General features: G+C 38.7%; 1 long non-coding RNA gene and 2 pseudogenes across 1 annotated transcript; all 3 read right to left on the bottom strand.

Annotated features, from left to right (window-relative positions):
• Positions 1-69,746: 69,746 nt before the first annotated feature.
• On the bottom strand, positions 69,747-274,926 carry LOC137242341 (uncharacterized). Its single transcript, XR_010950196.1, has 3 exons — positions 274,854-274,926; positions 274,575-274,799; positions 69,747-69,911 (listed from the first exon to the last, which is right to left on the bottom strand). It is a non-coding gene; the product is annotated as an uncharacterized lncRNA (long non-coding RNA).
• On the bottom strand, positions 167,637-172,786 carry LOC137239532 (glycosylphosphatidylinositol anchor attachment 1 protein-like; annotated as a pseudogene).
• On the bottom strand, positions 183,752-184,874 carry LOC137242338 (phosphoacetylglucosamine mutase pseudogene; annotated as a pseudogene).
• Positions 274,927-288,358: the final 13,432 nt, after the last annotated feature.

Raw genomic sequence — 288,358 nt, 5'->3', positions numbered from 1 at the left:
TGATGACGACCCTGCACATGATATAAATAGTGATGATGAGTCTTCAGGTGGCAGCGAATTTGATGACAGGGAGGTCTTACCAGTTGTCTCTACTTCTACAGCCATTGAAAGTGTTAAGAATTTAATAAAATGGAGCAATTATAGTGAATCGTTTTCCGCAAAACACACAAGCAATCTACTAGCTCTTCGCAATGAGATTGTTATTTCAGAATCAATTAAAAGTAAGAAACAAACTACAATAACAGACTACATGCATGCAAATTAAAGAATAGTTATGAAGTTTTTGATTAAGTTTTGGCATTTTTAATGTATTTTTATCGATCCTTTATGTATTTTTAATGAAAAAATATATTTATTGTAATTGGAGTTTTTGTTTTTGATTTAGCGCATATATACATATATGTATATTTAATAAAAAAAACATGTGATATGTATTGCACTGGATTGTTACCTCATGTTTTCTCGTTTTTTTGAATAAAATTGAATAAGACAAAATTTCATTGTAGTTTTTTAATGCAAATTGACTTAATTTTTAAGGTTTTATACAAATAAAAAAACGTGCAGGAATTAGAATTTTTCAGGAATTAGAATCACCCTAAAAACAAAGTGGTTCTAATTTGTGAGCGACTACTGTATATATATTTTAGAGTATAATTCATTAAGATATATGTACATTTCGGGTATTTCATAGAAATGTATAAATAATAGATTCAAAGTTATAAATTCAAATATTATATTACAAAATGTATTTTAAGAAAAATGTATATATATGTATATGTTTTGAGGGTACAAAACCCTCGGTTTTGAGGTCCTCACACTCCCCCCTCACCTACCGCAATACGACTCACCGTCACCAGCCCACTATGCGTATGCGTTATTATATGAAAGGTGGTATAATTTTATTGGTTTATATGAACCCTGGGTGGTCCTCGGAATGATATCTCTTCGTAAATTATGTGATAATTCTCTGCGTGGTTGTGTTCATTTCCAACTGCGTGATTCGGATTAAAGAATAGTCTCACGTAGTGTTGTTGGTGTTGCTTTCTCGAATTCCAAAAGATTGGTGTCTAGCAATTCCTCTTCTTTGATGTTTTTTATTATACTGGGGTGATTGGCCGTTATTTTCCGTAATGGAAATCCTGCTGATGCTAACACTTGGATGACTTGGGAGAGAGATGTTTCAGCAGAGAGAATTTCATGGTTGCCAGAGAGAATGTCATCTACATATGTTTCTTTGCTCAAGACAGGGACGGCTTTGGGGAAAGTTTCTTCTACATCTTTGGCCAGTTCGTGAAGAGTACGTATGGCGAGGTAGGGGGCACAGTTCACACCAAATGTGACTGTTGTCAGACGATAGTCTTTTATGGGGTCGCTCGGAGATGAGCGAAAGACGATCCTCTGATAGTCTCTGTCGTCTTCGTGCATTATAATTTGACGATACATTTTCTCTACGTCTCCGTTGAAAACAAACTGGTATATCCTCCATTTGAGAATAAGAAGCATCAGATCGGGATGGAGGGTAGGGCCGGTATAAAGAACGTCGTTAAGCGCATGTCCAGATGCCGACTTCTTTGAGGCGTTAAACACGACCTGCACCTTTGATGTCTTTTCCTCGGGCTTAATAACTGCGTGATGGGGAAGATAAAATGAGACGCATTTACCTCCGTCAAATTTTTCATAGGAGCCGGTTTCCTCCATATGATCGAGGGTGAGGCATTCTTCTAGGACACTATCATATTGAGTCTTTAAATCCCCTTTCTTCTGGAGACTTCTCTCCATTCCAAGAAACTGACTTAGAGCTGAAGACCGAGAGTGGGATAATGAGATTCACTCTGGGAAGCTGGATTTAAACGGCAGCCTTACGATGTAACGACCGTTATCATCGCGTTAGGCTGTGCCTGTGTATAAATTCTCGCAAAACTCGTCTTCTGGGGTTATTTGGGGTTTGGTGGGAACTTCCTCCAATTCCCAGAATTTTCGCGATAGAGAGTTAAGATCTTCGTTCGTCACTTCTGACAATCGTATGCAGAAAGAGTTGACAACCACAGGGGCTCTACCGCTCAGAATCCATCCAAAAATGGTTTTCTGCGCTAGAAGATGGGGGGAAAGTTTCTCATTCCATTTTAGATGATTTGCGGTATTACATCACTGCCTAGGACGAGATCTATTTGCGAGGGGGGTGACAGTTCGAGTCTGCGAGGTTGAGGTCTGCCCATTTTGCTTGAAGCTCGCTAGTGAGCTTAAGCGAGGGGAGCATTTTTGTTAGCCGGGGTAATACTATTGCCTCTGCACTTATTCTGGTTTTAAAAGTTTTCGGAATAAAAGGATTGGACTTGGCTTTTCTGCGAGCATGAAAGGCTTTCATCCAGGGGATTCGCTTTATCGGGAGTATTACCGGAGGAGGTTGTGGAGTTCGCGGTTGTGGCTTGTGAGGCTGTCTTTTGCAATCGTGAAGGTTGTCTTTTCGGCACTTGAGATGTGTCTTCGTGAAGAACTGAGTTGTGCCGATCTTGACATTGATTGCATGTTTGAGTACTGGAACAGTCTTTCAATATGTGTGACAGAGAGAGGCAATTGAAACACATATTGATTTCTCTCACAAACCTTCTGCGATGAGAGGTCGACAGCTTCTTAAATTTGAAGCTACTTATAAAGGGTGAGATGAGGTTTTACACATAGCGCAGTTGTACATTGTCCGCTGCTCTGTCACATGAGACTGGGTGTGGGAGGTCGATCTATTTTGAAAGGGATGCGACTGCTGGGGTTTAAATGATGGCCTAGTTTGGGGGATGGCTTTAAATTTATTTGGTCGCCATTGATCGAATCGCTATACGACTTCATATCGAGTTGTGAAGAACTGGTCCATTTTGGACCAGTTAGGAAGTCCTCTTCTTGAAGTCAGAGACTGCTCCCATAACGTGACTCTATTTTCGGGGAGTTTAGAGGTCGCGAGATAAATAAGTATGGGGTCCCAGTTATCTGTGGATACTTGTTGCGTGGCGAGAATTTGTAGGCAATTATTTACCGACGATTGCAACCTTTGTATATCCTCACTGTTTTCGGTAGTGATAGTTTTTAAGTTCATCAGGGCCCGTATTTGGTTATCTGCGAGAACTCGTCTGTTCTCGTATCGAGACTTTAGGGCTTCCCACGCTAAGGCAAAGTTGTCATCAGTCAAAGGAAATTGGTTGACTATTTGAGCTGCCTTTCCTTGGGTTTTGTATCTGAGGTGATACAATTTTTGCGCTTGGGAGAGTTTGGGATGGTTAATGTAAACGGCTGTGAACATGTCACGATATGAGGGCCATTTTTCATAACCACCATAAAATATTTCGGTATCGCAGGGAGGGATTTTTAGCGAAATACCGGAGTTGTCTGATGGACCTGGCGGGTCGGTAGGGAGTGCGGGGGCATTTGCTCGTTTAAGCAATTGAAGCTGGTCTTCGATCTGGGCTTTTGTGTCTTCATACGCTATGAGACAGGACCTGTATTTGCTATTAGCAGATGTTGGAAAATCTTTGGGCAGGTCCTGATCTGGGGTTTCGACAATTTTATCGAAAGCGTGTTGGACTCTATTCCAGAATTTTTCTATATTCGAGTTTTTTATGTTGGGAGAAGACTCAGTGTTGTCTTGGAGGGACATCGACCTAAACCGAGCACAATAATCCATGAAATTGTCCGTTTCGGATATAAATTTCTTGGGGGCAGACGAGAATTTAAATCTTTTAACAGTTTTACTTTGTATCGTTTCATCGTCGCTCCTTTTTGAGCTTATTTTATGAATCTTGCGAATGAGAATTAACAAAAATTAAACTTCAGAGAGAAAAAACTTTTTTTTTTTGAAAAGAGAGTATTTGCTTTTAACTATGTGAGGGAGTTACGTTTAAATATGCACGTTAAACAGCAAGAGAGAATAATTTTCAAATATATATACGTATTAACAAATATCTAGGGGTAAATTATTATAAAATAAAATTTATCAATAACAGGCTTTTCTGATCTAAGTCCAGCGTGCAAATAAAACTAGATTATTCCACTATTATCCCAACGTTTCGCTAATCTTTGTTAGCAACTTCAGGGGGGTATTTATTTTAAAAATCCCTGCCACAAACAAAGGTTAAAATTGCAAGATAGTTAAATGAGTAAAAATTTTTTTTTTTTAACAAGAAACACTTACACTTTTAGATTTCGTATCGAAAACATGAACATAAAACAACAAAAACATTAGTCACTTAAACATATACATGAATAAACTATAATCAGTACCATCTAACCATCATGGTAGTCTTGTCAATACTAAATATTCTTATTTTTATACTCAGTTGAGCAGAGCTCACAGAGTATATTAAGTTTGATTGGATAACGTTTGGTTGTACATATATAAAGGAATCGAGATAGATATAGACTTCCATATATCAAAATAATCAGGATCGAAAAAAAATTTGATTGAGCCATGTCCGTCCGTCCGTCCGCCCGCCCGTCCGTCCGTCCGTCCGTTAACACGATAACTTGAGTAAATTTTGAGATATCTTGATGAAATTTGGTATGTAGGTTCCTGAGCACTCATCTCATGATATGGGTATCAAATGAAAGGTGGTAATGAGTATTTTAAAAGGGAGTAATCCTTAGTTCTATAGGTGGACGCCTTTTCGAGATATCGCCATAAAGGTGGACCAAGGGTGACTCTAGAATGTTTGTACGATATGGGTATCAAACGAAAGGTGTTACTGAGCTTCGCCTTGTAGAACTTTTTCATTTTCTTCTACTTAATATGGTAGGTGTCACACCCATTTTACAAAGTTTTTTCCAAAGTTATATTTTGCGTCAATAAACCAATCCAGTTACCATGTTTCATCCCTTTTTTCGTAGTTGGTATAGAATTATGGCATTTTTTTCATTTTTCGTAACTTTCGATATCGATAAAGTGGGCGTGGTTATGGTCGGATTTCGGCCATTTTTTATACCAAGATAAAGTGAGTCCAGATAAGTACGTGGGCTAAGTTTAGTAAAGATATATCGGTTTTTGCTCAAGTTATTGTGTTAACGGCCGAGCGGAAGGACAAACGGTGGACTGTGTATAAAAACTGGGCGTGGCTTCCACCGATTTCGCCCATTTTCACAGAGAACAGTTACCGTTACAGAATCTATGCTCCTACCAAATTTGAGAAGGATTGGTAAATTTTTGTTCGACTTATGGCATTAAAAGTATTCTAGACAAACTAAATGAAAATGGGCGGAGCCACGCCCATTTTGAAATTTTCTTTTATTTTTGTATTTTGTTGCATCATATCATTACTGGAGTTGAATTTTGACTTAATTTACTTATATACAGTAAAGATATTAAATTTTTTATTAAAATTTGAATTTAAAAAAATTTTTTTTTAAAAAGTGGGCGTGTTCTTCATCCAATTTTGCTAATTTTTATTTAGCACATATATAGTAATAGTAGTAACGTTCCTGCCAAATTTCATCATGATATCTTCAACGACTGCCAAATTACAGCTTGCAAAACTTTTAAATTAAATGGGCGGTGCCACGCCCATTGTCCAAAATCTTACTAATTTTCTATTCTGCGTCATAACGTCAACTTATTTACCAAGTTTCATCGCTTTAACCGCCTTTGGCAATGAATTATCGCATTTTTTCGGTTTTTCGAAATTTTCGATATCGAAAAAGTGGGCGTGGTTATAGTCCGATATCGTTCATTTTAAATAGCGATCTGAGATGAGTGCTCAGGAACCTACATACCAAATTTCATTAAGATATCTCAAAATTTACTCAAGTTATCGTGTTAACGGACGGACGGACGGACATGGCTCAATAAAATTTTTTTTCGATCCTGATTATTTTGATATATGGAAGTCTATATCTATCTCGATTCCTTTATATATGTACAACCAACCGTTATCCAATCAAACTTAATATACTCTGTGAGCTCTGCTCAACTGAGTATAAAAAATCGTGACAAATTCTATAAATTAAAGGTTAAATACAACAAGTACGGAAGGTAAAGTTCGGGTGTAACTGAACATTACATATTCAGCTGAGAGCTTTGGAGACAAAATAAGGGAAAATCACCATGTAGGAAAATCAACCTAGGGTAACCCTGGAATGTGTTTGTATGGCATGGGTATCAAATGGAAGGTATTAAAGAGTATTTTAAAAGGGAGTGGGCCATAGTTCTATAGGTGGACGCCATTTAGGGATATCGCCATAAAGGTGAATCAGGGTTGACTCTAGAATTTGTTTGTACGATATGGGTATCAAATGAAAGGCGTTAATGAGCATTTTAAAAGGGCGTGGGGCTTAGTTCTATAGGTGGACGCCTTTTCGATATATCGCCATAAAGGTGGACCAGGGGTGCTATAGAATGTGCTTGTACGATGTGGGTATCAAATGGAAGGTATTAAAGAGTATTTTAAAAGGAAGTGGGCCATTGTTCTATAGGTGGACGCCATTTCGGGATATCGCCATAAAGGTGGACCAGGGGTGACTACAGAAAGTGCTTGTACGATGTGGGGATCAAATGAAAGGCGTTAATGGGTATTTTAAAAGATAGTGGGCCTTAGTTCTATAGGTCAACGCCTTTTCGAGATATTTCCATAAAGGTGGACCGGGGGTGACTCTAGAATGTGTTTGTACGATATGGGAATCAAATGAAAGGTGTTAATGGGTATTTTAAAAGGGAGTGGGCTTTAGTTCTATAGGTTGACGCCTTTTCGAGATATCGCCATAAAGGGGGACCAGTAGGTCGATTCTGTAACTAATTTAAACAATATTTCATGTTGTTTCTACATCTTAACAACTTTTTTTGTTGTTAAGCGATTCTGTAGCACCTTTAACAAGACTTGACCTTGTTTATTGTCAACAATCACAATCAGCTGATTTGCTTTGTTTATTTTCGTGGCTAAGCTAAAGGCATTTCAGTTTGTGTTGTTATTAAAAAGATTTTTTGTTGTTTTCAGTTTTTTGTGGGTAAAAAATAAATTTAATGGCTTTTGAATATGTTGCAATGCATCTGTGTAATGAGGAAGTTAATGTGCCTACAGTTGACCGGCGCAGGCTTCGGGAAGTTGATAACCCTTTCGATTTGACACCATCGGAGTTCCGTAAACTATACCGATTAAGTCCCAGCTTAACTGAAAATATAATATCGCAGTTAAGTGGCCAGTTAAAAGGAGAAAGGATAACGGCGTTATCAGCCGAAAAGCAGATAATCTTATAAAAATCGGCTTATTTATATACTTGCATAAATGTATAAATAACTCGCAGGTTCTAGCAGCGTTACGGTTTAATGCCACTGGATGCTACCAACGATCAGTAGGGGAACAATGGGGAATATCGATGAGCCAAACGTCAATAAGCCGTTCCGTACACCGTGTGACAGACGCAATAAACAATTCTTTGTTTTCTCAACATGTGAAATTCCCTATGACGCAAACAGAGCGCCAGGCGGCGAAGGAAATTTTTGCATCAGCGCCTGCACAGTTTGTACCGGGCACTATCGGTGCAATCGATTGCAGTCACGTGTCGATTTTGGGTCCTAAAGATTACGAAGCTAGTTACGTCAACCACCACGGATACCATTCGATCAACGTACAAATGGTAGGAAGAAAATAGCACACAATAAATATATTAATGATGCCTTTTTTTTTAAACTTGCAGATATGTGATCCCAGCCCTAAAATTTTAAACGTGAACGCCAAATTTCCAGGAGCAAGACATGATTCGTTTATTTGGAGCTCATCTGCAGCACGTAGGGTAATGCAACGGTCATACGAATCTGGAAATCACAACATGTTTTTGATAGGTAAGGTGTTTCAATTCCATGTGGGTTGTAATATCAAAAGCAAATAATTGCAGGTGATTCTGGATATCCATTGGAGCCTTGGCTGATTACACCTTTGCCAAATCAGCCAGAAGGAACACCGAAGTTTCGCTACAATGAGGTGCTATGTAAAGCACGTAATCCTGTCGAGAGACTTTTTGGTGTCCTTAAAAGTACATGGCGGTGCTTATCACGCCAAAGAGTACTAATCTATGAACCTGGCTTTGCGGGAAAAATAGTAAACGCGTGCGCAACATTGCACAATATTCGTTTGGGTGAGCAACAGACCGATTTCGACGAAAGAGTTGTTTATGATCCCGAAATCGAAACAGAAATCGTTTCCGATGTCGTTGCTCCAAGCTCGATTGCAAAACGTGTACAAGAACGGCTAATCGCAAATTTCTTTTAAAAGGGTGTCCTATCTCCATCCCTATCCTCACAACTATTCCTATCCCTATCCCTGTTGAACATTCTCGGTGCGGCTTCAGTTAGGGGTATTACTCTATATTGTGATGCGAAAGAAAATTCTGTCGAATTTGAAACAAAAATGGAAAAAGTTACAAAAATGAAGTGTTTTCGAAATTTTCAAAGTGTTTAAAAATTTTGTATGGACAATATACCCCTTAAATAAAATTATTTTAGTTATTTTAGCTATAACGAATTTTATTCATATTTCATCAAAACAAAGGCTTACAAATTCAGTTTATAAAAAATTGCATGTACATTAGAGTGGTCCAAAAAAACATTTTTGATTATTTTCAAGTCTTATTGTCTTAAAAGTTTCATTTAGGTAAAAAAAAATGTCCTCCAAAATTCAGCTTGATATCTCAATCCTACACTGAGCTCAATTAATTTTTATTTTCCCATATAAATTACTATGTAAATATTTTTTTTTTTTCAAGTTTTTATACGATGAAACTACGTAAAAACTTTTTTTCGGAATTTTCCACCAAAAAAACGTCTTTTTTGATAAATTTTTTATAGGCCCACGGTTAACTTTTTTGTAGGAAATTTAATTTTATTTAATGGAAAATTCCGAAAAAAAATTTTACGTAGTTTTATCGTATAAAAACTTGAAAAAAAAAAATATTTACATAGTAATTTATATGGGAAAATAAAAATTAATTGAGCTCAGTGTAGGATTGAGATATGAAGCTGAGCTTTGGAGGGAATTTTTTTTTGACCTAAACAAAGGTTTTGAGATGATAAGCAAACAGCTTTTATTTTTTGGACCACTCTAATGTACATACATATACAATATGTATCAAAATAGTTAGATCTATAAATAAATCTGTTTCTGATATTTCATCAAAACAAAGGCTTACAAATTCAGTTTATAAAAAATTGCATGTACATTAAGCTGGGTTGATTTGCATGGACGAAAGTTAACCCATATCGCGCCATCAATTTTTCGATAGGTTTTGGGCTCAGGAAAAAAAAGTTCCATTTAGCATACCCAACAAAATAATTTTCGAGCCTGCAAAATTTGAATTTTGTGACTTATTTCCTTGATTTTAAAGGCTTTTTTCATGACCTACTTAAAAAATTTTCACTTCATTTTAAAATTTTCATGTATACCCTGTCGGACTCAAAATTGTCCACTAAAAACTTTGGCGATAACATTTTTTTGAAAAAAAAAAAATATTTTTTGTTTTTTGAGGAGTGTTTTGGTGAAAAAATTAATTTTTTTGCCATTTTTTAAGGGTTTCTTCAGAAACGTGCAAATGTGTTGCCGATGAAAACAAATATGTCTCATAGTTCCTATCTCACTTAAAATTGTGCGATAAAAACGTTGGCATTAACAGTTTTTTTTTTTTTTGGTTTTTGGGACTTGTTTTGGTCGAAATCGACTTTTTTCATATTCAAGGCTCCAAATAATTTTTTATGTATTTTTTTTTTTTTCAAAAAAACTGTTATAGCCAAAGTTTTTAGCGGACAATTTTGAGTCGGACAGGGTATACATGAAAATTTTAAAATCAAATGAAACTTTTTTAAGTAGGTCATAAAAAAAACCTTAAAAATGAAAGAAAAAAAGTTAAAAACTCAAATTTTGCAGGCTCGAAAATTATTTTTTTGTGTATGCTTAGTGGAACTTATCTTCCTGAGCCCAAAAACTATCGAAAAATCGATGGCGCGATATAGGTTAATAAATCGACCCAGCTTAATGCACATACATATACAATATGTATCAAAATAGTCTATTAGTTTGAAGACATATAAATAATTCTTAAATATTTTTATTTAATAACCAAAGAACATCTTAGTTAATGAGAAAGATATGTCAGTTTTCGGTTTTTGATTTTTCGATTTGTGAATTTTATGTTGTCAATTAAGAATTATCCTAAAATATATATGTAGTACATCTTTGATTTTTGATTTTCATGTCATCGAATAGCGGTCTTAAGAAAGCCGTATGATCGAACAAATATTTGTTACTAAAAATCAAAAAATGACTATTAAAGAAAAAAATATTTTTTTAATTCTCATTTAAAGTAAAGTTGCAGGTAATGAAAATTTTAACTGCGTGAAAGCATGAGCACAAGCATTCATCCCCTCACCAATTGATATCATTGCGTTTGCCATTTCTACAGTTGCGGCTGCCATTCTGCTTATTGCCTCAGCCTGGGCCTGCGAGGACTCTGCTAGCATCTATTAAAATGAAAGACTAATTAAAACTGAAAAACTAGATCTATTCTTCGTGTGTATACCGTGTATACCTTTTGTGTCTCGGCTTGTATTTCCGCAATCTTTAAAAATTTTGCTTGTGTTGTTGGTGAACCTGCATTCCGTTTCCTCTTCGCTCCCCTTCGTGGTGTCTGTTTTGCCATTCTCGGAGTTGTACACCGAGTCTCCGATTCGCCTTCAGACACGCTGGGTCATTGAGGAGTGTCATCTTCATCTACGACCAGATGAAAATATTCCCTTCGTCTTCCATGTTCAATTGTTGTTCCTAGAAGTAGCATTATTTAAATTTAACAGGCTTATTTAAATCTATAACAGAAACATTATAAATAAAAGTTTTAAATTTAACTAAGGCATGACGTGGCTGAATGCGTTTATAACACTTCAACCATCGTAGGACTGCAGGGTTCGAATTCCACTCCCGGGAGAAAAGACTTTGAAGAGATTTAAAAAACGTATAATCGAAACAGCTGTCGCCTTGTCCGTCCTGATACCTCGTTGTTTAAAATTTTCCCAAATTATTAAATAAATTATAAATTAAAAATTGCTTCAAATAAATGTTTTCATATATTTAAAGCAATAAGCGTAATTCCCGCTCAAAAACTCATACAAAGGTTTTAAAGTTTTCGAAAAGTTCACGAAACCTTGAAAAATTGCTATCAAATTTTTCAACTTTTTCGGCAGAGATTCCAAAAATTTTTTGAGTACGCAGTTTTGTAGCCCATTAAATTTTAGTATAATAATATGCAAGTTAGAAGTACAACATTTTCCCTGAAATTTTAAATTTTTATTGTTGTTGTGCAACTAAAAAATTTTCTACGACTTCTGTCTAAAAAGCTGAGAATTTTCATGGCAATTTATCGAAGTTTGATGAAATTTGTGTAAACTTTGAAACTTTAGTTTATTTGAATATTTTTTTAAAGTAAAAAAACGTTTTGAACAATGTTGACATTTTTTTAAAATATTTCAAATTATTTTTTGTACCCATTAAATTCTAGATTCTATAGGTACCTATAATTCTTAAGTCTGGGGAAAATCTACTTGAATTTTCTGAACTTTTTTTCTAATGGATGATGCGTTTTGAAAAAAAATTCTAAATATTCAAGAAGATTTTTCCGATTTTTAATTTGAAATATTTCAAAAAAGTATCAACATTTTTCAGAACATTTTCTTTACTTTAAAGAAATATTCAAAAACGAAATATAAACAAAATTAGAACATGCCAATATGAGTAACCTTACAACTATGAAATGGAGTATATATTGATATGACACAACACACATTACCTCTAGGTCGGGAATATTTTCAGTGACATCCGAGGATCCTTCCATGTAGGTGCTCCCTACTACTGCTATTACCCTCTTTTCTAATTCGCTAAGGGGCGCTTGTTCAAGGGGTCTGTTGCCAGTCTTCCCCTGTTCCTTTTTCAACTCACGTACATGAGTCGACGTGCGGCTTTTTAAGTCCCGCCAGACCTATAACAAATAAGTCGAAAAATATTTGTAAGTACCAAATAATTGCAAATATATACATATGTACATATGTAGATATCGCACACCCAGATCTAAACAGCGATAAACTCAAAAAATCACAATGTTCAAAAAACTCGAAAAACTAACTGCCTCTCCCATATGCGCCAATGGAATTTTAAATTTTTAACAGCCCATTTCTCGATACGTATGGGGAGCTATTAGTTATTCGAGAATACAGATCGGTGGGTATTGAATTGGGGAACGATGTAATACTACTTCACTCAATTCTCATACTTACATTTTGCCACTGTTCAACCGACTTTTCCGCGCCTCCAACGGCATTCAGCTTCGCGCCTATTTCAGCCCACTTCTTACGGCTTTCTAATTTGCCATGCATTTTTTGAAATTTTGCGCTGGCGAAGTCTGGGTCGGATGTAAAAACATCGAGCATCGCGCTTAGCTGCTCCCCCGATGCACGACTCCTTTTTGATTGCGAAGACATTCTGTTGAAATAAATCGAAAAAAGTAATCAAATCCTTCCCTTTGATTTAGAAAAAAACGATTGCTATAGGAAGGTAGAGGAGGCTTTTCTGATCACAAACATATAGTTCCCAGCATACGGAGATGTATAGTAATCGAGGTAATAGTGGTTAAAGTTGGAAGTTTTACGTACTCCTACAGCGTTTTTCATCATTACTTACACACTTTTAGTGAAAGTTTACACACTTGACCGCACACTGTAAATTACGCTTACAAAAAATAACCCATATCCCATCAAATACCCGTCTTCCCGAAGAGACACATTAGAGACACCACCGATTCACATGGCTGTGGCTGCTGACACTTTTTGTTTATCCATGACACCATGCACTGGAGAACTATAAAATCGCGCGTGGTAAAACTTATATATTTGTGATCAGGAACACTTGTACCAATACACAATGACTTCCTCTCCCATTCCATAGCAAAAATAGTGCAATTCCTGCGACTCCAAGCTAAATCGCAGCCACTTTTTTGCTTAATATAAGGAGTACGGCTGTAAAGTAAAGCGCACCCAAATATTCGCATTATTAGGTACTTACCCTTATGTTTGAATACTTATTTTCAATTTTTTCCACTTTTGGGTTAAAATGTGTCCTTTTTATTAATATATTATTATTTTTTACTTTGCAACTCAATATCCAGACAATATTGTTTGGCGCGAAAAAATTTATTTTGACGTTCTCCTTTGTGTTTTTCGCATTTTTCGCCTGAGGTGCCACCTATCACAATTTTCAGCAATAAAAAATAATCAGCTGTTTACCATTGTTAACACAGAGTTACAGAATCAACAAATTGTTAGTGCAAACAGCAAAAATTATTGTCTACGCTAACAACATTTGTTATTGTGAAGCGTTACAGAATCGACCTCCAGGGGTGACTCTAGAATTTGTTTGTACGATATGGGTATCAAACGAAAGGTGTTAATGAGTATTTTAAATGGGAGTGGGCCATGGTTCTATAGCTGGACGCCTTTTCGAGATATCGCCATAAAGGTGGACCAGGGGTGACTCTAGAATGTGTTTGTACGATGTGGGTATCAAATTAAAGGCATTAATTAGGGTTTAAAAGGGAGTGGCCCTTAGTTGTATATGTGAAGGCGTTTTCGAGATATCGACCAAAATGTGGACCAGGGTGACCTCGAACATCATCTGTCGGGTACCGCTAATTTATTTATATATATAATACAACGAACAGTACTGCTGCTAAAATTCAAAGTGCTTTTGATTTCGCCCTGCAGAACCTTTTCATTTTATTCTACTTAACCCATTAGTGGCCAGAGAGATCCAGATGCGTTAGGAACATAAAATTTTCAGACAAGTATTTATTTGCTCGTAGAAGCAAAATATGTAAAAATTAAATTTCTACCTCTGCTGGTTTTGGAGTTAAGAGCTGTAACATATGTGTAGCGGTGGGCACTACTCAGTACATTTTCACTGCCTTATTGATAACTGACAATAAACGAAAATTGTTGAACTTTAAGTAACAGCTCACTGCTTTATTGTATTTCATTTATTTATGTAGAGAAAATAAACAAATTCAGCCAACTTTCGAAGCAAATATATAAAAACTTATAATAAATACATATGTATATGCTCCATTTAGAAATACAGTTTTATTTAGTATTGAAATAATGATATATGTCGAAACATTTTATACATAAACCAACGTTACATTTTTTACACATAGAAGAAGGATAAGCTGCACAATTCAGGACAGCGCAGCAACGCCTTTTTTTTGTCTATAGTTTCGACCACAAAATGATTTATGCTGTCAAAACGGCTAGAATATTGTGATTCATAAGTAGCAACTCTGTGGTAACTTTGGGAGGGTTTTATTACCCTGTATGTTCTGCAATAACGAGAAGGAATAGCTCTCCGGAATTCCAGTTGGCTCATGTATTGTCCTCCTTTTCGATGTAAAATCCAAGCGTTTTGTATTGAAACATCTATTAGCCAAGTAAAAATTGAGTGCCACCATTTCCTACAAATTTCTCCAATTCTATAGGCATTTACATTTTGGTCCATTCTATCCGTTCCACCCATGTGTTTGTTGTATTGTTGAATAGAATCTGGCAAAGGTAACATAACACGTTTCCTTTGCAATCGCGAATACCTACCAATGGTGGTCACAGGTAGTTTGCCATGTATAGTAGAAGCTACACTGACCACTGCATTGTCAACCCATTTAGTTATTTTAATATCGGTTGATCAAATCTTCGCGCTTTCCATGTAACCACGTTCAAGTTTTCTCAATTTTTCTTTCGACTGCAAAGGATATGGTTTTGGAATTATGTTTGGTCGAATGGTTCCGGTTCCATGGTAACCACGTTGCCTTGGTCCAACTAAGGCTGAGGGTGACGTGAATAAGTTGTCAAAATTAAAACTGAATTCTAAACTCTTGATACTTTCGTCAAACGCTTCCAACATGCAAAATAGCGGCCCTATGTTTTTCCCGTTTTGGAATGCATATTCCTCTTTCATACGAGGATTCGATCCTTGGTACATCTCGAAATTTACTAAATACGCTAAAGGAGTATTCAGGCTCCACATTTTGTATCCAAATCACAATGGCTTACTAACTTTTCTACGCCTTACATATGCACAAAAAAAATTTAAATATATGTGCTGAGGAGTGCCCACTGTTACATATACGTAACGCTCCGATTCTCGGTTATCCCTAGAAGCCTTCCGCTATCAAACATTTCATTTTGCATTTGCATAATTTTATATATTTATATCTCTAAGTAAATAAACACAAAACTTTCACTGCTAAAATGTTTCTTTATTATTTCAATATTTGTTCTTACCTTCGTCTCGTTGTCATTTTGCGTTTCGCCGCACTTTTAAAAAAGTCGTTTTCACACAACGACCAACCGCGATGAAATAAAAAGTGTGTTTAGGCCACAGGCCTAAATATATCTCCCCCCCCTCGTAACATAACTTTCTTTGTTTTATTTTCTTCGTTACTACCACCCGCATATTCTTGTGATATACACACAGGCATGTGTGAGTGGTAGTTAGTACGTATGTGTCTTAGACGTTTACCGCTGTGAGCCCGTGGTACAGCAACTTTGTTGCCGGGAAACCCAACGAAGTGGCTGTATCGTGGGTTCATCGGCTCATGTGGAAAAGAGTCTCGTGCTCTTTTAATCCAGCAGCCAGCAAAGGAACACGTAATCGCCCGTTCACGTAAGTTCAACTTTTCAAAATTATAATCACATATATATCATTTTCCACAACATTTGTTAAACCTTTTCTTAACACTTGTTGTATTTATATAAATAAAAGCAATTTGTGAATTCTTTTTATTAATACGAAATCCTTTTGGTGTTTTTATTTTCTTCCTTTTTTTTCGCCTTAACCTAATCTTTAACAAATACGTGGGTGCGCGCCGTTGCCACCACGCATTTGTTCATGGTCCTTACCACGCCGGTAAGAAGAGCCAATTAACTATAGCTACAGTCCACTCCACTCCCTAGGCAATTAATAGGAAGCAGATCCACCAAACACACATTTACAATCGTGATAATAATCTTCAGCAATTGGCACACACAAACAGATTTGAGCGACATCCAACCTCCAAACAACATCAACAACACCAACAATCCACAAAAAGTCAATCTACTAATCCGGATCAGCAATTTATTGAAAGGTACGTGGTTTAAAAATATTCCGTGCTAGGTAGGGTTTTCTTTAATTTCACATTTAATAAAATTTCACAAATAAAAATAACAAATTACAAAGTGATTATATCAAACAGTGCAAGTGATTTTTTTTTTCCCGTGAAGTGAGAAGTTTAACTTTGTGCAAAAATAGAAAAAGGCGCTTAACGCAGTTATTTAAAGTTGTGTGCAACACGCCTTGTGACTATCCGGAACAATCCCCCACCAGCGGTAAGATTTTCCGGACACAGCTCGAGGTAGCACAACGCTGCTCTAAAAGGTTAACATAACCTCAAAGATTTGCGTCACTTTTCTATTTTCACCTCTGCAGGATTTATCTGAAAAAATTCATTTAATCCACTGCCCAAACATTCGATTTGTTAAGGTTACTTATTCAGAAACCTGTAAATTTATTTAGGCGCACATTTAATTAAATACAATTTTCTTCCACATAAAAATCACTTGCACTTATTTACACGGGCATTACTGCAATTTATTTTGTTGTTTCAGTGCAAAGTGCACTTATTTTTGAAACTACACACATATTGTTGTTGTTGTTTGGGTGGCCAATAGCCTCATTCCTTGCACAATTATTTGAAATATTGAAGAATTATTATTCTCATTTGCGGCAATACACAAATCAGTTTTTACTGATCTAATTTTGTGATACAAAAGTTCACAGTCCTTGGTTAAATTACCCAAAAGTCCATAACGAACGTTCATACATTTCTTTATTTTTTCACTAACACCACTTTCTTCACTAGCCATTACTTATTGGCTTACACAAGTCATTGGCACATCTGCATTAGAGCTTTCTTTGAATAATTACGTGGGTGCGCGCCGTTGCCACCACGCATATTGCACATTCTTTAAATTAATTCCTAGCTTTCTCGCAAGCTTCGAGGCCACTTCCTCGAGAGATCTCTCTCAAACACAGTCCTTCGTTTCAGTTCATTTTCACTCAATACTCTCTGCAAAGGCAATTAATCAATTAATATTTCATTAAATTTTCATATAATGGATACCTATACACGCCAAGCAGATGCAGTGACGGAGTATGAAAATGACTTCAACGACATGTCACCTTCACAACACAGTAAACACTCCCTAATATACCAAAGGGATGAGTTAAAAACTCTGTGGGAAGCTACGAAGGTGACATACGAAAAGCTCTTAGGTTCATCAGAGCTTGATTCAAAGGACTTATCGGCTATCAAGAAGAAGCATAAAATGTGCTATTTCAGCTTCCTAAAGTGTCAGGCGGCAATAGCTGAGCTTTTGGAGAATTTTGAAAGGAAAGATAAGAAAGTAGATGTCTCAGATAACATGGAATATCATGTGCGCCTGCCAGCATGTGATACGGATATTTTCAAAGGTGACTATATTTCATGGCCGTCTTTTAGGGACATGTTCACTGCCATATATATTAATAATAGTAAACTCCATGCAGTGCAAAAACTATACTATTTAAGGCAAAAAACTCAAGGGGAGGCCAAAGAGATAGTGGAACGGTGTTCCTTAACAACAGACGGTTTCGATACAGCGTGGAAAAATTTATGTGACCGATACGAAAACAAACGTATCTTGGTCAATGCCCAATTAAAAACTCTTTTTAGTTTAAAAGCAGATGAGAGCGAATGCGGTAGCTCCATTAAAAAACTGCAACGTGAAATAAACAATTGTATCTCAGCGCTTCAATGTCACAAGATTGACATATCAAACTGGGATGCAATTCTAACGTATTTGTGCTCCACAAAACTGCCAGAAACCACACTGGCTCTATGGGAACAAACCATAGAAAATAAAACAGAAATTTCAAAATGGGCAGATATGGATAAATTCTTATCCAGCAGATTCCAAACGTTGGAAACTGTCGTAGATATAAGAGGGGATACGGTTTCAAAACCCTCTAAGCCACATGCTTCTCGTTCCTCGGCAGATACATCGTCGAAACGATTAGGGTCCTACCAGGCAAGTGCAACAGTAGCCAAACCTACGTGTAAGATGTGCAAAAGTCCTGCACATCGAATTTCAAAGTGTGAAAAGTTCTTACGTTTAACACCCAATAAACGGTTTGAACAAATTAAGAGCAGCCGCGGGTGTATAAACTGCCTTTCTGCTGGCCATTCGGTGACAAAGTGCACCAGTCAAATGAACTGTGCCACATGTCATTTAAGACATCATACGCTGCTTCATATTTCGAATCAGCCAAAACCAACAAATACTCCTGACACTATCGGAGCATCTACCTCACGGGAAGCTCAAATACGACGCAATGCTGAAAGAGAAAACGCTCCGATTAATAATGTGAACTCATGTTTCGCAAACACAAATAAAGGGGTATTACTAGGGACAGCTCAGGTCAATATTCGTTTTAATGGTGTTGACTATTCGGCGAGAGCCCTAATAGACTCGGGATCTGAATGTTCATTCATTACCGAGAAACTAAAGCGCAGAATTAATCTGCCATCCAAACACCTGCATGCCCAAGTTTCGGGCATCAGTAATACAATGTCTGCACAAGTAAAAGAAGCGTGCAACATACAATTGCGGTCACCAACAGACCCATTAATCGAGATCAATACGATCATGCTGGTTTTACCACAATTAACAGGGAATCTTCCAACTTGCCAAATAAACGCAATGACTAGGCAAGCATTCCCTGACTTAGTACTGGCTGACAAAAGATTCTTTGTCAATGAGCCAGTCGACTTAATTCTGGGCGGAGACATATACCACCAAATTATGCTAGGCGGTATCAGGAAGGACGTGCTAAACACATTAATAGCACAGGAAACGGTGTTCGGCTGGATTTTGACAGGCCGGACAGATGTGGTTGATACAAATAAGACCCTAGTTTCGTATTTCAATGAGGTCACTTTAGATAAACAATTGGCGGCTTTTTGGGAGATAGAGGAAATTCCAAAGAAAAGGAGCATCAATAACGATGACACTTACTGCGAGGAGCTATACAAATCCACAACAGTTCGGAACAACGATGGCAAATACGTAGTCTCCTTACCCTTTAGGAAAGAGTTTAACTTAGGCCCCTCATTAAGAAGTGCGTGCTCTCAATTCTATCGCAACGAGATACGACTTGCGAAAAACCCAGTCCTTCAAACGGAATACAATAGAGTTGTATCCGAATATGAAACTTTAGGGCACATGAAACAAATAGGCAATATTTCGCCAGACTCAAATGACTGTTACTTCCTACCTCACCATGCTGTTATAAAGGAGGGAAGTACAACGACAAAAGTCAGAGTCGTGTTTAATGCATCTTGTCCTACCACTAATGGCAAAAGTCTAAATGATGCCTTATATCCAGGTCCGATTCTTCAATCCGACCTGACAGTTCTTATACTACGTTGGCGGCTGTTCAAATACGTATTTAACAGCGACATAGAGAAAACGTATCGCCAAATATGGGTCAATGAAGACCAAACAAAATATCAGGGAATCATATTTCGCAAATGCCCCAAAAACCCAATTAACATTTATGAATTGAAAACGGTAACCTTTGGGGTTAATTGTGCTCCGTATCTTGCGATTCGAACGCTGCACCAACTAGCTGATGACGTGGAGGCATCGCATCCAATGGCAGCAGATATACTGCGAAATTGCATGTACGTTGATGACGTACTCGCCGGTGGACACAGCATCGAAATTGCAATCAAGGCAAGGGACGAAATATCATTGGCATTGCAATCGGCAGGTTTCCCATTGCGAAAATGGACGTCCAACTGCAAGAAAATCCTACAGGGTATACCGAAGCAACACCTATTAAGCGAGGATTTCCTTGAGTTTGAAGACACCAGCATGGTAAAAGCACTCGGTATCAGGTGGAACGCCCATTTCGACTACTTTTACTTCACAGCGAAACCCTTTGACAATAACCACGCCGTAACAAAAAGGTCAATACTTTCTGCGATCGCAAAACTTTTCGACCCTCTTGGCTGGCTGGCACCAGTCGTAATTGTAGCCAAAATAATAATGCAAAATATTTGGTTGGAAGGGACAGGCTGGGATGAAGATGTGTCTGAAACTACTCTACATCGGTGGCAATCATTCATGACGGACTACGAAAAGATCAACGATATACGCATACCGCGATGGGTTCACTACACATTGAAGGACAATGTCGAAATACATGGATTCAGCGATGCCTCGGAAAAAGCATATGCCGCCACTGTTTTCCTGAGGGCACAAACAAAGGATCAAGTCTTCACCAACCTGTTGATGGCCAAAACGAGAGTAGCCCCGGTCAAAACCATATCATTGCCACGACTGGAACTCTGCGGCGCAGTCCTACTTGCAGAAATTATAGAGTCGGCCATAGAAAATATGCAACTTTCAAACATTAAAGTAACCCTTTGGACAGATTCGACTATAGTACTGGCGTGGATCCGAAAACCACCATGTTCGTGGTCAACGTTCGTGGCACATCGAATAACTAAAATCATCGATAAAGTAGGAGGCAAGGTATGGCGGCACGTAGACTCCGCGTCAAATCCTGCAGATTTGGCGAGCAGAGGCCTCTACGCTTCGGATCTAATCGACAATTCTTTGTGGTGGCAGGGACCTTCTTGGTTACAAGAAGACAACGAAAATTGGCCAACACAAGAAGAAGATTACAATACGAATATGGAGGAAAAGAGGGTGAAAGTTCATACAACTTCGGTCAAAAATAACTTTGATATTCTAGATAGGTTTTCCGATTTACCAAGGGCCTTGCGGGTTATATCCTATATTCTTCGGTTTTTCCAGAATACGCACCCAACAACTAAAGCCTCCTTTAAAAGGGATTCTCATTCGATAGCTCCTGACGAAATAGAAAAAACAACACGAAGATTGATAACCATATGCCAGAGGCAACATTATCAAGAAGAGTTCGCAAATTTGAAGTCAGGAAAACTTATAAATGGGAAGAGTGAGATTTTACCCCTGAACCCATATATAGATGAAGAAGGCATCATTCGAACTGGGGGGCGGACAGGGGCATCGAAAGACATGTCCCATAATGAAAGTCATCCCATTATTCTTCCTTACACTTGCAGGTTATCCAGACTTATAGTCCAATCCTCTCATGAGACCACCCTGCATGGAGGGAACCAGCTGATGCTACGTCATATCCGCACTCAGTACTGGATCCCACGTGTTAAAATAATGATAAGGTCGGTTATCCACAACTGCAAAGTCTGCACTATTTACAGGAAGCGGACACAAACGCAACTTATGGGGATCCTTCCGAAGGAGCGCACCACCTTTTCTAGGGCCTTCACCAACACCGGGGTAGATCTCGCGGGACCATTCGATATAAAATCCTACAGAGGGAGGGGATGTCGAATTTCGAAAGGATACGTCTGCCTGTTTGTCTGCTTTTCGACGAAAGCAATCCATCTAGAAGCGACAAACGACCTTAGTTCCGGGTCCTTCCTAGCTGCCTTCGCCAGATTCGTATCCAGACGGGGCTGTCCAAAAAACGTTTACTCCGACAATGGTACTAACTTTGTCGGAGCTTCTCGATCTTTACGATCCGAGTTTAAAGCATTTCTGCGTGAAGCAAGGGACGGAACGTTGACTAAATATAGCCATCACATTATAGAATGGCATTTTATACCACCAAGCGCTCCTCACATGGGAGGTTTGTGGGAAGCGGGGGTAAAAAGTTTTAAGACCCACTTTAAAAAGATCGCATCCGATCATAAATATACTCTCGAAGAGTTTACAACCCTCTTATGTCGAATTGAGGCCTGCCTCAACTCGAGACCTCTAAGTCCCTCATCCAACGACCCTTCCGACCTGGAGCCGCTTACTCCAGGCCATTTTCTCGTAGGTGGGCATCTTTTAGCTCCACCTGAACTCGACTGTAGTGAAAACCCTGCCTCCATTGTAAAACGATGGCAAAAGATGAAAGCCCTTCATCAGACCTTTTGCAAAAGATGGAAATCGGAATATCTCAGCGAGATCCAGAAACGGTATAAATGGAAACATCCACAATCCAACCTAAAACCCGGGGACCTAGTCGTCATCAAGGAGGATAATCTACAACCGAACGAGTGGAAAATGGGGAGAGTCGTCAACACACACCCAGGTTCCGATAGCCGTGTACGTGTTGTTGACGTTCATACAAGGAAGGGACAAATTACCCGACCAATCGCGAAACTGGTACTACTTCCGCCCAACGACAACGAAAATGAACTTTAATAGTCCATATTCCTTATTCCCAAATAACCCAGCTCTCGTTCACCCAGAACGAGGCCAACACACCGATATCCCAGCTCTCGTTCCCCCGAACGAGGCCAACACACCGATATCCCAGCTCTCGTTCCCCCGAACGAGGCCAACAGAACCCTATCTCAGATATACTGTCTGCCACATAGTCCTTTTTCCAACGATTACGTGGGTGCGCCTCTGCCACCACGCAATTGTTCAAACTATTTTAATATCGCAAGGAATCCCAAAAAAAAATTTATTCATATCAGGACAAGGGAAATGAACTTTAATCGTTTGGGAGGAGTATTTGACCGCTTTTCACAGTCTGTTTCAGATCATATTCGTGAACATATTTCAATCGTTTGGTTGAAATTTATAAAGGATTTTCGGATACGATTATCATATGTTTCTTCACATCTCATACAAAATCAGATCTTCAATGGGAAAGTAAATTTTAACAAGTATCATATTCATGACTCAGTCAACCAAGATAATCAGGACAGATTCAGAAAGCTGAATGAAAAATGGTTAAAACTTGTTGCTCACCCAAAGTAACCACATTTGGTTCAAATATGATCCAATAATATGCTTGGCAAACAATATTCACTTTGCCATAACAGCTTTATTGTTATTGAATCCCTAATAAGTAATTTCAAATTGGTCCAGGTTGATGGTCGGATTTTGCTGTCCATGTAACAAATGACAATCAAAAATTAATTATCTGCAATAATTTACGAAAAATAGCAAAACACCATAAATAATAAACATTTAATTTTCGCTGCATTTGCAGTAAAAGATAATATGGCTTTATTTGACTAGGTACAACATCTATGAGTAGTTGTACATGCATTTTATTTTGATTGCCCTAATGGTTACGGAGGAACCGGCTCCTATCCATTTTAACCATTTTTGTAAAAGCGTAATAATTTTTAGGGGCTGCTGATAAAGGTTCGCTTAATAAAGCGAGTGGCTTTGTGTCTTTCGTTTATGCAAGGGCAATGACTTACTGCACAAAATTTATTTTGGCGTATATTCTATGTGCGTACGAGCGTACTTTAGTGAAAATCTGCTTCAAACAAAAGAGAAATGTGATTACCCTCATGTATCGTATATACTAAATGCTTAGTTTGTCTTGCAGCGTAGTTGAAACGTTTTTTTTTATATAATTCCTATAAGACTTTCAATGAAATGTAAACACTTGACCTAGTCAACAAAGATAATCGGATGTCCGAAAGGAAAATTTTGAATGTTGTTCAATTAACATAAATCAGGTTAGGAAATTACCTTTGGACGACGTTAGAAGCATCGGGCGTAAATGATTTTGTTACTTTTTGTATTGATCAAAGTCTTCATTTTCTCCAAAGAAAATAATTGTAATGAGTATGCCGGTGTTGTTATGTCAACTGTGATCACCTGAAGTAAGAATACAAATGTATTATTCGCATTTCTCCACAAAAAGTAAATAAATGTATACGTATCCGTAATATGTATGGTTGTGAAGGAATCTTACCTACTAGCTACGAAGACTACGCACTTGGACTGGCTGTCATATATATTGTCGTTCGGGTCCCATTTGATGATTTTGTTTGGGGATCTATGGGCGCAAGCTTTTCCAATGCGATCTACAATTTATGCTGAGCGAAACGATTTCGAGTTTAAAATATTCTCGACGCGACCTTTAACGCCTACCGGCACCATACGTAATAGACTGAAGCAATCCTTGCACCGCACGACTAGCATCCCATTGATGCAGTCGCTTATAGTTCTGCTGTGGCGAAAGCTGTAATGCGGTTTGTTACTGCGATTTACTTGAGCGCGGTTATTCACTAAGATTTATATAGCAGTGCTCTTCTTATCACCTTACAATCACAAAATCGCGGAATACGCCATTCCTGGAGTCCAAACATGGGCGGCATGCGTCAATGTAGCAAGAGACAGGCGGGCTGTTTTGGATATGAAAATTCCAGTTTGTGAAGAGTTTAGAAATATTTTAACACTCACTCAGAAATGCTGAATTAAAATACATTCATTTAGTTGCTGGAAAAGGGCCATACGATATTCTGAGCAAGCGGCTCAAACGTCGGTCTATTTCATTGAATGTGCACATAAGGGCAACGTCTGTCCAGCTCAGCCACAACTACATACTAGGATGTTACCACATGTCGCCCGAACATCAGTTACAGAGTCGTCTCGTGCTCATTTATCGTTGCTTCATACCTCACTGCAGTTCTCATTGCGAAGGTGGTAAAATAATAAGTCTGTCAAGATTGTTGTTGGTAGGGGTGTCGATCATCACGCGAACAAATACCAGTCTTAACGGAATACTTCGATACACCCCAAGCCAATAAAGTGAAAAACGTAGCCTCGATTGTTTGTTCTTCAGGCACAACTGGCCTACCAAAGAGTGTCCCATTGACGCAATACAATATTGCCACCAATCGATTCGCAACTTGAACCAACAAGCGTTTGTTTCGGTGATATTACAACGTTGAGAGTCATACCTTGGTTCATGTGTTTGGCTGCCTTACACCAATTTATACCATCATCCTCTTGCTTGTTTAACAAGGAATGCCATTGGTAGTTCACCCGCCTTTTCATCGGGTCTACCAACCACAGCAGCATCTTCAATTTTAGTATCTGTTAAGAGCAAGGATTCGATCTCCGCGGGTGGTACCATGAAAGCCTTTACACTTAATAAGCTCTTTAGGCGCTAAAGCACCAGCCACATCGTATGGATGCGTGCTAAATCCGTTTTTTTCTTCGTATTTACTTATGGCCCTTAATTTTTATTTCAATAAAATGTTTTTTTTCTTGCGAAAATATATGAGAGGTAATATTTTTTTGGCTTACGCCACCCAAACAACATTCCGCCAACCTCAATTTGGGTATGATCAATGATATCAATATTCTTTCAGATCATGACCCGCTACCAAACTTTACTGGCCAAGTCAGAGGGAGGCGCAACGCGTTTCGACGTCGCTTGCCAGCTCTGCGGCAGGGACCATAGTCTACGAATCTGTCCCGAATATCGGAAAAAATCTCCAGAAGAGAGGTTGCGGGCAGTGCTTTTATATAAGTACTGTCCGAACTGTCTGTCACCCTTCCACCGGGTAAACAAGTGTAGCAGCAAGTATCGCTGCGAGAGGTGCCAAGAGAAGCACCACACCACGCTTCATTTAGATGAGCGTCGGCCGGTATGCGACGAGACAGCCACAAATGGCGACGACAACACGTCCGACGACGCGTTGTCAATCAACCTATCGGGAACGGCTAAATCCTGGGCTCAGCAGGTTGAGGAGGAAGAAATGGAGGAGGAGAGAGCAAAGGCGGAGGAAGACATAAGTAAAACGGTGACAACAAGACCGTCAACGGTCAACCATGGGATGCGCAGTTTCCGGCCGCTGTTACAGCATGAAAGAAGCGCGGCGAAAGCAAACAAACGTCGAAACGAACGAAACAACTGGCGGCACCGCGACATTGGACTCCAAGGAGGCCCGACCAAGTCATCCAAACGCGGCAGACAGCAGCGGCGAGATAAATCGACGCCATACCATTCTGACGCCCAAAATATGCAAGCACTATCGCGTGGTACACCGGAAGGCTTCCGAACCGGCCGGCTGCTCCCAGCCACTCCAGCGCCCATCATGCGGTCTTTCGTGCCCATTGCGCCGACGGCCATCGTACGCGTCGAATCGCGTGGGCACCTAAACTTGGTACGTGCGATCATTGATCACTGCGCCGCCAGCACCATCGTCGATGCAGAGCTGGCACGCGATTTGCATTTAGAGCGCCAAGGACCAGGGCAATGTACCCTTATTCTGCGCGGCAAGTTCGGGTCAACGACTCGGGTCACTACCCAAGCCGCCGTGGTCAACGGCCACTATCGGTTGAGTCCACCATCCAATGTGGATGCAAAGGTTGCCGTTCCATTTGAATTTATGCGGCTTGCAGATCCGCAGTTCTACCGCTCATCGCCAGTTCGTCTTACACTCGGCGCTGATCTATACGCCGAACTGATGGTGAGCGGAACGCCAGCAACAACAGTTGGCGGTCTCCTGACCCAACCGACCGTATTCGGGCTGGTAGTCTCAGGAGCCTGCCAAAAATAGGAGCGTTTCATTAGAACTAAGTAATTACAGCACGGAATTTAAAACCACGTACGTGTATTTAATAACATCTTTTCTTTTTCTTCTCAGGACAACGAGACACGAAGTCCATCGTGCGACGTGCAGTGCTTGCAGTCCGCATCTGCACATCGACATAACGGCTTACTGGACGTGCGATCGCGTGTCATTCCTTTTTTTCCTTTTCATTTTTTTTTTCTTTGTTGCTTACGGCAAGGGGGCCGGTATGTTTAGGCCACAGGCCTAAATATATCTCCCCCCCCCCCCCCCCCTCGTAACATAACTTTCTTTGTTTTATTTTCTTCGTTACTACCACCCGCATATTCTTGTGATATACACACAGGCATGTGTGAGTGGTAGTACGTATGTGTCTTAGACGTTTACCGCTGTGAGCCCGTGGTACAGCAACTTTGTTGCCGGGAAACCCAACGAAGTGGCTGTATCGTGGGTTCATCGGCTCATGTGGAAAAGAGTCTCGTGCTCTTTTAATCCAGCAGCCAGCAAAGGAACACGTAATCGCCCGTTCACGTAAGTTCAACTTTTCAAAATTATAATCACATATATATCATTTTCCACAACATTTGTTAAACCTTTTCTTAACACTTGTTGTATTTATATAAATAAAAGCACTTTGTGAATTCTTTTTATTAATACGAAATCCTTTTGGTGTTTTTATTTTCTTCCTTTTTTTTCGCCTTAACCTAATCTTTAACAAATACGTGGGTGCGCGCCGTTGCCACCACGCATTTGTTCAAAGTGCAACTGACTCAGTGCTTGATTGACAGGGTTATCTACATTTTATTATATTTCTCGGAATGCAAAAATTTGAAATTTTACTAGCCTGCTATGACTAACGGGTGTTTCAAATTCAAACGGGCTGCGTTACGCATATGTGACAGTAGGCAGTATTGGGTTATTATGGAAGGTGTCACTCCCATTTTACAAAGTTTTTTCTAAAGTTATATTTTGTGTCAATAAACCAATCCAATTACAATGTTTAATCCCTTTTTCACGTTTGGTATAGAATTATGGCATTTGTTTTTTCATTTTTCGTAATTTTCGATATCGAAAAAGTGGGCGTGGTCATAGTCGGATTTCGGCCATTTTTTATACCATGATAAAGTGAGTTGAGATAAGTATGTGAACTAAGGTTAGTAAAGATATATCGATTTTGGCTCAAGTTATCGTGTTAAGAGCCGAGCGGAAGGACAGACGGTCGACTGTGTATAAAAACTGGACGTGGCTTCAACCTATTTTGTTATAATTTGACTTAAAATTTTTTTTTTAAGTGAGCGTGTTCGTCATTCGATTTTGCTAATTTTTATTTAGCACACGTATAGGAATAGGAGTAACGCCCTTGTCAAATTTCATTATATCTTCAACGACTGTCAAATTACGGCTTGCAAAACTTTCAAATTACCTTCTTTCAAAAGTGGGTGGTGCCACGTCCATTGTCCAAAATTTTATTAATTTTCTATTCTACGTCATAAGGTCAACCCACCTACCAAGTTTCATCGCTTTAGCCGTCTTTGGTAATGAATTATCGCAATTTTGTTTTTTTTCGAAGTTTTCGATATCGAAAAAGTGGGCGTGGTTATAGTCCGATTTCGTTCCTTTTAAATAGCGATCTGAGATGAGTGCCCAGAAACCTACGTACCAAATTTCATCAAGATGCCTCAAAATTTACTCAAGTTATCGTATTTACGGACGGACGGACATGGCTAAATAAATTTCTTGTTTCGCCCAGATTACGATTAGTTTATGCCGTTACGGATTACCGTTATGCGAACAAAGTTAATATACTCTGTGAGCTCTGCTCAGCTGAGTATAAAAACAATGCTTTCTTTGAAAGACAATTCAAATATTTAAGTATAAAAGTAAGAAACTTAATAAATTATCAGAAAAAACAATATTATGGGGAGAAAATTCATCAAAATATTTCCTGTGCAAACAGGGTGTGGTCTGTTTTAAAGGAACTAATTTACGGTAGATCTACTGATAGCAATAATTAAGTTGGTGAAATAGTACACAAAGCTATTGCTGTAACAAATCAGATTGAAATTGTCAATTGTTTCAATGAGTTCCTTACAACTGTCAGTGAAACTCCCACGAATGTACAATATACTGATAAAGCACACTTGAGGATTTTTACGGCTTTTATCCTAGAAGAACGTGATGCACTAGAAGTTGAATTAGCTATTAAGAACCTGAATTTGAAATCCGTTAATGGACCAGATGGAATCTCTGCGCGCATTCTGTATAAATATAAAGATTTCCTAAGTCAGCCGCTATGTAATTTCATCAACAAATGTTTCCAAAATGGTGAATATCCCAATGAAATAAAAATAGGTGCAGTTGTTCCAATACACAATGCTGGATGAAAAGAATTATGTGTAAACTACAGACCCATTAAAAAGCTAACTAAGCCTTATCGACAAAATCTTTGAAAGTATAATACTAAATAGACTTAACTACTTTCCAAATGCGAATCAAATAATAGATAAAAACCAGTTTGGGTTCGTGGAAAACTCAAGTACTTTTTCAGCTTGCATTTCGTGTACAGAATTCATATACGAAAACTTGGATAAAAAAAATATGTAGAACTATTGGCGATAGATCTTTCAAAAGCATTTGATTCTGTAAATTTGAACATAATGATTAGAAAATTAGCGGAACTAGGCATAGGTGGAGTAGAATTGAAACTCTTTAAAAGTTTTTTAACAGATAGGGAACAGTATGTTCAGATAAATAGCCACAAAAGTAAGGATAGAAATGTAACAACAGGAGTTCCACAAGGTTCGAAATTAGCAGCAACTTTATTCATTATATATATAAACAAGTAAGGAAGGCTAAGTTCGGGTGTAACCGAACATTACATACTCAGTTGAGAGCTATGGAGACAAAATAAGGAAAATGAACCTGGGGTAACCCTGGAATGTGGTTGTATGACATGTGTATCAAATTAAAGGTATTAAAGATTATTTTAAGAGAGAGTAGGCCATAGTTCTATGAATGGACGCCATTTAGGGATATCGCCATAAAGGTGGACCAGAGCTGACTCTAGAATTTGTTTGTACGATATGGGTATCAAATGAAAGGTGTTACTGAGCATTTTAAGAGGGAGTGGGCCTTAGGTCTATCGGTGGACGCCTTTTCGAGATATCCCCATTAAGGTGGACCAGGGGTGACTCTAGAATGTGTTTGTACGATATGGGTATCAAATGAAAGGTGGTAATGAGTATTTTAAAAGGGAATGGGCTTTAGTTCTATCGGTGAACGCCTTTTCGAGAAATCGCCATAAAGGTGGACCAGGGGTGACTCTAGAATATGTTTGTACGATATGGGTATCAAATGAAAGCTGTTAATGAGTATTTTGAAAAGGAGTGATGCTTAGTTCCATAGGTGGACGCCGTTTCGAGAAATCGCCATAAAGGTGGACCAGGGGTGTCTCTAGAATGTGTTTGTACGATATGGGTATCAAACGAAAAGTTTTACTGAGCATTTTAAGAGGGAGTGGGCATTAGGTCTATAGGTGGACGCCTTTTCGAAATGTCGACAATAGGGTGGGCCAGGGGTGACTCTAGAATGTGTTTGTATGATATGGGTATCAAATGAAAGATGGTAATGAGTATTTTAAAAGGGAGTAATCCTTAGTTCTATAGGTGGACGCCTTTTCGAGATATCGCCATAAAGGTGGACCAAGGGTGACTCTAGAATGTTTGTACGATATGGGTATCAAACGAAAGGTGTTACTGAGCATTTTAAGAGGGAGTGGGCATGAGGTCTATAGGTGGACGCCTTTTCGAGATATCGTCATTAGGGTGGGCCAGGGGTGACTCTAGAATGTGTTTGTACGATATGGGCATCAAACGAAAGGTGTTACTGAGCATTTTAAGAGGGAGTGGGCACTAGGTCTATAGGTGGACGCCCTTTCGAGATTTCGCCATTAGGGTGGGCCAGGGGTGACTCTAGAATGTTTGTACGATATGGGTATCAAACGAAAGGTGTTACTGAGCATTTTAAGAGGGAGTGGACATTAGGTCTATAGGTGGACGCCTTTTCGAGATTTCGCCATTAGGGTGGGCCAGGGGTGACTCTAGAATGTGTTTGTACGATATGGGCATCAAACGAAAGGTGTTACTGAGCATTTTAAGAGGGAGTGGGCACTAGGTCTATAGGTGGACGCCCTTTCGAGATTTCGCCATTAGGGTGGGCCAGGGGTGACTCTAGAATGTGTTTGTACGATATGGGCATCAAACGAAAGGTGTTACTGAGCATTTTAAGAGGGAGTGGGCACTAGGTCTATAGGTGGACGCCCTTTCGAGATTTCGTCATTAGGGTGGGCCAGGGGTGACTCTAGAATGTGTTTGTACGATATGGGCATCAAACGAAAGGTGTTACTGAGCATTTTAAGAGGGAGTGGCCATTAGGTCTATAGGTGGACGCCTTTTCGAGATATCGCCATTAGGGTGGGCCAGGGTGACTCTAGAATGTGTTTGTACGATATGGGTATCAAATGAAAGGCGGTAATGAGTATTTTAAAAGGGAGTAATCATTAGTTCTATAGGTGGACGCCTTTTCGAGATATCGCCATAAAGGTGGACCAAGGGTGACTCTAGAATGTTTGTACGATATGGGTATCAAACGAAAGGTGTTACTGAGCATTTTAAGAGGGAGTGGGAATTAGGTCTATAGGTGGACGCCTTTTCGAGATATCGGCATTAGGGTGGGCCAGGTGTGACTCTAGAATGTTTGTACGATATGGGTATCCAACGAAAGGTGTTACTGAGCATTTTAAGAGGGAGTGGGCATTAGGTCTATAGGTGGACGCCTTTTCGAGATATCGCCATTAGGGTGGGCCAGGGGTGACTCTAGAATGTTTGTACGATATGGGTATCAAACGAAAGGTGTTACTGAGCATTTTAAGAGGGAGTGGACATTAGGTCTATAGGTGGACGCCTTTTCGAGATATCGCCATTAGGGTGGGCCAGGGGTGACTATAAAATGTTTGTACGATATGGGTATCAAACGAAAGGTGTTACTGAGCATTTTAAGAGGGAGTGGGTATTAGGTACATAGGTGGACGCCTTTTCGAGATATCGCCATTAGGGTGGGACAGGGGTGACTCTAGTATGTGTTTGTACGATATGGATATCAAATTAAAGGTATTAATGAGGTTTTAAAAGCGAGTGGCCCTTAGATGTATATGTGAAGGCGTTCTCGCGATATCGACCAAAATGTGGACCAGGTGATCCAGAAAATCATCTGTCGGGTACTGCTAATTTATTTATATATGCAATACCACTAACAGTATTCCTGCCAAGATTCTAAGGGCTGTTGATTTCGCCTTGTAGAACTTTTTCATTTTCTTCTACTTAAGTGGTAGGTGTCACACCCATTTTACAAAGTTTTTTCCAAAGTTATATTTTGCGTCAATAAACCAATCCAGTTACCATGTTTCATCCCTTTTTTCGTATTTGGTATAGAATTATGGCATTTTTTCATTTTTCGTAATTTTCGATATCGATAAAGTGGGCGTGGTTATGGTCGGATTTCGGCCATTTTTTATACCAAGATAAAGTGAGTTCAGATAAGTACGTGGGCTTAGTTTAGTAAAGATATATCGGATTTTGCTCAAGTTATTGTGTTAACGGCCGAGCGGAAGGACAGACGGTGGACTGTGTATAAAAACTGGGCGTGACTTCCACCGATTTCGCCCATTTTCACAGAGAACAGTTACTGTCATAGAGTCTATGCTCTTACCAAATTTGAGAAGGATTGGTAAATTTTTGTTCGACTTATGGCAATAAAAGTATTCTAGACAAACTAAATGAAAATGGGCGGAGCCACGCCCATTTTGAAATTTTCTTTTATTTTTGTATTTTATTGCATCATATCATTACCGGAGTTGAATTTTGAGTTAATTTACTTATATACAGTAAAGATATTGAATTTTTTGTTAAAATTTGAATTGAAAAAAAATTTTTTTTAAAAAGTGGGCGTGTTCTTCATCCAATTTTGCTAATTTTTATTTAGAACATATATAGTAATAGTAGTAACGTTCCTGCCAAATTTCATCATGATATCTTGAAAGACTGCCAAATTACAGCTTGCAAAACTTTTAAATTACCTTCTTGTAAAAGTGGGCGGTGCCACGCCCATTGTCCAAATTCTTACTAATTTTCTATTCTACGTCATAACGTCAACCCATCTACCAAGTTTCGTCGCTTTATCTGTCTTTCGTAATGAATTATCGCACTTTTTCGGTTTTTCGAAATTTTCGATATCGAAAAAGTGGGCGTGGTTATAGTCCGATATCGTTCATTTTAAATAGCGATCTGAGATGAGTACTCAGGAACCTACATACCAAATTTCATCAAGATACCTCAAAATTTACTCAAGTTATCGTGTTAACGGACGGACGGACGGACGGACGGACGGACGGACATGGCTCAATCAAATTTTTTTTCGATCCTGATTATTTTGATATATGGAAGTCTATATCTATCTCGATTCCTTTATATATGTACAACCAACCGTTATCCAATCAAACTTAATATACTCTGTGAGCTCTGCTCAACTGAGTATAATAACGTACTTAAACTCAACCTAAAGGGGACGCCGTAGTTTTATGCAGATGATGGAAGCTTGTTATATGCAGAAGACACTTTCGAAAATTTAATAAATAGCATTACACATGACTTGGAAGAAATCAGGAATTGGTTTGAAAAAATCTGCTAAAAATTTACCTTTCCAAGACGAGTTTTATAACTTTAAGAATTTTAGACCGCTTCCAGACATGATTGATTTCTCTGGGATCATTTATAGTAATGTGAAAATTAGTAGAGTGGAAAAGCTTAAATATTTGGGGATACGGTTTGACTCCAGCTTAAGCTGGACGGAACACATAAATAATTTAAAATTAAAACTAATCCCATTTAATTTCGCGCATTATAGAAATAGGAACATTATTCCTCGGAAACAATTATGGCTGCTATATAATGCCTACTTCCTGTCCCACATCAACTTCTTAAACCCCATTTGGAACCGATGTGCATATTATAAAATGAACGAACTGCAGCGGTTGCAAAACAAAATAATAATAAATATACTTTCACTGCCCATTAGAATGCCTACAACAAGTTTGTATTAAAATAGACTAGATATTCAAAAAATAAGTACACTACAAACACTCTTATCAGTGTTTAAAATTAAAAACCACTAAATAATAAATAATCTCTTACTCAATATAATAGACAATGCATCATACAATCTTCGAAATATAACAACTGTTAAAACTACGTTTTTCAGAACAGAGAAGAGTGCAAGTTCTATACGCAACTATGGCGTAAAATTATACAATAAACTACCGGCAAACGTCGGAACGTGCCGTAGTATAGATACTTTTAAAAAAATACGTAATAATGCTGTTACTTTAAAACTATGATTTTAACACTGTATAAAATACATAAACATGGCCAGCAGGAAATTGTCTGGCTATACATGGATTTATTCCTTTTTTTAATTTTTTCTTTTTGAAATACACCTTTTAATTCGAATGTTTTATAAACATATAGTTTATTATTATTATTATTAGTATTATTAGTATTATTATTATTATTATTATTATTATTATTAATGTTAATATTTTATGATATATGATTCAAGGTTCGAAAAATTGTATTTTGTTTTTGGAATAGTAAGTAGACAATTTTTCAGACAACCTGCCATAGCTGCGCAGATAGATCCATTTCGAAGGGCGCTAAGCCTTCGTCATCAGTACGCCTTAGGCATGCTGCGCTAACCATTTAGCTATACAGCGGTGGTTTGTCTGGCTGGCAAATTTGCTACTTCTATTCCTTTTTACCAACTATATTTATTCAGTGTTGCGCCATCTGGTGCCAATAACTGATAATGCTGGATTTTTGTTTATTGTCAATTACTTTGTTTGACATTCCCAAGTGCTCATGGTTTATGTGGCAAATTTTGTGAGCAGTATTTTGAATTTTTCCCTCAGTGAAAAGGAAAGAAAGGTACCAAAATCTTGGCTACTTCTTAAAAAGGACCAACTTTGAAAAAAGGGACCAACGGACCAAATAGGGTTGGAAGGGACCAAATTAACAACAGTAGTAGCAAGTATGCGCGCTAAGATGTATGTATGTACAGTTGTGAACACGAAAATAGCAGTGAAATTCTAATTGGTATGGTTTTCACACTATATCTGTGTTTTTTTACAAGTATATACATACATATGCACTCAAACATTATATGGACTGCTAAAGGTGTAATTTTATCTATTACTAGCAGACCCGGCAGACGTTGTTCTGACCTAAATTTGGCCTATCTGCATACATTTTAATAAGCTTTTTCCGTCTAACTCTGCCCTACCCCTCTACACTTTTTCCTAGTCTTTTTATTCACTCCTCCCTCCTTCTTTTTCGCTTCATCTCCATCTTCGTCTCATTCTATCTCTTTCTCAGCCTCCTCTCTTTTCTCTTCTCTCAAGTTTTTCGCCTCGAAGACACTTTCGAAAATTTAATAAATAAACATGACTTGGAAGAACTCAGGAATTGGTTTGAAAAAACCTGCTAAAAATTAACCTTTCCAAGACGAGTTTTATAATCTTTAAGAATTTTAGACCGCTTCCAGACATGATTGATTTCTCTGGGATCATTTATAGTAATGTGAAAATTAGTAGAGTGGAAAAGCTTAAATATTTGGGGATATGGCTTGACTCCAGCTTAAGATGGACGGAACACATAAATAATTTAAAATTAAAATTAATCCCATTTAATTTCGCGCTTTATAGAAATAGGAACATTATTCCTCGGAAACAATTATGGCTGCTATATAATGCCTACTTCCTGTCGCACATCAACTTCTTAAACCCCATTTGGAACTGATGTGCATATTATAAAATGAACGAACTGCAGCGGTTGCAAAACAAAATAATAAAAAATATACTTTCATACCTTTAAAAAATACGTAATAATGCTGTTACTTTAAAACTATGATTTTAACACTGTATAAAATACATAAACATGGCCAGCAGGAAATTGTCTGGCAAGTACTATACATGGATTTATTCCTTTTTTAATATTTTTTTTTTGAAATACACCTTTTAATTCGAATGTTTTATAAACATATAGTTTAGTATTGTTTTGTTTTTTTTTGTTACGTGGATGGAGGAAATGCTTTATGCACTAACCGGGTTGTTAAACCTCGGTGCTAATCTCTGTAGCAGCGAGCCTCTCCGAGTGTAGGACGCCCTTTCTTTTTCTTCATGGACTACCCACTAAAACCTAACCTCCCACGGCCCGCGCATTTTCCGCACCTGGGACCGCGTTTAGCATAACTTGGGGCACGGAAGCGCGCTACGTGAGCTCTTTGGCTACTCTCACGTTATTGGGCTAAGCAACCATCTTGCCGTTTAGCGAGGAGAATATTCCTTGCATATCTGCTGACCATGTCCCATCTGTCATTTCTGCAGGTCATTTTATGGATGACACTGCCCGGGGATAGGTGACCTAGTGTTACTTCCACTCTTCTTCGTTGCTGTGCGAAGTAATCGCATTCGAAAAAGGTGTGGCGTACGTCGTCTATGAGCCCACAGTATAAGCAATTCGGATTTTCAACCTTGCTCATCCTGTGGAGGTATTCCCGGAAGTAGCCATGGCCACTTAAAAACTGTGTCAGGTAGAAGTCGACCTCTCCATGTGGCCGTTCTAACCATGGCTCCAGCTCGGGAATCAGTTCCTGGTCCACTTGCCTGCAGTGCTGCAGCTCCATTGCTCTTGCCAGCGTCGGATAGACTCTTTACGCGCATGCTCGGCAGCAACATCTCTACGTACTTCTCCTCGGAGGTGGTAAATTGATTTCCTCTCCTCAGCGAGAAGATGTATCGGTATGGTTCCCGCAATAACAAGAACTGCGTCTGCAGATACCGTGCGGTAAGCTGAGGCAATTCGTAGTGCCCATCTGCGTTGGACAGAAGTAATAGCTGCTCGATACTTTCGGAATTTCATTGCATCCGCCCAAATTTCTGCACTGTACAAGAGTATAGAATCCGAAGCGGAAGCAAGCAGCTTTCTTATACATGGCTTTGGCCCGCCTGTGTTTGCCATTAATCGGCTTAAGTATCCTATGGTCCGTGCAGTTTTCTCACAGGCTCCTTGAAAGTGTTCCGAGAAGGTTAGTTTGCTATCTAGCCTCACCCCAAGGTATTTCGTGGAGCTGCGTGTTTGTACTTGTTGTTCTCCAACCATCATATTCGTAATGGTGGGAATTCGTCTCTTCGTGAGGATTACGATCTCAGTTTTCGCTGTCGCGAGCTGAAGTCCATGGTCACTCATCCATCTATTTACACTGCGCATTACTTGGTTTAATTTAAGCTGCGCCAGCTCGCAGTTCCGTGCTGTAATTACGGCAGCCACTTCGTCTGCGAAAGCGACAAGAAAAGCACTCTCTGGCATGTGCAAACGAAGGAGGCTGTCATACGAAGCATTCCAGAGGTCGGGACCTAACACCGATCCCTGGGCTGCTCCGTCTGTTATCCTCACCTTTTTCTGACCTTGGTTTGCTTCGTACGTGAGCCAGCGATCTTTTAGGTAGTCCCCTAATATGGCTAGTAGATAAGGAGGTACCTTGAAAGAGTGTTTCAGCGCATCGAGCATATCGTCCCACCTGACGGAATTGAAGGCATTTTTCACGTCCAGCTTGACCAGTAAGACAACCGGCCTAGCTTGGTGGCACGCGGTTTCGGCTTTCCTTACCGCATTTATAACCTCGGTTATGGCATCTATTGTGGAGTTACCTTTCCGGAACCCATGCTGCCGATGGGACAGACCACCTCCATCGTCAATGGCTACTATCAGCCGTTGTTTAAGGAGGCTTTCCATCATTTTCCCGGCCGTGTAGAGCATGCATAATGGTCGAAAAGACGACTGGGAGTTCGGGTTTCCCTTGCCTTTCGGGATTAGCACGAGGTGCGCTGTCTTCCACCTTGTAGGAAAGATCCTGGCTTCCAGGCATTTGTTATACATGTCCAACAGCAACTCAGGACTGCTCTTAGCAGCCAGTCTTATTGCTTCAGCTGGTATCCCATCCGGTCCTGGCGCTTTACCGGGCTCCATTCTGTGTAGGACCGCTTTTATCTCACCTTCACTGAACTGCTGCACGACGTGGCCTTCGTGGGTGACGTGGTCACCCTCTCTGCTTGTGCGAGTGAGGAACAGAGCATCTACTATACTTCGCATCTTTCCCTCATCCATCGTTTGGTTCGGTGGGCGGAATTTCCCCATTACTATTTTATACCCTTGTCCCCAAGGATCACGATCAACTTCTTTGCAAAGCTTTTTCCAGCTATGAAGTTTGCTTTGCTTTATGGCGGCACAGAGAACCTTTTTTGCTCTTTTGTATGCCTCCGCATGCTCTAGCGCGTCAGGCCGGCTGCGTGCGCGGGCCAGCCTTCGCTTTCTGTGGCATACCCTGCGTAGTTCGGCGATTTCGCTACTCCACCAGTGCACTTGTTTTTTACCTCTCCTAGGCCCTTTTCGTGGCATTGAGGTCTTGCATGCGTTGTTCAGGCAACGCATGGTGGCTTCTACCGTAGCGTTCGCCGCTTCGGCACTGTCGACTATCTGTCGTGCGCTCGCTTGTACAACAGCGGAGAACTTTGCAGTGTCAATCTTAGAAGCGTCCCATTTTGTTTTCATACGGGGCGGTCTCTCTGTCCGACTTTGCCCTGAGTCATTAAGATAGAAGGTGATGTAGTTATGGTCACTACCCGTGAGATCCTCCATCACCCTCCATCCAGCCGCCTTTGACAGCAGGTTTTCCGATACTAATGTAATATCAGGGATAGAGTGTCCAAATCCTGGTCGCCGATATGTCGGGGTCGTGCCGGTATTCAGAATGACCATTTCAAGTCGGGCAGCCATTTCTAGCACTAGCCTTCCTCTGGAGTTAGTCTGGGGCATTCCCCACTCAACAGCCCTAGCATTGAAATCTCCAGCGGCGACCACGTTACCGGTTTCATCACGCAAATCGTCTTCGCGTAGTTCTAGCTTATCTCTAAACCCTTGAATTGGATCGTTTGGGGACAGGTAGCAGCTCACTAGTGTGGTGCGCGCCACTGTTACGCGTACGTAGCCGTTTCCGACAACACGGTTTCGTACGTGGGTGCCAGAGTCTAGGATCCAGATCGCAGCAGCACCTGTTAAGTCTACGTGCCAGTCACTCCTGACTCTGTAAGGTTCGCTGATGATGGCATAGCTGGCTCTGTTTTCAAGAACCAGTTGGTCCAGCAGACCATCGGCTAACCTGCTTCGGTTCAGGTTGCCTTGGATGAACCTGGTCACTTGCGCGCCTGTTTGGCCTTTGCGGCAGCGAGTGCCTCCCTGAAGGTGCTGCATGCTCCAGACCCGGGAAAGTGGTCGACCTTCTCTGACTGGCATAAAAAGCACTTTGGAGTTTCCGTGCAGGCCGAGGCCTGGTGGCCACTCTGTCCGCACTTCCAGCAAGCACTGCTTCTATCAGGGCCTTTGCAGTCTGCTTTTTGGTGTCGGTAGCCTAGATACCTGAAGCATCGCTGCACGTCTACCCTCTGTCTAAGCCTGCATTGCAGCCAGCCGATACAGATCTTGCCCTTGGCTAGTAAAAGGACGCCAACAGCTTCGTCCACTTCAATGGCTGCCATCTTCTGTTCACGCTGGTTTGCCGAGAAAATAGAAACACGGACCTGCCCCGTCATTTCCCCGCCAGCAGCTTTCCTAACAGCCTGGGCAACTTCTTCGGCGGTTGCCAGACAGTCCATGCCCAGCACCTCTATCCGCATTCGCCGTGTAAGATGCTTGGTTTCGCCCACTTCTCCAACAGCGTTTCCTATCGCTTGGATGAACGCTGATTTATCGCCGCAACGTGCAGTTTCGATAAGTACACTCCCGGATTTGGCTTCAGGCTGAAGCTCGCCCCGGATGGCTCCTACGACTTCGGCGTAGTTCTTTCCCTGGGCTGGTCTAACTACGAAAGTTGCGGCCCGTCTGTTTCTGGGCTTGCCTTTTCTTTTTGCCTTCTTGGCTTGCCCAGGTGGTGTCCTTTGTTCTTTCTCAGGGCTTGGTTTGGCTTTCCGGCTCCTTACGGTCGTCCAGGCCTCGCCCGAGATTGTCTTCGCAGAACCCTAATCGCACTTTTTCTCGGCCTCCGATGCCCCCGGTTGCGAGCCAGAGTTCGTCCGTGCTCTTTTGTTCCCACCTGTCGTTTTCGGTTCTGTGTACTCTGCGTTTTTACCCTCTAATAAAGAGCGCATGCGACTCAGTGTCTCTTCAAGTTGTGCCATGCCGTTCTTTATGTCCATCGACACATTTTTCTGTTTAGCCGCAGCAGCCTGCATGCTGCGCAGCACAACTCTTGCATACTCGAGGAGGTCAACTTGACTTGTCCTCCCCGGTGTTGCACCGCATACGGAGGTTTCCCGCCCGTCATTGCCGTCACTTTGCTGTCCAGGGGTAGATGGGGTGGCATCTACTTTCCTACTGTTTTCCCTAGCTTTTGTCCCCCCTTGCGTTCGTCGTGGGGTGTCCCTGCCCATTTCTGACCCGCCAACTTGTTTCTCTGCTGGTGCTATTGTCGCATTGCTAGCGGCTTTTAATACCGGCGATCGGAGCACCTTGCTGCTCCTTTGAAAAGCGGTTACGCCGCTATCACTAACCTCGTTACTTTTACGCGTTTCAATTGTTTGGCTCATTTCTTTTCAGTTGGGTCTCCGCTCCAAGCCGCTATCACCGCCCGATGTGCAGTCGCCGTTTTAGATTCCCGTGGTTATCTTTGCATGTGCAGGGAGGACACGCGAGGGTTGACACAGGTCCTTATGAGAGTCTGTGTTCAGAGCCAGAATCCGGCGTAAGTCAGGAGTCATCTCAACTGAGCCTGCACCACCAAATTAATGGTGACGTGGCTTCGAACGTACTTGGAGACCTGCCAAGGTTTTAACGAGATGGAGACGAAGACGATATTAGCCCACCAGCCGTTTCGACGAGGTGTCACCCTCGGCTACTAAGATTGTAGAATACCGTCCACGCCAGCCCATAGCAATCTTTTCCTTAACATTTTCCAGTTGCCGCCGTCAGGATCTTACTGGGCTCGATCCTGAGGATGCTTATTGAAGTTCTAGGGCGGCACCCACTCGACCTGCCACCAAGATTCATTGGGCATGTGTGGCCTTTTGCGCCACGCCCTCCTCTATGGTCGCTCTTGGTCGGGGACTGCTTATTGGTTATTCGCAGCTAACCTACTAGAGGCCGTTCACGATCCGCCACCTTGTGACCCCGGTGGAGCCCTGAGCTCAGCCTCCACCCTATTATTATTATTATTATTATTATTATTATTATTATTATTAATGTTAATATTTTATGATATATGATTCAAGGTTCGATTCAAGCTCAAGGCCAGAACAATAATTTTTTTTAATGATAATTATTATTATTTTTAAATTTTTATAAATTTGAAAAATTGTATTTTGTTTTTGGAATAGTAAGTAGACAATTTTTCAGACAACCTGCTATAGCTGCTCAGATAGATCCATTTCGAAGGGTGCTAAGCCTTTGTCATCAGTACGCTTTAGGCATGCTGCGCTAACCATTTAGCTATACAGCGGTGGTTTGTTTGACTGGCAAATTTGCTACTTCTATTCCTTTTTACCAACTATATTTATTCAGTGTTGCGCCATCTGGTGCAAATCACTGATAATGCTGAATTTTTTTGTTTATTGTCAATTACTTTGTTTGACAATTCCAAGTGCTCTTGGTTTATTAATATCAATAGGCCGATAAAAACAAAAACAATTTTATGATATAAACATAATAACTAATTCAATTTATATATACCTCATTAGCTTTTTTTCCTGTTCTTCTATTGTTAATTATAAAAACATGCTAATGACTCAGTTGTATGCGTAAAATTTGTAAATGGAATGAGATAAATTCTCCAACAAAATTTTTTTATTTTTTTCCAGAGTGTCAATGTAGAATTGTGTGCGTATACGCAAGAAATAAAGACAAAAAAAAGAAAAAAAAACAGCTCACCTTGTCGTTGTACGCGCATTCGAATTTCATCTCTCTATTGCTCTAACCATCGAGAGCTAAGGAAGAACTTCAGGAGGTCCTTCTTGAAGGCGTCCCACTCCTGCCAATGCCTGTTGTTATTCCTATACCATATTAACGCTTTGTCCTTCGTCCTTGTTGCGGTTGATTTTATACCCATCTGCAAGCTCCTCCACTCTTTAGATGATTCCTAGGGGATCTTTAACTCCATCGTACTTTAATCCCCACTTCCTTACTGTATCCATGGTCGTCGCGTATGTTCCAGGCTGCTGAATATAATGTATCGCTGGTTGTCCGACCTCTGGCTGGTTGGATACACCACTTGCCTGTCTATCATTTATTCATCTGGCTGTATAGCCATTTGGAACCGATGTGCATATTATAAAATGAACGAACTGCAGCGGTTGCAAAACAAAATAATAAAAAATATACTTCCACTGCCCATTAGAATGCCTACAACAATATTGTATGAAAACAGACTAGATATTCAAAAAATAAGTACACTACAAACACTCTTATAGTGTTTAAAATTAAAAACCACTTAATAATAAATAATCTCTTACTCAATATAATAGACAATGCATCATACAATCTTCGAAATATAACAACTGTTAGAACTACGTTTTTCAGAACAGAGAAGAGTGCAAGTTCTATACGCAACTATGGCGTAAAATTATACAATAAACTACCGGAAAATGCCTTTAAAAAATACGTAATAATGCTGTTACTTTAAAACTATGATTTTAACACTTTATAAAATACATAAACATGGCCAGCACGAAATTGTCTGGCAAGTACTATACATGGATTTATTCCTTTTTTTAATATTTTCTTTTTGAAATACACCTTTTAATTCGAATTTTTTATAAACATATAGTTTATTATTGTTATTATTATTATTATTATTATTATTATTATTATTATTAATGTTAATATTTTATGATATATGATTCAAGGTTCGATTCAAGCTCAAGCCCAGAACAATAATTTTATTCTAATGATAATTATTGTTATTTTTGAATTTTTCTAAATTTGAAAAATTGTATTTTGTTTTTGGAATAGTAAGTAGAAAATTTTTCAGACAACCTGCCATAGCTGCGCAGATACATAGATCCATTTCGAAGGGTGCTAAGCCTTCGTCATCAGTACGTTTTAGGCATGCTGCGCTAACCATTTTGTTATACAGCGGTGGTTTGTTTGACTGGCAATTTTGCTACTTCTATTCATTTTTACCAACTATATTTATTCAGTGTTGCGCCATCTGGTGCAAATCACTGATAATGCTGGATTTTTGTTTATTGTCAATTACTTTTTTTAACATTCCCAAGTGCTCATGGTTTATTAATATCAATAGGCCGATAAAAACAAACAAATTTTATGATATAAATTTTATGATATATCAATTTATATAAACCTCATTAGCTTTTTTTCCTGTTCTTCTATTGTTAATTATAAAAACATGCTAATGACTCAATTGTATGCGTAAAATTTGTAAATGGAATGAGATAAATTCTCCCATAAAAATATTTTACTTTTTTTCCAGAATGTATATGTAGAATTGTGTGCGTATACGCAAGAAATAAAGACAAAAAAAAAAAAAACAGCTCACCTTGTCGTTGTACGCGCATTCGAATTTCATCTCTCTATTGCTCTAACCATCGGGAGCTTAGGAAGAACTTCAGGAAGTCCTTCTTGAAGGCGTCCCACTCCTGTCAATGCCGGTTGTTATTCCTATACCATATTAACGCTTTGTCTTTCGTCCTTGCTGCGGTTGATTTTATACCCATCTGCAATCTCCTCCACTCTTTAGATGATTCCTAGGGGATCTTTAACTCCGTCGTACTTTAATCCCCACTTCCTTACTCTATCCATGGTCGTTGCGTATGTACCAGGCTGCTGAATATAATGTATCGCTGGTTGTCCGACCTCCGGCTGGTTGGATGCACCACTTGCCTGTCTATCATTTACCGGTGAATTTAGATCGCTGCTTCTCTTTGCTGCTTGTGGATTTGTTAACCGCGCATGCCGAATTGCCAACTCTATGAATCGATCCCCTAAGTCCTCTTTATCCTTCTCCTCTTGGATGAATGCCGCCAGTCGTTTTCTTAGCTGTATCCCAAATTCTGTGCTGTAGGATACCAGGTCCTCTCTAGTGAGGTAGTATACCCACGATACCTCTACCATTGCTCTGCTTCGTAGTATTAACCCAGAAATGTGAAATTCTTGTTTACCTCTTCATTGCAGGTGCTCTGAAAATATAACTTAAAATTTTTATTTAAACCTGCTCGGGCACCAAATGTGACGGAATTTTCCTTTGGTTTTGCCGGGGTCGGCTTCAGTCCGTCCAGGGTTCATGAAGAATAAGAGGAAATCCCTACCGGCTCTTCAAAATGAATAACCCTGTTAACTTCATGTGAAACGTTATAAATATTTATTGGATAAAAATAGTACTGTTACTCTTAGCTTGTTTCCTAGCTGTGTAAGAGGCGACTGAGGTAAGGATACCCGCGGTCAACCTCTGTTTCGTTTTTTCTTTTTGCTATGGCATCTAATTTGTCCTGTTTTTATACTCAGTTGAGCAGAGCTCACAGAGTATATTAAGTTTGATTGGATAACGGTTGGTTGTACATATATAAAGGAATCGAGATAGATATAGACTTCCATATATCAAAATAATCAGGATCGAAAAAAAATTTGATTGAGCCATGTCCGTCCGTTAACACGATAACTTGAGTAAATTTTGAGGTATCTTGATGAAATTTGGTATGTAGGTTCCTGAGCACTCATCTCAGATCGCTATTTAAAATGAACGATATCGGACTATAACCACGCCCACTTTTTCGATATCGAAAATTTCGAAAAACCGAAAAAGTGCGATAATTCATTACAAAAGACCGATAAAGCGACGAAATTTGGTAGGTAAGTTGAACTTATGACGCAAAATAGAAAATAAGTAAAATTTTGGACAATGGGCGTGGCACCGCCCACTTTTAAAAGAAGGTAATTTAAAACTTTTGCAAGCTGTAATTTGGCAGTCGTTGAAGATATCATGATGAAATTTGGCAGGAACGTTACTCTTATTACTATATGTACGCTTAATAAAAATTAGCAAAATCGGAGAAGGACCACGCCCACTTTAAAAAAAAAAATTTTTTTTAAAGTAAAATTTTAACAAAAAATTTAATATCTTTACAGTATATAAGTAAATTATGTCAAGATTCAACTCCAGTAATGATATGGTGCAACAAAATACAAAAATAAAAGAAAATTTAAAAATGGGCGTGGCTCCGCCCTTTTTCATTTAATTTGTCTAGGATACTTTTAACGCCATAAGTCGAACAAAAATTAGCCAATCCTTTTGAAATTTGGTAGGGGCATAGATTTTATGGCGTTAACTGTTTTCTGTGAAAATGGGCGAAATCGGTTGATGTCACGCCCAGTTTTTATACACAGTCGTCCGTCTGTCCTTCCGCATGGCCGTTAACACGTTAACTTGAGCAAAAATCGATATATCTTTACTAAACTCAGTTCACGTACTTATCTGAACTCACTTTATCTTGGTATGAAAAATGAACGAAATCCGACTATGACCACGCCCACTTTTTCGATATCGAAAATTACGAAAAATGAAAAAAATGCCATAATTCTATACCAAATACGAAAAAAGGGATGAAATATGGTAAGGTAATTGGATTGTTTTATTGACGCGAAATATAACTTTAGAAAAAACTTTATAAAATGGTTGTGACACCTACCATATTAAGTAGAAGAAAATGAAAAAGTTCTGCAGGGCGAAATAAAAAACCCTTAAAATCTTGGCAGGTATTACATATATAAATAAATTAGCGGTATCCAACAGATGATGTTCTGGGTCACCCTGGTCCACAAATTGGTCGATATCTGGAAAACGCCTTCACATATACAACTACCACCACTCCCTTTTAAAACTCTCATTAATACCTTTAATTTGATACCCATATCGTACAAACTCATTCTAGAGTCACCCCTGGTCCAACTTTATGGCGATATTTCGAAAAGGCGAACACCTATAGAACGAAGGCCCACTCCTTTTTTAAAAATACTCATTAACACCTTTCATTTGATACCCATATCGTACAAACAAAGTCTAGAGTCACCCCTGGTCCAGAAAGGCCCACTCCCTCTTAAAATACTCATTAACTCCTTTCGTTTGATACCCATATTGCACAAACGAATTCTAGAGTCACCCCTGGTCCACCTTTATGGCGATATCTCGAAAAGGGGTCCACCTATAGAACTAAGCCCCACGCCCTTTTAAAATAATCATTAACACCTTTCATTTGATACCCATATCATACAAACAAATTCTAAAGTCACCCCTGGTCCACTTTTATGGCGATATCTCGAAAAGGCGAACACCTATAAAACGAAGGCCCACTCCCTTTTAAAAATACTCATTAACACCTTTCATTTGATACCCATATCGTACAAACAAAGTCTAGAGTCACCCCTGGTCCACCTTTATTGCGATACCTCGAAAATGCATCCACCTATAAAACTAAGCCGCACTCCCTCTTAAAATACTCATTAACTCCTTTCGTTTGATACCCATATTGCACAAACGAATTCTAGAGTCACCCCTGGCCCACCTTTATGGCGATATCTCGAAACGGCGTCCACCTATAGAACTAAGGCCCACTTCCTTTTAAAATACTCATTAACACCTTTCGTTTGATGCCCATATTGTGCAAACAAATTCTAGGGTCACCCCTGGTCCACCTTTATGGCGATATCTCGAAACGGCGTCCACCTATGGAACTAAGGATTACTCCCTTTTAAAATGCTCATTAACACCTTTCATTTGATACCCATATCGTACAAACGCATTCTAGAGTCACCCCTGGTCCATCTTTACGGCGATATCTCGAAAAGGCGTCCATCTATAGAACTTAGGTCCACGCCCTTTTAAAATACTCATTAATACCTTTCATTTGATACCCATATCGTACAAACGCATTCTAGAGTCAACCCTGATCCACCTTTATGGCTATATCCCTAAATGGCGTCCACCTATAGAACTATGGCCCACTCCCTCATAAAATACTCTTTAATGCCTTTCATTTGATACACATGTCATACAAACACATTCCAGGGTTTCCCTCGGTTCATTTTCCTACATGGTTATTTTCCCTTATGTTGTCACCATAGCTCTCAACTGAGTATGTAATGTTCGGTTACACCCGAACTTAACCTTCCTTACTTGTTTCTTTTCTTTTTTGGAATGAATTTCTCGCCAAGCATCCAATGAAATTGCACTCGGCGATCTGCACGGACTGTTTTTCTGGTTTCTTTTCCTTTTATTGTTAAAAAAGGCAAGCTTTTGATAAAACAAATTAGTAGCGATTGAACTTTTCGGTGAACTGTGTGCGCCAATGAGTCGAGATTTGCAGGCTTTACCCGTTCCTGGGGAAAGGATTTGTAAATTATTTCTGTTGATTTTTGTAGGGCTTTCTTGCAGGTCTATTAAGTTTGGATCTTGATTTTCCTTTATTAAGGATTACGATGTTTGTGGGAAAAGTATTTGTAAATTGTTTCTGTTGTTTGTTGTAGGGCTTTCTTGCAGGTATATTAAGCTTGGATGTGATTTTCGTTTATTGAGGATTTTAGGTTAGTCTTAGCTTCAGTGCGGTTGATCTTAGTGGTAGCATGTAGTTCTCCAGATTCTTTGCACAATGTTCCGTCCCTGCTTAATACGTAAACTGTAATTGTTATGTCAAATTTTGGCGCTTTCGAGCCTTTAGTTTCAATCACTTTTAAAACAAACTCAGCATCAACACCATTATCTTTAAGTTGCCTGAGTTGCTGACCTCAGCAGCTATTTCAAATTTTGAGCAGTCAACTGGATGTTCTTGTGCAGATGAGAGTGGAGCTTGAGCGAGAACTAAATTCTCAACGTTGTTCTTGACGCATTTTGAAAAATCGACAGCATCTGGATTCAATGGATACAAACCACATTTTCGGAATCCATTTTTTATAGTACCTTCAATATCGGAATTTCTAATTATAGCATCGTTTAAAAGGGGACAGAAGTTTCTTTTGGTAACCATTTGTCCTAAATTCTTTGAACGCCAGTCTCGTACAGTTTTTTTCATCTGATTTCAACGGCTTAAACACACTTACGGCTGCATGATATGCATGGTGTTCGGTGGCAATGCATATAAAATAATTTGATTTTTGTTACAAAACTCGCTCAATTCCATGGTCAAATGTGATTTGTGGCCATCGACAAATGAGATAACTGGTCGCTCAACTTCATCAGCAAGCAATCGGTTATGAACACAGTTTGCGACGTACTCAAAAAATTTTTCGCTTTTCATCCAGCCAATCTCACTTCTTCCCAAGAACCAAGATTTTGGCATGCGCATGTATGGAAAAACCACCATTGGTTCAAATAGTTTTCCATCAGCTGAAAAAACTATTAAAACCGTTAGGGTTTCCTTTTCATTTCCGGCCGCGATTTGTTAAATATTTTTGTAGCCCTTGGGTGCTATAACTTCCCCGTTTTTGGGCATAGACAACAGCTGACATTCATAATGTTTTCCTGGCCTATATCTTTGAGGTACTCCTCAAGTTCCTTGAACTATTTCAAGATTGCCTCCTGCGTAACTACTGATCTGCCCTTACTGATTATTTCCGCTTCTCTGAGTGCTAAAGTGGGATTCTGCTTCAAGAAAGCTTGCATCCATGTTCTCCCAAGGCGATCATTTTTAAATGGAGTTTTTTGTTTCGAGTCCTGAATAATTTTTTGGACAGTATTTAATAAGTCGTCAGTTTTTAGCGGAAATCCACATTTATAAAGATCGCTACACCACTGCGAAATCTGCTGCTCCTCTTCAGGTGTTAGATAAGGATCCGGACCCTCCTTTGTTGTCCGCTCTCCGACTTTTCTTTTTCCTGTCAATCGTCCGTTGACCGGCATATACCGTATTTATTTGCCGCTTGTCGGATACTTATTTTATTTTCCTGTGTAACTTCTAGGGCCCGAGCTAAGGTTTCCGCATTCATTTCTTGGACAAGTAGCAAAAAAACAAAGTTATTCCTTTGAATGAAACCGACAAAATTCATACAAAACATAGATGTCCGGACATGAAACATTAATTTTTAGTATAAGAGAAAAACACATATTTCTTTGGTAAATCATAGAAAATATAATAAACTATCATTTAGAAGCAATAAAAACATAATTTGACATTTCTCCTATATTTTCAGTAGCCGGACATTGAAAATCATCTCCAATTTTGGCTTCAGTATCCGGACACCAATAATTTCGGTGAATAATTTGATTAATCTGATTTTTTTCGTTTATATAATTGCAGTTTGTTATATTTCAAACATATATTATAACGTTTATTACACTAAATTAATCAATACTCGTTAATTTAATTACCTTTGCAAAATGTTCTCACTATTTTTGTTTACACAAAACGTCGAATAATCCGCACTCTAAGACTTCACACACTGAACTGACGCGTAGCTCGTAAAATATGAATTTGATTTAACTGAAAATTTGTTTGTGTATAAAGAAAACATATAGGTTTGCGTTCTTATTTGAGACTTTTTGTGAGTGATTTTCTTAATATTACCAAAAACAGGACAAAGTGTCCGGACACCAACGCTGTCCGGATAATAGTGCGTTTACCCCATAACGTTTTAAAAGATTACCATACGTATTGAAGGTAGCTCCTAATTCGTTTCGCATCAAAAATTCGTTTGAGCTTAAAGAAAAATTATTGAACATGCGTGTGTGTGAAGATGATGTACTAGTTTCGTTTGACGTGGTGTCTTTGTTTACCAATTTACCAACTAATTTAGCAACCAGGATCATAATGAAAAAATGGCACAAGATTAAAATATGAAAAATATCACAAAAAATAAATTTCAAGGCATGCTTGACTTTTGCTCAAGGACTATAACTACATTATGTATGATAATAAACTCTACTTCCAGACCTTCGGAATGCCCATGGGAATGGAGCTAAAAGCAAAACACAATATTGACATTAAATTCATAACAAAATATGTTGACGACATTGACCATTATCAAACGAAATGACGTGTATATAATCCTAAAAACTCTAAACAAGTACCATACTTAACTCCAATTCACCTTTGGAATGGAAGAAAATGAAAGCATCCCCTTTCTGGACGTACGCATTTATAGAAAAAACCAAGAACTCCTACTAGACTGGTACTCCAAACCAACTTCATCTGGTCGGCTCATAAGTTATCTTTCATCACAGCCCAAAAAATATAAAATAAACACTGCCAACAATCTAATAGACAAAATATTAACAATAAGTCATAAGCAATTTGACCAGGCGAACATAAAGAAAATCGGAGTGATTCTGAAAAACAACAACTATCCCGAATACTTAATAAGTGAACTTATTGAAACGAAACTTATGAAAGTAATTGGGCAAAGACATAACAAAGAAAGGAAAGATATGGCTAACACTGTCAAACAATACTACAGCGTCACTTATATACCTAGGCTAAGCGAAAACATTGACCACAAATTTAAGAAAGACGAGAACATCGTGTTCGCATTAGAGCTTACGATTTCTTCTCGAACACAAGCGAGGTTTTCGGAAAAAATTTAGGATTTTTCCTTGGTTTCCTACAAAAATAGATACAATCAGCTGAGTGTAAATTAATAAATAGAAAAGAAATATTAAAAGTATACAAATACTACATTAATTATTTAGGTATAACATTTCGAGATTTCTAGGATAGGATAAGCCTATGTCTTTCACCAAATATTAATGACAATGTGTTTACGCAAGGATTCAACACATCTCTTTTTAATGCCTCGCCTAAATTATCTCGTTGGTGAAATGTCATTGTTCTGCTACATTTTCTTGACTGAGCAATTTTTGTTTTAAGAATTCCATTGAAGTAAATTGAAAATTATATGTGGGTTAACGGGTGTGTGGCAGCATTTTGAATTTTTCCCTCAGTGAAAAGGAAAGAAAGGTACGAAAATCTTGGCTACTTCTTAAAAAGGATCAACTTTGAAAAAAGGGACCAACGGACCAAATAGGGTTGGAAGGGACCAAATTGGCAACAGTAGTAGCAAGTATGCGCGCTAAGATGTATGTATGTACAGTTGTGAACACGAAATTAGAAGTGAAATTCTAATTGGTATGGTTTTCACACTATATCTGTGTTTTTTTACAAGTATATACATACATATGCACTCAAACATTACATGGACTGCTAAAGGTGTAATTTTATCTATTACTAGCAGACCCGGCAGACGTTGTTCTGACCTAAATTTGGCCTATCTGCATACATTTTAATAAGCTTTTTTCGTCTAACTCTGCCCTACCCCTCTACACTTTTTCCTAGTCTTTTTATTCACTCCTCCCTCCTTATTTTTCGCTTCATCTCCATCTTCGTCTCATTCTATCTCTTTCTCAGCCTCCTCTCTTTTCTCTTCTCTCAAGTTTTTCGCCTTCTTCTTCATCTCTTATTGCCAGACCCAGAGGGTGGTATGTATTTTGTTCCAGTCCCATTCCGTGTCTCAGTCCCAGTCCCACTCCCAGTCTCTGTCTCAGTCCCAGTTCTAGTCCTAATCCCAGTCCCAGTCCGTCTCTGGTATACTTCCCGAAAAAAAGCATCGTAAATACTAATATAGGCAAATTTATATACGAAATTTCAGGCAAATCGAATAGGACGTATGTAAATACGCATGTGGGTATTATTAATTCTTGTCTTTATTTCAGCTTCGCATGCATATTTATCTGTTTTGCCAGGTTGATGCGATTAAATCGAATATCACAATGAACTTTAGAGCTCTCAGCAACAGCTTTCATTTGATATCCATAATACACACACATTCTAGGGGTATCCGGGACCATGTTTTGACCTATATCTCGAGACCCTAGTCACTCAGCGGTGTAAAACTTACTCTGTATTATAGCACACATCAACAGCTTCAATTTGATACCCATAATATAAAAACACATTCTAGGTGTATTCGGGTCCATGTTTTGACCTATATCTCGAGACCGTGGTCACCAGCGGTGTAAAACTTACTCTGTACTAAAGCATACATCAACAGCCTCAATTTGATACCCATAATGTAAAAACACATTCTAGGTGTATCGGGGTCCACGTTTTGGGCTATATCTCGAGACCCTAGCCCCTCAGTTTTATGAAAATAACCTGTGCTATAGCACTCATCAACAGCTTTCATTTGATTCCATATTGTATAAACACATTCCAGGTGTATCCGGGTCCACGTTTTGGGCTATATCTCGAGACCCTGGCCTCTCAGTTTTATGAAAATTACCCTGTGATATAGCACTCATAAACAGCATTCATTTGATATCCATATTGTATAAACACATTCCAGGTGTACCCCCGTCCACGTTTTGGGCTATATCTCGAGACCCTAGCCTCCCAGTTGTATGTAAATTATCCTGTACTTTAGCACTCATCAACAGCTTTCATCTGATATCCATATTGTTTAAACACATTCTAGGGGTACCCTTTTCCACGTTTTGGGCTCTATCTCGAGACCCTAGCCTCCCAGTTGTATGGAAATTATCCTGTACTATAGCACTCATCAACAGCTTTCATTTTATATCCATATTGTATAAACACATTCACCCAGGGGTATGAAAATTATCTTGTGCTATGGCACTCATCAACAGCTTTCATTTGATATCCATATTGTATAAACACATTCTAGGGGTACCCGGGTCCACGTTTTGATCTCAAGACCCTAGGCACGTAGCGAAAAAAAGGGTAGACGTTGGCCGATTCTCAGACCTACTCATTATGCTCACAAAATTTCATGAGAATGGGTTCAGCCGTTTCGGAGGAGTTAAGCCTCTAAAACTGTGACAGAAGAATTTTATATATTAGATGAAATTTTTGCGTCTAAAATTAGTACTGCTAAATTTCAGTATGCATTATATTCAGTTGTAACTGAAATGTGTCTCTCTGTTTTATCTCTGCGTCATTCTCCACTTCTATGACCGAAAAAGGGTGTGTGACCACTATTAATCGCAACCGATTCAGCAATAGGTTATACACTATGACCAACAGAGGTGCGTGCCTCCGCTATTCAGAACAACCCATTTTGTAGCAAGTTATTTACCTCTGCCGCGAGTCTTCAATAATTACCGCTAGATGGGTCTCCTAAACATTATCTAAGCGTATTTTTAACCGCAAATGTAGATGTATATGAAGCGTATAGAAGAGCAAGATGTATTTCATAATTTATGTTCTTTAGGATTGGCCAGATATAAAAAGTTAAATGTTTCTTTTGGTATAGTAAAAATATTGTTCAGGACAACGAAAAAGATGGTCCTCAAAAGTTGCAGCTTGTAATTTTTATGTTAAGAAGTGCCTCATCGCGATTTTAGTTTCTCCATACAAAATTATATGGGAAGGTTTTAATTTTTTATTCGAAGTGTACCTGCGCTTTAACGACTGGGTCTTAAATGATGAGCAATACCCATTCGTATAAAAAATTGGACGATCTACAAAAAAGGTCTAAAGAGATTTTTCACTAAGACGAATCGTTTGAAAGATATTCTGGGTTGAATGTCAACCCCAAATGCAAAGATCTGCATATTTTACCTGAACTTTGAACCATTGACTTAAGCTCTGAAGAAGAATTCTGGTTATGCAGTGTTGAAGCCAATTAAATTTGAATAAGACAAAGTTTGAGTTTCAAGTAGCTGAGAAGCCGTGTTGATTTATAAAACAATTTGACTAACTTACGCACTTTTGCTATGTATTCCAGGAGAATAATAGAGTTTCCTTTTCTGAAATAAATTGTTGCCTAAGTAAATAGTAAAGCCTTAATAGAGTTACTACGCGTTTCGAAGTAATTTTTGCGTCTTCATCAAGGATCTATTAATCATCTGTTTATTACAAAAACGAAAAACAACTACATTAATAATTTAACAAATTTGAATTACAATTTTTTATACATTAACAACTAATAATTGTTTTTGTTTTTATCGGCCTATTGATAAATCATTCAAGGTTCGAATCGAGCTCAAGGCCAGAACAATAATTTTTTTCTAATGATAATTATTGTTATTTTTTTAAAATTTGCCAGTCAAACAACCCACCGCTGTATAGCTAAATGGTTAGCGCAGCATGCCTAAAGCGTACTGATGATGAAGGCTTAGCACCCTTCGAAATGGATCTATCTGCGCAGCTATGGCAGGTTGTCTGAAAAATTTTCTACTTACTATTCCAAAAACAAAATACAATTTTTCAAATTTAGAAAAATTAAAAAATAACAATAATTATCATTAGAATAAAATTACTGTTCTGGCCTTGAGCTCGATTCGAACCTTGAATGATTTATCAATAGGCCGATAAAAACAAAAACAATTGTTAATAAACCATGAGCACTTGGGAATGTCAAACAAAGTAATTGACAATAAACAAAAATCCAGCATTATCAGTGATTTGCACCAGATGACGCAACACTGAATAAATATAGTTGGTAAAAAGGAATAGAAGTAGCAAATTTGCCAGTCAAACAAACCACCGCTGTATAGCTAAATGGTTACCGCAGCATGCCTAAAGCGTACTGATGATGAAGGCTTAGCACCCTTCGAAATGGATCTATCTGCGCAGCTATGGCAGGATGTCTGAAAAATTTTCTACTTACTATTCCAAAAACAAAATACAATTTTTCAAATTTAGAAAAATTAGAAAATAGCAATAATTATCATTAGAAAAAAATTATTGTTCTGGCCTTGAGCTCGATTCAAACCTTGAATGGTTAACAACTAATTATTTTTTGTTAAATAACATTTAAGGTATAGACATACCCATCCATAAATACATCATTAACACAATGTACAGTGTACACCCTTTGATTTCACCAGTCACACATCTAGTGTGATTGCGCTAGTATAAGCGCAGTTTATGCAGTCAATATCGTCTCTATAGTTTACTGTTCTCGAAATATTTTGTTGTATGCGCAATCCTTCTATCGTCATTCTTCTTCTAATTTTGTTCTCCACATCCAGTATCTTTAACCGGAACATAGAAAATTGTTTATTCACGAAAGGGGCGTTGCCACGCCCATTTTTTAAAATTTGAAGTTTTTCCTATTTATTATTATAAATCCACTTGGGAAATTAAATACCATTGATATAAAGCTCTTTTTTGCAAACATATAGCTTATTTTATTCGTCCACAACCCTTTTAAAAATCTTTTATATAAAAGTGGGCGTGTTCCTTAACCGATTTCGTTAATTTTTCTTCAAAGCATTCTTTATAGTAAAGGCAACCTCTCTGCCGAATTTGTTACGATAGGTTTAACGATTTTTGATTTAAACTGAATGTTTTTAGCGACCTTTTTATATGTAAATATGTTGAACTTTAGCTGGCTCGAGGTCAAAAAAACTACGTTGAATAAAACCACAGGTTTTTTTAACTAATTTATTCCAATATATTTCGGTTATTCCGCGATAACCGTTCTCAAGGATCTGTGTATAAATCTGATATAAACAATTTTCTTATTACCAAAAACAGTCAAAACATAAACAATATTTGTATATATGTACATACATTTCTTTTCCCGTCTTTATAACTTGACGCGGAGCTTAACACTGTCTATTTGATCGTTAGTAAATGACGAAACAAGTGAGCAACGCCATCGGTATCCGTTGTGTAGTTTAGCCGAATGTCTGGTGGAGTGTTAATTATATGTAACATTTCTAGTGTAAATCGTTTGTTGTAGTGTTGTTCTTGTTGTAATATTGTTACTTTTTCGAAGTTGGGGGAGTGGCCGCTACTTGCACAGTGTGCCATAAGTGCAGTTTTTTGTGTATTTGAATGATGGCGCTGTTTAACGTCGCATTTGTGTTGTGCTAGTCTAGTTTTTAACTTTGATTTCGTTGTGCCAATATACATACTTTTGCAAGGTTTTTGGTTATTGCCGTTACATGGAATTTTATAAATTACATTACTTTTTTCTAATTGAGGTATTTTTGACTTAGTTTTGTTGAACATGGTTTTCAGCGTGTTGGTTGGCTTATGGGCTATTCTTACTTTTTCTTTATCATAACAATCTGACTTCGCTAGCCGTTCTGATAAATGAGGTACATAAGTGACGGATTTGAAAATTTTTTTAGGGGTTTAGGGGGTGGTATAGAAAAGCAACAGCATCCAGACGAATCATCAACTTTCATTCGAAACATCCCAAAACGATGATAATAAATACAGCAATGGGCTGTATACGACGTATGTTGCAGATAACAGACGAAGTTTACCACAATGAGATTAAAAAAGAAGCAAAACTACTGTTAAAAGACAACGAATTTCCGGAAAACATGATAAAAACACTATTAAAAAGAGCCAAATTTACAAAAAATCAACAAGACCGTGAAACCCCTAAAAAAAATTTTCAAATCCGTCACTTATGTACCTCATTTATCAGAACGGCTAGCGAAGTCAGATTGTTATGATAAAGAAAAAGTAAGAATAGCCCATAAGCCAACCAACACGCTGAAAACCATGTTCAACAAAACTAAGTCAAAAATACCTCAATTAGAAAAAAGTAATGTAATTTATAAAATTCCATGTAACGGCAATAACCAAGAACCTTGCAAAAGTATGTATATTGGCACAACGAAATCAAAGTTAAAAACTAGACTAGCACAACACAAATGCGACGTTAAACAGTGCCATCATTCAAATACACAAAAAACTGCACTTATGGCACACTGTGCAAGTAGCGGCCACTCCCCAACTTCGAAAAAGTAACAAAAATGCAACAAGAAAAACACTACAACAAACGATTTACACTAGAAATGTTACATATAATTAACACTCCACCAGACATTCGGCTAAACTACAAAACGGATACCGATGGCGTTGCTCACTTGTTTCGTCATTTACTAACGATCAAATAGACAGTGTTAAGCTCCGCGTCAAGTTATAAAGACGTGAAAAGAAATGTATGTACATATATACAAATATTGTTTATGTTTTGACTGTTTTTGGTAATAAGAAAATTGTTTATATCACATTTATACACAGATCCTTGAGAACGGTTATCGCGGTATAACCGAAATATATTGGAATAAATTAGTTAAAAAAACCTGTGGTTTTATTCAACGTAGTTTTATTGACCTCGAGCCAGCTAAAGTTCAACAGATTTTTGATTTATGATTAATAATATTTGTAAAATTGATTTTATCACAAGTGGGCGGTGCCACGCCCATTTTAAACAATTTTTATCAAGAGTCTCAATATCAGTCCACATGTCAAATTTCAACATTCTAGGTGTATTATTTACTAAATTATCAGGTTTTTTGTGTTTTCAAAAATGTTGTATATATAAAAAGTCGGCGTGGTTATCATCCGATTTCGCTCATTTTTTTTTATAATTTTTTTATCGTGTTAACGGACGGACGGACGGACATGGCTCAAACAAATTTTTTTTCGATACTGATGATTTTGATATATGGAAGTCTATATCTATCTCGATTCTTTATACCTGTACAATAGGGCGGGTCGATTTAAAAATCGCTCATTGCTCTGTGAAAATCGTATTCTAGGGATCAAAATAAGAAACTTTGCCGAAGGAACCATACCTATGAAACGAATTCTGATGCCCCCCCCTTTGGGTCGAACTTTTGGGTAGGGACAATTTCAATTCTACCTCCTGTGTCTTGTGGTGGCTTAAAAAAAACAACACAAGCAATTTTACGATCTGCAATTGTGTCACAGTGATACCTTCATTTTTTAAAACGGTTGAATAAAAAACCCACACAACTATGTGTACGACATGTAAATGCTTCACAGAGATGCCTTGGTTTTAAAAGGGGGTTGTAAAAACGCTAATTTCTAATAATTTTTTAAATTTCTTTTCTATTACTAAGTTAAATTCATTTTTTCAGTTACATATGTTCTGACTAAATAAATTTCTAAAGAGAAAAATAAACTCCAAAAAGAAAAAACATAGGCATTTCAAAGTGGGATTTTTTCAAAATTTGCCACTACGACCCAAAGGGGGGGGGGGGGGGACATCAGAATTCGTTTTAGAGGTACGGTTCCTTCGGCAAAGTTTCTTATTTTGATCCCTAGAATATGATTTTCACAGAGCAATGGGCGATTTTTTTGCCTCCCCACAAATCGACCCGGCCTACTGTACAACCAACCGTTATTCAATCAAAGTTAATATACACTGTGTGCAAAGCACGCTGAGTATAAAAATTCATGCAAATATCCAGAACACTTGCGACAGGTTGTGGAATAATTGAAAGCATATACCCTTTTTTCTCATGTTCAAGGTTACGATAGGAATTATTAAAAAATGCTTTAACAAAAACTGTCAAACGTGAATCCGGAATTCGAGACGCTCTCTGGGAAGAAGCAATAGAAAAAGCGAAGTCTCTTGGTAAAAAATGGGATATTGATATAGTAAAACGTGAAAGGAGGCGCCGCAAAATCGGCTAGAGATATTGGTCTTTCCACAGAATGTGAAATTTCTCGCGTCATGAAAAGTGTTCTCGATCGTTTCCAACAAAAAATACGTACAAAACTTTCACGACTAAATTACCTTAATTTTATATTTGGATTTCTCTTAGAAGTTGGAAATTTGTTAAACAGGGCTAATAACGACGAAATTGTAAGGACTTGGGTGAATTTTGTAATACAGATTTCATTGAAACAGAACTTTTTATCGAAATATGTGTCTGCAAAATATTACTTCACAGTAGAAAAGAAATTGAATCTAAAACTCCGTTAGAATTACTTACTTTTATAATATCGTATGGAGAAGATTTTTTTCCAAACTTGACTTTCTCAGGGGTTGGTGTCGAAATTCTGTATGTACAAAATTCTAAAAACAAAATTCTGCTTTTTTGAAATTCTGCTTTCTAAAATTCTGCTTTCAAAATTCTGTATTACAAAATTCTGTATTAAAATATAATGTTATCAATGTTACCGCCACGGTGATGTCCTTCTGCGTAGTATACCCTTCTGCATAGGCGGTCTTCGGCCGCACTTTAAGAAAATAATAATAATTTTGTCACCAAGAATTTTGTAATGCAGAATAAAGACGCGCTCCTCTTTCTCAGTATTACTAATGTATATTATTACTAATATATTATAATGATATTACTATTAAATATGTATTTGAGTATACCTATAGATGATGTCTTCAGCCCATGATAAAAATATAGGAAGGTAGAACGGCGGCTGTAATGATTTTGTGATATTTAAAAAATTTTAAAATCTCTCTCCAAAACTTTGTGGAAATGCAAAACCAAAGGATAAAAAAAAAATTTAGTATGTTTGACTTTACAAATGCCCGAAAAAACTAAAAATAAAATAGATGGAAAATTTGGTATGCATTTTTTAGTTCCGTTTTATATATATATATATTTTTTTTTAATTTGTTCGATTTAACCATGCATGGTAATAACTTGCTCATACCAGCAATCAGATTACTTCCATCATTAGAGATGTTGCAGGTCTTCGCAGCTGGAGGATTCACCTAGTCCAACTGAGGAATATTAATTTGTGGAAGTTGAATTTTTCCGACACCTTTTTCCCCCACTCTGGCGTTACGTGGGACATCCCGATTTTGTTTTGATGATATGCAGAGAGCAGCGCACATATACATTTTCCTGTTTATGATCGACGGAACTAGGCGGCATAGTCTTTTTCCCGTTCGTCCACGAATGGTTCTTATTTTTGTTGTACAAATCCCTCGCCTGGGTTAATAGGCTAGAACACTCAAGAAACTTTAAATAAATTCCTCTAACGGATGTCCAAGGAATCGAGCAGTTTCAATATGGTTTTACCAAAAAGAAGTTGCTATTACAGATTTTTGTTCCACATTACAGACGAATAGATGACCTGTGCTATACTCCAGGCTGGGGCTATACATAGAGATCGAAGTTGGGGCAGAGTAACGCGCATATCCTTCCGAAGTGTGCATTCTTCTTCGGCAATGTCTGCAATTCGGTAGCCTGAGTTTGAAGGAAATCACAGACTATGCGTTCGTGTTGCTCTGGATCATACTACACCAGATCTAGTCATAGGGCTTATGCAGATGTCAAAAAAATATTTTGCGCCTGGCGCAAGAAAACCTCACTACGCCACTGATCACATTCTCACAAAAAATAACCAGACAGAGGCATAACAAATTTTTTCGAGTGTAAGAGACAAATTAGTATCTTCACTCGCAGGGTACAACATAGAAATAACAGTACCAACTACAGTTGAAGAAACGTTCAAATTGATTTCAATACCCTCTTATCAGAGTCCTCTTCGAGTCAGACTCCATTAACTGAAGAAACTAAACCAACTGAATTTCCGAATACGATCATCGAAATGGCACAAACAATAGTAGAATTCATTAAAACATCAGTGCTACATGAGTTTGATGGTAAGCCGGAGAATTTGAACAGTTTCCTAGATGCTCTTGATATTATTTAACAGATAATCATGAAGCTTTAGCGATAACAATGTGTTGCGGGGGCAGTGTGGACCCGGGGAAGTCGGGCGTGTGCGTCGCAATAAAAAGAAATAAAACACCGAATTAATATCAATATTATTCACTGTGTAAAGAAGATGTGATTATATTGATTATCAAAAGGTTCGTTAAGGTTAAAGTTAAAAAACCCAAAGTTTGTGCAAGAGTACACCCGCTGTATTTAATGAAGGGGCTTAATTAATTCCAACACAAAATGTATTGGTTAAAGAAAGAATTAATTAAATGCACACTTCACTATGCACTTGGCAATTCAAAGTTACAAAAATAGTTACTTGCAATATTAATTCTCGGAATTCAAAGAGAGAATTAATTAAAGGCACAAAAGATGAAAATAATTATTTGCAATATCACTTCAAATACAAATTGTTAAAACGTAAGAAATGGTTGGTTTTGATTACTATAAATTAAAACTATACAATAATCTCCGGCGGACAGTCCAGTTTCCCTTGATGCAACCTCTCCGGATGGTGCTGTAAATGAAAAGAAAAAGTTAGTATTTAAGTACGTGGGGTTGCTTGGTTTAAAATGCACCTTGTGATATACTTAAAATTTTTTATAGTGGGTGGGCTCCAGACACAACTAGGCCGAAAATTGTGGCTTGGGTCAGGAGCCCGCCGACAGTCGACGCGGGTGTGCCGCCGACCATAATACTGGCGTAGACGTCGGCACCCAAAGTAATCAACACTGGCGACGATCGGTAAAACATCTGATCGGCCAGCTTCATGAACTGGAATGGGGCCGCTACCGACGGGTCCATATTTTCCCTTGGGTTTAACCTGGCATAGTTTGCTATTACGGTGACTTGGGTCGTGATCTTTCCCGCTACCCCATACTTCCCTCTAAGAACGAAAGTGCACCTCGAAAGACGTGCGGTATTGTTGCGCTACAGGTGTAGATCCTTGCATAGATTGGCATCGATAATGCTGGTCGGAGCGCAGACATCTAACAGGGCGCTGACCAGATGTAAACGGCCTTCTGCTTCAATTCGGACTATTGCTGTCGGCGCGATGGCGATCAGTGCTCGAGTTATAGTAGGTGCCGCTAAATTGTCCCGGAGTCGACCACTCCTGAAGCATGTAGGGGTTTGTTGTTGCATCACGAGAGCTCTATGGTTGTTGCGCATCTTATTAGGGGCCTCCCTCCCAGAAAACTGTCATGACGAGCGGGACGGACGCGGTTCCGCGTCGTCACGCTGTTTACCAGTAGGGTGTTGCGATGGGTGGAAAGGACGTGTCTCCGCGCCATCCCCGACTTGTAAGTGCGCGAAGGCGCCGTGCATATGCGAGCGGTTCTCGGGTCTCTCGTGATGTAGATGTGGCCGGAATCGCGGCGTCTCTAAGCTACCCGATTGGGCTACCTCTGCTGCATTGGCCAGCCTCTCTTCTTCCTCGACTTGCTGGGCCCATGATTTTGTTTGCTCTGTGACGTGGATGGAGAGTACCCCATCTGAGCTCGCATCGCCGTGGTCGTGGTTGCCTTGAGTTGAGTTGGCGACGGCTGATCCTCGTCCATATGTAGCGTCGTGTGATGTGGTTCACTGCAACGTCTTCATCGGTCTTGGCTAGGGCATATTTCCAGGCGGTGGAACGGGGATAGGCAGTTGGGACAATAGCGGCGAATGATAATTGCGCGTAGTGGCTCCTCAATCGACGTACCCTGGTAAATTGGGCACAATCTCACTCCGTGCCGTTTGGTGCACAGACGGCAGGCGATGGTGAAGGCATTGGGGCGTGCCTCTGTTTTGGATCGTTTCAGTGCAAATCCAGGCATGTGTGGAAGTGGTAGCGTTTAGTAATATCACTGCATAGGTTGGTTGGGTGGCTAATGGACGAAGACCAGGGGTCAATTCTGGCTGAAATATTGGTTGGCGTACTCGGGATAAGGGGTTCATGTGGAATACATAACCTTATTATGTTATGCGGCAGAGATAATTATACTTTATAAAAAAGCCCTTTATTTAGACACGCCTAAATGTAAATTTTATTTGCGTAAATATTTCCAACCTTAAATAAAACTATTGAGCATAAACTAAAGACAAACTTTAGTCTTTGTTGTTTTCCTGATGCAGGCAATACGCGTTTATATACTAGTTGCTGTTAATTGTATAGAATAGGGTATCACGGTAAACCCGAGTATTTTCAACGTCGGTAATTCAGAGTTGGTGAATCAGATTGTCATTTGAGCGACGTTGTTAAAAAAAAAATAAGTGCTACAGGTGTAAATGTTCCTCATTCGCCGACCTGGAACACTATTTGTGTTGATTTTGCAATTTTGGGGTAAGAATCACAAATTGTGGCGTGTTTGTTGATTTCAACACAACCCTGGCGCGGATAGCCCACACTATCGAGTGTGGTAATTTGTGTAACTGTCAGCTGTTATCTCTTTCACGTTGGAATGAGACAGTTGTGCGGTGCTGCCCATTTGGGCAGCGTAACGATACCTAATGGTCATGTCGCGAAAGTGTTTGAGGAAATTCACGTTTGAGTTCTGACGCGACCTGAACTCTGATAATTACTACTGGAATTTTTAATTTTTTGTGGTTTTTTTTCTCATAAAGTTTATTTTGTTGAATTACTATTTCATAAAAATTTCGGAATTTTCCTTTAATTATTTGATTAATCTTGAAAATTGTATCGTTATCTAGAATTAGCTTTTCCAAAGTTAAGTTTAAGATAATAAAAAACTTGAAAAGGCTTGGAAATTTCACGGTCTTATATAATTCGAAAGTTATTTCTTCACAGTTTAAGAAACAATCTAAAGCTAAGTTTGAGTTTAGAAGAAAGCTTAACTTTTCCTAATGAAAATAATAATGGAAATTGATTTAAGGAAAAAAACTATTTTGTTTATTTTTTCATGTTTTTTTCTTTGGATAAAAGGAAAACCATGATAAACCAGAGCGCGCCTTTTTATTTCGGTCTATATTTTCGCATTTATGTATGTATTCTGGTTTCTGTTCACGTGCTAACACTCGGGTGTGTTGGATCTCACGGATCCGAGTTGTGATCCCCTTTGGATCGCGCGCAATGAATTTCCTGCGTAAGAACCGAAAAGAGCAAATGTCATCGAGTGGCAACCTTGTTTCGTTCATTCAAAATGTCATTCATTCACGGAAATATGGATACACACATATTGTGAATGAATTTTTAAATGGACAAAAGCGTGGTGTAGGTAAGTATAGCTTTCAGTTACCTTTTACAGCTTGACAAATTTCTTTCCTTTTCCCCTTTTTTTCGCTGCAGGTAATATGGATAAGTTCTCTTTGCTTATCTTTAACTGTTTGATCCAACAACGCAATCAATGTCATATCGGTGGCTCGCATTTTTTGAATGTCTCATTTGCATTAATTGCTCAATTTGATTTAGCTCCTCAGGATCAGTAATTTTAGTTCGCCATTCCTGCATTTCTAGCTCAAAATCAATTTCGACTTGTTTTCGTAGTGTTAGCAAACGTTTTTGGTAACATTTTGCAGTTCCGTGAGACATTTAATGATCAAGTTGCAAGTTCAGTCAGCAGTTTATACAATATACGTAGCTGGTAGTTTTCCGGCAATTGTGCATGCATTTGCTTGAGCTGATCCACCACAAAGTAGAGTTTACGTTGCAGCAACTCCGGCGTTAGCTGTGTATAGTCCGGGGTGTGGGTGTGCTACCAATAGACTTTGAAATGTAAGCTGCTATTGCACCGGCACTAGTGGATGAGAGGTCTGTCTTCATTGAACGTGATTTTGTCAATTTTGATTAATCCCTTAACGCGATGTGCACTTCACTTTTCGATGTGCAATTACATGCATATGCGGAACAATTCACCAAGGTGCGTACTCTTGCACAACAGTTTAGTCGTCGCAATTCACTGCTGCACGACAATATCACCAATTCGTAGGCTATAAATAATATCCTGGGTTCGATCTTGCCAGCTCCGTTGAAGCAGGTTCAAGCTTAACAGGTAACTTTCGAAGAACTAATTCCTTCAGCTAAATAATCTTTTGCCACCTTTCCAGATCGTTTACACGTCAAGCGGTTAAAAGTGAAGAGAGGCGACAGATTTTGCTTGATAGGTATGCAAAAAGGGGGGGAAATGTGGCTATTATATCGTCTACGAATTGGGGCACACCAAACTATTGTCCGGGTTGTGTTTACAGACTGCAGATTGGGGTTCGACCGTAGCGCCCTGAAAGGTTTCCTACATTGATATGTGGACAACGAGCATGAGCCCGAGTACGATTGGATTTCGTAGCTCAAAGCAGTAAACTCAATCTCATTTGGATGGATGTCCATATCGACTGTTACCTTACGCGTGCATTCCCAGAGGTGGTGTGGTGTGTAGAGGCAGCGTCACTGGTACCTTTGAAATGGCCAGAAGAGCGACACACGTCCGCTGTGACGACACCATCAGCACTTTACTTCTTTACTTGGATTGCTAGCGAACGGACCAAAAATTGTTGAACTTCCAATTTGACAATTTCATACAATCAAGGTCCGGAGTCAGCTGCTTTATTTTATAATGTATCAAGAGAAGGTTGAGAAAACAGCACAGGAGTAACTCAAAATTTCAGGACCACATTACCTCATTTGAGTATGAAATTCAAATCACCGAAGCTTGCCCGGAGGTGCTACTTGTTTTTTTTGGGTTGTTTCCGGTTTTGGTTTTAATAAATTTTATATTGGAACCAATGGGTTGTCCCTTCTCCTGTTTCTGCAACGCTGATACCTCCACCTTTAGGGTAGTTAAAGAGGAATATACAAAGAAAGGTTTGTTTATAGTCCAAAAATCTCCTAAATACTAATAATCTTTGAAGACCATAAGGAATTGCTGAATTTGAATATTTCAACATAAACTACGAAAGTTCTATCTATATACTTCCAAAGTTTTATCGATTCTCAATATGCAACTTTCTTTGCACGCGACTTCCCAATTGTCGAAATGCTGCCGTATGCAAAAGTGACCTAAAATCTACATTCTGCACGATACACTGAGGTGGGAATGTTCCTGATATTCAAGCTGATAGTTTCCTAGTTTATGTTTCGTTTGACTCGCCAACTATGATAAATGGGTGGTTAACATTTCCAAAACTCAGATGTGGCCGACGAACGTGAGTCTGCCTTAAAAGTAACGCTGCTGCAACGACTGCAGCTCGAGTACATCCATATATTCGCAGGAATGTCGTTTTTCGTCCACCATTGTATGGTGTAAGCTATATTAAAAACCCGAATAGCAAGCATACAAGGAAACCCCACTTCCTACGTTATAAATAAAAGGTGTTGAAAACCGTGAACTTGAATGCTTGATTTCCTAAAACAATATCCAAGTTTTAAATTAAATTTTTTTTTTGTTTTTTGCGAATGAAATGTGGTATTTCGAAATCTTCCCAATCATTAATAAAAACTATATCTATGTAGGTATATATGTATATCTACCTATAATGTTGAACTACACGCTAGTTCAGGTTTTTACTTGTGTCCGACCGAAATAATATAGGGTTTGTTTTTTTTTTTTTAATCCGGTTTATTGATAACATTCAAAACCCTTATTATTCGTCGATTATTTCGTTTTATCAGACCTTTATTAGAAAATAATCAGCAGCCCTGCTTGTGCGATTATGTATATGTATTGGTTTATTTCGGGGCAATTAATTTATTATTCTGTAAACCAATCAATCCAAAAAAAAATTATATTAATTATTAAAACATTTTGTGAAACGTAAATCCTCATCTAATTTTTAACCCTTTCATTTGAAATGTGATAATTTAAGTTATGTTTACTTAGTTTCATGAATGATTAAACCAATTGAATGAAAATAAATTAATACTTTTATTTACAGGCTTTGATTATTTTCTCGTTAAATTATGAGCCCAGTTTTGACTAAGGAAACGTTCGACTATGAGTTTTTTTCTTTGTCTAGACATGTTATCTGTGTCAATTTGACACCGCTTCGATGGCTTTTGGGGGGTGTAATAGCATTCTGTGGCAGATAGAGGATCTGCGTTAGGATTCTATTTGCCTCGTTCGGGGTGGAAGAGAGCTGGGTTAAGCGGTTTGTTGGCCTCGTTCGGGGTAAACGAGAGCTGGGTTCTCCGTTTCCCTCGACAGTTCCCCGGTAGGTACTCCTTTCATCTCCGTCACCAAAGAGCGCGAAGTTTAGAGAATAGTGTAAATTCCCGTGGTGAGCCCGAGGATTCCTGTGTGGCACACAATGCTTAGGGAGGTGGGAATCCTCAAGGGAAGCCTCACACGGCGAATACTTGTAAAGTTAGTTTAGATTGCTAGGTGTCCGATCACGTGACGGGAGCGAGAATTCCGAATTGATAATAATGTCAACAGCATATCCGAAATTTATTTGGTAGATAATCTAATGAGTTGTGGTCTTACTCAAATAGCTTTCCTAATCAGCTATCTCGTATCTTAGACTTAATTTTTGTTAATGATAACGTAAATTATACAATATCTGAGTGCCTCGATCCTCTTTCCACTACTGGTATTCACCATGTACCGTTAATTCTAAAGATAGAATTCTATGAGTTTAGTTCTATTTGTGCCGTTGATGAATCTATAAGTTATCGCTGTAGAAATATGGATGCTTATATGGTAAATTTTGCAGTTGAATCAATTGACTGGATTACATTATTTTCCGATGTTGAATTCTCCAACTGTTATGAAATTTTTAAGCATAAGATTAAGGAAATTTGGAAAGCACATTTCCCTGTTCTTAAAAAATACAAATACAAAGTTCCTTCCAAGGAGCTGTTGAAACTTAAAAATTTAAGAAATAAATATTTCAAGAAGTTCAAGCTGTCAAATTCTGTGACTCATAAAGAGATATATTTACGTTATTCAAAGCAATTTAATTTTTTGAATAAGGATCTTAAGCATAATTATATTCGTAAGTTTGAATCAGATATAAAATATGGTTCTAGCTCATTTTGGAGGTATGTCAACTTCAGAAAATCTTGCTTAAGTATTCCGTCTGTGGTTTATCTCAATGAGACTCAAGCCCAGTCTACTGCTGAGGCTGCTAATCTCTTTGCCCAGTTCTTTAAGTCTAATTTCGAAGCTGACACTGACGTGCATGCGGAGTGTTTCGCGAACATTGGTTCCCCAATAAATCTTGGATCATTAACTTTAACGCTTGCTGATGTTGAAAAATGGATCCGACAGCTGAAGACATCTACTGATGTTGACGGGTTGTCATCATATCTTTTTAAAAGTTGTTCTGCATTTGCTGTCCCTCTGCTGCTTCTGTTCACTAAATCACTTGAGCGAGGACAGTTCATTGATGCCTGGTAGGTAAAAAAAAAGTGCCAACAAGAATAATATTGCCAATTATACACCAATCGCTAAGATATCCTCCGTATCAAAATTATTTGAGACTATTGTAAAAAATAAGATTTATTTTGAAGTAAATAGGTGTATCTCCATTGAACATCATGGTTCCGTAAAAGGTCGTTCAATAGTCTCAAATCTGGCAGTGGTTTCGGAATATTGCATCTCAGCGTTTCAAAACCGACTTCAAGTTGATACTGTATACACAGACTCTCTTTTTGACAAAGTATATCACAAAATTTTAATATTGAGACTTGGAGCTCTAGGATTTCACTCTACCCTTTTAAATTGGTTTGAATCCTATCTTTCGTGTCGTAAATGTAAGGTCGTTGTTGATGGGTTCTCATCGGATTTGTTCATTGCGACGTCTGGAGTTCCTCAGGGTAGCATATTGGGTCCACTTCTTTTCATTATTTTCATAAATGATATATCCAGTTGTTTCAAGTTCACAAATTTTCTTTTGTATGCTGATGATTTAAAGTTATATTCGTCAATTACAAGTAAGGCGGACGTGTCGAATCTCCAATCTGATTTAGATAATGTCGCGATCTGGTTTAAACGAAATAAACCAAATTTAAATATTAAAAAATGCTCACATGTCTCCTACTCCAAGTCTCGCTGTCTTCTGCCTACATCTTACAATATTGATGGGCTTCCGTTATCCACTTTAAGTGAAATTATCGATCTTGGTGTTGTATTCGACTCCAAATTTCTGTTTTAAAGCCATTTGAGTTATGTAATTGCAAAGGCATATTCAGCACTTGCATTCATTGGATGTTTTGGCTCTGATTTTTCTGATCCCTACACTTTAAAATTGCTGTACATCTCGCTTGCATGTTCCAAATTAGAATACGCTGTTTTTATCTGGATACCATACTATGATTGTCATATTAATAGGCTTGAGCGAGTTCAAAAAGTTTTTGTCCGCTTTGCTTTGCGGTCCTTAAACCTCAGAGACCCGATTCCTCCTTATAGGAGTCGTTGTTTGCTTATTAGCTTAAAGTCCTTAGATACTAGACAGTTCATTCTGTCCATCACTTTTGTGTTCGACTTTATATGTGGATTAATTGACTGTCCCTTCTTGAGAGAATACGTTTTAATATCCCGCAGAGGAGTTTACGGAATCACGATATTTTCTGGTTGGGCTTTGCTAGAACTAATTACGCAACAAATGCTCCGATGAACCCTGGAAATCTTGATTTTTCCTCTACGAAAGATGTATTTAAACAAAGATTGTATGAATTTTTTCTTAGCTAATTAGTTTTTAAGTTAAAATAATAATGGTTGTTATTTTTTTAAATGCTTTTTCTTCTTGTAATCTGCGTGAAAATTTTTTATATTTTCTAGATTAATAGTGAAATAAATAAATAAATAAATTAGGCTTGGTTAGTGATAGCAGATGTAGGAAGTGCGGGTTTGGAGGAGGAAACGCTCGATCTCGTTCTGTGCTCGTGCCCTGCGCTTGCCAGGCTAAGAATCCAGCTATTAGGAGTGATACAGCAGATCTAAAAGTAGCAAGTGGCTTAAGTCCTAGGAAGCTTCTAGCATTTGCCAAGAGGACGGAGTTATTTTATAATATAGATCCTGGTTTTTGATAGGGTTTTTCAGTTTGGTTGTTAAAAAAACTTCTGGTAACACTACGGACTCATTCAGTCTATGTGAGGTCCTCACGGACCAGCCAGTTTAACCTGACTTAACCTATGTGCCAGTATATATCAATATCAGATATCAATTATTTTGTGAGTAGCCCTCGAGGCATGATAGGGTCCACCCCTCGCTTTGCTACTGTTTACATATTCCTCAAATGCTTAAATTCCTCAAAAATACTCAACTTGTATAAATACTTATTTTATGGCACAACCTTTCAAGAATTAGTTTATGACTTACTTTTTGCTAAATATTTTATGCAGTTTTCTGACTCCAAGCAAATCATTTTTCAGCTCGATTTCTAACGTCTTGCAATGGCTATTTGTAATATCGAGTTGGCAAGTCAGCTATTTAAGTAATAAATTAACTTTAATATTGTAATACTAAAGTACTTTTATTTTATTTAATATACCTAAGTGGAAGCAGAGTGCGCCCATATTTAGAATTTTAAACATGGTATTTCGATATGAAGCAGCGAACTATGGATATAATTTGTGATAAACTGAAAAAAATACAATAAATCTGTGGTCTATTCCATATTTTTCTCTTATTCTTGAAATATTATGATTGGAGCTAAAAACGTTTTTCGCGATTACGCTACAAATACTAAATCGTACTTACGTCAATTACAATGGACGACCACACTTTTGATGTGTTATACTCCCATCCAAGGTCGCACTTCTTATAGGCCCATGTTTCGTTTGGCCTTATTTCACTATAGATGTTTGAATCAATAAGGCTTGTCCAATTTACTGCGTAACGGTAACACTTACTAAAGTCTTTTGGACTATCCTGTAAAAGATTTTCAAAGTAACTACTATACTTATGTCGTGCTACAAAAAATGTATTCGGGGTACAATTAAGAAGTCTCTGTTTTAACCCTTAGACTACTGGTGACTTAAATTGTCGTTAACGCTATGTTGTGGTCTGACAGACCACAAAGTAATACATACGTGCCACTACCCAAAAAAAGTAATTGAACAAACCAAATGTGTTACAATGTTTATTTAATTTAAAAATATAGTCAAGAATTGTTGTAATTTTTTTAAAATTAATATGCCAGTCTGAATGAAAATAGACTCGTATAAGTCCTTAGTTCGAGGAGTCTCCGGGTATTCCTTCAACAATGCATTTGAAACACACTTTACTTGAGTGCGAATCACAAACCGGATATTTACATTTTATGCAATGGAAACGCGATTTCCTGTTTCTTTTATCCTGCTTATAGCAAATACGACAAACAGACCGGTTAAAGGTCATATATATAGGCAAATTATTTTGTATTAGCACTGAGGAGGGAGGCTGAAGAGAAATTGTTTATAAGAATACTAATAAAGTTTAAAAAAATCAATTAACTTACGAAAACATTGAAAAATTTCATGGCATCTTTGATATGCCGGAATTGCGCTATATTCGGCTTGGCTGCTCTTGACTCCGCGTGGGGTTTAACCAATTTATGTGCTAAGTCAATCGAAAATTTCCATTGTTTATCAGTTCCCCTCTTTGGGGATAATTCATCAAATATAATGAAAGGAGCGAGCGCAGAAACGTTCAGCATGTTGTAAAGCAAGTGGCCAGCGCCTTGTTTGGCGTTTGCAAGAGTAAAATAATGTCATTTGATCCATGGTATCTACTCCCGCCTCATACTTATTGTAATCTAACATTTGCAGACAGAAGATGCTGCTGTTCAGTAGACGAGTAGAAGATAAGGCAATTCTGGTGGAATGAATCTTTTATTCTTACGAACAGGTTCAACGAAAGCCAAGTATTTCGACATAAGATCGCTAGCTAATTCTAGTGATGAAAAAAAGTTGTCAGCGTATATTGCTCGTCCCGTGCGGAAATATTTTTGAACTAAGTCCACCACAACCCGTTGACCTTGATTTATTTCCCTAGGTGTATTGCTTAGTTTACCAGTACAAATTTGGCCCTTCAGTGGATAATTGGATGTTGAGTCACAAGCCCACCAAACGTTGATTCCATACTTTTCAGGCTTCGATGGAATATTCTATATAAACTTGGTTCTTCAACGATAAGCAAACAGCTACTCATCAACCGTTAAAGGCACAGTTTCTACGCTGTGGTCTGACAGACTACAACCTTGAAAAACGCACATATAACACAAAACAATGTTTTTTACACAAAAAATGAGACAAACGACATTGTTCTATACTGGAATAGAAACTCCTCATGGAACTTTATAAAATCATAAGGCAGTTTGTCGAAAAAGGTTGGGAAACCCAAACATTTTTATTAAAATTTTTGAAAAGGGTCTATCAGACCACAACGCTAATCCTAGGGTTAATTTGCATGAAAATACGAAATTTTGTTTAACTATGGGTTTAGTTTTTATTTTATACCAAATATTAACGGCACGTGCAATTAATTAAATTTAATTTTCTTTTAAAAGTAAACCAATTATTTTATTGAAATACTGCTAAAAGAAAATGTTAAATACATAAAAACGCCCACTGATGTGATAAAAGAAGTCAACTACAACATCACCTCACTGAACTAATCGAATTTTTGGAAGATGAATTGCAAATCAAAATTAACCATTTCTTTTCAGATATAACAAATACATTTTTTTCCGGATGGAGATGGTTCAGGGATCATATTGAACACTTCTTTATGCGGGCTTAAAAATTTAAATTAAATTTTTTCTAATAAATAAAATCCTTAATATTTTATCTGACCATATCACATATACTTTTTGGTCCTGATTGGCTTCGGTTAGGTTGTGTTGCACAGTGTACGCTATAAAGATTATTATTATAATTTACTAGAGCTCGCCCAGTGGTTGGAATTTAACTACACACACCACCAAATTTTTTTTGTTGTATTTAAGTTTCGTGGAAGGAGGAAATACTTTATGCACTGACTGGGATATTTAAGCCTCACTGCGAGACTCTCCGAGTGTAGGACTCCCTTCTTCCATGAAAGGCTACCCACTAAAACCTAACCTCCCACGGCCTACGCAAATCTCTGTACCTGGGACCGCGTTTAGCATTACTTCTTGTACGGGTGCGCGCTACGTGAGCTCTATGGCTACTCTCACGCTAATGGGCTAGGCATCCGTCTTCTCGTATACTGATAAGTATTTGACTCACATATGTGCTGACCGTATCCCATCTGTATCTTCGGCAGCTCATGTTATTGATGACACTGCTCGTGGATAGGTCGCCAAGTACCTCTTCTACCCTCGTTCGCTGATCGGAAGAGTACCCGTAATCGAAGAAGGTGTGGCGTACATCGTCTATTTTCCCACAGTACAGGCTGCTTGGGTTATCAACCTTGTAACCGCAGCCCCATTTTTTGTTACACGGTATGCATGAGTGTGCCTTTCGCCAAGAACGCGGTTTGCCAGAATGAGTGGAGTGTGATTGAAAGTGTGAACCAAGTTTTACTGAGTGTCTGAGCCGAGCTGAGTAGTATGGAAAAGCTGATTCTAGCTCAAATGGTGAAAGGAAAAATGTGAAAGTACATACACATTGGAAATGTTTTGTATAAAATTATTCCCGTAGGTGCTAGCAGAACCCCTGAGGCCTGGGATCAAAACTCACACTTACTGAATCTAGGCTCTGATACGAAGTTTAAACGTTAAGGGAAAAAGTAAGCATCTATAAAAATAACACTAACAAAATTGCCTAGTTTCATTTATGATTTACTGATTTTTCCACATATGTACATAGTTCGGCAACACCAGAATGCAAATTTTAAACCGTTTCTGACTAAAACCTAACTGCACTATACATTTTAGTTCATTGCAATCACCAACATAATGCTAGAACCAAGAGCTTTGTGACCAAAACTAGGTTCACAATGTTTGGTTGGTGAAAGACATAACTTATCCTATGTCAAAATATAGTACCATTTTTGGTTGCATGCATATATATTTATTTGTTCAGCTTGAATTAAAAGAAAGTCTTCACTTTGTTTAGTAAAATTTCATATGGAAACATCCTAAAATTTAGTATTTTATACTAATAAAATAAATCAAAAATTTGGCCCTTTTTTCGATCAATTTTGGTCCCAAATGAAAGCATGGTGTGGCAACCGTGTTCGCTTTACAGAAAATGTCTCGCTTGTAGATATGAGGTTAACGAATAAACGGGACGATGTGTATATGTATATTATGCATGATAAGTTTCTACATAGGTATATTGTAATTTATTCTGTGAAAGTACATAATGTAAACAAATATGTATAGCAATAGGCAACACTTTTTACTATTATCTTTACTTATTTTTCCATACAATTATTTATTTTTCAGTTTTGCCTTTTTCTATACAACAGCTGTTGTGTGGTTATTTCGATGTAACCACCTACTTTTGTGGGTAAAAAATTATCCGGATACTTTCGCTGGTAGAATACCAAAAGGGTGTAAAGGTTGCCACATGATTTCGTTACCGCGGTGAAGAATATTGTTACCACACTAGAATCGGGGCGTTAGTCACCAAACTTCGTTATATTTTTCGCCGTTGGTTACTTGGTTACTTTCAGATGCTTTTTTTCGGGATTTTTGCTGCACAAGGAAATATAGAAATAATTGTCCTACAATACTAATATAAAACATTTTTCAACACTGGCTAATCAATCACCGGTTCATGTGAATATGCAGAAATGAACAGTCTATTCACTTACTCCAAGAAACAGTCAGAAACTGTCAGCACTAACCTATTTCTTGTATGAAACCCGTCAGCTTTTGGCAGTTTTGCTGACCCATTCTGACCTTCTGACTATACGGGAACAGGCTTTAAGATGAATACATCTTATACTGTTTTCACACAGAAACTTAATGATCTCATTTCACCTGCTAATGAAATCGTAAATTTTTTGCTTTCACACAGAAGTAACTGCTCGATTAGTATGAAGGATGAGACAGACAATCATGGCGGAACAATACAAGGTGGGAGCATGGTGACATACCTACAAACAAAAAATATTCCATGTACTTGTAAATTCGATGGACAAATGTCAAAATCGTACTGCGCCGGCAGTTGATGTATCAAATCAAATAAAAAAGGTTATAATCAGCTGTTCGATGCGGCCACCTTGTATCGTTCCGCCATGCAGACAATGACATTTGCTTTGAAAACTAAGAAGCGGAAACGGAAGCGGAACGCTGCCAACAGAGTTGCATTGTGCTTTTGACTTCATTAGGCATTCGATTAGCTACTAATGAAATAATAATAGATTCGAATTTTGTAGGGAAGATTGAGCTGAATAAGCGTCTTAATGTAGAAAATTGACTTTATTTTTCAATAAGCTGTCAGTGTGAAATTAGTATTAGCCTAGACTGTATTGTTTCGATAACACAAATATAAATAAGCACTCCCATAACTAGCAACAAGCGTTTTTTCAATTGAATTTGTGCGAGAACAATGTAAAAAATTTGGCTGTGCAAATGGATAAGTAAGCTATATTTTGCAAATTATCATAATTAGTTCCTTATATTAAAATTTTATTAGATTCGTTGCTCGACAGAAAAAAGCAGAAATTAGTAGCTGCGGGAATAATCATTGTGTCGAAAAAGAAGAGCCGGTCACAAATCAAAAGTTTGTATTGCAGTATCATAGTAGTGTTTAAATCGCTTAACCAGCTATTGTTTTCTATTAATTGTAATTTCAAACAAGTTCAACAAAAAAACCATAATTCAGTAAAGACTTATCAAGTTTATTTCAACTTTTTAGTTAGAAAACTACACTGCGGCGTAAGAGTGGGCTGAAAAGTTTTCTTAGCTCGAGGAAAAACAGGAAAAGTCATATTGCAAAATATGTGAAAAATTTTTGATGAACCATTTTAGCTCTTTGAAAAAACATAGTAAAAAGCAGTCAGATATTCAACTGGAGCAACAACAAAAATAACCAGTTAAAAATAGATTCATATAAAGGTGGTGAGCAAGTAAATCTTTGTAGACAAGTAGACAATGCCGAGCAAATTTTAGCTATGTTTATTGTTAAGCACAACCTTCCATTTTTGCTGATGGATTCTTTGCGAAATTTATTAAGGGAATGTTGTCCAGATTCCAGTATAGCCAAAGCTTTGAAGTGCGGGCGGACAAAAACCACTTAAATAGTTGAAAAATTAGGTAGCAAGGTGGTAAACCAAATACGGTGTGCAATGCGATGTTCAAAGTTTTCTATAATCGTTGATGAGACAACGGATATTTCAACTAGAAAGTGTTTGGTTTTAGTAGTACGGTATTTTGATAGGATATCTCGTACAACTAATGATAGATTTTTAACGTTGATCGAATTGGTACAAGCAGATGCTGAATCTATTTATCAAAGCATAAAACCGTTTCTTGATGACGACAATATCCCATTAGAAAATCTTATTGGACTAGCAACAGATGGCGCAAGTCCAATGGCTGGAGAATTAAATGGCTTAAAGGCCACGTTTGGAAAAGACACAACATTTTTTATTTAAAATGTAGTTGCCATTCTTTGCATTTGTGTTCAAGTTATGCGTGCAAGAAACTCCCTATAGAAATATATACAAATTTTTCTCATACAGCCTTAAAGAATTTGTGAACCTAAAGAGTTTCAAGATTATTGTAATGTACCGCCACACAAAATTTTAGGGCTTTGACTAAATGGCTAGCACTCGAAAATGTTATTAATTGAATATTGGAGCAATGGGAAGCCATACAAATTTATTTTTTGTCATCTGTACTAGAAGTTAATGGTATAAACGCAAGAGATCTAGCAAATTTAATGGGCGATCAAGACGTTAAGGTGTTTTTTTTTATTTTTTGTCCTACATTCTTAAAATAAGCAATGATTTAAATAAAGAATTTCAGACAGAAAACGTTCGATTACCCTTCTTGTATTTGCAAATCGAAATCAATTTTAAACTAATTGCATGTATTTATATGGATAACCAATATGTAGACAATGTGCAAAACCTAACAAACTTTGACTTCTGTGATCACAGTAGATTTTTACCTGTATAAGATATATTTATTGGAGTTAAGGTGGAAAGTTACCTACAGTGTAAGAAGTTTTCAGAGATGGAAATATTTAAAACAAAGAATGCCATACGTGAGTACAGTTAAAAATGCGCTTTGATTTTAGTAGACAAGATATTAAAGATTTGTCAATTATTATTCCAAAAAATGCGCTATGTCAAAAAAAAAAGTACAACTTTTTAAAAACCGCACTAAGTCATTTATTTTTAATGTACATATGTATTACTTTATTTATATAGCAAATGAACTGGTGTTTTGTTTGTTTTTTGAGTGAGTTGAATGCTTATACCTATGTAACACATAATTTTTTTTTTTTTTTTTGTTAAATCAATAAAAACTGCTTTTTTGGATCATTGGTTATTTTTGGTTATTTTTATTGGGTTTGTTGGTTATTTTTTTGTTCATCATTGTTGCAAACATGCATACATATGTGTTGCTTTGTTTGAAGCAAATCAATATCAAAGCAGATCACATTTTGGATTTGCATATAATGTTTGTTTCTAATCAACTTTACTACATACATACATAAGTACATAGGGTTGATGTACCAATAAACTTAACTTTTTTTTTGCTTTTGAACTCTTCTTGGTTACATTTTATAAGTGATATTAAAAAACTTTGAATTTTCAAATGACTATTGATTAATTCTAAATCTAATAAAATCAGCCACTTCGATAGAAAACTCTCTATATTTTTGTAAAAATTATTGTTTTGATACAAGTCAGAATTTTCCAGTTACCGGACGCTTATGATTTAAAATAAAAATAATTGTTTGGTAACTTTTTACAACGTTTTATAACGTTCTTTTTATTTTTATTTAATATTTAAACCAAATAAATAAATAAATACAACAACAAAAAATTAAATTTTGCACATTCTTCATTAATTTCATTGATCTTGCATAGGTACTTATTATTTAAACATTAAGAAAAACAAACGAATTCATTCTTACATTTTCAGTTAAAATATACTTAGATAAAAAAGAAGCACACAAAACTCCAATAAATAAAAAATTAAAATATAAATATTTCATTAATTTCAATACATTTTAGTTGAAAACATACCTACATAGTAATTAAACATAATACAAATGTCACAGTCAGAGACTGCTTCGCAACTTCGCTCATCTTCTTCTCGGTGAAAACTAGAGTCTCAGCGTTAGATCCCTTTAGTATCATCGATTAAGCTGGAGTCTGATTGTTATCTCCCTTGTGCCTTTGCTTCACAAATCTTTCTATTCTTGTATTACAGTTTTTCAGGTACATGGCTTTTTAGTACTTATATTTCTCTCTTTGATCCGCTTTGCAGATTTTGAGGTTTGGTTCCTGTCATTCCGGCTAATTCGCCTCCTGGTTCTTGGACTGGAGCGTTTACCCTCCCCCTAATGCCTCTTAAAAGCATGCTTGTCAGGTGCTGCCTCTTGCCTCTAGGGGCTTCTTCCCCTTCGATTCGGTTGCAAAATTGAGGGTTGTTCGCAGCAAAGCTTTCGTCTGTGAATTGTCTTCGACATTCTTCCACTGTCTCACGGGCCCATGCCAAGCGATCGCTCTCATCGTTGTTTGGGATACCACTGGGCCCAAGCGCTGCATAATTCTTGATGCTGCCTGATATTTTGAGAGGGTTCTATTAAGCTCCCTATCTCGTTGTTCCCGTTCTAACTTTAATTCTTTGTCCGAGCTAGTATGCCGCTCCTTTACTGAGCGCACTCACTGCACACTATCATCGCTCTCCGCGTCCGAGTCATCGTTGATAGCGATTTCCTCTTTCCCGGCTTGCAACGCCATCGCCTTTTCCATCGCATCCTTACTTTCTCTTAAAGTTTTTGAGTTCATCTTGGTCGTACGACCACCTGCCCACAAGGCGGACTCAGCGGTCTAATGTTAAAAATTGGGATAAAAACCGTCCGCCACAACAGCGCCCCTTGCTGTGGTAAGGCCATCATTACTTCCCGAGGCGGCCCGGTATCGAGAAGGCCTCGTTCAGATACAGCCGAATATATGCCCTGGCTGCAAATCGTCCAATGTGCACGGTCCGCATAACACCCTGGATTAGGGATTGTCATACATAGGTTAGGTTAGGTTGAACTGGCCGGTCCATCAAGACCTCACATAGATTGAATGAGTCCGTAGTGTTACCAGAAGTTTGTTCTAATGACCAAACAGGAAAAGACGAAGAAATGAAAGAGATCGCCAGAAGCGCAGTAGCATTAGCCATCGCCCAAACTCACCGCGGGGCAGCAGGACCATTCCGACTACTGCTTCAACATAAGAAGCGGAAAGCATGCTTGGACCGGGAACGCACTCCGGTGCAACAGAAAGACGGAGATAGCGCGGAGACACGTCCTTTCGGCCCATCGCACCGCAATGCCAGCGGGCAGTGGGGTGGCGTGGAGCTGCGTCCGTTCCTCTCAGCCCAACGCTCCACTGGTAGAACGGCCCTGTATCTACCAAGTGAGGAAGGTACCACAACAAACATTGCCCCACTTCAAGCAACACCTACTGTATTCACAACTTGACGATAGCGGGAAACACGTAGCGATGACGACCCCCCATCCTTCGGAGATTTCGCTCCCACAGCTATTGTATGCATAGAGGTAGGGGCGCCTCCATTTGTTGTGCGCGCTCATCGACTCCTGCGAACCGACATCTGTGATAGATGCGAACTTATCGAAAACCTCTACCTCGAACGGTTCTACACAGCAAGACACACCAAATGTAGTTTAGTGTTGCGCGGGAAGAATGGGGTCCCGGACCGAATCATGACCCAGGCTCCTGTGCTAGCACGGCACGTAGATTGATTCCTCGGTGGCCACCGCTCCAATTTATGAAGCTCGCTGACCCTACGTTGTACCGATCCGCGCCGGTTCTACTCACATTCTGTGCCAACGTCTAGGCCAACATTATGGTCAGCGGCATAGCACCGGGAACGGTCAATGGGCTAATCATGCAACCGAATGTCTTCGGACTGGTTATTTTCGGAGCGTTCCAGCAATATGTTTCTGGCACCGCTATCACACACCTACAGCCATATATATTTTTATACCCATAGCGAAATCTACATCTCAACAACATCGAGCATTGAAACCAAGCAAACCAACGTCTTTGAACACTAACCCTTTTTTTCTCTTTTCATTCACAGCACCATCCGGAGAGGTCGCTTTCATGGAAACAATAATGTGCAGCCGAAAATTGTGCCAAAGCTTAACGTTAATTAGTGTACCGTGCCTTGGGACGGTTGCTGGTGCATTCTACGGGTTTTCAATTTGCTCGCCGCAAGGGGGCCGGCATGTTTAGGCCACCAGCCTAAATATTGCAGACCACCCTAACGTGCACTGGTAACCTTGCCGTACGCGGACGTGTTTTTGATCGCTCCTCGAATTGTCATTGTTTTTGTTTGTAAACCAGTTTTATCTTTCAAAAAAAAGTCATCTATATAATATAAAGCAGTTTATAAGTTTAATTGCACATTAAATCTTTACACAGTACATAGTGGCTGTCTCTACTCTTCCAGAATACCATTACTGTAAAATCCGTCAAATCACAACTCATCAAAACACAATTCTATGTTTTGTAACGTAGTGTTCCAATATTATAACCCCCACTGTATCTCTTTTTTACCTGCACCCAGTGCGCGGACTTTTAAAAAGAGAATGTTGGTAGACGAAAAATTAAAATAGTAGTAGAAGTTGGTAGATTTTTTTTTCTTCAAGAAAACAATAGCTACATTTTATATTTGTACAAAACAATTCATATTTTATTGTAAAACAAATAAAGCATATTTCACGGAAATAACAATTAAAAACAAAATTTAAACAAAACAAAAAAATTTATTTAAATTTGTATATACATAGCTAATGCATATTTCATACTTGCTTTTTTCCTTTATTTTGAGCTTGAAATACTGAGGAAAATTTACCAACAGGTCTCATTACAACAACAATTTTCCAATATACCAGTATTTTTCTGCCACAAAATAACCGACTTTGGCATGTTATTGTTTACTTAAAACTTGTTTATTTTCGTTCAAAATTATTCACAAAAACTAATGAAAATATAGCGGAAAAATATTTGCGAGCTCATTTACTACATTTCTTACATAAACAAATTTATTTCTAGTTTGAAAAATTACACAAATTTTTCAAAATAAGAATCGTATTTCAACAAAAAAAAAATTGTCAGAAAAAAAAACAAAAGAAAAATCTATTTCCTAATGGATGTTATTAAATACAAGAAACAAAATCACCTTCTACAAAGTAAAATTTTTATAAAATCTTATTAATTTAATTGGAGGCTGAAATAAGGTCCTTCCGATACAATACTCTTTTATTAATATTTGATTGGAAATGCTTGAGATTTTTAATCCATTACGCTTGGCGGTTTTTATGTCGTTCATTATAGAGAACAACTTTTCTGCGGCTGCACTAGTGTGAGGTAATATTGCTAAGGAGAACATTTATTCACTCAAATTTTCTTTTAGAAGACTCTTTTCAGTTCCCAATTTTATCCTTTCTTTAAGAATATCGTCGGAAAATATATTTTCTATTATTTCGTTATCATATAACATTAATGATCGCCATTCGTTTTTAAGAATTTCCATGGAAGTCTTGTGAAATGGAAAAGCTTTAATTAAGGGAACAATCATTGCCATTTGACTAGAATTAATATTTTTCACATCAACATTTTCCAAAAGGTGTAACTTTTCGTCTTCGAAATTGAATCGTTTCTTAATTTCCTTACAAAGGCAAATGTTGGTAGATTTTTGGCTTTGGTGGTAGAAGTGGTGGAAAATGTAAATGGGCTAAAAATTTGGTAGATCTACCAATAAATTGGTAAAGTCCGTGCACTGCCTGCACCTGAAACCATACCTGTGTCAAAGCACAACTCTGATTGCCATATATGTAACATTCTATGTTTTGAAACGTAGCGTTCCAATAATATAACCCCCACCTCTTTTTTACCTGCACTTGAAACCATGCCTGTGTAGTATAGTCAAAGATTGATCGAAGAGTAAAGATATTGCAGGGACGATATAGTGTGAAGCAAGCAAGCTTCATAAAATTCTAGTAGGTCACATTCACCACTTACTACAGCAGAATTTGTTAAACTACCACTGTCTGTATTTGTTATTTAACAATTATTTGTACACTTTTTATTCAGCTAATGTGTTCAGAATTTTAACTTTTACTCTCTAAAACTCCAATCAGTGTATTTGTGTGCTTAAATTATGTTAAAAATTGTGTTAAAGTTTGTGGTGTGGTTGAAGTGACCTACTAGAATTTTGTTACGCTCCCCTGCTTTCCACCAAAGTTTGCGCCTGCAACATCTTTACTCTTCGATCAGTCTTTGGTATAGTAAACAACCAACAACTGGTGGTAAATGGCAATAACAAGGCATCCACCATTGTGCGGTAAATAACAATATGCAGAAGTAGCAAAGTAGTGGTGTGTTTCTCAAGTACTTTGTGACACAAGCCGTATAAAATGAGTGAATTCAATCAGCCACGCAGGTGAGCCAGCGGGAGTGGTTGTTTTTTAAATACATAATTAAAACTCCGGCTAGCTAGCTGAGTGGAGGGGGCGCTGGCATGGCCCGGGTTACCCTTCACCTGGGCTGGACGACGAGAATGGTGTCTTCGGACAAATTTTCCCTCCGTCGCCCAACTAGGTGTTGAGCGGCTCGACGCTTTAATGACCAAATAACCCCTCCCCATCAGCTCGGGCTGAGCGGAAGGGGCGCGAGTCACCCTTCATCTCGGCTGGACGACGAGAGTAACCTCTCCGATCTGGTTTATTAAGCTGGCCGGAGCGGATGCCCTAGGGCATTTGGGATCACTCCCACTAGCGAGCTGGGGAGAAGAGGGTGCGGCCGTGGCGTGAGTAACCCCTTGCTGCGCCTGGACGACGAGAGTGGTGTCTTGGGGCTTTTTTCCCTCCGTCGCCCCGGTCTGGTAAGTTATGCCCCGCCGCCATAACGACCGCACGACCCCCTCTCCACAGCTCTGGTTTCGGCCGTGGACCAATGCGTGCGCACAAGGGGGTACCCTGAAGGTGCATTTCCCCTCCGCCCACGGGTCGATCCAAGGTGTCTCAGCTGGTGCAGCACCGCCCCCCTTGCGCACCTTCTATTTAGGGTGCAAGTAGGCAGGCTGGTGGGGGTGTCCAGCGGTAGAGCCAGCACTAACCGAGTCCTCGCAGTCTCTTCCGTAGGTTGCCGATACCGCCGACGACTACCGTACCTGCCGACGACTACCGATCCATCCGATCCCGGCGACTACCCCTACCGAAACAACCAGCAACTGCCCAGGCAAAATCTGTTACCAGCCTACTTTCCTGCTCGCCTTCGCCCTGGTACGCGCTCCGTAGCCCACCGCCTCTGCCATCGCATCGTCGCCCATCTGGTGCCTCCGCTGCTTTCATTCCATTGGTGCTACGCCGACCGTTAGCCGTCCGCTATCCTACTGCCGTCCAGCCGTCGTGCTGATCCCACCTTGCTGGTGACACCGCTGATACGCAGACTGTTGGCCGTCCGCTATCCTACCGCCGCTCAGCCTCGCTCAGCCTTGCTGATCCCGCCGCTGCTTCCATCCCGCCGTACCAATCCAATCGCTACTACAGCGCCGTTCAGCCGCCGTGCTGACCCCGCCGCTACTTCCGTACCGCTGTACCAATACCGCCCGTTAACTTCCCACCGTCCAACCTTCCTGCCGATCCCCCTCTGCTACGACGACCGCTAGCCGCCGCTCTCCCTCCTTCCTCACCATCCTGCAACGGAAAGCTGCTACCCTCCTAACACCACCACCCGTGTGTGCGTGCGTTCGCAACACATAAATATTGTGTTTTTATTCAGTAGGGGTTTGTGGGACCTTTACTCGACTCTGGATTGACTGAGCGTTACCCCAGGCTTAGAAAAAACTCACCTCATAGTTTTAATATTCTTGTATGTATCTAATTTCGAATTCTCTCAATTTATGTTACTTTTAATTTCTAAAACTCTCAATGCGCTCAGTTGCATACATGTGTTTTTTATACATAATATTGCTGAATAATCAGAGTTGTAATTTGATCAGCTTCAAATTCTATATACTTTTAAATGACTTTGAACGTATCTATTTAGGCATACTTTTTCGAATATTGCATTATTTACTTTTCTTCGCGATTTGTAGCATGCGCGAGAAAACACCAATTTTTGAATACGTCAAAGGGCCTCAATAAAATCATTTAAATTTCAACTACAAAAATCGCACATATTACACCGCGTTACACACATTCTGTCCTATGAACCAAATATACTTTTTCGGAACGGGGAGAAAAAATAAAAATACACGTGTATCGGCGACTTTCATGTACACGTCAGAATTTTTTTTATGTATAAAGTATAAATCTCGTAGTGTCCGTCTGTCCGCCTGTGTGAAAGAATTTGGATCGATTTTTACCCCTTTTCCGTGATCCCATCGAGCTGAATTTTTGCAGGCAAACTCGTGGAAATGTCTGTATCACGTCAAATAAAAAAAAATTGATTTTTATCAATTCTCAGCTTTTCTGGAATTTTTTTCTTAAATGGTTATCAGTTTTTTTGTAACGGTTTGAGCTCATTAAAAAACCAAATTTTTTTTATTTATTTTATTATGAAAATTAAAAATTGTTACATTAAAAGTTTCAATGCTTTTAAAGAAATTTAGGTCTTTTGTTTTTGCTTTTGTAAGCATTTGTGTCAGTATCGCGACAAATTCGCCTTTAAAACGCTTTTCAATAGCCGCAATGTCCTGATGGAACCTTTCGCCATGCTCATCGCTACGAGCTCCTAAATCATCGTGGAAAAAATCTAAATAATTGTGAAGGAAATGGATCTTTAGCGACATTAATATGCCCTGTTTCGCCATATGCTGAAATCATTTCTGCAATTGGCAGCTCGTTTGTTGCAAAGAAACTGTTCAATAACGGCAACTGTTTCCTTCTATGCTCGTTGTTTCATGTACACGTAACTATTTTTTTTACCTGCGGACCATTGAAAAAACCTTAAATCATACACATCATTAAAAAAATAAAGTTACTAAATGCCTTCTTAAAAAATTACCTGCATGAATCTTTGCGCCGCTCAATTTCGGAAAAACGGTCGAAAAACAATTTTTTTTTTCGGAACGCTATAGTAGTTTAAAAATTTGGAGTCTCTTCAATTATGCGGAAAAAAGGAAAAAAAAAACCAAAAAAAATCCAGGAAAATCTGAGAATTGATAAAAATCTATTATTACAAAATTTGACGTGATACAGGCATTTCCACAAGTCTGCCTGCAAAAATTCAGCTCGATTGGATCACGGAAAAAGGGTTAAAAATCGATCCAAAGTCTTTCACACAGCCGGACAGACGGACACTACGAGCTTTATACTTTAGACATAAAAAAAATTCTGACGTGTACATGGAAATCGCCGATACATGTGTATTTTTTTTTTCTCCCCTTTCCGAAAAAGTATATTTGGTTCATAGGACAAAACTAAAGCTCGTTTTTGTAACGCAGTGTTATTAATAAGCTTTGAAGCAAAATAAAAATCGCCGTCTTCTTTATTTCGCCTACAATAGTTTCAAAAATTGTTTCCTGCGGAAGTTACTGCCATCAATGCTGACTAGAGCCAAAACAAACCAAATTGAAACAGGAGACTTCTGCCAAACAGGATCCGAAGCAGATCCCAAAAATATTCAGAATCCATGGCCGAATCTTACAGTTCCACAAATAACAACATGGATAATGCGGAAGAGCCACCTGATGTTCAACAAATAGAAATAGAAAGTGACCAGATAGCCTCACTGGTTTCACGTATAATCTCATTACAGGATTGTGTTGCAGAATTGCGAAATGATACTTTGGTATAAGGACATAAGTCGCCGACAGCACTGCCAAAGCTGCCGCAGCCGACAACGCCGGGCCTACTATGCAAACGTCCACGCAAGTGCCTCTAGCAACGGAATTTCAGCCTCAACGTACATTACTGTCACCACTTTTGTCGTAAACGCCTGCGTCAACTGCATCTCAGCTTCACCTTTTGTCAATGCCGCCACAATTTACATCAACACAAATGCCGACACCTTTGTCGCAAACGCCTGCGTCAACTGCATCTCAGCCTCATTTTTTGTCAATGCCGCCAAAATTCATATCAACACAAATGCCGCCACTTTTATCGCAAACGCCTGCGTCAACCGCACCTCAGCCACCACAGTTTACATCAACCCAAATGCCTCCACGTAATACACAAACGCCGATAAATAACGACGATAGTGACGTTTATGGATAATTCTGCTGAAAAATTATTCACGTTGCCATTATTCGATGGAAATCCTAGACTGGCCATTGTTTTTGGCAAACTACAACGACACTACTATGGAATTCCAATACAGCCATCGTCAAAATTTTATGTGTCTACATAAGGGTTTGCAAGGTGTTGCAAAAAACGCCGTGACCTCACTTTTAATTTATCCGGAAGATGTACCCAACGGTATAAGGGAGTTGCAGTTCAACTTTGGCCGTCCTGAGCTGGTCATCAAGTCAGGGTAAGAAATATCGTCTCCTTTTTAAATTTTGACCGGTGCGAGTATCATTTAATGAATCCCACTTTATTAGAAAGTTTAGTAGGAAAGTTGCCTTCTTCTAAACAGTACGAATGGAGTCAACGTGCTGTAAATATATAGCCATATCCAACTTTTGAACACTCCAGTGAGTGGTTAACTGACATAGCCAGATTTGTGTCGTTATTGCCGGGGGTTTCTGACCTATGTTTGCATCACATCCAAACTAGCGTAGATCAGATAACTTCAACTGCGCAGCCACGCTACCCTCATCGTCAGAGCGTGGCACTAATCGTAGAGTTTTGTACAACAACAATATGAATCCTGAAGAAATGAACAAATGTTTGGAGTGTGAAAAATCACATAAGCTCGTTGAATGTCCAAAGGTTTTGTCACGCGACACACAGTAAAAATGGAGTTTCGTGTAGAGCAACCATTTATGTTTTGGGTTTTTACTTAAGGGACATGGTTTGTCGAATTGTCGGCGAATCAAAGCCGCAGTCGCTTTAAGCTTTTCGCAAATTAGTTAATGAGTATTTTTCATTAGAGGGTTTCGACGTTCGTAGTACAGCTTTCGTTTTAGAATCGGACGAAGATGGTCGTGCAAGATATATTTTAGAAAAGTCAACAAAGTTTCTGGGTCCTAGATATGAAATTGGTCTTTTATGGAGAAAAGATGATAACGAGCTTCCCCCTAGTTATGATATGGCGCTTCACGGCTTACAAAATCTCGAGCTTCGCATGGCGAGAGATCCTAATTATGCCCTATGTTATCCACTTGAAACAAGAAGAGGCATCAGAGTTAACTTCTGTAGTATTTGTACTTGTCCATTTGAACTGTATAACATATTTTGTTTTCATGTTTGATATAGAAAGCTTTGTTTCAAATGGTTAGCAACATATTTTAATTTACTTTTCCCCTATATGTTTGTATGTATTTGTTTTATTTGTCAATTTGAATATTGTCTTGTTCAAGTTTATATAAAATATGGAAAAGTGTATGTAACATATTTCCATTTTGAGAATTGTTTCTACATATGTGTGAATTTTGATTATTATATAAGTGTTTGTGAGAATATGTTTAAAAGGGCGTGCACTTGTTCGATTTGTTGAAAATGTATTTGTAAGGGGAACAAGTGTACGTGACTCGTTGAAAAAATATTGTAACGAGTTCAGGTTTTGAATTCGGAAAATTGTATTTTGAGAATGAGAATTAAATAGATTGTTGAATCGAACGCACGTATTATTATTATAATTTACGGTATCCTCCGGTATCCTTACAATTTTCAGAAGTGAGACGAACCTTTTCTTAATAAAGATATATATCTTTTATTGGTGAAAATAAAAAGCTGAAACATCGTCCTTTAAAAGAAAGACATTGCGTTAATTTAAATACATTTTAAATAACTTTAAATAAAAAAACGGGCGGAATATAAAAAAAGAAATTAAATCATTTGGCGAAAGTTCAACTTGTAGCCTGGAGATTTGCGAATTTTTATACATGAAAAAAAAGATTTGGAACGATGAAAAGCGGAATATGCATCTTGAAGCAACAAATTTAAAGATTTTTGAGAATCAGAGATGTTGATGAGCTGAGATGTTATAATCGTACAATAAAGAGTGTCCTGGAAAAAAATTAAAGCAGAAAGAGTGAGCAGCTAAAGCAGTTGAAGCAGAATTCAGAAAAGGGTGATCAGTAAAAAAGTTAAGAATATGAGTGAGCAGTTACAAATGTCAGAAAAGGATTGGGGAGTAAAAAATGTCAGAAAAGGAGTGAGCAGTAAAAATTTTCAGAAAAGGAGTGAGCAACAAAAAAGGTGAAATACAGAAAAGAGAGTATCCTGTAAGAATTTTGGAAGCATATTAGCAGTTGAAGAAGAAATTTTATTACGAAGACTTGAAAGAAATTTGGAAAAAGCGGGGTGCTGTTTTAAATTAGAGGAGGCAACGAGTGGTAAAAAATAATATTAAAATATATAAAAAAAAACTTGAAAAAGAATAAGGGTAAAACCTTAAAAAGGCGAAAAAAGCCCCATAAAACAAAAAAAAAATCTTGTTGTTAATTAAATTTTTTTTATTATATATTAGAATTGGCTGAAAGTTTTTCTTCTTTTTCTAGCTTACGGAAGACGTTTTTCAGAAGTTTTTCAAATTTTTTCATCCACCTCAAAAAAAGTTATGAATTTTTAAAGAAACACCGTTTTTATTTTCAAAATGCTATAACTTTTTCAAAAATTGACCGTTTGGGATCTTTTTTTTTTAATTTGTTTTTAAATGTACTTTTCGGAAAAAATTCAAAAAAATTTTTAAAGTTTTTTTTTTTGTAATTTTTCAGTTTTTCGAGATTTTCCGAATTTCGCCCTTTTTTTCTCATAAAAAACTTCAATTCTGCAATCATCCCCACTAATCCCGGAGTGGGCCGAAAATTTCTTTTTTTTTATTTAATTGAAAAAAAACTTTACATTTGTTTTTGTATTTTTCCGAAAAGTACATTTAAAAACATATTAAAAAAAAAATTATCCCAAACGGTAAATTTTTGAAAAAGTTATACCATTTTGAAAAAAACACCGTATATATATATATATGTATACGTATATATACATAGGTATATGTAAATATTTTTTTTTATGATGGAGGAATCTATTTGTGCAAAAGACTATTCTGTTAGTCAATTACGTCAATGGTTGCGGCAATTAAATTTGCCAACATCAGGATGCAAGGCTACGCTTGTTCGTAGAGAAGTAAGCTACATTGCGTTAGTGGAAACAGATGCAATAACATTCGATAATGTGTTGCAACAAAAGAGACTATGTATAGAGTGGGATACTTGCGTCGCTTACGAGCATATAAGTGTTTTGAGGTGTTTTAAATGTCTGGGATATAAGCACAAAGCAGCTGAGTGCACGAATAAAGTAGCTTGCAGCAAATGTGCTGGACCCCATGATAGCAAAAAGTGCACATCTAACATTGTTAAATGTGTAAACTGTAGCGAACTTGTTCAAAAAAAAGTTATTGACGTCGATTTTAGTCATTACGCTTTCAGCAACAATTGTCCTGCGTATAAAAAATATTCGCAGCCAAGAAATAAGGCACGAGTTTAGCAACGAATACCAGAGGAGCTAAGTTGTATATATTTAAATATTAGCAGTATCGTCGCCAATAAAGCTGAACTAGAGCATCTGATAGATGTACATAAACCACATTTAATATTTTGTTCGGAGACTTGTTCGACTGAAGAAATAACGAATCAAGAGCTACAGATACAAACATATAAACTTGTACGGTGCGATTCCCACAGCAGGCACACAGGCGGTGTGCTAATATATATAAATGAAACAATTGAATACTCAATAAGTTACAACAGAACATTAAACAAGAACATCTGGTGTATTATACTAAAAGTTAAAAATATTTTCCCCCAATATCAAATAGCTCTGATATATCACTCACCGAGCTCGAGTGATGCTGAATTTATAACGTACTTATACGACATTTTAAATAATACCTGCGTAACACAGGATAATATTATCTTTGTGGGCGATTTCAATATAAACCTTTACAAGAGCACAACTTATAGTAAACAGTTAGTTGACTTAATACGATCCTTTGCTATGGAGCAAAAAATAGATTTTTATAAACGAAAGGGCGATAAGACAGATACATTGATCGACTTGTTATTTACAGATAGTAGCTCTATATCATGTTTAAAATTAGAAGAGTTTCAGATTTCAGATCATGAAACGATTAAATTCAAAATCAAATTACATAAACTATTTCAGATGAGAATGAAGAGAACAATAATTTCCTGGGAAAATTATACAAGCGACAGCCTTGTTAATGAATTACGTCAGCTTTACTACACTGACTTTGAAAATCTGAGCATCGAAAATAAGGCAACATTCCTATATAATACGCTATCAAGCGCAGTGACCACCCTGACATACTCTAAAGAAGTCAGTGTCAAACTTATGAACAAGTGGTATGATTTAGAGCTGGCTAACTTAAATAAACGTAAGCTAAATCTTTACAAGATCAGCCTATCCACTGGAGAATGGAGTGAATATTATAGTGCGAAACGCCAATATAAACGGCTAATTAAGATAAAAAAAGCCAAGTACATGGAAAAAAAAATCAACCATAGTGCTGGTGATAGTAAGGTTATGTGGAAAAACTTGAAAAATTCCATAAGCATGGCTAAGAAAATAATGGTATTAAAAAAATTAAAATAAAAGACCAACTCTACACAGAGGAAAATGAAATAGCGCAGTCTTTGAATAACTATTTCATTGATAGTATTTGGAGATTAGCATGAATATTCCTACTTCTTTTAGGAATGAAGGTACTATAGATGAGAAAAATGGCCCTAATGTTTTTAAGTTTCAGAAAGTATCCACTTCAGAAGTAGTTGATATAGTAAGTAAGTTTAAAAATAAAATTGGAGGGAATAAACTTGTGTCGGAAGGCGTCGTTAAAGACTCCATAACGTATACAGGTTTTTTCTATTCTCAACTTATTAATGAGAGCTTAGATAAAGGTCTCGTTCCTAGTTTATGGAAGTCTTCTATAGTTGTGCCATTAGAAAAAGTTAAAAATACCATCAAAGCTGAGGAGATAAGACCTATTAACACGTTACAATGTAATGAAAAAATTTTGGAAACAGTGGTAAAAAATCAGCTGGTAAAATATTTAGAAGATAATGTAATTATTATACCTCAACAATCTGGTTTTCGAAAGAAACATTCCTGTGAAAGTGCTTTGAATTTGGTTTTAGCTAACTGGAAAGAAGACTTAAGCAGGAAAAAACACATATTAGCTGTGTTTTTGGATTTAAAACGTGCACTCGAGACGATCGACCAAAACTTAATGCTGAAAAAGCTTTCTTACATTGGCGTTTCTGGTATAGAACTAAAACGGTTTCAAGACTTCCTAATTAACAGATACCAAAGAACAGTGATTGGAACGTCCGTATCGGATAAAAGGGAGGTACCTGTCGGTCTACCTCAAGGGCCTGTGCTGGCACCCATACTGTTCAATATATATATTAATGATATAACTAGCTCTATTAAGCACTGTGAAATAAAATTGTTTGCTGATGATACATTGCTGATGATAAGTGGGAACAATATTACTGAAATATATGCTAAGCTGCAAGAAGATCTTAACAGCGTATATGGTTGGTTATGCGTAAACAGACTAAAAGTGAATGTCAATAAAACGAAATTTATGGTTATATCTAGGCGCAATTTTCAAAACAGTGAGCTACAAAACTTAAATATAAATAACGAACTAATTGAAAAAGTCAGCACCATAAAATACTTGGGAATAAAAATAGATGATAAGCTGAATTTCAACGAGCACGTGGATTATACGGTAGGAAAAATAGCGAAAAAGTTATATTTTACACAACGAACCTGCAAATATTTAAATAAAATAAAAAAAATAAATAAATATAAGGCGCGATAACCTCCGAAGAGATCTAAGGCCGCTTCTCTTCCAATTTGCGTCGTGCTCCTCTTGATTTGCCCTACAAATTGGCCGGACAGGACCTACATGTTTTATGCCGACTCCGAACGGCATCTGCAAGACAGATGAGTTTTCACTGAGAGCTTTTCATGGCAGAAATACACCCGGAGCGCTTGCCAAACACTGCCGAGGGGCGACCCCGCTTAGAAAAATTTTCTTCTAATTTAAAAACCTTATTTCTAAAAGTTTGATGTTGCTTTGTCCGGGGTGCGAACCCAGGGCATACGGTGCACGCTACCATCACACCACGGTAGAAGGTATAAAATCATCGTCTACAGATATATAATAGAACCTCATTTTATTTATTGCCCAACTATATTTTTCATCTAGCGAGATAGTCAGATATACAAGCTACAAAACAACAGAACCGAGCTATGAGATTCATTCTCAAAAAACGGTATGACACACCTATCAGAGACATGCTATGCTCTCTTAATTGGCTTAGCATTAGACAGCAATTTTTTTATTATACCATACAATTTATTAAAAACATAATAGAAGGAACTTTGCTAGCGTATTTGAGGACTAATATAAAATATGTAAAAGATATGCACTCTGTAAATACTCGTAATAAAAATGATTTTAATCTGCCGGCTTATACAACTGAAGCAGACAAATGTAATCTGTATTATAAAGGTCTTAAATCCTATAATGAACTACCGAATGATATTAAATCATGTCATTCCAATAAATTTAAACAAAGATTGTACAATTATTAGCATCGATAGAAGTGCAGCGAAACTATACTGCTATGTAGCGCCAAGACTTCCAAGCCCTTGTACGCATACAAAAAAGGTTGCCGAAGCACATACTGAAACGCATCACTCTATTAACTCAGTGCATTGCCATGCATATGTTGCCTTCGCGCTTTACTAACATGCGTAAAATGCCTACATACTACACAAGCACAACACTTTGTTCGCATGATCTGGAAGTCTCCCATCCATAGTACTCCAAGGTAGGACATAGATGTAACTATTATAGATTGCATAGTCCAGAAGACAATTATAAACATGTAAAATAGATTTAAGTTAGGCTTAGGAAAGCCGTAGTAAATAAATACACTACATTGCATTACATTAAATGAAGTACCTATTGGTCAGCGGGGTGTTTGCCCTATTGTATATTCTGCAAATGATGATTGTATTGAGGTAATGCTGATGAGATACATGTAGAAGATGAATCTTTTAATACAATGTCTAAGGAACAATCGCCAGATGAAAGCAGTGATCCAGTAGTTAGTGTTTTACATATTCAACGGGAGGCAGATTTGTTGAGGCGTGAAAAAGAGTTGTTAATTAGAGAAAATGAATTTTTACGTAGAATGAATTATGTTGGCAAAGCCATTAAAGTTGGATGAAGATGAGTTAATTGAATATGTTATAGATGGTATAACTGACGAACAGTTGCGTATGCAAGGCTATTTACAATGTCTTAGAAACAAGGTGCAGCTGTTGCAAGCGTTTTCCAAAGTAAATCAAAGAGAAGTAGTAATAAAATCTTCTAATATAAAAAATATCAACAGTTCAAATGTAAGGTGTTACAATTGTAACTCGATGGGTCACTATGCATCAAAAACCCATTAGAGAGAAAGGGGCTTGTTATGGCTGTGGAAGCAAGTCACATCTTCTTAATGAATGTCCAGATCGAAAAAAGACAGTACATCACATGGACGAAGATGAATATGTAAGACCTTTTTTATTTGTTGTTAGAAATTTTAGTAATTTTTCTTTTTCTTTAGCCTGCTTGATAGATTCCGGAAGTCCTATTTGTCTTATTCGGAAGTCTAGTGTTCCTAACGAAGTCGATGTTAATTCATTTTTAAGTGTTAATTCAGAATTTTTTGGTTTGAATAAAACAAGAGTTAAAATCTTTGGAAAATTTTTGTGTTCTATATTATTGGACGATATATTTGGGTCGAGATTTTTTGAATATTGGAGGGTTTAAAATATTGAGGGAAAGTTGTGAAAATATTGATAAAAGAGATAAAAATGATGTTGACAAAAAAGAATGTACTAAAATATTGATGAAACAGTTTTGCGAACATAAAAAAGAGGTAAATGAGTTGGTGTCTGACTTTGATATGAAAAACTGTAGTGAAAATATATTTGAGAAGCAATTGTTAGCAATTTCTCCAAGCGATAATGGTGATTTAAATCTCAAATTTGGAGAAAATTTAAAATTTTCTGATCAAACTAAACTTGTTTTTTTGTATAAAAAGTATTATGTTACGTCCCCACGTCTTATAGAACCAAAGGGTAAGTGTCAGATGAGACTGACTTTGAATAGTGTTAAACCGTTTAGTTGTCCATCTCGCCGTCTCTCATATAGTTAAAAAAATGAGCTTCTAAAACTATCAGATGAGGATTTGGAGAAAAATATTATTAGGCCAAGTAAATCTGAGTAGGATGTGTATTGATTTTAGGACTCTTAACAAAATTACAGTTAAAGATAATTATCCAATACCGTTGATTGATGATTTGCTTGATAGGCTGGTGCATAAAAAAGTTTTCACGAAATTAGATTTAAAAAAATGGATTTTTGCATGTTTTTATGGAGCCAGACTCAATCAAATTTACGTCGTTTATAACTCCGCTTGGACAATTTGAATTTTTGAGAATGGGTTGAGAAATGCTCCATCTACATTTCAAAGATTTGTTAATAAGGTATTTGCAGATATGATTAAACAGGGTAAGATTATCATATATTTAGATGATATAATGATAGCTACTGAAACTGTAGAACATTTAGAAATGTTTACGGAAGTTTTTCGAAATTTAGTTGAAAATAATTTAGAGCTTAGATTAGATAAATATGAGTTTTTAGTTAGTCGTGTTGAATATCTTGGGTATACTATTACAGAGGATGGTATAAGGGCGGATGATAAAGGATTAGAAGCAATTAAAAATTTTCCGATTCCAAATAAATTACAATCAGTTCAAAGTTTTCTTCGGCTTTGTTCGTACTTTCGTAGGTTTGTAAAAGATTTTTCGTTAATTGCGAAACCTTTATATGATTTAACAAAAAAAATACAGAAAGTTTCAATTTGGAGAAAACGGGTTGTTATGTTTTGAAAATCTTAAGCAAAAATTGTTGGAGTCGCCTATTTTAGCGTTGCGTGATTCAAATGATGAAACAGAGTTACATTGTGATGCTAGTTGTGTAGGTTTTGGGGCAATTTTAATGCAGCGTAAGAAAGATGAAAAAATGCATCCGGTCTTTTATTTTTCTAAACGAACAAGTGAAGCAGGGTCGAAGTATCATAGCTTTGAACTTGAAACGTTATCGATTATATATGCTTTAAAACGATTTAGAGTTTATTTACAAGGTTTGAAATTAAAAATGATTACAGACTGTAATTCGTTAACTTTAACAGTAAATAAAAAAGAAATGAATCCAAGAATAGCTAGGTGGGCTTTAGAACTTCAAAGTTATGATTATGTGTTAGAACATAGGTCTGGAAATCGTATGCAACATGTGGATGCGCTCAGTCGTTCCAATACTATTTTGTTGTTAGAAAGTAATACCTTTGCGGAGAATATGATCATTTGTCAAAATAAGGATCAGAAGTTGAAAAAGTTGCGTGATTTGTTAGAAAAAAAGGAACATGGTGTATATGAAATGCGTAAGGGAGTTATTTATAGGAAAACGAATAATGGATCGGTTGTGTTTTATGTTCCAGAGGGTATGGGAAGTCATGTTTTATATAAATATCAGGATGAACTGGGATATTTAGGGGTAAATAAAACGATGGATATTATTTCGGAAAGTTATTGGTTTCCTCATATGAAACAAAAAATTATGTGTCATATACAAAATTGCTTAAAGTGTATAACATTTTCAGCTAAATATGGTAGAGAGGAAGGTTTTATACATACCATTCCAAAGGAAAGTGTGCCTTATGCAATAGTTCATATAGATCACTATGGGCCAATTGATAATTCAAGAGCAGTTAAATATTTGCTAGTTGTGGTTGATGCGTTTACAAAATTTGTAAGGTTATATCCAACTAAGACAACAAAAACCAAAGAGGTTATTTCTGCATTAAAAAATTATTTTCGATCGTATAATCGTCCTAGAGTTATAGTAACTGACAGAGGTAGTTGTTTTACTTCAATTCATTTCTTAATTTTTTTGAAAGAAGAGAAGAGAAAGAAGCTTAGGACCTATGATTTCAAAATTGGTAAGTTTGGGTGAAAATGTTTACTGGGATAATGTTATAGAAACTGTTGAATTCGCATTAAATAACACTTTGCACAGGACCATTAAAGAATATCCAAGTGTGATGCTTTTTGGGGTAAAGCAGCGAGGTAAGGTGGTAGATGTGTTGAGAGAAAATTTAGTTGAAGCAGAACAAATTCAGGAACCAAGGTCTCTTGTTGATGTCAGAAATAATGCAGCGGAAAATGAAAAAAAATTACAAAAGTATAATGAAGAGTATGTTAATAGCAAACGGAAAGCTCCTATCATATTTAAAGAGGGAGATTATATTATGTTGAAAAATTTTGATTCACATGTTGGTGTACATAAAAAGCTGGTGATAGCTAAAGTTCTGAAAAATTACCGTTATGTGGTGAAAGATGTAGAAGGATTTCAACAGTCTAGGACATCTTATGTTGGAGTGTGGGCAATAGGTAATATGCGGCCGTGGTTTTCGGTATGTGAGCAAAGTCACGAAAAAGCACTGGATCAGGAGATCTAAATTGTCAGGATGGTCGAGTAGTAGTATATATTTTGTTGCTGTTGAACTGTGTTTTGTAATTTGTTTTAAGATATGTAGTTTAATTATAAAATAGGAGATCAGGGGATCTCAAATTGTCAGGATGGTCGAATTGTAGTATGTGTACTTGTGCATTTGAACTGTATAACATATTTTGTTTTCATGTTTGATATAGAAAGCTTTGTTTCAAATGGTTAGCAACATATTTTAATTTCCTTTTCCCCTATATGTTTGTATGTATTTGTTTTATTTGTCAATTTGAATATTGTCTTGTTCAAGTTTATATAAAATATGGAAATGTGTATGTAACGTATTTTCATTTTGAGAATTGTTTCTATATATGTTTGAGTTTTGATTATTATATAAGTGTTTGTGTGAATATGTTTAAAAGGGCGTACACTTGTTCGATTTGTTGAAAATGTATTTGTAAGAGAACAAGTGTACGTGACTCGTTGAAAAAATATTGTAACGAGTTCAGGTTTTGAATTTGGAAAATTGTATTTTGAGAATGAGAATTAAATATATTGTTGAATTGAACGCACGTATTATTATTATAATTTACGGTATCCTCCGGCATCCTTACACTTCTAAAACATGGTACTTACCACATTTCGGGGTGGTCAACCCCCATAAGCTGGCCAAGATTCGTATTGTGGTTGACGCAGCTGCTGCCACGTCAAATATTTCATTAAACTCAATCTAACTTAAAGGTCCAGAACATGCACAGTCTTTGCTAACTATAATTTTAAAATTTCGTCAAAGAATTATATCCATCGCTGTAGATATTCAAGAGATGTTCCCACAGATAGTTGTCAAGCCTGCAGACCAAAGTTCGCAACGCTTCTTATGGCGTAATACGATTCAAACCTATGTTATATGTTCGATGATACAGCTCCAAAGTCTTCGCCGTCTTTGATTGCGTACGCCTGCCAACAAAACGTGAACTGCTAGGGATTGTGATGGTTATATACGATCCGTTTGGGTTCATGGCTAATGTGACCATTTGTATGAAAATTCTATTGCAGTCCTTGTGGAAAGACAAACCGATTGGGATGAGCCAGTTCCTTAGCAACTTGTCGCGAAATGGACGTTGCATGTGTTCGTTGATGCCAGTTCTAGTGCATATGCTGCCGTTGCTTATCTACGCATTTGTAAAGGAGAGACCGTTGATACCATATTCATAGCCGATAAGTCGCATTGTGTTCCTCTTAGGGGCATGTCAATTCCTCGTCTGGAGTTGCAAGCTCCAGTGCTGGGAAGCCGTCTTCAGAAATATGTTGTGGAATGCCATAAGTTCAACGTAAATCGCAATGTATTTTGGAGTGATGAAATAAATGGTCGTATAGATGCATCTTATTGTCTCCCTCTATCAGCCCGTCGTCCAATCATAATGCCTCAGCATCATCAGGTCACCCGTCGTTTAGTCTTATACTGGCACACAAAACTTCATCATCAGAATGACTCTCTTACAATTAATGAAATACGCCGAAAGTTTTGGGTACCTCATATCCGTGCAGTCCTTGCTTCAGTTAAAAAACGTTGTCCAGTTTGTATGGCAAAAACAGCCAAGCCAATCGCGGCAATAATGGGTCCATTACCCGTCGACCGTCTCACGCCATATGTTCGGCCGTACAGCTACACAGGATTTGATTACTGTGGTCCGTTTCTTGTCACCATTGGTCGTCGCCGGAAAAACGCTGGATTGCCTTATTTACTTGTTTAATTATCAGAGCAATACACCTGGAGGTAGCTGCAGATTTATCGACCGCCGTTTCCATTAGGTGTTTCAAAAATTTTATTAACCGTTGAGGCACACACATACGAATCCGTAGTGACAACTGGACTAATTTTGTTGGCGCTCAAAAACTTCTGCGTGTCAAAGACAGATTGTTTGAACAGTCGTCCGCTTACTGAGATACCAATATCGCGTCATGATGATGAACCGCCAACACCTAATCATTTTTTGTTAGGTTGCATGAATTCAACACAGACCCCCAGTCCAGACGAAAAAAAAGTTATGCAAAAGAAAACAGTGGAGAATTTCGCAAGCTCTGAAAGATCGATTGTGGAATAGGTAGACAAGCGAGTATTTACCATTTCTTATATGTCGCTCAAAATGGCGGGAGCAAGTCAAACCACTACAGCCAGGACAGTCGGTAATAATTTGTGGCCCTAATCTTCCGCGAAGTAAATGGGTCAAAGGCAAAATAAAAGAAATCTCCACTGCGAAGGACGGCCAAGTGCGATCGGACATAATACAAACAAGCTCTTAGGATTTGCGAAGACCAGCAGCAAAGCAAGCCACTTTAAATATTTGTAAATCTCAGTAAAGATTCACCTGGATTTAGAATGTCGCTGCGCTTCAAGAATACCCTTACCGTAAAATCCGTCAAATCACAACTCATCAGTCATCAAAACACAACTATGCTGCCATATAAGTAAAATTTATGTTTTAATATACATATTTGTATGTATCTAATTTCGAATTCTCTCAATGTATGTTACTTTTAATTTCGAAAACTCTAAATGCGCTCTATTGTCACACCATGTTTTCATTTGGGACCAAAATTCATCGAAAAAAGGACCAAATCTCAAAGAAATGGAACAAATATTTGAAGTTTTAACGAAAACCCTTAGAGAAAACCCCGTGCCGCAAGGCCAACTAGTTCTTTTATTTACATAAAAATCTTACTTTTAAACCAAATTTTTCCAGACCTCGGATATATCAATTATATTATAAAATGAGTATAAAAGTTAAAAAAAGTTGTTTCCAATACCTGGGTGCCCCAATTTTTTTATACTCAGTTGAGCAGAGCTCACAGAGTATATAAACTTTGATTGGATAACGGTTGGTTGTACAGGTATAAAGGAATCGAGATAGATATAGACTTCCATATATCAAAATCATCAGTATCGAAAAAAAATTTGTTTGAGCCATGTCCGTCTGTCCGTTAACACGATAACTTGAGTAAATTTTGAGGTATATTGGTGTGTAGGTTCCTGGGCACTCATCTCGGACCGCTATTTAAAATGAACGATATCGGATTATAACCACGCCCACTTTTTCGATACCGAAAATTTCGATAAACCGAAAAAGTGCGATAATTCATTACCAAAGACGGAAAAAGCGATGAAACTTGATAGGTGAGTTGAACTTATGACGCAGAATAGAAAATTAGTATAATTTTGGATAACGGGTGTGGCACCGCCCACTTTTAAAGGAAGGTAATTTAAAAGTTTTGCAAGCTGTAACTGGGCAGTCGTTGAAGATATCATGATGGAATTTGGCAGGAACGTTACTCCTATTACTATATGTATGCTTAATAAAAATTAGCAAAATCGGAGAACGACCACGCTCACTGCAAAAAAAATTTTTTTTAAATCAAATTTTAACCAAAAATTTAATATCTTTACAGTATATAACTAAATTATGTCAACATTCAACTCCAGTAATGATACAAAAATAAAAGAAAATTTCACAATGGGCGTTGCTCCGCTCTTTTTCATTTAATTTGTCTAGGATACTTTTAATGCCATAAGTTGAACAAAAATTCACCAATCCTTGTGAAATTTGAAAGGGGATTAGATTTTAGGGCCATAAGTGTTTTCTGTGAAAACGGCGAAGTCGGTTGAAGCCACGCCCAGTTTTTATACACAGTCGGCCGTCTGTCCTTCCGCTCGGCCGTTAACACGATAACTTGAGCAAAAATCAATATATCTTTACTAAACTAAGTTCACGTACTTATCTGAACTCACTTTGTATTGGTATAAAAAGCGGCAGAAATCCGACTATGACCACGCCCACTTTTTCGATATCGAAAATTACGAAAAATGAAAAAAATGCCATAATTCTATACCAAATACGAAAAAAGGGATGAAACATGGTAATTGGATTGGTTTACTGACGCAAAATATAACTTAAAAAAAAAACTTTGTAAAATGGGTGTGACACCTTCCATATTAAGTGGAAGAAAATGAAAAAGTTCTGCAGGGCGAAATCAAAAGCCCTTGGAATCATGGCAGGAATACTGTTCGTGGTATTACATATATAAATAAATTAGCGGTACCCGACAGATGATGTTCTGGGTCACCCTGGTCGACATTTTGGTGTATGTCTCGTAAACGCTTTCACATATACAACTACCACCACACCCTTTTAAAGCCCCCCTTAATACCTTTAATTTGACCCATATCGTAGAAACAAATTATAGAGTGACTCCTGGTCCACCTTTATGGCGATATCTCGAAAAGTCGTCCACCTATAGAACTAAGGCCCACTCCATTTTAAAATACTCCTTAACACCTTTCATTTGATACCCATATCGTACAAACAAATTATAGAGTGACTCCTGGTCCACCTTTATGGCGATATCTCGAAAAGGCGTCCACCCACAGAACTAAGGCCCACTCCCTTTCAAAATACCCATTAACACCTTTCGTTTGATACCCATATTGTACAAACGCATTCTAGAGTCACCCCTGGTCCACCTTTATGGCGATATCTCGAAAAGGCGTCTACCTATAGAACTAAGGCCTACACCTTTTTAAAATACTCATTAACACCTTTCATTTGATACCCATATCGTACAAACAAATTCTAGAATCACCCCTGGTCTACCTTTATGGTGATATCGCGAAAAGGCGTCCACCTATAGAACTAAGGCCCACGCCCTTTTAAAATACTCATTAACACCTTTCATTTGATACCCATATCGTACAAAGGAATTGTAGAGTCACCCCTGGTCCACCTTTATGGCGATATCTCGAAAAGGCGTCCACCTATAGAACTAAGGCCCACTCCATTTGAAAATACTCATTAACAACTTTCATTTGATACCCATATCGCACAAACAAATTCTAGAGTCACCCCTGGTCCACCTTTATGGCGATATCTCGAAAAGGCGTCCACCTATAGAACTAAGCCCACGCCCTTATAAAATACTCATTAGCACCTTTCATTTGATACCCATATCGTGCAAACAAATTCTAGAGTCAGCTCTGGTCCACCTTTATGGCGATATCCCTAAATGGCGTCCACCTATAGAACTATGGCCCACTCCCTCTTAAAATACTCTTTAATACCTTCCATTTGATACACATGTCATACAAACACTTTCCAGGGTTACCCTACATGGTGATTTTCCCTTATTTTGTCTCCATAGCTCTCAGCTGAGTATGTAATGTTCGGTTACACCCGAACTTAGCCTTCTTTACTTGTTTTTATTTAATTCTTTACTCTTTTGTTTACCAGTGCACCTTCACGCTGCAATTTTTTATTTATGGCCTAGATTCAGCAAGTGGGAGTTTTGAAATGTTAATTTTTTCCATATAATTTGTGTTAATTGAATCTAGCCACAGTCCTCAGAAGACTCAGATGCTTCCCAAGGCAGTCGGTTCTATATACCGGGGGGGGGGGGGGGGGGGGGGGGTGAATCGGGATTTTTCCCGACCAAGGACGTCATTTCAGTGTAACACCATTTAATTTGTTACGTCCCTCCCACAAATTGTCATCCTCCCAGCAGCTCCTTGCAGCGGGACTGCGCCATACTCTCTTGCTCCGGAGAAATGGTTTTGCTGCGTCTGCCGGAAAAGAGTATTTTTAGGACGGTCATACTCTTATCAGTGTGCCTAGTGTAAGGGATGGTTGCATCGGACAGGTTGTTCTGGGCTGGATACCAGGGCCCGACGTCCTTGTAACTTTTATAAATCTTTTGCGGATCCTTGCTTTTCATGCCAAAGGGCGTCCCGTAGTTTACGAATTAGCACCGGATTTAACACCGGGTACCCCAATGCTTACCCAAGGACGTCCAGTCACAAGGACACAACAGCAGTTGCGTCCTAGCCTTTTACAACTCAGGCGTATTCACCCGTCACTTGCCCCAAAGTCTGACGTCTCCCTCGTTGCACTTCAGAATTCTGAAGTTAAACGATTAATTGGGAAGATCACGGAGATAGTCGATTCCATGAAGCGGCATAACATCCGCACTGCTGCGATTCAAGAGACTAAACTCACAGCAAGATCTGCTCTGCAGACCTGTTATGGGTATAATGTCCACAGAAAAGATCGCGAGAGCGGAAATAGAGGCGGTCTCGCGTTTATCATACACCACTCAGTGTAATATCGTATATTTGACCCCGAAATCGGCCGCAGGGACAGTGTCTTAGAACGTCAAGGCTTATCTATCCAGTCAGGCGATGCAAACCTAGAAATCATCAATATCTACATCCCTCCTGCCACCTGTTGCCCCAGTGGATACCACCCTAATATCAACGACTTACTCACTGGCAATAACTGCATTATCTTAGGCGATTTCAATGCCCATCACGATCTACGGCATTCAAACTTGCAGGCAGACAGCAGGGGTGAGATTGTTGCAGATCATATAGAAGAAACGATGTTCTGCACAATAAACGGAGACGCCCCCACACGTATGGTAGGAAGCTGTCACAGTTCGCCAGATATATCAATCGTGAGCGCAGGACTCTTGGATGGCGGTGATGTCAGATTTTGCTTTGACGAGGACATCAACCAGCCGGGCATCTGCACCAATCCCATTCAGGGAGCGGACGTTCCAGGTGCATGCCCTCAATTCATTGTCCTTCAAACGTTTGCCATGGTCGTCATCAATAGAGAGTGTATTTATCCGAGGCTTGTTGTTATATTTCATTGGAGTATGGTTTTACGTGGCGGGTCCCAAGCCCAGCGCACAACCCGCTCAGCGGGGGTGAAAATATTACTTGGCACGTTTATATAGCGAGCCGCTTGCTCCAAGACAGACGCCCGCTTGCAGCCGCACCTAGAGGTGTACAGACGCTGCCGATGAAATCTCCCCCGGCTAGCCCTTAAACCGATTATGTCAGAGTGGCCTAGCCAGGTTGTCGCCTTCTCACATTAGCTCACCGCTAAACGGGTGAAAAGTAAAGTCCTCTCTCGGCGAACGAAAATCATACTCTACAAGTCACTTATCGTACCCGTCCTGCTATATGGGGCAGAAGCATGGACCATGACAACAGCAGATGAAGCGGCTTTGGGAGTGTTCGAGAGAAAAGTTCTTCGAAAGATTTATGGACCTCTACGCGTTGGCGATGGCGATTACCGAAGAAGATTTAATGATGAGCTGTACGAGCTATACGCAGACATCAACATAGTCCAGCGAATTAAAATGCAGCGGCTGCGCTGGTTAGGACATGTTATGCGAATGAAAGATGATGCTCCGGCCAAGAAAGTGTTTCTATCGGAACCCGCCTATGGAAGCAGAGGTAGAGGGCGGCCCCCACTCCGTTGGAAGGACCAGGTGGAAAAGGATTTAAACTCCCTTGGTGTGACCAATTGGCGCCGGTTGGCGGAGCGACTGGCGCGCCTTGTTGGACGGCCATAACCGTTTAGACGGTTAAGCGCCAATTAAGTAAGTAAGTAAGAGCGCAGGACTCGTAAACTGCATTAACTGGCAGCCGATGGTAACATTGGCATCCGACCACCTGCCTGTACTTATTTCGCTCAAGCGTACCGCCGACTTCATCGCCACCAAAAAACGCACTTTCATAAACTTTAAAAAAGGAAAGTGGGAAGAATACAAATCCTTTAGAGACAGCCGCTTTGCTGCCCTCCCTATCCCGACTGATGCTCGCCAAGGGGAGCGGGCTTTCCGCAAGGTCATGAATTCGCCTCGGCTCGCTTTATTCCCGTCGGAAGAATTCCCGAAATTCGGTCTCACTTTCCGGCGGAGGCCGCAAATTTAGCGAGAGTACGTGACCTTATAAGACAGCTCGATCCCGGCGACCCCCAAATAATGGATATAAACCAACGCATCAGATTGCTTGTGGATGAACACAAGCGGGCGAAATGGGAAGAGCATCTAAGCGGTTATAACGTCTCTGCCGGTATAGATAAGCTTTGGCCGAGCGCGAGCGCCTTTTGCCGACAATATATAATGCATTCTACGGTTGACAAAGTTAGACGGAGGGCCAACAGACGCGCACTTAAACATAAATTCAGCGCGTCTCCAATTACCATCACCGCCAAAGAGGTTGAGGATGCCATCGGTCATGCTAAACCATCCAAAACAGTGGGCCCAGGCGGCATAGATATGCCGATGCTTAAAAGCCTAGGAAAAGAGGTTTTCAAATATTTAGCAGATGTCTTCAACCTGTCTCTTTCCACCTTTGTCATTCCCGAAAAATCGAACATGGCCAAGGTGGTTCCGCTACTAAGGCCTGGGAAACGAGCTAACATCAGAGATTCATATCGCCCGATATCTCTCCTATCGCTAGTAGCCAAGACACTTGAGGCCATTTTGCTCCCCTATTTCAAAGCAAATTTGCAATTAGCCCCAGCATGGCTTCAGAAAACTTCATAGCACAACTACCACGCTAAATGCCATTCGCACCCAGATTAATTGCGGTTTAAATCAAAACCCCCACCACAGAACAGTACTCGAAGAGTTAAACAAGGGGTGCCACAGGGTGGTGTCCCATCCCAATTTTATTTAACTTCTACATATCAAAGCTACCTTCGCCACAATAATGGCCACAGGCCTAGGCCCACAGATCGATGAGCTCTGCAACAGAATAAACGGCTACCTCAATGGCACTATTACAGAACAAATCATCAGCAAGAGGTATTTTCTGACGAAATAGAACAGCTACGCACAAACCAAATATCAAAATTGTAATGGCACCCTTCTCAAACTCAACACATCAAGCACACATCAGCTGATGTCGCAAGCACGGGCAAAATGCAACCCAGTGCGTGAGTGGCTCGGCCAATATATTCTCAGCTTTTAACTCGTGCAGTCATAAAATTAAGACAAAAAAAAATTAATAAACCTTAACATTTTTGAAGTCGCGTTAAAGTGGCGCTTACCAGTATACGAACTGTTTCATTTAAATTTTTATGGATGATTGCGGGCAAGCAAAGGACTGCGGGTAAGCTAACATATATCAATTGGACTGCGGGTAAGCTGGTGAACGTAAGGGAGTTGTTTTTTACAATCCAAGATTATCAATCTAAGGGAGTTGCCTTCAGCCGGTTTACAGGGCGACCGTGCGGCGCGGGCCAGCCGCTAGTGAAATTTAAGTCGGAGCACCTAAAAAGGGGCATCCATACACGTGGGCGTTGGCGCAGAAAAACGACAGCGAGGTATGCCTCGTAGATATAAAATGGCGCCGTACGCCACCATTTCTCAATTTTTTTTAAAACCACGCTGCCACCGATAAGACATATATTCTAAATAAATATATGGAAAAATATCAATTTTATCTATCTCGCTGCATCGCACCCATCACTAAATGAAATTTCAACATCATCATTCATTACTGTTGTACTTAGTACCAGCGTCCAGTAGGAACCACGCATATTTTATATGGCTTACATTTCGGTATTCCAATACGCAATCTTCATTTGCGACGCTGTTGCATTGACGTATCTCTATACGTACACATTTTACGAACATGTTTTACATATTCTAAATATATATACATACTAGGACGGGTCGATTTGTGGGGAGGCAAAAAAATCGCCCATTGCTCTGTGAAAATCATATTCTAGGGATCAAAATGAGAAACTTTGCCGAAGTAACCATACCTCTAAAACGAATTCAGATGTCCCCCCCCCCCCCCCCCCTTTGGGTAGTAGGGGCAAATTTTGAAAAATCCCACGTTGAAATGCCTATGTTTTTTTCTTTTTGGAGTTTATTTTTCTCTTTATAAATTTATTTAGTCAGAATATATGTAAATGAAAAAATGAATTTAACTTAGTAATAGATAAGAAATTAAAAAAACTATTAGAAATTAGCGTTTTTACAACCCCTTTTTAAAACCAAGGCATCACTGTGATGCATTTGCATGTCGTAAACATAGTTGTGTGCTTAACACCGGCTTATAATAATTGCTCATGAATTCTGAAATATAAGTATAAACTGAACACACCATTAAACAAACATACATAAATATGTACAACTGAGCCCGAGTTGACAAAGCTTCTCATTTGCAACGAAGAAGAACTTTACAAAAACAAATCTACATGGCACACAAATCAATATAGAGACAGAATGTCTCAATTGTGTTGTTAGTGTAGAAATGAGAAAACCTGAATTAGGCATGAAAACAAATACCAGCAGGATGCCTAGTAGTTAAAGGCTACTGCAGTTTCACCATGTGATTCACGGTTCGAATCCCGGTGAAACCTTTGATAACATTACAAAATTGCCTGATGATGATTACGTTGGCGGTTTTCGAAATGGTCCATCGCAATATGCCAGTAAATGTTTCTTTCTTTTCAGTTTCTCTTAAAAAAAACATAATTATTGAAATTCAATTATTATAAGCCGGTGTTAAGCTCATGAATTCTTAAATATAAGTATAAACTGAACACACCATTAAACAAACATACATAAAAAATAGTTGATTTTAATACAATAGTAACTATAACGGCAACAATAATCAAAGATATAGGAATTATACCGGAAATAGATACCAAAATAATAACAATAGTAATACGCGTTCAAATGCAAATCCTAATTCAAGCAATAGTAACAATAGAAGTAACAATGCGAGATCAGCCAATGGTAGAGGTAGAAACGCAAACGTTCGCGCTTTAAACGCGAGTGCCCCTCAGGAGCGAACAGGAGGAAGACGAACTAAGCCAGTAAGCGAACTTCCCTCACCAATAAGCATCTATTGTTTAAATTTAAATTACTCTGATTTCATTGAATTACAACTTAACGAGTCACAAAAATTTTGTTCTTTCCTAGTAGACACTCAAGCGGACATTTCTTTAATAAAGATATCATGTTTAGACAGAAATATTTCCTTAAATACGAACGACATTATTAACATTACCGGTGTCACTTCAAATTCAGTTTCGACTTTAGGTAAAATTACCGTAAATTTAAATTTTTCAAATTTTTATATTAAACATACTTTACATGTAGTAAATGAAGACTTTAATATTCCATCCGATGGCATACTGGGTAAAGATTTTCTGAAAATTAACAAATGCATTATTAATTACGAAAGAAATAGTATTTCCTTTTGGGTAGGTAATGAAAAAGTCGCGATACCAATCCTACACGGAACAGAAAGCGACATTTGTATCATTCCTCCGAGATGTGAAATATTCAGACTTTTTGATTTAGGAGATTCACCCAAACCACTTTTCGTGGACTCGCAGGACATTGAAAAAGGCGTTTTCACAGCTAGGTGCATTGTTAATTCCAGTAACCCAATAATTAAAGTCATAAATACCACGGATGATATAAAGTATGTCAAAAGAAAAAGTATTCGGACAGAAAAACTTTCAAATTATAATGTTTATACAATTAACAAGACAGAAACAGAAGAGAAACGAACGAAAAAACTTATTTCAATTTTAAAAAATCAAATACCTCAACATGCTCATAGTAAAATAATTGACCTTTGCATAGATTTTGCCGACAGCTGTTGACACGGAAAAAATGACTTTAAATAACTTCTACGAGCAAAAATTAAGATTAACTGACAACGAACCGGTATATGTTAGAAACTATCTATTGCCATACTCTCAACGCGAAGAAATAAATCGCCAAGTAAATAAATTGTTATACAACGATTTGATTGAACCCAGTTATTCGAATTACAATAGTCCTTTGATTGTAGTCCTAAAGAAATATACTAATGGTCAAAAAGCTTATCGTATATACGTAGATTTTCGCGCAGTAAACAAAAAACGCATTCCTGATAAATTCCCACTAGCTAGAGTTGACGATATTTTAGATAATCTCGGTAGAGCAAAGTATTTTTCCACATTAGATCTTTTTTCAGGATTTCATCAAATCCCCTTACATCCTGACTCACGTGACATTACTCCTTTCAGCACCTCGGTCGGTGCATTTAGATGGAAAGTGCTTCCAAAGGGCTTAAATATAGCACCTAATTCATTCTCACGAATGATGACAATAGCTTTTTCGGGTATACCACCCAATGTCGCATTTTTGTACGTCGACGATATTATCGTCATAGGTTGTAGTGAAGCACACCATATTAAAAATCTCTCAAAAGTTTTCGATACTTGTAGGTCTTTCAATCTCAAACTTAACCCAAATAAATACAACTTTTTTCGACCAGAAATTACATTTTTAGGTCACAAATGTTCAGCCAAAAGTTTGCTGCCAGACGTCTCCAAAATAAACTCAATTAAAAAGTACACAAAACCGACTGACAAAGACGCGGTACGACGATTCGTCGCGTTTGCAAACTATTACAGACGGTTTTTGCGTCTCTAGCAGCGCCTCTAAACCGATTAAGTAGGAAAAGAGTCCAATTAGTTTGGGATGTAGAGTGCGAAAGGGCATTTTTATCTTTGAAAGCAGCATTACTTTCACCAAAATTACTTCAATACCCAGATTTTACGAAACAATTCATAATTACCGTTGATGCTTCAACAACTGGATGTGGCGCTATTTAGAGTCAAGAACAGCAAGGTAATGATTTACCAATTTGCTTCGCTTCTAAAGCATTTAATAAAGCCGAACAGAAAAAACCATTAATAGAATTGGAACTTTTAGCTATTTACTTTGCAATCAAGCAATTTCGACCATACGTCTATGGCACACATTTTATTGTAAAGTCAGACCACAGACCTCTAGTATACCTATTCAATATGAAAGACCCATCTTCAAAACTTTCGGGAATTAGGCTAGAATTAGCAGAATACAACTTTACTATAGTTTATATAAAGGGCAAATCAAACGTTGGCGCTATCGCGTATTACAATCGATGAGATTAAAGAATCGAACAAACAAATTTTAGCAGTACAGACAAGATCAATTACAAAACGGCAAAACGATGAAAACGTTCTTAAAAAAACAGACAAAAAAGACGAAAAACAACTTACTTTACAAGTTTATGACAAATTTTCATTTAATTATTCGAAAAAAGTTCCGCGTATAAGAACCACAATTTTTTATGATGATAAAAGTCAAATTTCTAAAATGCATACAAGCGCACATATGCGACGCAAAAAGATCGAATTACTTAATATAGAGATTGGTAACAAAATAACAAACTTAGGAGAGTTACTTTCGAAGTTACAAACAGTAGATAACAATCACCATATTAACAAAGTTGAATGGCCAAAAGATGATCTATTTTTCAAATATTGTACAATTTTAAATTTAAAACAATGCGGAAATAAAATTTTAAATATGTTAGAAATACTACTTACAGACCCAGTAGAAACTGTAACAGACGACAATACAAAAATCAAAATCATAAAAATTTATCATAATGACCCTATATCAGGCGGTCACTGCGGTGTTAAAAAGCTTTACGCAAAAATTCGTACTAAATACTTTTTGAAAAACATGACTCGTGACATTGCTAAATTCGTCAAAAATTGTCAAAAATGTTTAGTAAACAAAGCCAAACCAAAAATCAAAGAAAATTTTGTATTGACTCCAACGCCGAGTAAAACATTTGATATAGTTATTATTGATATAATCGGACCTTTACCACAATCGAGTTACGGTAACAAGTTCGCAGTTACTATCATATGCGATTTAACAAAATACCTGGTAACAATAGCTGTGTCAGATAAAAGCGCAAAAACAATAGCTTCAGCATTTTGCGAGAGTTTTATTTTGATATATGGTCCTATGAAATCCATCAGCTCAGATTTAGGTACCGAATATAAGAAAGAAATTCTTACAGAACTTATGAAAGTTTTGAATATCAAACATGACTTTTCAACAGCGTATCATCACCAAACAGTTGGTTCGATAGAACGTAACCATAGAGTATTTAACGAATACCTACGGGCATATATTAACGAAAACTTCTCTGATTGGGATACATATTTAAAGTACTTTACTTTCTTACAAAATACAACATCCAATACTGTTTTCGACAACAAATTCACTCCATTTGAACTAACATTTGGTAGGAAGCCAGTGTTACCAAATGAACTAAAGAAAGAAACCATTGATCGAATATATAATGTAGAGAATTACGCTAAGGAAGTGAAGTACCGTATGCAAAAATCCCATCCATTGGCAAAAGAGCTCATAAATAAACACAAGGAACGTAATAAATTGTATTACGATAGAAATATACGTCCTTCAGACATTGCATTAAACGATACGGTCCTAGTAGAAAAAGAACCGCGCGATAAACACGCAAGCATTTACGAGGGTCCATACATAGTTAAGCAAATGAATGGCGTAAATGTAACAATTTTTGACAGAAAAACAAAAAAATCAAAAACAATCCATAAAAACCGTGTACAAAAAGTAACATAGACCATTTTTATCCGTACGTTAAACGGAACACAAACAATTTGTATTCTATTAACTTTCAAAAAAAAAAAAACAATCCAAATTATATAATTATAAGTTTTTCATTTTATTATTATTATAAGTGTATATACAACATACAAATTAATTATTAATTAAAAGCAACAATTTCCTTATCTAATGTAAAATTATAAAACAAAAAAAAAACAAAAAAAAAAGAAGAATATATTGTACTTTATAATATTTACAACTTTAACTTTAACTATAGTTTAAGTAATAGTACAAAAATGAACTGTATCAAAATTTTATACGTAATCTGTATATACAATATGTTATATTATATAACTAATATTTGCATAGTGGAATGCAATGCAAAGAAAATATGGCTTTTTCAATACATTGATGACATGCGTTTGTGAGTATCTCTCTGCTGCTTGTATGTATGTGTGTACATGATGATTAATGTGTTTATGTACATGTACATGTGTGGCTCGCTTCACGCTTGTTGCGTGATTATTTACTTAGTAAACACTTAGAGATGGTAATATTCGTCACACTGCCCTCCACCTAACTCTGATTGTCCCGATCAGACAAATTTTCCGATATACACGCTGCCAGCCTTTCCAAATGAACTACTCTCATTTTAGTTCGTGGTTTGCCAATGGCTTGTATGCGGTAAACTACATCACTGATTCGTTTTACAACTTTGTATTGGGCTTCCAAATTACACTGCAATTTCGGGCACACACCTTTTTTCCGTTGTGGGTTGTATAACAGCACAAAATCTTCTTTCCGAAAACCTTGCGAATTAATTGCTTTATCGTATATCGCTTTCATCTTTTCACTCATAATCTTTGTTCATTTCTTTACAAGATCGTGTATTTCTCTCAGATCTTCTTCCAAGACACCAGTGGATTTCTTGACATTTCTCTCCGCATCGGCATCTTTGCCAGAAATTTATTTTGCGGAAGTTTGGCCCGTTGTCTTATGCACCGCCGATCGGTAAGCCATCAGGGATAATGATATGTTTGTATCCACTCCTTATGGTACTTGTCTACCACTTTCCTTAAATGCTCCTCCAAGGTTATATTGAATCGTTCCACCATACCATCGGACTGAGGATGCAATGCAGTTGTCCGTGTTTTTCAAATGCCCAACTTCTTACACATTTTTTGGAACACAGCTGATTCAAAACTCCTGCCTTGGTCAGAATGTAACTCCATTGGTACACCATACCTTGCAACCCAATCGTTTGTAACCACTTCTGCTACTTTTTCCGCTTCTTGGTTTGGGATTTGGTATACCTCTGGCCATTTAATGAAATAATCCATAACCACCAGTACGTATTTATTTCCGCGGTTGCTAGTAGGAAATGGGCCTGCGACATCTATGGCGACCCTTTCAAATGGTGCACCTGAAATATACTGCTTCATCTGGCCATGACTTCGTGTTTTGGGCCCTTTGGCTCTGCTGCAAACCTCGCAGTTGGCAATTCACTCGGTGAGCGATTGACGACAACCAACCCAATAGAATCTCTCTTTAGTTTTCTCGAGCGTTTTCGTGATTCCAAGATGACCTCCGCTTGGACCATTATGCAGCTCGTTGAGCACGTCAGTAATCATTTTCTTGGGAACGACTATAAGATTCTTCTTGCCTTGACCATCCTCACTCTCCCATACTCAATGCAAGCAACCGGATATCTATTCTAAACTGTTTTCAGCGCCATACACGCAACGGCCGAGGGGAGACCCTGCCTCTTCGCCGGCAAACCGAGGACCCCCAACGGATACGACATTTGCGCGACCACAGAGCGGAGACAAGGCCTCTTCGCCTGCAACCACGACACCACACCCATCATCAGCCTCGGATCGAGCCCGTTGCAGCTCTCCACAGTGTCCACCTTCCGGGCAGGGCTCCTAGTCCCGCATTCAGCTGCCACCGCCACCATGATACCAACGGTAGCGATCACACCCACCGCGGTCGTGGAGATAGAAGCAGGGGGCGGCTACACCTCGATCGCGCCTTAATTGACGGATGCTCCCCCACCACCGTGATTGCGGATGAGCTCACCCAGGAGCTCCAACGGGCAACCAGGATGCCTGCTACGTATCCGAGGAAGACACGGACAGAATAAAAGGATTGCAACCCATGCTCCCGTAGTGGCCAACTTTCGGCGCATGACCCCCACCAGCATCGACAGCGCCATCGCGGCCCCGTACGCACATCTCCGTCTGGCAGATCCGCATTTCTACTCATCCTCCCCGATCCGCCTCGTACTAGGGACGTATATGCGGAGATTATACAGCCGGGGATTCTCTCTTACATTTGAATTAAATATCACATTATAACGAGGGAAATTCTCTTCTGTTTTCTTTATTTATTTCGAGTGAAATACCAACCCGAGATCGGCCCCCACTGCGCCTACCCACTGCCGGTTTACGACGCCGACGCTCAGGCCGAACCATGTTATTATTAAAGTTTCAAGGGCTCTGCTCTCCAACGGGAATAATTTGGCACAAAGCGTTTATATCAGATCTACGTTGAGCATTTGTTAAGTTATCGCTTTCGATAAATATTCCTACCTTTCTTCCAATAAAAATATTCCTTGGCTTAAGGTACTTAGTAATTATGTACACTGACATTTTTTTAATATCCAATATTTTGATATAATCAGTTTACCTAAAATTGCTCAAAGGGTGCTTCATATTGACAGAATAATATCAGCAGACTAACTTTTTCTGATTGAACTCTTTAGTGTAGGTTGGAAATATACAGAAACCTTTAATTCTATAATTTGACAGTAAATGCTATTAACAAATATATATAAAATAAAAAAATTTTAAGCACTTCCTTTATATAAATTGACAAAAATCAGCGAAAAATGTCTCCTTATAAGGAGACGTATTCTTGCTAAAATTTGATTTTTAAATTTTGACATAGAAATTGCAAAAATATTTATGAGAAGTAAAAATATAAAAGTGGAGCGCACATTACTTGGATTGAAAAGTTGGTAGGAAAGGAGATATTAGTAATCAATCAATTGCGCTCCACCTTTATATTTTTAGTTCTCATAAATATTTTTGCAATTTCTTTGTCAAAATTTAAAAATCAAAGTTTAGCACGAATATGTCTTTATATAAAGAGACATTTTTCGCTGATTTTTGTCCATTTATATAAAGGAAGTGCTTACATTTTTTTTATTTTATTTTTATTTTCTCCTTTGTTCCTTTGTCACGGTGTCTTAACCTATCTGTGAAGATTCATGTTTGTAGCTCAATGAGAACTTACATAAAAATCAATCCCAAAATTCCCTCCGTTCCTTTTGATTTTTCTAAATATCTCAGTCCGTCCGCCCCCTAGCGAAACTTTTTGTATTGTGTCATCGGCTGTCATCGACCTCTGAATTAAGCTCTAAATTTTTAGCCTCTAGCTCATCGAGAAGTTACTTAAGATCCGGTTTCAAATTTTAAAATTTTTATCTAATTTTTTCGATCCGTACGACACCTAACGGAATTTTTTTCTCCTTTTGTTCCTTTGTCACGGTGTCCTAACCTGTCTCTGAGGTTTCATGTTTGTAGCTCAATGAGGAGTTACTTTAAAGTCGATCTCAAAACACCAAATTTCCAAATTCTTATCTAAATATTTCGATTCGTGCGCCACCTAACGAATTTTTTTCTCCATTTCTTAAATTTTCTCGGCGTCTTATCCTATCTGTGAAGTTTTACAGTTGTAGCTCAATGAGAACTTACATAAAAGTCAATCCCAAAATTCCCTCCGTTCCGTTTGATTTTTCTAAATTTTTTTAGCGAAACTTTTTTTATTGTGTCATCGGCTGTCATCGACCTCTAAATTAAGTTTGAAATTTCAAGTCTCTAGCTCATCAAGAAGTTACTTAAACCCGGTTTCAAATTTCCAAATTATTATCTAACTTTTTCGATCCGTGCGCCACTTAACAGAATTTTTTTCTCCTTTTGTTTCCTTGTCACGGTGTCCTAACCTGTCTCTGAGGTTTCATGTTTGCAGTCAATGAGAAGTTACTTTAAAATCGATCTCAAAATACCAAATTTCCAAATTCTTATCTAAATATTTCGATCCGTGCGGCACCTAACGGAATCTTTTTCTCCTTTTCTTAAATTTTCTCGGCGTCTTATCCAATCTGTGAAGTTTTACGGTTGTATCTCAATGAGAACTTACATAAAAATCAATCTCGTACGATTTTTCTAAATATCTCATCTCGTGCGTCCCCTAGCAAACCTTTTTTTATCGTGTCATCCGCTGTCCTTGACCTCTGATTTAAGTTTGAAATTTCTAGTCTCTAGCCCATCGAGAAGTTACTTAAGAGCTGGTTTGAAAATTTTCAAATTCTTATCTAATTATTTCTCACCGTGCGCCACCTAACGGATTTTTTTCCTTTTGTTGCATTGTCACGGTGCTCTAACCTATGTGTAAAGTTTTACGTTTGTAGCTCAATGAGAAGTTACTTAAAAATCAATTGCAAGATTTGTATGAAAAGTGGACAAACAAATTATTCCGATCCGTGCGCCACTTAACGTATTTTTTTCTTTTTGTTGAACTGTCAAGGTGTTCTAATCTATGTGTAAAGTTTCACGTTTGTACCTCAATGAGAAGTTGCTTAAAAATCGGTTGCAAGATTTGTATGAAAAGCGGACAAACATTCAACCGACCTAATATAATGAAAGTAATAAAATAGAAATTATAGCCGCATCGCAGTGTGAATGGAATTCCTAAAACTCATCAATTTGTTTTGTGCTGTCTGAGAAAAATTTAAAAATCGATATCCCAAACGAAGAGTAACACTTTCAAAATGTTTACATTGGATTTGTTTGTAAAAATTTTTAGAGGTCACTTTTGGTTTGGCATGTCGATATATTGCTTCACAAACTCTCATTACCTATCGATATGCTTGCACGCATATCTTGAACATAAAGCAGTGGTAAGTACACTTAATATAAAACAAATTAGTCTAATTCTTTTATTTAGTTTTCAATACAAGAATGTCTTCATCAGTGGACAACTCGTCAACTACTGGAGTGATCTTCACAAAATTTTGACACAATATGAAATCGAATTAGGAGAATTCAACCATGATAACAACTCCATTTGGCCAAAAATGGATTTGTGCTGTTAAGCCTTGTGACCACAGAATTAACGAAAATTGGTTTGCTTCAAGATCCAACATTTTCTAAACTATCTGCTATTTGAAGTGCTATTGTTCGGCTACATTTTGGTGACAGCAATTTTTTTGTAAGAAATCCATTGAGGTAAATAATAAATTATATAAGGGCTAATTTAAGCGTGGAAAATTTTGTGGGCAGTATTGAAAATGTTTTCCCCAGTGAAAACAAAGAATCTTGCTTACAGCCTAAAATGGACCAAAATTGGAAAAAGGACCAGCGGACCAAATGGGGTTGGAAAGCACCATTTTTGGTTAAAGTAGCAACCGTGGTTGCATACATGTGTTTATTATACATAATAGCCGTGTTTTTTTTTTACACGCGTATAAGTTTTCGCGTAAAAAAAACGCTTATCCTCGCTTAGATAAAGCTTAGGAGACCCATCTAGGGGCAGTGGTGAAACAACTAATTACAGCACAAGGTGTACCGAAAAGCGGAAACACAACCCTCTGATGGCCATAATGTATAACATATAGCTGAATCAGGTGCGATGAATTGTGGACCATTTTAGGAGGTGATACATAGAATTAGTGTTGTGAGGACCCCAAAGCCGAGGACTTTGTATCCTCACAATATACACATATCTATACATTTTTGTAAAGAGCATACATTTTGAAATAACCTGGAATTTTTATTTGAATTTATCACTTATACATTTTATATGAAATATACATATGTATACCTTTATGAATTATACCCTAAATACATACATTCTGTTGTACATTAAATTGAAAATTATTAAATTGAAGAACAAATTAGACTTTCGCCCTTTTGTACGCAAGCAAAATATTTACATTTTCGCAAACACAAATTTTAAATATAGGAGGGTGACGCATTGAATATTTAGAAGGGAGGTATATACGCACAAAACATAAAAATGCAGCGGTCAATCAACCCTTTGCACACTTAAAATCCAAAACACCCAGCACATACAAATACAACATACCTAATAACTTAAGTGAACGGAGATCAGCAGCAAGTCGCCAAAATAAGCGCCGCTACTAATTGAAATTTCGGTACACATACTTACACACTACACTAGCATACAACACACCAACGCACGCCATACAACAGAAGGCAGAAGCATTGGGCAAAGCAAAACACAACGTTAGAATCAGGTGACAACAAACAAATGTACAAACACACAATAGTTAAAGCAAAGGCTGGAAAGCACGGTATGAGCAAATACAAGGGCAATGTATTAAATTAGGAACATTATGGTGCGTGGATATTCATGGAAATAAATATTCACCGGAATAACAGTTGTTTTATATTGTTAATATTATTAGTTAGAAATTGTTATTAAAAAATAAAAATGGCTTTTGCGACTCCCTCGAAGTCTTTTGGAGGTCATTTTGGCATGGTTTAGGGGATTACCTCGGGGTCCTCCCGGGGTCATTCCGGGACCTTTTTGGGACTCCCTCGGGGTCATTTGGGGGTCATCCGGGATGATTTTGGGGACTCCCTCCAGGTCATTTGGCGGTCATTCCGGGATGATTTTGGGGACTCCTTCGGGGTCATTTGGGGGTCATTCCGGAATGATTTTGGGGACTGCCTCGGGGTCACTAGGGGGTCATTTCGGGATTGTTTTGGGGACTCCCTCGGGGTCATTTCGGGATGGTTTTGGGGACTTCCTCGGGGTCCTCCTGGGGTCATTTGGTGGTCATTCCGGGATTTTTTGGGGACTCCCTCGGGGTAATTTGGTGGTTATTTCGGGATGGTTTTGAGGACTCCCTCGGGGTAATTTGGGGGACATTTTGGGATAGTTTTGGGGACTCCCTTGGGGTCATTTCGGGATCTTTTTGGGGACTCCCTTGTTGTCATTTGGGCGTCGTCCACAAAACCATCCCGAAATGATCCTCAAATGACCCCGAGGGAGTCCCCAAAACCATCCCGGAATGACCCGGAGGGAGTCCCCAAAAAGATCCCGGAATGACCCACGAATGGCCCCGAGGGAGTCCCCAAAAGATCCCGGAATTACCCCGAAATGACACCGAGGGATTCCCCAAAAAGATCCCGGAATGAACCGCGAATGACCCCGGTAGGACCCCGAGCGATTTCCCAAAATCATCCCGGAATGACCCCCAAAAGACCCCGAGGGAGTCGCCAAAGCCATCCCGAAATGACCCCAAAACCCTAGGAGGATCGCGAGGGAGCCCCTGGAATGGACCCCAATAGACCCCGGGAGTATCCCCAGGGTGTCCCAGAAATTACCCCCAAACGGCCCCCAAAAAACCCCGCGAATACTCCCCAAAATCATCTCAATATTACCCTAAGAAGCTTCAGAACTACACGCGAACTGGTTACGCATATGGGTATATTTTCAGGGCATCTCGATGGTTAATTTTTTTACTTTTGAATAACTGAATAAAAACTAAAATTTAATTGTTATTTCATATTTTGTAAATAATGAATAATAACTCAACTCTTTATTCAAAATTTGCAAAAATAAGAATGGGCGGTTATCATCAATTAGAATATTTTGAATAACGAGAAAATGTTATTCATTATTCAAGAAATGCTTGAATAAAAAATAACTTTTTATTCATCAATAAGAAAATTTAAAATGAGGGAGTCCCCAAAACCATCCCGGAATGACCCGGAGGGAGTCCCCAAAAAGATCCCGGAATGACCCACGAATGGCCCCGAGGGAGTCCCCAAAAGATCCCGGAATTACCCCGAAATGACACCGAGGGATTCCCCAAAAAGATCCCGGAATGAACCGCGAATGACCCCGGTAGGACCCCGAGCGATTTCCCAAAATCATACCGGAATGACCCCCAAAAGACCCCGAGGGAGTCGCCAAAGCCATCCCGAAATGACCCCAAAACCCTAGGAGGATCGCGAGGGAGCCCCTGGAATGGACCCCAATAGACCCCGGGAGTATCCCCAGGGTGTCCCAGAAATTACCCCCAAACGGCCCCCAAAAAACCCCGCGAATACTCCCCAAAATCATCTCAATATTACCCTAAGAAGCTTCAGAACTACACGCGAACTGGTTACGCATATGGGTATATTTTCAGGGCATCTCGATGGTTAATTTTTTTACTTTTGAATAACTGAATAAAAACTAAAATTTAATTGTTATTTCATATTTTGTAAATAATGAATAATAACTCAACTCTTTATTCAAAATTTGCAAAAATAAGAATGGGCGGTTATCATCAATTAGAATATTTTGAATAACGAGAAAATGTTATTCAATATTCAAGAAATGCTTGAATAAAAAATAACTTTTTATTCATCAATAAGAAAATTTAAAATGATGAATAATTTTTTATTTTGATTTGTTTCATTTCCAAATGACTCAACCCTCAATACCTCAATACTATATACCTATTTAGGGCCTTAATAAAATCAACATTAACAGTTACCGATACTGCGGTTGTTGCTAGTGATACAAGTGTCTGCCAACTGTCCTACAACGGCCCCACCTTCCCAGCTCTCTGGTACGCTATCTGCTGCTCCTTTGCAGGTGACTACCGTGCCACTTCGTAGGGCTGTATTTGTGTCCTCTTTACACACCTCGCTAACCGAAAATGATATTGCTCATTATGTTTGCTATAAACGTGCAACACCCACTAGTAAAATTAATGTGTATAAATCTAACTTTAAGTATGAGAGATACATCTCCTCATATAAAATAACTATTTCAGATGCATATATCAATAAGTTACTTGATCCCTTTTTTGGCCTGAGCATACTGTGGTTCACTTGTTCACAAGAAAGTCGAGGGCTGAACCCGCCTTATTAAATCCAAAAAACGCTATGACGAACCCAGTAATAACTACACAAATGTAATTCCTGATTTGTCTCATCGTATCATTAATTACCAGGAGGATGAAGATGTAAGAATGGTATATGTAATTATAGACCCATTTCAAAGCTTTCTACAGTTTCGAACCTTTTTGAAACTATCGCTAAGGATAAAATGTACTTTGTATGTTATAGTCTGATTTCGCCAAACCAGAATGACTTTGTCTCAAACCGATCTACGGTTTCGAATCTTGCATTATTCAGTGAGTATTGTGTTGCATCTTTCTCTTCAAGTTGACTGCGTTGACAATGATTTCTCAAAAGCTTTCGATAAAGTTTCAAATTCTTTATTGATTTATAATCTCCTGTAGGATTTAATTCAGTATTTTTGAAATGGATTCAGTCTTATTTATGTAACAGAATCTGTGTGGTAGCAGTTGGCGGCACTTCTTCTGAACCATTCTTTGCGTTTTCTGGAGTTCCTCAAGAAAGTATACTAGGACCGTGTAACATTTTGTTTTGTTTATTAATGAGCATCTGCTTAAATTTTGCAGAGTTCTTATTATTATTATTATTATTATTATTGATAGATCTGGAAGCACTGCGGCCTTTGTGCAGATCTATTGTGCAAGACTGAAAGAGCCTGATTTTGTATGTGGAGGCTCTTGATTTTTACTCCATATCACATAGGGATTAAGAGTCCCACCACCTAGATGGGATAGTCTCTGCCTTGCTAGAGCGACGCATTCGCAGAGAATATGATCCGGCGTTTCATCATTCAGCTCACAGAAACGACAAATTTGGGTATCAGATAGATTTAGTTTACTTAGGTGATATCGTAGACCGCAGTATCCCGTGTATTACTCAGTAAGAGTTCTTAGGTCTTCCCTGCTTAGGGTAATGAGTTTGGCTGATAATTTCGTTGCCGGAAGTATGAACAGTTTGGCCTGCCTTTGCCCTGGGCAATGAATCCAGTGACGTCTGAATTGTTTAGTTTCCCAGTTAATTATAGTTTCCCTGGTGTGTGCTTTTGTGAGTCCACAAAAGGGCTCTGGACCATAGAATGCTGATGTAGCACCCTGCTTTGCTAGGTAATCTGCATGTTCATTACCTTCATGTCCCTGATGTCCGGGAACCCATCCCAACAAAACCTTGTTTTGGCTCCCAGGGCATCAAGGATTTCAGTGCATTGATCCACTAGCTTATATGTAACTGTGTAGTATTGCAGGCACGCAGTGCCGCCTGGCTGTCCGACATAATGTAGATGCTCTTCGATGTTGAGCCTCTCCGCAGAAATTCTCTACCACAGACCTCTATTGCATGAATTTCTACCTGAAATATGGTGGGGTAACATCCCATAGGTATCGATTTTTTGAAGTTTGGCCCATAGATCCCAGCTCCCGTTCTTCCGTCATCGAATTTCGATCCATCCGTGTACCAGACCTCAGAGTCAGGGTCGTTATAAGGATTCCCTATTTCCCAGTGGGTCCTGTCCACAATGAACACTTCAAAGTTCCGTGAGATTCTGAGCTTAGAGGGCATTACGTCACGCAGTTGTAATGAGGGTTTTTCTAAGAATTTTCTTATTACTTTCATATGCGCTATCATATTTCCTTCCTTCAGCTCAGAAATATTTGGAAGTCTTAGTGCACCTAGTGTTGCCTCTTTCTCTATCAGAATAGGAAAGGGAGGTATTCCCACTAAAGCACTAAGTGCGTCAGCAGGGGCGGTTCTCATTGCACCCGTTATGCGAACGCGAACTAATCGCTGCAGTTTGCTTAGTTTAGCCGTTGCCGTTCTTTGTGTAACCTTCTGCCACCAAACCAGCGATGGGCGTTATCAACAAATTTGAATAACCATTGACGAAAAAATAAAAAATAAATTTTTATTCATTATTCAATAAAACTTGAGTGATGAATAACATGTTATTTTTTATTCAAGCATTTCTTGAATAATGAATAACATTTTCTCGTTATTCAAAATATTCTGATTGATGATAACCGCTCATTCTTATTTTTGCAAAATTTGAATAAAGAGTTGAGTTATTATTCCTCATTTACAAAATATGGAATAACAATAAAATTTTAGTTTTTATTCAGTTATCCAAAAATAAACCATCGAGATGCCCTGAAAATATATTCATATGCGTAACCAGTTCGTGTGTAGTTCTGAAGCTTCTTAGGGTAATATTGAGATGATTTTGGGGAGTATTCGTGGGGTTTTTTGGGTGGCGGTTGGGGGGTAATTTCTGGGACACCCTGCGGATCCTCCCGGGGCCTATTGGGCTCCATTCCAGGGGCTCCCTCGCGATCCTTCTAGGGTTTTGGGGTAATTTCGGGATGACTTTTGCGACTCCGTCATTTCGGGATGGTTTTGGGGACTCCCTCGGGGTCATTTCGCGGTTATTCCGGGATGGTTTTGGGGAATCCCTCGGGGTAATTTGGGGGTCATTTCGGGATGGTTTTGGGGACTCCCTCGGAGTCATTTCGGGGTCATTCCGGGATGGTTTTGGGGACTCCCTCTGGGTCATTTCGGGATGGTTTTGGGGACTCCCTCGGGGTCATTCGTAGGTCATTCCGGGATCTTTTTGGGGACTCCCTCGGGGTCATTTCGGGGTCATTCCGGGATGGTTTTGGGGACTCCCTCGGGGTCATTCGTAGGTCATTCCGGGATCTTTTTGGGGACTCCCTCGGGGTCATTTCGGGGTCATTCCGGAATGGTTTTGGGGACTCCCTCGGGGTCATTTCGGGGTCATTCCGGAATGGTTTTGGGGACTCCCTCGGGGTCATTTCGGGATGGTTTTGGGGACTCCCTCGGGGTCATTTCGGGGTCATTTCGGGATGGTTTTGGGACTCCCTCGGGGTCATTTCGGGGTCATTCCGGGATGGTTTTGGGGACTCTCTCGGGGGCATTTCGGGGTCATTTCAGGATGGTTTTGGAGACTCCCTCGGGGTCATTTCGGGATGGTTTTGGGGACTCCCTCAGGGTCATTTCGGGATGGTTTTGGGGACTGCCTCGGGGTCATTCGTAGGTCATTTCGGAATGGTTTTGGGGACCCCCAAATGACCCCGAGGGAGTCCCCAAAACCATTCCGAAATGACCCCGAGGGAGTCCCCAAAACCATCCCGGAATGACCCCTAAATGACCCCGAGGGAGTCCCCAAAACCATCCCGGAATAACCCCGAAATTACCCCGAGGGAGTCCCCAAAACCATCCTGGAATGACCCCTAAATGACCCCGAGGGAGTCCCCAAAACCATCCCGGAATAACCTCGAAATGACCCCGAGGGAGTCCCCAAAACCATCCTGGAATGACCCCTAAATGACCCCGAGGGAGTCCCCAAAACCATCCCGGAATAACCTCGAAATGACCCCGAGGGAGTCCCCAAAACCATCCCGAAATGACCCCCAAATGACCCCGAGGGAGTCCCCAAAACCATCCCGGAATGACCCCGAGGGAGTCCCAAAACCATCCCTAAATGACCTACGAATGACCCCGAAATGACCCCGAGGCAGTCCCCAGAACCATCCCGAAATGACCCTGAGGGAGTCCCCAAAACCATCCCGAAATAACCTCGAAATGACCCCGAGGGAGTCCCCAAAACCATCCTGGAATGACCCCTAAATGACCCCGAGGGAGTCCCCAAAACCATCCCGGAATAACCTCGAAATGACCCCGAGGGAGTCCCCAAAACCATCCCGAAATGACCCCCAAATGACCCCGAGGGAGTCCCCAAAACCATCCTGGAATGACCCCTAAATGACCCCGAGGGAGTCCCCAAAACCATCCCGGAATAACCTCGAAATGACCCCGAGGGAGTCCCCAAAACCATCCTGGAATGACCCCTAAATGACCCCGAGGGAGTCCCCAAAACCATCCCGGAATAACCTCGAAATGACCCCGAGGGAGTCCCCAAAACCATCCCGAAATGACCCCCAAATGACCCCGAGGGAGTCCCCAAAACCATCCCGGAATGACCCCGAGGGAGTCCCAAAACCATCCCTAAATGACCTACGAATGACCCCGAAATGACCCCGAGGCAGTCCCCAGAACCATCCCGAAATGACCCTGAGGGAGTCCCCAAAACCACCCCGAAATGACCCCGAGGGAGTCCCCAAAACCATCCTGGAATGACCCCTAAATGACCCCGAGGGAGTCCCCAAAACCATCCCGGAATAACCTCGAAATGACCCCGAGGGAGTCCCCAAAACCATCCCGAAATGACCCCCAAATGACCCCGAGGGAGTCCCCAAAACCATCCCGGAATGACCCCGAGGGAGTCCCAAAACCATCCCTAAATGACCTACGAATGACCCCGAAATGACCCCGAGGCAGTCCCCAGAACCATCCCGAAATGACCCTGAGGGAGTCCCCAAAACCATCCCGAAATTACCCCGAGGGAGTCCCCAAAACCACCCCGGAATGACCCCCAAATGACCCCGAGGGAGTCCCAAAAAGATCACGGAATGACCCCGGGCGGACCCCGTGGTACTCCCCTAAACCATGCCAAAATGACCTCCAAAAGACCTCGAGGGAGTCGCAAAAGTCATCCCGAAATGACCCCAAAACCCTAGAAGGATCGCGAGGGAGCCCCTGGAATGGACCCCAATAGGCCCGGGAGGATCCGCAGGGTGTCCCAGAAATTACCCGCCAAACGCCCCCAAAAACCCCCACGAATACTCCCCAACAGCATCTCAATATTACCCTAAGAAGCTTCAGAACTACACACGAACTGGTTACGCATATGGGTATATTTTCAGGGCATCTCGATGGTTTATTTTTTTATTTTTGGATAACTGAATAAAAACTAAAATTTTATTGTTATTCCATATTTTGTAAATAAGGAATAATAGCTCAACTCTTTATTCAAATTTTGCAAAAATAAGAATGAGCGGTTATCATCAATCAGAGTATTTTGAATAACGAGAAAATGTTATTCATTATTCAAGAAATGCTTGAATAAAAAATAACTTTTTATTCATCAATTAGAAAATTTAAAATGATGAATAATTTTTTATATTTTATTTTGATTTGTTTCATTTCAAAATGACTCAACCCTGCACCAAACTAGGGAAGCATAGGTTACTATTGGCCTTACGACAGTATTAAATGTCCAATATACCATTTTTGGACAAATCCCCTATGTTTTGCCGTAGAGACGAGTACAGGCGAAGAAAGCTCTTGTTGCCTTATTTAGGATAGCATCCAAATGAGCATTCCACGTGAGGGTTCTATCCATTGTGACCCCTAGATATTTAGCCTCCATTGAGAATTGTATTTTTATACCAACCAGGGATGGTTCTGGGATGGATACTTTCCTTCTCCGGGTGAAAGGCACTAAGATGCAAAGAGCTTGTTGCAAGCGATCTGATATTGTATTTTCGTGCATCCCTGTGATGCAAATAACTAGGTCATCTGCATATACAGGGTCCACAGGAGAGGGGAGAGCACACCTCCTTGTGGGCATCCTCTTGTGGCCGCAATTGATTCAGTTGTCCCTCCCACTTCCAAATAGATTTGTCTACTCTTTAACATGGACAGCACCCATTCCATTATTATAGGGCTTATGTCCTTGTCAATCATAGCTTGTTCGATAGCTTTATGTGTTGTGTTATCGAAATCCCCTGATATATCAATAAAAGCGCAGAGGGCTTTATTTTTTGACTCTTGAGCCGTTTTGATTTTTACCGTGAGACTATGAATAGCCATCTCCGTGGATTTCCCTGACTGGTAGGCGAACTGATTCCTACACAGAGGGAGTTTATTTAGATTGACCTACCTGATATGTTGATCTAAGATTTTCTCCATATATTTTAGGAGAAACGAGCTCAGGCTTATTGGTCGAAACGACGAGGCCAGTTGCTCGGGTTTCCCTGGCTTTGGTAAGAATACTACTTTAACCTCTGCCCACCTGATCTGGATATGGCCGAGCAGTAGTGATGCCTTGTATAAAGTGGAAAGGACTGGGGCTATATGCTTTATCCCTTGCTGTAACAGACAAGGGTAGACCCATCCGGTCCTGGTGACTTGAATGGACTGAAATTAGACAGAACCCATTGCACTCGTTTCACAGTGATGAGCTTTGTTGCTGGGCTTTTTCATTACCGCTGATCTGCCATTATAGGTGGTGAATGGTAGCCTGCTGTGCAGTCAGGAAAGTGTTTTTCGAGTAATAGTTTGCTCGTCTCTTCCGGCCGCGTGGTGTAGCTCCCATCTGTTTTTTTTCAACGTGCCAATTACATTTCTGTGATCTCTAGAAAGGGCTTTTTGTAGTCGAACCGCTGCTGGAAGTTCATTAATCTTTTCACAGAGTTATCTCCCGGTAGCCCTTTTAGCTTTCCTAAGTTCTTTATTGTAAGATGTTAGAGCGACTTTGTATGAATCCCAGTCGCAATGTCTGAGTGGAGCTGTTCAGCTTCCTTCTCAAGCTCCTGCACGGTGGTTATATGTCGCTGTAAGCTGTTACCAGCTTCCTCAATAATGAAACGGAAAAGCTCCCAGGTCGTTTTCCTGGGATTTATAAAAGCTGACATGTGTTCCGGAAAGTGACCAATGTCGAATACAATGTGTTTGTGGTCCGAAATTGATTCCTCACATGCCAGTTAGTGACGGTTCTGACCATATTATGGCTACACAGAGTAAGATCTAAAACTGCCCCTCTAATAGCATTTACAAAGGTGGGTTGTTGATGTTCGTACTACCACATGTGGTATGATGGGAATTCGGGTCACAGCAGAGGATCCATGGTGTGCCACTCTGCTGACAGTATTTGATGAGGGCTACTATTTCGGTTGTTGGAGCCGTTTCTTCCTCCCCCGGAAAGTAGGCAGAGGCCAAGATTGTCTCTTGTTCGCCTCTTGGGGTTGGAATTTCAGCCCAAACTGCTACGAGATCAGCCGTCATAAACTGTAAAAGTCGAAGAAACATTAGTTTGTTGCTTAAAAGCATCGCCGCTCTTGGGCTAGAACTGGTGGCATAAATTAACTCACCATCAGTACTGTGTAGGCCTTTCACGGCACCGTGTTGAATCCAGGTCTCTTGGATGACGGCTATTCCCAGACCTTCTTCTACAAATTTTTTAATTAGGAGGTCTGAGGCTGCCTTGGCATGGTGAAGATTCACCTGAAGGCATTTCAGACATCTTTGCTTTTGGGCTTTGATAGGAAGGGGAGACACTATTTATGGTCTTTGTGGCTACGTGTAGCCACCTTCCTTGCCGTATTGTTAAGCGACATTACGGCTTCTTCAGCCGTTCGTCCTCATCCTGTTTTGTTCCCTTTACTGACATGGTGGCTCCCACGAGGTGGTTGCCTTGTTTCCGGGTTTTGGGGGACAGGCTGGCGGACTGTCGCTGCCTTGTTTGGCCTCTGTGGGCCAACACTAGATCCAGAAGGCCTGGGCTCTTCTTGGGAAGGTTTTTGGGGAGTGTCCGATTGACTCGGCAAATCCTGATGTTCAGTAGGTAACTGCCTACTAGATACCTTCTGGTTCTTCGAACAGCAGGGTTTGCCATCGTCAAACGTATCATCCCCTCACGCTTATCGTCACTGCCGCTGGTATTTATATTTACCAGGGGAAGGGATGGCTTGTTTTGGGCATTTACTTGACTCTGTCAAACCCTCCGCAGACAACGGATCGACGGCTATGGTATCTTCCGCGACCGTGGACTTTCGAACCCGGTTGAGGATTCTCCAGTTCCTGGTACTCAAGCCGAAATTTTGGGCCTCAGATAACCTCAAGATGTCGTCGCTTGAGGGGCATTCCTCTTCCTTAAAGTACCCCACGAGAATGATGCGACGTGGTATATCCACATCAGATACCACCATCAGCTTGGCACCTTGCCAACGAGTGAGCTTTGGGGCGATAGCCCTTAGCCACTCCGCGGTGGGTGCATCCCTGCAGGTGATAGAAAGCTAGTCTGCGCGAGGTGCGTCACCGCTAAAGGTGGGCTTTATAGCACCATTTTTTTTGGCCCATCGCCTCTCCCAGGATGGCCTTCTGTCGGGAGGTATAATGCCCAGCCTTACCCCACACAGGACATCCCTGAAAGTTGCCGACTGCTTGGCCGTTGCATCACGATGGGGACTCATTGTTGCCTCGACATTTGATGCACAGTTTTCCACAGGTTTTGACAATATTTTTGTTTTGCCAACTGTGGGCAGCGACATCTTTTTGGGCTCTATCTCTGGTGGAGTCGATCTATCTGAGCGGCCTCTTTTGGCTAACCCCTCACCACGGACAGATCCCAAGGGTTCTTTGGGAAGTCCGCTGGCTTCATTGTAGCCAATCCCCTGGCCAATAATCGCTTGAGACGTTTTCGAGCGGCACCACTTTGCCGATCTCGCTCTGCATTCCGACCAGGCTGATCGCTTTTCGCCGGAGAGGCAGGGAGCCTCCCTTCATCCTCCGGCGAGACTGTGGATTGTGACTCTACCCGATTTGCATCCCGCAGAGTCCCCACTTCTGCCCTCTCCCCGTCATGCAGGGGACTATTCGGCCCCGGCAAGTCTGTGGCGACTGCTGATTCGGCTTACATTGAAAGGTCACAATAGACCTGATCTATTGGGAGCTGTTCAGCTCCATTTTGGTGGTTTCTAATATTATTGTTATTCATAAAAATACCCACGAGTATGGGGGAAGGTAGGTCAGCTAGGGCATAGCCCCCAATATTCCAGCAAGACTAATTACAACCAGAGGGCGTCAGGTATCTGGAGGCCACCGTTATAAGACACACTAACGTAGTGCCATTCATCCCATCAGCACGGTTCGGATGACACTCGAAAGTACGGGTTTTATCGAGTTGTCCTCTCTAGATCCGCCATATTTGTTAGCAAAGCTTGGGTACCTTATTCAGGGTGTGACTCTTCGCCACGTATGGCCGGTCTTGAACTAAAAATAGCACCTGTTTATAGGAAAACGGACAGATCCCAAGGGTTCTTTGGGAAGTCCGCTGGCTTCATTGTAGCCAATCCCCTGGCCAATAATCGCTTGAGACGTTTTCGAGCGGCACCACTTTGCCGATCTCGCTCTGCATTCCGACCAGGCTGATCGCTTTTCGCCGGAGAGGCAGGGAGCCTCCCTTCATCCTCCGGCGAGACTGTGGATTGTGACTCTACCCGATTTGCATCCCGCAGAGTCCCCACTTCTGCCCTCTCCCCGTCATGCAGGGGACTATTCGGCCCCGGCAAGTCTGTGGCGACTGCTGATTCGGCTTACATTGAAAGGTCACAATAGACCTGATCTATTGGGAGCTGTTCAGCTCCATTTTGGTGATTTCTTATATTATTGTTATTCATAAAAATACCCACGAGTATGGGGGAAGGTAGGTCAGCTAGGGCATAGCCCCCAATATTCCAGCAAGACTAATTACAACCAGAGGGCGTCAGGTATCTGGAGGCCACCGTTATAAGACACACTAACGTAGTGCCATTCATCCCATCAGCACGGTTCGGATGACACTCGAAAGTACGGGTTTTATCGAGTTGTCCTCTCTAGATCCGCCATATTTGTTAGCAAAGCTTGGGTACCTTATTCAGGGTGTGACTCTTCGCCACGTATGGCCGGTCTTGAACTAAAAATAGCACCTGTTTATAGGAAAACTTGGCCCAGGGGAAACGGAGTGCGGATGGGAGAAGAAGGGAAATCTACGTTAATAGGATTGAACTGCTCCAAAAGGCTTTTCTTGAATATGCTTTACATTCTTTGAATTTTGATGAACCAATTTCATCTTATGAATCTCGCCTGCTTTCGATAGATTTAAACACTTTGGAAGCCAGACGAACGGTTCTCTCGCTCTCTTTTGTTTATAATAGCCGTGATTTTTTTTTTACACGCGTATACGTTTCGCTTGCGCGTGAAAAAAACGCTTATCCTCGCTTGGATAATGCTTAGGCGACCTATCTAGCGGCAGTGGTGAAACAACTAGCTACAGCACAGGGTGTACCGAAAGGCGGAGATACAACACTCTGTTATATTTGTGTGTATAACATGTAACTGAATCAGTTGTGATAAATATTGGACGCGCATAGAATACATAGAATTAGTGCAGAGGGTGAAACATAGACACATATTTCAGTTACATCTGACTATAATGCGTATTGAAATTTATTAGTACTAATTTTATGCATAGCAATTTCAGAGGTGTATTTAAAGTTTGTCGCTTAGCAGTCCATATAAAGTTTAAGCGTAAACGTATATAGAAGTGAAAAAAAAATACAGCTAATATTATCAGTGGCGACATTGACTGCTCTTTTATTTTGGAGAAATTAATTTTAACATACCTCAGCGCAATCTCCTTAGCTTCTTACCTTCTTATGGCGTTAATTGTAGAACTGATTATTCGCGTAATGCTCCTCTTGTGCGAGCCTTGATTGAATTTAGTTTAATCTCGAGTTCTATCCAATTTGATTTTTCATCTTCGAAAAGTGTTTTTTCTAAGATTCTAACTACTATGTTCTAGGTTTTTAGCCTTAGTTATTATTTTCATTGTTAATTTTTTTAATCTGTAAGATACTTTTGTTCATAGACTAACTAAATAAATAAATAATATGTTCGTGGTTTACTATCAAACTTGTTCCTTTCCTAATTAATACTTTCAACTTTTCGGCACAAGTTGTAGCTTTTACGGATACCTGGTTAAAGCGTGATAATTGCACCGCCATATTTAGGCTTGTGGCCTAAACACTGAGGTATTTTCAAATAAATATGCTGTTCATCGGCGGGACCGCATCTCTAGAGCGGGATCTGTCCTTATTGCTGATGATTCTAACTTCTCATCTGAGTTGATTTTGCTTGACAATATTTCTTATATCGAATTCATAGCAATTAGGCTTTCATTCGGTACCTATAGCGTAATTCTTTGCTGTTCGTACATACCACCTCGTTCGGATATGGATGTTTATGCTAGTCATAGCTCGGCCTTCTGCGATTTGCATTCGCAGGGGATTTACTATTTGTGGATGGCTCGGTGGGTACAAGATCCATCTTTATCCCTTCCAGGAGACCCACTGCCCCCTACGCTTGAGATATCACTTGATATCAGTCTACCCCGCAGGATTCAATTACAGTCTTGACCACGTTCTAGATGCTACAAAGCGAATTTCATTATGCTCAATGATCTGTTGGCTTCCCATGATTGGTCGGATCTCTATGCCTGTACTGATATCGATTCGGCAATCTGCATATTTTACAGTACACTTCACGGCTTATTTGATACCTGCATTCCTACTCGCTATAACTTGTGTTCGAATAAGTCGCCTTGGTCTTCAAGGCAACTCATCAGACTAAATAACATCAAATCTAAGCTTTATAAGAGATTCAAGAAATCTAGAACACCTGCAGACCTCTCTATATATCTAATAGCTCGTTCTAACTTTCACCGCCTTAATCAGATTTGTGATGAAGATTATATAAGTTGTTGCAAAGCTAAATTTTGTAAAAATCCAAAATAGGTTTAAAGTTTCGTAAATTCAAAACGGAAAACTTCTGAGTATCCTGCCACATTTAGCTTTGGATGTAGAAAAGCTTGCACTGATGAAGATGTTGCAGAACTATTATCAGAGTTCTTTAAGCCCACCTTTTCCTCCAGTGATTTTCATTCCGATCAATACCCCTATCGCTTAGATAACTCGAATTCCATTGTGAATGCTGCTATTGATAGTTCTTCAGAGTCATCTCTGAATCTCTGAAGCCCAACTTTTCTCCGGGACCAAATGGTGTTCCTAGTTGTATGCTGAAAACATATATGAGCCTATTTTAAAATTATTTGAGCTATCTCTGGGATCCGTGTCATTCCCGCCACTTTGGAAAACGTCTTTTATTATACCCCAGCAAAAAAAAGGTAGTAGGTCAAAAGTTGAGAACTATAGGGGTATTGCTGAACTTTAAGCAATTCCTAAAGTTTTTGAACAGACTGTTACCAGTTAACTCCAATATCAGTGCTCTTCCCATTTATCTTCATTCGAACACGGTTTCATTCGTCGAAGGTCAACCACTACAAACTTGCTAGTATTTACCTCTATAGTTATGGAAGGGTTTTTAGCGAACAGGCAAACGGATGTCATCTACACTGATTTCAGCAAAGCATTCAATATAGTGAACCATGAGTTACTTTTTCATAAGCTTGATTTACTGGGCTTTCCGTTTAACCTTTTAATGTGGCTGAAAAGCTATCTTTCTAACAGGACCCACAATATCCTGTTCAAGTGTAATCTCTCGGAAACGTTCGGGGTTTCCTTCGGTGTACCCCAGGAAGTCATCTAGGCCCTTTGCTCTTTGCCCTATTCATAAATGACTTACCACAGATAATATTACATTCCCATACAATAATATATGCGGATGATGTAAAACTTTGCTACACTTGCTGTCCTACCGATTTAAGTTCCTTGGATCTTCTTCAGGCCGATTTGGACTCGTTCCAATGTTGGTGGATAACCAATTTGCTAGCTTTAAATTGCACTAGATGTAAGCATATAACATTTCACCGAGTGAAGCCCGTTTTGAAACCTTATGTAATAGATGGTACCCCTTTGGAGCGTGTATCAATTGCAAATGATCTTGGATCTTTTCATACGAAACTGAGTTTTAACATGCAATATTTCATCTATTGCCAGCAAAGCGTTGGGTGTACTTTAATTTGCTAAAGGATGGGCTAAAAAGTTCGATGATCTGTACCTCACTAAGATTTTTTACACATCGCTGGCCCGTCCAATATTCGAGTATTGCTCATGCGTTTGGTGCCCTGTTTCTCAAAATCATATAAAGCGTCTTGAGTCAGTTCAAAAGCAATTTTTGATATTCGCATTGTGTGGCCTTAATTGGGACTCAAGTCTACACCCTACTCCATACAGAAGTAGACTTCTTCTTAGTAGATTACCCACTCTGGAAAACCGGAGAATATTACTGGGGTTTTATTCGTTCATTATTCGAGAAAATGATTCTGCTGAACTTCCCAGCTGATTGTTTTTTGCGGTTCCTTCTATGGTTTCCAGACACTACGGTCCCTTTGTCATCGAAACTTTGCTAAAAATAATCCTCTGCTTATCTGGTGCTCGCACTACAATGACTTGTAAAGCTGTACGAGGTTTGAAAGTACTTTTGCCACTATACGTAATGCCATACTCGCCTATCTAACCTAAGAGATACAAGCTAATTTATTGTTTAATATGCCGGCATTATTTCTTCCGTAAAAAACAGGCACGATATCGTATAAGGATTGATTAGATACATGGGTTCTTCAACCTGAATCATTAAAAAAAACAAGACTGTACTGTGTTAACTGGAATCTGGTGCATTCCAGTATCGGTAAAAGCATGCTTTCTCACGAGATACTGACCGGAATCGTATGCATTCCGGCAGTGTAATTTTATTGGTCAGGCATCGAGTTGATTGGAATGCGGTGCATTCCAACAACGCAAGTTATGTTACTTTTTTATGCATTGTGATGGCATACCACGGTACACTACTCGGAGTTCTGCCGCATTCCCAGGACATGCTGATTGAAATCTTGTTGCATTCCAACAGCAAGACGATTGGAATCCATTGTTTTCCGAAATCATGCTGAGCGGAATCTGATGCATTCCGCCAGTATAAGATTTTATTATTGCTCTTATTTCTTACTATTATATTCTAAAAATAAATTGCAAAGCTAAATAATATATTTCTATGTTGCTAATATAACTTTGTTGAAATTTCGATGTATTTAAATTTAAACTTTTGTGTTGTATACATATATGTATCTTTTATATCATGTAGTTGACAATTTTACGTTTGCTGTCGACTTTAAATAAATAAATAAGTATTCATTTTTACCATTTATTACCGGTAACGGTCCACGTCCCGCCGAGCGCTAACTTAGAAGGGGAGAAACTCGACGAAAGTTAGCTATCGACAGGTTTCGTGTACTCGTTTTCGAACGTTCGTGAGCGACCAGCAGCTATCCCAAGGTATTTTCCATCGTAATTAATTTAAATATTTTTAAAGTGTACTTAAGCTCATTAATTTCCAATTGTACTTAAGTTAGTTACTTTCCACATATCATTACACTCGTAACCAATTAATGTTTATGCCTTTAATAAAAACCATTGTCATTCGTTATTAATTCTTTTTCTTTTATTGCGTGCGATCGCGTCTGTTTTTCCCGGGTCCAACACATCCCTGTAATCACTGCTGTTTATTTGCTCATTTTCGGAAAGATATTTTGCAAACAAATTCTCATGGACAGAAGGTTTTCATGGTTTAATATTAGCAATTTATTTTGTTTAAATTTTTCTATAGACTCAAGCAATAAAGAGGTATTTGTATGGCATATTTACGAATTATTCCTCTTTTATTAACAACTAAATTTATATTTTATTTATTTTATATATCACTACCGCTATGATGATTTTAGTCTTATGGCCGAGAAACAATGAAGTTTTTCATATATACGCGTTCAACGTAATCTTATGCATGCCAGTAACATCGCCACAATCACGCAAGATGTTGCGTTTGTAAAAAGGAAGGAACTTCAGACTTGTCAACTGAAGTTTATTTCACCTTGCTCAATCACGTACAAAATTTTCCGAATCACTGTTATAAGCATTCTCACTATACAAGAAATATACTTGCTATATATTGTGTCCTATTCATTTGTTAAATTGCAGTTTTTATCTGTAAAAAATATTAGAAAAGTTACCAACGAGCACCGAAACAAATGTCAAATTCTTCTTCTCATGCTTTGTTTGCAACAAAGGTTGGAAGATGGCTACTTTTTCATTTCAGATGGTGCTAGTGTCACTCGATCTGTCGTTCTCCATCAAAATAGGAGCAATCTAATAATAATCCATAAGACAGCCTTGAACACATCTATATGAAAAACAAGTTAGGGTGGCTAAGTTCGGGTGTAACCGAACATTGTATACTCTGTGTGATGTTAGGTTAAGTTACCTTCTGTAATGCTGCTTCTACGCCGGGAACACCATGTGGCATTACCAGAATAAGTCTTACATACAAGGTATTTGTATTTATGTATATGCCCGAATGAGTTTCACTTTCTATGCACTTTTTATGCATAACCAAATATTGACCACACGCAGGCAAGTCCTAGCGGCATAGATAAGTTATGTTGAACTCAGCGGGGCGTCGTATCTGTTTACAGTTGTTAACCCTTACTCAATTCGTCACATTGAACAACCCACGTATCGATCAACATAACTGATCGACAGCGTCGGTTTGTCAATGTGCACTGCCAAAAATTCATACATATATCTAATTGCATTGTAGTTATAAGTAGGAAAATGAAGTAAATGCTGATTTTACATATCCATATTAGTAATGTAAATACTTTTAGTTTAATTGTATTAGTATAATCGTGTGTGTGTAAGTTGAGAAATTTCTGTAGAAAAAGAACGGCATTTATTTAATAAAGGGAATAATTTTCTATCGCTGAACTTGAACGGACCTCTTTAATTTATTTAGAATATTATATGGCGATCCTGCCAGTCTAGATTAACATCAGCAAAACTGCTACAATAATCTGACTGGGCCAATTTTCTTTTAAAGCATAAAAATAAAAGCCACAAACTGGTGCCACACGGATCATTTTATAACCCACAAATATTTTAAACAACCGCAAAAGTATTGGAAGCTAAAGATTGAGAGGAGATTCGACGGATCATTTCGTAACCCCCAAATATTTCAAACAAACGCAAAGTATTGGAAGCTAGAGATTGATGGATTAATCTAGACAAACAAGGCGATCAAATCCTTTTTCAACATAGCAACAACAATAAATGGCAAAGTATTACGTTAGCAGCATAATGAAGTGGTACATAAAATGAAATTTGTTATGCATAAGGAAGTGGAATATTGATGAAAAATTATGACTGGCGGCAGACATTGAGAAAACATTAGCAGACATCAAGAAAAGACTGGCAGCAAGTTGGGCACAATTAATATAAGTATATTTTAAAATTTAGAATAAATTGAGAGGCCTTGTGAACGCTTAACCATTAGCAAAAACGTTTGTTTTTGCTTAGGAATTAAAAAAAAATTTTTTTAACTAAAGTAATTAAAATTTTATTGAAAAAATATTATAAGACCATTTTTATATAATTCGAAAAGAAGAAAGTAGGTTCAGTTATTTCTTTTGATATGCAAGAAATAAACACGGAAGAAGAATTCCACAAAGTATTTAAAAAGTGTGAAGACACTATAAGAGAATTTATCAAAATCTCTGAGGAAATTCTTCAAAACCGTAACAATAGCAAGCAAGGTCCGACACCGATTACTATAGAAGAGTATCGGCGACGGAACAAGCCTTATAAAACGTAAGAAATTCCGGAGATACCTGTCCCAATAATCCAAAGAGGGAAGTGGGGAGGCAAACAATTTAGGAAAAGGAAAGAAATAGCTGAAACCTTCAAGTTATTAAATCTAACCACAAACACTATAGAAAGATTAAGACGAAAAGAAAAAATAAAGGAATTAAGAAATAAAAAATAATAATTAGAAATTTTTTTTTATATCGAGTAAATTGGAATGTCTAGGAAATATTGGAAATGCCCCATCGAGTGGGATGACAAAGTAATTTTATACTCAGAAAACGTAGATTACGAAAAAGAGTTAGAATGGTTAAAGCCTTTTTGGAAAAAGATAGGAATGAATACGGAACCCACAATAGAGGATGGGAAAAATGCTACAACTATGACAGAAGAAACAGCTAGAATGATTAGGTTGGTCTTTCCTAGCGTAGAGTAAGATAAATTATAATAATTTAGAAATTTTTTTTTTCCAATTATTAAATAAATAAAATAAAATAAAATACAAGAAAATCATCGTTTAATTGATTCAATATTAGAGAAAATACTGATAGGACCACTAAAATGTCTTGGTGGACAAAGATTGCGATATCTGGCTATGAATTCGGTAAGGAAAATAATGAGAAAAATCCTATAGATAAATTAATCAAATATGAACCAAACCTGAGTGTAGAAAATAAAAAGAAAACCCAGATAAATGGTTAGCTATCTTTGCATGCGTAATTACATTCTTAATTGTCACACTTGCAATTTTAATAAAAAATTACATAAAAAATAAATTGAGTCAATCAAATAATGTACAACAACGCATTTAAACAAAAAAATTTATACTCCAAGAAATGAATCAATGGCATGAAATTTATGACATATTATTTGAAGAAAAAGCAAAAGCTGATAAGTCATACAAATGCATAAACAAAAATACTACTATAAAAACCGAAACAATAGTAAAGCATTTGAATATAATCTTATATGCTTTAAATAATATAAAACAAGTGATCGATACAGTAAATCACATACTCACTAAAGAGCACCAAAAAGAAGCTCACCAAATTTTTGCCACTGTACGGGATAAATTGGTATCTTCATTAGCGAGACGCAATATAGAAATATCAATACCAACCACAATAGAGGAGAAATCCCATATTGACTTTAATTTAATTTTCTCAGAACTTTCCCGGAGCCGGACTCCATCACCTTCATTGAGTCAGACTCCATCAGTGGAAGAAAATAAACCATTAGATATCCCAGCTATAAATATTACAATGGCGCAAACCGTAGTTGAATTCATTAAAACTGCTTCGTCAGTACTACCGGAGTTTGGTATGGATGTTACGCCGGAAAACTTACACAGCTTCTTATACGCTCTTGATATAATTGATCAAATCAAAGATGCCCACGAAGCCTTAGCAATAACAATGATAAAAACCAAGCTAAAAGGCACGGCAAGAAATTTCATTAGTAACGAAAATACAATCGCTCAAATAAAATTGATGTTAAAATCAGCAATAAAGGGTGAATCAGTAGAAGTTTTAACAGCTAAACTTCTGAACATCCAGAAGCGCAGCAAAACTGCAAATCAATATACCGCAGAAATAGAAAAAATTACTAGGTCATTAGAAGGAGCCTATATATCGAATGGACTTAATCCAGGCTTGGCAACGAGATATTCAACACAAGCGGCAGTCAAAGCTATGTGTAAAAACTGCTCCAATGACAAAGTAAAAATGATCATGCAAGGAGGAACGTTCACATCAATGAACGACGCAATTTCCAAATTTACAAATAGCTGTACAGAAATAACGGGCAGCTCAAACACAATTTTAAACATACGGCAGCAAAATCAATATCGGAGTAATTTCCGTGGAGGTTATCGAAGTAACAACTATGGGAGTTACCGAGGTAGAAGATTTAGACCACAGCCGAGATACAACAATAACTTTAGGTCAAATAACAATAATACTAATAATTCCCGGCGAGGATCCCAAACCCAAAACAGCAATAGGTCTTACAACCAGACTTGCAACGTGCGTAGATGCACCCAGCAGGAAAACCAAGAAACTCCACTTCAAGATCAGTAGATAGGAAAATATGTGTAGTAAATCTACACTACATTAAACGACTCAATTTCAAATTTCTTAATAGACACAGGAGAAGATATCTCCAACATTAAAAAGAATCAAATTAGTAATAATCTTAAAATAAATACAGAACACATTACGGATTTAAAAGGCATTGGTCGGGGTATAACCAGCACATTGGGCACAGTCAAAGCTGATTTAAAAGGAGATGACCTCTTAATTTATCATAAATTTCATGTCGTGGAAGACGACTTTCCAATACCATGTGATGGAATAATATACTAGATTTTATAAAGAAGTACAATTGACAATATGACTTTCCCCAATCAATACTAAAACATCAAACAAACCGTCTGTCTGTCAATACGATCACTATCCCAGCTAGATCTGAAGTCATTAGACAAGTTAAACTACACACTGATAATAAAAACATCTTCATACCACATCAACAAATATCTGAAGGCATTTTTATAGCAAATACAATTGCAGATAAAGACCAAACATTCGTTAGAATCATTAACACAACAAATAAAAACACAACTATTCAAAATTACATAATTGATACTGAAAATTTAGACGACTATACACTAATTAAAACAACCGCACACAATAATAATAATAGCAATATTACAGAAAAATTAAAAAGACTAACAAAAAATTTCCCAACATTTGTCAATTCTCAACTTACATCATTATGCACAGAATTTATAGACATATCTTCACTAGAAACAGAACCAATTTCCTCTTATAATTTTTACAAACAAAAATTACACATGAAGGATAATACTCTTGTTTACATAAAAAACTATAGATTGCCTCAGACACAAAAAGGAGATACAAGCAAACAGATAAATAAGCTAATCGAAGATGACATAATAGAAACCTCCATATCAGAATACAATAGTCCAATGTTACTTGTTCCCAAAAAATCACTTCCAGGGAATACAGAAAAAAGATGGAGATTAGTAGTTGATTACAGACAGGTAAATAAAAAGGTAGCAGCATATAAATTCCCACTCCCAAGAATTTATGATATTTTAGACCAACTCGGAAGATCAAAATATTTCTCATGCCTCGATCTCATGTCAGGCTTTCATCAAATAGAACTACACCCAGATTCTAGATATATAACCTCATTCACAGCTGAAAACGGCACTTATAGATTCAAAAGACTACCCTATGGATTAAAAGTAGCACCAAACTTATTTCAAAGAATGATGACACTGGCAGTTGCAGGTCGCAAACCATCTCAAGCATTTCTCTACATGGATGATTTGGTTGTACTATTTTGCTTCGAAAAACATATGCTGAAAAATTTAAGAGATGTTTTCTCCACTTGTAGGAAATACAACCTAAAACTGCATCCAGACAAATGTCTATTTTTCAGCCAAGGAGTAACTTATTTAGGTCATAAATATACAAGTAAGGGAATATTACCCCACCCAAGCAAATTTGAGACAGCCCAAAATTACCCAACACCAAAAACAGCTGATGCAGTTAAGAGATTCGTAGCCTTCTGCAATTATTACAGAAGATTTGTACCGAATTTCGCAGAACACTCACGAAAATTAACTAGGATTTGCAAAAAGAATGTTTCCTTCGACTGGATAGAAGATTGTCAAAAAGCTTTTGTCTATTTAAAGGAAGCATTAATCAGTCCAAAACTTTTGCAATACCCAGACTTCAATAAATAATTCTGCATAACAACAGGCGCTAGTTGATACGCTTGTGGGGCAGTCCTTAGGCAAGAGTACGATGGCAAACAGTTACCAATTGCTTAAGCCTCAAGGTCATTTACAAAAGGTGAAATAACCAAAGCGGCAATAGACAAAGAGTTAACTGCAATTCATTGGGCCATAACCTTCTTCAGACCATATGTCTATGGCAGAAAATTTCTGGTTAAAACCGACCATAGCCCTTTAACATATCTTTTCTCGATGAGGAGTTCTTCATCTAAGCTAGCACGAGTAAGACTCAATTTAGAGGAGTACGATTTTGAAGTGGAGTATATCGCTGGAAAGGAAAAATACATTGCGGATGCATTATCTCGCATAAAAAGCACGAATTTAAAAGAAATGTCAGTGGAGGTAAGTAAAATACTAAAAATAATAACAAGATCAGCAGCTAAATCCACCAGCATTAATATCGAAAATAAAGAAAGTCACAAAGAGAACCCAAAAGTATACGAAGTGATAAATAAATTTGAAGTAAAAAGATATGTCGAGCTCGCTTTCGATCCTCCGAAATTATATTTCAAAAAAGGAAAGAAAATTTGTAGCAATTTGAATACAAGCAACCTGATTTTTGAGGATAAGATTGAATTAGAACAATTCTTTACCAGGCTTGAGAAAGAAGCTGGCAATTTAGGCCTTGTACAAATACAGTTGTCCTTAGGGGACAAATTGTTTAAAAGAAATTATACTGCAGTGGGCAAATTTATAGAAACAGGAAACAAGTTTCTCAAAAGACTAACAATCGCACTAACCCCAGAGGTTATATATGTGACAAATCCCTGGAAATTCAAAGGAGTTCTGCATAAATATCATGACGATCCTATTAGTGGTGGCCACCCAGGAATAAATGGCATGACAGATAAGATCAAGCAGAAATATAGCTGGCTAAACATGAAAAATCACGTAAGAAAATACATAAAGAACTGCATCCACTGCAAGCAAAATAAAACATATAAGCATATAAAAGAGCCAATGACAATAACGGAGACACCTCCGAAGGCTTTCGATATTGTATAAATCGATACAGTCGGGCCATTACCGAAGTCAATAAATGGCAACGAATATGCGGTTACCATTATATGCGATCTAACCAAATACTTGGTGTCAATTCCAGTCCCAGCAAACACGCAGCAACAGTCGCTAAAGCCGTATTCGTGCACTTCATTTTAATTTATGGACCGATGAAAACAATCATAATGGACGTGGGCACAGAATATAAAAACAGCCTATTTAAAGAACTATGTAAACTGTTAAAAATTGAGCATAAAACCTCAATACCGTCTCATCATCAAACTTTGGGTACTGTAGAACGCAGTCACAGCAAATTCAATGAATACATACGTTCATATATGCCCAGTGACAAAGACGATTGGGATTAGTACCGCAGGTATTTCACGTATTGTTACAATACAACACCATCAACCACATATTAATATTGCCCTTTGGAGCTTATATTTGGAAAGAATCCCCCGAATTACGAATTCCTTAAAGAAAACAAAATAAGCCCACTGTACAACCACGAAGATTACGACAAAGAAGTAAAATATAGACTTCAGATAGCACGGCGAAGAGCTAGGAAATTAGTCCAAGATACTGAAGAAAAACAAAAAGTTAATTATGATAAGAGTACCTACAATAAGGAAACAACTTAGTGTTAGTCAAAGAAGAGGCCTCTCATAAGTTAGGTAATAAATATAAGGAATATTGTAAGGTTAAATATAGTGATAAATAAAATAATTTCACATTAATACCACATAGAATAGGAAATAGCAATAAGAACGGTAAAGATAAGGAAATAATAATCCACAAGAATAGGCTTAAACCAGTATAGAACATTTGCTAGTAACACAAATGATTTGAAAAAATCAAAACAATCGCACTATAAGCATTCCACTTAACTCGTAATTATAAGTATGCACACAACAAAAAATATATGAAAAAAAGTCAGCATAATATTTCGTATGTAAAACAAATGTAAGAAAATAAAAGCAAAGAACACAAGTCACCAATATGGCGTAAACTACAATTGAATGTGTCATTAAATGTAAAATTAAACAGCACATGAAAAAAAATAAAAATAAAATAAAAAAATAAACTCGTTATTTTCCATATAAATTTACCGCTATGTAATAAATTACAATAGAATACTAAAAGCAATTAAAATTTTGTAAACTCAAGCAAACTTTAAGTGGGCGCTTTAAGAGTCATATACAATTGTTTTAAATTATACATGACTCTTCCTAAGGTGAATGGTGTGGCATTACCAGAATAAGCCTTACATACAAGGTATTTGTATTTTTGTATATACCAGAATGAGTTTCACTTTCTATGCACTTTTTATGAATAACCAAATATTGACCACACGCAGGCTAGTCAAAGCGGCATAGATAAGTTATGTTGAACTCGGCGGGGAGTCGTATCTGTTGACAGTTGTTAACCCTTACTCAATTTGTCACATTGAACAACCCACTTATCGATCAGCATGACTGATCGACAGCGTCGGTTTGTCAATGTGCACTGCCAAAACATTCATACACATATCTAATTGCATTGTAGTTATAAGTAGGTCAATGAAGTAAATGCTGATTTTACATATCCATATTAGTAATGTAAATACTTTTAATTAATTGTATTAGTATAATCGTGTGTGTGTAAGTTAAGAAATTTCTGTATAAAAAGAAAAGCATTTATTTAATAAAGGGAATAATTTTCTATCGCTGAACTTGAGCGGACCTCTTTAATTTATTTAGAATATTATAATTCTCCGCCGCAATTTCCTTGGAGGGTGCCGCCTACATATAGTAGGTTTGTGTGGTGGTCTCCTTCGCCAGACACTCATTTATTAAAAAACTTTAGTTAAAAATTTACTTTTTAAAAAAATTATTTTTATTCTCACTAATCAATTCTCAATGAACGAATATATTAGGGTGTACCTTCCTTTTTGAAATTCGTTCATTCGGAGCAATTTTACATTTTTATTGTTAAATAAACTTTCTTTGTTGACTTTTAAAGTCGTTAATATTACAAAGGAACCCCCCTTTCCTGGGGGCCTTTTTCATTTTATTTTTCTCTTTTATATATATAAATCAGTTTTATAATAAATAATTAAAAGTGTAATTTTCCACATTAAGTTGGATAAACAAAGTTATTGTCTTATTTATATTGGGAAAGATACCCTGGTTGGCTACTCGGCGATACTCATCAACGTTCACATAACACCTTTTGTATACACATTAAATCCTCGTCAGGATTTCTATCTGTGTTTCACTTTCACTTGTATACACATTAAATCCTCGTCGGGATTTCTATCTGTGGGTCAAATTTCACCCTTGTAAACACATTAAATCCACATAAGGATTTCTATTTGTGTTTCAAATCTCGAGGATTACACATCATATCCACATCGGGATTACATCTGCGTTTTTTAAACTTTTTTTAGACACACTAAGTTTTCAGAAAATATTTCTATCTGTGTCCAACACACCCTTTAGACACATTAAATACCTGCAGACGAATTCTCTTCTCTGCATTGCATATCACTGTAGACACATTAAATCCTTTCAGGACTTCTATCCGTGCTTAATATCACTTTGCACCGACTAGAACCTCAGGATTTCTATCTGTGCTGCATATCACTACATTTATATCACTTTATACACACTAAATCCTCGTCAGGATTTCTATCTGTGTTTATTTCCATATCACTGCATACACATTAAATCCTCGTCAGGATTTCTATCTGTGCTGCATATCACTACATTTATATCATTTTATACACACTAAATCCTCGTCAGGATTTCTATTTGTGTTTATTTCCATATCACTGCATACACATTAAATCCTCGTCAGGATTTCTATCTGTGGCTTGCACAATCCTCGTGAGGATTTCTATAAGTGGTTCATATCATAATTTACATTTGATTAAATTTTTGCTTAGCACTATTCACATAAGATTGCTATCTGTGTTAACACATTCAATCAGAATTCGTGTGTTCCTAAAGCTTTTACTTATACAGCGCAATCACAGCAAAAACGAAAACACTCTTATAATTTTTTGTTGTGGTTGCATTTACACCAAAGCCACTAAGTCGTTTACCTCCGAGCTCGACACCTTCAAAGAGACAAAATATTCAAATTAATAAAATCAATGGAGACTTATATTAGATTGGCTGATTCCATAGTGGAGTTTGAACAAGAGTTCAACTCCACCCCGGCCGAATCCCGGAACAAGCACACCCTTGCACTACTGCAAGAGGAGCTAAGGGCACTATGGAAGAAGACCAAGTCCACATATGAAAGTCTTCTCAGCAATTCTGAACTGTCCAAGGACGAGCTCAGCTCATTAAGAAAGAAAAATAAAAGTTGCTTTGCATGCTACCTGCAATGCATGTCTGCTGTGGCGGCTGAAGCCGAAGCTATCACCCCACAGCCGGCGAAAGATGAAGCAAAGGAGGAAGACTCCTCGCGCCGTGGACATAAAATGCGGCTGCCGCCTTGTGACACCGATGTATTTAAAGGCGACTACCTCTCCTGGCCAGCTTTTCGAGATATGTTCACGGCGATATACATCCACAATACCGATCTGAAATATGTCGAGAAATTATGCTATTTGAAGCAAAAAACGCAAGGGGAGGCAAAAGAAATAGTGGGCAGGTGCTCATTAACAAACGAGGGTTTTGCAACCGCCTGGAAGAATCTAAGCGACAGGTACGAAAATAAACGTATCCTCGTCAACACACAATTAAAACTTTTATTTAATCTGACGGCAGTCGAGCAGGAGTGTGGAACATCAATTAAAAAATTGCAACGTGAGATCAACAATTGCATTTCTGCGCTACAATGTCATAATATTGACATCACAAATTGGGACGCAATTATAACTTACTTATGCTCCACAAAACTCCCTGAATCTACATTGGCTCTCTGGGAACAGACCGTAGAACGGAAGACAGATATCCCGAAATGGGAGGATATGGACAAATTCCTGTCCAATCGCTTCCAGACATTAGAGACGGTTTCCGATCTTAGGGGTAATAAAACAACAAAAACACCCAAAAGTCAGAGTTCGAATTCTAGGGAAAATTCTACGAAGCTTGGGGTTTACCAATCAAGCGTACCAAAGTCGGCATGTAAGATGTGCAACAGTACAGAGCACAAATTACGAAATTGCCAAAAATTCCGTAGGTTGTCCACGTCAGGAAAAATTGAATTTATCAAAAACAATAGTTACTGTCTGAATTGTCTGTCGGGTGGACACACCGTGACACGATGCACTAGCCAATTCAATTGCAGCACGTGCCACGCGAGGCACAACACCTTGCTCCATCTTCCGACAGCACAGCCAAAGACAACTCCTCAGAGGTGGACTCAAAACGCCACCGACAACACACCTTCAACCTCACAGCAGGCTAGGGCAAGGATGGCGTCTGAAAAAAGACAAGATAATGCTAATAACGTCTCTTCGTGTCATGCTAACACCACTAAAGGGGTGTTATTAGGAACAGCACGTGTTAATATACACTATAATGGAGTGAAATTTTCCGCCAGAGCGCTGATAGACTCTGGGTCAGAATGCTCTTTCATAACAGAAAGACTAAAAAAGCGAATAAACCTTCCATCCAAACGTCTGCATGTGCAAGTGTCAGGAATAAATAATACCCCATCTGCACAGGTAAAGGAATCATGTGTGATTACGTTAGGTTCGCTCACAGACCCCTTAGTGAGCATCGATACAGTGGTCCTAGTCCTGCCCCAATTAACAGGGGACCTTCCGACTTGCCAAGTGAGCGCAACGACTCGGCAAGCGTTCCCTGATCTGATTCTGGCGGATAAAAGGTTCTTCATTAATGAACCAGTCGATCTCATACTTGGAGGCGACATTTATCCCCATATAATACTGAACGGTATAAGGAAGAACGTTCTAAATACGCTTCTCGCCCAAGAAACCGTCTTCGGTTGGATTCTAACTGGCCGTGCAGAAGTACCTCACCCAACTAATACACGGGTATCTTTTTTTAATGAAATCAGCCTAGACAAGCAACTAACCGCTTTCTGGGAACTTGAAAACGTACCTAAGAAAAGGGCACTTAACGAAGATAATGCCTATTGCGAGGAACTTTTCAGACTTACAACAGAAAGAAATTCCGATGGCAAATATACTGTCGCCCTTCCTTTTAAACAGGATTTTCCCAACAACATCTCCTTAGGGCCTTCCCTAAACGGCGTCTGCTCCCAATTCTACCGGAATGAGACGCGCCTAGCCAAGACACCGGCCCTACAGACAGAGTACAATAGGGTACTAGCGGAATATGAGACATTGGGACATATGTCAAAAGTTCCAAAGATCATACCACCCCACGTGACCGAATGCTACTTCTTACCCCATCATGCGGTTATAAAAGAGGAAAGCACCACGACCAAAGTTCGTGTGGTGTTCAACGCTTCGTGTCCCACATCCAATGGCACAAGCCTAAACGACGTACTTTATACAGGCCCAGTGCTTCAGGCCGACTTAACGATTCTACTCCTTCGATGGAGATTCTTTAAATATGTTTTTAATAGCGACATCGAGAAAATGTATCGGCAGATATTGGTAAAGCCAAACCAAACACAATTCCAGAGAATAGTTTTTCGCAACAATCCTAGTGACCCTATCAGCGTCTACGAATTAAAGACAGTCACCTTTGGAGTCAATTGTGCTCCTTATCTGGCGATAAGGACACTGCACCAACTAGCAGACGACGTTGAAACTTCATTACCCATTGCCGCAGATATCTTACGGACAGGTATGTACGTCGATGACGTTCTAGCCGGGGGACATAGCATCGAATCCACACTCAAAGCTCGCGATGAAATCACAGATGCATTACAGTCCGCTGGTTTTTCCCTCCGCAAATGGACGTCAAATTGCTCAAGAATACTTAAAGGAATACCCAAACCTCATCTGCTCAACGAAGACTTTTTGGAATTCGAGGACACGAGTACGGTCAAGACCCTAGGTATTCGATGGAACGCGCATGCTGATTATTTTTACTTCACGGCAAAACCAATTGAAAATCGGGATATGTTAACGAAAAGGACAATACTTTCTGCAATCGCTCAACTTTTCGGTCCCCTAGGTTGGCTCGCCCCAGTCGTCATTGTTGCAAAAATCATTATGCAAGACATTTGGCTAGAGGGGACTGACTGGGACGAACCAGTGTCGGCAGGAACCCTAGACCGATGGCATAATTTTATGCAAGAATACCCCTCCATTAACGGAATTCGTATCCCACGTTGGGTGTATTTTACGCCAACCAACGACATTGAAATACACAGCTTTTGCGACGCCTCGGAAAAAGCTTACGCCGCGACAGTCTTTTTACGAGCAAAGATAAAGGATGAGGTCTACGTTAACCTATTAATAGCAAAAACAAGAGTAGCACCCGTTAAAACAGTTTCCTTACCCCGATTAGAGCTATGCGGTGCAGTGTTGCTGGCCGAAACCATCGAAGCAGTGCGTGAAAATCTGCATTTAGAAAATTTCAATCTACACCTATGGACAGACTCCACGATTGTTTTGGCGTGGATAAGAAAACCCCCTTGTTCTTGGTCAACCTTTGTCGCTCATCGAGTAACGAAAATAGTAGAAAAGGTAGGAAACAAATCCTGGCGCCACGTAGAATCCGCATCCAATCCTGCAGACCTGGCTAGCCGAGGACTATCAGCGAAGGAGTTAGTGAATAACTCTTTGTGGTGGCAGGGACCTTCTTGGTTACAAGAAGATAAGACAGAATGGCCAATACAAGAAAAGGACTATCAGACTAACATAGAGGAAAAACGGGTGCAGGCTCATACAACTTCAAAAATAAAAGAGAAAGACGACATCCTCGAACGGTTTTCCAATTTGTCCAGGGCCTTGAGGGTCATATCGTATGTTCGAAGATTTATCCAAAGAACCAATCCTAAGACAAAATCTTCCTTTAAAGCGGCATCGCACTTCATTTCACCCGATGAAATCCAGGCCACGACAAGTCAGTTAATAGCTTTCTACCAACGGAGGCACTATTCGGAGGAACTTTCGAGCTTAAATTCCGGGAAGTTCATCGGTTCAAAGAGTGAAATCCTCCCTCTTACCCCCCTTGTCGATGAAAAGGGCATATTGAGGGTGGGCGGTCGTCTTTCAGGGGCCAAGGATCTTCCCTACAGTGAACGGCACCCGATCATTCTGCCGTATGACTGCCGGCTCACACGACTTCTTGTCCAGTTCATCCATAAAGACACCCTGCATGGGGAGAACCAACTTATGTTTCGTCGCATACGCACACAATATTGGATCCCTAGGGTCAAAAATATGATCCGATCGGTCATACACAATTGCAAAACTTGCACAATATTCCGCAAGCGGACCCAAACCCAACTTATGGGAGATCTACCCTCAGAACGAACCACCTTTTCCCGGTCTTTCACCAATGCGGGGGTAGATTTTGCCGGACCATTTGACATCAAATCTTATAGCCGAAGAGGATGCCGCATGTCAAAGGGTTACGTCTGCCTCTTTGTTTGCTTTGCAACCAAAGCGATTCACTTGGAAGCCACTAGTGACCTCAGTACTGCCGCATTCCTGGCAGCTTTCGATAGGTTTGTCGCTCGGCGAGGATGTCCAAAGAACATCTACTCCGACAACGGAACCAACTTTGTCGGAGCCTCCAGAGCTCTCCGCTCAGAACTCAAAGCTTTCCTGGCGGACGCTCGCAACCAAACTTTATCCAAGTACAGTCATCAAAACCTGACATGGCATTTCATACCACCAGGAGCTCCTCACATGGGCGGACTATGGGAGGCAGGGGTCAAGAGCTTCAAGAACCACTTCAAGAAGATCGCTTTGGATCACAAATTTACTCTTGAAGAGTTCAGCACACTACTTTGTCGAATCGAGTCCTGTCTCAATTCTCGACCGTTAAGCCCCTCCTCCAACGAGCCGTCCAACTTGGAGCCACTTACTCCAGGCCATTTCCTCGTGGGAGGGCACCTGTTAGCTCCACCGGAGATCGACGTCAGCGAGAATCGCGCATCACTCGTCAATCGATGGGAAAAGCTTAAGTCGCTGCATCAAACCTTCTGCAAACGGTGGAAAACTGAGTATCTCACCGAATTGCAGAAGCGCGTCAAGTGGAAACATCCACAATCAAACCTTAAAGAGGGGGACCTGGTCGTCATTAAGGAGGATAATCTGCCCCCCAACGAATGGAGACTAGGTCGGATAGCCACCCTTCATTATGGCCCCGATAACTGAGTTCGAGTCGTCGAACTGGATACGGCCAGGGGACAAACCACTAGACCAATCACGAAATTGGTCCTACTACCACCCTCCAGTGAGGGTGAGAAAGATCTGTAACTTCAACCCGCTTAACCCAGCTCTCGTTCACTCCGAACGAGGCCAACAAATCCCGTAACCCAGCTCTCGTTCATCCCGAACGAGGCCAACAAACCCCATAACCCAGCTCTCGTTCACCCCGAACGAGGCCAACAAACCCCATAACCCAGCCCTCGTTCACCACGAACGAGGCCAATAGAAGACTAAAGCAGATAAACCATCTGCCACCGCATACCCCCTTTTATTGTCTGGCACATTACGGCCACAACGCTGGTGCTTAACAACAATGAGAGCAACTACCTATCCACAATTCAAAGAATTCTCCCCCTCAGTGACACCTACTAAAGCCACAACAACGTATAAAAACGCGTCTCTTGTGCTTATTAAAATCTAAAGGGTCCCTTTTTTCCAAAAAAAAAAACAGCAGTCGGTGCAATTCATAATAATGCATATAATCTCACCTGACAGCATAATAGTAATTAAAAGTATGTCCTTTGCGCAATTATGTCGACAGCGGGCAATTATCATTTTTGCAACTGTTGATCCAAATGGGAATTCCGATATAACAGCACCAAATCTGTCGGGCGATCTATAAGCTGTTAAAAAAAAAAAAAATCATCAATGTACATAGAGCAACGAGAGTACGGCACAGCCAGCATTACCTTTCTGTCTTCCAAATTCCAAAATGCCACATGACTATTGGTACCTGACCAACTCAACCCCAATCTTGTTTGAATTCATAAGCATCTCATCGAGTCTAAAGTTAAGCACACCAATTGTGCCATCTTGATGCACCACAGCAGCAACATCCAGTGCTGGTGCAGGTTCAATTTTTCAACTTTGTACTCCATTAGAATGCAACTCACTTCTGGCCATAATTTTCAAAGAACTATTTAGCAGTTAGGTTTGAAATCTTTAATTGATATTCAAGCAATGCTGAGAAATTGTTCGTTTATCACAAAATAAATACATAACGAGCATAAAAGTTGCAAATCTATTACTATTTGATCATTTGTAACAGCGCGTTCAAATGTTGAAACCCTAATCATGCTTTCTACTAGGATAAACGCTTGGAGCATTCTCACTATACAAGAAATATACTTGCTATATATTGTGTCCTATTCATTTGTTAAATTGCAGTTTTTATCTGTAAAAAATATTAGAAAAGTTACCAACGAGCACCGAAACAAATGTCAAATTCTTCTTCTCATGCTTTGTTTGCAACAAAGGTTGGAAGATGGCTACTTTTTCATTTCAGATGGTGCTAGTGTCACTCGATCTGTCGTTCTCCATCAAAATAGGAGCAATCTAATAATAATCCATAAGACAGCCTTGAACACATCTATATGAAAAACAAGTTAGGGTGGCTAAGTTCGGGTGTAACCGAACATTGTATACTCTGTGTGATGTTAGGTTAAGTTACCTTCTGTAATGCTGCTTCTACGCCGGGAACACCATGTGGCATTACCAGAATAAGTCTTACATACAAGGTATTTGTATTTATGTATATGCCCGAATGAGTTTCACTTTCTATGCACTTTTTATGCATAACCAAATATTGACCACACGCAGGCAAGTCCTAGCGGCATAGATAAGTTATGTTGAACTCAGCGGGGCGTCGTATCTGTTTACAGTTGTTAACCCTTACTCAATTCGTCACATTGAACAACCCACGTATCGATCAACATAACTGATCGACAGCGTCGGTTTGTCAGTGTGCACTGCCAAAAAATTCATACATATATCTAATTGCATTGTAGTTATAAGTAGGAAAATGAAGTAAATGCTGATTTTACATATCCATATTAGTAATGTAAATACTTTTAGTTTAATTGTATTAGTATAATCGTGTGTGTGTAAGTTGAGAAATTTCTGTAGAAAAAGAACGGCATTTATTTAATAAAGGGAATAATTTTCTATCGCTGAACTTGAACGGACCTCTTTAATTTATTTAGAATATTATATGGCGATCCTGCCAGTCTAGATTAACATCAGCAAAACTGCTACAATAATCTGACTGGGCCAATTTTCTTTTAAAGCATAAAAATAAAAGCCACAAACTGGTGCCACACGGATCATTTTATAACCCACAAATATTTTAAACAACCGCAAAAGTATTGGAAGCTAAAGATTGAGAGGAGATTCGACGGATCATTTCGTAGCCCCCAAATATTTCAAACAAACGCAAAGTATTGGAAGCTAGAGATTGATGGATTAATCTAGACAAACAAGGCGATCAAATCCTTTTTCAACATAGCAACAACAATAAATGGCAAAGTATTACGTTAGCAGCATAATGAAGTGGTACATAAAATGAAATTTGTTATGCATAAGGAAGTGGAATATTGATGAAAAATTATGACTGGCGGCAGACATTGAGAAAACATTAGCAGACATCAAGAAAAGACTGGCAGCAAGTTGGGCACAATTAATATAAGTATATTTTAAAATTTAGAATAAATTGAGAGGCCTTGTGAACGCTTAATCATTAGCAAAAACGTTTGTTTTTGCTTAGGAATTAAAAAAAATTTTTTTAACTAAAGTAATTAAAATTTTATTGAAAAAATATTATAAGACCATTTTTATATAATTCGAAAAGAAGAAAGTAGGTTCAGTTATTTCTTTTGATATGTAAGAAATAAACACGGAAGAAGAATTCCACAAAGTATTTAAAAAGTGTGAAGACACTATAAGAGAATTTATCAAAATCTCTGAGGAAATTCTTCAAAACCGTAACAATAGCAAGCAAGGTCCGACACCGATTACTATAGAAGAGTATCGGCGACGGAACAAGCCTTATAAAACGGAAGAAATTCCGGAGATACCTGTCCCAATAATCCAAAGAGGGAAGTGGGGAGGCAAACAATTTAGGAAAAGGAAAGAAATAGCTGAAACCTTCAAGTTATTAAATCTAACCACAAACACTATAGAAAGATTAAGACGAAAAGAAAAAATAAAGGAATTAAGAAATAAAAAATAATAATTAGAAATTTTTTTTTATATCGAGTAAATTGGAATGTCTAGGAAATATTGGAAATGCCCCATCGAGTGGGATGACAAAGTAATTTTATACTCAGAAAACGTAGATTACGAAAAAGAGTTAGAATGGTTAAAGCCTTTTTGGAAAAAGATAGGAATGAATACGGAACCCACAATAGAGGATGGGAAAAATGCTACAACTATGACAGAAGAAACAGCTAGAATGATTAGGTTGGTCTTTCCTAGCGTAGAGTAAGATAAATTATAATAATTTAGAATTTTTTTTTTTCCAATTATTAAATAAATAAAATAAAATAAAATACAAGAAAATCATCGTTTAATTGATTCAATATTAGAGAAAATACTGATAGGACCACTAAAATGTCTTGGTGGACAAAGATTGCGATATCTGGCTATGAATTCGGTAAGGAAAATAATGAGAAAAATCCTATAGATAAATTAATCAAATATGAACCAAACCTGAGTGTAGAAAATAAAAAGAAAACCCAGATAAATGGTTAGCTATCTTTGCATGCGTAATTACATTCTTAATTGTCACACTTGCAATTTTAATAAAAAATTACATAAAAAATAAATTGAGTCAATCAAATAATGTACAACAACGCATTTAAACAAAAAAATTTATACTCCAAGAAATGAATCAATGGCATGAAATTTATGACATATTATTTGAAGAAAAAGCAAAAGCTGATAAGTCATACAAATGCATAAACAAAAATACTACTATAAAAACCGAAACAATAGTAAAGCATTTGAATATAATCTTATATGCTTTAAATAATATAAAACAAGTGATCGATACAGTAAATCACATACTCACTAAAGAGCACCAAAAAGAAGCTCACCAAATTTTTGCCACTGTACGGGATAAATTGGTATCTTCATTAGCGAGACGCAATATAGAAATATCAATACCAACCACAATAGAGGAGAAATCCGATATTGACTTTAATTTAATTTTCTCAGAACTTTCCCGGAGCCGGACTCCATCACCTTCATTGAGTCAGACTCCATCAGTGGAAGAAAATAAACCATTAGATATCCCAGCTATAAATATTACAATGGCGCAAACCGTAGTTGAATTCATTAAAACTGCTTCGTCAGTACTACCGGAGTTTGGTATGGATGTTACGCCGGAAAACTTACACAGCTTCTTATACGCTCTTGATATAATTGATCAAATCAAAGATGCCCACGAAGCCTTAGCAATAACAATGATAAAAACCAAGCTAAAAGGCACGGCAAGAAATTTCATTAGTAACGAAAATACAATCGCTCAAATAAAATTGATGTTAAAATCAGCAATAAAGGGTGAATCAGTAGAAGTTTTAACAGCTAAACTTCTGAACATCCAGAAGCGCAGCAAAACTGCAAATCAATATACCGCAGAAATAGAAAAAATTACTAGGTCATTAGAAGGAGCCTATATATCGAATGGACTTAATCCAGGCTTGGCAACGAGATATTCAACACAAGCGGCAGTCAAAGCTATGTGTAAAAATCGCTCCAATGACAAAGTAAAAATGATCATGCAAGGAGGAACGTTCACATCAATGAACGACGCAATTTCCAAATTTACAAATAGCTGTACAGAAATAACGGGCAGCTCAAACACAATTTTAAACATACGGCAGCAAAATCAATATCGGAGTAATTTCCGTGGAGGTTATCGAAGTAACAACTATGGGAGTTACCGAGGTAGAAGATTTAGACCACAGCCGAGATACAACAATAAGTTTAGGTCAAATAACAATAATACTAATAATTCCCGGCGAGGATCCCAAACCCAAAACAGCAATAGGTCTTACAACCAGACTTGCAACGTGCGTAGATGCACCCAGCAGGAAAACCAAGAAACTCCACTTCAAGATCAGTAGATAGGAAAATATGTGTAGTAAATCTACACTACATTAAACGACTCAATTTCAAATTTCTTAATAGACACAGGAGAAGATATCTCCAACATTAAAAAGAATCAAATTAGTAATAATCTTAAAATAAATACAGAACACATTACGGATTTAAAAGGCATTGGTCGGGGTATAACCAGCACATTGGGCACAGTCAAAGCTGATTTAAAAGGAGATGACCTCTTAATTTATCATAAATTTCATGTCGTGGAAGACGACTTTCCAATACCATGTGATGGAATAATATACTAGATTTTATAAAGAAGTGCAATTGACAATATGACTTTCCCCAATCAATACTAAAACATCAAACAAACCGTCTGTCTGTCAATACGATCACTATCCCAGCTAGATCTGAAGTCATTAGACAAGTTAAACTACACACTGATAATAAAAACATCTTCATACCACATCAACAAATATCTGAAGGCATTTTTATAGCAAATACAATTGCAGATAAAGACCAAACATTCGTTAGAATCATTAACACAACAAATAAAAACACAACTATTCAAAATTACAAAATTGATACTGAAAATTTAGACGATTATACACTAATTAAAACAACCGCACACAATAATAATAATAGCAATATTACAGAAAAATTAAAAAGACTAACAAAACATTTCCCAACATTTGTCAATTCTCAACTTACATCATTATGCACAGAATTTATAGACATATCTTCACTAGAAACAGAACCAATTTCCTCTTATAATTTTTACAAACAAAAATTACACATGAAGGATAATACTCTTGTTTACATAAAAAACTATAGATTGCCTCAGACACAAAAAGGAGATACAAGCAAACAGATAAATAAGCTAATCGAAGATGACATAATAGAAACCTCCATATCAGAATACAATAGTCCAATGTTACTTGTTCCCAAAAAATCACTTCCAGGGAATACAGAAAAAAGATGGAGATTAGTAGTTGATTACAGACAGGTAAATAAAAAGGTAGCAGCATATAAATTCCCACTCCCAAGAATTTATGATATTTTAGACCAACTCGGAAGATCAAAATATTTCTCATGCCTCGATCTCATGTCAGGCTTTCATCAAATAGAACTACACCCAGATTCTAGATATATAACCTCACTCACAGCTGAAAACGGCACTTATAGATTCAAAAGACTACCCTATGGATTAAAAGTAGCACCAAACTTATTTCAAAGAATGATGACACTGGCAGTTGCAGGTCGCAAACCATCTCAAGCATTTCTCTACATGGATGATTTGGTTGTACTATTTTGCTTCGAAAAACATATGCTGAAAAATTTAAGAGATGTTTTCTCCACTTGTAGGAAATACAACCTAAAACTGCATCCAGACAAATGTCTATTTTTCAGCCAAGGAGTAACTTATTTAGGTCATAAATATACAAGTAAGGGAATATTACCCCACCCAAGCAAATTTGAGACAGCCCAAAATTACCCAACACCAAAAACAGCTGATGCAGTTAAGAGATTCGTAGCCTTCTGCAATTATTACAGAAGATTTGTACCGAATTTCGCAGAACACTCACGAAAATTAACTAGGATTTGCAAAAAGAATGTTTCCTTCGACTGGATAGAAGATTGTCAAAAAGCTTTTGTCTATTTAAAGGAAGCATTAATCAGTCCAAAACTTTTGCAATACCCAGACTTCAATAAATAATTCTGCATAACAACAGGCGCTAGTTGATACGCTTGTGGGGCAGTCCTTAGGCAAGAGTACGATGGCAAACAGTTACCAATTGCTTAAGCCTCAAGGTCATTTACAAAAGGTGAAATAACCAAAGCGGCAATAGACAAAGAGTTAACTGCAATTCATTGGGCCATAACCTTCTTCAGACCATATGTCTATGGCAGAAAATTTCTGGTTAAAACCGACCATAGCCCTTTAACATATCTTTTCTCGATGAGGAGTTCTTCATCTAAGCTAGCACGAGTAAGACTCAATTTAGAGGAGTACGATTTTGAAGTGGAGTATATCGCTGGAAAGGAAAAATACATTGCGGATGCATTATCTCGCATAAAAAGCACGAATTTAAAAGAAATGTCAGTGGAGGTAAGTAAAATACTAAAAATAATAACAAGATCAGCAGCTAAATCCACCAGCATTAATATCGAAAATAAAGAAAGTCACAAAGAGAACCCAAAAGTATACGAAGTGATAAATAAATTTGAAGTAAAAAGATATGTCGAGCTCGCTTTCGATCCTCCGAAATTATATTTCAAAAAAGGAAAGAAAATTTGTAGCAATTTGAATACAAGCAACCTGATTTTTGAGGATAAGATTGAATTAGAACAATTCTTTACCAGGCTTGAGAAAGAAGCTGGCAATTTAGGCCTTGTACAAATACAGTTGTCCTTAGGGGACAAATTGTTTAAAAGAAATTATACTGCAGTGGGCAAATTTATAGAAACAGGAAACAAGTTTCTCAAAAGACTAACAATCGCACTAACCCCAGAGGTTATATATGTGACAAATCCCTGGAAATTCAAAGGAGTTCTGCATAAATATCATGACGATCCTATTAGTGGTGGCCACCCAGGAATAAATGGCATGACAGATAAGATCAAGCAGAAATATAGCTGGCTAAACATGAAAAATCACGTAAGAAAATACATAAAGAACTGCATCCACTGCAAGCAAAATAAAACATATAAGCATATAAAAGAGCCAATGACAATAACGTAGACACCTCCGAAGGCTTTCGATATTGTATAAATCGATACAGTCGGGCCATTACCGAAGTCAATAAATGGCAACGAATATGCGGTTACCATTATATGCGATCTAACCAAATACTTGGTGTCAATTCCAGTCCCAGCAAACACGCAGCAACAGTCGCTAAAGCCGTATTCGTGCACTTCATTTTAATTTATGGACCGATGAAAACAATCATAATGGACGTGGGCACAGAATATAAAAACAGCCTATTTAAAGAACTATGTAAACTGTTAAAAATTGAGCATAAAACCTCAATACCGTCTCATCATCAAACTTTGGGTACTGTAGAACGCAGTCACAGCAAATTCAATGAATACATACGTTCATATATGCCCAGTGACAAAGACGATTGGGATTAGTACCGCAGGTATTTCACGTATTGTTACAATACAACACCATCAACCACATATTAATATTGCCCTTTGGAGCTTATATTTGGAAAGAATCCCCCGAATTACGAATTCCTTAAAGAAAACAAAATAAGCCAACTGTACAACCACGAAGATTACGACAAAGAAGTAAAATATAGACTTCAGATAGCACGGCGAAGAGCTAGGAAATTAGTCCAAGATACTGAAGAAAAACAAAAAGTTAATTATGATAAGAGTACCTACAATAAGGAAACAACTTAGTGTTAGTCAAAGAAGAGGCCTCTCATAAGTTAGGTAATAAATATAAGGAATATTGTAAGGTTAAATATAGTGATAAATAAAATAATTTCACATTAATACCACATAGAATAGGAAATAGCAATAAGAACGGTAAAGATAAGGAAATAATAATCCACAAGAATAGGCTTAAACCAGTATAGAACATTTGCTAGTAACACAAATGATTTGAAAAAATCAAAACAATCGCACTATAAGCATTCCACTTAACTCGTAATTATAAGTATGCACACAACAAAAAATATATGAAAAAAAGTCAGCATAATATTTCGTATGTAAAACAAATGTAAGAAAATAAAAGCAAAGAACACAAGTCACCAATATGGCGTAAACTACAATTGAATGTGTCATTAAATGTAAAATTAAACAGCATATGAAAAAAAATAAAAATAAAATAAAAAAATAAACTCGTTATTTTCCATATAAATTTACCGCTATGTAATAAATTACAATAGAATACTAAAAGCAATTAAAATTTTGTAAACTCAAGCAAACTTTAAGTGGGCGCTTTAAGAGTCATATACAATTGTTTTAAATTATACATGACTCTTCCTAAGGTGAATGGTGTGGCATTACCAGAATAAGCCATACATACAAGGTATTTGTATTTTTGTATATACCAGAATGAGTTTCACTTTCTATGCACTTTTTATGAATAACCAAATATTGACCACACGCAGGCTAGTCAAAGCGGCATAGATAAGTTATGTTGAACTCGGCGGGGAGTCGTATCTGTTGACAGTTGTTAACCCTTACTCAATTTGTCACATTGAACAACCCACGTATCGATCAGCATGACTGATCGACAGCGTCGGTTTGTCAATGTGCACTGCCAAAACATTCATACACATATCTAATTGCATTATAGTTATAAGTAGGTCAATGAAGTAAATGCTGATTTTACATATCCATATTAGTAACGTAAATACTTTTAATTTAATTGTATTAGTATAATCGTGTGTGTGTAAGTTAAGAAATTTCTGTATAAAAAGAAAAGCATTTATTTAATAAAGGGAATAATTTTCTATCGCTGAACTTGAGCGGACCTCTTTAATTTATTTAGAATATTATAATTCTCCGCCGCAATTTCCTTGGAGGGAGCCGCCTACATATAGTAGCTTTGTGTGGTGGTCTCCTTCGCCAGACACTCATTTATTAAAAAACTTTAGTTAAAAATTTACTTTTTAAAAAAATTATTTTTATTCTCACTAATCAATTCTCAATGAACGAATATATTAGGGTGTACCTTCCTTTTTGAAATTCGTTCATTCGGAGCAATTTTACATTTTTATTGTTAAATAAACTTTCTTTGTTGACTTTTAAAGTCGTTAATATTACAAAGGAACCCCCCTTTCCTGGGGGCCTTTTTCATTTTATTTTTCTCTTTTATATATATAAATCAGTCCGTATATGAATTTGCATTTTCTTAAATTTATATTAACACATATATGTGTAAGTACATATTAGAAAATACTTTTATATATTGTATTTTTGTTCTGCCTTATTGGCTGTATGTATGTTTTTTTCTCTCTTTTTTGTACATAATGAAGTTAACGTAACAAATTAGTTTATTTTATATGTAAAACAAAACATTATTTTATACATTTAAAGTCGTTAACATTACATTAGCGTTTTGTTTTTTATAAAATAGAATTTATTTATGAATTTTCATTTTCTTAAGTTTTTATTAGAGAACATACATATGAGAAAATGTGTTTTTTTGTTTGTTTTCTGTTTTTGGTTTTACAGATAGAACGACTATGTAAAATAGAGTTTTAGTTTAACTTAGTTTATAGAAAATATGTGTTCTGCCTTCTTGGCTGTTTAGGCCACAAGCCTAAATATGGCGGTGCACCCTCGTATTACTTAACTTTTTCTTTTCGTTGTCCTTTTACCTCACATCTTTCATTTATACATATCGGTTTATACCGATAACCGTTTACCCCGCCGGATAATAGTTAAGCCTAGGATTCGGCGGTGACCGCGAACAAAAGGTTTTTTACCTCTTTCACTTTTTTTGCGAACGTCTAAGAAACCGCCAGCAGCCAAGCCACCAAAGGTAAGCCCTTCAATTCTATTTAACATTTTAAAATTCATTTTTGCACTTCCGTCATCGGAAACATTGAATGTAAGTGGATTATCTTGCATTTGCCTTTACTTTAATTTTATTGTCTAACCAATTCCATTTATTGTGATTAAGTGGACTAACGTTGCATTTGCATTTCCATTTATTTTAATAAATATTATTGTTCACTTTTTATAACGAATTCGTTCGTGTATTTTCTTTTTCTTCTCTCCCCACCATTATTACGAGCGCGCCCTATCTTGGTCTTGCCGCCGTAACAGTTTGGTCCTTACGCGCCGAGAAAAACAAAAATTCAAAGGAAACAAAGGTGATTTACCCCAGGATCAGCCCATCGGAATAATTGGAAATTATTAACCAAGCAAGGAAAATTATTTATAAAAATATTAAAATCAACCAGCAGTGAAAAAAGTTGGCCATCAAAACGAACGAGCAGCGTATAACAACTCGTCATCACACACATACATACAGTCCATTAGCATTAAAACATCATCAGCATATCAAACAGTCCACTCATCTACATCACATTATCACATCATCATCACAACATCAAACAGTCCACTAATCAACTCATCATACGATATCACGTCCATTTATCACATCAACAGTCCACATAACATCATACATTACCAAAACTTGTGTAAGGTAAGTGGTTGATTTTGGTGCACATTTTTTTTATATACGAACTCACGTATCGAGTGGATTTGTGATATCCATTTGCAAGTCAAAGCAAGTGGAAGTTCATTGTGTCACAACGCACACCTAGCGCCTTTTGATTATCGGCTAAGTCCCCCACCAGTGGTAAGACTTTTCCGACACAACTCAAGGCAGGCAGTCAGTGGATTTTTTTTTTTCTTTTTTCTCCTTTTGCAACAAAATTATCACTGCACTGTGCAACCACACTCGGTTTCTATAGACAGTCTTTTCGGTTGTTGATTTTCGGCAACAATCTACATACACTCTCACTTGGTTGATGAACTTGCAGAGAAATACCACAATATTCACGCAGTCATAATATTCTGCAACCACAGGAAAATTTTTTTTCAAAAACATTTCACCTTCGTTGGGTGGCTTGTAGTCATTTTTGCTTAATTGCGACAATCAATAACATTGTTGCAAATCGCTCATTTGTGAATACACTTAATTCAGATTAATTCGAAGGCATTTGATATAGAGTATTTTTTCACCGAATTATATACATATAATCAATTGCGTTATCTTTGAACGGAAATCAGTTCTTAATCAGTTGCGAACTAAAATAATACCATAAAGCCAAAAATTAGCACTGCGTTGAGTGGCTAGTGGCTCATCACAATTGGTCACAAACACAATTTTATACTGATCGTTTACTATTACATAGCTGTATGTTCTCAGCGTTTTTTATAATAAATAATTAAAAGTGTAATTTTCCACATTAAGTTGGATAAACAAAGTTATTGTCTTATTTATATTGGGAAAGATACCCTGGTTGGCTACTCGGCGATACTCATCAACGTTCACATAACACCTTTTGTATACACATTAAATCCTCGTCAGGATTTCTATCTGTGTTTCACTTTCACTTGTATACACATTAAATCCTCGTCGGGATTTCTATCTGTGGGTCAAATTTCACCCTTGTAAACACATTAAATCCACATAAGGATTTCTATTTGTGTTTCAAATCTCGAGGATTACACATCATATCCACATCGGGATTACATCTGCGTTTTTTAAACTTTTTTTAGACACACTAAGTTTTCAGAAAATATTTCTATCTGTGTCCAACACACCCTTTAGACACATTAAATACCTGCAGACGAATTCTCTTCTCTGCATTGCATATCACTGTAGACACATTAAATCCTTTCAGGACTTCTATCCGTGCTTAATATCACTTTGCACCGACTAGAACCTCAGGATTTCTATCTGTGCTGCATATCACTACATTTATATCACTTTATACACACTAAATCCTCGTCAGGATTTCTATCTGTGTTTATTTCCATATCACTGCATGCACATTAAATCCTCGTCAGGATTTCTATCTGTGCTGCATATCACTACATTTATATCATTTTATACACACTAAATCCTCGTCAGGATTTCTATTTGTGTTTATTTCCATATCACTCCATACACATTAAATCCTCGTCAGGATTTCTATCTGTGGCTTGCACAATCCTCGTGAGGATTTCTATAAGTGGTTCATATCATAATTTACATTTGATTAAATTTTTGCTTAGCACTATTCACATAAGATTGCTATCTGTGTTAACACATTCAATCAGAATTCGTGTGTTCCTAAAGCTTTTACTTATACAGCGCAATCACAGGAAAAACGAAAACACTCTTATAATTTTTTGTTGTGGTTGCATTTACACCAAAGCCACTAAGTCGTTTACCTCCGAGCTCGACACCTTCAAAGAGACAAAATATTCAAATTAATAAAATCAATGGAGACTTATATTAGATTGGCTGATTCCATAGTGGAGTTTGAACAAGAGTTCAACTCCACCCCGGCCGAATCCCGGAACAAGCACACCCTTGCACTACTGCAAGAGGAGCTAAGGGCACTATGGAAGAAGACCAAGTCCACATATGAAAGTCTTCTCAGCAATTCTGAACTGTCCAAGGACGAGCTCAGCTCATTAAGAAAGAAAAATAAAAGTTGCTTTGCATGCTACCTGCAATGCATGTCTGCTGTGGCGGCTGAAGCCGAAGCTATCACCCCACAGCCGGCGAAAGATGAAGCAAAGGAGGAAGACTCCTCGCGCCGTGGACATAAAATGCGGCTGCCGCCTTGTGACACCGATGTATTTAAAGGCGACTACCTCTCCTGGCCAGCTTTTCGAGATATGTTCACGGCGATATACATCCACAATACCGATCTGAAATATGTCGAGAAATTATGCTATTTGAAGCAAAAAACGCAAGGGGAGGCAAAAGAAATAGTGGGCAGGTGCTCATTAACAAACGAGGGTTTTGCAACCGCCTGGAAGAATCTAAGCGACAGGTACGAAAATAAACGTATCCTCGTCAACACACAATTAAAACTTTTATTTAATCTGACGGCAGTCGAGCAGGAGTGTGGAACATCAATTAAAAAATTGCAACGTGAGATCAACAATTGCATTTCTGCGCTACAATGTCATATATTGACATCACAAATTGGGACGCAATTATAACTTACTTATGCTCCACAAAACTCCCTGAATCTACATTGGCTCTCTGGGAACAGACCGTAGAACGGAAGACAGATATCCCGAAATGGGAGGATATGGACAAATTCCTGTCCAATCGCTTCCAGACATTAGAGACGGTTTCCGATCTTAGGGGTAATAAAACAACAAAAACACCCAAAAGTCAGAGTTCGAATTCTAGGGAAAATTCTACGAAGCTTGGGGTTTACCAATCAAGCGTACCAAAGTCGGCATGTAAGATGTGCAACAGTACAGAGCGCAAATTACGAAATTGCCAAAAATTCCGTAGGTTGTCCACGTCAGGAAAAATTGAATTTATCAAAAACAATAGTTACTGTCTGAATTGTCTGTCGGGTGGATACACCGTGACACGATGCACTAGCCAATTCAATTGCAGCACGTGCCACGCGAGGCACAACACCTTGCTCCATCTTCCGACAGCACAGCCAAAGACAACTCCTCAGAGGTGGACTCAAAACGCCACCGACAACACACCTTCAACCTCACAGCAGGCTAGGGCAAGGATGGCGTCTGAAAAAAGACAAGATAATGCTAATAACGTCTCTTCGTGTCATGCTAACACCACTAAAGGGGTGTTATTAGGAACAGCACGTGTTAATATACACTATAATGGAGTGAAATTTTCCGCCAGAGCGCTGATAGACTCTGGGTCAGAATGCTCTTTCATAACAGAAAGACTAAAAAAGCGAATAAACCTTCCATCCAAACGTCTGCATGTGCAAGTGTCAGGAATAAATAATACCCCATCTGCACAGGTAAAGGAATCATGTGTGATTACGTTAGGTTCGCTCACAGACCCCTTAGTGAGCATCGATACAGTGGTCCTAGTCCTGCCCCAATTAACAGGGGACCTTCCGACTTGCCAAGTGAGCGCAACGACTCCGCAAGCGTTCCCTGATCTGATTCTGGCGGATAAAAGGTTCTTCATTAATGAACCAGTCGATCTCATACTTGGAGGCGACATTTATCCCCAGATAATACTGAACGGTATAAGGAAGAACGTTCTAAATACGCTTCTCGCCCAAGAAACCGTCTTCGGTTGGATTCTAACTGGTCGTGCAGAAGTACCTCATCCAACTAATACACGGGTATCTTTATTTAATGAAATCAGCCTAGACAAGCAACTAACCGCTTTCTGGTAGCTTGAAAACATACCTAAGAAAAGGGCACTTAACGAAGATAATGCCTATTGCGAGGAACTTGTCAGACTTACAACAGAAAGAAATTCCGATGGCAAATATACTGTCGCCCTTCCTTTTAAACAGGATTTTCCCAACAAAATCTCCTTAGGGCCTTCCCTAAACGGCGTCTGCTCCCAATTCTACCGGAATGAGACGCGCCTAGCCAAGATACCGGCCCTACAGACTGAGTACATTAGGGTACTAGCGGAATATGAGACATTGGGACATATGTCAAAAGTTCCAAAAATCATACCACCCCACGTGACCGATTGCTACTTCTTACCCCATCATGCGGTTATAAAAGAGGAAAGCACCACGACCAAAGTTCGTGTGGTGTTCAACGCTTCGTGTCCCACAGCCAATGGCACAAGCCTAAACGACGTACTTTATACAGGCCCAGTGCTTCAGGCCGACTTAACGATTCTACTCCTTCGATGGAGATTCTTTAAATATGTTTTTAATAGCGACATCGAGAAAATGTATCGGCAGATATTGGTAAAGCCAAACCAAACACAATTCCAGAGAATAGTTTTTCGCAACAATCCTAGTGACCCTATCAGCGTCTACGAATTAAAGACAGTCACCTTTGGAGCCAATTGTGCTCCTTATCTGGCGATAAGGACACTGCACCAACTAGCAGACGACGTTGAAACTTCATTACCCATTGCCGCAGATATCTTACGGACAGGTATGTACGTCGATGACGTTCTAGCCGGGGGACATAGCATCGAATCCACACTCAAAGCTCGCGATGAAATCACAGATGCATTACAGTCCGCTGGTTTTTCCCTCCGCAACTGGACGTCAAATTGCTCAAGAATACTTAAAGGAATACCCAAACCTCATCTGCTCAACGAAGACTTTTTGGAATTCGAAGACACGAGTACGGTCAAGACCCTAGGTATTCGATGGAACGCGCATGCGGATTATTTTTACTTCACGGCAAAACCAATTGAAAATCGGGATATGTTAACGAAAAGGACAATACTTTCTGCAATCGCTAAACTTTTCGATCCCCTAGGTTGGCTCGCCCCAGTCGTCATTGTTGCAAAAATCATTATGCAAGACATTTGGCTAGAGGGGACTGACTGGGACGAACCAGTGTCGGCAGGAACCCTAGACCGATGGCATAATTTTATGCAGGAATACCCCTCCATTAACGGAATTCGTATCCCACGTTGGGTGTATTTTACGCCAACCAACGACGTTGAAATACACGGCTTTTGCGATGCCTCGGAAAAAGCTTACGCCGCGACAGTCTTTTTACGAGCAAAGATAAAGGATGAGGTCTACGTTAACTTATTAATAGCAAAAACAAGAGTAGCACCCGTTAAAACAGTTTCATTACCCCGATTAGAGCTATGCGGTGCAGTGTTGCTGGCCGAAACCATCGAAGCAGTGCGTGAAAATCTGCATTTAGAAAATTTCAATCTACACCTATGGACAGACTCCACGATTGTTTTGGCGTGGATAAGAAAACCCCCTTGTTCTTGGTCAACCTTTGTCGCTCATCGAGTAACGAAAATAGTAGAAAAGGTAGGAAACAAATCTTGGCGCCACGTAGAATCCGCATCCAATCCTGCAGACCTGGCTAGCCGAGGACTATCAGCGAAGGAGTTAGTGAATAACTCTTTGTGGTGGCAGGGACCTTCTTGGTTACAAGAAGATAAGACAGAATGGCCAATACAAGAAAAGGACTATCAGACTAACATAGAGGAAAAACGGGTGCAGGCTCATACAACTTCAAAAATAAAAGAGAAAGACGACATCCTCGAACGGTTTTCCAATTTGTCCAGGGCCTTGAGGGTCATATCGTATGTTCGAAGATTTATCCAAAGAACCAATCCTAAGACAAAATCTTCCTTTAAAGCGGCATCGCACTTCATTTCACCCGATGAAATCCAGGCCACGACAAGTCAGTTAATAGCTTTCTACCAACGGAGGCACTATTCGGAGGAACTTTCGAGCTTAAATTCCGGGAAGTTCATCGGTTCAAAGAGTGAAATCCTCCCTCTTACCCCCCTTGTCGATGAAAAGGGCATATTGAGGGTGGGCGGTCGTCTTTCAGGGGCCAAGGATCTTCCCTACAGTGAACGGCACCCGATCATTCTGCCGTATGACTGCCGGCTCACACGACTTCTTGTCCAGTTCATCCATAAAGACACCCTGCATGGGGAGAACCAACTTATGTTTCGTCGCATACGCACACAATATTGGATCCCTAGGGTCAAAAATATGATCCGATCGGTCATACACAATTGCAAAACTTGCACAATATTCCGCAAGCGGACCCAAACCCAACTTATGGGAGATCTACCCTCAGAACGAACCACCTTTTCCCGGTCTTTCACCAATGCGGGGGTAGATTTTGCCGGACCATTTGACATCAAATCTTATAGCGGAAGAGGATGCCGCATGTCAAAGGGTTACGTCTGCCTCTTTGTTTGCTTTGCAACCAAAGCGATTCACTTGGAAGCCACTAGTGACCTCAGTACTGCCGCATTCCTGGCAGCTTTCGATAGGTTTGTCGCTCGGCGAGGATGTCCAAAGAACATCTACTCCGACAACGGAACCAACTTTGTCGGAGCCTCCAGAGCTCTCCGCTCAGAACTCAAAGCTTTCCTGGCGGACGCTCGCAACCAAACTTTATCCAAGTACAGTCATCAAAACCTGACATGGCATTTCATACCACCAGGAGCTCCTCACATGGGCGGACTATGGGAGGCAGGGGTCAAGAGCTTCAAGAACCACTTCAAGAAGATCGCTTTGGATCACAAATTTACTCTTGAAGAGTTCAGCACACTACTTTGTCGAATCGAGTCCTGTCTCAATTCTCGACCGTTAAGCCCCTCCTCCAACGAGCCGTCCAACTTGGAGCCACTTACTCCAGGCCATTTCCTCGTGGGAGGGCACCTGTTAGCTCCACCGGAGATCGACGTCAGCGAGAATCGCGCATCACTCGTCAATCGATGGGAAAAGCTTAAGGCGCTGCATCAAACCTTCTGCAAACGGTGGAAAACTGAGTATCTCACCGAATTGCAGAAGCGCGTCAAGTGGAAACATCCACAATCAAACCTTAAAGAGGGGGACCTGGTCGTCATTAAGGAGGATAATCTGCCCCCCAACGAATGGAGACTAGGTCGGATAGCCACCCTTCATTATGGCCCCGATAACTGAGTTCGAGTCGTCGAACTGGATACGGCCAGGGGACAAACCACTAGACCAATCACGAAATTGGTCCTACTACCACCCTCCAGTGAGGGTGAGAAAGATCTGTAACTTCAACCCGCTTAACCCAGCTCTCGTTCACTCCGAACGAGGCCAACAAATCCCGTAACCCAGCTCTCGTTCATCCCGAACGAGGCCAACAAACCCCATAACCCAGCTCTCGTTCACCCCGAACGAGGCCAACAAACCCCATAACCCAGCCCTCGTTCACCACGAACGAGGCCAATAGAAGACTAAAGCAGATAAACCATCTGCCACCGCATACCCCCTTTTATTGTCTGGCACATTACGGCCACAACGCTGGTGCTTAACAACAATGAGAGCAACTACCTATCCACAATTCAAAGAATTCTCCCCCTCAGTGACACCTACTAAAGCCACAACAACGTATAAAAACGCGTCTCTTGTGCTTATTAAAATCTAAAGGGTCCCTTTTTTCCAAAAAAAAAACAGCAGTCGGTGCAATTCATAATAATGCATATAATCTCACCTGACAGCATAATAGTAATTAAAAGTATGTCCTTTGCGCAATTATGTCGACAGCGGGCAATTATCATTTTTGCAACTGTTGATCCAAATGGGAATTCCGATATAACAGCACCAAATCTGTCGGGCGATCTATAAGCTGTTAAAAAAAAAAAAATCATCAAAGTACATAGAGCAACGAGAGTACGGCACAGCCAGCATTACCTTTCTGTCTTCCAAATTCCAAAATGCCACATGACTATTGGTACCTGACCAACTCAACCCCAATCTTGTTTGAATTCATAAGCATCTCATCGAGTCTAAAGTTAAGCACACCAATTGTGCCATCTTGATGCACCACAGCAGCAACATCCAGTGCTGGTGCAGGTTCAATTTTTCAACTTTGTACTCCATTAGAATGCAACTCACTTCTGGCCATAATTTTCAAAGAACTATTTAGCAGTTAGGTTTGAAATCTTTAATTGATATTCAAGCAATGCTGAGAAATTGTTCGTTTATCACAAAATAAATACATAACGAGCATAAAAGTTGCAAATCTATTACTATTTGATCATTTGTAACAGCGCGTTCAAATGTTGAAACCCTAATCATGCTTTCTACTAGGATAAACGCTTGGAGTATGTCGGCCCAACGCAAGTGTCCAATATAAAATCCATAAAGGAAAATAAATGGCAGCAATTGCAGTATACAACCAATTGCCGTAAATAATACTGTCCATTAATCCAAATGTAATGGCATCTACTGATGCACCTAAAGCGCGTATAGCCAACTGACTGATGGTTAACTCAGGAAATTCAAATAATGTCAGTCATAAAGCTAATAAATATACGACTATTATTGGATTGAGCAATAGTGTACAAGCGCGTGTTAAATGTTGACGAAATCCATTTTTTTTTCTTTCACTGGACAATAATATTGTTAGAGGTGTGATGAGTACAGCCAATATTACACCTAAAGCAAAATTTAGCAAACCAGTAACAATGAGTGCAACACCCATGAAAATTAATGCTGCTACATGTAGCAACTGCAGACCAGCCTCATCGGGCAAGTTATAGAAAAGCGGTAGTAACACGCCCATCCACACTTGTTCGCCCAAAATCAGGCCAATAATCAACTTAGTGCTTATACCAATCGAGGTAAAATAATCTCTTACTTGTTGGCTAAATGGCAAAGCATTACAGAGAAAACCTAATAGTAGCGCGATAACTGTATAAATTAAAACGGATATATATAGCAATTCCACAAGGGGCTTTTCTTCAAAGATCACTATTTCTTCTCCATCTATCGGTACTGTAGTTGTTTCATCGTTGGCTGTGATAGTAAGCCAGAGAAGAAAAGCCTTAATCAACATTGTGCTGGCTAAAGCTATAAGACATGGCATGAAATCACCAATTGAAACGAAACGGTCATTTTGCACAAGAATATAGAAGAAGTAGCTCTGATGTAAACGTTCCAACAAGTTGTTTAAGCTACGAGAGATGCCTTCTACTGTTTTCAGTAGCGAAAGTGCAGTTCCAAAACGATTGTTGTTATTATGGTGTTGTACGTTCTACAGCTTCAAGTGTTAGTGATTCAATACGATAGCGATGAAAAGGACCATGATTACCATTTGGTACACCAGTAGCTTGGCACCTCAGCATTTCCACCATGTGGCGAAAGTTATCCCCTAACGTTCCGCGCTGTGAACGCCTTCGCTTACGTGGTGAATGCTTGTAACCGGATGATAAACCGCTACGTGATGCAAGGCGTTGTACCAAATTAACATATCTAAATTGGGTAGTTGACCATTGAGGCCCTCGATTTTCGCGTCAATATAATCGATATCTAAATCTTGTATTTCTAAATTTACAGCTGCTTGTAGTGATCCTGCACGTCCTAGCAAATTACCACAACGTAAAATTGGTGGATCTTTGATTCCACCTTCATGATATGCCTCCAACCAGGCATGCATACCTAATTGCTCTTGCTCAGTTACAAGAAATATCAGATCGTTTGCCCAAGTAATTTTTTTTTGCGTGCAACATCTGCAAACGCCAATATTATTGGTACACTAGCCGTAATGTCCGCATGCCTGGAACCAATCTTTTTCAGCGTTGACGTGTGAGTCTTTTCTATCGTTAACGCCTGAAACACTCATCGAATTACCATCAGCAGCAACAACTGCTGCACTCTGCCGATGCATTGCCCGTTGCTTGATGATAAGGTGCGCACGATATTGATACGCTCTATAACTGTGATGATGTATCCACCGGCACTTTGGCGTAAACCAAAGCGGCAGTACTTAATAAGTTTATATCTGCCCACCACGAAATTCGGGCATTCGTTGCCGTTGTCTCATGAATAGAGCACAATGGGACTGAAATGACAAAAAAGAATAAAAGGATAAAAAATTAGAAAAATTTATAAAATTATAAAAAAGGAACGATACTAATATACTTACCCACTCTACGTTTTTCTATATAATAAAAATTCATTCAAAATGTCTCTATACTCATTTCCATGAATGAATGACATTTTGAATGAACGAAACAAGGTTGCCACCCGATGACATTTGCTTTTTTCGGTTCTTAGCAGTAAGCCCATTGCGCGCGATCCAAAGAGTATCACAACTCGGATCCGCGGGATCCAACAAACTCGAGCGTTAGTAACCGAACAAAAAATCAACTAACGAAAACCCTGAAGATGCAGGGTTGTATTTCGATAGTTTTTTTTGACATTCGGCCGTCTTTTTCTTCTTTATTTTTTTTTTAGAAAGGTTTTTAGTTTGACAATTTGGTGCACAGAAACACAATTAAAGCCAACTTTCTTGTGAAACCAAAAGGGTGAACCACTCGAGACCGAAATAATTTTCGCGGTTTATTTGCAATGTTTTCATTGTTGAAAATTAAAATGTAAAACATAAACAAAACATGGCACACTCAATGGGGGTCTCGCTTTCATGACAGAAATTGCTTTTTTTGTGTATTGAAGTTTCGACAGACTTTCGTCGGTCCCTTTTTTGCTTGAAATCCCAGAGGAATAAAGTAGTGCCATCTATGCTTTCGATGTTACAAACAAGGTAGAAATTAAACTTTTTAGAACAGACTATAAATTTAATGTCGCGTCAGGACTCAGACGCAAGCTGTCCCTAAATACTTTCATGACATGACCATTATGTATCATTACATTGCAATGGGCAGCACCGCACAGCGGTCTCATTCCAACGGTTGGAAGAGTGAACAGCTGACAGCTCTACAAATTGCCACACTCGTTAGTGTAGGCTACTCCCGCCAGCGCTGTGTTGGAATCAACAAACACACCACAATTTGTGATTCTCACACAACATGGCCCAAATCAACACAAAGAGTGTTCCCAGACAGCGAGTAAAGGCCTCTTTATATTTGTCGCACATTTATATGCAAGACGTCATTTGACTAGTCATTTTACAGGGATTCATAGGTTATATTCACAGCCACATTTGTATCGGCGTGGGTGAGTTTTGTGACCAAATTTTTTTAGGGCAATTACAAGGAGCCGTGAAAATACACGGGTAACTCGTGATACCATCTGCTACACAAATGTAGCGTATATTACCGCATATTGCCTGTATTAGGCAAACACCAAAAAATATAGTTTGTCCGAAGTCTATATTTAATAATTCTTAATTTCACTCCTTGATTGTTTCAACATCAGAACTTTCATTCTGATGAAAATATTTTCAACATTAAAGATAACCTTTACGCATATCTCAATGCAATTTTACCCCAACCTAACAGTGGTTTCAATCACTACACGTCGTTATGTCGGCAGACTGACTTAATCATATTATGCATCCCGAGTACGCCAACCACAAGCTCAGCCTCTTAAGCTCCTTGTCTCCGCTCATAAGCCACCCAATATAAGGGCATCTACGAATGTTCTACTAACAATTTGATATTCCAGAATGACTGGATTGTCCCACAAACGCGCCAAGACGGAGGCACGCGGCAACACATTCAGCGCCCCCTGCCGGCTATGTCAAAAGTCGCACAGCATAAGGCTCTGCCCGATTTACCGGGGCATGACGAACATGGATCGACTAAAGACGATCATAGATTTGCGATATTGCACAAATTGCTTATCGCCATTCCACCAACGGAAGACATGTCCCAGCGAAGATCGCTGCCATCGGTGCAACGAGCAGCACCACACGTCAATACACCTCGACGACGTTCCACCACCGTCCCACGAGAGCGATGGCGAAGAGAGCTCCGACGGAGCCCTATCCATCCACGTCACGGAACAAACCCTGTGGTGGGAAGCGGACGTCGCCGAGGAAGAGGTCGAACGACGGGAAGATCCTACTTCAATGCTAGCCACGACACCACCGGGCGGTTCAGGACCACAACGTTTCCGACCGCTCCTACGGCATGAAAGGCCTTCAAACTTACAACGCGGGGATGGCGGGGAGACACGTCCTTTCCCCCCATCGCACCGCTCTGCCGGGCGGCGCCGTGGAACCGCGTCCGTCCCGCTCGTCACGCCGCTCAATTGGCAGGGCGGCCCCGTATAATGCTCGTGCCCAAGTAACTACGCTCGCGCGCCAACCAACAACGCTCGCGCGCCAACCAACAACGCCAGCCGGCTTCAGAACGGGACGCCTCCGGGAGACTCCTCTAGCAACGACAATTACACGCGCATTCGTAGCCATAGCTCCAACGGCGGTCGTCCGGATAGCAGCAGGAGGGAAGCTCCACGGAGTACGCGCCCTTATCGATCCGTGCGCTCCCAATTCAATCATCGATGCGAATCTCGCGAAGGACCTCGGGTTAGAGCGAACGGGCACGTCTTTTCACGTGAAGTGCACGCTTGTTCTGCGAGGGAAATACGGGGTAACGGGAGCAGTGACGACCCAGGCCACAGTGGTGTCGCGATATTCACGGCTTAGTCCGACAGCAACTCTGGATCCATCGGTAGCCACGACATTCCAATTTATGAAGCTGGCGGATCCATCTTTCCACCGGTCTACACCTGTCCGGCTCACACTAGGTGCCGACGTCTACGCCAGCCTAATGGTTAGCGGCACACCACCGTCGAACGTCGGCGGGCTGCTGACTCAAGCCACCATATTCGGGTTGGTAGTGTCTGCAGCCCACCAGCAATAATCGGGTATATGTCCATTCAATAAGTAAAGTGCACTAAAATCAACCCATGTCTATTTCCACTAACATCTCTTTATTCACAGGAATCCCACGGAGAAGCGTCTGGCGTCGGCGAATTATGTACCCTGGTCACACTATTTATCTGCCATATGCAGTTACAGCATGGCCTAAATTTAAGTTGAGATTCGTTAATTTTAAGTAGAGAATCGTTCTCGCGAGCCCTTGGGGACTTGGTTGTTGGGGCGTTACGATCGTTTCGAAGTTGCTCGCCGCAAGGGGGCCGGCATGTTTAGGCCACAAGCCTAAATATGGCGGTGCACCCTCGTATTACTTAACTTTTTCTTTTCGTTGTCCTTTTACCTCACATCTTTCATTTATACATATCGGTTTATACCGATAACCGTTTACCCCGCCGGATAATAGTTAAGCCTAGGATTCGGCGGTGACCGCGAACAAAAGGTTTTTTACCTCTTTCACTTTGTTTGCGAACATCTAAGAAACCGCCAGCAGCCAAGCCACCAAAGGTAAGCCCTTCAATTCTATTTAACATTTTAAAATTCATTTTTGCACTTCCGTCATCGGAAACATTGAATGTAAGTGGATTATCTTGCATTTGCCTTTACTTTAATTTTATTGTCTAACCAATTCCATTTATTGTGATTAAGTGGACTAACGTTGCATTTGCATTTCCATTTATTTTAATAAATATTATTGTTCACTTTTTATAACGAATTCGTTCGTGTATTTTCTTTTTCTTCTCTCCCCACCATTATTACGAGCGCGCCCTATCTTGGTCTTGCCGCCGTAACATTTGCACGCATACGCGCCCTTATCGATCCGTGCGCTCCCAATTCAATCATCGATGCGAATCTCGCGAAGGACCTCGGGTTAGAGCGAACGGGCACGTCCTATCACGTGAAGTGCACGCTTGTTCTGCGAGGGAAATACGGGGTAACGGGAGCAGAGACGACCCAGGCCACAGTGGTGTCGCGATATTCACGGCTTAGTCCGACAGCAACTCTGGATCCATCGGTAGCCACGCCATTCCAATTTATGAAGCTGGCGGATCCATCTTTCCACCGGTCTACACCTGTCCGGCTCACACTAGGTGCCGACGTCTACGCCAGCCTAATGGTTAGCGGCACACCACCGTCGAACGTCGGCGGGCTGCTGACTCAAGCCACCATATTCGGGTTGGTAGTGTCTGGAGCCCACCAGCAATAATCGGGTATATGTCCATTCAATAAGTAAAGTGCACTAAAATCAACCCATGTCTATTTCGACTAACATCTCTTTATTCACAGGAATCCCACGGAGAAGCGTCTGGCGTCGGCGAATTATGTACCCTGGTCACACTATTTATCTGCCATATGCAGTTACAGCATGGCCTAAATTTAAGTTGAGATTCGTTAATTTTAAGTTGAGAATCGTTCTCGCGAGCCCTTGGGGACTTGGTTGTTGGGGCGTTAAGATCGTTTCGAAGTTGCTCGCCGCAAGGGGGCCGGCATGTTTAGGCCACAAGCCTAAATATGGCGGTGCACCCTCGTATTATTTAACTTTTTCTTTTCGTTGTCCTTTTACCTCACATCTTTCATTAATACATATCGGTTTATACCGATAACCGTTTACCCCGCCGGATAATAGTTAAGCCTAGGATTCGGCGGTGACCGCGAACAAAAGGTTTTTTACCTCTTTCACTTCTTTTGCGAACGTCCAAGAAACCGCCAGCAGCCAAGCCACCAAAGGTATGCCCTTAAATTCTATTTAAAATTCTAAAATTCATTTTTACATTTCCGTCATCGGAAATATTGAATGTGAGTAAGTGGATTATCTTGCATTTGCCTTAACTTTAATTTTATTGTCTAACCAATTCCATTTATTGTGATTAAGTGGACTAACGTGCATTTGCATTTCCATTTATTTTAATAAATATTATTGTTCACTTTTTATAACGAATTCGTTTGTGTATTTTCTTTTCTTCTCTCCCCACCATTATTACGAGCGCGCCTTTTTTTGGTCTTGCCGCCGTAACATTTTGGTCCTTACGCGCCGAGAAAAACAAAAATTCAAAGGAAACAAAGGTGATTTACCCCAGAATCAGCCCATCGGAATAATTGGAAATTATTAACCAAGCAAGGAAAATTATTTATAAAAATATTAAAATCAACCAGCAGTGAAAAAAGTTGGCCATCAAAACGAACGAGCAGCGTATACCAACTCGTCATCATACACATACATACAGTCCATTAGCATTAAAACATCATCAGCATATCAAACAGTCCACTCATCTACATCACATTATCACATCATCATCACAACATCAAACAGTCCACTAATCAACTCATCATACGATATCACGTCCATTTATCACATCAACAGTCCACATAACATCATACATTACCAAAACTTGTGTAAGGTAAGTGGTTGATTTTGGTGCACATTTTTTTTATATACGAACTCACGTATCGAGTGGATTTGTGATATCCATTTGCAAGTCAAAGCAAGTGGAAGTTCATTGTGTCACAACGCACACCTAGCGCCTTTTGATTATCGGCTAAGTCCCCCACCAGTGGTAAGACTTTTCCGACACAACTCAAGGCAGGCAGTCAGTGGATTTTTTTTTTTCTTTTTTCTCCTTTTGCAACAAAATTATCACTGCACTGTGCAACCACACTCGGTTTCTATAGACAGTCTTTTCGGTTGTTGATTTTCGGCAACAATCTACATACATTCTCACTTGGTTGATGAACTTGCAGAGAAATACCACAATATTCACGCAGTCATAATATTCTGCAACCACAGGAAAATTTTTTTTCAAAAACATTTCACCTTCGTTGGGTGGCTTGTAGTCATTTTTGCTTAATTGCGACAATCAATAACATTGTTGCAAATCGCTCATTTGTGAATACACTTAATTCAGATTAATTCGAAGGCATTTGATATAGAGTATTTTTTCACCGAATTATATACATATAATCAATTGCGTTATCTTTGAACGGAAATCAGTTCTTAATCAGTTGCGAACTAAAATAATACCATAAAGCCAAAAATTAGCACTGCATTGAGTGGCTAGTGGCTCATCACAATTGGTCACAAACACAATTTTATACTGATCGTTTACTATTACATAGCTGTATGTTCTCAGCGTTTTTTATAATAAATAATTAAAAGTGTAATTTTCCACATTAAGTTGGATAAACAAAGTTATTGTCTTATTTATATTGGGAAAGATACCCTGGTTGGCTACTCGGCGATACTCATCAACGTTCACATAACACCTTTTGTATACACATTAAATCCTCGTCAGGATTTCTATCTGTGTTTCACTTTCACTTGTATACACATTAAATCCTCGTCGGGATTTCTATCTGTGGGTCAAATTTCACCCTTGTAAACACATTAAATCCACATAAGGATTTCTATTTGTGTTTCAAATCTCGAGGATTACACATCATATCCACATCGGGATTACATCTGCGTTTTTTAAACTTTTTTTAGACACACTAAGTTTTCAGAAAATATTTCTATCTGTGTCCAACACACCCTTTAGACACATTAAATACCTGCAGACGAATTCTCTTCTCTGCATTGCATATCACTGTAGACACATTTAATCCTTTCAGGACTTCTATCCGTGCTTAATATCACTTTGCACCGACTAGAACCTCAGGATTTCTATCTGTGCTGCATATCACTACATTTATATCGCTTTATACACACTAAATCCTCGTCAGGATTTCTATCTGTGTTTATTTCCATATCACTGCATACACATTAAATCCTCGTCAGGATTTCTATCTGTGCTGCATATCACTACATTTATATCATTTTATACACACTAAATCCTCGTCAGGATTTCTATTTGTGTTTATTTCCATATCACTGCATACACATTAAATCCTCGTCAGGATTTCTATCTGTGGCTTGCACAATCCTCGTGAGGATTTCTATAAGTGGTTCATATCATAATTTACATTTGATTAAATTTTTGCTTAGCACTATTCACATAAGATTGCTATCTGTGTTAACACATTCAATCAGAATTCGTGTGTTCCTAAAGCTTTTACTTATACAGCGCAATCACAGCAAAAACGAAAACACTCTTATAATTTTTTGTTGTGGTTGCATTTACACCAAAGCCACTAAGTCGTTTACCTCCGAGCTCGACACCTTCAAAGAGACTAAATATTCAAATTAATAAAATCAATGGAGACTTATATTAGATTGGCTGATTCCATAGTGGAGTTTGAACAAGAGTTCAACTCCACCCCGGCCGAATCCCGGAACAAGCACACCCTTGCACTACTGCAAGAGGAGCTAAGGGCACTATGGAAGAAGACCAAGTCCACATATGAAAGTCTTCTCAGCAATTCTGAATTGTCCAAGGACGAGCTCAGCTCATTAAGAAAGAAAAATAAAAGTTGCTTTGCATGCTACCTGCAATGCATGTCTGCTGTGGCGGCTGAAGCCGAAGCTATCACCCCACAGCCGGCGAAAGATGAAGCAAAGGAGGAAGACTCCTCGCGCCGTGGACATAAAATGCGGCTGCCGCCTTGTGACACCGATGTATTTAAAGGCGACTACCTCTCCTGGCCAGCTTTTCGAGATATGTTCACGGCGATATACATCCACAATACCGATCTGAAAGATGTCGAGAAATTATACTATTTGAAGCAAAAAACGCAAGGGGAGGCAAAAGAAATAGTGGGCAGGTGCTCATTAGCAAACGAGGGTTTTGCAACCGCCTGGAAAAATCTAAGCGACAGGTACGAAAATAAACGTATCCTCGTCAACACACAATTAAAACTTTTATTTAATCTGACGGCAGTCGAACAGGAGTGTGGAACCTCCATCAAAAAATTGCAACGGGAGATAAACAATTGCATTTCTGCATTACAATGTCATAATATTGACATCACAAATTGGGATGCAATTATAACCTACCTATGCTCCACAAAACTCCCTGAATCTACGTTGGCTCTTTGGGAACAGACCGTAGAACGAAAAACAGATATCCCAAAATGGGAGGATATGGACAAATTCCTGTCCAATCGCTTCCAGACATTAGAGACGGTTTCTGATCTTAGAGGTAACAAAACCACAAAAGCACCCAAAAGTCAAAATTCAAACTCTCGGGAAAATTCTACGAAACTTGGGGTTTACCAAGCCAGCGTACCCAAATCAGCCTGTAAGATGTGCAACAGTACAGAGCACAAATTACGAAATTGCCAAAAATTTCGTAGGTTGTCCACGTCAGGAAAAATTGAATTTATCAAAAACAATAGTTACTGTCTGAATTGTCTGTCGGGTGGACACACCGTGACACGATGCACTAGCCAATTTAATTGCAGCACGTGCCACGCGAGGCACAACACCTTGCTCCATCTTCCGACAGCACAACCAAAGACAACTCCTCAGAGGTGGACTCAAAACGCCACCGACAACACACCTTCAACCTCACAGCAGGCTAGGGCAAGGATGGCGTCTGAAAAAAGACAAGGTAATGCTAATAACGTCTCTTCGTGTCATGCTAACACCACTAAAGGGGTATTATTAGGAACAGCACGTGTTAATGGAGTGAAATTTTCCGCCAGAGCGCTGATAGACTCTGGGTCCGAATGCTCTTTCATAACAGAAAGACTAAAAAAGCGAATAAACCTTCCATCCAAACGTCTGCATGTGCAAGTGTCAGGAATAAATAATACCCCATCTGCACAGGTAAAGGAATCATGTGTGATTACGTTAGGTTCGCTCACAGACCCCTTAGTGAGCATCGATACAGTGGTCCTAGTCCTGCCCCAATTAACAGGGGACCTTCCGACTTGCCAAGTGAGCGCAACGACTCCGCAAGCGTTCCCTGATCTGATTCTGGCGGATAAAAGGTTCTTCATTAATGAACCAGTCGATCTCATACTTGGAGGCGACATTTATCCCCAGATAATACTGAACGGTATAAGGAAGAACGTTCTAAATACGCTTCTCGCCCAAGAAACCGTCTTCGGTTGGATTCTAACTGGTCGTGCAGAAGTACCTCATCCAACTAATACACGGGTATCTTTATTTAATGAAATCAGCCTAGACAAGCAACTAACCGCTTTCTGGTAGCTTGAAAACATACCTAAGAAAAGGGCACTTAACGAAGATAATGCCTATTGCGAGGAACTTTTCAGACTTACAACAGAAAGAAATTCCGATGGCAAATATACTGTCGCCCTTCCTTTTAAACAGGATTTTCCCAACAAAATCTCCTTAGGGCCTTCCCTAAACGGCGTCTGCTCCCAATTCTACCGGAATGAGACGCGCCTAGCCAAGATACCGGCCCTACAGACTGAGTACAGTAGGGTACTAGCGGAATATGAGACATTGGGACATATGTCAAAAGTTCCAAAAATCATACCACCCCACGTGACCGATTGCTACTTCTTACCCCATCATGCGGTTATAAAAGAGGAAAGCACCACGACCAAAGTTCGTGTGGTGTTCAACGCTTCGTGTCCCACAGCCAATGGCACAAGCCTAAACGACGTACTTTATACAGGCCCAGTGCTTCAGGCCGACTTAACGATTCTACTCCTTCGATGGAGATTCTTTAAATATGTTTTTAATAGCGACATCGAGAAAATGTATCGGCAGATATTGGTAAAGCCAAACCAAACACAATTCCAGAGAATAGTTCTTCGCAACAATCCTAGTGACCCTATCAGCGTCTACGAATTAAAGACAGTCACCTTTGGAGCCAATTGTGCTCCTTATCTGGCGATAAGGACACTGCACCAACTAGCAGACGACGTTGAAACTTCATTACCCATTGCCGCAGATATCTTACGGACAGGTATGTACGTCGATGACGTTCTAGCCGGGGGACATAGCATCGAATCCACACTCAAAGCTCGCGATGAAATCACAGATGCATTACAGTCCGCTGGTTTTTCCCTCCGCAAATGGACGTCAAATTGCTCAAGAATACTTAAAGGAATACCCAAACCTCATCTGCTCAACGAAGACTTTTTGGAATTCGAAGACACGAGTACGGTCAAGACCCTAGGTATTCGATGGAACGCGCATGCGGATTATTTTTACTTCACGGCAAAACCAATTGAAAATCGGGATATGTTAACGAAAAGGACAATACTTTCTGCAATCGCTAAACTTTTCGATCCCCTAGGTTGGCTCGCCCCAGTCGTCATTGTTGCAAAAATCATTATGCAAGACATTTGGCTAGAGGGGACTGACTGGGACGAACCAGTGTCGGCAGGAACCCTAGACCGATGGCATAATTTTATGCAGGAATACCCCTCCATTAACGGAATTCGTATCCCACGTTGGGTGTATTTTACGCCAACCAACGACGTTGAAATACACGGCTTTTGCGATGCCTCGGAAAAAGCTTACGCCGCGACAGTCTTTTTACGAGCAAAGATAAAGGATGAGGTCTACGTTAACTTATTAATAGCAAAAACAAGAGTAGCACCCGTTAAAACAGTTTCATTACCCCGATTAGAGCTATGCGGTGCAGTGTTGCTGGCCGAAACCATCGAAGCAGTGCGTGAAAATCTGCATTTAGAAAATTTCAATCTACACTTATGGACAGACTCCACGATTGTTTTGGTGTGGATAAGAAAACCCCTTGTTCTTGGTCAACCTTTGTCGCTCATCGAGTAACGAAAATAGTAGAAAAGGTAGGAAACAAATCCTGGCACCACGTAGAATCCGCATCCAATCCTGCCGACCTGGCTAGCCGAGGACTATCAGCGAAGGAGTTAGTCAATAACTCTTGGTGGTGGCAGGGACCTTCTTGGTTACAAGAAGATAAGACAGAATGGCCAATACAAGAAAAGGACTATCGGACTAACATAGAGGAAAAACGGGTGCAGGTTCATACAACTTCAAAAATAAAAGAGAAAGACGACATCCTCGAACGGTTTTCCAATTTGTCCAGGGCCTTGAGGGTCATATCGTATGTTCGAAGATTTATCCAAAGAACCAATCCTAAGACAAAATCTTCCTTTAAAGCGGCATCGCACTTCATTTCACCCGATGAAATCCAGGCCACGACAAGTCAGTTAATAGCTTTCTACCAACGGAGGCACTATTCGGAGGAACTTTCGAGCTTAAATTCCGGGAAGCTCATCGGTTCAAAGAGTGAAATCCTCCCTCTTACCCCCCTTGTCGATGATAAGGGCATATTGAGGGTTGGCGGTCGTCTTTCAGGGGCCAAGGATCTTCCCTACAGTGAACGGCACCCGATCATTCTGCCGTATGACTGCCGGCTCACACGACTTCTTGTCCAGTTCATCCATAAAAACACCCTGCATGGGGAGAACCAACTTATGTTTCGTCGCCTACGCACACAATATTGGATCCCTAGGGTCAAAAATATGATCCGATCGGTCATACACAATTGCAAAACTTGCACAATATTCCGCAAGCGGACCCAAACCCAACTTATGGGAGATCTACCCTCAGAACGAACCACCTTTTCCCGGTCTTTCACCAATGCGGGGGTAGATTTTGCCGGACCATTTGACATCAAATCTTATAGCGGAAGAGGATGCCGCATGTCAAAGGGTTACGTCTGCCTCTTTGTTTGCTTTGCAACCAAAGCGATTCACTTGGAAGCCACTAGTGACCTCAGTACTACCGCATTCCTGGCAGCTTTCGATAGGTTTGTCGCTCGGCGAGGATGTCCAAAGAACATCTACTCCGACAACGGAACCAACTTTGTCGGAGCCTCCAGAGCTCTCCGCTCAGAACTCAAAGCTTTCCTGGCGGACGCTCGCAACCAAACTTTATCCAAGTACAGTCACCAAAACCTGACATGGCATTTCATACCACCAGGAGCTCCTCACATGGGCGGACTATGGCAGGCAGGGGTCAAGAGCTTCAAGAACCACTTCAAGAAGATCGCTTTGGATCACAAATTTACCCTTGAAGAGTTCAGCACACTACTTTGTCGAATCGAGTCCTGTCTCAATTCTCGACCGTTAAGCCCCTCCTCCAACGAGCCGTCCAACTTGGAGCCACTTACTCCAGGCCATTTCCTCGTGGGAGGGTACCTGTTAGCTCCACCGGAGATCGACGTCAGCGAGAATCGCGCATCACTCGTCAATCGATGGGAAAAACTTAAGGCGCTGTATCAAACCTTCTGTAAACGGTGGAAAACGGAGTATCTCACCGAATTGCAGAAGCGCGTTAAGTGGAAGCATCCACAATCAAACCTTAAACAGGGAGACCTAGTCGTCATTAAGGAGGATAATCTGCCCCCCAATGAATGGAGACCAGGTCGGATAGCCAATCTTCACTATGGCCCCGACAACCGAGTTCGAGTCGTCGAACTGGATACGGCAAGGGGACAAACCACCAGACCAATCACGAAATTGGTCCTATTACCACCCTCCAGTGAGGGTGAGGGAGACTTGTAACTCCCACCCATTATAACAATCCCCGTAACCCAGCTCTCGTTCACCCCGAACGAGGCCAACAAACCCCATAACCCAGCTCTCGTTCACCCCGAACGAGGCCAACAAACCCCATAACCCAGCACTCGTTCACCACGAACGAGGCCAATAGAAGACTAAAGCAGATAAACCATCTGCCAACGCATACCCCCCCAAAAAAAAAAAAAAAAAACATTCAAACATCATGCTCCAGGATGATTAAAAAACGTTCATATTCAAAGGTATTTTCGGTTCAAAAGTTAATTTATTGTCGAGAAGAAAATGTATCTTAAATGTGATTATGCTTAAATAATCATTTCTGATTCATGTCTCAGACCAAATTAAATCTTCAATGAGAGGTAAAACTTTAACACGTAGAATATTCATTAATCAATCAAGATAGCAGGGCAGATTCAGAAAGCTGAATGGAAAATGACTAAAGAAAATCGTTGACCATCTAAAGTAAACATATTCGATTCGCATATGACCCCAAAAATGATTGAGAACTATATTCAGTTTTCGATCATCAAAGTACTCATATGGTTCAGTGATTATCTCTTTGTTCAATGAACTCATTATCTAATCAGAAAGAGTAACCAAATTGCATCGAAATGTAGAGAAAATCATAAAGGTTTACTGACGTTTTAGTTGGCGCAAACGCGGCTTGGAAAAAAAAGGGGAGGGAACACCCACGGGTTTCAATCTAAAAATTGACCACAGTTAAAACCCATAAAACTACACAAGCCCCTTTTTGAAATCCTACCATACAACCTAAGTACTCACTTCAAAACTAAAAATAATATAAAATACAATAACAAACGTGCATATTAGCTCACCTCTTACCACACATAGACCGTTCCAGGGCACCGTTATAGTGGAGGCCGTCATATTGCCCACTGGGATTGCATATGCAAGAGATGAAGCGCCAGTGCTGGCATTGCCTTCCAACCTTAGGGCTGCATCTATTTCGACGGCCATCTCTTGCCAACGTGCAGTGTATGTACTTCGCTACCTAAGTTTTACGAAAATATAATATAAATAATATAAATCTAAGAAATTAGACGAATTATCTCCTACCATTGAAACTGTTGATGTCCAGTGGTTGGTGTTGAAGCCAGTTGGTAATTTGAATTATCTTTCAGCAAATGTAAAGCTAAAAATAGGGATGCAGCGGCAGTCCTTGATGGCTTATATGATGCAAAATCGTACCCTATCGATGTTAATTCGAGGAAATATGGCCATTGCATGATGGTTATCTTCCACGTTGGCTGCTTTGGGAAAACGACTCAAGAAATGTATTGGCAATGGACGCGACACATTGCAGTCAAGCGTTTTGAATATTTTTTAATTCCATTTGTACACTATGCATCAGCTGATTAATGACGGTTTGTAAATTTACAGCATTTTCAAATTCCTTACGTGGGAATGAACGGTATTAAAATGAATGGAGCGAAATTTAAAGCATCTGGAATAAAATTTCTTTTAGAGCGCAAAGCAATACCATGCATAATGGCCCCATCCTTCGCTTTTTCTGTAACTTCCAACAAAGTTCCGGTTTCCAGCTGCTGTCACAAAATAATAAAATAACAGAACAGTTAGAAAAGAGATGAAAACAAATGCCCCAGCGGGTTAGGGGGCTAACGATGCAACCGCGGTCGGTATGCCTGCCGAAAGGGGCGACTAAACTACCAAATTGATTCAAGGGGTAGCGTAACCCTTTAAAGAGGTTTCCAGCGCTCCTCTAACCCAATGTCAACCTCACCCCTACCAGTGGCGAATTCTGTTTCATTAACAGGCGAGGCTCTGGCGACCCTGAACTCCAAATGGATCTAGGGAGCGGGACAGCGGTATGGCCTAGAAGGTCTCATGTGTTCATACCAAATCGTTCCCGAGATGGTCGGGCTAGTACCTTTATGGTGCGTGTTACCGAAAGGGTACCGTCCTTATCACTACAACAACAACAACAGATGAAAGCAAATGAACGCATCGATTACCATCTACTTATTATTACTAATTAGGGCATATGCATGTCGGCACTTTAAAGGCATGAAAATCGTGAATTTTAATGCTTAAAAACCGTTTCGCCGCAAAGGGCAACACCGGTTCGACATTAGCAGTTAAAGAAGAAATATATATGAGGTCTAGATGTGAGCACTTATTGTCTTGCTAGGATGTATAAGCTCAGGTCCGACACCACCAGCTAATTGTTGCACCAAAATGCATACTTCATAAGCTAAGCTTTCTGTTCCATTCTTTGTAGCGGCTTCAGCATAAACGCGAACAACATCTTCCGTACCAGAGGGGTCGCACGAATGCGCGTCCACGTTTATAGTTGGCTACCACCTTGTCGATGCCTTCTTGCAGACCCACAGGTGTTACACAAACGCGTTCCGCATCGGAGTTTTAATCACATTCCGATCGTGAACCTTAATTTTCAATTGTAGATTAGGCATATCCTCGTATGTGGCTCACCACTGTTTGACATCCCTACCTTTATGATTTAGTATCGTCTCAACTAACAGCATATCAGATATTGCGTCACCAACAGTTTCATTGATCAGATCTATTATCTGCAATAACATGTTAGCATGAGCATTCGTTTCCGACGCCGCTTTTATCAAACTTTTGGCATTGTCGCTGAAAATAACAGTACCATGGCCATTGGCCTCAAAATACACACCAACATCGTATTGTAACGCTTTATGATGTAAATTCTTTACGCCAGTAGGTACCCATGCCACCGGCACTTTCAACGTATCGGTAATATAATGAGTGGAGCCACCATCAGCGTATGCTGTTTGCACCAAACCCATACTTAAAGCAATACCACAGCCTTTCACTATATCAATAAGATAATCTGCCACTAAGGTAGCTACACGATCGCCACCCAATAACCGAAATTTATCTGCATCATCAGTGAAAAAGTACAAAACTCGATCAGCACCACCATCCACGCTCACCAAACGAGTATATGGCTCCACAGTTGGCATACCTGTGGGAGCCATTTGCTTTACTTTAACGTAATCAGCGCCACAATTCTCATTGATCTTGCCATCACCTTTATTGATGACATCCACCTTTGTGCAATTCCCCATTGACAATGATTTGGACACCCTTTCAGTGTACCTGCAATGAAATAAAAAGAGTACCTGAAATGAAATAAAAGAATAAAAGATTAGTAAATTTATAAAATTATAAAAAAGGGAACGATACTGGCATACTTATACTTACCCATTACAAGTTTTTCTTCATAGTAAAAATTCATTCAAAATGTATCTATACTCATTTCCATGAATGAATGTCATTTTGAATGAACGAAATCAGGTTGCCACCCGATGACATTTGCTTTTTTCGGTTCTTACGCAGTAAGCACATTGCGCGCGATCCAAAGAGTATTACAACTCGGATCCGCGGGATCCAACAAATTCGAGTGTTAATAACCGAACAAAAAAATCAACTAACGAAAACCCTGAAGATACAGCCTGGTTTCACTGAAAACACACGCGCCAGGTTGTATTTCGATAGTTTTCCTGACATTCGGCCGTCTTTTTGCTTCTTTCTTTTTTTTTGAGAAAAGTTTTTAGTTTGAAAATTTGGGCATAAAAACACAATCAAAATCAGCCTGCTTGAAAAAAAGGGGGGTTAACCACTCGAGACCGAAATAATTTTCGCGGTTTATCTGTGCATGAATTTGTTTGTGTTTTACATTTTAAACCTGTCACACTCAATAGTGGTCTGGTCTCGCTTTCATGACAGAAATTGCTTTGTTTGTGTATTGAAGTTTCGACAGACTTTCGTCAGTCCCTTTTTTGCTTGAAATCCCAGCAGGAATAAAGTAGTGTCATCTATGCTTTCGATGTTACAAACAAGGGAGAAATTAAACTTTTTAGAACAGACTTTAAATTTAATGTCGCGTCAGGACTCAGACGCAAGCTGTCCCTAAATACTTTCATGACATGACCATTATGTATCAATACATTGCAATGGGCAGCACCGCAAAGCGGTCTCATTCCAACGATTGGAAGAGTGAACAGCTGACAGCTTTACAAATTACCACACTTGTTAGTGTAGGCTATTCCCGCCAGGGTTGTGTTGGAATCAACAAACACACCACAATTTGTGATTCTCACACAACATGGCCCAAATCAACACAAAGAGTGTTCCCAGACAGCGAGTAAAGGCCTCTTTACATTTGTCGCACATTTATATGCAAGACGTCATTTGCCTAGTCATTTTACAGGGATTCATAGGTTATATTCACAGCCACATTTGTATCGGCGTGGGTGAGTTTTGTGACCAAATTTTTTTAGGGAAATTACAAGGAGCCGTGAAAATACACGGGTAACTCGTGATACCATCTGCTACACAAATGTAGCGTATATTACCGCATATTGCCTGTATTAGGCAAACACCAAAAAATATAGTTTGTCCGAAGTCTATATTTAATAATTCTTAATTTCACTCCTTGATTGTTTCAACATCAGAACTTTCATTCTGATGAAAATATTTTCAACATTAAAGATAACCTTTACGCGTATCTCAATGCAATTTTACCCCAACCTAACAGTGGTTTCAATCACTACACGTCGTTATGTCGGCAGACTGACTTAATCATATTATGCATCCCGAGTACGCCAACCACAAGCTCAGCCTCTTAAGCTCCTTGTCTCCGCTCATAAGCCACCCAATATAAGGGCATCTACGAATGTTCTACTAACAATTTGATATTCCAGAATGACTGGATTGTCCCACAAACGCGCCAAGACGGAGGCACGCGGCAACACATTCAGCGCCCCCTGCCGGCTATGTCAAAAGTCGCACAGCAAAAGGCTCTGCCCGATTTACCGGGGCATGACGAACATGGATCGACTAAAGACGATCATAGATTTGCGATATTGCACAAATTGCTTATCGCCATTCCACCAACGGAAGACATGTCCCAGCGAAGATCGCTGGCATCGGTGCAACGAGCAGCACCACACGTCAACACACCTCGACGACGTTCCACCACCGTCCCACGAGAGCGATGGCGAAGAGAGCTCCGACGAAGCCCTATCCATCCACGTCACGGAACAAACCCTGTGGTGGGAAGCGGACGTCGCCGAGGAAGAGGTCGAACGACGGGAAGATCCTACTTCAATGCTAGCCACGACACCACCGGGCGGTTCAGGACCACAACGTTTCCGACCGCTCCTACGGCATGAAAGGCCTTCAAACTTACAACGCGGGGATGGCGGGGAGACACGTCCTTTCCCCCCATCGCACCGCTCTGCCGGGCGGCGCCGTGGCGACGCGGAACCGCGTCCGTCCCGCTCGTCACGCCGCTCAATTGGCAGGGCGGCCCCGTATAATGCTCGTGCCCAAGTAACTACGCTCGCGCGCCAACCAACAACGCTCGCGCGCCAACCAACAACGCCAGCCGGCTTCAGAACGGGACGCCTCCGGGAGACTCCTCTAGCAACGACAATTACACGCGCATTCGTAGCCATAGCTCCAACGGCGGTCGTCCGGATAGCAGCAGGAGGGAAGCTCCACGCAGTACGCACCCTTATCGATCCGTGCGCTCCCAATTCAATCATCGATGCGAATCTCGCGAAGGACCTCGGGTTAGAGCGAACGGGCACGTCCTATCACGTGAAGTGCACGCTTGTTCTGCGAGGGAAATAAGGGGTAACGGGAGCAGTGACGACCCAGGCCACAGTGGTGTCGCGATATTCACGGCTTAGTCCGACAGCAACTCTGGATCCATCGGTAGCCACGCCATTCCAATTTATGAAGCTGGCGGATCCATCTTTCCACCGGTCTACACCTGTCCGGCTCACACTAGGTGCCGACGTCTACGCCAGCCTAATGGTTAGCGGCACACCACCGTCGAACGTCGGCGGGCTGCTGACTCAAGCCACCATATTCGGGTTGGTAGTGTCTGGAGCCCACCAGCAATAATCGGGTATATGTCCATTCAATAAGTAAAGTGCACTAAAATCAACACATGTCTATTTCGACTAACATCCCTTTATTCACAGGAATCCCACGGAGAAGCGTCTGGCGTCGGCGAATTATGTACCCTGGTCACACTATTTATCTGCCGGAAACATTGAATGTAAAATATTCTTTTATGTACATAATGAATTTAATACGATTGAATAATTGTTAATTTAATCTATTTATTCTATTTTCGTGTACCGTTTTTTTCTTTTTTTTGTTACTTCATCAAAACCTTTAACATTAGGGTCGTATAAATATTTTCGTGTTTGTTTCGTGGTTCTTTTTGTAAAAGAACTTTATCGCCTAATTCCTTAATTAGTGGTCGTGCCGTTTATCATAAAAAGTTTTACTTTGCGTTTTATTTTTAATTATCTAGTTTTTTGCCATTTCGTGTGCTTTTTGCATTCTGAATTTAATTTCTTTAGCATAGTTATCTGCATTGTAAAGTGGGTCAATTTTTTCCTTTCGCAACTCATGAGGCAAAGATGCCTTTTTACCAAATAATAACTCGAACGGAGAAAGTTTATTGCCGAAAACTGTGCTAGTTGTTATTGTGTAGGAAAGTAAAGTATTTTAAATAAACATCCTAATCAGAAAAAGTATTGTTTAGATATGCACGTAAGTATTCATTAAAAACTCCTATGATTGCGTTCAAACCAACAGTTTCATGATGGTGTGCAATTGAAAATCATGTTTTATGTTTAAGAGTGATATCAATTCATTTAACAATTAATTTTTAAATTCTGTACCTCAATCTGATTTTATGCCATTCATTACGCCGTATGTTAAAATAAATGTTTCAAAAATTGCCGATGCAATTGTTTTTGCTGATTCATCTGCTATAGAAACGGTTACCAAATATTTAGACATGTCACAAATCATGGTAACTGCGATTTTTTTACCGTGTTTGGACTCAGGAAGAGGGCCTATTGTATCTATAACTAGGACATCAAATGGTTTACAAGGTGTTGGAGTTAAAATAACCTTTTCTTTCGTTTTAGGTTTAAGCTTGTTTAAAAGACAATCATTACAACTTTTGATATATTTCGGTATAGCACGATTCATATTTTTCCAATAAAATTTTGTTCGTAGTTTTGCGTAAAGTTTTTTCATTCGCAATGTCCACTTGAAATTGGGTCGTTACGGTAAATTGTCATTAACCTTAGTTTTGTGACTTCGTCTGTTACTGTTTCTACTGGATCTGTTAGAATAACTTCTAATGATTTTAAAATATTATTTTCAATATCTTTGGATTAGCAATAGTAAAATGTCTGAATAAAATATCGTTTTTAGTCCATTCAAGTCGATTAATTTTGCGTTTGCTGCCTTCTAATTCAAGCCTCGAAAGTAATTTCTCTAAAGTCATTATTTTGTTATGCAATCTCAAAACTAAGTAACTCGAGTTTTTATGTTTTATATGCGCAATAATTCTTAAACTTGTTGATTTATTATTTTTATTGTAAGTAATTTCAGATTTATTCGTGGAACTTTTTTTCAAAAAGTTAAATGAAATTGTCGTAAACGTGTAAAGTAAGTTGCTTTTCGTCGTTTTTGTCATTTCCTATGAAGGTTTTCATCGTTTTGGCTTTGATTTTGTATGTACTGCTAAAATTTCTTTGTTCGATACCTTAATCTCATAGATTGTGATGCGCGATAGTTCATCAGCGCCAACGTTTGACTTACCCTTACTATATACAATAGTAAAATTGTATTTAGATAGTTCTAGCCTTATTCTCGAAAGTTTTGAAGATGGGTTTTTCATATTGAAAAGGTATACTAGAGGTCTATGATCTGACTTTACAATGAAATGTGTGCCATAAACGTATGGTCTAAATTGTTTTATAGCGAAGTAGACAGCTAAGATTTCCAATTCTATTATTGGTTTTTTCTGTTCTGCTTTATTAAATGCTTTAGAAGCGAAACAAATTGGTAAATCATTGCCTTGGTGTTCTTGACTCAAAATAGCGGTACATCCAGTTGCGGAAGCATCGCCCGTAATAATGCATTGCTTAGTAAAATCTGGTATTGCCGTAATTTTGGTGAAAGTAACGCTGCTTTCAGCGACTGAAATGATTCTTCACACTCTCTACTCCAAACAAATTCAACTCGTTTTCTGCTCAAACTATTTAAAGGCGCTGCCAGAGACGCAAAATATGGTATAAACTTTCTGTAATATTTAGCGAACGCGACGAAACGTTGTACCGCGTCTTTATACTGGTTTTGTATACTTTTTTATAGAATTTATTTTGGAATCATCTGGCAACAAAGCTTTTGCGGAGCATTTGTGACGTAAAAATGTTACTTCGGGTCGTAAAAAGTTGCATTTATTTGGATTTGATTTAAGATTGTAGGACCTACATGTATTGAAAACTTTAGTTAATTTTTTGGTATGGTGTGCTTCACGACAATCAATGACGATTATATCGTCGACGTATACGAATGCTACATTGGGTGGTATACCCGAAAAAAGCAATTGTTATCATTCGTGTGAACGAATTGTGTGCTATATTCAAACCGAATGGAAGAACTTTCCATCTAAATGCACCTCGGTCAGTGCTGAAAGAAATTATGTCTTGTGAGTCAGAAAGCAAGGGAATTTGATGAAATCCCGAAAAAGGAGCTAACGTGGAAAAATACTTTGCCTGCCAAGATTGTCTAAAATATCGTCACATATCGCAATTAGTTTTTTGTTAACTCCGCGAAAATCTACGCACATACGATCAGCTTTTTGGCCATTGGTTTCTTTCTTTTCTTTTAATTAGAGTAGCTAGGTTCAATCAAATCGTTGTCTAAGAATTGATTTATTTGGCAATTTATTTCTTCCCGTTGGTAATATAGCAATCACTAGTTTTTAACATATACCGGGTCATTGTCTGCAAGTCTTAATTTTTGCTCATAGAAGTTGATTAAAGGCATTTTTTCCGTGTCAAGAGCAAAATGTCGGCATAATCTATGCAAAGGTCACGTGAGCTTGTTTAGTATTTGTCTTTTTAAAATTAAATAAGTTTTTTGTACGTTTGTCGATGGTTTTAGTTATAGATAAGTGGCGAATGTTTGATAAAAACGTTCACAGTAGTAAGCAGCCTCGATCATCTGTATAATCGCTGTTCGATTACTTAAATCATTTGCTCAATAGTATTTTTCAAACATTTTTATAGACGACTGGTACATTGTATTGTTTACATATTTTAAATACTCGCTTAACTGGCTGCTCAGAATTGGTCTATTAACTAGATTTTAGAAATGAATATTAATATGTAGTCTGATATTCTGTATACACATTCAAGAGGAAAGCTGATTTAGAACACAAATGTGCAGTTCATGGCACTTCATTTGAATTACCGCGAGCAAAAAACAACCCTTTCTTCCATTCTCTGGCCATTCGCGACAGTCGTTCTCCCTGTCGGTTACTATTTGACAGGTAGGTATGGCAATGAAGGAATAGAAAGATTTTTCACTTCTATGAATTCACAATGGTTTTAGTATTGTTAATAGAACAAACATTGTAGTTTAAGAAAAGTTTTTCTGTTCGAATACTATTTCCTTTCAAATACTTCGCATCATCCTTGGTGTTTATGACTTTAATTATTGGGTTACTGGAATTAACAATGCATTTCGATGTGAATATACCCTTTTGAATTTCCTGCGAGTCAACAAAAAGTGGATCGGGTGAATCTCCTATTTCAAATAGTCTGAAAATGTCACATCTGGGAGGAATGATACAACTGTCACTTTCTGTTCCGTGAAGGATTGGTACCGCGACTTTTTCATTACCTACCCAAAAGGAATATTGCTTTCATAGTTGGACTTCGTCTGTTACTTGATCTGTTAGAATAATTTCTAATAATTTTAAAATTTTATTTCCAATATCTTTGAAATTTGTAATAGTAAAATGTCTGAATAAAATATCGTTTTTAGTACATTCAATTCGATTAATTTTGCGTTTGCTGGCTTTTAATTCAAGCCTCGAAAGTAATTTCTCTAAAGCCATTATTTCGTTAGCAATCTCAAAACTAAGTAACTTGAGTTTTTATGTTTTATATGCGCAATTTATTATTTTTATTGTAAGTAATTTCAGATCTTATTCGTGGAAATTTTTTTCGAAAAGTTAAATGAAGTAAGTTGCTTTTCGTCGTTTTTGTCATTTCCTATGAAGGTTTTCATCGCTTTGTCTTTGATCTTGTCTGTATTGCTAAAATTTTTTTGTTCGATTCCTTAATCTCATCGATTGTAATGCGCGATAGTGCATCAGCGCCAACGTTTGACTTACCCTTAAAATATACAATATATAAAGTAGAAACTGAATTGGAAGTAACGCCGATAATGCTAATAATGTCGTTTGTATTTAAGGAAATGTTTCTGTCTATACATGACATTTTTACTACAGAAATGTCGGATTGAGTGTCTAATAAGAAAGAACCAAATTTTTGTGACTCGTTAAGTTGTAATTTATGAAATCTGAATAATTTAAATTTAAACAATTGATGCCTATTGGAGAGGGAAAATCGCTTACTCGCCTCCACCCAGTGTTCGCTCCTGAGGGGCACTCGCATTTAAAGCGCGGACGTTTGCATTTCTACCTCTACCCTTTGACGATCTTGAATTGTTACCTCTATTGCTACTGTTATTTGAATTTGAACATGTATTACTATTGTTGCTATTTTGGTACCTATTTCTGTTCGCATATCGATATCGTTGACTATTGTTACCGTTACGGTTGCCGTTGTATGAAAATGAACTATTAATTCTATAACCAGTATAGCTGCGATTTGGGTAAAAACCACTATAACTACCACGTGAATTTCTGAATGTATTGTTACCACGCGATCGAAAAGCTAAAACCTGACGCTCTTTTACTTCGTTGTTTTGTTCCAAAAATTTGTTTCGCTACTACGTCTTTCGGATCAGTAAATGCTGTTGAGGCTAAAATAGTTTTGACTAAATCGGATCTTGAGTTTAAGCGACACACGTTAACTGTGCTTCCCAAGGCAGTCGGTTCTATGTACCGGAGCGACTTGGGATTTTTCCCGACCAAGGACTGTCATTTCAGTGTAACCCCATTTAATTTGTTGCGTCCCTCCCAAAAATTGTCATCCTCCCAGCAGCTCCTTGCAGCGGGACTGCTCCATATTCTCTTACTCCAGGAAGGTATCGAATCCAATCCGGGCCCGTCTCCCAACCCCGGTGCTGATAAATGGTTTTCCTGCGTCTGCTGGAAAATAATCTTTTTAGGACGGCCATACTCTTGTCAGTGTGTCTCGTGCAAGGGATGGTTGCATCGGACAGTATGTTCTGGACTAGATCCCAAAACCCGAAGTCCACGTAACTTTTATAATTCTTTTGTCACTCCTTGCTGTTCACGCCCAAGGGCGTCCCTTAGTCCCTGCGCGGTTCCTGGGGGGGGGGGGGGGGGGCTTTTTTTGTATTGACTGTAATGAAGTATATAATACAAATCACAATAGTAGTTTCTTATCACACAACGGCTTTTTACTCATTTTTAATTTTTCTTGTTTTTTTAAGTTATTATTACATATTTTTAAAAAAAAAGTTCTCCCACCTAGAACGTAAAAAACCAAGAAAAATTAAAAATTGCTAAAAATCCGTTTCGTGATAAGAAACTACTATGTAGATTTGTATTATATACTTCATTACAGTCAATACAAAAAAAATCCCCCCCGCCCTCCTATCTTCCAGCACCCCCTGCTGCTCAGCAAGCCACAACTAGTACCCATTACTTCTCCAGCCCCACAGCACCACCAACTCATACGGCCGCTTCGACTCATACCTATAACCTCCGTAGTAGATTCGGGAGCACTGCCGAGCATCAGCCTCTGCCCCCGTCTTCTTCCCCTCTCTATTCCGGCAGCAATCGTACAGGTCAGGGAAACATACTCTTAGTCCCTATCTCCTTTTGCACCGTTTGCCAGCACAGAATATATATGTTTGCGAAATCCGCCCAATGCAGCTCTGCCTTGGACGGTGCCACTTTCCTAGATGTTCTGGTCTCCGCGACGGCAACCCCCCGACGGGCTTCATTGCGCCATGTTGCTAGGCCGCAAACCCAAATACACCGGATACCCCAATGCCTACCCAAGGACGTCAAGTCCCAAGGACACAACAGCAGTTGTGTCCTAGCCTTTTACAACTCAGTGTCGTAGAACGTCAGGCTTATCTGTCCAGTCAGGCGATGCAAACTTAGAAATCATCAATATCTACATCCCTCACGCCACCTGTTGCCCCAGTGGATACCGCCCTAATATCAACGCCTTACTCACTGGCAGGAACCGCATTATCTTAGGCGATTTCAATGCCCATCACGATCTGCGGCATTCAAACTTGCAGGCAGACAGCAGGAGTGAGATGTTGGCAGATCAAATAGAAGAAACGACGTTCTGCACAATAAACGGAGACGCCCCACACGTATGGTAGGAAGCTATCACAGTTCGCCAGATATATCGATCGTGAGCGCAGGACTCGTAAACTGCATTACTGGCAGCCGATGGTAACATTGGCATTGGACCAGCTGCCTATACTTTTTTCGCTCGAGCGTACCGCCGACTTCATCGTCACTGGAAAAAGCACTTTCATAAACTTTAAAAAAGGAAAGTGGGAAGAATAAAATTCCTTTACAGACAGCTGCTTTGCGGCCCTCCCTATCTCGACTGATGTTCGCCAAGGGGAGCATGCTTTCTGCAAGGTCATTGAATCCGCCTCCGCTCGCTTCATTCCCGCAGGCAGAATTCCCAAAATTCGGCCTCACTTTCCGGCGAAGGCCGAAAATTTAGCGAGAGAACGTGACCTTACAAGACAGCTCGATCCCGGCGATCCCCAAATAATGGATGTAAACTAACGCATCAGATGGCTTGTGGATGAACACAAGCGGGCGAAATGAGAAGAGCATCTTAGCGGTTATAACGTCTCTGCCGGTGTAGGTAAGCTTTGGCCCACCGTAAAGTTCCTATCGAATCTAAGCACAATGATAAAATTTCCATCGCCTTTGGCGATAAAGTGCTGTCGGATGTGAAAAAATGCGCCAGCGCTTTCTGCCGACAATATATAATGCATATAAGCATAAACTCAGCGTGTCTCCAATTACCATCACCGCCAAAGAGGTTGAGGAAGCATTCGGTCATGCTAAACCATCCAAAGCAGTGCGCCCACACGGCATAGCCATGCCGATGCTTAAAAGCCTAGGGAAAGAGGGTTTCAAATATTTAGCGCATGTCTTCAACCTGTCTCTTTCCACATTCGTCATTCCCGAAAAATGGAAAATGGCCAAGGTGGTCCCGCTACTAAAGGCTGGGAAACCAGCTAACATAGAAGAGTCATATCGGCCGATATCTCTCCTATCGCCAGTAGCCAAGCCGCTTGAAGCCATTTTGCTCCCCTACTGCAAAGCAAATTTGCAACTAGCCTGTCAGCAGCATGGCTTCAGAAAACTCCATAGCACCATCACCGCGCTAAATGCCATTAGCACCCAGATAAATTGCGGTTTAAATCAACACCCCCACCATAGAAGAGTACTCGTTGCGCTACCTATCAAAAGCTTTTGATGCGGTCAACCATGGCACATTACTGCAAGACCTGGAAGGGTCTACCCTTCCCCCATGTCTTACAAGTGGACCAAAAATTATCTATGTGGTCGGCAGGCATCGGTGCAATTTAGAAACGAAACCCTTAAAAGCCAAGAAGAATTATACAAGGGGTGCCACAGGGTAGTGTCCTATCCCCAATTTTGTTTAACTTCTACATATCAAAGCTATCTTCGCCACCAGAAGGAGTTACTATCGTTTCCTACGCCGATGACTGCACAATAATGGCCACAGGCCCGGGCCCACAGATCGGTGAGCTTTGTAACAGAATAAATGGCTACTTCCCTGATCCCTCCAGTTTTTTTCGCCTCGCGAAACCTGGCATTATCACCGACTAAATTTTCCGCACCTTATTTACAACATGGACGTTCCAAATGTCGACCATTTTGAACATCCACGTCGATGGCACTACGCTGCCGACTGTCCCACACCCCAAAATCTTGGGTGTGACGTTTGATCAGGATCTACATTTTGGTGAGCATGCAGCCGCAATTGTACCGAAAATCCAGAGCCGTAACAAAATCCTCAAATCTCTTGCTGGCAGTACTTGGGGAAAGACAAAGAAACGCTCATTAACACTTACAAAGCAATTGGCCAGTCGATTGCATACTACGCGTCCCCTATATGGTCGCCATAATTACCTTTGAAGTAAAATGAAAGTTTGAAAAATGGAAATTCGGAAATGTGAAATTTTAAAAAAATTTTAAATTTGTGAAATGAGTTGAAAATTTGAATATTGGAAACTTGAAAATAAGAAAATTTGTAAAATGAATTGACATTTTTTTTCTTTTTAAAATAGAAATTTGACTATAAGAAAAATTTAAGGAAATTGAAAATTTGTACAATGAATTTTAACTTGAAAAAGTGAAGTTATTGAAATTTGTAAAATGGTTCGAAAATTTTAAAATTGTTGAAAACTGAGGTATTATTAGTGGTTAAATTTATTCGTGCATTTAGACGGGCGCACCGTTCTAATAAAAAAAAAATCCAAAACGTATAATATTTAATGCGGACGCACCGCATTTAATAAAAATTGTAATTTATATTATACATATGGCCAGAATCGCGAAAAGTGAAACCGGAGATTTTTTTTATTTTACAAATACTGTATGAAATGTTACTTGATACGAAAGATTATTTCGTTAAATATCTAGTAACACTATATTTCACGAAATTAAAAGTGTCTGTATTTGATATTTCTCACTCTTTTAAAATTAATCTCCGAACTGAAAAAATGGAAAAAAATTCGGCATCGAAAAAAAAGGTAAATAAAATTATTTTGACCTATTTTTTCTAGAATTTTCAAGTTTTAAGGGAAGAAAATAGTATATTTGGATACTTATCACACTAGATAAGTATCCACATACCTCTGGCATGTATTTTTGGCTTAAAATATTTAAATCGCAAATTATATGTAACGTCGCAATGCAAAAAACAATTTTTTTTGTGGCGAAATTAACCGCTGTTTTGAAAATTCACTGGTATGTATTTGTTGGCAACCCTATACAATTGCAGAAGTGACAAGACAAAAGTGAGACATTCGGGCATTCGGTCGACATCAGCTAACTGCATAAAACCATAATTATTGTCATTCCACATATTAATTTTATTTTTGAAGTAGTTTTGTATATATATAGTTATCCTATTTGAATTGAATAAATCTCTTAATTGAAAGCACGTCTTAACACGTTCGCCACTCACTGATTTTTTGTGCTTTCAAAAAAAAAACTCACGAATAAAAAAAATATGTCACATATATGTGAAATGAGTTTCCTAATGAGTTTTCTTAAGAGAAACTATGTGTCACGTATTTGTGACATACACAAAAGTCACATGTAAATGTCATAAGTTTTGGGAAGTACTTGTGTCACATATGGGAGTCACTAAATAGTTTGATTTCTATCAATAAAACATAAACTGATTTTTTTTATCATATATTAAACATTTTTATTATTTTCTATATATGTACATATGTCTGCTTTATTGGATATGCCAGTCCCTAAAACATGGATATGGGCATAATCCAATTACATCACCATCTTTGTCTCTGCAGATTCCACATATATATTTAGTGGCGGTCCTCTGTTTAGTTTTACTGCACTGGCGACATCGTTTTCTTAAGAGGTCATGTCTGGAAAATGAGCAGCAGTAGATGTACTGGGTGTTACATGAACAGATAATCTTTGTCTTGGAGGTTCACTCAAATATGCTTTTATAATTTTTTCTCTAAACGACAGGAGTGTCAATGGATTTTCGACATTTATTTTATTGTATATCCAGCAGGCATTCCAAAGCGATATATCTATTAGGTGAAAAAATACCTTCACATACCAGCGAATTGATCGTCTGGGACGCATAATACGACACCATTTGATCCGAACGATCGGTGCCTGACATATTTTTATTATAGTCATGAACCATTTTCGGTTTGAGTATACTTACTCTCCTCTTCGATGTTGTGTTTACCTTTTCAGCATTATGCTTCGTAGAAATCATGAGTACGTCCCGTTTATCTTTCCATTTTAAAACAACAACACCTTTTGCGTTTCGGCTCCATGCTGTTGTTCCTTGGGTCAGTTTGCTTTTGATGACATATGAGGGGTTCCGTTTTCTATTTTTTCTCAAGGTTCCACACATTGTTGTTTTACTACTCAATAAATATTCAGCGAGATCTACGCTATTATCATAGTTGTCCATTTAAAGCGCATGCCCTTTTTGTAAGTAATTCTTCATTAATTTAGCGACAACTCCAAATACATGTCCTTTTTCATTGCAAAGGGTAGTTTTTCCAGTGTGTATAAGTAAATTTATTAAAAACCCATTTGAGGTACACAGTTCGTAAAATTTTATTCCGTATTTATGTCTTCTATTTTGAATATACTGCCGAAATAAAAGTCTTCATCATCATCATTTATTTAAGAGTTCGTTATTAGTACAGTAAGATAACATAACCTTTTATCGTACAACACAAAATTATTACAAGTCAAGTGAATCGTATTCATTTATAAATATACATACATATAATTAATTTAACAAATTTTAAACAGAATAAATAGCTTAAGTATAAAAAGAATAGAAAAAAGAAGGTAAGAAGTCAGTAGAGCATTATGCTGATAGTTGGTTTATGTTTTATTAGAAAAAAAACTATAAAGAACACGTCTATAGTTGTTTTGGTTTAAAGAGTTTCTCACAGTAGACGGTATCGAGTTCCAGAGACCGTATGGTGTTGACGAAGAACAGCCTAGCCGATGCCACATAATTAAAACTGGGTATATTCAGAGTACATGACCTGGTGGACCTATTAAATGCAAGTTTGTCATACAAGTATGGGGGAGACTTCGTTAAGATTAGTCTGAATACAAATATGCAACTCCTTGCCCTTTGATACTCAGTTATGTGGCAACCTAATAGACGAGATCTCCATGCAGATACATGGTCAAATTTGTGCAAGCCATACACATACCGAGTGACGTGGTTGAAAGCAACCTCCATTTTATGAGCAGAGCTCGAGTCTAATGCATTGTATACCAACTCTGAGTATGTTATGGTTGGCATAAGGAGCTGTATGGCTAGCTTTCTCCTAATATGAAAGGGAGTGTAGCGCGCGGACTGCCTCAGATTACGCAAAGTGCCATAAATAAACTTTACCCATCACGGCGTTAATATGGTCGCTGCCATTAAGACTGGAATTAATCACTATACCAAGATTCTTTACTTTATTGACGGTCTTCACGTTAGAGTTGCCAATAACTATTGCAGGTATTTGAAGGCTCGATATGTTTTTCTTAGCAATAGGTAACATGTATGATTTTGAAACATTGAGACATAGGCCATTGTCATTCGCCCAACATAATATGGATGACAAATCCCTATTTACTCGACAACATAAGTCACATATATCAGTAAACTCACTAGACAAATACAACTGAATATCGTCAGCGTACGCATGCACATTAACAAATTTACACACATCGTTTATAAAGAGACTAAATAGCAAAGGACGAAGTATAGACCCTTTAGGAACACCAGCTGTTAACTCCTTTGGCTGCGATACATCAGCACCGTTGCTCACGAATTGTGACCGGCCGAATAGGTAACTTTTTATCAAGTTGTGAGCGTTGTTACCGAATCTAAAGTATCGTTGCAACTTGTAACATAACAATGAGTGGTTAACAGAGTCGAATGCCTTGGAAAATTCGAGTAAGCATAGAAGCATTAGTTGGCCTTTGTCAAAGGGCACACGTATGTCCCCTCCACAAAAGAAGAGCTTCATCCAAAGATAAGTTGTGCGGGGGACTATAGATTTTTTTTTTATATTTTGAAGAATATGGTCTAAAACATTTTCAATTTTGTGTAGACGGTTGGATCTATCACATTGTTCATGAAAATAGAAACACATACAACGAAGTATATTTTCAAATTTTATGCGACTCATAGTTGCTCCGAAAATATTTCGAAAATAAAGAGGATCTTTGCTCCAAAACAATCTCTTTTACGGCTTTTTATTTAAGAGCATTGTAATACATAAACCGATTACCTTTTTTATTTCCTCAGTGGTTACCTCCTTCCATCTGAGAAGATCAGATTTCTTCCCCAATTTCTCATTTTTAGATAAAAAATTAGCATGTGCATTTGTCCACAAAACTATTTTCTTTACAAGCGCTTCATCAAATATTTCCATAAAATAATCTATGGGTTTTGCACTAGGTGGTAAATCAATAGAAATTTTCTCTTCACCTGTAAATTCCATGTTTTGGATTTCGGGCTCTAAATCCATCCACTCATTTTCATTGGTAACGTCTCCACCAAGATCGGTTTCTTCTATCTCTATCCCACCTTCTGAGTAATTTTCTTCCCCAGACCCTTCATCCTCACTTTCTGGGGCGAAGCTGCTTCCAGAATTCAAAGTCCAGGTCGCTTTCGCTGGAATTAAAAATGGCTTCAAGAATTTCCTCCTCAGATATTTGCTTTCGTCTACGACCCTCCATTCTAAACAATAAACAAAAAATATACACATATATATAAATAGTTATATGTTTTATATGTTAGTATAAAATAGTTGAAGCATTGTAAAAAAACTTACCTTAAAAAATATGCACACTTTTACTTATAAGAACCTTCTTCTAGTGCTATTGTGACACGAATGAACTGGTGAAAGCATATTTCAAACTTATTTTCACATTAATTAGCACATTGAAAAAATTCGGGAATACCCCTTTAAAAAGCGGAATTTTAAAATAACGGCTTAGCCCATACCCAAACCGCAGCTTTTGTATATATTTGACACCTTGCCAGATACTAAAACATGCAAGAAAATGACTTCCTACAAACCTTCATGAAATAACAGCTCAATACATTTTAGTAATTTTACGACACATATATGTGACATGAGTTTTTTTTTAATACCCCACAGCACATATATGTGACGCTGAGTGGCGAACGTGTTAATAATCAAGAACGTAATAGTGCCCGACGTAATAGTGGCGACGAGGAAAATTTTAGACTCAAAAAGTCAGTCTTAACCTCTACAATGGATGAAACCGTAAAAAAACTACTCACGCAGCTGAAAGAGCAACATGATCGTGATACACAGACTATGCAAGAGTTAATAAAGCAACTCATTCCACAACGAACAATCCAATCAGAGGAAAAAGGCCAGGAATTCACTATAGAAGCTCTTGCATCCAACATCACAGAATTCTGCTTTGATCCCGAGTCTAACCTAACTTTCGACATGTGGTATGCGAGATACGAGGACTTATTCACAATCGACGCTGTAAAATTAGATGACGCAGCTAAAGTCAGGCTACTTTTGCGAAAACTCAATACAGTCGTACACAATAAGTATATAAACTATATATTGCCTAAACACCCTCGTGACTTATCATTTAAAGAAGCAGTGGAAAAGCTTAAGCAGCTTTTTGGCCTTCAAACGTCACTGTTTAATATTAGGTTCAATTGTTTGCAGTTGGCAAAGCAGAATACAACCGATTTTGTTACATATGCAGGTATCGTAAACAGGCACTGCGAAAACTTTAAACTCACGGAGCTTACATTGGACCAATTTAAATGTTTAGTATTTGTAATGGGTCTAAAGTCAGAAAGTGACTTTGGCATAAGAACCAAAATGCTAAGCAAATTGGATACTGATACGACCCTCACGCTCGATGGGCTATCAAGGGAGTGCCAACGCTTTATTAATTTAAAGACGGACACAAAACTAATTGAAACCCCGAAAAATGAAGCGCAAGTAAAACGTTTGCATTCTGGCAGCGCAAAAGCAACGCAGGTACCAAAAACACCTTGCTGGTTTTGCGGCAGCATGCATTACGCGCGTGATTGCTCGTACAGTAAACATAAGTGTCAACAGTGCAATGAAATTGGTCAAGAGGAAGGCTACTACCATTCAAAGAAGAGTGTGCAAAGAAAAAAACAAAAGCTCAACAATAAATCCAAAAGCTCCCGCCCGCAATCAAAGATTATTTGTGTTGTCAACCGAATCAATACATCGCAGCGAAAATTTGTGAACGTCAGCGTAAACAACATACAGCTGACCCTACAACTCGATACCGCATCTGATATCACAATTATATCAGAACAAAATTTTAGAAAGCTAAACGCAAAAAACGCAGTCGAAGCTAAAGACACAGCCCGTAGGAAAACCTACCACTAACAATGCAATTTCAATGTAATGTTAAATTCAAACAGCAAGAATTAGAACTCACATGTTTTGTTACACCTGTCCGGGATTTGAATGTGTTAGGGCTCGACTGGATCACAGCTCTAAATCTCGAAGACATGTCCATTAATGCAATCTGCAATCAATTAACAGCAGAACCACGGGGAAGTGAAGTTACAAATATAAATAACAACATTTTACTTCTAAAACAATCTTTTCCAGATGTCTTTGAGGAAAAGCTTGGTCTGTGCAAATACGCAAAAGCGCAGTTGGTAGTTAAGCCAGAGCACTCTCCAATTTTTTGGGCAAAACGACCAGTGGCTTACACTATTCAGCATCTAGTGGAGGAGGAGCTACAAAGACTACAAAATATTAACGTAATATCACCAGTTTCAAATTCTGAGTGGGCTGCGCCAATAGTCGTGACAAAAAAGTCAAATGGCAGCATACGTATTTGTGCCGACTTTTCGACAGGCTTAAACGCCCCTCTTGAAGAATACCAATACCCCCTCCCGCTGCCAGAGGGTATATTTGCGAAACTCGCCAATGTAAAATTTTTTAGCCATATTGACCTGTCGGATGCTTTCCTTCAGATCGAAGTTGATGACAAATCAAAGGAGTTACTCACGATCAATACGATTAAGGAGATGCCAGAAGCAACCAACGTAACCGAACTGCGATCTTTTCTGGGCGCTATCAATTTTTACGGGAAATTCATCAACAAAATGCGTCAGTTTAGAGGGCCGTTGGACGAGCTTCTAAAGGCAAACGTAACATGGAATTGGACGTCCATCCAAACCAAGTGTTTTAACAGCCTCAAGGATATCCTTACTTCAAATTTGCTATTGACACACTATGACCCAAATGAAAAGATCATCGTTGCCGCAGACGCATCTAATTACGGCCTTGGTGCATGTATTCTCCACGAATATGCTGATGGCTCGATAAGAGCAGTCTGTCTCGCCTCACCTTCCCTTACACCAGCGGAAAAAGCCTATAGCCAGATCGAGAAAGAGGGGCTCGCCCTCGTTTTTGCAGTCACCAAGTTTCATAAGATGATATTCGGCAGAAAGTTCAAGCTACATACGGACCATAAGCCGTTACTCGCCATTTTTGGTAAGAAAACAGGCATTTCGGCACACCAGGCTAACCGACTACAGAGATGGGCATTGCAGTTACTAGCATATGATTTTGATATTAGCTTTATCTCAACAAATAGCTTCGGTTATGCTGACGTTCTGCCGCGCCTCATAAATAAAAACAAAAAATCCTCAGAAGACTACATCATCGCTTCGGTAAAGTTCGAAGGCGAAATCAAAATAATTCTGTCGTATGCAATTGAAAAGCTAATGGTGAAGTACGAAACAGAAAGAGATACGACACTCAAACAGCTATCAAATTATATCAACAAGGGCTGGCCAAAGTCTACAGAAATTGGAGCGGTATTAAAACCATTCGTGGTGAGAAGCAACGAGCTTAGTATCGTTGATGGTTGCATTATGTTAGGCCCCCGTGTGGTAATACCAGCAGTTTTACGTAAACGGATCCTCAAACAAATTCATAAGGGGCATCCAGGAATGGAGCGAACCAAAGCAATAGCCAGAAGTTTTGTATATTGGCCGCGCATTGATTCCGATATAGAAGAGCTAATACGGAACTGCAATAGCTGTGCTTCTGCAGCCAAGATGCCAAATAAAACGTCACTACATCCATGGCCGAAACTATCACACGCTTGGGAACGCCTACATATTGACTACGCGGGACCGATAAAAAACGAATATTTTCTGGTAATTGTCGACGCGTATTCCAAATGGCCAGAGATAGTTCCAACCATTTCTATAACAACAGAACAAACAATTGATATCTTGAACGAGATATTTGCACGCTTTGGAAACCCAAAGACTATAGTCTCCGATAACGGAACGCAATTTACAAGCGCGTTATTTCAACAGTTTTTAGAAGAGAATGGCATTGTCCACCTACGTTCAAGCCCATACTACCCAATGTCGAACGGTCAAGCAGAGAGATTCGTTGACACCTTCAAACGTGCTCTAATAAAATTAAACGGAAAGGGTACTACTCATACAATTTTACAAACGTTCTTGCAGTGTTACCGCTCATCGCCCAACAAGAACAACGAAAACAATAAAACGCCTGCTGAAGTCTTATTAGGAAAAAACATACACACCACATTAGATTTGATAAAACCTAAACCGGTTTACATTAATCGCGAACTTGATCAGCAAAAAAAGCGTATGAAAAGACAATTTGACAGATCACATGGAGCGAAGGAAAGGGTGTTCCAAACTGAAGAAAAAGTATATGCTCGCGTTTACAAAAACAATACAAATTTGAATGGATACCAGGAAAAATAATTGAGCGGGTAGGGAATTTTATTTACAATGTTCTGCTCAACAACAAAAAGGTTATAAGAGCACACGCAAACCAGTTACCAAAGCGCTCTCATACTTCAGGCTCGACGACAGCTGAGGAAGAAAATGAAAACAACACTTTTATTGATGCATTCGATCTATATGAAGATACACAAACTCAAAGGAATTTAGTTTCAAACGAGACAGACTCGAATACGGCATCATCGCAAAAAAGACCATCACCCACACTGAAAGAACGACTTCAGCGTTTACGTCGCCCAGTGGAACGATTCGTACCTGGGTAAAGTATCCAACCAAAAAGGGAAGGTGTTGGCAACCCTATACAATTGCAGAAGTGACAAGACAAAAGTGAGACATTCGGGCATTCGGTCGACATCAGCTAACTGCATAAAACCATAATTATTGTCATTCCACATATTAATTTTATTTGTGAAGTAGTTTTGTATATATATATATATAGTTATCCTATTTGAATTGAATAAATCTCTTAATTGAAAGAAAGCACGTCTTAATAATCAAGAACGTAATAGTATTCTTAGTATGATTCGCGATCTTTCGGTCTCATTAGAAATCACGTTAATAAAATTAGGTAGCATCGAATAAAATGAGCCAATCATATGTAACGTGGCAGTGATTTTTTCAATAATTTAATTATATATATTCCAGCATACTAATTATAAAACTTCGCGTAAGTAAAGTTCAGCAAAATAAAAATTATATAGCTAAGCTTAAAAGCACCGGAAAATTTGAGGAGTACAAAAAGAAAAGAGCTGCAAGTACGAAACTTTACCGGCAAAAAAGAAAAATGAAGAAAATGAAATGCCGCAAACAACAACTAGTAGTGTGCTCGAAAAACGACGTGAGAACATTTGGCAAAGGGTACAGAAGTTTCGTGAAAAAAAAGCGTACTGGGGAAAAACGGAGCAGATCAGTTTTTAGTGACACTCAATTAACAGGGTGTAACTGTACACAAACATTCGATAAGGCGGTGAGGAAAGCAGAACGTGCATTACCCCAATCACCAACTAAGCGGAAAGCTGTCCTGAGCAAAATTTTTAGTAACGTGCGTGAAGCCAACAAAATGGACATGGAGGCTAGTATTCTACAACCACCGCCCCAAAAAAAGATCCACCAAAATATCTTAATGCTCAAAAAGGCTATTATAGCTTTCTATGAGCGTGATGATATTTCGCGAGTCTCACCCAGAATTCGAGATATGAAGGAATATCTGTCCGAAAGTGGCGAGAAAATGTTGTTGCCCATTAGACATATGGTACCAAGCTGCAGAAAAGCATGTGCACTATTTAATGAAGAACAAGGCACTCGGGGAAAGGTAGGTACTGAGATTTATTATTTACTGTTTAAGACCACTCCACTTTGTTAAGGAAAAACTAGGTTTAAAATTTCTTTCCCCTTCCATATATGTAGATACGTGTGGAATTACTTTTTTCCTAAGGCATCGACCGGATCATGTCAAGCTTATAAGAGAATTGACACACAACATGTGCTATGCTCATACCATGCTAATTTCATAGATGCCGTCTCTTACTTATTTAATTGGCGCTTAACCGTCTAAAAGGTTATGGCCGTCCAACAAGGCGCGCCAGTAGCTCCTTCGCTCAGCCAACCGGCGCCAATTGGTCACACCAAGGGAGTTTAAATCATTTTCCACCTGGTCCTTCCAACGGAGTGGGGGCCGACCTCTACCTCTGCTTCCATAGGCGGGTTCCGATAGAAACGCTTTCTTGGCCGGAGCATCATCTCTCATTCGCATAACATGACCTAGCCAGCGCAGCCGCTGCATTTTAATTCGCTGGACTATTTTGATGTCTGCATATAGCTCCTACAGTTCATCATTAAATCTTCTTCGGTAATCGCCAACGCGTAGAGGTCCATAAATCTTTTGAAGAACTTTTCTCTCGAACACTCCTAAAGCCGCTTCATCTGCTGTTGTCATGGTCCATGCTTCTGCCCCATATAGCAGAACGGGTACGATAAGTGACTTGTAGAGTATGATTTTCGTTCGCCGAGAGAAGGCTTTACTTTTCAATTGCCTACCTAGTCCAAAGTAGCATTTATTGGCAAGATTGGTTCTTCGCTGGATTTCAGTGCTGATGTTGTTGCTAGTGTTGATGCTGGTTCCCAAAACAAACGAAGTCTTTTACTATTTCTAAATTATAGCTGCCAACAGTAGCGTGGTTGCCAAGGCGCGTATGCGCTGACTCTTTGCTCGATGACAGCAGATACTTCGTTTTGTCCTCATTCACCATCAAACCCATCTTTACCGCTTCTTTTTCCAGTTTGGTGTATGCAGAAGTCACAGCGCGGGTTTTTAGGCCGATTATATCAATGTCATCAGTATATGCTAGTAATTGCACGCTTTTATAGAATATTGTTCCAGTGCGGTTAAGATGCCGTCTCTGCTTTACACAAATTTGTTGCCCACGTATCAGATTATGAAAATGGTTTTGTATTGCAGTTCTTGTGTGATATACCTTCAATGGACTGCTGGTATGGAGAGTGCGTTAAATGTACTGGTATAACAGTACCGAAATTTACTGCCCTGGCGGGTGAAGCTGATCTCAATATGCAAGTATCATGGATGAAATGGACGAAAAACGATGGTGTAAATCTTACTGAAAGACGACATAAAAGAGGAAAGATAACTGATCTTGTTGCATTTATGTATGTAGAATAAAGATTATATTTTATTGAATATTTAGTTATGTACATATTTTATTACAAAGAAACGAGATTAATGCTTTGAAAAATTTTACAAACTCTGACTGAAATTACACAGATTCCTCCTTTTATAGATTCGAATCATTCGTTACATTATAAAATACAAAACCTACTATGCTAGAATACTAAGGTATTATGTTCAGTAGATTCGTCTGAAATTCGAAAAACTGAAACGCAATTACATAGTTACATTATAAAATACAAAACCTACTATGTTAAAATACTAAGATGTCATATTCAGTAGGTTCGTCCAGATCAGGTTGCCTTTCTGTCCGAAGTGTATGATCCTACATTCGGCCGTCCTTACTCTGCATTCGTCCCGACTGCCGAACCCCATCTCTCCATAAACTCCGCCACTGTCGACGTACAACCCGGACCCTTGTGCTCCCCTGCTTTCTCTACTTCATATCTTTCGTGGTTAAGCTTTTTCAAAACTTTATATGGACCAAAGTATTTTGCTTTTAATTTAAGATTACTACCGAACTGAGTTCGTTTGATTGCGACTAAGTCATCTTTTTTATACTGTTCAGCATCCTTACGTTTCGAGTTAAAATTTTTACGATTTTCTTGCTGAAGTTTTTGTATGGTTTCCTTAGTTTGTTTCCTTATTTCATTTCTCTCCTGATCTAAGTCATCAACAACTGCATCTTTCATAAACTCATTAAAATCTGGAATACTGTTAATACGCATGTCAATGCCGACAAGAATTCTAAACGGTGAACATTTTGTGCTTCTTGTTCGCGTACTGTTAATAAACTGTTGAACCTGATCAACATATTTATACCACTGTTCTGGATGTTCTAAAGAAAGTTTAGCCAACATAGGAACTACAATGCGATGCATTCTTTCAACTTGGCCATTCCCACGAGGAACACCTGTTGCTATAAGGCAATGCTGAATATTTTCTTTTTCGCAATAATCACTGAATAGATTAGAAGTAAAAGCAGAACCCCTATCTGTGATAATCCTCCTTGGATTACCAAATACGCACGCCTGCTTCCTTAACTTAACTACTTCCTACGGCTACTGAAGCCGGATATAACCAAACAAACTTCGAAAACCCATCCACCATAACAAGAATGTAGTTATAATTTTTGTTCGTCGACGTCATCGGACCTACATGATCAATGTGCAAAGTGCAAAGTGGTTCATCTTTCTTATCAATCGGTGATAAGAAACCTTCTTTTTTTCAACTTTTCTGTTAACCACGATACACTCAATACAGCACGATACTACTTTTGCAACTTTTGAAGCTAGTTTCGGTATGAAATATAACTTCTCGATAGATTCTTGTGTCTTTCGTGCAGAAAAATTACCCTGCCTGTGACCTAACTTAATTATTTCTTCTTCCATTTGTTCTGAGAAAACAACGAGCTCTCTCGATGGATCTTTGTACAATAATCCATGAAACATATAAAAGTCTTCATATGTGTTATTTTCCAAAATTTTTCTAACTGCTTTCGTCCAAATATCTTCTTCCTGCGCTTTCCTCAATGTATGTCTCAGCGAATCCTCAATAAATAAGCAATGTACCCTACTAAGCGCATCTACATGCTTCATGTGTAAACCAGAACGATGTTCGATTTGTTGATCGCATTCTTGCAAGAACATTGCCACCTTGCTACCCTTGGAGGAATATCATCCTTACGCATTGTCATTGCAAACGTATTGCAGTCAGTTATGATTTTAAATCTACATCGAAGCAGATATATTCTCCACTTTTCTAAAGCCTTCACTACCGCTAAGACCTCAAGTTCGTAAGCACTATACTTTTGTTTACACGGACTAGTTTTCCTACTTAAAAATTGGACGGGGTGAAAATTTTGATCATCCGCCGACTTCTGCATCAAAACAGCCCCAAAACTATATTTTGACGCATCCGTATGTACCTCCGTTTCGGCCATCGGATTATACAATTTTAATACCGGCGCCTTCATTATTGTCTCCTTTAACTGTTGGAAAGATAGAAGCTGCTCATCCCCGATACTAAAAAGTGAATCCTTACGTAATAAATCGGATAATGGTTTTGCTAGAAGTGCATAGTTTCTAACAAATCGCCTAAAGTAAGACGTTAACCCTAAAAAACATTCAATCTCTTTTCTGTCCTTAGGAAGTGGATAATTTTTAATTGCTCTAGTCTTTTCTTCCGAAGGCTTGACTGTTCCATCCTGTATAATATATACAAGAAAGTATATTTTGCGCTGTAAAAAACTACACTTTTTCCATTTGAAACGTATACCATGTCTCCGCCCCAATTCCAAAACTCGTTTTAGCTTTTCTATTCCCTCGTTTTCATCTTTAGAAGGTATAACCAAATCGTTCATGTAAATCGAAACTGTTCCGTCCCTAACAAGATCTCTAAAAACTACCGATATAAATCTACAAAATGCAGCCGGTGAATTTTTTATTCCGAAAGGTGCAAATAAAAATTCGTACTGTCCGTTATTAGTCACAAAAGACGTATATTTTCTCGAGCCAGGCTCCATTGGTACATGGAAAAACCCGTCCTTTAAATCCAAGGTTGAAAAAACATTTGCTCCTTGTAGTCTATCAATAACGTCGTCCATTAATGTCATCGGAAAATTATCTTTGACAATTTTCTTATTTAACTTGCGAAAATCACAACATAATTTCTTACTACCATCTTTTTTGTTTACTAATACAATCGGTGACGCGTAACTAGATGCACTCGATTGGATTATGCCTTCATGTAACCAATCCGAAACTTGTTTATCTACTGTACTCTGGCTGTCATATGACATTCTTCGAGGTCTTTGAAAAACCGGAATGTCATCGGTTAAAACAATTTTCATCTCCACTGGACTTTTTACATCTTTGACAGGAATATACTCGTCTATTAACTCTTTGATTTTAGATTTATTTAAAATGTTTAAATGAGTGAGATCTACATCAGCACTAGCTTTTCCCTCAACGTGATATTCTGCACAAATACAATTAAATTCATTCAATAAATCGTGGCAAACTATTCCATCATACTCATTTGAACAATCTGTGATATCCTGCTTTTCTTTTATTATTTGTTTATTGCAACTTTTGCCTTTCACTGAGTTACTCCTTTTCTTAAAAAACTTGACTTCTTTCTGACTAACTTCGAGATCAACAAATTCTAGAATAGTGTTCTCTATTATGATTTCATAATCAATCGCTTTCCTATCAACCACGTAAAACTTTGGCATTATTTCTATATTGCCAATCAATATCTTCATTACGACGAATCCAATTGTAGCCACCTCACTATTACATAAACCATGTAAAACACGTTTTTCATATTGCAAGTTTTCCCTCAAATGTATTTTTTTACCATATAATCTCTGAGTATACACAAGCTAGACCCTGTATCTACCAATGCACTACATTCAAAATTGCCTATTCGTATTTGTTTGAACTTAAGACCACAACATTCGTCTGTAATATTTCCACGTTCTTGCTTAGTTTTTCCCTCTTTTTTACATTCAAATGACCGATGCCCTATTTCATTACATCGAAAACGCTTATACTGTTGGCCTTTACAATCTTTAGCCACACTTAAAACAATTTTTTTCTTTTTACCACCTCGATCTATTTCTTCTTGCTTAACCGGCACTTGTTTTTTTAAAGAATTTGTAAAGCCCGGTTTGTTACACATTTTTTCATATATTTTTATTTGATTTTTAAGCTCACTGATTGTCTTTGCCTGGTATAACGAAAACTTGTTCATCTTCGAGTCCGGAATACCCTATATGAAATAATTAATAATACTTTCTTCATGCAAATGAATCGGCTTTGCAACCTCCATTAAGGTATAGAGATATTCCCGCAATGTCTAGTTATATCTTGTTTTCCTATTTCGCAACTTTTTATGTATATCGGATGAACAAATTTTCGTCCCGAATTCATCAACCAATGCTTCTTTCAATAATACCCAATCAGTCAAACCGGTAGTACTTCTAATATACAGTTTTGCGGCACCCTTTAATAATTGTTTGCTATAAATAAATTTTTGAACGTTATTCCACCCAACCGCGGAAGCATTTTCTTCAAACTCTTCTACCCAATGCTTAACATCTACCGAATCTGTGCCATTAAAATGCGATAAACTCTCTTCAATGTCTTTGAACGTAAACATAGGTCGCCTTGGGGTAGGTTGCCCGCGGACAGCAACGTCTTCATAAACTGAAGCATTAGACACTTGATCATCATCTAAATGATCAATACCGAAATGCATGATAAGTCTGTCTTGCAACGTTTTTTTTATACCTGTCGTGTCTAAATCAAGCTCCCTAAGTGTCCGTCTTAATGTGTCACAATTCATAGCTAATATTGTCGGTAAATCCATCCTAATCGTATAATATGTTAAATTATAGATTGAAAGTTAAATTCAATTACACGCTACAAAATAATGATATGAAAGTATTCGTATATGACATACAATCACGGGAACATTTTTTTTTTTTTTTTGAATCTTCAAAAGAACACAATATTTTAAAATTATTATTTTTTTTAACAACAAAACATTGACTTTAATAATGAAAATGTTCATTTAAAATTATTATTTTCTTTTTCAACGTTCTACTTAGTTTCTTCACTTATCCTTTGTCTCCGTACTACTTTTCTGATTTCGCTTGACGGTAAAATTTGCATGTTGTGTACTTCTCTCTCGTAAAATTTATTTTTCTCTTTCTTCTTTTTATATCTTCTTTGGAGTCCCCACTTTAGTTTCTCTCATTCAAATGGCATTTTTCTTCATTTTCTTGGTTCTTCTTCATTCTCCTTAATTTTTTTACTGATATTCTCCTTTTTTCAAATTACATTCTCTCATTAAAATTGCATTCCTCTTCTTTTTGCTTGGTTGTTCCTCATTCTCCTCCTTAATTTTTTACTGATATTCTCCTTCTTAGCTTTTTACTGATATTCTCCTTTTCTCAAATTACATTTCTTCACATCTATTTGGATTTCACTTCTTTTATCTTGACCGCTGATTGGGTTTCGTCTTGCTGGACTTTTCTGTCGACAAACCTTCTACGAACCGCCAGTAAAATATATATCGCACACTTATTTCTGTTCAGTTTTCACTTTTGATTCACATGAAAACAGATTTAACATTTATTTTGACAAATGATGAAATTTTGACTGTATATATATTTTTATTCAACACATTTCAATTCAATTCAACGTTTTTCTGATTTTTAATAATTTTGTTAATTTTAATGATTCGTTCGTTTTTATACATATATTTAAAGCGTATAATTATTTTTGTCTCTGCAAATTGCGTTTTACATTTTATATTATTTCACGACGCTCAAATCTCCGTAATCTTTCTTTAATTTTACTTTAAATCCGTGTGGGGTTTAGCTTAACGGCATATCCCGGTTGAGCCCCCAATTAATTGTAGAATAAAGATTATATTTTATTGAATATTTAGTTATGTACATATTTTATTACAAAGAAACGAGATTAATGTCTAAATGCATTGAAAATTTTACAAACTCTGACTGAAATTACACAGATTCTTCCTTTTATAGATTCGAATCATTCGTTACATTATAAAATACAAAACCTACTATGTTAAAATACTAAGGTATTTTAGATCGTCTGAAATTCAAAAAACTGAAACGCAATTACAAAGTTACCTTATAAAATACAAAACCTACTATGTTAAAATACTAAGGTATTATGTTTATTAGATTCGTCTGAAATTCGAAAAACTGAAACGCAATTACATAGTTACATTATAAAATACAAAACCTACTATGTTAAAATACTAAGATGTCATGTTCAATAGATTCGTCCAGATCGGGTTGCCTTTCTGTCCGAAGTGTATGATCTTACATATATATCTGGCTTGTCGGCGCAATTTTTAGTACATAGTTTTAACAAATGCGAGCAGTCCGAAGTATTTAATGTTCATGGTCGCCCAAGAGCTCTTAGTGTAGATTACGCCGTATAATGTCTGTTGCAAGCGGATTTTGCGAAGAATTTCGTTTGCGAATATCAAGATGAAGTCCAAAGTGCACACTGGAATCAGCGGAAGCTTTCAATTTTTACCAGTGCCTTATAATATAACGAAACCTTCACTGCCAAGGTGCTGGTATCAAACAATTTGTCACATAAAACAGACACTATTGTTCCATACTTGTATATGGGGTATTCCATCCCATTTCGACCAATTTTTAACCCGACCCCTTTAGAATTGGCTGAAAGTTTTTCTTCTTTTTCTAGCTTACGAAAGATGTTTTTCAGAATTTTTTCATCCAACTCAAAAAAAGTTATGAATTTAAAGAAAAACACCGTTTTTGTTTTCAAAATGCTATAACTTTTTCAAAAATTGACCGTTTGGGATCTTTTTTTTTAATTTTTTTTAAATGTACTTTTTGGTAAAAATACAAAAAAATTTTTAAAGTTTTTTTTTGTAATTTTTCAGTTTTTCGAGATTTTTCGAATTTCGCAATCATCCCCACTAATCCCGGAGTGGGCCGATTTTTTTTTTTTTTATTTAATTGAAAAAAAACTTTAAAAATGTTTTTGTATTTTTTCCGAAAAGTACATTTAAAAACAAATTAAAAACCTCTTTCGTAAGCTAGAAAAAGAAGAAAAACTTTCAGCCAATTCTAAAGGGGTCGGGTTCAAAATTGGTCGAAATGGGATGGAATACCCCATATATTGTTTAAAAATTTGCCAAGTACAGTTAGAATTTTAAAAATGTGGAGTGACGGACAAATATATTACAGCTTTAATTCCTCACTTTGAAGAAATATTTGGAATAAAAATTGTTTGGAATTACTTTGCAACATCACAGGGCAAAGGCTGTGTAGACGGGATTGGTGCAACCATTAAAACAATCGTTCGAAAACATGTAAGAGCGCGTGATATAGTCGTTAAAATGCATCTGACTTTGTACAGGTAGTCCAAATGACTCCATCAAAAATTACGATTGAAGAAGTAACAAGCAATCAAATTGAAATGATTAACGCTGAATTGCAAATTGTATAGCTGTTTTCAAGAGCAAAGCCCATACAAAATATTTCCAGCGCCCATCAAATACAAGTTCGCGATAATAAAATAGCTGATTTTAATACATCCAGACAAGGATATAACTAATATACCTGTATAAATGTTTCTTTAAAATGAGATTTTTTGTGTATAGGTACTTAGAATAGCTAACCTATACATTCAGAATAGTTTGAAAATTTTAAAAATAAATCATATAAAAAAGCCGATATTGTTTCACTTTTAATAGACCCTCCCATGAGCAAGTCCTATATATTCTAAAAGAGGAGCTAAAAACAGAGTCTCATCCTGTCTTCGTTTATCAACTAAATCAAGTCGTTTACTCCTATAAAAAAGCAAATGGAAATACATAGAATCAATGTTACTCATACGCCCAGTGCTTATAAATTTCTTAGTTATATTTTTGGAACTTTTTGTATATGCAGCTTCATAGGCCAATATATTTTAGCATAATTAATTGCATGTCGTTAGAAGTTATATATATTTTTGAGAATCTATTCACTTTCCGCAATAGATTTTTCTCAAAATATCGTACGTGTAACGTCACAGTGATCTGTTGTAACGTGGCAGTGCTCAAAAATATACTTATAACGTATGCTGTAATGAGCTTTTACGCAAACAGAAGCTGTCTATCTATGATTTCCTCTTTTTTTCATGACACATAAAACAGGAAATATTATCAGATTCACAAAACTTCCAATAACATCCAAAACCACTTCCGAAATTACGTAACGTGGCAATGCAACTAAAACCAGCTAAACTTTAAATTTATAACAGATATAAAGAAATGTCAATATAAAAATAATGCTATCCATCGGTCTCTTTATACATGCCTAGAAGATTATTAATTTTTTTCAATTCAATTCAATTCAATTTTATTTCTGAAATATTAGTACAGTAAGATTTACATCTCTTTTTGCACAACAGAAAAATAACACTCAGATCCAGAAATAAGTTAAAAATAGTTTACGATAAATTAACCATAAATTAAATTAAGTCAATCAATAAGTATATTAAAACACGTAATAAAAAAATAAGTACACAGTACATTATGTAAATGGTTCAATTTGTGAAAAAGTATTTATATGGGACATCCATGAAGTTACTTCCGTTCAATTTGCTTTTTATGCCAGCAGGTATGTACCCTGGGTACATGAACACTTCAGCACCAACCATACTTTCCATCTTTTCATTTAATTTTTTTTTCTTTTTATGCTTTTGATTTTTCTTATTACAAGTTTTATGACTCTGTAACACTCTGTATTACCTAACACTAGTCTAAACTCAACTTCCGTCCGTCTGTCAATGCTTGCATATGATTTTTGATAACAAAATACATATATCGATAATCAAGACGTCAATGATAACCATATGGGTCTTGAGCGATTTCCGGAGCTCAGCTCTTTCTTTTCCTGAGGAACTACCGTGCGGTAAACATCTGGTGCAGAAATTTAAGTCCGGGTCGAGTGTTCAATTTTAAGTTAAACCTAGTAAGGCGTCTAAATTCGCGAGTGTTTTCGTAGGACGTTACCCACGGTAGATCGAACATACCAACACATAATCATCAATTCCTGCAAAAGATCCGGCCCAGAAATTAGGTAAGAACGCAGTGACATCCTATAACATAGTGTCCGTGTAGTTTAGTGCTGACGGGTAGTGTTAGTATTTTAAACAACGAATGGGAATTAAAATTCTGTACCCTTGCAGACAAATACCTACTGCGCATACACTGGAGAAGATTAGCGAGCGGAACGCTGGAAGACGGGTGCAGGAGCCCCCATCGAGTTGCATGCGGCTAACCCCTCAAAACCCGATCCAATTAGGCGCCTAAAATACATCAAGTTATATAGTCGCAAATTATGAAACCCAATCATACATAAAATAATCAATTTACTTTAACTCCCATAGTTCAATATTATTCTAGCGATGCGTGGTCGCTAGAAAAGAAACTAGGACAGTAAATAGATTTAAAACCGCATATGCATCTAGAAAGATGGTTAGCATGCCGATCTAAAATGATCCTAACCTAATTTAATTTAGTAATACCTACCTTTGAACCTAAAGTCTGAGTTCCCTTGTGTAAAGCTAGCTAAAAAGACCTATTAGTTTGTAACTAGGTTGCTGCATGTTAATTACACAGGTGGATAGGTATAACCATATATTTATCAAAAAACAAAAAAGGAAAAAAAAAAAACGAATTTAAAATTTTACTTAAGCTGAAATGAATTTGAAATTAAATATACGGTTAATACATTAGTTTACTACTTACCCTTAAGATATACCAAGTATCTTCATACTTCCAGTTAAGCTACTCTTTATACTTACCTTCAACCTAGATCTCAAATTTGCCGTCGGATATTTAATTTGATTAAGAACATTTTTTTTATGCAAATATGTTAAACAACCTGTTATTAACAGAATTATTCTATGTACGTTTACATAGAATACCATATGATCGCTGCTAAAACTGACCTAGTTCCACAAAATGTCATAACTTTTCATTCCATTTACCCACTTTCTGTTTACTTTTTCGAGAGAAAACCGAAAGGCACATTAAACTTACTAAAACTCTTACTCTGACAAAAACTTGGAAATTCTCTTAGAATCTCTCAGCGCTCATGCCGGCGGCGATTAATCTTTGATACTTTTTAAGCGACCTTCGCACACCAGTCATACAATGCATGGCCTAAAAATAGCCCCAGTCGATGTTTAAGATTAATTATATCGCAGGCTTTTTTTTGTTGGTTGGATGAAATCTTCCCTATCCCTAACGATTCTTCCATAGGGTTAAGCTTACGATCGCGTACCAGCCGCTTCATACAAAGCAAGGAAGGCCTTCTTTGCTTCGTGGGACAGCGTTGGACTAAGCAAATGGGTACATAACGACAAAAGCATGTAAGTGAATTTAAGTCATTTTGTCCACCAACTATTTTAGCATAACCAGAGAAGGAGGTGCTTAGTTACACATGTACTTACATACATATTAGTTATGTATGTACGTAGATGCATTATATTTTTGTTTTTTTTGCGTGCGCCAAATTGCACATAAGTTCATACATATCTATATATGCACGTCAACTTAGTTTTTTTTTTTGTATCATTAATTTCTATCTTTGAATGGATTGCTGAGATCTCTGCTTAGCAAACCAAAGGGAGTTAGAGTGGGTTTTTCTTCCCTCTCTATTATTTTTTTTTCTGAATAAGCCACCACAAGTCTACGAGAATGACAAGGTCGTTAGCCTATGGAATACCTTATGTATGTATGGTTGAGGTAGGTTGGTTTTGGTCAGCTGATTGATACCCCCAAACAAATAAATGTTAGTACTTTAGGATTAATTGTAGTCTTAGTGTTAGCATTATACCTATTTTGAAGCTTCTATTAGAATATAAGAAGAATGAATTGAGCTTTAATAAATATTTGTAATTATGGAATTTTAAACTTAATTGCGTTGGTCTGATTCCATAGTTAGTGTGGGTGGATTTATTGGGGCTTTATTAACAGCTTTAAAGCCATGGTAGGGTGTGTTAAGAACAGCCGCCAAAATAAGATACGCGCTGCTAGGTATGGGGTTTTCCAGGCATAGTGGGTGGTACTCAGGCTTTCCGGTAGCTTTTCGTTAGTGTGCAACATTTAAGTTCTTGTTCGGCCCCCAAGCTGAAGGATGATGGCTCGGTTCAGTAAAGGTGTTTCGAACCCTCCCCAGGCTGAAGCTCCCGTACTAACGCCAGTGCACACACCACTTTTACTAACATGCTAAGCAAGCCCATCTTAAGTAAGAGGCTGAAGGGGCTCGTAACAGGTATTGAATTCCAAATTCTAACAGCATTGATGAAAAACATTCTAGTAGATAATATATACTTTGATAGTTATAAGCTTAAACACAGTACGACTGTAATGTGGCAGTGGGAAATTTTGACCATATATGTATTTAAAAAAACCCGTAGGAAAAAAACTTAATAAATACATATATATGTATACGTATACTTATTTTGCTGCTTCAGCTGCTGCTGCTGGTGTTAATACTGCTGCTTGACAACTCAAATCAAATTGAATTCCAGCGCCTCTACATTTGCCGCCTACATCACTAAGTTATACCATCACTAAGGCGATGCCAAGGCCACGATAAGCAGTATTTACGTCAATAATCAAATCATGTATACACATATATAAGGCAGCCGAAAGATGTCACACACAGATGCATTTACTTATACGCCTATGTATGCGCGAGAGACTGTAAACTACAAACATTCACATAAATAATTCAATCATTATGTATCTACATAAACGAATAAATAATTGCGTCTACACATATGTACGTATACGAGCAGCGGAGCGGCAATGCACAAACACATGCATATATCTTATCTGAGTTGTCACAAGAGAGCAATAATTTGTGCACGTAGTTGTGGCTGGCAATTTTGTAGCCGAACTAACTAGTAACTTCTGGAAATTGAAGAGCCTAGAAGTATGCAGCGTAAACTATAAAAGCGGAGCAGGCGAGTAAGAAGGAATTCAGTTTGATTCGAGTTGTCAAGCAGTTTGATTAAGACGATATCTAGCGAGCAATAGCAGTATTATTTTGAATAGTAGAGTTTCATTGAGCTATCAATCAGTGTGGTTATTAAGCAAGCTATTCGTTTCACAGTTTGTTATTGTGAAGTACTTTAATAAAGGCCATTTTGCATTATTACAAATTGGAGTTATTTATTCAACAGTTTAGTGATTCGAACTTAGCAGAGGATTGCAAATAAGAGGATTTGCAGCAAATTCGTTACAATTGGTGTCAGAAGAGGAATTGTTGAATAAATTCCAGAGGACAACAAGGACATGGCAAAGTTCAGTGAATTGAAGATCCAGCAACTAAAGAAGGAGTTGGAGAGCCGTGGATTGAATACAAGCGGCGTTAAACTCGAACTTCAGGCACGGCTACGAGAGGCAATGGAAGCAGAAGGAATTGATGTGGAAGAGTATGTCTTTTATCCTGATGAGGACGAGACAACAGCAAAAATTGAAGAGAAAAATGAAACACCGCAGACAATGGCGAACACAGACCTAAACATGATGTTGGCTGCAATATCGGCACAAATGTCCGAAATGTCATCACAAATATCTACCAACATGTCGTCACAATTGGCATCCCAACTGGAATCGCAAAAGACAGAAATAACATCTCAACTGTCATCACAGATGGAATCCCAAGAGACACGTATAACATCAAAGATGTCATCTCAGCTGGAATCGCAGGAGAACCGTATAACAGCGAAGATTGAAGCACAAGAGGCACGGATATCCGAAATGTCGGCGCAAATTTCAGCACAGATATCATCGCAGATCTCTGCTCAACTGGAAGAGCAAGAAGAACGTATTTCCTCGAAGTTGCAGGCGCAAGATACAAAAATTTTACAGTTTGAAGAAAAAATGGAGGCCGAGGTGGATGCTTTGAGAGGACGTATCGAGCAGTTGCAACTAAATCGCCCAGCAGTTTCAACGAGTAATCCAAAGGTAAAAACACCATCCTTTGACGGTTCTGTTCCTTTCCAGGTCTTTAAGCTACAGTTTGAGAAGACCGCAGCAGTGACCAACTGGAATGTGGAAGATAAAGTTGCCGCACTCTTTGTAGCATTTAAAGGACCAGCTGCCGAAATCTTACAGACTATTCCAGAGTACGAACGGAACAGTTATGACGCATTGATGGCTGCTGTAGAACGGCGATACGGAAGCGAACACAGGAAACAGATATTTCAAATAGAATTGCAAAACCGCTACCAAAAAGCTAGCAAGACTTTGCAGGAGTTTGCTTCGGACATTGAAAGATTGGCTCATCTTGCAAATGCGGATGCACCCGTGGAATACACGGAAAGAGTGAAGATTCAGAGCTTTATAAATGGCATACGGGACGTCGAAACGAAGCGAGCCACATACGCGAACCCAAAGCAAACATTTTCTGAAACGGTATCCCATGCATTGACTCAGGAAACGGCGTCATTATTGAGTAAACCAGCATACAAAGCTCATCGTGTGGAAGTAGGAAGGCCGGAGTGGGTAGATACAATTTTGGAAGCTCTGAAGGGATCACAACAGAAAAATGCCGGAGTTATGAAATGTTTCAAGTGCGGTAACCCAGGTCACATTGCACGTCATTGCAGTAGCAATTCCAATAGTTCCAACAATGTGGGTGGTCGTAAACGCAGAGCTGAAGGAGACGAGCAAATCCCCAAATCCACTCAATCGTTAAACTAAAGCGAGTCAGCCGCAAGGGGCGACAGCTGGCTCCCTCAATTGAATGCCCCATAATCTCTATCTCGCAAATTGGAAGAAGGTCAAGCAATCTTACTGTCGGAGGACATGTGGATGGAAAGGAACGTTTACTGATTGTAGATACGGGTGCATCCCATTCCATCATTCGATCAGATTTAGTCAACAAGAAGATAAGACCATTGCTTGGAGCAAGATTACGTACAGCCACGGGAGAGGATACCCAGGTTATTGGAGAAGTAGAATGTGAAGTAGCAATTGGGAACGTCACGGTACTTCACAATTTTTTAGTGGCAGGTATTGTTGATGAAATCATAATTGGAGTGGACTTCTTAATCAACCAAGGCATCAAGATCGATATGCAAAGCAAAACGATGCGATATAAGAACATGGATGTGCCACTTAATTTCGGCTACGAGAGAGGCTACAGCAGTAAACGAGTGCTGGTGGAAGAGAGTCAGCAAATACCACCAAAATCAGAAGCAGTCATCTGGGCAAAGGTTGATGGAGATTGTGGGACAAACAAATTGTGGGTTGTCGAAGCAGCACATAAATCAGCACTGAACATACTTGTAGGAAAAACCCTGGCTATGACAAAACAAGATGGACGTATTCCGGTAAGAGTACTCAATGAGTTCAAGTCACCATTCAATTTGACCAAAGGAGCTATTTTGGGAAGATGTCAAGAGGCCGAAGTAGTTATTAACTGTGAACAGCTCCAGGAATACGTTTCATCTAGTAATACTGATCTTTCAAATGATATCACGGCATGGACGCATGGGCTAGAGGAAGCCTATCAGAGTAAGGCAAAACAACTGCTCATAAAATACGCGAACATATTTGACCAGGATGGTTCCAAACCAGGCCGCACCAATGTTGTGAAACATCAAATTGACACTGGAGACGCGAGGCCGATCCACCAAGCTCCACGTAGTGTTCCACTGGCGAAGCGGGAAGCTGTGAGTCAAATCATACAAGAAATGAGTGGCAGCGGCGTCATCGAACCATCAGCAAGTCCATGGAGCTCACCGGTAGTACTTGTAAAGAAGAAGGATGGAAAAATGAGGTTTTGCGTGGACTACCGAAAGTTGAATGACGTTACGAAAAAGGATAGCTACCCGTTTCCAAGAATTGACGACACTCTGGACTCGCTATCTGGTACGAAATGGTTTTCCACACTGGACTTGAAAAGCGGTTACTGGCAAGTTGAGGTGAAGGAGGAAGATAAAGAGAAAACAGCCTTCAGTGTCGGTGATGGTCTTTGGCAATTTACAGTGATGCCTTTTGGACTTTGTAATGCACCAGCTACTTTTGAGAGACTCATGGACCAGGTACTGAAAGGACTACATTGGAAAACATGCTTGGTGTACCTGGACGACATCATCGTATTGGGCAAGAGTTTTGATGAACATCTTAAAAACTTGGAGGAAGTTTTCCAGAGAATAGCTGGCGCTGGTCTGAAGTTAAGTCCCAAAAAGTGTACGCTGTTTAAAAAGGAAGTAAATTATTTGGGCCACAAGGTAACGACAGAAGGTGTCTGTACAGCGAATGAAAAGATAGAGGCAGTAAAGGATTGGCCAAGACCACAGAATCTGCATGAATTGAGAAGTTTCCTTGGGCTGTGCACATATTACCGCCGATTTGTACCAAATTTTGCCAGCGTAGCCCATAGTCTCCACGAGCTAACAAGGAAAAATAAAGCTTTTGAATGGAAGAAGGACCAAGAAGTAGCTTTCCAAACATTGAAAGAGCGGTTGTGCACTGCCCCAATGTTGGCATACCAGATTCCAGGAGCAACGTTTATTCTAGATACAGATGCGAGCGGATATGCTATAGGAGGCGTTTTATCACAACTGGTCGACGGACAAGAGAAGGTAGTTGCATATTACAGCCGTTCAATTGGAAAACCAGAGAGGAACTATTGCGTTACACGGAGAGAGCTGTTGGCATTGGTAGAGTGCATTAAACATTTTCACAAATACCTCTACGGCCAGCGATTCCGTGCCAGGACAGATCACGCAGCGTTGAAATGGCTTCTGCAGTTCTGTAATCCGGAAGGACAATTGGCACTGTGGATCGAGCGACTACAAAGCTATGACTTTTCCATTGAGCATCGAAAAGGTAGTACCCATGGAAATGCTGATGCAATGTCACGAAGACCATGTAGTCTGGAATGCAAACACTGCTCAAAGGCCGAGGCTAAAGAAGACATTATAGATGTACGGCTAATTACTATAACGTGTACGGATGAATGGGACAAGGAACAACTAAGGAAGTGTCAGCTAGAAGATACAGATCTGTCACATGTTATGCAAGGGCTAGAACGAAACGAAAGACCAAGCAGAGAGGATATGTCAGCAGAGAGTCCCATTGCGAAGTCATATTGGGCACAGTGGAACAGTTTAGAATTGATATCCGGTTGCTTGCATCGAGTATGGGAGAGTGAGGATGGTCAATGCAAGAAGAAACTGATAGTTGTTCCCATAAAGAGGATTCCTGATGTGCTCAGCGAGCTGCACAATGGTCCAAGTGGAGGTCATCTTGGAATCACGAAGACACTCGAGAAAATTAAGCAGAGATTCTATTGGGTTGGTTGCCGTCAGTCGGTCACCGAGTGGATTGCCAATTGCGAGGTATGCAACAGAGCGAAAGGGCCCAAAACCCGAAATCATGGCCAGATGAAGCAGTATATTTCAGGTGCACCCTTTGAAAGGATCGACATGGATGTCGCAGGTCCGTTTCCTACTAGCAACCGCGGAAACAAATACGTACTGGTGGTTATGGATTATTTCAGTAAATGGCCAGAGGTATACCCAATCCCAAACCAAGAAGCAGAAACAGTAGCAGAAGTGGTTAAAAACGAATGGGTTGCAAGGTATGGTGTACCAATGGAGTTACATTCTGACCAAGGCAGAAATTTTGAATCAGCTGTGTTCCAAGAAATGTGCAAGAAGTTGGGCATTCGAAAAACACGGACAACTGCATTGCATCCTCAGTCCAATGGTATGGTGGAACGCTTCAATAGAACATTGGAGGAGCATTTAAGGAAAGTAGTAGACAAGTACCATAAGGACTGGGATACACACATATCATTATTCTTGATGGCCTACCGATCGGCACTACATGACACAACGGGCCAAACTCCCGCAAAGGTAATTTTTGGCGATGACCTTCGACTGCCAGCTGATTTGAAGTATGGGATAGATGCCGATGCGGAGAGGAATGTCAAGAAATCCACTGGTGTCTTGGAAGAAGAGCTGAGAGAGATACACGATCTGGTAAGGCAACGAGCAAAGATTATGAGTGACAAGATGAAAGCGAGGTACGATAAAGCAATTAATTCGGAAGGGTTTCAGGAAGGAGATTTGGTGCTGCTATACAACCCACAACGAAAAAAAGGTTTGTCCCCGAAATTGCAGTGTAACTGGGAAGGCCCATACAAAGTTGTAAAACGGATCAACGATGTAGTGTTCCGCATACAAACCACTACCAAACCACGAACCAAAATGAAGGTGGTTCATTTGGAGAGATTAGCAGCGTTTAGATCGAGAGATTTGTCTGACCGGGACGATCAGACTTAGGTGGAGGGCAGTGTCACGGATATTAACAGCACTAAGTTATACCATCACTAAGGCGATGCCAAGGCCACGATAAGCAGTATTTACGTCAATAATCAAATCATGTATACACATATATAAGGCAGCCGAAAGATGTCACACACAGATGCATTTACTTATATGCCTATGTATGCGCGAGAGACTGTAAACTACAAACATTCACATAAATAATTCAATCATTATGTATCTACATAAACGAATAAATAATTGCGTCTACACATATGTACGTATACGAGCAGCGGAGCGGCAATGCACAAACACATGCATATATCTTATCTGAGTTGTCACAAGAGAGAGCAATAATTTGTGCACGTAGTTTCGTAGTTGTGGCTGGCAATTTTGTAGCCGAACTAACTAGTAACTTCTGGAAATCGAAGAGCCTAGAAGTATGCAGCGTAAACTATAAAAGCGGAGCAGGCGAGTAAGAAGGAATTCAGTTTGATTCGAGTTTTCAAGCAGTTTGATTAAGACGATATCTAGCGAGCAATAGCAGTATTATTTTGAATAGTAGAGTTTCATTGAGCTATCAATCAGTGTGGTTATTAAGCAAGCTATTCGTTTCACAGTTTGTTATTGTGAAGTACTTTAATAAAGGCCATTTTGGTTTATTACAAATTGGAGTTATTTATTCAACAGTTTAGTGATTCGAAGTTAGCAGAGGATTGCAAATAAGAGGATTTGCAGCAAATTCGTTACAATATGTATTGGCGATAGAGTATGTTGACGAAAGCGCACTAGTAGATCTAGAAAACGTGATTTGCCAAAATTTACTACTATTAAGATGCAGATGGTTATTAAAATCCCAAACATTAAAAGCATCCAAATCTTCCTGCAATAGCAATGCATATTATGCAAAAGTGCTACTACAAAACAGTTTTAAATCATCAGCGTTACGTCAGTAATTTGTGTGTTCAAATATAAGCCGATTTCATTGATGAAAATAACAAATTAGATTGGGCCGACAGTATTGCCTGGGTGCTACCTAGAAGTTGTTAAGAACTCAAAGAAATTCGTTCTCCATTCCAACAAATATGTTTCTATTTGTCAATTATGACTGTGACCATGGCCGAAAGGTTGAATGGAAAACTGGTGTTCAAGTTTCTGTAGAAGTACTTTGAAGGAAACAGTTTCAACTTGATACCCATTTTTAAATTGAGAAAAAACAGATAGGTTTGTCACAATTAAACGATAACGATTGTTCCCTTAATACATAGGAAATACCAACTTCTCCTTTGCTACTTTCTCAAACAGTTTTGAGCAGGTTGATAGTCTAGAGATTGGCCTCTAGCTTGATACCTCGCTTTTATTTCCAGACTTGTGTAATGTGGGCAGAAAATCAATTTTAAATAAAACAAAACTGGCTTGACAATGTACTGAGTAGAATGTCAAGTCAAAATGTATGTATGTACTAGAGTCCTGCATGGATGCATTCACACGCGAATGTACAATGAGACATACTGATACTGTCTCAGTATGCAATGTACTACACGCCAATGAGTTTGTATTGTATGAGTAATAGTATGCAAAGAGAAGTTGTATGTACCCGCATTTTGTCATACCCTGCAAAAAGTCGTGCGATTAATCCCTAAAGAGATTGATCCCCGATTGATCTCTTTTGTCTACAGTTGGGCATAATTGATCCCCTTTAGTCCCTTTGGGTACAGTTGGGATTAGTCAGTTTTATGCCCTTTTTAAGACAGGAATCGAATTATTTAAGAAAAATTTAGAGCCCTACACCGAACCTAAATTACTAGGACATAACGACTACGCCGAAGTTATGGTTAAATTTTCGGATAATGATTTTCAGTCCTTTTTGAAAAGTTTCTCAGAAAAAAATTCATCTACCTAAGCATATGCGTTCGGAGTCGGGTAAAAACGTTTAGGATAACCAATCAATGGGAACAATTAACAACAGCACATCACATATTGGAAGAGAAGGGGGCTTAATCTCCCCGGATATTTACCGAGAAAAAACACTATTATTATTATTTTGGAAGTATATACAGGATCACATATATTTCACGTTCTTGTAAATTTGTACATAATTGTAGAGTAGGACTAATTTTTCCTTTGAGGAAAATCAAGTATATTTGTTTTATTAAAGATCCTTTAACTAAAAAAAAATAAACATCACTCTCTACTATTGCCAACTACTTCATTTTTATACAAACCATATTTTGCATTTTGGCATTTTTTAATAACTGTGGAATTATTACACCTCAATCATCCCAAGTAGTACACATCATCCAAGGAAATATTTGTACCCACAAAAATATAAAAAAATAACAAGCATTTATTTATTCTTTGGGTGCTGCAATATCCAATTCGCTTTCTGCATGTTTCCTTGCTTAAATTTTTTCTCCAACCGCCTAAAGTCGTTTATTCATATCCCCAAGTGATACTAATAAATTATTTTATATTTCACCATACCTCTCCATGGTAATAGTCTAGTTGAGGGGTCGACTGCTAATACGCGTCAAAAAATATCGAGAGAGGTGTCAAAAGACGCGTATTAATCTCGAGAACAATAATCCGAAAAAAATTGTATCTCTGTCCGGAGATAGTTGCAGTGAAGTTGGCGATTTTCATTTGGTTGTTGTTGTGTTGGTGCCCCCAAAAAAATTGTGTATCACCGTGGCGGTAGCCACGGTTATACCACACACCCGGACTTGGCATGGCGTAACCCAGGGTTATTTTTTATAAGCGCGGCCGAAGGCCGCCAACGCAGAAAGGTGTTCTGCGCAAAAATACTATGGATCTCACCCCCGGTTTCGGAGGTACCCGCGGGTATTTTTTCGGTTTTTCGTTAATATCTTTTGAACGAGTTAAAATTTTTCCTTTCCACCTTCGGATTATTGTTCTCGAGATTAATACGCGTCTTTTGACACCTCTCTCGATATTTTTTGACGCGTATTAGCAGTCGACCCCTCAACTAGACTATTACCGTCTCCATAGCTAAGATCATATTTTCTTCGATTAATTCCGGAGAGGGACATACTTATCTCCTCGTCATGGTGTATAAATTCTCCAAGTGGGTGGAATTGCTCCCAGTGCGCCAAGCGACAACGGCAAGCGTAATCAAAGCACTCCAAGAAAGGGTAATGTACCGATTTGGTTGCCCCTGAAAACCATCATGACCGACAATGGGAAACAATTCGTCGGGAAAGCGTTAGCATCATTTTTGAGCGACCACCGCATCGATCACAAGTTTACGGCAGCCTACGTACCCCACGCAAACCCCACAGAGCGAACAAAACGAGTCGTGAAAACCACGATAGCTCAGCGATGCAAGGACGACCAACGCACCTGGGACCAGGAGATTCCACAAATAACATTCGCAATAAACACGGCTAGCCCCGAATATACAGCAGCGTCGGCAGCAGAAATCAATTTCGGTCGAGACCTTACAACACCGCAGCAAGTTCGCACGGAGGAAGCAGTAACAGCGGAGCCACCATCCGTACCACCGTCCATCACCAAATCATGGGACGACATAAAAGGGCACCTAGCCCAGGCTTCGAGGCAACAGAAAAAACGATTACGATCTACGCAGACGGCAATGGAAACCACGCGAAGGCGAGCGGGTGATGAACAGGGACCACCCACTCTCATCTGCGGCAGACAAATTCGCCTAGAAGTTAGCACCAAAATTTTCCGGCCCTTACCTGATGGTGGAAGAGGCCGAACCACAAGCAACGCACGCTTCCGAACAACACAACGACGAAGGTACAGATAAAACGGGACCAACTGATGGAGAGGATTTTTTCAGGAACATAAAACTGAGGCGCCCGGCCAGCCAATCCAAGAAAAGCTGGACATTCGGCTGGAAAACACAGCGGGTGAAGGTCAGAATGATAAACGACAAATACGTAAAGGTCTCACTCATGGAAACGAAGCGAGTCATACCAATTGAATAATGCACGGAAGAAGGAAGATGGAACCATTCAAAATTTTCTGTTATATATATATATATATACTCTGCTAACTTTAAGACAAAAATGAAATATTAATAATTTTTTCACATTGTATACAAAACAAAAAAAAATATTAGAAAGGGATACAGGAGAAACACAAAAACGGACACAGTTTAGTGCTATCCCTACCCCGACAATACACAAAAAAAAAAAACGAGGCACAGGAATTAAAGAATTAAAAATCTGATATTTACACATTAACTCTGTTAGATATAAGTGAAATGACTCTGTTCATTTTTGGTAAAAAAAAAAAATATTATTTAATAAAGTGCGTCGCCTACATGCACACTGGCATGATACCTAGTCCATGACTGGAAATCCATCTTTCACTACAGCAGCTTTCCGTCAGCCGAAGTGGGAGCGGGACTGTAACGTAGCGTTACAATAACATAGCCCCCCTGTACTGCTTCTTTTCACCTGCGCCTGATCCCCCCTGTACTTCTTTCTATAGCATAGCCAACAACCACTAACAGACGGCAGGCGGCAACAATACAACCATCATATGGTAAAAGACCATACGCAACCAACAGCTGATGCCACCAATGGTGTATTTCTCCAGCAAATCACCATGATAGTGGTGTATTTCTCAAGCAGTTTGCGCCACCAACCGTATAAAAGGAGTGAATTTGCATTTTGCAATTCAGTCCTCGCAGGCGAGCCAGCGGCAGTGGATGTCTTTTTAAAGACATACTTTTCCCCCCCGCTAGCTTGCTGAGTGAAAGGGGCGCTGTCATGGCGCGGGTCACCCTTCACTTGGGTAAGGACGACGGGGAGGATGCCGTCGTGCCAATTTGCCCTCCGCGTCCTCCTAGGTGTTGGACGGCCCCACGCCTTAATTACCATACAACCCCTTCCCTCAGTTTTAGCTTCGGTTGCACTCAGCCAGCCGTCATGGCGCGGATCACCCTTTACTAGGTTAAGGACGACGGGGAGGATGCCTTTGTGCTACTTTGACCCCCGCGCCCTCCTAGGTGTTGAGAGGCCCGACGCCTTCATGACCATTCAACCACTTCCCCTCAGTTCTGGCTTCCGTCGTGAACCGATGCGTGTGCACAAGGGGCTACCTCTGTGCCTTTAAAGTGCAATTCCCCTCCGCCCACGGATCGATCCACGGTGTCTCGCCTGGTACAGTCCAGCCCCCCTTAAGCACCTTCTGTCTAGTGTAAAAGTAGGGTGGCGGGGGTGTCCAGCGGTGAAGCCAGCACTAACGGGCCCTCGCAGTCTCTTCCTAAGCTGACGGACCCCGCCGGCTATCGATCCTGCCGACGACTACCGATCCATTCGATCCCACCGAATACCCCACCCGGAACGAGCAGCCGCTGTCCAGGTAAACTCCGTCGCCAGCCTATTTCCCCTCTCACCACGACCCTGGTACGCGCTCCGTAGCCCACCGCCGCTGCCGTCGCATCGTCGCCCCTCTGGTGCTGCCGCTGCTTCCATCCCGCCGGTGCTACGCCGACCGTTGGCCGTCCGCCATACTACCGCCGCTCTGATCCCGCCTTACTGGTGCCGTCCCTGCTTCCGTCCCGCCGCTGTTACGACGACCGTTGGCCGTCCGCCATTCTACCGCCGTTAAGCCGCTGCTGCGACGACCGTTGGCCGTCCGCCATCCTGCCACGTTCAGCCGCCGTGCTGATTCCACCGTACCAATCCATCCGTTAGCCTACCGCCGTTCAACCGTCCTGCCGACCCGCCTCTGCTCGACGACGGTTATCCGCCGCTCGCCCTCACCGTCTTGGAAGGGAAAGCTGCTGCCATCCTAACACCTACAGCCGTGTATGCGTGTGTTCGTAACACCAAAATCCCACGACGTACAATTTGAGATGTTTTTTTCTTACATTAATTGTGCTTATTTGTTATTGTAATTGTACCACTATTTTTCATTGTGGAAGGTTTTTTTTATACTATATGTTAACTGGTGCTCAGTCTAAATATTTATATGCTTGTATGTTTAATAGTGTGTTCGATTTTACTTTATTTTTAAGAATTAACGATCTTACCACCGATTTATAATAGTTGTTTTTCAATTATTATTTTTGTGTAATGGGATAGACTTGAAAAGAAAGAAACAATTACTGGCATATTGCAATGGTGCCACAATGGTAACTATCTTCAGGCAATTTTGTTATATTCTTTCCAAGGGTTTCGCCGAGACTCGAGTCAGGGACAATTCGCTGAGACTTACAGTCGGCTAACCACTGGGCGTGCTATGTTATATATTATTATTATAAATGGGCGATACCTCATTAATTCTTAAAAGTTAAGTAAAGGCGAATGCACCATTGTACATACAAACTTAATATTTTATGTAATTCCTTTTAATATCCTTTATATTTGTTTAGTTTGATGTTAATCCGCCAATATCGATAAAAAATTGGAGAATCTTGCAATCCATTTTTGAATAACGTTCCAAAGAGCTAGAGCCTTGAAACTTTAAACACACATCGGTATCCAATGATAGTTTAAAATGAGGGGAAAAAACTTTGCTAGATGGGACAGGGATGGTGAAAATTTAAAAATCGTCGTGCACCCTCATCTACAAAAGCCATCATAACTCAGGTTTTTCAGTTTTTACTAAGTTTTGCTTCGACCTTCATTATTTTCGATATTTTTATAAAAATATGTATTATTATATAACACCAACAATCAAAATATACACTTAAGACTTTTTGGAAAATTCGTGAAAATTCCACGAATTTTCATGCAAATTTTTTTCTTTCAGTAAGAATTTTTAGAATTACCTCTCAGATGGGGTTCTGCATGAACGTTTGCGGGCAATGAAAGAGAGATTTTTTGAAATACATATGTACAAACATACAGTGTTGCCCTTGTGTCGCTTTGCGGAGATTTCATCCTTTTTGAACATTTTGCTCCTTTGAAAACTATTTCAAATATTTTTAGAACTATTTTGGGGCTCAATATTTTACCTTGTCATAAACATCAAAATTAAAAATGGACTTGATTATTTTAAGAAATATCTATAGAAATATGATTCAGAAATTATATCTTTCGAATTTATAAGAAATCCATAACTTAAAAATAAAAGTTCGTATTCAAAGTATAGTTACCTATACTTCAAATTTGGTCACAGCTTTTTTGACATACTGCCTACCTACATAACATTGATTGTGAATATGACCATAGTTTTTTGGTTATTTTAATGTAGAGAAGGATTTTTATTAGTCCTTTTAAATTGATTTACAGCTTATAGCTGTTAAAAATTTCAATTACAAGGTGCATTGGTAAGAGCTTGACTTTAACGGATCAGTTCAATGTATAATTTTGGTCGGGCTTGCTACACAAAGTTTGGGCACGCTTCTGTGTGGAAATGTAGCATAAAAGTAAAATCCCTATTGACCGCTTTTTGCAAATTCTCAACGACAACACTGTTCACAGAAGATTCGAATAACGGTACTTTTGACATAGCGGCTACGGTCAACACTTCGATCCATTTATACAAAACTGGTGCTTTTTGTTTAGGTTTGGTACGGAAGCGAGAGCAAAAGTGATAAAAAATAGATTTGTTTGCGCCACTAAAATATATACTTAAACCAAGACCGATTAACAAAATTATAGGTTTTTCTCCAAGATATCACATTGCAATGCATATTCAGGCGGCTTTTTAGTCTAAGTGTCAGCCTATATCAAAACTATGAAATTAAAGATTTATTTTTATGTGTGTATATCTTTTTTCAAAGTAGGGCAATAGGATCATAATGCACGTTCTCAGATTTTTTAGCACAAAGAAATAATTATCACAGCATTTTAAGATGGAGCCAGACATGGCTAAATTGACAAATAAACGATTGAATAAGCAGGCCTAAGTGTGATAAAAAAAATAAAAAAATAAAAATATGTATATACTTGGCGCGATTTATCTCAGAAAATATTTAGGCTGAGCTTCTCTTCAAGTTTGCATCTTGCCCCTTTTTAGTTTTTCCTACAATTATACGGGAGGGGGCTTTAACTTTGTATGCCGACTCCGAATGGCACCTGGAAGGCAGATGAATTTTCACTGAGAAGGTTTTTAATGGGAGAAGCTTTTCGGAGTGTTTGTCAAACCACTGTCGAGCGCGACCCTGCTTAGAAATGCTTTTTTGTAATTGAATGAACTTTTTTCTTAAATTTTGATGTTGCTTTTGCGCAGGTCTTGAACCCAGCACCCTCGGTGTGGTAGGCGGAGTACGCTACCACTAAACCACGGCGCCGCCATCTACAATATTAAGAAATTACGTGGTAGTAGGTATCGTGTCCAACGAATAAACTTTGATAAAAGTACATTATCGTATACAACAGAATTATAGTATTTTACATTGAAATACATTGGCACATAAGTTCTAGTAATAAAAACTGCTAGAGTTTTAAAATTTTCCGATGGTGTACTAGTTGTATAGGTGTAACATATATAGACGTTAAGCTTAAATTCCGGTTAAATAATTATAATATGTGTTCACTTGTTTTTGATGAGAAAGTTTATGTTTCATGAAAAATTTACGGTTACTGTGAACCCTAAACAACCTGTTGGAAAGGATATCTTATTATTCCGTTTTTCGGGTCGCGTATGGAAAGCTCTTATACAAGTTTTGAAACATTATAAATGTGTCAATTAAGTTCATCCACATTTAAGCAACTCTCCACATTGTTCATAAAGTACGAGCCCTCGACTTTCAAAGAATTTCTGCTGCATTAACCGAATTTCGGACCGGAGGAAGATAGGTTACATCAATTGCTAAGAGCTGTCCAAAGAACTATAAGTTAACTTTATTAATTATTTCATTTAGGACGATCTTTTAGATTATACATACATAAAAGCTAAAAACTTTAAAATTTTATATGTAATTAAAACAATTATAATTTTCATAAGTTCCAGATTTTTGCTTTGGAATTTTAAGAATCTTCCCGATAACCAAGATACCTGAAGTTCCAAACGAAACTGTGGGCGTTATTTTTATACCCAGCTGTACTTGTACGGTTGGTTGTACAAGTATAAAGGAATCGAAATAGATTTAGAATTCCATATATCAAAATCATCAGTATCGAAAAAAAATTTGATTGAGCCATGTCCGTCCGTCCGTCTGCCCGTTAACACGATAACTTGAGTAAATATTGAGATATCTTCACCAAATTTGGTACACGAGCTTATCTGGACCCAGACTAGATTGGTATTGAAAATGAGCGAAATCGGATGTTGATCACACCCACTTTTTATATATATAACATTTTGGAAAACACAAAAAACCTCATTATTTAGAAAATAATACACCTAGAATGTTGAAATTTGACGTGTGGACTGATATTGAGACTCTTCACAAAAAAATGAAAAATTTGTTTAAAATGGGCGTGGCACCGCCCACATGTGATAAAATCAATTTTACAAATATTATTAATCATAAATCAAAAATCGTTAAACCTATTGTAACAAGATTCTACACGGAATGCTTTGAAAACAAATTTACGAAATCGGTGAAGGACCACGCCCACTTTTATATAAAAGATTTTTAAAAGGGTCGTGGACGAATAAAATAGGCTATATCTTTGCAAAAAAAAAGCTTTGTAGCAATGGTATTTCATTTCCCAAGTGGATTTATAACAATAAATAAGGAAAACTTCAAATTTAAAAAAACGGGAGTTGCACCGCCCCTTTTATGACTAAGCAATTTTCTATGTTTCGGGAGCCATAACTCTAATAAAAAATTAACATATCGTAATGAAATTGTGTACACATATTTTCTTTATGGCAGGAAATATTTCTAGTAGAAATGGACGGGATCTGTTGAAGATCACGGCAACTTAGATATAAAACAAATTTAAAAGGGTCGTAGACTGGAATAAAAAGCTATAACTTAGCAAAAAATAGCTTTGAATCAATGATATTTCACTTATCAAGTTTTATTGTGAGAGGAAATGGGGAGACATTTTTTTTTTAAACGGGCGGTGCCTCATGTTATGTAGAAAAGTAATTTATCTGAAATGAAATGTGCAATTGAAGCTCACGCTGAGTATATAATTTTTGGGTACACCCGAACTTAAACACTTTAACTAGTTCATTTATAACTATGTCGGAACTATAACACAAACCACATAGATATGTATAATTATAAAAATTTTAAAGTTAAATTGATAAAATTTTTATCAATTTTCGAAACATTTTATTAACAGTTTTTAGAAAATTTATGAGTGTGCAGTCTTGAAGCTCATTCAATTTTAGTGTAATAGTGTGCCAGTTTCAAGTAGATGAGAATTACCGTTAATTTTTTTTAATTTTTTCCCCGAGGGTGTTGCCCATATCTTCCATATAAAAACAAATATTGTTCATGCGGTGTATGGAAAAAAAAAATGCGAACACCCTCTTGAAACTTGCACATTATTAAAATACAGTTAGATGAGCAACAAAACTGCACAATCAGAAATTTTTTGAAAGTTTTTAATAAGTCTGGAAAACTGATGAAATTTTCATTAATTGTTGGGATATTTGTGTAAGCTTTGAAATGTATATATATATATAGTTTGTTTTATAGTTAGAACGATATTTTAAATTGGAATTATAAAAAACTAATAAATAAACATAATTTAGGAACAATACCGTTTTAAAGGGAGACCATATTATTTTTCACATAACAGTATATCAACATTTATAAGCTTAAAGCAAAGAAGAAATTTACATTTTCATGAATATCTTTTAGTTTGTGTAGAAATCTCCTAACTTAAATTTAGTAGGTTCAATTTATATGTATATTGAAAGCAGCTAATTGAATAGTTTTTCTTCTCCGAAAAATACCACTACTCTTATGTGCAGAATATATGCGTTGTAAATACTCCCTATAGGTATAGTCATGCATTCTACAATTTTCGTTCCTTACATTTTATAATAATCAACAAACCGTTTTGATACATTTTATAAATAAATGCATACATGGATTTGATCTCAACTACCTAACTATATTTTATTTGGATGCTTAGCAGGTACATATCGATGGTTGGTTGCACACAGATCCCAAGTGACGAATTTCAAATTTTGTATACTATCAAAACTTTGCAAAAAAAGCTTTATATCAATGGTATTTCATTTACCATGTGGTTTTATAACAACAAATAGGAAAAAATTCAAATTTTGAAAAATGGGTGTGGCACCGCCCCTTTTGTGACTAAGCATTTTTCTATGTTTCGGGAGCCATAACTCGAATAAAAATTAGTTCAGAATAGAACCATGCATTATTGCGCAGCCTTGTAACACTATTAAGCACACAAAACAAACAACAACAGCATTTCAAGTGTACAGCTGGGTATGTAATGTTCGGTTTCTCCCGAACTTAGACTTCCTTACTTGTTCTGAGTGGGACAGGGATTGGGATATTAAGAGGTCTTAAAAAGTCTATTTAGAATTGCGGAATCTTGCTATCCATTTTAAAGTTACTACTCATTGAGCTAGAAACATGAAACCATGCACATATGCAGCCCAGGGGGTCAATTTCCTAACTGTAAAAAACTGAAAAATGTACACTCATTGAAAACACATTTGCACACACAATTTACGCTTTAAATTTTCATGAGATTCTGTAAATTATTGTGCACATTGTTTTGCTGAATGTAAAAGTCTAATGTCAGTGAGGAAATTGTAGTATCGCGTGGAATTCACCCCATTTGAAGCACGCTTAACATTACAAACGCTCGTTCATTGACCCAGGTAACTACCATAAGTTCGTTCGCTTTCACTAAGTCACCTAATGCATTAATGCGTCATACCCAAATTGCTTAAGTAGGAATCATATTGACAATATGTAGGTCAATATAATAATTCGCTGATAAAGCATTTTTTACTATTGAGGCATGCACCTCTTGTATGTAATTATTAATGTAAGAATGTATATATGTATAGGTCTAGAACTTTTGTATAAATAGGAAACAATTTATTCAATAAAAAAGGAATATCATTCTGATGCTAAACTTCAGGGCCTCAATTTAATTGTTATTTGGAAATATTACATGGCGATCCTGCCAAACTAGATTTGAAATTGGAAAAACTGCTAAAAAATCTAGTTGGAGGAAGATCCTGCCAGTTGGACCCTTAAAACATAAAATTTTAAAAAGTATGGTTCCAAGCTAGAGGATATTCTGGTATAAACAAAACCAACAAAAACTTTGGAAACCAGAAGAGACTTGATGAACTTTTAACAACCAAAAAAGATTTGATGGACTTTTAACAACCAGAAAAGATTTGATGGACTTTTAATAACCAGAAAAAATTTGTTATACTTTCAACAACCAAAAGAGATTTGGTGGGCTTGCAACATAATAACAGCAACAGCAGATATCAGCATAGAGAATTGGAATACAAAATTGGCCAATAGACTAGCAGGAAAAAGGAAAGCAGTTAGCAGCATAGAGAAATGGAAAATTGACCATTAGCCCTGCAGCAAAAGAAAGAAGATTCAAGAACGACTGGCGGCTGTTAGCTTTAAATAAGTATATTTAAAAGTTATTACATTACATGTATATTTAAGATTAGAATCAATTGAGCGGCCTTATGGACGCTAAACCATTAGCAAAAACGAAAGTTTTGCTTAGTTTGATGTCAGCCTTGAAAATGGCACAAACTAAATCCAAAAATAGAGAAAAAATTGAAGCCCAATGTGGCGTAGAAAAAAAATAACAATAGCATAAAATTTTATTTTAAACAACACTTTGTAAAGTAAATTCAAAAAAAAAAAATAAAATAAATTTCCATTTTAAGAAAATAGAAATGTCAAAAATATTAAATTTAAAATTTTATATATATTCCGATTGGTTCTTCTTTAATATTAAATATATGTGTAAGTAGGCTTTCCAATCTATATTTTATGTGCGAATAAAACTAAATTATTCCACTGTTTTCCCAACGTTTCGCTAATATTTTTATTTTTAGCATCATCAGGGGAATATTTATTAATTTATCTGTTACAAACAATATATAAAAATTATGAAAATTATAAATTAGTTTTCAAAACAGACATGAAAAACAACAAAGAAAAATAATTTGGTGAATAGCTTAACATTTAACAAGATAAACTTACGTTATTTTGTCATTAAATCAAAACAGTTGTAAAAAACATTAAAAACATAAATCATCACAATATAATCATTACCATCTGACTGTCATGGTAGCTTTGTCAATACTAAAAATTATTGTTTTGTAAACAAACAATGTAAGCGGCCGCTATGTTTTCCGTATCTTCGCGTTTATTGATCGTCTTTTCTCGTCTTTCCATAATTCTCAGGCTCTCAAGATTAAATTTAAAATTTTTTTTTTTAAATCAAAATTATAGAAACAAATTTTTCTATAATGTTAATTAAATAAAGAAAAATAAATCAGCAAAATGGCATAAAAATTAATTTTAAAATATTATGCAAAATGAAAAAAATGCTAAAATTTTTAAATTAAACAAATTTTGCCCTTAAAAACAAAATAGCCTTAACTAAATAAACATGTAAAATGGAATGCATAGGATAAAGAATAAAATCAAAAATTTTATTAAAAATTTAATTTAGTCCCTTTCTCACAAAAGCAGAAAATTATAGGAAAATTTTGACATGGCTTGATGGACAAGGATAGCACCCGGCATTAGGATAGCCATAGCTGGCTACGAGGTAGGAAAAGGAAACTCTGAAACATCAGAGAACATGATAGCAAAATATGAACCACCAGCCGAGGTAGAAACAAAAAATACCCCAAACATTCCAGATGTTTGGCTAGCAGTTCTAATCTGCGTAATCGGGCTATTGACCATTGCAATAGCCATGATAATCAAAAACTATATGAAATTTAAATACAGGCAATTGAATAGCGTGCAACAGCGCGTATAAATTTTTTTTTTTTGTTTTGCCCAAATTTCCAAACCCAAAGCTGAGGAAGAGCAATAAACAATTCAAGTAGATCTCAAATAGTAAATATAAAAATGTCACAATCGGCAGCACAGGCAGCGCTGCCTAAAGCGAACATCAAATCAAAAATTTGCATAAATTCCTGTGAATGCTCCTGACAAACATGGTCATGAAGCAATAGGAACTTCTAGGACGGTGGAAGCAGGCAAAAACTAGGAACGAAAAAAAATTCAGAAATTTTACAACCAGCCAACACAAAAAAAAAACTAATGAAGAAAATCACAAGAGAACCGATACATATATATAAAGCGCTATATAAATTTTCAGCAATAAGACATGTCGCGCTCATAAAATGGTAGCGTAAAAAATACAAACAACCTGATTGTAGATGATAAAATTGACTTAGGACAATTACTTATCAGGCTGTACACACGTTGTACAAATGCCGCCAATCCAGGACTTGAAATTTATAAGAAAACACAGTTGTCCTGAGGGACAAATTGGTGAAAAATAATTGAATATTTACTCGAGTGGGAAAATTTAAAATAATAATTGATAGTTCTCTAAGATCAGATAAATGCATTAACCAAAGAAGTTGTGCATGTGAAAATCCCGGAATAAAAGTAAAAATAATTCTTCATTAAAGTCATGACGATTCTGTCTTGGTGGCCGCCGCAGAAATCGCATGACAATTAATATCAAAGATGTTGAGATGATAGAGAAAAATAAGAAAAATAAATTAAAAGATTTGAAAAAGTTTTGGATCCACTGTACTTTTCTTTTACCCTTATACCAATACATAGCTACCCGCTCTTCCGTCAGCAACCCCTCATTTGTATATGTAATTAGTTACAGATTTAACTAAATAATATGAAAAAAAAAAATTTTTGCTTAATAGGATTAATATGTGGAATCAGTTTAAGAAAATAAAATAAATACAAACATTTATTGGCCCGGGTTCACCCAGAAAAACCTCGCTTATTAAAGTGGTCATAATTTTATATAATAGGAAAAACATTTTTCTTTAACCCCCGGTGAAATAGAAAATATTAGTAGGAAAATATTTTTACTCTAACCCTCGGTAGAATAGGAGACTTAACTAATACAAGCAATAATAGTCCATAAGAATAGGCTTAAACACATTTAAGATATCTCTTGATAACTTAAAGGAAATAATCTTAAAATAAATTGAAAAATTGGAATAATTTACTCGGTTATTTAATAATAATTTGTATCTAAGCAAATTGAAAACAAATTTTTTTTTCTCAGCTCCATATTTGTATAAATTATTATAAATACATAAATACTAGAAAATAATTTCTAGAGACAATCGGATTTTAAGTGGGTGTATACATTTAAAATCCGACTGTGTAATAAGTAAAATAAGTAAAAAAAAGTAGATAAGTAAAATACCACTTAATACAAAACATTATTCATAATCACAAGCACATAACCATACAAATGTACATATATATATGATACTTCAAAAAAAAAAAAGCACAAACAAAAGAACAATAGAAAAAAGATTTGTCACACATAATCGTAGGCACTCAACCACAACAACAAAAACACAAAAATTTTGCACAAAGAAAAAATATGTAAGCAAAATTACTCATTATAGTAAATATACAAAAAAAATGAAAAAGCGTGAATGAGCATAACGGGCACTGTACGTAAATGCAAATGCAAACGAATAAAAGCAAAAAGAGAACGTACATACACATAATATCAAGTTACCACAATGACATAAATTACAACTGAATGCAAAATTGTTTTATTTGGTAACACCAAGCAAGTTGACTGGGTTATTCAACGAAAAATGAAACAACACGGCACACTTATCACAGTGACATTGGAATGAACGTCTATAATTAAGCATAAAATTATATACGCTCACTTAAAAGGCCGATGGTGTAGTATCGCGTGGAATTCACCGCATTTCAAACAGGCTTAACATTACAAACGCTCGTTCATTGACCCAGGTAACTACCATAAGTTCGTTCGCTTTCACTAAGTCACCTAATGCATTAATGCGTCGTACCCAAATTGCTCAAGTAGGAATCATATTGACAATATGTAGGTCAATATAATAATTCGCTGATAAAGCATTTTTTACTATTGAGGCATGCACCTCTTGTATGTAATTATTAATTTAAGAATGTATATAGGTATAGGTTAAGAACTTTTGTATAAATAGGAAAGAATTTATTCAATAAAAAAGGAATATCATTCTGACGCTAAACTTCAGCGCTTCAATTTATTTATTATTCGGAAATATTACAAAATACTCATCAAACGCCAGGAAAACAAAAAAGTCATTCTACAACAGTGCGTATGAGTTTTGAATGTCACAATAGTGTACACTCGCTGCCAAGAAAACTCACGAAGTTTTTATCAGTGAGTTTTTTTGCTCACAGTTTTGCTTTACAGAATCAGAATTTCAAAGTTTACACAATTTCTTGTGTATACTTAAAAACTCACAGTTAGCGAATAGCGCCCCGGGTCGCCTTGACAGGCGAACAAAAGGGGAAAATAAAACGGATAAATAAAAAGTTTTAAGTACTTCATTTGTATAAATATACCCGAAACAACTAAACATATCTCTTTAAACAAAGATATGGTCTTAGGTTGCGTGCATGTCAGAGATGCGATAAGCGATAAGAGTGAAGCGTAGAAAATTAATGCATATATTTTAATAGCAGTGTGCATGTCGGAGCAGCGCGCTAACTCACTCTTCGCTCGCTATCATCGATAAGAGCGTAGAAATTGTAGGTCAGTAATTTCTTCGCCATTACCGATGATGGACACAGAAGATTTTATAAGTGCAGTATTTTTAAAACATGCAATTTGGGATCAAATATGGCAATTATGCTGCAGTCGATCCGAAATTTGAGACAGAATATAATCGAATGTATCGCTTGTCATTCTCATATATTCGAAATACTTTTTTGGATCCTGTATCAAACTACTATAGAGATGGTGAAATTCTCCGAGTTCTAGTCTTGCTTGTTTTATAGGATGCGCCAAAAACTGACGTTTTTCCCTTACAGTATTTTGTAGATGATAAAATGCAGCAGTAGGCGTAACAACAACATATTTTCTTCCTCTGAATCGATCATTATTATAAATATTATAGCTATTAACTTTTCAAAACTTCAATTGCAAATGCAACTAACGCTCTTATCGCAGCCCTGTTATATACACCACACAAAACTAAACCTCGACACTATGCTCTTGTCGCTGCCCTTATCCAAACTCTTATCTCTTATCGTATCTCTGACATGCACGTACCCTTAAGCCTTGTTTTAATAATGGCATATATGTTGTCAAAAGTTTCCAAAATAATGAAAACGGGCTGCCAAATAGTGTCAGTTGCGCTTGCAGTCAGGTTTGACAGCTCACTGTCAGACAAAATGGCATACTAGTGAAAACGACCAAATTTCAGTTTGCCAGCGCAGTTGGCAACGTTTAACACACAAAACAGATTTGCCAACATACTGGCAAATTAGTAGTATGGATATACCAGTTCTGGACCACATTTTGTATGGAAAACTGGGAACATGTCTCACCCTAAAAACTCCATACTTTTGGATTAGTCTGTCACCAGTCTGGCCTTAGGAATGGGTCCAGTTCATTATTTTCGGGCCAGTCTGGAGAGTCTGACCGAAGGAATGAAACCAGCTCTATATTTTAGTGTTGGGAATTATCGAATGAATTCAACTATCGATAGTTAGTTACTGAATGATTTTAACTATCGAACGAATTTTTTCATTCATTCATTCATTCATTTGATTTTTTCTTTAGCTTGCCAGAAGCCAAAAGAACAATCTCTGGATTGTTTTAGTTACCCCTCGGGGTAGCTAAAGAACAAACCTATATAAGACAAAAAACGTCGTGTTCCAATGAAACGTACAACAACAACAACAGGAAAGAGGGTTACTTAAGATGGATTTTTATCTGTATTATTCAAATTTGTTTCGGAGGCATTATTGATTGCCTTAACTTATATAAGCTACTGTTTTTTTTTTTTTTTTTTTTCAAAATTCAGGTCACGTTTAATTAATATAAAAATTGCACATTAAATTTCACTTATAAAAGAAACATAAAACAAATATTTCAAGAACTTAAATACTAAAAGTCGCTATAGTTGTTCTAGCCAAAATCGGATAGTGCATGAGGGTCTATATTAAATTTTCGCCGCAGAGATTGCAACTGATTGCGTTATTAAACCGCTAAAAAAATTGATTGTAAAGTAAATAACACAAGTATGTACATCGAGTTGACATGAAAAATACCTTCAATGTTTAAATTGCTGTTCAAAAATATTATCATGTCTAGTTTATCTCCTTTAAGTCGGTTTCTCCTGTCGTTAATTATTTGCCCTGCTTTCGAGAAAACTCGTTCTGACGGAACCGATGTTGCGGGTATACATAAATATTTTTTCGAAAGCATATATAGTTCCGGAAATGTTGACTGGCTACGATTCCAATAGTCTAGGGGATTATTTGAGCGATCAACAAAATTTTGCCTTAGATATTGCTCCAACTGAATATTTGCATTGACATTGGGCGCGTTTTGACAAATTGTTTTTGCTTCAGCAACTCTTACATCGAGAAGGTCCCAGAGAGATACTTCGCTGTTATCGACCGATGCTTCTCTTGGGGTGTTGGTAGAAACACTTGTGTTTTGTTGCCGTATTAGGAAAGTTACTTCTTCCACTAGCCATTTTGTTGTATTATTTGCATTAATTTCATTACCGAACGCAATTTTTTTAAACCTAGGATCTAGGAATGTTGATTTGGCGCACATTTTGTCAGACTCCAACTGCCCTAATCGTCTCCAAACTACCTCTAACAATCTGCTCTTCAAACTTTCTCCCTCTACAGTTTTCATTTTGCGATTTCGTACTGCGTATTGAAGACCTCTGATCAGGGCGCACTACCAGTGACATCGTGGGATAATTTTCTCCTGACAATTCGGTTGTTATGGCCTCTACGGGCTTGAAAATATTAGTGTAGTCCAACAATGTTTCCCATTCTGATGAATTGAGGAAATCAGGAGCATTTGGTAAAGAAGTTATTATGGCAGAGAGTGGTTCTTTTACCAAGCATATGCGCTCCATCATTATAAGGGTGAAATTCCACCGGGTAGGGACATCTTGTTTTAACCTCAGTTCAGTAACGCCCATTTGCTTTTGCATATTTTTTAATTTTTCCGTCGCTTGAGAACTATGGTTAAAGTAAGTGACTATGGCACGACACTTGGTTATGAGCACAGTAACTTGTGGAACAGCTTTGATGGCATCAATTACACATAAATTTAATGTGTGCGCTACACATGGGTGGTGGTGCTTCTGTAGCATTTCAATTATAGCCTTTTTAATATTAGCCCCGTTATCACTTACTACAGTAACTATTTTGTAAAAATCGGACCACTCATCAAATATTAACTTCAATTCTGTAGCTATATTTTGGGAGGTATGATTTCCTAAGATTTCCTTTGTTGATAAAACTGCAGAAATCATTTTGTTATCCCGAACGAAATGACTAGTAACTGACAAAAAAGATTTTTGACTATCAGAAGTCCACATATCAGTTGTAACTGAAATATGTGTTACAATGTTGAGCAAGTAATGCAGTTTCTTTCTTACTTCATTGTATTTAAAAGGTAGCATTGTATTTGATAAAACTTTTCTGTTTGGCAAGGAATATAATGGCTGAAGCTTTTTTGTATATTCTACAAATCCTACATTGTCAACGATGGAAAGTGGCTGTAAGTCGTTTGTAATCATCTTTAAAAGAGATTCATCAATATTATTTTTTTCTTGCTCTGAGAGCTCAGAACGTGTGCTGGTAACAAAAAATTTTGTTTGAACAGTCCTTCTCAAACATCCACTATTGGAAATGTTTTCGGTAGGTACTGTTAACGAACTGCGCGCTGCACTCCCTGCAGTAGTTGACGAAAGAGAAGTGGAACTACGTTCCTCTTCTGCAATTACTGGCACTATTTCTCCTGAAGTTAGATTACTATGTTCTGAGCATGGTGGAATCACCAGGTGAAGTAAATAAAAAGAGATAGAAGGTGTACGCTATCTGAAACGGAAGGGATGTATTTTCAACGGTCAGAAGAGGGTAAAATGTTTACCCGCTTTGGAAAAGTAGGAGTAGAAAAACAAATGCCTTGCTACGAAAGCCATTACAGACTGTTTCTTTTTCAGCATATCAGTGCAACCTAATGCCAATACAAAAGGGATACACAAGACCAGTGCGAACTTATATTACTTTAGGCATCGAATAAAATTAAAAACTTAAACTGCGATGAGTAGTAAAATTCAAGAATGCGTCTAAAGTAAACTGACCTCAACTTCAACTTCAGTTGAAGCTTTTATCGAAAAACCGGACATAAGTGGGAGAGGTGTTATCCATTATATAGTTGAACTGTAGGAACTTTGCGCACTTAAATGGGTTTCGGGTTTGATGAAAAGTTTTACAGTCACACTTGGAAGTGATCGTAATACTTTTAAATGTGTTTCGATCTCTAAAAATCCATTGTTCTTTCCATCTGCTCTGTTCATTTGACATTGAGAGTTGGAAGTAAAACATATGACCTTTTAATATATTATACAAACTTGATCAGAAGATCTCCCATAAGCTCTTGACAGTTAATTCATGATGTATTACTAATGGTCCCAAGTTATTATTTACTAAAATATGTCAGGGGATATAATAGGAGTCGGCCTAGAACCAGAAGGTGCTAATCCAAGCGAGCCGGATTCATATATTCTAATTTACAATCCATAACAGCAACATTCTTCTTATCATAGTGGTCTAATTTTTAGGCCAAAACAAACATAGTGAGTAACAATTTTTCGTACTTGTATTTAGAAATCCATTGTTTTAGCGAAGTGTTTACATAAATAAGGTGTAATACGATAGTTTTGTTGTTCTTGCACATTTTTCGAAAGTCTTCAGTAGCGCTGCACAGGCGAAAATCCTTGTTGGATATGACGCGAATTCAAATAGTTTGTTTTAACAAAGACCGGTTTCAAATTTTTTTGGAACAAATTAAACATACTTATATGATGGAAACATCAATAATATAAACGCAGTAGTTAAGCACGACCTTACTTATGGAAGCCCACACCAAAGATACCCAAATATGAATCTCTGTAATTAAATCCGGTAAAGGTCCATCGATATTCACCTACTGGTTTAGATGAAAAAAGGACTAAAACTACCATATTTCACTCCTGAAAAATGCAAAAAAACCACATTTTTCGGGGACAACATTGGTGAAAAATTTTCAGATAGCCGAATGATAGAACAAAGAAGAATTTAGAGCAATGATGACATGATATGAAACTTCTCGCTCTCTGAGAGCGCGTGAAAATGTGCATTTTTTATAACATTGACCATAGATGCCATCATCCTCAAAATAAAATTTGGGCATTTCGGAATAACTTTGGGGTATTTTACATGGTAAAGGTTTAATTTATGATTTTCACCGAAAACTTACTCAAGATTGTCAAATGGGATATCAAAAAACTCGAATTTTTTCAGGATCACAAATACAAAAAAAGCTTATTTTCCCCGTTAAAAATTTTTCCGTGACAACACGTGAAATTTAATTTTTTGATAGCTAAGATAAAATGTACTTATCTCTTTTCGTGCGTTAATATAACAGCTCATTTAATTTTGTTATTTCTTGTACCTTCTTTACAAATTTTTGATCCGCTTATGTAGTTGAATACACTTGAAATGGAAAATAATGAAAACGCACCGATTTTCTTGGAATTTTTTTTGCGCGGTTTACGCAACTCTGATCTTCAAGACCCATTCTTGGAAACGAATGAAGTTTGTTTACAATCGAATGAACCAATGTTTACAATTGAATGAACTTTAAGACCCATTCCTGGAAACGAATTGAGAGAGAATGAATGTTTCGTATCATGTCATCATTGGAGACAATTGACGGCTTACTTCACCTGGTTATTCCACCATGGTTCTGAGGAAGACGGATGCTTACGGCGTAGATGGTCATTTAAATTTGATGTGTTGCCAGAAAATTTAAAATTTTTTTTTGCATATATGGCATTTAACTTCATTGCCATTTTTGGTAAAAACTCCCAAACGGAAGATCTCTTCAATCCAGGCCGCATTATAAATATCTACACAAATGAAATCGTTAAAATCACTTCCTCAGTTAAAAATATTTAATAATTACCACGCTTAAAACGTTTGCCGATTAGGTTGACGTATGCTAAATTTATTTTAATATCTTTTTAACACTGATATATGCACAGCAAAAATTAAAATAGAACGAACGATTCGAAGAAATAGTAATGAGCGAATCATTCATACCAAAAACTAGTAGTTCGATAAAATAGTAATGAACGAATCATTCATACCTAAAACTAGTAATTCGAAAAAATAGTAATGAACGAATCATTCATAACTAAAACTAGTAACTCGAAAAAATAGTAGTGAACGAATCATTCATAACTAAAACTAGTAACTCGAAAAAATAGTAGTGAACGAATCATTCATACCTAAAACTAGTAACTCGAAAAAATAGTAGTGAACGAATCATTCATACCTAAAACTAGTAATTCGAAAAAATAGTAATGAACGAATTTCAAATGACTATCGAATGAATGAAAATTAGTGAACTATCGAATAACTCGATAGTTTTCATTCGATAGTTCCCAGCACTACTATATTTATCTTGACCTGAAATTTTTACCACCTCTCAATATCATTCAACAATTCCGCTAGGTGGCGCATACGTTTTTTCGGTTTGCGTTCTGGCTGACCTCACCTCTGGCCGATCTCACCGCTAGGTGGCGTGTTCTGGCAGATCTTCCGCTAGGTGTCGCATAAGAAAAAGCTTAGTGGTGTATAAGAAAAAGCTTAGAGCTTTTTACCTTTATCAGAGCTTTGCCGTAAACATGACATCATATAAATTATAGAATATAAGGGGTATTTCATCCCATTTCGACCAATTTTGAACCCGACCCCTTTAGAATTGGCTGAAAGTTTTTCTTCTTTTTCTAGCTTACGAAAGACGTTTTTCAGAAGTTTTTCAAATTTTTTCATCCAACTCAAAAAAAGTTATGAATTTAAAAAAAAACACCGTTTTTGATTTCAAAATGCTATAACTTTTTCAAAAATTTACCGTTTGGGATCTTTTTTTTTAAATTTGTTTTTAAATGTACTTTTCAGAAAAAATTCAAAAAAATTTTTAAAGTTTTTTTTGTAATTTTTCAGTTTTTCCAGATTTTTCGAAATTCGCCGAAATCCGAAAAGTACATTTAAAAACATATTTAAAAAAAAACTGATCCCAAACGGTCAATTTTTGAAAAAGTTATAGCATTTTGAAAAAAACGGTGTTTTGAGTTTTGAAAATGGTGTTTTTTTCAAAATGCTATAACATTTTCAAAAATTGACCGTTTGGGATCATTTTTTTTTAAATATGTTTTTAAATGTACTTTGCGGAAAAAATACAAAAAGAATTAAAAAATTTTTTTTTTCAATTAAATAAAAAAAAAAAATCTCGGCCCACTCCTGGATTAGTGGGGATGACTGCAGAATTGATTGAAGTTTTTTATGAGAAAAAAAGGGCAAAATTCAAAAAATCTCGAAAAACTGAAAAATTACAAAAAAAAAAAAATTTTTTTGAATTTTTTCCGAAAATTACATTTAAAAACAAATTTAAAAAAAAAGATTCCAAACGGTCAATTTTTGAAAAAGTTATAGCATTTTGAAAACAAAAACGGTGTTTTTTTTAAATGCATAACTTTTTTTGAGTTGGATGAAGAAATTTGAAAAACTTCTGATAAACGTATTTCGTAAGCTAGAAAAAGAAGAAAAACTTTCAGCCAATTCTAAAGGTGTCGGGTTCAAAATTGGTCGAAATGGGATGGAATACCCCACATATAATATCAACAAACCGCAAAATACATACCGACACAGACACACCCATCCATATACATACATTTAGTTAAGGGCTACTTGTCTCAATGTATATAAGTTGGACATCTTTTGAGTAAAAAAAAGTGAGGATCGTTAAATGGGGGGCCCTACATTTTTAAAGGGCCGCAAATTTTTAAATGTCCATTTCTAATGAGTCCTAGACTTCACCCGAGCCGTTTTAAAGAGTCCCATAGATTTCTAATCGAGCGACTGCTCCCCAACCCCAACCCCCCTCTTTCTTCTCGTCTACAAAAAGTAGCAGTTTGTGAGGACTCCAAAGCCGAGGACTTTGTATCTTCACAGCATACACATATCCATACATTTTTTCTAAAGAACATACATTTTGAAATAACTTGAAATTTATAATAATATTTCAATTTATCACTTATACACTTTATATGAAGCACCAGAAATATACATATGTATACCTTTATGAATTATACCCTAAATACATATATTCTGTTGTACATTGAATTGATAATTATTAAATTAAAGAACAAATTAGACTTGCGCACTTTTGCACGCAAGCAAAATATTTACATTTTCGCAAACATAAATTTTAAATATAGGATCACCCTAACATGCATTTAATATTTGGAAGGGAGGTAGATACGCACAAAACATAAAAATGCTGCGGTCAATCAACCCTTTGCACACTCAAAATCCAACACACCCAGCTACAAATACAACATACATAATAACTTAAGTGGACGGAGATGAGCGGCAAGTCGTCAAAATAAGCGCTGCCACTAATTGAAATTTCGCTATACATATTTACGTACTAGCATACAACATACCAACGCACTCCATACAACAGACGGCAGAAGCATTGCGCAAATCAAAACACAACATTAGAAACAGGTGACCACAAACAAATGTATAAACACACTATAGCTAAAGCAAAGACTGGAAAGCACGGTATGAGCAAGTATTCAATAAAGAGCATTATGGTGCGTGGAAATTCATGGGCACGAAATATTCACCGGAATAACAGTTGTTTTATATTGTTAATACTATTAGTTAGAAATTGTTATTATAAAATAACCGTTTGCCTGCGTGCAAAAATTAGTATATAAGGGAGACGAGTTCGCATTAAAATTCAGAGATTAGGAGACAGGCATACGAGTCGGTAGGTTTTATGACTGCCGACCAAGAGTACACCTGAAGATTTTTGACTTCATTTGTACTAAAAGTATATTCGTCTGGAGGCTTTATTACTCCATTCGACCGCAGAGGTTGGCCGAGGGCTTTATTACCTCAGTCACCTCTTACAAAGCAAGGGAATCAGCTAGGAGTAGAAATAGAATTTTTATTAAATAAATACTTTTATAACGTTTTTATACGAAATAAACAGGGTTACTCTTTTAGAAGGACCGGTAGGAATTTCTACTTTCAGGAACCCTGGACGGACTTGAGGCCAACCTCGGCAAAGTTAAAGGAAAATTCCGTCACATTTTGGCACCCGAGCAGGTTAAACAAATCAAATTTTAAGATATACTTTCAGAGCATCAGAAACGAAGAGGGAAACAAGATTCACACACTTCTGGGTTAATACGACGAAGATATAAAGCATAACAATGGTAAAGGTATCGTGGATATACTATCTCAACCGAGAGGATCCGGTAGCCTACAACACGGAAATTGGGCTAGAGGATGGCGGAACGGTTGACGAACTAAGAAAACGATTGGCGACATTCATCCAAGAGGAGAAGGATAACGAGAACTTACGGGATCGATTCACAGAGTTGAGATTCGGCATGCGCGGTTAACAAATCCGCAAGCATCAAAGGCAATCAGCGAACTAAATTCACCAAGAAATTATAGGCAAGCAAATGGTGCACCCAAACAATTGGAGGTCGGACAACCACCGGTACATTTTATTGAGCAGCTTGATAAGTACGCAACAACAAATTATATTCAACAGCCTGGCACATATGCAAAGACCAGACAGAGTAAGGAAGTGGGGATTAAAGTACGACGGAGGCAAAGATCCCCTAGGATTCATCGAAAGATTGGAGGAGCTAGCAATTGGGTATGAAATCAACCGCAACACAATTCCAAAAGCGCCGCCGGAGTTATTGAAGGACAAAGCGTTGGTATGGTACAGGAATAACAAACGGCATTGCAGGAGTGGGACGCCTTCAATAAGGACTTCCTGAAGTTCTTTCTAAGCTCCCGATACTTAAAGCAATTGGAAGATGAAATTCGAATGCGCGTACAACGACAAGGTGAGCTATTTAAAGATTATGTCTTAGTATTACAAGGACTCATGCGTCACGCGGGCTACACCGAGGAGCAGAAACTAACCCGCAACTACAGAAACTCGCGCAGAGAGTACCAACTATATATAAAGCGAAGCGAGGTCAGCAATCTTGAGGATCTGGTAAGTTTAGCTCAAGACTATGAAAATTTTACTCCTGACAGGGAACCAATGCGACCTACCACAAGGCCATTCATAACACGGCGTCAAGAAGGTCAGGACCGGTGTCTCCAGGCAGAACAAATACAGGAGGAGCGAGTAGAAGTCCAACAACAGCAGAGGTCAGAACCACAACAAGAATACGTAGATACAAGGACGGTCTGCAGGGGATGCGGAAGAAGCGGTCACTTTTCATACGAGTGCCGAGGCATAAGAAGAGAATTTTGGTGGGCATGTGGTAAGATAAGCCTGCTCACGCGTGATTGTTGCAGGAAGCCACAGGGAAACGACCAGAGACCACATTGGAACCGAGGGATGGGGTCTTTGGAAGTGCAACCTCGGAGAGATTAGACATGTTCAAATACACAAAGGGCTGCACATTGGTAACAACCTATGTGAGCGGAGAAGAATCGGTAGCAGCGATTGACACGGGAGCGACGAGGAGCTTTATAAGTGATGCAATGGCGAAAAAATTAAAAGCTGGCAAATACAAGGAAGTAAAGACGCGAGTAAGAATGGGCGACGGCAGAACAATAATAGTCAAAGAAGCGGTAGATGCAGAATTAAGAATGGGTGATAAAGTACAGAGGAACGAGATGCTAATCTTACCGGGACTATGCGATGAGGTGGTAAATGGCACGGACTATCTGGCGAAGGTACACTTTGAGATGAGATGTAGTGGTCAAGAAATAAAGTTGAGAGTAGACGAACGGAAGCAAGACGTAGTGACATGTACAACTATGGTCGGAACAAATAGCTAAGATTTCAAGGAACACAACCCAATGGCGGCGATAGCAACTAGCAAGACAGAAGATGCGGTGAGTAAATTTCTGAGCCAAGAATTACAGGTATTTGCAAAGATGTCAGGAGTATCCAACGTGGCCACAAAAAAAATAGTTATGAGGGACGACCGTCGAATTAAGCAAAGGTACTATCCGAAGAATCCGAAAATGCAAGAAATTATCAACAAGGAAGTCGACGAGCTGATCGAAAAAGGTTGCATCGAACCATCGAATAGCCCGCACAGTGCACCCATAGTTCTAGCAAAGAAATTAAGAAGAATGGCAAATGGAGACTCTGCGTAGGCTACCGTCAACTAAACGCAAGATCAGTACCAGACGCATACCCTTTACCACGTACACAACATATCTTGGACAAATTAAGAAGCGCGGGATTTATCAGTAGCTTCGACTTGAAAAATGGATATTGGCAAATCTCTATGGAAGCAAGCAGCAAGCAATACACCGCATTCACAATACCTGGGCGTGGACTATACCAATGGAGGGTAATGCCATTTGGCTTGCACTCAGCCCCAGTAACTTTCCGTGGTATATCATGTGCATAGTTAAAGAGTATATTTATGGGATATTTATGTAATTGTGGTTAGAGTTTACCGAGCTTTTAGTGGTTGATTCGACTTCCGGGTACTTCTTGATATGAAATTTCTTCGTGTATGATTTGACACTTTCTCGGTTGGGCGTGTTCGTTACTACCGATTTCATCCGGATTGAAGTAGAATCTTACAAAATAGTCTGTAATTCCGCAGTTGTCTCGGGGTGTGTGTTCGTTTAAGGCTGCCATAGCGAACTGCCTTCCCAGGTGTAATCTTGATCCATGCGCCGGTTCTCTGGCGATCTGTAATTTATTTTCTGGAAATATTCGTACCTGATTCTCCGCAATGTTTTGTACTTGACCGTCTCTGTATGCCATCAGCTGTTGACTTGTACCTTGGTTCTCTCCGTGGTGTCTCTCGGTCTCTTCGCTGACTCGTGTGAGCGTACCGCAAATGGCTACCTCGCTGTTCTTTCTCTGTTGTTGTACCTCGGGATTGTTGTTTGCTGTTCGATTTGACGATGCTGACGCGGTTTAATCTTCACTAGCGTCCTTCTTGTATCTCTGTTTATGACTTTACCTCCTCGATTCATTGTTGTCGGCGGTGTCGGCTGCGTGGTATGCTTTCAGGTCACTTAGGTGGGCTGTCTTCCTCCTTCCTCTGAAGACTTTGTCTAGCTCTACGATCACTGGTGACACAAAGTTCGTTACCTGGTGAGGTCCACTGTACCTGGGCGCTAGTTTGGCTGCAAAGTTATCCGCCGCTTTTGACAGCTGATGTTCCTTTACCAGCACTAGGTCGTCTATCGCCGGTCGCCATTGCCTTCTTCGTAAGTTGTAATACTTCGCTTGCTCCATAGATGCTCTCTCTTGCTTCCCTCGTACCATCTCGAATATTTCTTTCATCCTCGTTGACTTCTCTCCTGGGTTCGCTAATTTCTCACCTGCACCAAATGTCTGCTCATCGTAAAGGCTGTTGGGGATTCTCGGTTCCCTCCCTTGTACTATGTATGCTGCACTGTAACCTATCGATTCACATACACTTGTATTCAATGCCAGCGTTATCTCTGGTAACAACTCATCCCATTTCTTCTGCTCTTTTCCCGTAAATTGTGCTATCATCCTCTTGAGGTTCCTGTTTGCCCTCTCTGTCGGGTTCTCCTGCGATGTGTACGCTGCGGTTAATTGGTGTTTCACGCGAAGTTCCTCTAAAAATCTCTTAAAACCTCTGCTGATAAACTGTGTTCCTTTGTCCGTAATAAATACTTTTGGGACGCCGAATCGTGCCAAGATCCTCTCTCGAAATCCTCTTATTAAACATTCTGGCGTTGCCTTTCTGATTGGTACTACCTCTACCCATTTTGAAAATTTGTCTAGGAATACTAGTGCCATTGTGTTGCCATGTTTCGATCATGGCATTGGACCAACAAAGTCTGCACAGACTGTTGCCCAAGGCTCCTCTGAAATCTTCGTTAGCATCTTGCCCGCGGCTTGCTGTTGAATCGGTTTGTATATATGACATGCGTGACATTGCTGTACGTACTTTCTTATATCCCTGAACAATCCATGGCCAAAAATAACGTGTTATTGCTCTTGCTATCGATTTTCGGATGCCCATATGTCCTGCGTTCGGTGTGTCGTGAATCTCCTCTAGCACTCTACGTCTCTGTGGAGTCGGCACACATAGCTTCCATGGCACTGCATCTTCGCCATCCACCTGACTTCGTATGCGTCTGTACAATTTTCCATCCTCGATAACGTACTCTGGGAATTTCTCCGGGGCCTTTCTTATATCTGCCATCTTTGCTTTAAGCCACTTGCACTCGGCTTTTCCGTCATCCATCGTCAACGTACCCAACTGCTCGTCCATCGGTTGCCTTGATAATGCATCTGCCACAACGTTCAAATTTCGCAGTCCGACCAGTCGGACCCTCTATCGCATTCAACCATTTCAACGCTAAGTGATCTGTTATTACTGTAAACATGTATCCTTCTACGTATGACCTCATCTTTCGTATTGCCCAGACTAGTGCCAAACACTCCTTTTCTGTCGGTGAGTAGTTCATCTCTGCCTTGTTTAACCTGCGGCTTGCGGCTGTTACTCGCTCTTCGTCGTCTGAACCTTGCGTAAGTACTGCACCAAGACCAAAATCACTTGCATCCATCTGTAAACTAAACTTCCTCGAAAAATCTGGACAAGCGAGTACCGGTGCCTGCCTTAAGTGCTTCGAATGCTGATTGCTGCTCTTCAGACCACCTCCACTTACTACCTTTCTTAAGCATCGATGTTAGCGGGTGTGACACTTGTGAAAAATCCGGCACGAATCTTCTATACCATGAAAAAACTCTTACAAGACGTCGTAACTCTCGTATATTCTTCGGCGGTTCCAGTTCTTTGATGTCTGCTATCTTGTCTGGGTCGGTATTGACGCCTTCCTCGCTAGCGACATGACCTAGATATTTTAACCTTTTCTTAAAAAAGTCACATTTTCCGGGTTTATCCTCAGGTTCGCTCTATGCAGCCCTCGAAATATTTCTGTTAAATGTGCAATGTACTCTTCCAATATTTTGCTTGTAATGATAATATCTTCAAGATAAGCAAACGCGTATGGTTCCAATTCTGATCCTATGACACGATCAAGTGCTCTCTGGAAAGTTGCTGGGGCTGAGTGCAAGCCAAATGGCATTACCCTCCGTAGGTATAGTCCACGCCCAGTTACTGTTAATGCGGTGTATTGCTTGCTGCTTACTTCCATAGGGATTTGCCAATATCCGTTTTTCAAGTCGAGGCTACTGATAAATCTCGCGCTTCTTAATTTGTCCAAGATTTGTTGTGTACGTGGTAAAGGGTATGCGTCTGGTACTGATCTTGCGTTTAGTTGACGGTAGTCTAGGCAGAGTCTCCATTTGCCATTCTTCTTCTTTGCCAGAACTATGGGTGCGCTGTGCGGGCTATTCGATGGTTCGATGCAACCTTTTTCGATCAGCTCGTCGACTTCCTTGTTGATAATTTCTTGCATTTTCGGATTCTGCGGATAGTAGCTTTGCTTAATTGGACGGTCGTCCCTCATAACTATTTTGTGTGTAGCCACGTTGGATACTCCTGACATCTTGGCAAATACCTGTAATTCTTGGCTCAGAAATTTACTCACCGCATCTTCTGTCTTGCTAGTTGCTATCGCCGCCATTGGGTTGTGTTCCTTGAACTCTTCGCTATTTGTTTCGACCATAGTTGTACATGTCACTACGTCTTGCTTCCGTTCGTCTACCTCAACGTTATTTCTTCACCACCACATCTTATCTCAAAGTTTACCTTCGCCAGATAGTCCGTGCCAATTACCACCACATCGCTCAGTCCCGGTAAGATTAGCATCTCGTTCCTCTGTACTTTATCACCCATTCTTAATTCTGCATCTACCGCTTCTTTGACTATTATTGCTCTGCCGTCGCCCATTCTTACTCGCGTCTTTACTTCCTTGAATTTGCCAATTTTAATCTTTTCGCCATTGCATCACTTATAAAGCTCCTCGTCGCTCCCGTGTCAATCGCTGCTACCGCTTCTTCTCCATTCACATACGTTGTTACCAATTTGCGGCCCTTTGTGTATTTGAACATGTCTAATCTCTCCGAGGTTGCACTTCCGAAAACCCCATCCCTCTCTGGCCATTTCCCTGTGGCTTCCTACAACAATCACGCGTGAGCACGCCTATCTTACCACATGTCCAGCAAAATTCTGTTCTTATGCCTTGGCACCCGTATGAAAAGCGAAAGCATACCACGCAGCCGACGCCGCCGACAACAATGAATCGAGGAGTCAAAGTCATAAACAGAGATACAAGAAGGACGCTAGTGAAAATCAAACCGCGTCAACATCGTCAATTCGAAAAACAAACAACAATCCCGAGGTACAACAACAGAGAAAGAACAGCGAGGTAGCCATATGCGGTACGCTCACACGAGTCAGCGAAGAGACCGAGAGACAACACGCACAAAACCACATGTCGTATTTCATTAAATTGTAAGTTTGTATGCTTACATTTAGACGCATACGTTCTGGCTGATCTATAAGAAAAAGCTTAGATTTTTTTTTTTTTATTCTGCCTGCAAGAAAAAAAGAGCTTGGACGTTTATCAATAGGGGAGAGTATCGGACTCAGATTTTAAATGAGTGGCCCCAAATTTTTAAATACCCCCTTAGTACTTTACTGTAATACATTTAAGAAAAAGCAAAATTTATTTCATATAATTTATTTTTATTAAATAAAAATTTTAAACATAATTGACCATAATTGGGGACGTGGCGCTGATCCAGGAGCCGTGGCTCTCATTGGGAGGAAAGGTTCTGGACTTAGCGCGCGCGGGTTTGGCGTTTACTACGCACAAACGGAAGGACGGGTGCGAGCTGTAGTAATGGTAAGGAAACAGCTGCATTCATATATGCTGCCTAATTACACCACCGAGGATCTCGTAGCGGTGGCCGTTGAGCAAAAGAATAAGCAGGCATTTATTCTAGCGTCCTGCTACATGGCCCATGCTGCGGAGGTTCCACCGATGGAGTGCAAAAGGCTAGTACAGGAGGAAGGACGCAAAGGGCGGTTGGTCATAGGCGCAGATGCAAATGTGCACCACAATGCGTGGGGAGGAGCAGATACGAACGAGAGAGGCGAATCTCTATTTTGTTACATCCTGCAAACCAATTTGCAGATAGCCAACAGGGGAAATGTTCCTACATATATTGGTCCTACATCCAGCAATGTTCTGGATATTACATTGAGCTCCGAGCGTGATATATCAAGGTATGATTGCATGGTTCTCGATAGACCATCCTTCTCCGACCATGCGTATATAAGCTTCAGCATCCCACTAAAGAGGGTAGAGAAGGGAGGAACCTTTAGAAACCCTAGGGCAACGAATTGGACTAAATTCCAGAAACATGTAGAAACGAAACTGGGACAACCCGAAGAGGTTGCTAATGTAGAGGAACTGGAGGAGTCGAATGAATTCCTAACAAGGACGCTTATGACTGCGTATAACAAAGCTTGCCCTCTAAGAAGATTCAGAGGAAAAGCAAAGCCGCCATGGTGGAGCAATGAGCTGAGTCTTCTAAGAAGACAGGTAAAAGAAATGTATAAACTCGCAAAGACCGCGGAAAGCGAAGCGTGTCGGGACGAGTACAGGGATCTACTGAGGATCTACAAGCGTGAAATTACCAGGGCGAAGAGAAACTCATGGAAAAGTTTCTGTACGGACATAGAGTGCTCCAGTGAAACAGCACGGTTGAAAAAAGTCCTAGCAAAGGGAAACATAGTCCAGGGACTAATAAAGAAAGAGAACGGGGAATGGTCACGTGATAGTGAGGAATCCCTTGAGGTGCTTCTCGATACACATTTCCGATCGGGAGACGGTTTAGAAGAACCAGCAGACATCACTCACACTTCGATCACGGAGCTAGTGGTGCCGGGCTTGGTGACCGATACCAAGATCGAGTGGGCAGTGAAAACGTTTTCTAAGTTTAAATCGCCGGGCCCAGATGGTATATTCCCGGCCATGCTACAAGTCTCAAGTAGGGCGGTCGTGGAATGGCTTAAAATAATATTCGATGGGTGCATAAGACTGAATCATGTACCGCACTCTTGGAGAACTACTCGTGTAGCTTTTCTACCAAAGGCGGGGAAGATCGGTCACTTGTATCTCAAAGACTATAGACCCATTAGCTTAACATCATTTCAGCTCAAAACCTTTGAGAGGCTGATAGATGTGTACATAAAGTCCAACGTGGATGAAAAGCTGCTCTCCACAACACAGCATGCGTACACCAAAGGCAAGTCGGTAGACACCGCATTGCATAGGGTGGTAATAAGCATAGAGAAATCCCTGGAATATAAGGAGTATGCTCTAGGAGTCTTCTTGGACATTGCCGGGGCTTTCAATAATGTTGCAAAATGGGCGATTATGGATGGTCTTAATTACATTAAAGTACATCCTGCCTTAATCAGATGGATCGGCTGCATGTTAAATTGCAGAAAGATTACATCACAATGGGGATTGTACGAGGCCACGAAATCAGTGGACAGGGGCACGCCGCAGGGAGGGGTGCTATCACCTCTGCTGTGGACACTGGTCATCAACCAACTGCTCAGGCAATTCGATGAGGGACCCGAAAAACTTACGGCTTACGCAGATGACGTTGCAATTGTCATAAGTGGAAAATGCCTTCCAACGATTAGTTCTTTGATGGATCGGGCGCTTCGGGATATTCATACCTGGGCATCTAATGTCGGGCTGAAAGTCAATGCGGAGAAGACGGATATGGTCTTGTTTACAAAGAGGTACAAGGTCCCAAATTGGACCAGGCCTAAGTTAGGAGCGGTGACCTTACAGGAGAAACCTTGCACAAAATATCTAGGAATCATCATAGACAGTAAGCTGTCATGGAAGCTCAACTTGGAGGAGAGGGTCAAGAAGGCCTCAGCGGCACTCTATGCATGTAAAAGAATGCTGGGGTGTACGTGGGGCCTATCGCCCTCTCTTTCTCATTGGGTTTTTACAGCGATTGTAAGCCCTATTCTATACTATGGAGTTCTTGTTTGGTGGAAAGCCACACAAAAAACAACATACCTCAAAAAATTAGAGGGGGTATGCAGACTATCAATGCTTTGCATTACGGGAGCCCTGAAAACAACCCCGACGGCTGCACTGTATGCCATTCTGCACATTCCACCTGTAGACCTGGTAGCAAAGAACAAAGCGTTAACGACCGCAACCAGGCTCGATGCTTCGGGGCAGCTTGAGCGCCGACCATATGGCCATAGTAGTATAGCGTCCTCAGTCACAAGACGAACAGACTACATGATTCCCTACCTGCACTTTGAGGGAGATCTTAAGGCCACAATAGAGGTGGGCGGTTGGCGCAAGGGTGCGCAAATGGCGGACGAGGCGATACATGTGTACACCGATGGTTCCAAAATAGTGGAAGGAGTAGGGTCTGCGGTATACTGCGCTGATCCAGAATTAAGCAGATCCTACAGGCTGCCGGATAACTGTAGCGTTTTCCAAGCGGAAATATTAGCCGTAACCAAAGCAGTAGAAACCCTGGAAGAGAATAGCTTAAGCTGCAACCGTGTTAACTTTTATATTGACAGTCAAGCAGCAATTAAGGCAATAATCTCGCATAGCACAGCATCTAAATGCGTGTTAGAGTGTAAGCAGTCTCTGGAGAGAATCAGGACAGGGAGAAGCATACATCTATATTGGGTCCCAGGGCATATGGGAATAGATGGGAATGAAAAAGCGGACGAATTAGCTAAAAAGGGCGCATCCCTTGAAGCTTGCTCCGTAGACGTCCCAATTAGATTGGGCGAGATTAAGCGAATGCGAGAGGTGCACATGATCGACCAAGCAGAAAAGGCGTGGGTTCAAGCGCGGGGCTGTAAAGTGTCGAAGATTATGTGTAGGTCTTACAACCTTAGACTAACACAGTTGCTTCTATCATTAAAAAGAGAGGACTGTAGACTCACGACGGGTATTCTGACTGGACACTGCCTTCTGGCGTAACATGCCTTTAAATTAGGCTTGGTCAGTGATAGCAGGTGTAGGAAGTGCGGGTTGGAGGAGGAAACGATCGAACACGTTCTGTGCTCGTGCCCTGCACTTGCCTGGCTAAGACTCCAGCTATTAGGAGTGATACAGCTGTCAGATCTAGAAGCAGCAAGTGGCTTGAGTCCTAGGAAGCTTCTAGTATTTGCCAAGACGACGGAGTTATTTTATAACATAGGTCCTGGTTTTTGATAGGGTTTTTCAGTTTGGTCGTTAAAACAAACTTCTGGTAACACTACGGACTCAATCAGTCTATGTGAGGCCCTCATGGACCGGCCAGATCAACCTACCTACCTGACCACATATTACTGTGTTGTGTTTTTGTTTCTGTTCATAATTGTAATATATTGGTGGCTTCAGATAATTAATCAGTTCAATCGGTGGCTGCAAATTGCCAAAACTATCAAAATATTCTTTATAATTTTTGTTTTTATAGTATGCTACCCAGTGAGTGCCAGGACCATCAGCATCGTCTAAATTAAGAATTCCACATTCTTGCGCATTCGGATTACTCGGTAGGGAACTTCGCATAAAAATTCCTCTGAAATGTTTAAGATGTTTGTAATATTTCATTAAATCTATGTCTAGTACGGTCTTTTGGGTAGGCTTTTTATTATTCGTTTTTTGGATAGGGTCATAAAAATAAACCATATCCCTTCTATACGGTTTGAGGAATAGGCCCTTCCCCGTAGCGATTGATTCCATATATCTATTATGACGGCTAGCCTCAGCCAATTGCTCCTTTCAATTCCTGATATCATTCAAAACTTTTGCTATAGCTGATCCACCAGATGCTATACCACCAAGTGCACCCAACGCTGTTAAAATTGGAAGTAGTGGCAAAATTCCACCAATTTTTGGGACTGGAATTATTCTCGGTGTATTAATTTCTTTATTTTTAAAGCTAGACTCTATAGCATTCTTAGAAATGTTATAGGCCTCATTAAATATCTGCGGCTTCTTTTTGTTAAGTATGTTGATAACTTTTTTAACTGACATCAAAAAATATTTATTAGATGATACTTTACGATTTTTCATCTTTTTCCGTTTTTTACATTTAGATGTATTTTTTTTCTTATTTTTTAAACCCATTCCCAATTTGAGTTTTGCTTTCATTGCATTTGTAACGAACCAAGCGTTTGCTCGTTCTTTGAAATCACTATCCTTAGATGTTACACGTTCCCAGGCTTTCTCAGATAAAACTTTATCAGCTTGGTGTCTGTTATTTATATCTTTCGATTGGGAATATGCAATATCATGTTCTCTACAGGCTTTATCTAAAGGATTTATACCCTTATCTCCTCTTTCTATCCATTGTCGGAGTTTCGTTCCAGGACCACAAAATTGATATCCAGGTAAATGAAGCTCAACAGGTAAAGAATTAATCAAACTATTTACAAAACCCTGGCCAGCCTTTTTACGTATTCGTCCCATTAAGTGTTTGTTTTCTTTTTCTTCTTCTTAATAATAATGAGAGTGAGTGTTGGTGAGTTATAATTAAATGGTGATTTTGTGCACACACATGCACATATTTGTGGTTTTGAACGGATGCGCCTAAATTTAGGCAACGAAATTGTTTTTTTGTTTTGCGGTGTCATACGTATGCACCTAAATGATACAGATCGGCCAGAACACAAACCGAAAGAACGGATGCGCCTAAGTATAGGCAACGAAATTGTTTTGCTGTATATATGTGTGTCGGTGTATATATACTTAATCAACTTGTGGATTAATACACACATAAAAACCTACCATCTGCAAAACCAAAATCGATTCATAATTAGAAGATATTGTAACGAATTTTCTGCAAATCCTCTTATTTGCAATCCTCTGCTAAGTTCGAATCACTAAACTGTTGAATAAATAACTCCAATATTGAATGATGGAAAAATGGCCTTTATTAAGTACTTCACAATAACACTCAAACGGTGCAACGAATAGCTTAATAACCAAACTGATATCTTAAAGGAAACTGACTTTCAAAATAATAGTGCTATTGCTCGCTAGATATCGTCTTACTCGTAACTGCTTGACAATTCAAATCAAACTGAATTACTTCTTACTCGCTGGCGCCGCTTTTATAGTTTACGCTGCATACTTCTAGGCTCTTCGATTTCCAGAAGTTACTAGTTGTTTCGGCTACAAAATCGCCAGCCACAACTACGTGCACAAATTATTGCTCTCTCTTGTGACAACTCAGATAAGGTATATGCATGTGTTTGTAGTTTACAGTCTCCCGCACACACATAAGCGTATAAGTAAATTCATCGGTGTGTGACATCTCATCTCTTGCTGCCTTGTATGTAAATGTTGCTCGTCGGAATGTGTACATATGTGTAGACGCAATTATTTATTCGTTTATCTAGCTACATAATGATTGAATTATTGATGTGCATTCACGTCACTGCTTAGATCGGCTTAGAGCTGGCAGCACTCCTTAGTTTTGCTAATATTCGTAACACTGCCCTCCACCTAAGTCTGATCGTCCCGATCAGACAAATCTCTCGATCTAAACGCTGCCAGCATCGCCAAATGTACCACTCTTCTACTCCGTGGTTTCTCAATGCTTTGTATGCGGTAGATGGTATCACTGAGCTTCTTCACAATCTTGTACGGGCCTTCCCAACTGCACCGAAATTGGGCTGGGACACCTTTCCGCCGGTGAGGGTTGTTTAACAGTACCAAATCTCCATTCCGGAAGCCTTCCGAATTATTTTCCCTGTCGTACCTGTGTTCCATCTTACTACTCATTATTCTGGATCGTTCTCTCGCACTCTGTTGCTTGGCCAATGAAGAACTACTTTGTAGAGCTTGTTCTTGACGGATTGGCTTCACATAGTCAGTATCGTTCCGACGTTTCCCAACAAAAGTGCGAGCTGGCTTGAAATCATCCTTGCATTCTTTCTGAAAAATTCTTTCAGTGAATTTAGTGCGTCCATTAGGGTTTGTTGATGCCGGTCTTTTCCTCGCAGGTATTTTTAATTTCGCTTTATTTGGCACATTCGATCCATCAACCTTTGCTCGATCTACTTTCCTTGACTTTCGTGGTCTCTGTCGAATCTCCTCGACCAGCACTCGCTTACTGCTGAACCCTTTTTCCAAACTGAAGTTAAGTGGCACATCTTGGTTCTCATAATGCATCACCCTTCTCTGCATATCGATCTTGATGTCATGGTCAACCAAGAAATCCACTCCCAATATAACTTCATCAACGATCTCCGCCACAACGAATTTGTGTAGAACCATGACCTTCCCAATTAGGACTTCACATATTACTTCTCCCTGAACTTGGTTATATTCGCCTGTGACCGTACGCAACCTCGCTCCAGGTAATGACTTTATTCCCCTGTAGACCAAATCAGATCGAATCAAGGAATGAGATGCCCCCGTATCTACAGTCAGTACACGCTCTTTACCATCCACATTCCCTCTGATGGTAAGACTGCTTGATTTCCTTCCAATCTGCGACACAGATATCACAGGACATTCAACAGCCGGGGCAAGTTTTCGTTCTTTACTTTCGACACGCTCCTGCTCATTTCCGCCAGCTTTGCGTTTACGGCCACCCACATTGTTGGAACTATTAGGACCAAGATCGCAATGACGTGCAATGTGACCTGGGTTGCCGCACTTGAAACATTTAATAACTCCGGCATTCTTCTGTTGAGATCCCCTTAGTGCTTCCAAAATTGTGTCTACCCACTCCGGCCTTTCTACTTCCACACGATGAGCTTTGTATGCTGGTTTACTCAATAATGACGCCGTTTCCTGAGTCAATGCATGGGATACCGTTTCAGAAAATGTTTGCTTTGGGTTCGCGTATGTGGCTCGCTTCGTTTCGACGTCCCGTATGCCATTTATAAAGCTTTGAATCTTCACTCTTTCCGTGTATTCCACGGGTGCGTCCGCATTTGCAAGATGAGCCAATCTTTCAATATCTGAAGCAAACTCCTGCAATGTCTCATTTGCTTTTTGGTAGCGGTTTTTCAACTCAATTTGGAATATCTGTTTCCTATGCTCGCTTCCATAACGTCGTTCTACAGCAGCCATCAATGTTTCATAACTGTTCCGTTCGTACTCTGGAATCGTCTGTAAGATTTCCGCTGCAGGCCCTTTCAATGCCACGAACAGTGCAGCAACTTTATCTTCCGCATTCCAGTTGTTCACTGCTGCGGTCTTCTCAAACTGTAGCTTAAAGACCTGAAAAGGAACAGAACCGTCAAAGGATGGTGTCTTTACCTTTGGATTACTCGCTGAAACAGCTGGGCGGTTTAGTTGTAACTGCTCCATACGACCTTTTAACGCTTCTATTTCGGCATCAATTTTGTCCTCGAGTTGTAAAATTTTTGCATCCTGCTCTTCCAGTTTCACAAAGAGCTGCGCTGATACCTGTTCCGAAATTTGTGCCGACATTTCAGATATACGTGCCTCTTGCGCTTCCAGTTGAGATGCCAAATATGTCTTCTGTTCTTCCAATTGTGTCTCCATCTTTGATGTAATCTGTGTCGACATTTCTGCCATACGCGTTTCTTGTGCTTCAATCTTCGATGTTATGCGTGTCTCCTGCGATTCTAGTTGTGATGCCATATATGTCTTCTGTTCTTCCATCTTGGATGTTATACGGTTCTCCTGCGATTCCATATATGTCTGCTGTTCTGCCAGTTGAGATGACACTGTCGATGTTTGAGCAGATATTGCAGCTAAAATCATGTTCAAGTCTGTACTGGTAACCGTCTGCGATGTTTCGTTCTTCTCTTCAATTTTTGTTGTCTCCTCGCCATCAAGATGAAAGACATGCTCTTCCACATCAATTCCTTCTGTTTCCATTGCTTCTCGTAGCCGTGCCTGAAGTTCGAGTTTAACGCCGCTTGTATTCAATCCACGGCTCTCCAACTCCTTCTTCAGTTGCGGGATCTTCAATTCACTTAACTTTGCCATGTCCTTGTTGTCCTCTAGAATTTATTCAACAATTCCTCTTCTGACACCAATTGTAACGAATTTTCTGCAAATCCTCTTATTTGCAATCCTCTGCTAAGTTCGAATCACTAAACTGTTGAATAAATAACTCCAATATTGAATGATGGAAAAATGGCCTTTATTAAGTACTTCACAATAACACTCAAACGGTGCAACGAATAGCTTAATAACCAAACTGATATCTTAAAGGAAACTGACTTTCAAAATAATAGTGCTATTGCTCGCTAGATATCGTCTTACTCGTAACTGCTTGACAATTCAAATCAAACTGAATTACTTCTTACTCGCTGGCGCCGCTTTTATAGTTTACGCTGCATACTTCTAGGCTCTTCGATTTCCAGAAGTTACTAGTTGTTTCGGCTACAAAATCGCCAGCCACAACTACGTGCACAAATTATTGCTCTCTCTTGTGACAACTCAGATAAGGTATATGCATGTGTTTGTAGTTTACAGTCTCCCGCACACACATAAGCGTATAAGTAAATTCATCGGTGTGTGACATCTCATCTCTTGCTGCCTTGTATGTAAATGTTGCTCGTCGGAATGTGTACATATGTGTAGACGCAATTATTTATTCGTTTATCTAGCTACATAATGATTGAATTATTGATGTGCATTCACGTCACTGCTTAGATCGGCTTAGAGCTGGCAGCACTCCTTAGTTTTGCTAATATTCGTAACAATATCTTCACAACAAATATGTACAAGGAAATTACCGGTAACTTTATTAAAGGTTACAGTGACCTTGTTAGCAAACCCCGAGACAAGTTTAATATATAACAGTTCAAAATAAGTAAAATTGATATCAGACCAGATTCTTATCAGATACACAACTGATAGGTAACAGATTTAGCAGATTCTTATCCGATACACAGCTGATAGATAACAGATTTTTTCAATTAGAAGAGATCTTCACAACAAATATGTACAAGGAAATTACCGGTAGCATTATTAAAGGTTACAGTGACCTTGTTAGCAAACCCCGAGTCAAGTTTAATATATAACAGTTCAAAATAAGTAAAACTTGATATAAGACCAGATTCTTATCAGATGCGCAACTGATAGGTAACAGATTTAGCAGATTTTTATCAGATGCACAGCTGATTGATAACAGATTTTTTGGATCGCTCGTTTAAAATCATGTCAAATAATCATATGACTGTATTTGCAAATCTTGATAAGATCATGAAAGTATTAAGAAAAACTAAAAAGAATATTTTGATAGTTTTGGAAATTTACAGCCACCGATTGAACTGATTAATTATCTGAAGTCACCAATACATTGCAATTATTAGCAGAAAGAAAAATACAACACAGTATTATGTGATCAATTATGTTTAAAATTTTTATTTAATAAAAATAAATTATATAAAATATAAACTGTTTATTATTTCTTTCTTAAATGTATTACAGTAAAGTACTACTATAAGGTTTCGAAATGACCATAAACATAAGAATCAATATGATTTTCTCTCACAATTCGATTATCATCCATATTGCTTAGAGCTACTTTATAAATATTTTGTGTAAGTGTTCATAATTTTGTACGCTTCCTCATTCAAACACTCTAGGTGTGAGCAATTGCAAGTGTCTGGGCTATCTGTGCTATTACAATTCGATCAAACACAGTCTTCATAGTGTTCGCCGAAATGATTTTTTATTTTACTTAATTTATCCCTATACTCAATTTTTGAATGAATTTCGAAAAGTCTTTTCCTCTGCTCTTCAGGTAAAATATGTTTAAATTGTTTCAGAAAATTAAATATGTCTACTGCTGCTGACGACGACGATAATATGTTTGTGATTACTGAACCTTCATATGTAATGTTTGATAATAACGATCAACATGAATTATTGTTGGATTTATATCGTACGAAGTGTGCTCATATAATGCTTCTCGTTTATGTAATGTCTCCGTATTGCCTTCCGGAAATTCAAAGCAATAGATATCTAAAGTACGCTTTATATAATTGCTGTAATAAGAACATTTAATTCGTATTTCACAATTATCGTAAACTAAATTGAAATGTCTATAAAAAACCTCTGGGCTTTCAAGAATGCCTCCTATTCTCTTTTCCTTTTCAACTAGTAATTCTTTAAAATTATCAATAGCCTCTAGAATGGTGTGTTCAATTTTTTTCACACCATGTGACTCACTCCTTTGATCGCGGATAGTTGGTCTAAAAGATCCCCCAGGGCTCTGCGTTTTTGTTGTTGTTGTTGTTGCTGTTGTTTTTAATAATGATTCGTTGAGCTCAAGAAAACTCTGATCTAACAATTGAATTGTTACATTTATTTTTAAACGTAATGAAGTGTTTGGAATATTGTATTCAAAACTGGTATGTTTACTATTTTCAAGATTTCTAAAGCTGTTTATATTTTGTTCTTGATTCATAAATTGATTGTAGGTATAACTTGTTCCATAACTTAAGTGAAACAGGTAAATAAGTAAAATTTTTATTAAATTAGCTAATTTCATATCGGTTTTTTTATTTTTATCTATACACGTGTGAGTCACATTATGCAATAATCATATTATATGTTTGTCTATAGTTTTTCACATCAATGATTTCTATATGTGGTCTTTTAAATGAAGTATCCTGGGCTATAATATTTTTAATATCACCATTACTAAGAATTCGTTCAGTTTCAATTTCACGATATCCAAGTAAGGAATTTGGTAAAAGGGGACTATGTCTGGTAATATTTTTAACATTTATACAATTGTCGGCATTATTAACCTTAAGTTGGATACGTTGTTTAACAACTTTCATTTTGTTTACTAGGTTTATAGCAATATAAGCAATCGCTTTTATAATAAAATCACCATTTAATTATAACTCACCCACACCCACTCTCATTATTATTAAGAAGAAGAAGAAGAAAACAAACACTTAATGGGACGAATACGTAAAAAGGCTGGCCAGGGTTTTGTAAATAGTTTGATTAATTCTTTACCTATTGAGCTTCATTTTGTGGTCCTGGAACGAAACTCCGACAATGGATAGAAAGAGGAGATAAGGGTATAAATCCTTTAGATGAAGCCTGTAGAGAACATGATATTGCATATTCCCAATCAAAAGATATAAATAACAGACACCAAGCGGATAAAGTTTTATCTGAGAAAGCCTGGCAACGTGTAACATCTAAGGATAGTGATTTCAAAGAACGAGCAAACGCTTGGTTCGTTACAAATGCAATGTAAGCAAAACTCAAATTGGGAATGGGTTTAAAAAATAACAAAAGAAATACATCTAAATATAAAAAACGGAAAAAGATGAAAAATCGTAAAGTATCATCTAATAAAAATTTTTTGATGTTAGTTAAAAAAGGTATCAACATACTTAACAAAAAGAAGCCGCAGACATTTAATGAGGCCTATAACATTTCTAAGAATGCTATAGAGTCTAGCTTTAAAAATAAAGAAATTAATATACCGAGAATAATTCCAGTCCCAAAAATTGGTGGAATTTTACCACTACTTCCAATTTTAACAGCGTTGGGTGCACTTGGTGGTATAGCATCTGGTGGGTCAGCTATAGCAAAAGTTTTGAATGATATCAGGAATGGAAAGGAGCAATTGGCTGAGGCTAGCCGTCATAATAGATATATGGAATCAATCGCTATGGGGAAGGGCATATTCCTCAAACCGTATAGAAGGGGATATGGTTTATTTTTACGACCCTATCCAAAAAACGAATAATAAAAAGCCTACCCAAAAGACCGTTAACACACATAGATTTAATGAAATATTACAAACATCTTAAACATTTCAGAGGAATTTTTATGCGAAATTCCCTACCGAATAAACCGAATGCACAAGAATGTGGAATTCTTAATTTAGACGATGCTGATGGTCCTGGCACTCACTGGGTACCATACTATAAAACAAAAATTATAAAGAATATTTTGATAGTTTGGCAATTTTGCAGCGATTGAACTGATTAATTATCTGAAGCCACCAATATATTACAATTATGAACAGAAACAAAAACACAACACAGTAATATGTGGTCAATTATGTTTTAAATTTTTATTTAATAAAAATAAATTATATGAAATATAAATTTTGCTTTTTCTTAAATGTATTACAGTAAAGTACTAAGGGGGTATTTAAAAATTTGGGGCCCCTCATTTAAAATCTGAGTCCGATACTCTCCTATATTGATAAACGTCTAAGCTTTTTTTCTTGCAGGCAGAATACAAAACAAAAAGCTCTAAGCTTTTTCTTAGGGGTTGGGGGTTGGGCGGTACTACAGGTTTCCAACTGCTACTTTTAGTAGACGAGAAAAAAGAGGGGGGTGGGGGGATTGGGGAGTAGTCGCTCGATTAGAAATCTATATGATATACATATATGGGGTATTCCATCCCATTTCGACCAATTTTGAACCCGACCCCTTTAGAATTGGCTGACAGTTTTTCTTCTTTTTCTAGCTTACAAAAGACGTTTTTCAGAAGTTTTTCAAATTTTTTCATCCAACTCAAAAAAGTTATGAATTTTTAAAAAAAATCCGTTTTTGTTTCCAAAATGCTATACCTTTTTCAAAAATTGACCGTTTGTGATCTTTTTTTTTTTAATTGTTTTTAAATTTACTTTTCGGAAAAAATTCAAAAAAATTAAAAAATTTTTTTTTTGTAATTTTTCAGTTTTTTGAGATTTTTCGAATTTCGCCCTTTTTTCTCATAAAAGACTTCAATCAATTCTGCAATCATCCCCACTAATCCCGGAGTGTGCCGAGATTTTTTTTTTTATTGATTTAATTGAAAAAAAAAATTTTTTATTTTTTTTGTTTTTTTTTCCAAAAAGTACATTAAAAACATATTTAAAAAAGATGATCCCAAACGGTCAATTTTTGAAAAAGTTATAGCATTTTGAAAAAAACACCGTTTTCCAGTTTTTTAAGTTTTAAATATTTTGAAAAATACGGTGTTTTTTTCAAAATGCTATTACTTTTTCAAAAATTGACCGTTTGGCATCATTTTTTTTTAAATATGTTTTTAAATGTACTTTTCGGAAAAATACAAAAAAAATTTTAAAGTTTTTTTTTCAATTAAATAAAAAAAGAAAATAAAAATTCTCGGCCCACTCCGGGATTAGTGGGGTGATTGCAGAATTGATTGAAGTTTTTTATGAGAAAAAAAAGGGCCAAATTCGAAAAATCTCGAAAAACTGAAAAATTACAAAAAAAAACTTTAAAAATGTTTTTGATTAGTGGGGATGATTGCAGAATTGATTGAAGTTTTTTATGAGAAAAAAAAGGGCCAAATTCGAAAAATCTCGAAAAACTGAAAAATTACAAAAAAAAAACTTTAAAAATGTTTTTGATTTTTTTCCGAAAAGTACATTTAAAAACAAATCTAAAAAAAAAGATCCCAAACGGTCAATTTTTGAAAAAGTTATAGCATTTTGAAAACAAAAACGGTGTTTTTTTAAAAATTCATAACTTTTTTTGAGTTGGATGAAAAAATTTGAAAAACTTCTGAAAAACGTCTTTCGTAAGCTAGAAAAAGAAGAACAACTTTCAGCCAATTCTAAAGGGGTCGGGTTCAAAATTGGTCGAAATGGGATGGAATACCCCATATATATATATATATATATATATATATATATATATGTATATATATATATGTATATATAATTTATATGCTGTCATGTTTAGGGCAAAGCTCTGCTAAAGGTAAAAAACTCTAAGCTTTTTCTTATACACTACTAAGATTTTCTTATGCGCCACCTAGCGGAAGATCTGCCAGAAGACGCCACCTAGCGGTGAGATCGGCCAGAGGTGAGGTCAGCCAGAACGCAAACCGAAAAAACGTATGCGCCACCTAGCGGAATTGTTGAATGATATTGAGAGGTGGTAAAAATTTCAGGTCAAGATAAATATAGACCTGGTTTCATTCCGCCGGGTAAGACTCAACCCACTCTGGCCGAAAATAATGAACTGGTCCCATTCCTAAGGCCAGACTGGTGGCAGACTGACCAAAAGTAGGAGTTTTTAGGGTGAGACATGCTCCCAGTTTTCCATACAAAATGTGGTTCAGAACTGGTATATCCATACTACTGTCATTAAACGAGCAATTCTTGTTTGTTTGTAGAGCCGAACGATCTCGGGAACGGCTCAACCGATTTAAATCAAATTGGGCACAGAGATATTGTACCACCTTCTTAGACTTTCTGCTTAGGTGTTGCCACTCAGAATGTTTCACAAGGTTGCCACCTATTCGAAATTTAAAAAAAATTGCACGACGTATACCGATATGGGTATCAAACGAAAGGTATTTCACTCCGCATTACAATAGGCAAATTTTTGAGTAGGGTTGCCTTTAGGGTTTCCACCTATTCGAAGTAAAAAAAATTTCATGAGATATGCCGATATGGGTATCAAACGAAAGGCATTTCACTCCCCATTACAATAGGGACATTTTTGAGTAGGGTTACCAATTAGGGTTGCCACCTATTCGAAATAAAAATAAGTTCATGAGATATGCCGATATGGGTATCAAACGAAAGGTATTTCACTCCGCATTACAATAGGGACATTTTTGAGTAGGGTTACCGTCTATTCGAAATAAACAAAATTTCATGAGTTATGCCGATATGGGTATCAAATGAAAGGTATTTCACTCCGCATTACAATAGGGACATTTTTGAGTAGGGTTACCAATTAGGGTTGTCACCTATTCGAAATAAAAAAATTTCATTAGATATGCCAATATGGGTATCAAACGAAAGGTATTTCACTCCGCATTGCAACAGGGACATTTTTGAGTAGGGTTATCAATTAGAGTTGCCACCTATTCGAAATAAAAACAATTTCATGAGATATGCCGATATGGGTATCAAACGAAAGGTACTTCACTCCGCATTACAATAGGGAAATTTTTGAGTAGGGTTACCAATTAGGGTTGCCACCTATTCGAAATAAAAAAAATTTCATGAGATATGCCGATATGGATATCAAACGAAAGGTATTTCACTCCGCATTACAATAGGGACATTTTTGAGTAGAGTTGCCGTTTGGGGTTGGGGTAGTTGGAGGACGTAATGGATGAGTCAGCTTCAAATTCTACAATTTTCATTCACCCAGTCGGTAGTACCACTGGAAAAAGGAAGCGGGTGAGAAAACTGACTGAAAAATGGACAGCCGAGCAAACGGAGAGGCTATTGCAGGAAGAAGAGGTCAGGGAGGGGACCTTGAATTTTTTTCGCCTGAATACAGACGCGGAATTTGAGGGAGGCTCAATGGCAAGATGTGGCGAATATTTTAAAAATGTCCCGATTTGAGGTATCTGCCAAGTAGAACAGCCTGCGCTGCTCTTTCCGCGTGAGTTCTTTTTTTCTTTATTAATATAATAGCCTTTACCCACGGCCCCGTCCGCAAGGAGAAAATGAAATATATGGGCTATTCACGTTAGCCTGCTTATCAAATTATCTGTTTAAACATTTTTTTCTGTCTAATGCACTTTATTTTTGTAATTGAGTAAAAAAAAAAATATATATGATCTGATAACCTGATAGGATCAACAAATGATCCCGAATTTATCCAGAAAAAGCCACGAAATGATCCCCCATGATATCGCGGACGGATCGCGAAAACCATTCAGAAATGCACCCGGAAGGGTCTCCAAACTTCCGGGAATAGTCCCAAAAAAACCCGAAATGACAACGCTACGATCTAGACTTTTCCAGAGAACCACACAGAAATGATGCCTGAAGGGTCCCCAAATGATCCCGTATTAGTCGCGAAAAAGTCCCGAAATGACCCCACGGGATCCCTACCCAAAACCATCAAGAAATGATGCCGGAAGGTACCGCAAATGATCCCGTATTAGTCGAGAAAAAGTCCAAAATGACCCCGACGGGATCCCGGACGGATACCCAAAACCATCTAGAAATGATGCCGGAAGGTACCCCAAATTATCCCGAAAAAGTCCCGAAATGACCCCGATGGGATCCCGGACGGAACCCAAAAACCAACCAAAAATGATGCGGGTAGGTACCCCAAATGATCCCGAAATGACCCCGTTGCTGTCAAAAATATTTACATAACGTTTGACGTCAGTGGTGAAAACTGGATGTCAATCGACGGACACCACAATTTGATGACAGTCTTTGGCACACACTGCTATATCGACTTCATGCCAGTTTTTAATATGTAATGAAAACACATTTGACACCAAATAGCCATGGTGACAGTTATGTCAGTATTTGTTGTCAGTGATTTTCACATAGTGAAAACAAAGCATTATTGAACTTTGATGTCCAAATTTTAACATAACCATTGTAAAAATATGTATGAGGAACAAAAATATAACAGTGGTGTGCAATAAATAAACTTTGATATAATCTTTACCTAGGTACGGCCAAGTGCGCTCCTCCTGTATATTTTGGTTCCTCATTAAAGTTTTTACCGCGGCGATGTTAAAATTTAAATATTAAAGTTCAACAAGATTATGTCTTCGCTTAAAGAGACATTTTTCATTTATTCTGGTCCATTTATATAAAGGAAGTACCTAGAAATTTTTTATCTCCTTTTTTATCTTTATCTCTAATTATAAGCTAGTACTTCTAGTTGAGATATTTATTGGAATTTTGGAATTTAAATCTGGGCCCGTATCACGTGTTACGATCCGTGATCGCAACTCATTTTTAAATCACAATAGCTCTGAAAAGGTGGATTGGAATAACGGCATATTTGAACTAGCGAAAAATTAGATCCATTATTTTTTTGTAAAATGGAACTGGCGCTGCGCCGCTCTCATTAAGCAGGAAAAAATTTAAAATTTTTCCAAGCCGTAAATCAAAATCTATTGTTATCTTTTTGCAATTTAACGGAAATGTTGACCTTTGTATTATACATATATAGATCCGATCAAAAGCGTATAAAGAACACGCCTAACTTGAAAGAAGGGGCTTACAGTTTTAATCTTAAAGAAATTTCCAATATACACTCATGGACAAAATAATAGTTGTAAACAGCTTTGGTTCTATATCATTACAAGATTTTACGAATGAAAACAAATTTTGAATGGTAATATTTATAACTTTAGTTACTTATACTAAATATATGAAGATTATTATAATTCATCCATTTCAAAGAAAACTGTATTAGAATAAAAAAAAAATGTCGTTGGTCAAAATAATAGGAGTATGAAACTTTTCTTAAAAATCAAAGCACACCATTGTAATACAATTCCTTGCTCCACTGTTTTCTTAATCACCGGTATCTCCTTCATGTTTTGTACAATTTTGCCTATTCTATTGAGCATGGCTTTGAATAATTTTTGGCAGGTTTCCAATGGTGTGCTATCCCATTCCAATCTTTCGTCTTCTGTCAAAATAACTCGCTTCTTTTGAAATGAAAAGGACTCCAGTCTTCTTCTAAGGTCACTACACAAATTCTCAATCGGGTTGAGATCAGCGGATTGACTTGGCCATTGCATACATGTGACAAATCCATTTCTGAACCATTCAGATACCAACCGGAATGTATGTTTTGTATCGTTATCTTGCCGATAACTCAATCTGAGTGGGGTGGTTTCCTCAGCATATGGCAGCTTAACATTTCGAAAAATATCCCTGTACCATACAAAATTTGTTTTCATTCGTAAAATCTTGTAATGATATTTTTTTTTTAAGTTCTATCACTAGTTGGCAGTCCTACTTCCAAGTTATCTCGTGGATTGATTCACCATGATCATAACTCACGTAAAACAAGGGGAAACTTCACCTAAACGTTGATATACCTGTTATAAATGTAAAAATATATATCAGGTGAGGTTCTGTTTACCCCCATGGAAACTCAAATTGGTAAAACCTAGGCTTTTCGAAGACAGTTGAGCAAATTACCGGGTGTGCTACTACTCTAACTTAGTGAATAGTTGGGTCGGTTATGGATAATGAACTCATGACTATAATGCCGGGCAAGTATTTTGAATTGAACATATAACCATTAATATCTTTCAATTTAAGATTAACGAACACATCGGCTTAACGAAAGCCGTCGTAATCAATTTTTCGAACACAGGTCTGCAAATTTTAGCCTACATTTTGAAAATTCTATCTAGCGCCCCATTTAATTTTAAAATAAGGCAGTACAGCATCCTGAAAAATTTGAATTAGAGTCGCCGAGGATTATACGAATTTTAAACGTGAGTTACGCAATGATATACATTCAGACAGATTATGATTTCTAGGGCGACGTTCAAATAGTACTTTCCATAAGGTGTTTCTTAGGTGATTCGCTTAGTCTCTTGTAGGCTACGTAGCTCAGTATCATGGTGCGACAAGAACATCCATCCGGGGATCTTCGTGACTACACTCACAGCATCCAGGAAATTGATGTCGGCGAATGCACGATGTCGATGTCGCAGTCATATGTGTTCCATGCTGGAGCTTATGACCCAAAATCTTTTGCCGAAAGGCACGGGGGAAACTAATGATCGGGATACTTCGGAGATGGTAGCTCTTCAAAATTTGACAACCAATTCAATTAGATTACTTTAATGAAGTAACTTTATTGAACAGTTTTAATTTGGCTGAGGGCTTTTTTTACGACGCCTTACCACATTTTTAGGGATTGCTATAAGCTTCCTCTTTTCAACTGACATCTCCATTAATTCGGGTACATTGCACCAGTAATCATCGGGAATATTAGACATAAAAATTTGATTAAAGGCGCAAAACCCACATGGTAGGCATGCTGGTAAACATATTCCAAAAACCAATAACTTTTGATACGTTCCGAATTCCCCAATAATTGGCAATAAATCCTCCAAATCGAGAGATTCCTAAAATTAATAGTATAAAAACCAGAAATTACAGCCATAAAATGTGATATATACATCAAGTTTTTCGTGGCCATTGCTTTCACTGTTGTCTGCGCTGATGTCAGAAGTGATTTCGTTCCAAGCAGCCATAATCACACTACTAAAAATATATGAATATATGATTCAGTTGCCACTCAACTGGTGAAGACATAAAAGTTGATATCGTATACATACATAAGTATGTATGTACGCACCTTAGACTGGGTTGAAGAAAATGTTTGCAAGTCAAAAGAAGTAAATGTCACAGTAAGCGAAAGAATACTTGCCTTTGAAATTACTATTCTGATTCCGACTCGATTAGAAAAGTAAAACGATGCTGATTCCGAGTCTATTTCCTGAGACATTTTATCTCTATTTCTGGGATCACCGTAGTCAATATTTTGGTTTATACTCAGAAATAGGCTCACATATAGAATCAAAAGCCACTTACAAATCATTAAAAAACTATACGAAACCAACGCAGATATAATTTTAAAAATATGTTCATCCGACCTTCAGTTATTAAGTAACCAGAACATTTTACCCAGCATGTACTTGTACACAAGGGTTTTCTAACATTGGTTTGATAACGGAAGTACGTTATGGCACAAAGGATGTAACGACAGCCTGTCTCCATACTGGCCTAACTGAGTGGCAGAGTGTATATGCGTCTATATGTTTATGTGTTTTGTGTCCAGGTCCGTGCCCTAGCCCCAATGTTGCCATCAACATCATATTAACATTAACGTTGACAACATTGTACCGATAGTGAACACAATGTTGCAGCGGAAATAATATGTTGCGCTTGGCATCATGCTGTTATAACAAATAAGATGTCACCATACTGCTAACAACTTAGCAACATTTATGAATGCCATGCACCTATGTGTTTGTTTTGTTCTGTATTATGTATGTTGATGTGTATTGGTACAAGGCTATGAACGTGTGAATGCATCAGTGTAAGCGGTCAAGGCACGAACCGAATGTATCTGTGTAGGTGTTCGTTTTGTGGAGCGGTAAGCGTGTGAGTGTATGAGTGCCTGATTGTATAGATGGAAAATACGGGAAACCCGAAAAGAAAGTTTAACATGTGTAGGTGAAAGTTGTCCGTTTCTGGATAACATTCTTTGCCACGGCGGTGGCTATAAAAGGGCATCAAGCTAGACAACGGGCAAACGTTTTCTTGTAACAGTGCCCAGTGCAAGTGAAGTGAAGTGAAACTCTAAGTTCATAAGACCTTTTTAAAGGTTTACAAGTTTTTAGTGTCCGTGAATTTAAACCGGCAACAAACCTTCACGAAAAGTTTTTAGTGCGCAGGATTTTAAAACGCCAAAAAAAAATCTACGCGAAAAGTTTTAGCGCGCGAAGTGCTTCAAGGCGTACACGCCCTAGTCCGGCGGTATATTTGGATTTCGCCACCAAAATTTATGGTACCAGGTAAGTGTATATTTTTGTGTTTTATCTCCCTCTCACAAGCTGGCATGCCCACTGGGAAGTTGGCTCCTATATAGCCAAGTTTCCAAGCAAGCCAAAAGTAAACTTGCATGCATAAATTTACATCCCTATATATATGTATATAAGCATGTAGGTGAGGAAATAAAGCAGGCAAACAAGTAGGCATACGTTGGTAGAAAGGCATACGTTTCTTAAACCCATTTTTTTATGTAAATAATAAGTTTTTTAATTTGGCAGATCGCTTAGACTTGGCGGAAATTGTGCACTGGGCACTAGCTTCGAAGCAAAGGTGGCTAAAACCCGAATTTGTTGGCGCAAAAAGACCCAAATTGGTGGCGATCAACACTACAAACAACATTTTTCACTTTATTCAGCGTACCACAGCAACAACCACGACAACACTTTGAATTGCCAGCGTACATCATTTTTATGCGGACGCAAACCGCCTCAACAACACTCCTTATTGCCAACAAAGTGGCCTCAACGACCACAACAATTACAACAAATTTTGGTCACACGCAACTGCTCAGTATCTTCAGCAGCCACACATAGAACGAGATAAATGGTAAAATATTTTTGATTGGTAGCAACGCAACGTCATCAGACACATGTACATATACTGCGGTTCAATCAAACGACAGCAGAAAACACAAGGATCTGTTAATATCAAGAATACAATTTTTCACCGGCGCATCGGACCGCAACAACAATAGCCACGGCATCGCGTACAACAAAATCTTTGGGGAACAACAAACGACACCAAATGGGCAAAACTGGCAACATTGAAGGCAGCAGCGGCAACCATCAATAAGAACAACGACACCAGGATTTTCTAAATACATATGTATTTTTTTATATTTTGTTATTTTTCACTAATAGATTTTTTTTAATGCCTGTGAGGCTAGTAGGATTACACGCTCTTACACAGAAATCTCATAGGAAAGTGGGGGGCAAAAGACGAAAGTTAGGTTTTGTTTGAGACATTTTTCTTTTACTTCTTTCTTTTTGCTCTTGGCATTAAAAATTTTTCGAAACTCGCGTTTGTTTCAATTCCTTGGTTTATGCCATTTTTCTCAACGTTTTGTACGTCTTTTCATTAATTCCTCTTCACACAAAATCCTTACCATCTTTTTGGTACATCACCTTTCAACTGACATTAGCCACTAAGTGCAAATTGCGCAGTTTCGAAAGGTTTTCTTTTGCTTCAAGGTTACTTTTTTTTGTGTGAAAATATTTAAAAGTATTTATAGTTTTGGTGCTTGGAACCCTAGCCAATACACCCCGTCACATAATGTGAAAAGCCTTCTCGAGGCTTTTCTCCGCGGTACTGGGAACTTAACGCCAGAATAGCTCGGACAGGAGCAGCTTTATACGTTTTCTTTTACGTTTTTTTTCTAATTTTTTTTACCACTGAAAAAAAAAAAAATCAACCAAAATTTCATTGCCACGTTTTTGCTTAATCGCCATCATTTTCACACTTCACATTTAATGAGCAGAACTAACTCAATGTCCAAGATCACAAGCGAGTGATCTGGCTGAGTATTGAGAAAAAAGTAGTGTGCCGGATAAATGTATGTGTATTGAGCATATATGCGTTGAGTGTTTTTCTCTTTACAGCTCGCGGACTCAACTTCATGCAGGCGCCTCCAACGGAGTGAGTAACACGGTGAGTGATAATATTTAACATTTGGAAGAGTATATATGCACGTATATATGTATGTACATATAGTGCCAGGCAATTCCTAGTCTTGCAAAAGTAGAAAAGGAATTGGCGGTGACAAAAGAAACCAAAATAATATATGTGCATACATACGAATTTTTTTCAAACATACAATTGCACCTACATACTTTTTCTATTCCCTTGATGACCTACTTTTGCTCTGTAGAAAATTTATTTCGGATTTGTTTTGATTATTGAGATAGGTCAGGAAATAGGGTTTCACCTCTTTCGCGTTTTTATGTTTTTTTGCTTTGGCTCACCGACCTTACGAGCGTTTGAATATCTGCATATCTAGGATTTTGAATTGACCCCTAGTAGCAGCAGTATATTAGGGTGGGTCAGAAACCAAGTGGGATTTGTACTTTTAAGCAATTATAGGATTTCATATCTGCTCCTATAGCTAATGTATAATTGAAATTGAACTTGAATTACTTCTAGTTATAAGTTAACTTAGACTAAGTCTTTGGATTCTCTGTAAATTGTTTTATTTAAGCCAATCGATAGTAAGGATAGGGGCATTAGTATTAGGGGGAATTACTGGAAAATTAAACCTAGGTTATTTAAATTTTCTCGGAGTCACAGTTTATCTATACATTTTTCTTTTCGTTATCTGTACTGATTGCCTTAAACATAGCTGAGCCTCTACTCAGAAATATCGGAATTGTTAATAAATTATAAGAATTATGCTTGGATGAAAAATTTTAGATATTGTCATAATGCAGGGCTAAAGTTTTAAGTTTGGTGTTGGTGCTGCGCTTGTGCGCGGAAAGGTTAGGTGAAGGTGAGTGTTTAGGGAAAATGACTGATTGACAGGGGACAGACTAGTGTCAGGCTTGGGGGCACTGTAAGGTAAATAGGAGTCAGCACAGTGCCCACGGTGCAGTGCAAGTTGCACTGCAGAGGGAGGGTGGACTCCACCTGACAGGACAGGCCTTCACCTTTTTCTGCCCCTCATGCTTTCCCCTCTATAACTTTGCCCCTCACGTCTATTTATATGACTTATCTTGTTTGGTTGATTTTCCGACAGGGTGGATAAGTGATGTATATTGGAACGATTTTCCATCATCCCTTGTCAAATTTGGTTTTGAGACAAACCGGTTTCGGCGTTGTGCCATCATCAGTGTCGATTTCAGAACGAAAATCGACACTGATGATGGCACAACGCCGAAACCGGTTTGTCTCAAAACCAAATTTGACAAGGGATGACGGAAAATCGTTCCAATATACATCGTCTATTTATATCTTTTTCAGCTTTTCTTTAATCCTTTTTTTTTTTTCATCATGCAGGTATGAACCCCAATTTTGTTCATGTGGCTGCGGGTGAGGTCGGTGGTGCAATACCCCGCCCAAGACGACGAGCTAGCCTGGGCCCGCAAGCATACCTGCTTGCCGCCGCTCCTCACCACCCAAACAGTCAGCCACGTTTCAATGGCGCCCAACGATTAATAGCCCGGTAATCTTTTTAGTTTTTTTTTTGTCTTTCCATTTAGTTAATTTCTTTCAGTGTTATTTTGATCTACATAAATCCTCCTTAATTCCTTTTAGTTCCAAAAATGTTCTTTCAGTTCTTAGCTTTTGTATTCTCTACGTTCATAGCCCGATCAATTTTTCATTTCCACGCTAATTGACTACCTCTTACTTTAAATGTCCCAATATTTTTTTTATTTTAATCCGTACTTTTAATTTTTGAATTTCTTAATCTATTTTTTTTCTACCTTTCCTTCCTTAAATTTCCCAAATTTTGTTCTTCAGACCTTCTTACCCTTCCAAGCCCCATCCCTCTTTCCGTCTTCCGACTTAGGACAGGGACAGTCATGATGGCAACGCCGAGTGGGTTCACCTGACCGACAAGTGTCATCATGACCAGAGGATAGGGATTAGCTGATTGTCCATGTCAGGATTCCTTTGTTGAACTTTAACAGCTCGACAAAGTGGTAACTGGTATGGCACTTAGCTAGCGACGGACTTAGGTAGGAGATCGTGGCGAGCTGTTCAAGCTACCTTACCGGGAGTCCAGCACTGCCGGTAAGTGAGGTTTACAGTCGTCGCTACGATATTTAGGAGTAGGAGGTGTGGCATCCACACATAGGAATAAGTTCTTGAACGTGAAGTGCCACACTTCCACGGACAGCACGATTGACCAGACTTCAAATAAATAGAGACGGACTAACTACTTTCGCCGAACCTTCGCCAAGGCAGCACCACGGACACCAATACCAATACATTAAATTTCATTTGTTAAATTTTATTTCGAATTCAATATTAAATATTTTCGAAGTTATAAATTATTTTTGTGTTTTTTTTTATTTTTTTACGGATTATTTTCGTATTAGGATTGTTTCCAAACATTTTTTTTTTCTGAAATTGTGCTTCAAAGTTTTTGGGTTTGGGTAATCCACTACAAATACAACCACTAACAAAGTGCCTGAATACTATCAAACTTTGCTATTTTTATTTAATTTTAATATTTTAATTGTTGTCCGGGTTCGAAGAATAGTTAGCGTAACTAGTACTTTGGTTTTTTTTATGTTTTATTTTTTTTTTTGGATTCTGGAGCATTTTCCCTATTTATATTTTTTCTCATAATGTGTTATTAACTCGAATTTGAATATTTTTTTTATATACCCCCCCTATTATTTTTTTTATTGGTTTGGGGTCAATATTTATAAGACATCTTCCTAGCCATTTAAGGCATAAAATTTAATCCTTTTTTTTTCTGTTGCATATACACCATCACTTGAATTACCATACACATATATACATACACACAAACCTATTACTTAATAGTTGAATTGAATTTTTGTGTACATATATAGTAATTTTTATATCTACTATTTAATATCCTTCATTTATATATTTTTTATTTTTTTTTGGTTTTGGGGGAATTTGGACCTATTATCTTATAGTATTTACTTTTTTTTATTATTTATTGGATCTGCAAATACAAACAGATTGTTTTTATCGGAACATTTTCCTTGCATCTCATTTTGTTTTGTTTCTTTTTCGCATAATTTGTTTGTCTTTTTGTTTTTCCATTTGGGTTGCGGTCGGGATATCCTTTCCTTGGAGGTATTATATATATTTATTCGATTGTTCCTGCGTTTTTGAGTTTTTGGATTAAAGGTTTTTGCCGCTTCAGACAGTGAATGTCTGACCAAGGCCGGGAAAAATATACGGAGGAAAGACCTTTTGGGGGATTGGGAATTTTAGATTCCAATAGGCGTGTTACAAGGAGTCGTGCCAGGACTCTTGAAAACCAGATTACTGGTTCACTTTTCACCCAAATTGACACAGGGATTCCGAGGCCCATAGACTTTGTGCCTACGGATTATTTCAATAGGTGCGCTTCGCGGATTTTCGGTTCGTTTGGCCCTGAACGCCCGATTAGGCTCTCTTTCGCGAACGGGGTGTCGTTCAACGACTCGGAAAATAGTTTAAATTTTTCCCAGAAGATCGATTTGGTGTGCCAAATGTCCGATAGCGACAACGTGGGTGCACAGGGGGGCGATGTTACATCGCGAAACGCACCAGCAATGGTTAACGGCGGCATGAATGCTCCTCGCACCGACGCTAATGAGCATGCAACCAATGTTGAACAGCTGAGCCGCATGATGGCGATGATGGCGCAACAACAAGATTTGGTGGTGCAAATGGCGGGTGAAGTGCGAAGCATCAAGACCAACGTCGATCATCTTGGTGGTCGCGTGGCAGAGATGGAGGCATCCAGTCACGCGGTGGGACATCGGTCCGCAATGGCATCCACGCCCGAGCCTCACAACCGTAGGGGGGGAGCCTGCTACCCGCAACGGTATTTCGAGTGGCAGTCGGATTACTGAGCGAGATGGTGGTGACCCTCCAAGGTGGAATAAGTTAGATTTGGAAAAATGGCACATCAAATTCGATGGAACAAATAAAGGTATAAGCGTCGAAAGCTTCATCTTTCGGGTGGAAAGGATGCGCGAGCAGCATAATATTTCCTTCTTCCAGCTTTTCACGGACTTTCATTATCTGGTTTCCGGCGGTGCCTTGAAGTGGTATTGGCAGGTCCTTGAAGACCATGCGGAGGAGCCGAACTTTGGCTACTTTGAGCTAAAGTCCGAGCTGCTGAGCCACTACAAGACTGCCGAGTCCGACTATGAAATCATCCGTGAAATCATGGAGAGGAAACAGCTGCCCGCGGAAGCTTTCGACGACTTTTATGCCGAAGTCCATAACATGACATTCCGTTTGCGGAAGAGAATCCCTGAGAGGGAATTGGTTGGCATAATTAGGGGAAATCTTAAACCGTACCTAGCCAACCTGACCTTCGCCATTAAAATGGACTCGTTGGCGGAGCTCAAAGCTGAGTGTAAGAGAGCGGAAAAACTCATCAAGGAAAATAAGAACCGGTCCAAACCAGTTAATGAGATAGGGTTCGAACAGCCCGATATACTGGGAGAGAGAAAGTTAGAAGCTTTTGATAGGAAGCCTCAGCGCCCACCCCAATACCAACCACAACCTCAACCCCTACACCAAACCCCAGCCAACCCCAATAGTGTTCGTCCTTCTGTTAGTCCTGCGTCTAAGTCGACTGTGAATTCCTTTTGTGCTTCTCCCTTCCACTTGATGCTGTGTTTTTCGTGCGGTATGCCGGTGGATCACTTTGTGAAAAACCCGGCGGAAGCCCAAAAGCCGAATAAGTGTACGTCCTCGTTTCACAATATGGTCTGTTTTGCTTGTGGTAGTGATTCGTCCTTTTGTGTATTTAAGCCTCAGCAGGGAAACCCGAGACTGGCGGAGTTGACCGGGGACTCCAGCCAGAGGACAGACAACCCGGCAACCCAGCAGTAAAGATTTTGAAGAAGGAAATGAAAGAGAATAAAGTTAAGGTAGAGGAAAGGATAACAGAAAAACGGGAGGTCAAAAGTTTGCACCAGAGGAAGTTAGATTACGAGGAGGCAAGACGTAGGATTTTTTGTGAAGCAATACTAAATAATAGGAGAAATAGAAATTTTAAAAAGATAGAAAAGATGAGGGAAAAGAGGAAATATTTTAAAAGGTTGAGGAATAAAATAGTTTCAACAATTGTTACAGTGAAAGGAGATAATAGGTTTTTCGCCAAAACAAATATAGGAGGTCACGAGGTCCTGGCTCTCTTGGACTCAGGGGCGAGTGCCAGCTGCTTAGGCAAAGACTCAGCTGCACTCCTTCGGGGAAAGGAAGCCTTGATTGTGCCAATCAGGGGCCAACATATCCGGACCGCGAACGGGGAGGAAACCGCCGTGGTAGGGGTCATAAAGTTACCAGTCGAGTGGGATAATACGACCAGGGAATTAGAATTCTTGATAGTTCCTGATCTGCAACAGGAAGTATATTTTGGGATAGACTTTTGGCAGGCCTTTGGTATGAGTGTTGTAAGTAAGGGTGTGAGTGGTAGTGTGAATGGTGCCAGTGTGGCGGAGCTCGCGCCCGCCGAGGGTGACTTGTCTTTCGATGCTGTGCAGCACGTTTTGACGCCGGAGCAAAATAATAGGTTGGAGCGTGTAAAAGCCCAATTCCCGTCCTTCGCGGTATTAGGGTTAGGCCAAACAGATAAGGAGGAACACGTCATCGAGGTGGTTGACGAGAATCTGCCAGTAAAGCAGCGCCATTACCCGATTTCACCAGCTATTCAAAAGCTCATATACGCAGAGTTAGATCGAATGTTGGACATGGGAGTCATCGAGGAGTCCAACAGCAGCTGGAATCCGCCGGTGTCGCTGGTAATAAAAGGGACGAAAAACCGCTTGTGCCTTGACGCTCGCAAAGTCAACGAACGAACAATTAAGGATGCCTACCCCTTACCCCACATTGATGGAATCCTCAGCCGACTACAAAATACACGATTTATTTCCGCGATAGATTTGAAGGATGCTTTCTGGCAGATTCCTCTGGATAAGAAGTCAAGAGAAAAGACTGCTTTTACTGTCCCTGGCCGACCTCTTTACCAATTTACCGTCATGCCTTTCGGGTTGTGCAATGCAGCACAACGAATGTGTCGTCTCATGGACAAGGTCATTCCGGCCGCTTTACGTGAATGTGTTTTTGTTTATCTTGACGATTTGTTAGTTTGTTCTGTAGATTTCGAGTCCCATATGTGTTTACTGGAAAAGGTCGCTCGGTGTCTTCGCGAGGCTAAGTTAACAATTAACGTAGAAAAAAGCAAGTTTTGTTTTAAAGAAGTTCGCTATTTAGGATACGTAGTCGGGGATGGTTGTATCAGAACGGACGCCAACAAAGTGGTAGCTGTGAGGGACTTTCCAGTTCCGAAAACCCCGAAGCAACTACGACGGTTCCTGGGTATGTCGGGCTGGTACCGACGTTTTATACAGGACTATGCGACTATCGCAGCCCCGCTGCACGACTGCCTCAAGAAAGACTAAATCAAAAAGTTTGCGATGACGGACGAAGCGATAAAATCATTTGAAATTTTGAAGCAGAGTTTGGTTTCTGCACCGGTGCTGACACATCCTGACTTTAGGCGTCGCTTTTATATTCAATGTGATGCATCAACTGACGGAGTGGGAGGGGTTTTGTTTCAGTTGGACGATGACCAGAACGAAAGACCGATTGCCTACATTTCGGCAAAACTAAATAAAGCGCAGAAGAACTACAGCATAACAGAACTAGAATGCTATGCTGCGATCGTGAGTGTTAAAAGATTCCGACCTTATGTGGAAGGAACCCCGTTCACCATCATAACTGATCATGCCAGCCTCAAATGGCTCATGAATCAGAAAGATCTTTCTGGGAGGTTGGCAAGGTGGAGTTTGAAACTCCAGAGTTATGATTTCGATATCCAACATCGAAAAGGTGCGCAAAACGTGGTTCCCGACACACTCTCACGAATGCACATGGACGAAATACAGACGAATTACCGAGCCATAGACGTGTGTCTCGAGTCACCGTGCTTCGAGTCGGAGGAGTATACGGAGTTGAAAAAGACGGTCACCGAGAACAAAGACAAGTTACCGGATCTGTGTTTATCGGACGGTTACGTTTACAAACGGACGCAATTCGACAGGGGGGACGATCTTCTAGCGGACCAGACCTGGAAGCTCTGGGTTCCGTCGGAACTGCGACCGGGGCTGGTAGAGTTGTCCCACAGCTCACCGTCCGCTGGTCATGGTGGCATTCACAAAACACTATCCCGACTACGTCAAAAGTATTACTGGCCAGGTATGGCTACAGACGTATACGCACATATAAAAGATTGCGAAATTTGTAAAGTAAATAAGACTCAAAACGTTTTTAAACAACCGATGATGGGTAAACAGAAGCTAACAGAACGACCTTTCCAACGTCTGTTCATTGATTTTATGGGTCCTTATCCGCGTACTAGTGAGGGTCATGTGTATGTCTTTGTATGTTTAGATCATTTCTCGAAGTTTGTGTTTTTAAAACCAATGAGAAGGGCAACTTCAGCTGAAGTCATAAAATATTTAGAGAAAGATGTTTTCCACATATTCGGCGTGCCCGAATATGTCCATTCGGACAACGGAAAACAGTTTGCGTCTGAGATCTTCAACAACTTTTTAGAAAAATATGGTACCAAACATATAAAAACTGCATTTTATTCGCCACAGGGTAACGCTGCGGAGAGGGTAAATAGATCTGTTCTGCAGATCATTAGATCCTTTATAAGGGATAACCAGAAAAACTGGGACAAATGCGTCAGCGATGCCGCATTTGCCCTCCGCAGCGTTGTACACTCAGCCATCAACATGCCTCCATATTATGTCACTTTCGGTATGCCTATGATACAGCATGCTGCATCATACGAGCTATACCGAAAGCTGGCGGCGGTAAAGGATGTTGATTGTGAGATAGAGGCAACAAGCGATAGAATGCAAATGATTAGGAACAAGATTATGAAAGAGCTGAAGTTGGCCCATGATAGGAGTAAAAAGATATATGACACTAGAAGTAGAGATGTAAAGTTTCAAATTGGACAAGTGGTATACCGCCGAAACTTTAAGCAAAGTTCCCAGGTCGATAACTACAACGCCAAGCTAGCTCCGAAACAAGTAAAATGTATCGTACTCAATTTTATAGGTAATTCAATGTACGAGCTTGGCGACAGTAGTGGGAAAAAGATCGGCGTATACCATGCTAAAGACATGTTTGCAAAATAGTTTAATGTTTTTCGTAGTGCTAGTACTCTTGTTCTATGTTATTTATTTATTTATCGACGTATTGTATTTATTAATTTATTGACGTATGTGACTATATTATTAAATTATTTTTATTTATTTTTTTTTACCTTTTTATTTATTTGATTATTTTTGCATTTATTTATTTTTTAATTTTATTTATTTTACCTACTTGACTATTTGATCTGTGATATTTTTTGTTATATACATTTTTTTTTTGCCATCTGTGATATTTTATTTTATAAAATTTTTTTTTGTTCTGCTAACTGTGATATTTTAATTTTTTTCTATTTTATTTTATTTTTTTTATTTATTGGTTTTGTTATTTATTTTATCTGTGATACCTTAGTTACTATTAGAGATGTATAGTAGTATCTGTGATATAGGTGTAAGTAGTAGCACTAGCCCAGTGATTTAGTTCGTAGTTAAGTAGTGTGAAAAGTTTAAAGGCGTGAAAAAAATAGGCCCGGCATTGAGTCGTGGGTCGAGGCCACACGTTGGACGCGGGAAATAATACTTAGCAGGCTGCGTTTGAATTCTTTACGCCCACGCTCCATAGTGCAGGCACCATCGGCGGTTGCGAGCCTGTAACGACAGCCTGTCTCCATACTGGCCTAACTGAGTGGCAGAGTGTATATGCGTCTATGTGTTTATGTGTTTTGTGTTCAGGTCCGTGCCCTAGCCCCAATGTTGCCATCAACATCATATTAACATTAACATTGACAACATTGTACCGATAGTGAACACAATGTTGCAGCGGAAATAATATGCTGCTAACAACTTAGCAACATTGATGAATGCCATGCACCTATGTGTTTGTTTTGTTCTGTATTATGTATGTTGATGTGTATTGGTACAAGGCTATGAACGTGTGAATGCATCAGTGTAAGCGGTCAAGGCACGAACCGAATGTATCTGTGTAGGTGTTCGTTTTGTGGAGCGGTAAGCGTGTGAGTGTATGAGTGCCTGATTGTATAGATGGAAAATACGGGAAAGCCGAAAAGAAAGTTTAACATGTATAGGTGAAAGTTGTCCGTTTCTGGATAACATTTTTTGCCACGGCGGTGGCTATAAAAGGGCATCAAGCTAGACAACGGGCAAACGTTTTCTTGTAACAGTGCCCAGTGCAAGTGAAGTGAAGTGAAACTCTAAGTTCATAAGACCTTTTTAAAGGTTTACAAGGTTTTAGTGTCCGTGAATTTAAACCGGCAGCAAACCTTCACGAAAAGTTTTTAGTGCGCAGGATTTTAAAACGCCAAAAAAAAATCTACGCGAAAAGATTTAGCGCGCGAAGTGCTTCAAGGCGTACACGCCCTAGTCCGGCGGTATATTTGGATTTCGCCACCAAAATTTATGGTACCAGGTAAGTGTATATTTTTGTGTTTTATCTCCCTCTCACAAGCTGGCATGCCCACTGGGAAGTTGGCTCCTATATAGCCAAGTTTCCAAGCAAGCCAAAAGTAAACCTGCATGCGTTTCTTAAACCCATTTTTTTATGTAAATAATAAGTTTTTTTATTTGGCAGATCGCTTAGACTTGGCGGAAATTGTGCACTGGGCACTAGCTTCGAAGCAAAGGTGGCTAAAACCCGAATTTGTTGGCGCAAAAAGACCCAAATTGGTGGCGATCAACACTACAAACAACATTTTTCACTTTATTCAGCGTACCACAGCAACAACCACGACAACACTTTGAATTGCCAGCGTACATCATTTTTATGCGGACGCAAACCGCCTCAACAACACTCCTTATTGCCAACAAAGTGGCCTCAACAACCACAACAATTACAACAAATTTTGGTCACACGCAACTGCTCAGTATCTTCAGCAGCCACACATAGAACGAGATAAATGGTAAAATATTTTTGATTGGTAGCAACGCAACGTCATCAGACACATGCACATATACTGCGGTTCAATCAAACGACAGCAGAAAACACAAGGATCTGTTAATATCAAGAATAAAATTTTTCACCGGCGCATCGGACCGCAACAACAATAGCCACGGCATCGCGTACAACAAAATCTTTGGGGAACAACAAACGACACCAAATGGGCAAAACTGGCAACATTGAAGGCAGCAGCGGCAACCATCAATAAGAACAACGACACCAGGATTTTCTAAATACATATGTATTTTTTTATATTTTGTTATTTTTCACTAATAGATTTTTTTTAATGCCTGTGAGGCTAGTA

This window comes from Eurosta solidaginis, chromosome 2 (genome assembly GCF_040869045.1).
Source record: "Eurosta solidaginis isolate ZX-2024a chromosome 2, ASM4086904v1, whole genome shotgun sequence".
NCBI classification, from domain to species: domain Eukaryota; kingdom Metazoa; phylum Arthropoda; class Insecta; order Diptera; family Tephritidae; genus Eurosta; species Eurosta solidaginis.
This window is presented reverse-complemented; position numbering and strand designations above follow the sequence as displayed.